Source organism: Erythrolamprus reginae, chromosome 1, assembly GCF_031021105.1.
Source record: "Erythrolamprus reginae isolate rEryReg1 chromosome 1, rEryReg1.hap1, whole genome shotgun sequence".
NCBI classification, from domain to species: Eukaryota; Metazoa; Chordata; class Lepidosauria; order Squamata; family Dipsadidae; genus Erythrolamprus; species Erythrolamprus reginae.
In genome coordinates, this window is record NC_091950.1 from 245,202,005 (window position 1) to 245,462,004 (window position 260,000).

Genomic DNA, 260,000 nt, shown 5'->3' on the forward strand with positions numbered 1-260,000 from the left:
AAACTTTCAAGAAGAGATTGGACAGCCATCAGAAATAGTGTTGGGTTTCCTGCTTTTTGGGGGGTGGGGGTAATAATGTTGGATTAGAGCCAGGGGTAGACAAAATTGGCTCTTCTATGACATGTGGACTTCAACTCCCAGAATTCCTGAGCTAGGATGATAGGCTCAGGAATTCTGGGAGTTGAAGTCCACAAGTCATAGAAGAGCCAACTTTGCCTACCCATGGACTAGATCAGTGATTTTCAACCTTTTTTGAGCCTCCGCACATTTTTTACATTTACAAAACCATGGGGCACATTGGGGGGGGGGGAGCTAAAAAAAGTTTGGACAAAAAAATTCTCTCTCTTCTCTCCCTCTTTCTCTCCCTCTTTTTTTCTCTCTCTCTCCATCCCTCTTTCTTTCTCTTCCTTCTTTCCTTTTTTTTGCTCTTTCTCTCTTCCTCCCTACTTTCCTGTATGTCTTTCTCTCTCTCTCTCTCTTTCTTTCTTTCTCTTGCTTTCTTTCTCTCTTTCTCTCTCTCTTTCTCTCTTGTTTTCTTTCTCTCTCTTGCTCTTTCTTTCTCTTTCTTTCTCTTGTTTTCTTTCTCTCTCTGAGCTTCGCGGCACACCTGACCATGTCTCGCGGCACACTGGTTGAAAAACACTGGACTAGATGACCTTATAAGGTCCCTTCCAACTCTTGTTATTCTGAGCGTCCAAGTTAACACTTTTGCTTGTTTCTGGCAGTTTGAATGGTGGCACTGTCTTGGAGAAGCCTCGTCCCACGGTTGCCCGGAAAGTATCGCGTCCACTCCAAACCCGAGAAGCAAAATAAGGCGGGAAGTCCATGCGCAAAGGGCGGCCACGGTTACAGGGCATGTAGGGCATATGGCAGGAGAGACAAGTCAGTCCTCCGCCAGGAAGGAACAGGGTGGAGGCGACGCCTGTTTCCACCAGGAGCGGAAGGAACAGACGTGGCGCGGTGCAATGTTTCTCTCTGGCACAAACTGGCGGCAGCTGCAGCGGGCCCCGTCGTCGTCCCTGCCCCCCGCCCTCCGGTTGGCTTTCCACCTGCTGAAGGGGGGGGGGACAAAAAAGAGCGCCCGCCTTTCCCGCCCTGAGCAAACAAGCAGTCCGAGCGGCTCCCCTCCGCCGCTTCGAGCAAGGTGCCAAGCGCGCCTCGCCTGAGGGGAGCTCAGCAGATGGCTTCCTCCGACTAAAAATCCAAGGGCGGCGGCGGGGGGAGCGCGGATAAAATAAAAATAAGCCGCGACTTTTTTTTTTTTTTTTGTTTCTTCCCGTAGGGAAACAATGACATCCAGCGGAGAGTTCGGCTAAGCACAGAGGGGGGGGGGGGATGATGGAGGAAGATTTTTCAACGTTTGGGGTAAAAATAAAACGGATCCTCCCGTCTTGCTTTTTAGGACCTAAAAGTCTTCGTCCCTTGCAAGAGAGTGGCAGGCTTGTTTTTTTGTTTTAAAGCGGTTGCACTTTCCCCTTCTAGCCGGTGCAGTTGGCTATACTGACGATGAGAAGTGAAGATGATTTTGTGAACGTTGTTTTGAGATTTTTAGATTGCCTTTCTGATAGTTTTTTTACTTAGGGTATGGGTTGGCTATTTTTCATACTGGCTTTGGGGTGATTTCTTAGGAAGGTAATACGTAATAATAATAATTAATAATAATTTTTTAGATCTGTATGTTGCCCCTCTCCGTGGACTTGGGGCGGCTCACAACAATAATAAAATACAATAAGCAGTGGTACAAATCTAATATTAGTAAAAACTAAAGTTAAAACTCCTTAAAATTAAAAAACAATACTACACCATCATACTATTCTCAAGTGTTATAATCAGCAAAGGGGGGGATCAGTCCCCCCATGCCTGGTGACATAAATGGGTCTTTAACATGTTGCGGAAGATGGGGAGGGTGGAGGCAATTCAAATCTCCGTGGGGAGCTGATTGCAGAGGTAGGTAGGAAGGTAGGGGACAGAGGCAGATTGCCACTACTCTGCTGAATGCGCAGCTTTGGTTGTGTTGTGCGCACATTCATCCCCAGTGTGGTTTTGCTTCTGCGCATACTCAGCAAGCAAAAAATCACCAAAATTTCACAGCATGCACACCCCCTCACAAGATTTTTCTTCTGTGCATGCGCTCGAAGCAAAAAATACAAAAAAAGATGGCAGCACCCATAGGACTGCCATCGGAGTTGTCACATGCAACTTGCGCAATCTGGTGGCCACTACCATAGCAACCCAATACTGGTAGGGGGAGAGAAAGATTCTGACAGTCTCAAAATGGGTGAACGGTGCGGTCAGGCGGTAGGGAAAGCAAGTAGAATGCTTGGCTGCACAGCTAGAGGTATAACAAGCAGGAAGAGGGAGATTGTGATCCCGCTGTGCAGAGCGCTGGTGAGAACACATTTGGAATAATGTGTTCGGTTCTGGAGACCTCACCTACAAAAAGATATTGACAAAATTGAACAGGTCCAAAGACGGGCTACAAAAGTGATGGAAGGTCTTAAGCATAAAACTTATCAGGAAAGACTTAATGAACTCAATCTGTATAGTCTGGAGGACAGAAGGAAAAGGGGGGACATGATCAAAACATTTAAATATGTGAAAGGGTTAAATAAGGTTCAGGAGAGAAGTGTTTTTAATAAGAAAGTGAACACAAGAACAAGGGCACAATCTGAGGTTAGTTAGGAGAACCATCAGAAACAACGTGAGAAAATATTTTACTGAAAGAGTAGTGGATCCTTGGAACAAACTTCCATCCGACGTGGTTGGTAAATCCACAGTCACTGCCTGGGATAAACATATCCATCCTACGATAAAATACAGGAAATAGTATAAGGGCAGACTAGATGGATCATGAGGTCTTTTTCTGCTATCAATCTTCTATGTTTCTATGAAATGCATTGCTAATAGTCACCTAAAACAATGGCTCTCAACCTGTGGTCTTGGATTTCGGGGGAGGGGAGGATGTTATTAATGTTATTATTTAAATCTTGAGTTAAATCTTGGGAGATCCATAGTGAAGAAAAAAGTTGAGAACCACTGACCTAGAAGATTCCTCCCACACACACACTGTTAGGAAGCTGAATACAGTATTCCTTTTGCCTCAGAAGTCTTGCAGGTGAAACTTGAAAAATTAAAATATTGTGGAAAAGTTCATTTATTTCATGAATGTAACTTAAAAGGTGAAATGTAATATATGAGAGAGACTCATTACATGCAAGGAAAGATAGTTCAAGCTGTGATTTGCATAATTGTGATGATTATGGGTACAGCTCATGAAAACCCCAAATCCCCAATCTCAGAAAATTAGGATTCTACATAGAATCATATTGGTGCATTTAAATTTTGTTTTAAATTTATGAATCCTGAAACAACATTCATGGCTGTTTCAATGTGACTTTGGACACGATGTATACATTCAGAGTTTATGAGTTTATGGGTCAAAGAATTTCCCCCTGGAAGACACTACAATAAAATAAAACAGACTTCTCCCAGTATTGGAGCATCTGTGACCTTTCAGATGTATCCTGAATTGTAAGGGCCAGATTGGCAACCTTGCTCATAGTTAGCTAAGCTGACAGCTACACTAAAGTTGTCAAAATGGAACACGGGGTCTCTTTAACTACCTTTCCACATATGAAGTAAGATCCTTCATCTTTCTGTGAAATTGCTACATTTGGGATTAGTGCAGGAGCACTTAACCAAGGCTGTTCCTGAAAAATGAGGATACCTGAAACTCAATACACTCTGAGCAACTTCAAGCAGCATGGTTTCACATATAAATGTTGGGAGTTGTAGTTCAACAGCACATAAAGTACCTCGGGTCCCCTCCTCTGTCCGGTCTTATAACTGCGACAGTAAATGGCCTAAGCAAAGCTCCTGAATGAAGGGGCAATGGTTCTCCCATTTTGCCCTAAAACAGCTGCAGGCCTGAGGAATGGGCTGTTCTGCTTCTATAAATCAAATTCCTGGATTGGAGCAAAAATATGGATGAAGACATTTAGCTTCCTAGTCACAACCATACAGCAGAATCACCAGATGAAAATCCTGGAGCCAGTTTTACAGCATAAGAGATGTCCTTATTCTTTTTTTTGGGGGGGGGGGGATTTAACCTTACTGCTTACATTATACCCTCTTAAACAAGCCCAAAGCTAGAACAAATGGGAACCAAATAAACATTTCATTAACTATATTTCAAAGATACTAATAACAGATAATAATAATTATTATTAGATTTGTATGCCACCCCGAGTCTTCGGAGAAGGGCGGCATACAAATCTAATAAAATAATAAAATAATAATAATAATAATAATAATAATAATAATAATAATAAGTCAGCGTTGATGGAGGTCAACAATAGGAAGCTTCTCAAGGTGAAGCAAACTAAGGACCAGTGTAGAAAAACTGTAACTCAATGACGTATGGACAGTTAGCGGAATAAAGCATTGCATGGCCAGTTCTTGGAGAAGATTGAAGGCAAAGTAGATAAAGAAAAGACCTGGTCATGGCTTACAAGTGGAACACTCAAAAAGGAGACAGAAGGACTAATACTGGCGGCACAAGAACAGGCCATTAGAACAAATGCTGTCAAAGCCAGAATTGAAAAATCAACAGATGATCTAAAGTGCAGACTCTTTAAAGAAACAGATGAAACAATCGATCACATACTCAGCTGTTGCAAAATGATCGCACAGACTGACTACAAGCATAGACATGATGCTGTGGCACAGATGATCCACTGGAACTTGTGCCAGAACTAAAATATACCAGTGGCAAAAAACTGGTGGGATCATAAGCCCGAAAAAGTGGTCGAAAATGAGCAAGCAAAACTACTGTGGGACTTCCGACTTCAGACTGACCGAATTCTGAAGCATGACACACCAGACATCCTGATTGTGGAGAAAAAGAAAGCATGGATCATTGACATCGCAATCCCAGGGGACAGCAGAATTGAGGAGAAGCAGCTAGAGAAATTAGTGAAATACGAAGATCTAAAAATCGAGCTGCAATGACTCTGGCATAAGCCATTGAAAATGGTCCCAGTGGTACTTGGCACTCTGGGCACAGTGCCAAAGGATCTCAGCGGACATTTGAAAACCATTGGAATTGACAAAATCTCCATCTGTCAATTGCAAAAGGCCGCTTTACTGGGATCGGCAAACATAATTTGCCGCTACATCACGCAGTCCTAGGAGCTTGGGAAGCACCCGACTGGTGATGAAATACAGCATAGTGATATCGTTTGCTGTGTTGTATTGACATAATAATAATAATAATAATAATAATAATAATAATAATAATAATAATAGGGCTATTTATTCTGGATGCGTGAGAGCAGGAATAGAGAAACACAAGCAATCCATTAAAATATTTAGCGCTGTATTTTGTGCGTACCCTGGTTTATTCTAAAATGATGGTCATCAACAATGAACATTTTATCTATGGACACTGATAGGATGATATCTGGTTGTTTCTAAGTTTTCAATTTTCTGTCAAACATGGTTATCTTTTTAACAGTAGGGAAGAAGCAGATAAACCAGGAGAGAGGAAGAGAGGAAGGGAAGGAAGGCTGATTTTAGAATTACAATTTGGCTGGAAGGATTTGTTGTGTTTGTTTGCTTTCACTATTATATTTGTAAGCCCATATCACAATGTTACCATAAGCCTTCAAAGTTGTGTCATTCAAAGAATCCACTAGAGTGCCTTCTGTCCCCTGTCCTATTGCTCTCCTATATCTCTTATACCTTTCTTCTATTCCTATATCTCTTCTTCTATTCTTTCATTGATATGTTCTATTACTATATCTTCTCTTCTATTCTTTCTTAGATATATTTTACTATGAGTATCTCCTCTATAACCTTCATCATGTATTTTACTATGTGTATACCCACTAAAACCCTCATTGTGTATTGGACAAAATCAATCAATAAAAAAATAAACAATAGCATTTCTTCTACATTATTTGCAGAGAACACATAATGCAAATCTTGTCGTGGTGCAAGGCTTTCAGTCTTCCTTACCCCACCCCAACTTTTTGTATCTCTCAAAAGCACCCAGACATGCAGATTCATAGGCAACTGTTTTTTGCCCTGCTGGGTCTCCACAATTGACTACCTCTCATTTTAGCACTAATGTGTGCGTAAGAGACAGGCTACCAATAAGCATCCACTTCTGAACATAGTGATATCAAAACAATATGTGGTGTTATCATGTATGACAGCACACGTTGCACAAGTACATACGTAATGAGTGGAGTTGGCATTGCAATGTATGCTTTGTCATTTGTCCTTCTTTCCCAAGAATGCCTATGAATAACCTGTGGCTCTATTGAAGTGATAGCAGGGTTTTCCTTCTTCATTCAGACATCATTCAAGATTGCTCAAAGCTGTTAGGATTTTTGTTGCCAATTAACTGCGGGGGAGAGGAGTCAAGTGACTGCAGCAAAATAAAACAGAGGTAATAGAAAAATTATTGTATTAGGTAATTAAAATAAGGGGGTTTAGTGGCTTTCGTGTTATCTCAGCTAGTTTTAAATATTCCACTACTTCCATTTAAGTCTCTGTTCCCAAGTAAAACAGTGTTTTAGCTTTTGCAATCAACCTCGCCCAGACCTCTAACCATCCTGTGGCAAACTTCTGTCCAATTTCCAAGCCAAAAAAGGTTTCCAGAACAAACCTCCAAAATGTCTGAGGTTTTCCCATCTCTGCAAAAGCCTCTTTCCAAGAGCACACTCCCAGTAATTTTGCATGCAGCCATATAAATTAACCATCAAGCTAGTCAGAAATATGTCTGCTTATTATATTATAATTAACTTCTGTGTTCTTGGGAAGTATTAAAACTGTGATGGAACAAAGCTTCAAACACATTCGGGGTTTGTTTTCTGCCCTGATCTGAAAAATTCACAAAATGGCAGGTTTCTTACATGCAACATGGTTTTTCAGTCTGTAAAACTGAAATACTATATTCAAGGAAATCTGTCAACGAGTCCTTTCCATATCTGGCTAGTGCCATCTCTTAAAACAATGCAGGAGCACAAAATGCTTTCCCAGATAGACTTTTTTTTAAAAAAGACATGCATGTGTTTTTATGTGACTTTCCATAGAATGTTCTTCCTGTAGCTTTCCAAGCATGATATTTGTGCACATTGTTATTTGACCTTTGACCTTGCAAACCAATCTAACTTTTGTTCCTGAAGAGTCTTCCATTTCAAATGTCAAAAGGGTGAGTGAAGAGATTTCATTCAAAAATGAAATTCATTAGAACATGGAAAGCCATACTCAGCATCAAATTACGAATATCTATCCAGGACCTATATATTTTTAGGTCTGAATCTTTGTAGGAGATGAATGAACAAACCTATCTTGTCCATTATTATGTACCCCATGGCTTGTTTTGATTTTCAGCCATTAATAAAATGTGCTGGTAACTATTTTTCCTTTTTACAATATTACTTTTTCCTTACTAGATATTTTTGTATTAGTAGTATTGAACTACGCATTTAATCATGTATTCCTTTTTCTGTATCTGCATTTATACTTTTGAGAAAAGCGGGGAAGATACATCCCCACATTCTATGTTGAATGTTTGTAAGTCTGTATGTTATTTTAAGAAAATTAATAAAAAAAATATTGAAAAAATAAAAAAAAATAAAAATAAAATGTGCTGGTAACACTCGTGAAAAATCAGTTGTTTTCAGATTGAAGTGATTAAAGGTTAGGACTTAGACGTTCGATTGCTATATGTGGATGCTGTCAAAGTCCCTGATGAAGACAATGTCTTCAATGGGGCTAAGAGCAACCCAGCCATGTGGGATCACTCACGAACGTGAATCCTAGAAAGAAGACTTGGACACATTCTCTCTCTGGGTGAAGTGACACAGTATAGAGTTGTGCACTTCTTTTTATTTGGGAGCATAAGGAAATGGGGATAATTACACATACATATCAAGTGATACACAAACATCCAATAACATAACTTCAAACATGACATATTTTTGAGTCCTTCCTTTCCCACAGATATCACAAAACAATTTCCTAGCAACACTTCCTCAGAGCAAATGTTTCTCACACCTAATTTCTCTGAAGCCTTCTGCCTTATCACAACTAATCTTCCTTAATCACCCTCTCGTCCTGTGTATGCTTCAGGCAATGTAAATCTCCCCCTTTGATCGTATAACGTCCTGTCTGGAGTGATGTAAATTTGTTTATCAGTGAGATGTTTATTGAGCCCTTTTGTTTCCCTGTTGTAATTACCAGGAATACAGACTAGGCAAGTTAGTGCCGTCCTATCCTGGCTTATAATAGATTCAGGATAAGCAGAGTATTTTTATGCTAGAGGTCCAGATAAAAATCCTATTCTAACATTTATGCCACACTGCAACAGCTATATAAATACAGTAGGGAGAGTTGTTCAAAAAGAAGAAAAGTAAACATTGCAAAATGAAGACCAAATTCTGGTGAGGATCCAGTTTGTTGGGAGCAGTATGCTGATTTTGTAAACCACTTAGAGAGGGCTATGAAGTACCACGAAGCGCTATATAAGTCTAAGTACTATTGCTATTGTTATTGGAAAAGTCTTGATGCCTCTAAGAAGTTGCTCTCCTCCAATAGAGCTGGCATTCTACAGAACCAAAAGATTTCTTGTTTCTCATGTGGTTGGAAATGAAAACAGGCTATTATCCTGTTTTCCTAATATCCTGATTATCCTGAAGTGATAATCAAAATGTATTTAAATACATATACTTTCTGATATACTTTGATTCTTTTCTAGGGTTCCCAGAGATGTCTGTGGCTAATTATTTTCTTATTCTAGCTTCTTCACCAAATCTGTTATAATGACTGCTGGCTTAGACATAAATGCAACCACTAACAGTCTTGTTAAAGGATTGTGAGTGGATTACACATCCCATTGTTCCTTGTCATTGATCATGTTGACTAGTGTTGGTGGAATCTGCAGTGCTAAACCCTGATTGGAGATGGATATAAAGCAGATCAGGATTTAACAACGTATCTAAGGGTGCCTGGTATATTAAATAAAAGGAGGAGCTTCTTTGATAATGACTTCTCTCTTCTTACAGCTCTGCCTAAAATGTCTCCCCAGTCTTAGGTACCAAATCTTGGCTCATGTGAGACCATTCATTTTAGTTGCAACATTCCCAGGGAACATTCTGAGTTCAGAAGTGTGTCCCCCCCCCAAGTAAAAACTAATCTACAGATAAATATTCTTCCTGTTTCAACTAAATAATATATGGTCTAACATCTATACTATTAGGATTGGTCTAGATGGACTGATATTGGCTTAAAACGGTTGGTGGTAACGTTAATATGTCAGGAATTCAGGTGGCATTCCAGAGCCTTCTGAAGCGGGTGAGGATTTATTGTTTCTTGGTGAACTCGCTCTTCTCCTGTCTGTCTCTAAAGATGGCCTAAAGGAAGGTGAAAGACAGGAGGCTTCCAAGGTCAACAGGTGGCACATTATGGAATGAATGTTGCTATGCATGTCTCTCCAGGTGAAGTTGAGGTCAATCCAGAGGGTTGTTGAATGGGTAGTGTCATATTGTTTATTTTTCTGTCAGAATTCAGGCAAACGTTATTTGAAATTTTACAGAACTCGTACTGAACTTCTCTCCGGGGGAGGTAAAATATCAAGGCCGGGGATGGGAAGGTTCCACTATTTTATTGAAGAATCCCAAGTTACAATCCTACAACCCATATTCTTGAGCTAAATTCAAGAACTGTTTACGATAACCTTCCCTACTTTGATGCTTTGCAGATACGTTATGAAAAGTTGTAGTCTGATTTACCCGTGGGGAATCTGTGTGGAGAAAGCTGCCTAGATTATGATTTTTCCTGTATGAAATAAACACAAAGGAGAATTGTGGTAGGAAACCCCAACCAAACGAACAAGAATTAAATGAACAAATATTTACGAATGTGGTAACTGCCACAGGAGATGTTAACTCTCAATGATCAAACTTTAAAAGGGTTCAGTTGGGCTATGCATCACTATGTATATCTTCTTTCTCACCATAAAATTTCCACTGCTTTTATCCCTATTCTAACTTCATATCTACCCCTACTGAAAGGGCCAATTCTAGGGCTCAGGGTGTTTTATAGTCTGGCTTTAAGACGAAGTAAGAGATATGGCCAGTGATATGTAGATATGGCCAGTGATATGTCTTTTAAAAACTCTGCTTCTCTTCAAGGTGATATTTTATTTTATTTATTCATTTGTCCAATACACAAATACATAGGAAGAAAAATAGACATGTGATAATATAAAAGAGGGTAAAAGTGAACTTAGAGAAGAGGATATATGAAAAGAAGAGAAATATAAGATAGGTGAAAGAAAGGAAAGACAATTGGACAGGGGATGAAAGGCACACCAGTGCACTTATGTACGCCCCTTATGATCATCTGATATGATATCATCATATCATCTGATATGATATGATCATCTATATTTAAAAGGCACTTCTAGTCATTATTTGGACATAGATGCAATGCAGTATCTGCTATTGGGTTGTGAGCCTAAATTTATAAAAAAGACAATCTGATATTAGATCAGTGAGTACTTCCAAATGCTAATCTGGATTTTTTTATGCTACCTAGTCTTCCAAGCTTTAAATATTACAGGTTCAATCTGTCCCAAAAAGACTTTGGATGGAGAGTTAATTTATTGCTTGCCATTCAGTTTGTCAATTTCTGCATTCACACACTGCTTTAACATAGAAACATAAAAGTCTGACGGCAGAAAAAGACCTCATGGTCCATCTAGTCTGCCCTTATAAGATTTTCTGTATTTTATCTTAGGATGGATATATGTTTATCCCAGGCATGTTTAAATTCAGTTACTGTGGATTTATCTACCACGTCTGCTGGAAGTTTGTTCCAAGTATCTACTACTCTTTCAGTAAAATAATATTTTCTCATGTTGCTTTTGATCTTTCCCCAAACTAACTTCAGATTGTATCCCCTTGTTCTTGTGTTCACTTTCCTATTAAAAACACTTCCCTCCTGGACCTTATTTAACCCTTTAACATATTTAAATGTTTCAATCATGTTCCCCCTTTTCCTTCTGTCCTCCAGACTATACAGATTGAGTTCATTAAGTCTTTCCTGATACGTTTTATGCTTAAGACCTTTACTGTTGTATCTGCTAGATTCAGTGCAAAAAGATAACTCTGGGAATCATCTATTTTTTTCCAAATTGCTGGATAATCTCACCCAATGCAGTGCTCTAATTCAGATGCTAAATGACACAGGAAAGAGAGCTTTGGGCTCTTGAAGTACAATTGCCTGGAATGAAGCAATAATTCCCCAACACAACCAAATGGGCATGGCTAGTAAAAAAATAGTGAAACAAGGAAACCACTTCAAAGAAATAATCCAAGCTCCAAACTTGGATAGCCTGCCCAGAAAGACATCATAATTTATCAAAGGCACCAAAAGCTGCTGAAAAGTCTAAGAGGATCAAAAGAATCTTACTTCCCTGCCTTCTTCTCTGTTTCAGAGTCAGGCCTGGATCCAGATTGAAATGAGAATAGAAAATCAGCTTCCAATCATATTTGAATTTTCCTAGAATAACCAACACAAACACCTTGCCTAAGAAGAAGAAGAAGTAAACAAGTGGCCACAGTTAAGTATGAAGAAAATACAGATCACAGGAGAAAATTGGAAAACCAGAACTTTGGGTGACTTTTGATCAAACAATATTTCAAGCTTTATCCAACTGTGTTCGAGTTTGGCGAGCGAGTTTGGACGAACTTCATGCAAAATTCGGCCGAACCCGAATGGTCCATGGCATCAAAGCTCCGCCCCGGAATCCCATCGTTTTTTATTTTTACGGATTTTTTATTTTTATTTATTTTAATTTTTATGAAAAAAGATGCCGCAGAGGCGCCGCAAGCAAAGGGAAGTCTTTTCATGTAAACATAATTTTTTTTATTTTTACGTGAAAGGACCTCCTTTTGCTTGCGGTGCTGCTGTGGCGTCATTCATGTAAAATATTTTTTTTAATTTTTACATGAAAAGACCTCCCTTTGCTTGCAGCGCCACAAGCAAAAGGACCTGGGGAATCCCAGGAAGAGATTCTGGGGGCGGAGCTTTGACATCACGTATACCGGCAGGTTGCTAAGCATGCCAAGGTGATCACTTCCTGGATTCCGGGGGTGGCACTAGAATAATGGAGGGAGGATGGAATCCAGGAAGTGATCACCTTGGCATGCTTAGCAATCTGCCGGTATACGTGACGTCAAAGCCCTCCTCATGGTCCCTCTAGTCTGCCCTTATACTATTTCCTGCATTTATCTTAGGATGGATATATCTTTATCCCAGGCATGTTTAAATTCAGTTACTGTGGATTTACCAACCACGTCTGTTGGAAGTTTGTTCCAAGCATCTACTGTGATATATTCTGACGTTGCTTCTGATCTTTCCCCCAGCTAAACTCAGATTGTGCCCCCTTGTTCTTGTGTTCACTTTCCTATTAAAAACACTTCCCTCCTGAAGCTTATTTAACCCGTTAACATATTTAAATGTTTCTATCATGTCCCCCCTTTCCCTTCTGTCCTCCAGACAATACAGATTGAGTTCATTAAGTCTTTTCTGATAAGTTTTATACCTAAGACCTTCCACCATTTTTGTAGCCTGGCTTTGGACCCATTCAATTTTATCAATATCTTTTTGTAGGTGAAGTCTCCAGAACTGAACATAGTATTCCAAATGTGGTCTTACCAGTGATCACAATCTCCCTCTTCCTGATTGTTATACCTCTGGCTATGCAGCCAAGCATCCTACTTGCTTTCCCTACCACCTAACCGCACTGTTCACCTATTTTGAGACTGTCAGAAATCACTACCTCTAAATCCTTCTCTACTGAAGTTTTTGCTTTTATGTGGGAAGGGAACATATTTGCACAATAAACATTTAGCAAAATGATCTGGAAAACGACCCTAACTTGAACTTAGTTCTGACACTTTAGGATGGGAAGATCTGTTGGGGTGATCATTGGTGATCTCTGGCTAGATCTTTCCTTTCCTAGATCTTTCCTAGATCTAAAATATCATATTGTCATCTTCACCTGGAGGATATTACAAACCCATTCCTTGAACTGAAAATTCTGGCAAAATAGACCAGATATCCAACTGAGAGGAACAAGCATGAAAACGAAAAGGGGACGGAAAGTGATTGGGCAGGTGAGTTATCAAAAAGAGGAAGGCAGGAGATTTCAGAAGAGTTTAAAGGAACAGGAGGAAGCCAAGAAATTCCTCCAAGGCTAACTTCTTGTAGGTGTCTCCGTTTTTCAAAGTTTATCTTGTGATATTTTATCCACCATTAGCACAGTTCTGGAAAAGCATCTGAAGCGGAGAGGTCATTACAGATTCAGGAAATATTAAATCCAACTACTGAAGAGAAACTGTTTAATCAACAAGGGGAAAAACCCATTTGATTTATCCTGTAGACGGAGCCCAGACTAAGGCAGTGAGCAGCACTATCATCTTATGTGGTCAGACATGGCCTTCTGTCTGGGCAATTACTCACCATGTTTGCTTTCCCTCCTTTGCTGCCTTACTCATTTGACCCCTCCCTTGTCATGATTACTTTAGTCTCCTTGATAGACCATAATTTATGTATTCTAGGGTGAGGCTTTCATGCCTTTGTCTGAAACCTGAACTAAGGAATTGGGTTATTTTTTGCCTGCTGCTTCTTGCCCATCTGGTGCTCACATCAGCTGGAATCTCATCTACCTGTAGAACTTACAAACTACAAAGCCACAGCTGGTAACTAAGCAAGGGTCATTTATCAATCTGCTTGGCTTCCTTCCTTTGCCTTGATATGAATCTTGTTGGCAATGAAATCTTTTTATATGCCTGGCTCTTAATGTCTTTCACAATGAAAGGCACAACTTTTGCATTTAACATTTCTCTTCTTACCAGGGAGTTGCATCCAGGTTTATCTGCAAGTAGAGAACCAAATTGTGAAAGGCATGAGGCTAGAAAGCAAGATTGTGAGTTCTAGTCCTGCCATAGGTACAAAGCCAACAAGGTGAATTTGCTTCCTAAACCTAGGAAGCAAAGCAATGGCAAACCACTTGAAAATGTTACCATGAATAGCGCAGGGACTTGTCCAGGCAAACACCAGGAGCCTAATATTTTATTTGTTTGTTTGTTTATTTATTTATTTATTAATTTATTTATTAATTTATTAATTAATTATTTAATTATTTATTTATTTATGCCAATACACAATGAGGGTTTTAGTGGGTATATATCTATATACACATAGTAAAATAGATGATGAAGGTTATAGAGGAGATACTCATAGTAAAATATATCTAAGAAATAATAGAAGAGAAGGTATAGTAATAGAACATATCAATGAAAGAATAGAAGAAGAGATATAGGAATAGAAGAAAGGTATAGGAGATATAGGAGAGCAATAGGACAGGGGACGGAAGGCACTCTAGTGCACATGTACTCGCCCCTTACTGACCTCTTAGGAATCTGGAGAGGTCAACCGTAGATAATCTAAGGGTAAAGTGTTGGGGGTTTGGGGATGACACTATGGAGTCCGATAATGAGTTCCACGCTTCGACTTCGACAACTTGGTTACTGAAGTCATATTTTTTACAGTCAAGTTTGGAGCGGCTAATATTAAGTTTAAATCTGTTGTGTGCTCTTGTGTTGTTGTGGTTGAAGCTGAAGTAGTCGCAGGATGTTGCAGCATATGATCTTGTGGGCAATACTTATACATGACATATGACTGAATTGCATCCCCTTGCCCAGAGAGCACAGTGCAATGGCATCATACTTCACAAACTGGACCAACATATGAGTCCATGGAGAGGGGCAGCATGCAAGTCCAATAAATAAATAAATAAATACCCATGAACCCCTAATAGTTTATGGTGCATTTGGGATCTTACTAGAGAGCCTTCAGTGCCTAAGGATAAAAATGTATTCCTGCCCTGCCCCAAATCCATTTTCTCATTATTTTGCATACAGGAAAGTAACCACTTTGATGATTTTCCTAGTAGGCATTGTTACATAAGAATGTTTATTCCAAAGTTTAAGTCCAAAATGTACTTGAAGTTATCAGTTAAGAAGAACTAGAAAGAAATACAGTAAACCTACTTAAGATTTATAAACTTGATAAACAAAGACAAAATTTTGGAAATTCAGGGAAGTTGTAGAATACATTCTGCAACAACACAAAGAAGGTAACCTCAGGTCATAATTGCAAAATTATGTATATTTTGTATGTTTTGTAAAAATACACATATCTTTATTCATAGATGAAGTTTAAAAAAATATTTTAATTATAATTTTCCAATTAAAAAACAAAAACAATTCAATAAACAATACAGTATACAAACAAACATATATATCAAATATAATTCCATTAGTACAGCTTGTACATGCCATTGGAGTTTCCTTCTCGTTTCCACATTTTCCTATTTCTGGCTATTGTTATACTGTATATATAGAACGTTTTAGTACTTTTAAAATAAATTTTAAACGGTCCAGAGAACATGATGGCTACTGCCTCTTTGTTTATAACTACACCTGGTACTTGCATTTTTAGGACAATTCTCAATGTGTGTGTGTATGTATGTATGTATGTATGTATGTATGTATGTATGTATGTATGTATGTATTATCCCATAATTCCATATTTATTATTCATATTTATATACACTATATACATTATATTAGAGTCATTTAAGTTTAAGGTTACATCTCTCACATTTCCTCTTTCTTCACATATTTCATTCTTATTTAAATTTATACATTTTCTTTTTTTCTTGAGCCAATCATATCATCTACCCCAAATTTTATAATACCCTGTTTCCTCTCTCTCTCTTAATTCCGTGGTTAATCTACTCATTTTAGTATAGGGGCGGCATACAAATAATAATAATAATAATAATAATAATAATAATAATAATAATAATAATAATAATAATAATAAAAAAATTAAAAAAATTAGTACCTTTTTCACAATCATGGCATTTTTGGGGGGTGGATGGGTACAAAACTTTTTCTCCAACATACAGTAAAAACAACATAAGCAGTAAAAAAAACCCACAGAATCAGTGCCTAAAATAATAATAAATGATATTTCTTTGACAATCATGGCATTTGAGGGGGTCTTATCCTTCTTCCATTTCTGTGTAAAAGTGATTCTTGCTGCTGTTAATATCTGTTGTAAAATATAATAGAGTTCCTTTTTCACATTCCCAAAAGAAACAATTCCCATTTCAATTCCAATTTTCATTCTATTATTTCCTCAAGCCAATATTTAATTTTCTTCCAGAATTTTTGAGCTTCGGGACATGTCCATCACATGTGATAGAATGTCCCTTGTATCTGATTAAACTTCCAGCAATTTGGTTTAATAGATGGATATATTTTGGCCAATCTCACCAATGGTAGATGCCATCTGTAGAACATTTTAAATTTATTTTCTTTTTAAGCAGAAGACACAGATAATTTGTATTCTTACTTTGCAACATACATTTTTTGGCTCAATTGTGGCTGTAAGTCGAGGACCATTGTACTGGAGATTTATTAACTTGTGTATTTTATGCACTGGGGAAAAAAGACCCTTGGGAGCAAACAGCACTTCAAAAAAAGAGAGCCCCTTTGCTGGGTTTCATTAGAAATTTAGTGTCCATGGCTATCACTAAGCATCGTATCTAATGTTTTATGATGAATGTATTTTTACAATGACTATGATAATGATCTATTGCTATTGGTGCATGTACACTGAGAGCATATGCACCAGAGACAAAATCCTTATGTATTGAATCACACTTTGCCAATAAAATTATTCCAGGAGATATCATAATGTTTGTACATATTGTGGGAGTGTTTTTCTATTTCAATGGCTTCCATGATTATTCTTTTGTTGTAATCATGGAGGCCATTGAAATAGAAAAACACCCCCTCAATATGAACAAACCTGAGAATACCTCCCGCCTACCAGACATCTGGAAACCAGCCCTCATTAACAAATGTATCCCAGCCATAAAAACTGAAACCAGACCCAGAACAACACAGGACACTACCACCAATCACCTCCACCAGACCCAAACCCACACCCACCCTACAGACCAAATACAACCACCACCCAGAAGCCAAACTACAGCAGTGCCCCCAACTGTTGCAGCCCCCTCTGACATTCACACAAAGCAAACTGACAAACACCATAAACACATGACCAGACCACAAACTCGCAGCCAAACCAAAATTGTTACACCCGAGACACACATCACAAAACAGCTAAGTAGTCTGCAAGCTCCAACTACTCAGGATATCACCCCCAGTCCACAAACATCAACTAATCAGCCTACATCAATTACATCAATGACCCTAGGTGTTACCCCACTGACTCACCAGGAAATTTCAACACAGCTTGCAGCTGCTGAGCCAGCACTCCAAACCCACCCACCAGTATTTATAGAGGAAAGGCAGCTCAGGTCTTGCTGTGTTTGCCCTACCACAAGGACAAAAGCACCAACCCGAAGATGATGAGTGGGATCTCATCGAAACGTTGCCAGAAATCTCTGAAACTTACATGGGAAGAAACCCGAATATGCCAAGACCTTCATACCTGTACCCATGAAAATCTACAAAAACATATATATACAGTGTTCCCGTGACTTTTGCGGGGGATACGTTCCAAGACCGCCCGCGAAAGTCAAATTTCCACGAAGTAGAGACGCTCCCTTCCTTCCTTCCTTCCTTCCTTCCTTCCCCTCCCGCCTCCATTCCTGGTTTTACTTACCCCCAGAACCTGCAGGGGCAACAGGGCGGCAAGCTGGGGGCTTTGCTGTGCTCACTGCGGCAGGTGGCGGGTGGCAGTAAGGCTCGGTTTCAAGTGGAGCATACGAACGCTCCGAGAATTAAAGGGGAGGGATCGGGAGGCTGGGGCAGAAGCAGAGCTTTTATTTAAAGAAGCAGGACAGTTGGGGTGGGTGTGGAGGAGGAGAGTTAAAATGCACAATATTGTACATCGGGCGGCCCCGGAAAACTTTTGGTGTGCAAAAAACCCTTGTATTTTTTAAATAATTTCGGCCTTGTTGTGGTCTCATCAACTATCCATACCCTTCCTGGGATTTGGTTAGCTGATAAGGCCACAACAAGGCTGAAATAGATCCATACTAGTCTCCCTTCATTTTCCAACTCAGCAAAAATATGTTACACATACAGAACATAATTTGTCGGCTATGAAAAAAAAAATTGGAAATGGTCCTGGGTATGTATATATGTATGTAACCTATTTTTGCTGATAATGAAAAGGAAGGGAGACTACTGAAGATCTATTTCGAGCTTATTTGCCTTCATCAGATAGCCATACCCTTTCACTTGGATTTGAACCTGGGGCCTCCTTTTCATTATCAGCAAAAATATGTTACATTTATAGATTATAGTTGTCGGCTATAAAAAGTTTATCTGCCTTGGTAAAAAGGGAGGCAAAAAGCAAGCTGTGATGCTCGTTCCATATACCAGGGTGACTCGACAACCCCCCCCCCATTTTTGCTGATAAGTGAAAAGGGAGCTAGTATAGATCTATTTCGACCTTGTTATAGTCTCGTATATACAGTGGTACCTCATCTTACGAACGCCTCTTCTAACGAACTTTTCAAGATACGAACCCGGTGTTTAAGATTTTTTTGCCTCTTCTTCCGAACTATTTTCACCTTACGAATGCAAGCAGCTGCTGCTGGGATGAAGGGTTCCCCCCCCTTTTTTGAAGAAAGAAAAGGGAGGGGCAGCTTGGGGGAGGAAAACTTTTGCAGAGAACAACGTGCTTGCAAAGAAACTGAAAGGGTGTCTTTTGAAGAAAGAAAAGGGAGGAGGGAGGGGCAGCTTGGGGGAGGAAAACTTTTGCAGAGAACAACGTGCTTGCAAAGAAACTGAAAGGGTGTCTTTTGAAGAAAGAAAAGGGAGGAGGGAGGGGCAGCTTGGGGGAGGAAAACTTTTGCAGAGAACAACGTGCTTGCAAAGAAACTGAAACGGTGTCTTTTGAAGAAAGAAAAGGGAGGAGGGAGGGGCAGCTTGGGGGAGGAAAATTTTTGCAGAGAACAACGTGCTTGCAAAGGCACTGAAACGGTGTCTTTTGAAGAAAGAAAAGGGAGGGGCGCCCCCCCTTGCCTTTCTTCCTTCCCACTCACCCTTTAGCCTAGCCTTGCTTCTTCCACCCGCCCCCTTTAGCTGCTCCTCCCTGCCCTCTGTTCACCTCTCTTCTAAAGTTTGGGATTTTCCTGAAGGATTTGCATGCATTATTTGCTTTTACATTGATTCCTATGGGAAACATTGTTTCATCTTACGAACTTTTCACCTTACGAACCTCCTCCTGGAACTAATTAATTGATTTTCAATAGATAGATAGATAGATAGATAGATAGATAGATAGATAGATAGATAGATAGATAGATATGTAGAAGAAAACTAACATGATACCCAGCTTATCTGACTACGATTAGAAACAGAAGCTTAGGCTGAATGGACCCTCAATCCAACAGAACCCAAGTTTAGTTCGAACTTGACATTCCTGCCTTCATTCAATTTTGCAACATGGTTTCACACATCAGCAATATTTTATTTAATTATTTTATGCTGTTGTTTGGGGGGGGGAGTCTGAATATTTTTTTTAAAAAAGAATGCTACATACACATTTGTTAATTTGTTGGAACATTTCACTTTTAAAGACTCAAAGCCTGGTATGTGTTCTTAAAAATATTTCCATATGCTAAAGGTATGCAAGCTTTATGCCAAAAATACTGGGCTATTAGAGCACCAGGCCAATGCTTTTTTTTAGGGAAAAAAAAAGATCTGAGGAGGGGGCAACTGCTGCAGAAACTAGGTATTCACAGAGGAGCTAAACTATCCTTAACTACAGTCACCTTGCGATGACCTGCAACTCCTCAAGTTACAAGAATGGGGGGGGGGGGAAAGGTTATTAGTAAATCTGAGGCCAATTATGGTGGTTTTATTTTATTTTTTTCCTGGAGACATGATGAAATTTCCTGAAACAAAACACTTTTGCAACCTCTCTAACATATTTCTAACTTTGGTGGAAAAATAAATAATCTCCTTAAAAAAAAAAAACCCTTCCCATTCCTGAGGTGCAAAGCTAGCCCATTTCTGTTTATGCAGATGGAGGGGAAACACCCCAAGAAACAGCCAAGCAGCAGGAGTTCTGGCATAAGCGGATTGAAATGGAAAGTTATTTCCAGGGCTGTTGATTTGTCATCGGAGGAGAAAGAGGATGGGGTTGCTGGGAGTAATGAAAACTAAAAGAAAGCTGTTTAAAAAAGAGAGAGAAACCTCTGATAATTATCCACATCAACTGTTTTGTTTAGACCTCTTTTATTTTGCTCCATTTATCTCCCCTGACCTCAGGGGTGGGTTCTAACTTACCTTGTGCTGGTTTGCTTCCTCCCATGTGGGCGTGTGCATTGTGTATCATGCGGACATATGGCAGTACTGAAAAACCAGGTTCTGCACATGTGCAGAAGCAAAAGAAAAAATGGCGGCACCATAGTTTGGGCAAACGGCGAATACACCTGGTTCAGCGAGTGGGGAAAAAATTCTTGCTACCGCTTGTATAGAACCGCTCCGAACCGGGAGCAACTCACTTCTGCCTGAAATACACACACACACACCGCCAATAATCATGTAAGGATACTTGGAGTGTCATACAAAATGGCAGTCTTTATTTGCCATCAATATTTTTAAAATGAAATTGCCAAGACTGTCAAATTATTTTGCACAAGGATAAAGGGGTGATCATTTGGCATACTCCATACACTTCTGTTAATGGCATCATTTATTGAAGGAAATGCAAACAAGAGTTTTGTAAAATGGCCAGGGGTCACTCTGAAAATTGGTGCTCAAGGGTTAAGAGAAGATATTTACAATGTATGCTCTGGAGTCTGGACAAAATTGATGTATTATCCTCCTTTATGCCTAGATGCTAAAATCTATGATCACCCTGTATAATCATTGACATGTAGACATGGTTCCTGAGCTAAGAAGTCTCTCCTCTTGGTTAGCTGGGTTTATTCTTATAGTAATCTTCTTGTGCAGACAATTACAATGATTGGTTTACCCCAAAGGTAGCTAACAAGTAACAGTGTGATAATTGGTTAATATATAGACAGATCATGTCAAGCATATAGGTGAGCATGTGATTATATTGTGTTATTTTAACCTTTACTCTTAAATAGAACAACAGAAACAGCTGAGTAACCTTTACCTTAAATACAACAGAGAGCAGAGTATTTAGTTAAGATCGGCATTCCATATTGTTGACAATAATTGACAATAACCTATACAGTGCTCCCTCAATTTTCGCGGGGGATGCGTTCTGAGACCGCCTGCGAAAGTTGAATTTCTGCAAAGTAGAGATGCGGAAGTAAATACACCATTTTTGGCTATGGACAGTATCACAAGCCATCCCTTAACACTTTAAACCCCTAAACAACCATTTATTCACCATTATTACTGGTACTCATCATTGAATAAGACACTTAGTGATCCTGATATTTATAAACATAATTATTTATTAACAATAATTATTTTTTTTGTTATTTATTTGCAAAAATTATTAGTTTGGTGATGACATATGACTTCATCAGGCGGGGAAAAATGTGGTATAGAAAAAAACCCGTGAAGTATTTTTTAATTAATATTTTTTGAAAAACCGTGGTATAGGCTATTCGTGAAGTTCGAACCCGCAAAAATTGAGAGAGCACTGTATACCCAACAGGTTAAACGAAGGAATGAGAGATTTCAATTCAATCCTACAACCACCCTCTAGTTGCTTAATCAAAATGCTCCCAGATGTTGGAGGGATATAGAATCTGGGACCCACTCAGATCAATTCGTATATAACTTATAGGTTCAGCAATATACAGAGCCACCCTCCACCAGGGTCAAGCTGGAATATGATGTCATATTTAAATTACATGCATTTCACATATTAGTTGGTTGCCGTCTAATGCTGATCTGAATTCAGTCTTTATTTTTGTTTCAGTGCAACCTGGTTAATAAAGTTTTGGTTTCTTGTTTTAACAGAGCTTACGCGGCTGCCTGGTTTTCTGCAATTCCCCTCTTATTGCATCTACCCATAAAGCAATTCGGCCTTACAAGCCCCACAGCCTGTCAAGAGAGGCTTCCATGTTTCTGCAGGGAACATAAGAGCTGGGAACAGCCTGGTGGCTGTTATGTTGCATTAAATATGCCACACCTCTCAATTCTTATCAATCTCATTATGAAATTTTGATAACGAGCAAATTTAGCAGAATCATATTAACTATAGAAGGTAAAGATCAGAAGGGAACAGATATCACTCAGTTCATCCCACTCTTCAGTGCTATCCACTGACAAATAGCTATGAGCCTTTGTTGAACAGCTGGTAGAATTTTTTGTTGTCCTACCAAAACTAATTTAAAACAATTTTTAATAGATTCTGAAACAATTCTGCCCAGAATTCTGCATAGTAGACTTTCAGATACAATAGGACTTCAGTACTCATTGTCATAGTTCCCTCTAAGCTGAGCAGTGAGCAATCGCTCACTTAAAAATCATCATCAACTCAGTTTTCCAAACCTGCCCAGAAGCCGAGAGGGAAAGAGTGAGAGGGAAGGAGAGAGGAAGAGAGGAAGAGAGAGAAACAGATAGAAAAAAGAGAGGAAGGAAAAGAGAAAGAAAAAGAACGGGAGTAAGGAAGAGAGAAAGAAAATCAAAATCTAGTTTGAAACTAGCTCAACTATTTAAGTGGCATTTTGATATTGATAGAGTTGCCCTATTATGACCTCACTGTTATAGACACACAGTACAGTATTTTATTTTGAAATTCTCTGAGGCAAAACAGGGTGGGGTTTTTGTTTGTTTGTTTATTTATGTATTTATTTATGTATTTATTTCTGTGCCGCCCAGTCCCGAAGGGACTGCCGCTCAGACAGTATACTTTTCCGCCCCCCCCCCCCAAAAAAAAAAAATTAGAGGGAACACTGCTCATTGTTAATTGGTTCTGGGAGGCCCAAGGAGGACCAGGACAAAAATCTCACATCAAAATGCGTCAAGTACCAAATTAAATGTTTTAAAGCAGTTGAGCACCAAGGTACCACTGTACTTGAAGATAGCAGCCATGCTATCTTCAAATATGTTAAAAGGTTAAATAAGGTTCAGGAGGGAAGTGTTTTTAATAGGAAAGTGAACACAAGAACAAGGGGACACAATCTGAAGTTAGTTGGGGGAAAGATCAAAAGCAACATGAGAAAATATTATTTCACTGAAAGAGTAGTAAATCCTTGGAACAAACTTCCAGCAGACGTAGTTGATAAATCTACAGTAACTGAATTTAAACATGCCTGGGATAAACATATATCCATCCTAAGATAAAATACAGGAAATAGTATAAGGGCAGACTAGATGGACCATGAGGTCTTTTTCTGCCGTCAGTCTTCTATGTTTCTATGCCTCCCTATAGTCTTTTCCAGAATAAACATCCTTAAAGCACCCAATCACTTCTCACAGGATTTTCCTTGTAAGCTTTTTATTATTTTTTCCTGGACGTTCTTGAGTTTGTCAATCTCGTTCCTAAACCTCAATGCCCAGAACTGAAATCCTATATTCTAGATATGGTCTACACCAGTGTTTCCCAACCTTGGCCACTTGAAGATATTTGGACTTCCACTCCCAGAATTCCCCAGCCAGAATTCTGGGAGTTGAAATCCAAATATCTTCAAGTGGCCAAGGTTGGGAAACACTGGTCTACACTAACCAATGAAGGGAGAAAAACTTTTCTTGATGCAGTCTAAGATTGGTTAGGACTTTTTTGTTGTTTACATTTACACTGTTGGCTTGTGTTCCAACTTGGAGATTACCAAGAGGTCTAGTTTTTTTTCCGTGTGAGTATTTGTTGTTCCCCAAACTATATGTCATTTGTAAATTTGATAGCTGTGTTTGGAAACCTCGAAGTCCTTTACAAATGTGTTGAATAGCATAGGTTACAGGTATAGAAAGATATAAATTTAGAAGGTTTTTTTATTAAGCACATTCCACAGTACAAAGCCTTATATCATGAACAATATCTGTACATTTCAACAATTGTCCAATAAGCTGTTCATACACAAACTTTCCAAACAGGTAACTGGCAAACATAATTACAAGTTAGAATAAGACTATCCCAGTGCTTTGAAACATTAATCTAGCAGTAACATACAGCTGTTCAGTAATGATTAGCAAAACAAAGTCCAGAGTACAGCCGGTACTATCATTCATCCCAGGAGTCAAACTCCTCGGGTGTCAGTTACAAATTCCACGGCTACGTTACACCAAGCACAATCAAAAGTAGTTTAGGCTGCATCTTCAAATACCATCATTTCCCATGGAAAAACATGAATTTCATCTTACACATGCATTAAAAATGGATGGCTGTCCGTAAATACCTTTTTGTTTTCAGTGCTGCAGTATCAAGTCTTTCATGTTGCAGCTATTAGGTGACATGGGGATGGAAGTAGGGGTGGGGGGTAGGGGGCAAAACCATTTCTGTAAAACTGTGGCCCATCTTGATATCTGATATGGGAAAGTGTCCTCTTAAGCATTTTGTAGATTGGATCAGATCCATGTAATATTATCTTTTTTCCTCTGTGTTCGGAAGAAGAACTTAGGCGCTCAACAAAGTTGACTGGGAGGTGAAGGTTGGAAACCAGAAGCAGCTCAAGTTGTACCTTTCTCACATCCGGCATGTGCTTTCGTTTTTTTATTCGACAGACAAAATAGGTGGTGTGCAAGTGAAATAGCCAACCATAAGCTGTTCCACTAAATAAGCAAAATTCATTCATTGGTCATTTATATTGGTTATTAACATTCCTTGACCCCTCAACCAAAAAAAGAGAGAAAAGAATAAAGTAGGGGGGAGAAATAAGAAAAGAGGGGATCAGCAGTGGCAGCAAAAGGAAAGCAGACAGAATACCACATGATATCACCCACATCCATGCCAACATTTGCTCCTGGACCAACCAGGATTTTTATTTATTAATATCTTCTAAAGAACATTAAGAGAAGCTATTGAACAATGTTGCTGAGCAATAATTTAAAAACATGGAGATAATGACTTTGAATTAATTATGTTTTTGTAATCGAGACTGAATTAATTAGCCATGGCCAGTCATCCTTAGGAAAAAAATCTACGGTGCCATTTACTGCTAGGTTACTCCAAATAAATGGTAAGATGCACCAATCATCTTCTCTAAGGTCTCAGTGGAATAGCAATTCACCTTTCAATTCAGCATACTGGCCTGGAAATCACAGACAATTCACACAGATATTTAAAAGGGTTGATGTCTCTTCAACTTTAGACAGTGGTTTCAAGATGATTTGCAAATATTGCATTGTGGAATAGTGAAAGAAATTTTACTTTAAAAAAAATGCTTATGTTTAGAAGTCAATATTAAGAAATGTCTTCTCAATTAAAAAGGAAGAAGAAAATCCTAATGAATGCCAATGCTCTCCCTTTCACAGAAAAATGTTTCTACTGCATCCCAACTCCATATGGCGCCAGAAGTAAGAATGCTTGGGTACTTAAAAGCACCTCCCTTGACATCTGTATACAGCATCAGAAAGCCCCGACTCCCAGCCCTTGGAGGTTACAATGTTTTATGTACATTATATCTACATGCTTACACAGGTACAGTATTGGAAAGAATGAGGCAAGCACACAGGAAGGATCTGACTATATCAAACATTAGGAGAAAGAGAAAGACAGTTGTAGTACAGAGTACAATTTAAAGAAAAGACAATGCTGTACATCTAGTTTTGATAATCTAGCCCAATTTACAATCTTTAAATTAAAGCAAATTACAGGTGCAGAAATAAGTAAATTATTGTCCAAAAGGTTGCTGAACCATTCCAAAGTATTTCTACCAGTCCACAGCAGGATCCGCATTAATAGTGAAATGTAAAAGCTGCGGGATGAGGCGATTTTGAAAGCAAAGCTCTGTACATTCTGGGTTATGCGTTTGGCACCCACGTTTCACTGAGAATTTTTCTTCTTCTTTAGAGTCAGACAAAAAGTGCAAAGCAAATATAAATTAGGTCAAGTCCAATCCTTGACATCTGATTTTACTCCTGGAAAACAAGCTGTAAGTTCAGTGTATACGGGCAATTTACTCATGAAGCTTTGGATCTTGCACTGTGGTGAGGGAGAGGCCAAACTCAGTGAATTCCTAGTCAATTCCTTAAGAGACCACCGAGTGGAAGGAGGACTGGAAAAAGTTACATTGCAATAAAGAATTGTGCCGCTTTACATCTCCACAGCACCTAAAACCACTTCCAACTTTAGCTGTGGCTATTGTCTTCAGATGTGTGATAGCCAAATGTCCAGTAGTTCAAAGACTGTGGAATCCTACAAAACAGAAAAAGCAAGAAAGAAAACCACTGGTTTAAAATTAAGTTAAAACAATTATGTCTTATTGGGAGATAGAAGACTTATGAACTAGAGATCTAATAACAATGAAGGACAAAGATCTTCAGCTACTGTAGTTGAATTTGGAATGTCGGAACGACCATCTGAACTAGAGGTCTCTTTGATACACCCACTGGAGATGTTTACTGCCATTTAAAGACAATTTTAAATTCACTTTGGCTTACTCTGCTATTCTGTCCACTTATAACAAATAAGATTTGTTTGATTCCCTTAAATTTTGATTGAAATTTGTTAGCTGCTGAAGGACGCCAGGTTTAACACAAAAAGACATGAATCAAACAAAATAAAGTGCCTAATAAGAGGACTGAGCGAATAACTGGGGAAGAGGTGGATCCAACGGTCACTGTTTATAGAGTTGGGAAAATAAGACCAACATCGATGTATGTTTGATCATACCAAGATCGTGTTACATCTTATTATTGGAGACATTAAGAGTTCCATACAAATAAAGAATTATTTTCTTTACCAAGATGCTCAATTTCTGAGCATGGTTTGGAAAATTATCCCTGCCCACATCATGCCAGAGCACTGCCAATGCAATTGGTTTCTTTATTAGCCTGCTAAGATGTTTTCACCTTGTGTGTTTTTCACTCATGCGGAAGCACAAGGAAATAGCACTGTGTATAAAACTATTCCTTGATCATTAGTACTATTTATTGTTATTTTATACGATGCGTTATTTTGCCTGGCTTAGGAATAATGCTATGATATCAGTGCATCCTTCTGACAATGAAGGCAATATCAAAGAGGGAAGGAGATGGAACAGAGGAAGAGTAACAAGACAATTGAAACTTATTCACTCTTCTGAACATCTCTTCAATTAAAAGAATTTGAATTCTTACATCCAGTCAATACTCTTTGCCATTTCCCTAACAATAGTAATAACAAACTCAAGGCCCGGGGGTTGAATCTGGCCCATGGGATGCCGAGATCTAGCTTGCGGAGCTGCCCTGGAAACAGCAAAGGTGTTGCTGTTTCCAGGGGTTTCCACTAGCAAAGTCCATGTTGCCTCTGCTAGTGAAAATGGAGCACGAGGGTGGGGGGGTGGGGTGGGGCTGTGTTTGGCTCTCTCGAGCTCTGTTTTGGCTGGCAGAGTGTTCAGGCCTCCAAAGGTGCCCCCAACACGAGTTATAAGTCAAGCTGACCATGTCCATGCTGACTACGCTGGCCCTCCGAGGTCAAACACAACCCTGATATGGCCCTCAATGAAATTGAGTTTGACATCCCTAGTTTAGACCTACAAGAACATTATCAAAATTAATTAGGGTCTATGTAGATAATAAGATGTACTGGTTCACCACTTCTACAATGCCTGATTATTGTTTACATTAATCTAATCTGCTAGGAATAGTACTCCTAAAATATCTGGGGTGTATAAATTTTTTTTCACTTTGTTCATGTAAAATAGCATCCCTTGAATGCCTTCCTTCAGAAATATTTTGTTGTTGAGATAGACACCATGGTACAAACCTGGAACATCCTATTTGAAAATATATGCATATACCATATTTTTCAGAGTATAAGATGCGTCTTTTTACCCCCCCAAAGGAGGGTGAAAATTTGGGTGTCTTATACACCGAATGTAACCCCACCCACCCACCGGCCCCCACCCTTTGGAGGTTTTCGGCCTACGTGCGTTGCATTTTTGGGCGGTTTCAAGCGGCGTAGATCCCCAGTTCCACTCGGAGGTTTAAAACAAACCCCATCACCCTATGGGCATTTAACTGGAGTGGGTAGGGTGGGGATGATTTTAATGGCGGCAAAAGAGGGACTTTGCACTGTAGGCAGAATTGGTTTTTTCCCCCTTGTTTTGTTCCCCAAAATTTAAGGTGCATCTTATACTCCGATGTGTCTTATACTCTGAAAAATACAGTATATTAAAATTTGCCAATTATTGCTTTTACAGTAGTAAAACAATTCACGTCTATTTTTTTTCCTTTTCTTTTTTGAAAAGTGAATTCTTACATATCAATGACCATTCTTTGGGAGCGCAAGGGCCATAATCAAAGATGGAAATTGCAGCAAAAGAAAGAGAAATGCTTACCTTGGAGAACTGTCAACTGCAGTGTGTTATCTGGAGATGTAGGTGTACGTTCTGGATGGAGAGCGGGTCTCATTTTGTGCATTGGGAGGCACATTTAAAAAATCCCAAATCAAAATGGTGTCATCATGGGAACTACTAATAATTTGAAATTCATCAAACTGGAGTCTAAACACACGTCCAGAATGTTCCTGAAACATGCAATGGTTTATAGTTAATAGGGCAGATACTCAAGTTAAACATTACTTTTGGGAGTAGCTCAAAGGTGGGGGGGAGGTTTGGGGGGGGGTGCAAGCATATTTGCTGCAACGTAATAGTTTACTTCACAGAAAAAGTGTATATAAAGAGCAGATGACATAAAAGTACATTTCCTTAAGAAAAGGATATGGTTTGGAAGACAGAATGCCTGGAGTAACGTTCCATAACAATAACATCTTAGGACATTAAGTTCATAGGCATGGATATTGGGATATCCTACGCCTCAACCCCCCCCCCGCCCTGTGTACAACTCTCAGGTTCTTACCACAGCCGTTGCGAAAGAAAAGGCTCAGAATTTCCACTTATATCTAGTACTTTTATAACAAAATATCCAGTGCATAAATACACACTATTGTTATATAACTGTAAATGAAGGCTTTTATCAAAATCTACGTACCACCAATGTACGTAAGCACAGCGTACTTGCTGGAGCTCGAGGATCAAGAGCAGCTTGCAGGTCCCAAACTTTGATTTTGCTACAAAATGAAAAGAAAAATTTATAAGGCAACTTTCTTACTACACAGATACAGTCGCAAAAACCCCAAACAAAACAGCAGCCTAGGAAAAAGATTTGAAACACATACCCATCATAGGCTCCACTTACAATCCTTTTGTTATCAAATCGTATACATCTAACCAACTCTTCATGTCCTTCTAGCACTCTTAAACACGCTCCACATTCAATATCCCAAAGTCTGGGGGGGGAAAAAACACAATACAATTTGTTTTTTAAAAATAGAGTGGATATATATGAAGTGTTTATTTATCTCTTGTAGATCAGAGTTCACTCGCTACAGCTAAACAGTTAAAAGGCTAACTGCCACTTAGTCAAGATGAACAAGCTACCATCAAACAGCAAATGTAGTTCACAACGGCCCACTTACACTAAAAGTCTTGAAATAAAAACCCCGCAGTGGACAAATTCAATTCAATTCAATCTCAGCTTTTCCCTTCACTTATTCCAACACAGCATAATATCTGAATCAACAGATTAATTTGGTAGGCATCAAGTTATTCTGAAAAGTTACATTTTTTACTATGTTTTAGTATTTAATCAACTAATTTGCTTCAGTATGTAATAATCCAACACATTGGCTTATTTCAAGTGCATTGTTTTTGCACATCCTTTCCACCAAGCTTCCCTTCTCTGCAAACAAACCAATAAGATCACTTAAGAGTTTTGAATAAGATGACCAAGGACTTGTAATAGCATAAGGGAGGACCTCTATGGAAGCATGTGGGAATTATCCTGAAAGTGAGTAAAGAGCACCTGGAAGAATTGGGCTTAGAAATATTAAGAAATTATGGATAACTCCCCCCCCTCTAGCCCCCCCCCCCCGCCCGGAGAATGGCCTTTTCCATTTCTCAATACTTTTCTTCATTTTTTTTCTACTTAGAATTGGAAAATTTGGGAAACACTGAAATGTAACATAAGAAGTTCCATGTATTGTATATAGATTGATGTGGATTCAGTAATGGCATAACTCTGTAAAACATCATATCACACAGATAAATCTGCTCTGTGGGTCTCCAATTGTGCAGACCCACAAATCTGATCCTGATTTGTCTCCAGATATCTGAGGTAAATAGCTATGATGGATATGTTGAAGTGTCATGAGACAGGGGAAATTTCTCTGTTCTGATAAGTCCTATCAACAAGAATGAACTGAGTACCATCTACACTTCTCTAAAAATATTGCTATTTTCTCTTTTATTTTTCCCTACTTTCCACACGGTTTCCCCCCCAACTCTCAGAGCAACTAAGGCTCTTCTTATGCATCAAAACATGTCCCATTTACATTGTACAAATAAAAGAAATTTTACTACCTACCTAATGGTATTGTCTGATGATCCACTTACAACAAGTCGATCCCTATACTGGAGGCAGGCAATACCCCTTTTGTGCCCATTAAGAGTGCGAACAAATTCACATGTGCTTGTACTCCAGACCTGTGTGGAAAATAAAGAGTGAGGCAATATGGATTTTCTGACAAAGCCACGGGTCAAAAATTTTGGAGAGCTTAACATGAATCCTGATGACATTTTCATCATGTGAATCTAATTCTCAGTGCTGAAAATACTTTCCTTAGTATATATAACTTACAAGTGCATTTTTTGTCATATTAACATAAACAGTGTCAATTGCACAACAACATCGGACAATATCCTGCATTAAATATGGAAGAGTATTTTTGAATAGCAGAGTTTTTTTCCTATTCTTCCCCACAGTATATGCCCCCAATCTGCTAAATATACCTTCGCAAATATCTATCAGCATTAAAAGCCATTCATATGACAACTCTGGGTTATTTATTGCACCCATAGATATTGTTTTACTGGTGAAACAGAACCTTAATGTTATGTTCTTCATCACCAACTTCCTGACACCCATTCTCTCCACCACCATAACCAATATTTTGTTGGTTTGGAAGATTTCAAAGCATATTTAATAATGGAGGAAGATATAGGAATCTGTACAAACAGAAGTATGTTTGCGTAACATTTACTGTCGTTCACCCCACTGACATCTCCTTATCTTCAAGCTTACTATGGATTATCATTTGGAGAAGACAAGCAATGAATCTTGACTGCAAAACATATACCACCCATAGTTTGGAAAGATTCATTTGCCATTGGTGTTTAGCCAACTGAACTGTGGTTAAAACAGAATATATATATTTTTAAAATCACAAATTAACTATGATGACGATGACATTTGTGTGGGTAGTACTGAAGTCCTTCTGGACTGAAAGAACTGAACAGTGATATCACAGTTGCCGAGGAGACACCCAGTGGGGGGCTCCTTTCATGTCCCCAATGTTGACCCCAAGTGATGCCCATGTATCTACTTGCAGTCACCCGTTTTCAAACTTCTGGGTTGACAGGAGCTGGAGATGCGATGGAGCTCATTCCATCCCATGGTCATGAATAGGAGCCTGTCAATTGTCAGCCCAGAGTTCTAACCAATGAGCCACCGCACTCCTCAAATAAATTAACCAATGTATCTTATTTAATACATTGGAAATATTACATACCAATCAAAGTATTCTGCAAGGACATTATGAAAACAGTATGATAGAAGTCTTAAGCCATAAAAATGAATTTAAAAATCTAGATAATATTTTAAAAGCAAAATTGAGCAAATAGCTATAGAAATTAATTTGGAGAGATTTCAGAAGTTAGAAGTGTGATAAACTCGCTCATCACTGCTTTAGAAATGTATTGCCAACTTACTTTAATGGTCCTATCTCCAGAAGCGGATACAATATATTTATCATCAAAGTCCACAACATTAACAGCAGCCCGATGGCCAACTAATACTCGTCGCAAAGTGATGTCAGTTGCTGAAGCCATGTCCCAAACAGCAATAGAGCGATCCTTTGAACAGGTCACCATTAAACCATTACTAAACCGCAAGTGAAGCACTGCTTCATTATGATGAATTAAAGTGTTCAAGACTTCGCCTGTGTTCACATCCCAGACTCTGAGGAAAGAAAACTTGGGTCAAGCATTACGAAGCGGAAAGTTAGTGGAGAGTTTTTGTCTTTTAGCCTATACCAATTTTCAGAGTGCTATGACTACCGATTAAATACTGAATGAAATACACCAGCAGCCCCCAACCTTTTGGATATCAAGGATCAATTCCGTGGAGAGAAGTTTTTCTATGGAATGGGGGGTGGGTGGGTTATGGCTTCATGCATTGCCTATGTCCAGATGGGGCTTTGCTTATTTGGGGCACACCACAGAGCAGTGCAGGTCCAGGCCCAGGGGCTGGGGACATCCATATACACAATTATACAAAATGTATCTGTGAAATCAGATGCTACATGCATTGGAAACAAACTTAACATTACTTCCATTCCATGCTCAGATAGTCAATGAAACAGTTTAACAGAAAAGCCATTCTTTGTATAATTTCGTTTTTATGATTGATTGACTTTGGCACAAGTCAGTTTTGCATAGGGCAGGATAGTTCCATTTGTACCTACAACGGTAATGAAGAAAGCCAAATTAATTGAAATAAAATATTAAAGTGTTTCTTAAGTATGGAAAGGCAGTTCTGCATTTTCTTTATTCCATACCTATTTCTGTCACATTTTTGACCATAAAATGCTCACCTGACAGTAGAGTCAGACGATCCAGTTACAATTACTCTTTCATCATATTGTAGACAAAGAACGGAGCCAGTATGTCCTGTTAATACTTTCAAACATTCCAATCCGGTTTTATCCCATATCTATCATATAACAAAAAACAAAACATAAAGGAATTAATTAAATGCTGAATTGGTGTGAGAAAGATTGGAATTATTCTTCCAGGGCAGGACACAGTCTTTCTGCTCCCCCCTTATTTGTGCAATTTTGGAAAGGCATAAGAAAACCCCCAACCCCGAGCAAAGATTTAAAAACATATAATTAGATGCCTCTCTGCTAGAGTCTGGCAGGTAACTGAATAATTACCCTGAATGAAAGGTTATAGGCTTATAAAAAGATGTTTAAATAGAAATAACACATCTCCCTCTATTGCCCTGTCTCCACTAATTTAAACCCCTCCCAATTCGGGGTGTGGTGTGGGTGGAAGCTTAATATTTCAATTTTTAAAATTAGTCCTCTGCTTCATACATCTTTGGAGAGATACAAGTAGATTCTGCAATAGGATAGCAGATGATAAAATGATAGAAAATTATCTACTTCTCTTGTCCCTGCTAACATCAAGAAATCCCTTTACCTTAATGGAGTTATCCCTTAGGCCGCTTATGATCTTCTCATCATCATATTGTAGACAGTAAACACCTTTACTATTCTCAGAGCGGCACTGAATTCTTTGCAAGTTGTGCCTTCCACATCGCCAGTTAGATTCTATTGTCTGCAAGAGAGCAGAAAATGTTTGGTTGATACACAATCCTACCAGATACCACTGAAATTTCATTACAATGGTATTTTAAGCAAGCCTCTGCCAGCTACTCGGATTCATTCTTGCCTCCTTCTTGTTAGAATCCTCTAAAGTGGCTCCTTCTGAAGTTACTTTTGGAACAACATAGAACAGCCCACACATTAATATATGGGACCCACTACTCAGAGATAACCTTTGCACCTGTACCACTTCTAGTGCATTTGTCCCAAGCGCAGAAATTGTAGTTCCTGTTCTATGAAAGAGGCATGATTCATAGTGACAGGCTTCATCCTTAGGAACCCCACAAGACAAGGTCTTAAAAACAGAACTATTCAGAAGGGCATTGATGCTGATTACCGGTTTTTAATGCTGATATGCACATCCTTTCTATAATTTATTATTTTTACATAAAAACATTTGAGTCAACATTTATTTTTATTCAGATTAGAAGTTTTAAATTTCTTTCTTTCTTTCTTTCTTTATTTATTTATTAGATTTGTATGCCACCCCTCTCCGTAGACTTCTTGCACTTACTTAAACAGAATAGAGGGAACAACAAATCTTGGCTATGCCATTCCTCCACAGAGAGTTCAGCACTCATTTTTGAACCAAATGATATATTCAATAATAATAATCAAACTACACAAAATTTTCTCTCCATAGAACAGATGATTTTGGATGACCCATGTCAAACATGGCTTAAATCCATTTGTGGAACAAAATGAAGCAGTTCTAAATCAGGCAGAATTATTTCGGGGATTACAGAGAAAAACCAAGACCACAGGTGACCAAGGGTGGTAAAGGAAACAAGATATTGGGGACAGGGCATCTGGTTAGCAATCGTATTGTGTGGGGGCATCAGCTGAAGGGAGGAAAGACAGGTGTTGGAAAAATTGGGAGCAAGGGCTGGTGGATTATGCTAAGGCGGAAGCTTGCTCCAGGGAGAAAGTAAGGGAGGCTCGACTCCTCTGAAGAGTTCATCTGAAACTCAGCACAATCAAGCTACCTAGATTTTGTTTTTGCCAAATCATGGCTGATCTGATTAAAATGATTAGCAGAACACGACAATCAGACTTGGCTTTGAAATATAAACTGTTTTCCACCCTTGTGATGCACACCTCATTTACTACTGTGGCAAATTAACATTATTTGTCATTTCAAACACTACATCCACTATTTTCCTCATGTATGATTATTGCTCACAACTGCAGATTAAACATACATAAATCAGTAAGGCAGGCTGAGAAATATGTTGTTTGCTGGTTCCTTTTGGAATTTCAATTATTATCACACTTGACTGTTGATACTACTAGCTTAGTAGCTCTGCTTTTTTAATACTGTTTCCCCGAAAATAAGACCATGTCTTATATTTTTTGAACCTTGGCCTTATTGCCATGCACTCAAAAGCCCAATTGGGATTACTATCAGGGGATGTCTTATTTTGAGAGAAACAGGGTAAATTTGCAGATATTTTAAAGTTCTTTTTTCACTTTGTCATTATGGAGTACAGTACTGAGTGTAGATTAATAAGAAAAAAAATGAATTTCAACAACTGAAGAATCAGGCTGCAGCATAACAAAATTGACCAAAGTGAAGGAGGTCTGAATACTTTGATTGCACTGTATGTCTCATTATTTGCATACCTCACCTACTCTTCATGAAATCTACATTTTAATTTTCAAAAACCCTTTAAAGTAAAATGTAACTTCCAGAAAGAGTGGATTTCTATTTTTTCCTCTTGCCTTTTACAGCATCAAGTACATTTTAAACAAAATAATATTTGAAAAAACATACCTCTATATCTTGTATTATCTTTGGATACAGTGACCTATAAAATGAATTAGGGGGGCCATCTGTGGGCCTGTTTTTAAACAGGTACTGATCCCTGTAAAACAATAAGAAGAAAGAGAGGTGTACATTTTTCAAGCAGAAATAAAAATGTTTAAAATGACCCTGTGGATATCAGCAATATACTGACTTTGCAAAGCCATCTCCAAATTCTGAATAGCATTAACTTAACTAACTCTGTTATGCTGCTTAAGAAATCAGACACACTGACTGCCCTCCAATGAACCTACCATCAATTATAACATTCATACCTTGTCTTTTTTATTCTTATTTTATTAAAAACTCCATTCTAAAAAGCAACATCGAAAGAGCCAAAGTGTGAACCCAATGATCCACATTGTTCTTTTAGTTAAATCCACACAAAAGAGTTAAAAGTTCTACTTCTGATTCTACTCCCACACTTGTAAAACCAAACAAACAACAACAACCACCACCTATTACTGTCCTAGAGAAATTGGCTTGGGTAGCTGAATGCAACCAGAGATGTATTCTCATCTTCCTGAGGCTTAGACACTAGTTTCCATGTCTTTATCACACAGAATAGGGTGGAAGGCTATGAATGTTCCTTCTGTAATTAAACACCAATTGTTAGTTGCCTACAAAATATCTCCTGCATTGACTTTATTAGCTGAGCTCAATGAAATACACACTCAAAGAGGACGATACGAGCCAAGTCAAGAAGCAAAAAGATAGAAAAAGAACCAGAGCAAATAATCCTTAACTAAGAAATGCATTGCATTTTCTTCAACATTTACCACCATTACTGCCCAATCAGACCAGATGTGCTCAGTACATTAAGGGAAGTTATTTCCATTCCAAAAGGGGGAAGAATGTTTATTCCTTTTGCACAGATACATACCAGCATCTCCTCTCCGAGAGCCCCTTCCAGAGTGGATCAGTTCGTACCATTCTCTCAATAAGCTTCTTCCAAAGCATTCCTTCTGAAATAACCCGCTGCCATTCCTTACAAACCAATTCAGCAGCACAAAGGGATCTGGCATCTAGGTAGGAGAGGATGTTTTCTGCTATGTGATCTAAGCCTTGTTCTATCAGAGAGAGAGGGGGGGGGAGTGGGGGGGGAAGGAAAAAGAGAAAGAGAAGAATTGTCAATCTTTGTGAAACAAACACTTTGAAACCTGCAATACAGTGATCCCTCGATTACCGCGAGGGTTCCGTTCCAAGACCCCTAGCGATAATCGATTTTTCGCGATGTAGGGTTGCGGAAGTAAAAACACCACCTGCGCATGCACGCCCTTTTTTTCATGGCCGCGCATGCGCAGATGGTGGAGTTTGCGTGGGCGGCGGGGAAGACCCAGGGAAGGTTCCTTCGGCCGCCCAGCAGCTGATCTGCTCGGCAGTGCAGCAGCAGCGAGCAGACGAAGATCGGGGTTTCCCCGCCGCCCAAGCAAAGGGGAAACACCGATTCGGCTCCTCGCTGCTGCCGCTGCCGAGCAGATCAGCTGCTGGGCGGCCGAAGGAACCTTCCCTGGGTCTTCCTCGCTGATGCCCCCGCTCGCCCGCCCGCCCACCGCCCGCCAGCAAGAGGGGGAGAGATAGAGAAAGAGAGAGAAGGAAAGAAAGAGATGAGAGAGGGAGGAAGAGAGTGTGAGAGAGGAAGAAGCAAGATAGAGAAAGAGAGAGAAAAAGAAAGATGAGAAAGGAAGAGAGGGACGTCATCGGGTGGAAAAATCGCGATATAGCGTTTCGCGAAGAACGAGATCGCGAAAATTGAGGGATCACTGTACTTTTCAAACTGTGAAACTGTTGAATTCAGAACTGCGGATAAATGTCATGTAATGCACACAAAGTACACCACAGAATGCTATGATTCAATATAAAGAACTGAAGGTGCCCCCCCTCCCCCAAATGAGATCTTTTGGATCCCTGCATGTTAATCTGAAATACATGTATAGCTGGGAATCAGAGAGCTGCTGTAAACATGATCAAAGGAAACATTTTCATTATTTTTTTTTCTGATTGCATTTTTCTGCACTGAAGCGAGAAACCACACGGCGTCTGGTCGTGAGCAGCCACAGAAGTCGTCGGGCAGCAGTACAACAGGTGTCAGGCCATGGGAGGCCTGGCTGCGGTAGGCAGGGTAAGCAGGTAAGACATTCCCCGAAAATAAGATATAGTGCTTAATTTGGGGCCCAAAAGAAAACAAGACCGGGTCTTATTTTGGGGAAAACATGGTACCAAAAATGAACCCAATTATTTATTATAAAAAACCATATCTTTATTTACAACTAGAATAATCTGTGATATAGACTCTTAATTTATGTTATACACGGAGGTTTTAGTACATCATGGTTTTCCTACAGAAATGACAATTATCTTATTTGATTACAAGGCTGTAGAACAAAATTCAAGGAATCTTTACTAGAAGGACTTGCAATGCAAATTTTAACATTTCGGAGTTTCAGCAGTTGTGTGCACATGCACTGCAACCAAGGGGTTGGTCTAACAAAAAGAAGCTCCTGAAGTGCCGTTTCTGATCTGACAGGAACCATCTATTCCTAGAAATAGTAAGGCATGATTCCAAATCCATTCAATGAAGGTACGGGTGAATGTTTGCCTTACAGCATTAAGTACTATTCCCTGATCAAATCTGCTAGGACAAACGAATCCTGCCCTAGTCTTGGCCAGCATAAAACAGCTCTTGGGAGCTTTTCTTCTTTTCACCTGGCTGAGAACATCATTTAAAGCACATCAATTTGGCTGCTGGTTCAAAAGGGATTTCTAGCTTCAGCTGCTTGAAAGTTAGAAACCATAATGGGCTCCAAAAACATGCATTTGATCAAAGAATTATATCTCCCTTTAAAAAATGGTGGGCAATATATGATTCACACGGCCCCACAGAAACCTTACATTACACGGTCAACATGTGGCAGCAAAATGTCAACTTTTCAGCAGTGCCATTCTCTCTATTACATCACCTATACGCAGAGAATGGAAGCCTATAGCTCCCGTTCCCATCCACTCTCCAAATTACAACCGTGACGCTGCAGGACTTCTGCCATCATAGACTTCTGCCATCTTCAAAAACTGGAAGTATTATTTTGGCTCTACATTTCCTCAAACATTTGGGGGGGGGGGCATCAAAAACACTTTAGTCTTTACTGTGATCCCTCGATTTTCGCGGGTTCAAACTTCGCGAAGCGGCTATACCGCGGTTTTCCAAAAAATATTAATTAAAAAATACTCCGCGGTTTTTTTTTCCTATACCACGGTTTTTCCCACCCGATGACGTCATACGTCATCACCAAGAGTCACTTCTCTCTCTCTTTCTCTTTCTTTCCTGTCATTCTCTGCTTCAATCCTTTTCTCATTTCTCTTTTTTTCTCCCCTTTTTTCTATCATTTCTCTCTCTCTCTCTACCTTCCACTCTCCCCCCTCTTGCTCTCTCTGTTTCTCCCTCTCTCTCTCCCTCTCTGTGAGAACGCCTGCCCCGCCTCTCCTGCAGCCCCCTCGCTGATAGCTGGAACGAAAGCGCTCTCAGCTAAGGGACTGTGAGAGGGGCGGAGCGGGCATTCTCAAAGCGCTCAGAGCGGCTAGCGGCTGAATGAGGAGGATAAGAAGCCGTAGCCGCCAGCGCTGCTGCAGGAGGACCCGGTAAGAGGGGCGGATCGGGCGGGCGGGGGTAGCGGCGAGGAGGCCGGAGGTGCTGGGGGGGCAGCTGACATTCAAAACAATCTTTGCGGCCTCCGCACTTTCGTCGCTCCCCGCCCCCAACTTCAAGCCCGGCTCCTTGTGCGGCCTTGGAAAAGGGTGCGTGGGGGTAGTTTTTGGCTGTCCGTAGCCAAAAATAGTGTTTCTACTTCCGCATCTCTACTTCACGGAAATTCAACTTTTGCGGGCAGTCTGGGAACGCAACACCTGCGAAAATCGAGGGATCACTGTATAGACTTTAGTCAAAAAGTGTCATGTGGGATGAGAAGGGCAAGGCTAATGTACTGTGAGAGTTAAATCTCACACAGTTATCGAAAAACAAGATCAGCACAAATTGAGCTATTGTTAAAATATAGAGAAGATAACAATGTAGTCTGCTCAAAAATGAACAATGGATTAGATTAAGTGGAAACAAAAACAAACAAAGAGCATACATATAACATATTTTTTGGAGAGGGGCGGCATACAAATCTAATAAATAATAATAATAATAATAATAATAATAATAATAATAATAATAAGTATTTTTCCCCACCCTAAAAGAGGGTGAAAATTTGGGTGCATCTTATATACCGAATGTAACCAAAAACATGAGGCACGGAGGAGGCGATGGCCTGTGGCAATCCCTGCAGCTTGGAATAGTTGATTGGGTGTATTCCAGGAGTATGCCAATCAGCTGCTCCTGCTGAATCAGGCTGCAATAATGTGCCTGGCTGTTTGCTATTTGCTGCAAGGCCGTGTCAGAGTTTGCAGCAGCAATAACATCCAGAAAGCACACATAAGCAACTGATTCAGCAGGATTCAATAACTTCTCTTTATATATAATATAACCCATGAAGTAAATATACAATACCAACAGCAGGTTTTTCAACATGGTAGTAAATACAAGCAGAACACAAGCAGAGGAGTTTCAGTTTCAGAGCTCATCACAGCATGAAGCTTTATTACAGAGTGGTTGTGCTAAGCCACGCCCAGGCTCCTTGATGTCTCCTTTCTTGTTGCTCACACAGCAAATACTGTTTCAGTTTCCAAACAGCCCTCAACTCTCTCTCACACTGACAGCACGCTAGCAGATGAATACCGATGGATGTTGGTAGGAAGAGACAGAATTTTTTCCTCCCCCAAAACTAAGATGTGTCTTATACTCCGGAGCATCTTATACGCCAAAAAATATGGTACATTTGAACGTGCATATGTATGTTCTTGTGAGGTACTGAAGTTCTTGATTCAAGGTAATTGGTGAAATTCCTTGGATTCTAACTTTTTTCAGTAAACATTACTTAGGTTCTTAAATATTTTTTTAATGAACTTGTCTAAGAGTGGTTCATTTCCTTCTGTGATATGAAGCCTGACAGCTTCAGCAACTGAGCAGAAGTATTCTCAGAAGTATTCTCATTTTCTCAGGTTTCCACAAAATTTAGATCCTCACAACAGACTATATGCTAAGCATTATCTTTGTACTTGTATTTGCATGTACTATTCACTTTCTCTCTTTGTCTCTTTTAATCTTTCCCTCTTATTAACACCACAGGAACTGACAAAAGAAAGAATCACTGCAATATGGAATGTGCATACATGAATGCATTCATGCATGCGTACACACACACACACACACACACACACAAATGATTTATGTTATCTCCATCCTATGCATGTTTGCAACCCAGCTGAAAGATTCACATACTGTAATCTGCGTTCTCCAGTGGCCCCTGGAGCCCCATTGTCTTTCCTATACAGTACTTCCCCAAGAGAAGATTGAAGACCAATAGAAAATTCAGTGGCAACTTCTTGATGTGGGAGGGGAACACCATCAGAAGGACCATCCTGGATAGTCATCCTCATTTAACGATCTTAATTGGAACTAGAATTTCCATTGCTAAGTGATACTTTCACTAGGCAAAAATTTATATAACTGCATCACTTAAGAGACAGCAGTTTTGGTAGTGCCAAGCTTAGATGAGGATCTCATGCTTCTCCCTACCTACCTACACTTGCCTCTGATTCAATTCAACTGTAAGCTGTCCTGAGTCTGCAGAGAAGGGTAGTATAGAAATCTGACCAAATAAAATAAATAAATAAATAAATCCCACCCTGTCATTTATCTCCTCATCCCTGCTCTTCTAGCTATCCTGAACTCTACTGCCTCCAGCTGACCTTTAGGTCATCTCCCTCCTGCTACTGATGAGGCAACGCCTGAGCTGGCCCTCTGCAATGCAGCTACTGGCCATGTGCTTCCAATACTTCCAGTCTCTACCAATCACATTTCATAGAATAGAATAGAATTTTATTGGCCAAGTGTGATTGGACACACAAGGCATTTGTCTTGGTGCATATGCTCTCAGCGTACATAAAATAAAATATACATTTGTCAAGAATCATGTGGTACAACACTTAATGATTGTCATAGGGGTCAAATAAGCAATGACGAAGCAATATTAATAAAAATCTTAGGATATAAGCAACAAGTTACAGTCATACAGTCAACATGGGAGGAAATGGATGAAAGGAATGATGAGAAAAACTAGTAGAATTTAGTAGAAAGTTTGACAGTGTTGAGGGAATTATTTGTTTAGTAGAGTGATGGCGTTCGGAAAAAAACTGTTCTTGTGTCTAGTTGTCTTGGTGTGCAGTGCTCTGTAGCGACGTTTCATTCAGCACTCAAACGAACTCCACATTACTGGAAAATTCTATAATTCAGGCCTATTCATTTTATCATCTCTCCTCCCCTCCCTCCCCCAAAAAATCTACAATAAGCTTCCTCACATTCCCCATTCATTCAGTCTTGGGGGTCCACTTACCTTCATTTATTAAATTCATTATTTTATACTACATCAACAAGGAAGAAATAGTGTTCAGTTAAAACCTAGGACTTGATAAAAACCCCTAACAATTAAGTAGCCCACTTGATTGCTTATGTCAACTTATATCTTTCTGATTATATAGGAAAAGACTGGGTGGAGGAAATCTGTGACTGAATTCAAATATATTGGAAAGAATATGCTCTGCAACTCCCCCCTTTCTCTGTAACCAAGAGACCAAACTCAAACTTGACACTTTTTACTCTAGGACAGCCTCTACTCCAGTAACATCATCCAAATCATGTGACGCTATAGTTTGCCTGAAGTTTGAAACAAATGCCTTCACCACTACATGCTCACCGCAACTAACTTGACAAGAACAGTCTATGCAGACTAAACATTCTACTACAATTTTTTTTAAAGTTCATATTGTAATTATCACTTTTTTCCATTAAGAAGAAGCCAGAAACCACAAATATTTTCCATTTTATGTATATGTAGACAGGTGCACATTTCAGAAAGGATGGTAGCAAGAGGAAACTAGCGGAACATTTTAAGTTTATATAAAACTATCTTTTTTCAGAATGTTTTGTTTTTATGTTACATTAGCCAATTATAAGATTAATTCAGAACAGCTGACAGAATAAACTGTCATGGCCATTTATACATCTTTAAGGATTATGCAAACACCACCACCCCCCTTCCTATTTTTTTACTCGTGGGCTTTTAAAACTACATTTGAACATAATATTTTCTATAACGATTAGTGCTTGCTATTTGGGCTAATAACATAATGCTAAAATTACAAATTCAACCAAGTAAGCAACAGAAGCTCTTCAAGCATAATGCATTTTTGTTTTGCACTGCAAATGGATTTAATTTAATTTATTAGATTTGTATGCCAACCCTCTCTGAACACTCCGAACGGCTCACAGCAATCACAACAATATACAAACCCAATACAGTGATATCTCGTCTTACAAACACCTTGTCATACAAACTTTTCGAGATACAAACCCGGGGTTTAAGATTTTTTTGCCTCTTCTTCCAAACTATTTTCACCTTACAAACCCAAGCCGCCGCCACTGGAATACCTCGCCTCCGGACTTCTGTTGCCAGCGAAGCGCCCGTTTTTTGCGCTGCTGGGATTCCCCTGAGGTTCCCCTCCATGGGAAACACCACCTCTGGACTTCCATGTTTTTGTGATGCTGCAGGAGAATCCCAGCAGCGAAAAAATGGGCGCTTCGCTGGCAACGGAAGTCCAGAGGTGGGGTTTCCCAGCGAGGGGGAGCCTCAGCAAAATTGCTGCATCATAAAAACACGGAAGTCTGGAGGCAGGGTTTCGAGGACTTCCGTGGATTTGTAATGCTGCAATTTCGCTGAGGCTCCCCTCACTGGGAAACCCCACCTCCGGACTTCCGTTGTCAGCGATGCACCCGTTTTTGCGCTGCTGGGATTCTCCTGCAGCATCACAAAAACACGGAAGTCTGGAAGTGGGGAGCCTCGGGGGAATCCCAGCAGCGCAACGGGCGCTTTGGCTGGCAAAAGGGGTGAGTTTTGGGCTTGCACGCATTAATTGCTTTTCCATTGATTCCTATGGGAAACATTGTTTTGTCTTATGAACTTTTCACCTTATAAGCCTTGTCTTGGAACCAATTAAGTTCGTAAGACGAGGTATCACTGTATTTAAAAAGAAACAAAACATTTTAAAAGCCCATCATTAAGAACCATTCAATACAATCATGCCATTCATAAAACTATATGTACTCAGGGTATCTCAGTTACCCCATGCCAGGCAAGAAAGGTGGGTCTTAAGTAACTTGTGAAAGGCAAGGAGATTAGGCCATTCTAATCTCCGGGCTCTTCCCCTGGGGCCCGCCAGACAACATTTCTTAGTCGATGGGACCCGAAGAAGGCCAATTCTGTGGGACCTTATCGGTTACTGGGATTCGTGCGGCAGAAGGCGGTTCCGAATGTATTCTGGTCCGATGCCATGTAGGGCTTTATAGGTCATTACCAACACTTTGAATTGTGACTGGAAACTGATCAGCAGCCAATTTCCCAAACAATGTCCCCTTTTAATTGTTCTAGAATACAGAAAGCAAAGCTTCTATAGAAAAGCTATGGGGGTTCCTGTTATTTACTCAAAATATTTTCTATCCCTTTCCTGAAAAACCACTTAGGTGGTATGGTGTGCAGGAATCCAAAAGTAAAATGGTAACATGGCAGCAATACACAAGTCATTTGCCACGGCTTTCTATAGCATGATCTTCCATCCTGACCCAGCTTAGCTTCTGAGCCCAGCAAGGTAGACTTGTGCTGCAATCTGTTTTAATCAAAAGCAGCATTCAAACCAAAACAAGCTACTTCTTGACAACTTTTCTAAAAACAGGTTATGTTCTACAATTTTGGAGTAACATCGAGAAGACAATTTTCAGTGTGCTCAGTAAGGATTTTTATATTTGCCTCAAAGGCCAAAAAAAATAATATGAGAATGATTAACAGAAAATGTTTGTCGTCAAAGAATTCCAAATACTCTTAATAGGGAAATTAAATATTGAAGTAAATGAAAATTAAATGATACTAACAGCAACAAAGGTAAAACGGTCCCCAAACTATCAAGAGTTGATATTGTGCATGCATGCGGCATGATTTTTTTAAATTGTTGGCTTAAATTTTCCATTACATCTCTATGGAAGATGTATGAAAATATATCTATGGCAATCTTAGCAGAATTTCCCAGATACTTAACTTGGCACAGCTTGATTGGATCTGGGCTTGGACTTAAAGCTCACAAACTCAGCATGGCTAAGAAAGGTTCTGTGTTGCATTCTAGGCGCACTCTTTGTCAACATGAAGGTCCAATTCTTACCTTAAAAGAAGTTTTAATTTCAATATTTCTTTCTTCTACCTTCTCCATCTTTTAAGTGACTGTCTACCGCTACCTGAAAGAGCTGTGGTGGTGCAGTGGTTAGAATGCAGTACTGCAAGCTACTTCAATTGGCAGTTCAAATCTCACTGTCTCAAGGTTCACTCAGCCTCCCATCCTTCCGAGGTCAGTAAAATGAGGACCCAGATTGTTGGGAAACTGCTTAGAGAGGGCTGTAAAGTGGTATATTAGTCTAAGTGCTATTGCTATATTTCTTTATGACAAAATTAGGAGACCACTAGATGTGGCTACAATTAACTTCTGTGCCTTGAGCAACTATGGCTCTTGGGCTCCCACATTATCATATTCTCCAGCACTATGCATGCGGTCGCCATCTTGTTTTCAGCTTTTTTTTAAAAAAAAAATTGGCACTGCGCATGCACACAAAATATGCACACATCCAGGAGACGTGGCCAAGCAGTGTGAGAGAAAGCGAACCAGCAGCGAGGTAAGTTAGAACCCAACCCTGATGAATGTATCTCTTCTTTTATGTACACCAATGTATATGCACCAAGACAAATTCCTTGTGTGTCCAATCACACTTAGCCAATTAAAAAAACTATTCTATTCTATTCGTGATTAAAAAGCCAACAGTATGGTCAAAATTATAATGTAATGAATTAGCTCATGGTAAATGTGTGAAAATCTCAGGAAATATTATGTCTTTGATAGTGTAAAGAGTGCCTGCCAAGGCAACACTGAGTATATTTTAACTGGCTATATAAAAAGCCTCCAAGGGAAATGATAGCTCTATCTAATACAGGTAAGTAAAAGGCATATTTATCTAGCTTAGCATAAAGAACGTTGTCATGAAGGCATTAAAAAAACCCACTCAAACTTGATTATGGAGAGAATGAGCCTCTAAGTAAATCTGCAAATCACCTAAATATGGCATCAACAACTCTTCCAGAAAATCATAGCAAGCATGATTCATATGTCTTTCAAAGACTGACAATCATTTACCAATCCTAAAGGCATTACTGCATATTCAAACCTTCACAGAAGGACATTTTTGTATAAACCAGCTTGTAAGCTTTTCTGAAATGCTCCACACTAAAAATTAATACTTTCTAAGAATTCAGAAATTTGGAGAAAGAGATAATAATCCCCATGGATTATCTGAAGAAACGATTACTTCTTGTCAATAAAGGGTGAGTGCATAACCAAGGAAATCAGGAGAGATAAATCCTTCTTTACTGCAAAGTCTTCTTAATATTGAAGGTATTTCATAGGAATTTGGGCTCCAGGAAGGAATAAGATTGAAACCATCATGGCCTCAATAAATATGGTATGAGTAGAAGACAGGCCATTCTAAGAACACCAAGCAAATTATAAGTTGTTGTACAAGTTCCTGGTGTTAGACAACAGTGAGATGGAAAAATTGTGTATAATATGTGATAGGAACTGAGCATAGATGTCAATCCTCAGTGGTTTCAAGTGTAATAAGGTTGACAAAGCAAACCTTATAGAAGTATGAGAGTTGGTTGTCACATTGGCAAAAGTCTAATAGTCAACTTCACATAGCCAGCAGGCGCAGTATGCCTTACCTCCATTAAAAAGCATAAACCTTATTCCATTTACACAGGAACTGTGGAAGAAAAATAGCACAACCTTGAGTGTGCATGTTTCTCTTTTGAAAACAGAACAACTTGGAATTCTTCTGCTGTTTCTGTGATTTCATTCTTAATAAATCTTGCTGTTCAGAACTCAAAGAAATGTGTTCTTGGGAATAATTGCTTCCAGGCAAGGCTTGCCAGAAGAATGAACATTTAGACCTTTAGTTGTACTTTGGTACTATTCCGAGTAGGCAGTGCAACTAGAATGGCTAGATGTCAATGTATTATTTCTGAGTTTGGGCTCCACTTGGCTTCTGGTCACCCTAGGCAGAGAGACCCTAGGAACGGAGACTTTAATTCCCAACAATCCAGCTCTAAAGCATTTAAGGAATCTACTGGTGAAATTCATATTCCCTAAAAAACTTCAGATAAGGGGAATTAGCAGGGCAGAAGGGCCAGGCTCTCCTTAGTTTAAACACTGGCCACATGTGTAGGGCTGAAATTTCTCTTTAGCAGTGAAGTGCAACTCTGCTTGCTTCCAGTTGCGCAGAGTGGGTGGAGGAGGAGGAAGAAAGGGAAAGGAACGGTGCTCTTTCCTTCCCAAGTTGCAGTTTTATAAATATTTGAAAAATGTATATGGAAAAGAAAACCGAATTCATTTTCAAAAAATGCCGATACATCATGGCTTTAAAGAAAATTAAATGCATTCCATGCAAGAGATTATGGGTATACACATCGCAAGTGGAACCATTTAAATTACTGTATCGTGTTTCAAGTTGGAAAGCTATTTTTCAAATTCGGAACAATTCTTTTGCCTTCGAAACAAGCTGTTTAAATCATTTTGAATGACTCCCAAATTCGAAACAAAACCATTCTGAAGTTGAAATACTTCCAAAGTGACCAAGCCCTTAGACAGCATTTTGAATTCAGGACATGCATTTTGAGTGTAAGATAAACATCAAATGGCGCGTACTCAGTATTGAATTTAAAATATTTTGCACAACCCTACCAGACAGCTAATAATACAGAGAGGAAAAAATAGAGAAGGCCAAAGAAAAGAAAAATAAGAAGTTTAAAGACGGATAGAGGGGATGAATCTGGGGAACATCAAGCAGCAGCAGGTCAGGAAAAATGTTTAATAAAAAATTATAGACTGAGAAGGAAATGGATCATTAGGAAAGTACTGAAAATAAAAGAAATGGCTCTTGTTCCAAATGATGGAAAGAGCACTAGGGTGGGGGGAAAGAAAATTAAGAGTCAAATACTGCAACAGTGAATTAGCTACCTTATATACAATAGGGAAGAAAAAGATAAACAAGGAAAGAAGATAGCACGAAGAGACCTGTAAGTTAGAATCAAAAGCTAATGACAACCATCATGAAAAGCCAGCACATTAGCAGAGACTGAATCACTAGCATAGTCTTCATCCAATTATCATTGTTATACATTTGGCTCAATATTACAGAGTCAATTAAAAACAAGGCTCTCTTCAGTTCTCTCTCTTTCTTTGAAGCATCATTGAAGGATTGACAACAATATTAATGATAAACTGATACTTCAGGGGACATAGGAAAGCAAGTTACTTAAAATAATTTCAAGAAATGTAATCAAAGAATGTCAAACTGCCCTGACTGATTTGATTACATGCTATCAAGTCGGTGTTGAACCACACATGTATTCTCCAAGATGATCTGTTCCTAACTGCCTGTCCTTCAGGTCTTTTAATTATGGTTTTAGGATGGATGACTGCCAAAAGCAGAAATAGTCTATCATTACAATATCCTCACTGATAATTCTATGCTTGCTTGTGCTGATAATTCTATGCTTGGTTGTTGTGCCTATTACCATTAGTTTGGTCTTCTTTGTGTTTAACTTTAGTTCCATCTTTACTGTACTTGATACAATTGTAATGGTTCATTGCAGCCAGCCAGATATCCACATTGCATTTGGGGTTTTTATCCACCTATCGAGTCCTTTCCAAAGACCTAGGATAGGCAGATGTGGATGTTGATGGTGTTAAAAGACATTGTCGCAGGATGTAAACTGTTCCGAGTAAAGTTCCTTTTTACAACTGCCTGATGATGAATTTATCAGTGCTGATGGACTTCAAGTGGTGCTCCAGTTGTTTTGGGATTGGATCCAAGGTGCCTGTTTATCTGAAATGCTATAGGGTTTTCGGGTTGAGCCGGGATTGGGCTAGGCCAGGGGTAGGCAAAGTTAGATCTCCTATGACATATGGACTTCAATTCCCAGAATTCCTGAGCTAGTATGATTGGCTCAGGAATTCTTGAAGTTGAAGTCCACAAATCATAGAAGAGCCAACTTTGCCTACCTCTGGACTAGGAGATTCCAAGGACCCTTCCAAATCTGTTATTCTGTTATTACTATTGGCATTACATTTGCTGTCTTTTGCCACAATCATTCTATTTCTATTTGCTGCTGGTGATATCATCATCATCATCATCATCATCATCATCATCATCATCAAACATGAAACTCTCAGTTGAGCATTTAAATATGTATCACAAATATTACTGATTGGCAGTAATGGAAGGAATCCATTACTGATTGGCAGTAATGGAAGGAAAAGGGGGGACATGATCGAAACATTTAAATATATTAAAGGGTTAAATAATGTCCAGGAGGGAAGTGTTTTTAATAGGAAAGTGAACACAAGAACAAGGGGACACAATCTGAAGTTAGTTGGGGGAAAGATCAAAAGCAACATGAGAAAATATTATTTTACTGAAAGAGTAGTAGATCCTTGGAACAAACTTCCAGCAGATGTGGTAGATAAATCCACAGTAACTGAATTTAAACATGCCTGGCTTAAACATATATCCATCCTAAGATAAAATACAGAAAATAGTATAAGGGCAGACTAGATGGACCATGAGGTCTTTTTCTGCCGTCAGACTTCTATGTTTCTATGTTTCTATACAAATTGCTGCCAGCATCCTAGGTATCGACAACGTATATTATTACTATTACTATCATCATCATCATCATTCATGAAACATGAAACTCAGACAACTGAACATTTAAAGATGTATCATAAATACCACTAACTGGTGCTAATGGTTGTTACGGCTTGCTGCCAGCATCTTAGGTATTGACCAAGTATCTACTTAAAATGTACGACGTTCCCAGTACTGCAGTTTTTGCAATTCCACTGGTGTTATTGCAAGAAGCTGTAATTTCTTGATATGTTTTATAAAATTCTTGGACATGGTGCCAAGTGCTCTGATGACAATGGATATCACTGTCATATGTTTCATCCATAATTGTGTAGTTTCAATGGGCAGGTCGCTATATGTTGTGATTTTTTCTAGTTCTTTTACTTCAACTCTGGCGTCTCCTGGTACAGCGACATCAATAAATTGTATACTTCTGTTTTCAATGACTGTGATCTCTGGCGTGTTATGTTTCAAAACTCCCAGACTTATCATTATTTAGAACAGAAAACACCGGATTATTTATTACTGTTGTTATTGATTTAATCTTCAACTCAATTCATAGTCTGGGACTGGTAAGAAGTTAACAAATCCTAACCAAGGACCTAAGAGCTGTTAAGATAACATCTGAGTATATAGGCAGTTCCAAGTAAGGTGGATTTTTGCAAAGTCAGTATATTCAAGTCTAATAAATTCAAAATTTCCGTGTATCTAGGCAATCCTTTGGGGTATGCTCCAAGGGCTCATATTACTATTGGTACAACCATTGATTTCTTTCTCCACAATTGTTCAACTTCAATTTACAGATTGTGGTATTACATTATTTTTCCCAGCTGTTTCTCTTCAATTCGTACATCACCTGGTATTGCAATATCAATGAAGCAGATTTTTTTCTTTTCTACATGTGATGTCAGGTGTTGTGCACCAGATGTTTATCTGTTTGGATTTGAAAATTCCACAACATCTTGACATGTTCATTTTCAAGAACTTTCTCAACTTGATGTTCCCAGTATGTAATTTTTGCTGCATTCCAACTCAAACTTCTGGCAAAACTTCCAATGTATAGGCAATTCAATCCTGACATTGTAGATAATCAGTCTGTGAGACTTTGCTGCAGCCACTGATAAATATTATCCACTGTTTCATCTTTCTCATTGCATAAGCAACATTTGCTGTTGTTACTGGCGTGTTGAATTTTTGCTTTCACAGAATTAATCTGCAAGGCTTGTTTGTTCTTGATTAGTCAAATTATTATCATCATCATCATTATTAATCATCGCACAATCAGCCAGAGGTTCAGACTGGGTTTGGCATCTTTGCTTACCAAGGACCTAGGATATGCAAATCTGGATGTTTGACAGTGTTACAGATATCGTTGCAGGATGGAAGTTATTTCAAGTAAAGTCACATTGTGTGCAATTGACTGATGCTGAATTTATCAATGCCAATAGTGTTCAAGTGGTGCTCCAGTTGTTTTGGGACTGCACCCAAAGTGCCTATTACTATTGGTACTATCCTGGCTTGCCTTTGCGACAGTCGTTCTATTTCTATTTGGAGGTCTTTCTATTTTGTTATCTTCTCCAATTCTTTCTCTTCTCTTCTACGATCTCCAGGCACTGCCACTGCCACTATTCATTTTTTTTGTCTTTCCTATTGACAATTAAGTCCAGGGTGTTATGTGGCTGGTGCCTGTCTATTTGAATTCTGAAGTCCCAGAGCAATTTAACATCTTCATTTTCTATGACTCTCTATTTTACGGTCCCACCAGGTCCATGCTTACAGGCAAATGTTATTTTTTGCAGATTTTCCAATGCACCTTTGTCATGCCATTGCTTGCAGCCACTTTGTATCTCTCAAATTTCTTTGCTATTGCTATTACACACTGTTTTATTTCTTCCATGATTTCCGTTATTGTTGTTTCCTCCAGGTTGTATTTTTTCTGCAAACTATTTTTCAGAGTTTTGTTCTTTAGTTTTCCTGCTTTTAAGTACTTTAAATGCTGACACCGTCTCATAGTTTTTAAATTTTATTTTCAAGTCGAATTTTCCACCTTGGTGTTCCAGTGGGTTTCTTTTTTTTTTGACATTTTATAATCCTGTTCTGCAGTTATAATGGCAGCTGTGCTATACATTAGTTGGTTGGTTTCATATAGTGTGCTGGATGGGATTTATTTATTTATTTATTAGATTTGTATGCCGCCCCTCTCCGTAGACACGAGGCAGATGGAAGTTAAAATGTTGTTCACAGCAGTTAACAGATATTTCACCCATTTGCTATGCACGTCGCAAATGTAGAGTCTTTATGTTTTCTTTGATGTGGTTTTCAAGCTTTTCTTTCAGCATTTTTGCTAGATGGCTTAGCTCCAATTTTTGAGTTGTTGCACAGGAGGATCTTCATTTTGTATGTTGCTCTCTTCCACTGACTGGTCAGTATTGGATGATGATGATTGATTGATGACTAGTAGTCACCCACAGCTCACAGTTTGAAGCATCTCTATTACTAGAGCTTATAGAACCCTTGCATTTTCAGCTAGCAGTGTCATCAATATATCACAGGATATTGATGTTTCTTCCTGCGTTTTGAAAACATGCTCATTTTCCAATCTAGTTTCCCTTAATATAAAGTCAGCATATAGATTTAATAATTAAGTGGAGAGAAAACGCTGAGAGTATGTATCACTCCTCTGTAACCAGGAACCAGTCTGTTTCACCATATTTTGTTTGTAATGTGTCCTCCTGATTTGTTTATAGGCTTCATATGAGGACAATTATATGTTTTGGGATTCCCCTTTTCTAAATACATTCCACAGCTTGACCGAGTTGGAGGGTCTATATTGAACTTATTTCCATGTAACTATTTAGAATCTGAGTGTGAATGTTTTCTGAATAACTAATCCCCCACACACCATTTTTTTCTTCGAAAGTGCAGAACAGAACACTAACAAAGTAAATTTTTAAAGTCAGAGAGAAGGAGGGGAAAAAAACCCTGAATAATCAGCTGAAAGAGCAGAGATTGCCTTATTTCCAGATGAGATTACAGTAGTAGCTAGGAAAAGCATAGATAAGTACAATATATACAATCCTCTTTAAACCAAATCCTTTGTCAGGGTTCAAAATTAGGAAAAGGCTTAATGTAGTAATTTGCAACAACTCCATTTAAAACATACAGTTCAAAATCTATTTTTATATGGAACAATACTGGCATCCAGTGGCCATTACAATTATTCAAGCTGGAGTACAAAGCATATAATAATTCCTTTAATAATTAAAAAAAATATTAAGTTTGTAATATTATCTAACTGCTTTTATTTTATATTTCATTGCAACATGCAACAAAACCTACCTGGTAAAGCAGTGATAAAATCCCTTTGCAGCATGGGCTTTAAGTAGGAATTAATATGTCCATGCTGATAGTGACACATTCGTGAAATGAGGTGTTCCACAAATTCAACCTGATCTGATTCAGACCACTGGTCAAAATACTTAATACACAAGTCTTTTTCCTTTTCGTAATTTCCTTCAGATGGTCGTTTCCTTGAGACTATTACAGATGAAGTTCCATTGCTTATCTGTTTTATGAAAAACACAAACAGAAAAAAATGTTTCCTCTTATAACTTTTAGAATGCTGTATTTGCAGATGTTCTGTTACAGATATCAATAGCAATAGCCTAGTTATTCACATTTTGCATGTGTTACATTTAGTTTACAGTCTAACCAACAGTTTTGATTCACTTCGAAGAAACACCAACTGGTATCCTTCCCCTCTCCCCCCAAGCCTGAATGAGAAATTTCTTACTACCTGATACATTCTTTATACAGTGTTCCCACGATTTTCGCGGGGGATGCGTTCCAAGACTGCCTGCGAAAGTCGAATTTCCGCAAAGTAGAGATGCGGAAGTAAATACACTATTTTTGGTTATGAACAGTATCACAAGCCTTCCTTTAACACTTTAAACTCCTAAAGTGCAATTTCCCATTCCCTTAGCAACCATTTAGATTATTACTCACCATGTTTATTTATTAAAGTTTATTAAAAAAATATTTATTAAAGTCGGATGAGGAAGTTTGGCGATGACATATGACGTCATCGGGCGGGAAAAAACGTGGTATAGGGAAAAAACCTGCAAAGTATTTTTTAATTAATATTTTTGAAAAACCGTGGTATAGACTTTTCGCGAAGTTTGAACCTGCGAAAATCAAGGGAACACTGAATATTTGTTTCTATCTGGTTTTCACTAGAAAAAATAGCAACTGAAATACTAGATTTACCGGTACTTCATTCTTAATAAAATCCTTGATAATAATTAAAAATAGTATCAGTTCATCATAGTAACTGCGGCTAAACAAGTTGTTGCTAACATTCACCATGTACTAAAGTACAAACTTCAGACATACTATGCAAAGTTTGGACACACTCTTCAAAGTTTCAAACACCTTATGTGAAGATGCAGCTCTCTGAAAAAGACTCTGATGCTGAGAAAGGTGAGAAGAATGAAAAGAAGAGGACAACCAACAGCAAAATAGATGGACTCAGTTATGATGAAGATGAGGGCACTATTGGGAGATTTGAAAGAACAGGTTAGGGATGGCTCTGTTGATTGCTAGGAATTGAAAATGACTTGATGGCAGATAATCAATCATTCAAAATACAAATATTTGGCAGAATATTTTACCAGCTGCTGTGGCCTAGAGGTGGAACTCTTGCCTCACAATCAGGAGATTGTGAGTTCAACCCTAGCTGTAGGGTCTCCTGCTTGGGCAGGGGGTTGGACTAGATGACCTGCAGGGTCCCTTCCAACTCTGTTAATCTGTTGTTAAGAACCAGGGGTAAGCTACTGCCTGAATGGGGGGGGGGGGACGCAATGGGGTAGCAAAAATGGAGCTTCACCCCAGAGCACCCAATTTGCACTGAAACATGTTGAAATAAAATGCAAGGCGTCCTGTATAAGCCACACACACAGTGTGGTAGTAAAATTTTTGGTAGCCCTTCACTGTTAAGAACTGCCAGTTGTTACAAAAAAAGCTCTGATTAAACAAAAAATACCCCAGTCCTGAATGGATTAAATCAGGGGTATCAAACGACGTCAGACTTCGCTAAACTGGGCGTGGCCAGTGTGTGAGGCATCCGGCCCACGGGCCATAAGTTTGACAACCCGGGATTAGATCATGTACCAAATCAATAAATGTTTGTATGATGTATATAACGTCAAGGACTAATTAAGCATCCTTGTTTGGTATTGTGCAGTCTGGGTAGACAATTCCAATCTCTACAAAGTGAATACAAAATAAAAGAAGTGCCAAGTGAAAGTTTATCTCTACCGCTATTAATCTTCATGTTGCAACGGTGAAAGCTCTCATGATCTCTCATACACAGTACACATCTCTTATTTCTGTACCTATAGCACCACCTAGTGACTATTAAGAACTATGAGATCAGCTGCAAAAGGAAAAAAAATAAAAGAAAGTGAAGAGAATTCAGAATATGTAAGCAGGGAATCTGGAATGTAAAGAAAGTGGGCATTAAATGAGGAACCCACAGTATGGATAAATGTATCAGTTAGGACAGTGATGGCAAACCTTTTTGTTGTTGCATGCCAAAAATGGCAGCATGTGCTATTACGCACACGCAAGCCATTACCCATAATGCAACATGCCCCCTCACCTATGCACACAACCCAGGGAGTCTCAGCCACCCTGCCCAAAGGGCCTGCATTCTGGGCTGCTCTCCCGGCCATCGGCCGCGCCGTCTCCTGCAGCACTCCTGCCATGCACACCCTGCTCCCAGCCACTTCCCCCCCCGCTCGCCAAACCCGGGCCCTGGTCCCGGCGCCCCTTTGATTGCTCCCAAGAGGCGGCTCTTCCCCGGCTCTGCTGCCTTTGGTGTGAGATCTTTCCCTATGGAACCACTGGCCAGCTCACTTGTCTGCCCCTCTGCACCACAGTTGTTGCAAGGAGAGCGAGATCCGAAAGGCTCTGGTGAGCACCTGATGCCGAGGAAGGAAGGCAACGGCCAGGCCTGCCTGCCTTTCAGATCTTGCTGTCCTTGCTGAGACACTTGGCTCCTTCCCTCCTTTTCCTGGTTCCAGACCCCAGTGAAAACCCATTGTTTCGGGCAAAATGGAGTTTGCCTGTCACTCGCTAGCAGACCGACTCCAGCCCTGTTGGCATCCCAGCCCCTTACCCTTTGGCATGCCTTCATAGCTGCTCCGCTGGACCCTTTCAGCTCTGCCGCCAGGAAATGGCTGACATCGCCTCGTTTCATCCCACTGGCGGAGCAGCCAGTGCCGTTCGGCACACATGCATAACGTTTGGAGGAGGCTTTTTTTAAAGTCTGGGGATGGCAAAAATGGCCTCCTGCCCCCAGAAGGCTGAAAATCAGCTGGCCAGCATGCACATGTGCACTGGAGCTGATATACGGCAATGCCTTGCCTGCCCTCGGATATGGCTCTGTGTGCCACCTGTGGCATGTGTGCCATATGTTCCCCATCATGGAGTTAAGACAACAGATTAATAAAGTACAAAGAATTTTAAATGAGATTCTTGGGGCCTTAGTGATCAAGCAAATGTTTAGCAATTCTGTCTTGTTTAGTATTAGCAAAATCAAAGTCTGACAGCAGCTCCTTAATAGTATACTAAATAAAGCCAGCATCAAAGAGAACAATTCTACAGTAACTGTGTAAATTATTAAAGATCACATTAAATGTAAGGAAATCTGAATCAAGCCTACCTGCCACAATGTGTTTTTCTTTGGAGACTCATCTTCATTCTGATCCTCCATTACTGATGTGTTCTGGGGTAAAAAAGAAGAAATACAAGTATATTTTCTCCTGTGAACCTTTCAATATGTCACAACTTTTCTGAGACGCACCCACACATTATACAATCTACTTAATAGCTACAAGGAGCAGCAGAGTTGCTAGCCGTTACTTCATCACAAATACAAGTGTTTATTAAGGGGGAGGGGGAGAGGCCTTCTTTTTAATAGTTAAAGTACAGCATTTCAGTAGTCCATCTTAAATTCAATTTTTCAATTTATTCAATTTATTACATTTGTATGCTGCCCCTCTCCGAAGACTCGAGCCTAAAAGAGTCATTAATATATAATAAAAGGTAGCACTGCAGCACTATCCTCATTTATCTAGCCTTCTTATCAAACTTGAATTTCAAGTCAAACTTTTCAAAATATATCTACAGCAATCATTAGTACATGAAGATATAGACCAAAGTAAGAAATAAATATCTTATTTTGGGGAACAAGAGAACAGGAAACACCGAAAAAGCAACAGCAGAAAATAATTCAGACATAGTCATGTGAAGAAGTAGCCCTGTGCAATTTTTTTCACCAAAACACATGTGGATATATTAATATTTTATCTTTATTCAAACAGTATATCAAAATAAAAGGGATGTAATTCAACAAAAAAGCTATGAACAATAGATATTGCAATCATTTAACAACAAATTAGGTAATATCATTTCCTTCTGTGGAAAAAGACACCCCTTAGAAGAAACAATACAACGTATTATTCCTTTTGGCACCTCCTATCTTATACCAGGTATGGGCAAATAATTCTCCCAAGAACCACATAAGAAGCTGGGACTGTTATGGAAGGGTGAACCAATAGAGCTCTGAAGGTGCATAGGCACATAGGCACACACAGATGTAAACTGAAAAAAAGCAGTTGCCTTCAAAATAAAAGTAATGCAGTTGCATTGCATGCATGATTTTCACTTATTTACATTTGATTTCTAACTTCCAACTGACATCAAGCAGACACCACCACCCCAGCCACTCCTTGGGGAATTTACCAGAAAGTTTAGGATAGTAAACATTTTGCAAGGTCCACGTTTAGATGAATTCAGTCTTCGGACAGTTATTGTCACACTACCCTCAAGCACCCTCTGATACAATGAAGAATTCATAGTGCGGTTTGTGACGGACAGACACCCAACGTCCCAATGCATTCAAATAGCCCCAAACCATAACATCTCTACCACCATACTTTTGGGTCGGTATCAGACTTCTAGGCAAATGCACTGTCTTTGGTTTTCGCCAAACATGTAGCCAAATAGGTTTCCCTTTGCCTCATCTGTCTGGAGCACACTGTTCCAGAAGATCTGATCTGGAACAAGCAAACCTAACTTGCCCTGATCTTCGTTCTGGACAGCAAAGGTTCTTTCTTGGCACACCTAACATGTGGGTGTGATTTTTGCAATTTCTTTATAATGACAGAATCATACACTTTGATATCAATGGAAGCAAGAACTCCTATAGGCCCCAGCATGAAATTCTAGGGTTCTTATTAGAGATTTATTTCAGCATCTTGTGTTCTGCTCTTGACCTGAACTTGTTGACACTGTTCCAAATTGATTTTCATATGCAGCCCCCCTTTTGTATGTGGCAAGTGTTTTAACATCTAGTGAGAAGCTTGTATGTGGCAAGTGACAACTCTAAGCCTAGCCTTTGAGTTTCACTCACACGATGTAATTTCTTCTGCATTGCTGCTCCCATCTTGAGGCTTCCTCCTGAGAAGCAACACCTGTGGATGATTCTTTGACCTCTCTTTGTCTAGGAAGAAATTATGAAGAGCCAGTCTATTCATCAGCTCATCATTTCACCAGAGTCATTGGCTTCACTTTTAGGAAGCAGTCTTTAGTTTGCCATTTCTTCCCCCGAAGTCTTAAATGACTACTTTACTCTGGATACTGAACTCCAGTAGAACAGTCTCTTTCTAATAAACCTGACTGCCAGTAAATTATTTTATAAGTCAGTTATTAACATCATCAACACCCCACCCCCACAAATAAAATATAATGAAATATAGCAATTTGCAGAGAGGGAGGGAAAGAACATACAAAAACAATAACAAATGGAAATCTAGCTAAATATCATTTATAGTGTATTATTATAGTAAAATATTAGGATTACCAGCTGAAGACATAAAATTACATAGATATTATTTATTGCAAGTATTTTTTACAAGTGATTGCAAAAACATGGCTACAATAAATGTTAATGTAAGAAAACTTGCTGAATGTCCTCCAGGACTATGGAGAATAAGATGTCAAAGCAGAGTGACACGAAGATTCAATTGTAATTAAGTATTGAAAGTTTAAGATTATTAATTGTGAGACTTCCTTACTATATCTAATAGTCATACAATTAATTATTAAACTTGCTCCCTAATCCAACTTCAAGGCTCGTTTTGTTATAAAGTCTGAATTTTCACATCAAAACTAACAGTAATTCACTAATCAGCCTACTGACCCAATAGAAACAAAAAAAAAAAAAAAAATCCCACCAGCTTGAAAAGTTTAAGATGTATAAATGTTATGTTTTCCTGTAGCTTTGAAAACCACAGGATTTCTGGAAAAATCTAGATTTTTTTTCTGCCTTTTTGCAAAGTTCACCATCTTCATGAATCCATGAAAAAATAGCCATTAAATTAATAAAAAGTGTTATTATATATTTATTTGCTAGATTGGGGAAAGACATTTCATTAGTCTTCTAGTATGCCTAAATAGCCTTTTATGCAGCGTTCATATAAACATTAATCATTAGGATGTCCATCAGGTGTTTTATATTTATTCTCAAACTAGTATTGACACATCACCTATAGATGAAAAAAATTGAAATGCTGATTACCAATAAAAGCAGTGCTAAAAGGTCGCCCAATATAAGCATTTTAGATGGTTCATGCCTGCTTCTTGAGCAGCTTTCAGCCCCAGAACGATGCTGTATTCATTAGCTCTTTTTAATTCTTTGCACCACTTAGAAGAGGAGAACTTAAGATTTCTCCAGGCATTTGTCTGAAAGTACCAAATTTGAAAACCGAGTAGAAAGAATGGACTTTTAATGGCCCCTTATTTTCTTTAGTCTCTACATAAACAGCAGAACTGCATTACTTCCACTTGTAGAATTCTGCATCTGATCCAAGATTTACTAAAGAAGGACCCTGGACCAGACTGAGATAGGTGTGAACGAGAACAGTTCTTTTAAGATTTTTTCGTATGAATGCAGTACATAAATATTGAGAATACGAGTTCTAAAAGAAGCCATTGAAATATTTATAGTGATGGAATTGTTAGTTCACAATTTCTAAAAGCAAAATTCAAATTGTCTGCTTTCATTCTCTTAGTATATTTATGTTTTATTGATTTGCAAATCTCCATTCCAGAGGCCTTTTATCGTATGCTGCAATACATTGGGAATGGCTATATCTACTGTTGTGGCATTTTATACAACCATTCAAACTAAGTCACCTGCAAAGAGAAAAAGAGACACTGAGAAATCTTAACGGCACAGGAATCAGAGATAAGGTTTTTACCACAATTTATTATGGCTCATAATAAAGTATGATATGGGAATAACCAAGACACCCCCCAACCCCACCATCTATACTAAAATTCATGAGGGACAGGGAATTGTTTACTCTGCTTCCTCCATAATGACTATCATGTGCCTGACAATGGAAGGGTTTCAATTATTCAACATCTTGTTCTATAGGGTAATAATAAAGAAAATGCTATTTTATTTTTTGAATTTAAGATTAAACTAGTGTTGACAAAAAGTATTCAAAGCCCTTTAAAAAGCAATTTCAATTTCAAATAGACTTTAAGAAAAGCTCTGGACTAACCATGGCATCTTTGCACCTCAGAGAGCATCTAAGATTTCCCATCAATCAAAGCACATGTAATAAAAGTTTTGATATTAGCATGCTGTGTAATATGAAAGTCATACTCTTTAAATATAAAAAATCAGTATTTGGTCAGGTACTATGGAGACATTTTTTTGAGACTGCAGAAAACAAGATTTGGTACAGATGCCACTTCAATTATCAGTCAATTTATCGCTGCAATGAAGATCACAGCACACTAAAATAACTTCATCGGCTGCAGAGAAGTAACTCTTGAGAGCTCCGTGCAAGAGTAAATCACAAAGTAAACTGTTCAAAAGCAAATTAACTGAAAGAGCAACAAAAAGGATTCCCTTGGTCAGGATTTGAGTATAGTGCTGAAGTACCATTTTCAAATATATATCCTTTAGACCCTGGGTATCTTCTGAATATGTGGACATCTGCAATATTTCTAAATGATATTTTTTGAACCATGAAACAAAATGACAGGCTTTGCTGCTCTTTTTTAAATTAATCATTAATTCAGACAATGCTGCTGCATAGCTACAAGATTTGGGTCAAAAATATTTATGCTATGTAGTAGCATTCTGAACAACGAGAACTGCAATGAGAGAGCACTCGCATACTCAACATTTCTAAATTATATTCCTTAAGCAGTTCAATATACCTGTATGTGTGATGTTATAATGACATCCAGCAATACTCCACTCAACAGCTTTCTGAAATATAAGCAGTTGACTATGGAATGCACTACCTTTCCTCCAGAAAATGAATTGGGGGAGGGGATCCAAAAGCAAGTATAGGAATGGCTCTTAGCTAGCTAAAGGAAATATTTGAAGCTGTTATTTTTTGCTACTGGTGTTAAAAAGGATTACCTGAATGGGTGTCCAAACTACTGCATTTCTCATATTCACTCTGATAAAAGTTAATCCTGGTTTCATGAATCAAAAGAAGGTTATTTCAGAACTGGGCAACCTTTTTTGGTATTTTCTGCAAGGTGCTAATCTGGTCTTTCTATTGAGCATGAGCAGCATTTTGGACCTTGTTGTGAAGCCTCTGTATTTGCATGCGGAGAGGGGAAGCATACAAATCAAATCAAATCAATCAATCAATCAATAAATAAATATTGATTACAGACTTTGATTGTGCTGAGTCGAGAATGCAAAGAATGGGACATACCGAAGCCAGCTGTCCTAAGGATTTGTAGCATTCTGGTTCTGAGTTCCCAATTCTGTATGCACCTTTTGAAGTACTCGTCTGCCGAATGCTGCTTTAACTGAGGCGAATACATCCAACTTGTAGTGTCATCTGAATGGTGTTAGTATTCTGTCCAAACAGTTGGGTTGGTAATATATAAAGAAGCCAACAATGTATGGTTCTATGGATTGATGTAATATACCTTTAAAATGTATGCTATGTTTTGACTGGCTGTAGTATTGCAAGTTGCCATAAGTGGGAGCTAGAGATCATGGCTTATTCCCTCTGTTGTTTCATTCGGACTGATTCTTTGACTTGATAGTGATCTCTGTGTAATGCTCTGTTGTTCTCTCTGATATTCTGATATGATTGGCTGATTTGAATGTGTATGACTCAGACTGTTTACTTGGACTGTGCTATTCTTAAAAGTAGACACTATATGTACTTTAATATATGTGTGTGTGTGACTGGATAATTACTGGTTTCTACTGCAATATCCCATTTCTATGTGCATGTTCTTGATAACTCAAGGGTTGCTCTGCACACACCTTAACAAACAGGAATGGGGAACTTGGAAGATCTACAGATATTCTCTTGCTGCCCTACAGGTGTGCTCAATAGAAGCCTGTGTATGGGCTACTCACTTGGGCCATGGAAGTGCCTGAATCTCCTAAGTCTTGGTGATGCATGCCTGTATCCACTGGCATATGGTCGATGGAGTGACCTTGCTACCCAATGTGATAGGTTGGACTGACACAAACAGTGACTGTCTTTCTAATAGAGGCTGTCCTCTTTAGTTAGATACGTATAGTCCTCTTATAGTCCACTTTTTCTCCAGTTGGTTTGTGCCACTTGGTTTGGGTTTGGACAAAAATCTGATAAGATTATTTTTTGTGCCCTGTGGAATGAGGCGTTCACTTTAGGAAGGAAGGTGGAGTCTAGTTGTAGAACCATCCTATTTTGGTGAAATATACAAAGGTCCTCTCTTACGGAGAGGGCTGCCAGCTCAGATATCCGTTTGGCTGAAGTGATAGCTATGAAGAAGGCCACATTGAATGTGAGGAAACATAGGCTGATTGATCATAATGGCTTGAAACACCCTGACATGAGCACCCTCAGAACTTTAGGCGGGTACCTGTGTATCACTGGAGGCTTTAGATTAGTTATGCCTCTAATACAGCTGCACATCAACAGGCGTAGAGCAGGAGACTCCAAATTCCCATAGCCAAATACTGAGGCCAGAGCAGCAACTTGCCAACACATGGTATTGGGGGACAGGCCTCTACCCAGTCCTTTCTGCCGAAATTCCAGGATTTGTGCCACCGATACCTTTGTAGGTTCAATGTGATCTTTGGAGCATTAACTGAAGAAAGTTCTCCACGTGGTATCATAAATCCTGTTTGTTGAGAGCTTCCTAGAGGCCTGGATTCTTTGTATGACTTTGGTGGAACAATTAAGGTGATTCAAAGCTGTCCACTCAAATGCCAAATGGTCAGCTGCAGCCATTGTGGTTCTTGATGAAGCAGGACTCCCCAATTGAAGGAGCTTCTGTCTAAAGCAGGGGTAGGGAACGTTGGCTCTTCTATGACATGAGGACTTCAACTCCCAGAAGTCCTGAGCTAGCATGATTGGCTCAGGAATTCTGGGAGTTGAAGTCCATAAGTCATAGAAGAGCCAACGTTCCCTACCCCTGGTCTAAAGGGATCCTCCATGGCCTGGATATTGACAGGTTGTCTAGGTCTGCATACCATGGACATCTGGGCCAGTGGGAGGCTATGAGTAGTATTTCCGCCTTCTCCTCTATCACGTTCTTGATTACTCTTGGAATTAGTAGAAGTGGAGGAAAGACATATAACAGCCCTCAGGACCATGAGTTCCAGAAAGCATTGGCTCTTTCTGCCCCTGGTGTTGGGAACCTGGACTAGAATCTTGGCAACTGAGTGTTTGCTGGGGAAGCAAAGAGATCCAGAATTGGGTTTCCGAACCTTTTCAACAATTCCCTGAACAGGCCTGGTTGTAGGCACCACTCTAAATGGTCAACCGTGGTTCCACTGAGCCAGTCCACCTGTATATTTGCTATCCCTGAGATGTGTTCCGCTCTGATGGAGAGAAGATGTCTCTCCACCCAGATCACTAATCATCTTGCCTCCTGCATAAGTGGTCTGGAGTAGGTCCCCCTTGACAATTGATATGGGCCTTGGTGGCTGCATTGCCCAACAAAATGAGCATGTGGTGTCACATTATATTCTCCTGGAACTTTATGAGTTGCCCTGAGTTTCAGCTAGTTGATGTTGTTCCTGAGGTCCACTGTCCTTATACTATCTGGGATTGACAGTGGGCACCCCAACCAAATAGGCTTGCATTTGTGGAAAGCATCAAATGGTTGGGTTCCTTGAAGAAACATCCCTGGCTATGGCCTGTGACCTCCACATTGAAGGGATTGCAATACCCTTGGTGGGACCTGAACCTTGACCTTCACATTAAAAGCCGGGGTGGCGCAGCAGGTAGAGTGCTGTACTGCAGGCCACTGAAGCTGACTATAGATTTGAAAGTCAGCGGTTCAAATCTCATCACTGGCTCAAGGTTGACTCAGCCTTCCATCCTTCCGAGGTGGGTAAAATGAGGACCCGGATTGTGGGGCAATAACCTAGCTCTGAGTCTAAGGAGAAGGGCGGCATAAAACTTGAATAAATAAATAAATAAATTGCTTCTGCCTCATCTTTGGTAGGGCAGGAGGAACCACTGCAACGTTATCAATGAAGGTATGCCCGAGGCACAATCAATATGCAAAACACCATTTTGCCCAGGAGCTGTGACAGAAGATCCAGGGTTATTGTTCGGGTTGTCAGAACTTGGCTTGCTGACTTGGCATTTTTGCGACAGGTGGGCCTCGAATGCCCTGATATCAATTACTGCTTCGAAGTACAACAGTTGATGTCGAAGTTCACAGAAAACCTACGATCCATTAAGATCTGGATTGTGATTTATAAGTCCTCTGTTGCCCTGGGAGGCGAAAGGACTGTATCAATATGTTGTCCAGATTACATTAGACGTGCACTGGGATCATTCTGAGATGTGCTGCTATTGCTACCAGTACTTTGGTGAATGTCCTGGGCGCTGAGGATAATCAGAATGGTAGGGCTCTGTATTGATAATGTTGATCGGCATAAAGAAATTGTAGAAATTTCTGATGAGATAGAGGGATAGGTATGTGTAGGTATGTCTCCATGAGATCTATTGATTTTAAGAAGTCATCCTCTAAGATACTCCCCAGTATTGACTGAAGGAACTGCATTTTGAATATTTTGTAAATTATGTGTCTGTTCAATCTTTTCAGAATTGCTCTGCAAGCGCCCCCCCCCCCCCGCCCCAGGCTTTTTGCCCTGTTTCTTGAGACCGGACAAGTTATGAAGAAACCTGGGAGTGTGGAGACGAATTTGAGGGCAAGACCTAGTTTCTCTATGTTCAGGACCCAGGTATCTGGGGTGGTTGTCTCCCATCCATTAATGAATAGACCCAATCATCCGCCGATGGATGGGATAGACTTGTCATCACTTGTTAGGGACAGCTGGCCAAGCCTCAAAATGGACGCTTTCCCTGGAAGTGTTGTCCTATTCCTAACCCTAAATCTGGATCTATCCAGTTGTCGACCCTGCCCATTGGTGTACATTCTCTGGGGTTGATGGAAACCAAACCCAATGTTTGTGGACCAAAAGGAAAGTCTGCAGAAATAAGGTGGGGCATTATAGTCAACTCTTGTATACATACATACATATGGCAGGATGGTCTTTAAACAGTTTGTTCCCTTTGAAGGGAGCAGTAGTTAGTTTCCATTTATGTTACAAATCCTCCTGCCAATGGCACAACCAAACTAGGCATCAAATTACAATCGAGGCTGCGATGGCCTTGGAAGCAACCTTTGTGTCATTCAAAATGGCATCTGCCATTTTGAATTCTGCTGCCACTATCAACTTGTTAAAGTCCTGAAGTGATTGGAGATCTCTGGAGGCCACCCTCTCCTGCATCATCTCCATCATTGGTGCAGCCCTCATTCAAGATGGGATGTACCAAAGCCCTAGGTTCTCCAGGGTGGGCCTATGTAAGACCCTATCTTTGAGGGTTCTTCTGAACTCATTGAAGGACCCTACTTCCAAAGGCTGCGTCAGTTGATGCGAACTTGTTGATATTGTAGTGTCGAAGGAACTGAGCTGGTGATGACCACATAGCTGCATGACAAACCTCTGCTAGAGGTTCCTGGGATGCCCAGGCTGCTAATGTAGCTGCACTGAGTGTGGAATGTGCTTTAATTCCCGATGGTCAAGGTAACACTTGGAGTTCATATGCCTTTGCAATCGTACCTCAAATCCAGCATCCAATGGTTGTAGAAGTTATCTTTCAATCTAATGAATATGACAGGAAGACCCCTAAAAGAGCTTCCATTTTGTGGAACTGGCATGTTCTATTGATGTATATACTCACTGCTCTCCTGACATCCAGAGTATACCAATCTTTCTGATGGGTGAAACAGGTTGGCACAAAAGGAGGGCAGGACTAACTCCTGAGTTCGATGAAAGGAGGAGTTGACCTTGGGAATAAATGAAGGATCCAACTGGAGGACAACACGATTCAGATGAAAAATACATAGGTCCTTAACTAATGGAAAGTGTAGAGAGTCCAGAGATTCTGTGTGCCGATATGATCCCCAACAAGAAGGCCACCTTGAAAGAAAGGTAATTCAGTGTCATCAAACAGAGAGGTTCGTAAGGTTGGATAGTGGTGTATCACTGGAGGCCTAAGGTTGAACTCACTTGAACGCATGACAGGACAGAAGATAGAGCTGCCACTTGATGGCAGAGGATGTTGGGGGAGAGCCTCATGGTTGATCCTTGTTGGAGGAATTTCAGTATATTCGAAAGAGGGATGTGAATAGATAATAATCCCTCCGAAGAACACCACAAGCAGAAGGCTTTCAACATAGCGGTGTAGATTCTCTCTGTAGAGGGCTGGCAGGATGCCTGGATGGTGAGGATGACATCTGGATCCTAATCCTGTTGTCTCAAGGAACACGACATAGCCACCAGGCGGTCAGTTGGTACCACTGAGAGGCCAGGTATACCAACACCTCCTGGCTGAGCGATGTGTCACTTATCAGAATCTTACATGGAGGAACTACTGAGAGGGCCATAAGGTCCATGAACCATGCTGTTTGCGGCCAGTGAGGCACCAACAGAATCACCTCTGCCTTCTAATCCAGAATCCTCTGAATTACTGGAAGAAGGATCAGTAATGGAGAAATGCATACAGGAGGCCTAATGGCCATTGCCCCCAAAGAACGTTCACTCTCTCTGTTCCCTCAGATAGAAATCAAGAGAAGAATTGCAGGAATTGGGAATTTTCCGGAGTTGCGAACAGGTCAACCTGTGGTTTTTCGAATCTGTTCGTGATTGCTGTGAAGAGACAGGTGTAAATGCCACTCTGCCTGGTCCACCTCTGCATGACTTAGCCAATCTGCCTGGATATTGGAATCTCCAGAGATATGGTCTGCCACAATGGAGAGTACGTGCTTCTCTGCTCACTGGCTTAGTTTGAGCAGCTCTTGCATTAGTAGCCTGCAAGCTCCAACTACTCAGGATATCACCCCTAATCTACAATCATTAACTAATCAGCATACGTCAGTTACATCAACGACCCCAGGTGTTACCCCACTGACTCACCAGGAAGTTTCTACATAGCAGGCAATTGCTGAACCATCAAACCACACCCAGCCACCAGTATTTATAGAGGGAAGGCAGCTCCGGTCTCGCTGTGTTCGCCTTAGAACAAGGACAGAAGCACCAGCCTGAAGATGACAAGTGGGACCTCATCGAAACGTCGCCAGAAATTTCCAAATCCTACACGGGAAGAAACTCGATATATATAAGAAAGATTTATAGGCTGCTCTTCTCATGGACTCAGAGCAGCTGTTTTGCTGGTGAGTGCCATCAGAAGAGGGAGCAGCGTACATCTGGAGGAACCAGATGTAGGACTGTTGCGACCTACCTTCTGGAATGGCAAAAGGAACCACTAGAGATCCCTAGAGTGCAGACGTGCCCAAGGGGTGATAGAAATACATGATATCATTTTCACCAAGAGAGTAGACAATACAGCCAAAGTGACCTTGCGTTCCCACTGAACCTGGACTGCAATGATCTTTATGTGCCCTGTTTCTCCTGAGAAAGGAGACCCTACACTCTAAGGTATCTATGATAGCCCCCAGATGAAGAATGGAAGTAGACAGAGATGACTCTTCTCCAAATTGATGGAAACCCCAAATTTGTTGGAGGGTGGAAATGATTAACTGGAGGTGACTTTTTGCCAGGAATTCTGATAATGTCTTAACTAGAATATCATCCAGGTAACATTGGATACGGATTGGAAATGACTTGAGATGAGCCGCCAGTAAGTAAAATTCAAGTTAAAAATCAAAGTAAGAACTCCAAAGGTAAAATTAAAAGGTAAAAAAGGGTAAAAGTAATTTAAACTCATAAGTCTCTCATCCACAGGTTGAATCCAGATTCAGAAAGGGAGCCAAGTAATCATGATAGTTCTCTCTGAGGACTGAGTTGAAACTGGGTCCCAGTTGGGTGGATCTAGCAAAAAACGTGGAAGAACCCACATGGTCCTCTCTCTGAATAGACGAGGACTACCCATCCTGAATCATGGCTCCACCCACGATGGAGAATGGTCCTGATCTATTATTTTTTTCTCGAGTCACAGGAGCAGTCTGACGCCCCCGTTCAGCTATGACCTATGTTAAGGCCTCTGATATCAGAGCTTTCATTTGGTTCATAATCCTGGATGATCGAAGACCAGCTGCTGTGAGAGTAAATGTGGTTTCAGGAGCCAGCTTCATCCTCTTTGTTTGTGGCTTCCACTCATTTCCAAATGCCTGGAAATTTTCCTGTGTATCAGCCAGAATCTCATTGTCATCTAAATAAAGAGCTGGCTGCAGAAATTGCTCTCTAGCACCATCTGGTGTTTGAGCACAAATAATCTATTGCTTTAACTCCATTGGCTGAGTTGGTGAATCATGGGAATTTCCAAACATTTCCTCTACATTTGTTTTGCCTCCCTCCCTTCACTCCGCCTTCTTTTCAGCCATGACAAATCTCTTATCAGTAACCTTTTGTCGCCTGTTGACATCCTTTTCCTCAGCTTTTGGAGCTTTTTGGGAGGATATTGTTCTGGCTACTATTTTGGCTGCTGTTCCTCTAGTGGCTGATTTTGACCCTTTGGAATCTTGAGAACGATTTGAAGTCTGGACAGGAAACTCCTCATCCAGCCCACTCACCCCTGATGTTGCTGAACTCTTGTGGTCAGCCATCATTGCTATTTGTCTCTCTCCTGGGCAAGGCAGTCTTGTTTCAAAAAGAGACCTACTACTGCGGCTTTATTTCTCTCTTTCAATTTCTCTGCCACTTAGAGTATGCCCAGCTTGAACTGGGCAGTGACTCTAGCTCCCTCACCACTGCCTGAATGTTTCTTCTTGGGGCCTCAACTCTGCCTGGAGTTGGATATGTGGTTTTTCTAGAGCCCTGAAAAATTTAGCCTTATATTGTCTCTGAGATCGACTATTGTGGTCAGCTCGAGCATCTTCTGGTGACTGGGCCTGAATGGATGGCATACAATGATGGCTGGCTGAATTCAGTCGGTTGGCAGCTTCGGCGGCTATAGGCTGGCGCCTACCAAACAGATGTAGCCTGGCAAGCTATGTACTTGCATCAGGGATTTTAAAACCGCTAATCCAGGTAATCAGTAACGGCTGCCACGGCTATGTCAGAAGCCTGCTAATCAGCTGTGGGGCTAATTAGGTTAGGGGACTGCCCAGAGGACTGGCAGAGCTTGCCTAGCCATTTGCAAGTTGCAAAGGCTATTCACTGATCTGAAGAATCCAAGGAACTCTGCTCTTCTTTACCAGCACCGCTTCTGTACGTCTCGTCTACTCAAAGCCTGAGTCAAAACTGGGCATGCTCAGGCAGAGAGGCAGGACCAAAGGCCTGATTGATTCAGACTCCAAGCTGAGAAAGCAGATTCCTTGGATTCTCGACTCAGCACACCGGAGAAAGAAAGGAATAGCTGAGGATCCAATGCATACCACAATGTTTGTCAGCATTATTGATAAAAACAGCAGGATGAATTCTGAAGTGTAGACGGCTATACTCTCTGTTCAGATTATTAAATGAAATATCTCAACACCATGCTCAACTTATGTCAGTTTTGCTGCAGTTATTAAGTAAATCTTTTTTAAAATTATTTTTTTATTGATTTTAAAATATAGAATATAAAACGCACACACAACATACAACAGTGTTTCCCAACCTTGGCAACTTGGAGATATTTGGACTTCAACTCCCAGAATTCCCCAGCCAGCATTTGCTGGCTGGGGGATTCTGGGAATTGAAGTCCAAATATCTCCAAGTTGCCAAGGTTGGGAAACACTGACATACAACAAGTGCTGTGATTGGTGCCCACCACCAGACAAACATTCACACCCCACCACCAAATTGGGGGTGTTTCTTATATATACCATTTTAACTCAAGAGCAACATATCTATTTACATATTATAAAGTGATTCCAATTTATTCTGTGTAGCTTGGTCTCTGATTCTACTAACCATATATCATGTTATTAAGTAAATCATGTTTAACAACCAGTCATACATCTTTTTCAGCAATGTTTTAAGTTCAAAGTTACTGAACAAGGTAAGCAAGGACTACCTGTATAAACTTGCACCCTCGTGGAAGCCCCCACTCCTTACCTGGAACTCCTGCTATTTCCTGCTTAGCAATGAATGCATTGCAAATGGTTCATACTTATGATGATTGCAATGTCCTGGGTCATTGATCCCCTTTTGTGACCTTCTGACAAGCAAATTCAATGGGGAAGCCATATTCACTTAGCAACCATGTTATTAACTCAACATCCGCAATGATTCAGTTAACAAATGGGGCAAGAAAAGTTGTAAAACGGGCCGAAACTCACTTAAAATTTTCACTTAACAACATAAATTTTGGGCTCAATTGTGGTTGTAAGTTGAGGACTACCTGTAGTCTGAAAATGGAGAAAGGATTATCATAAATTGTATCTTTTCATTACAATCTGGCTATCTGTATCATAGTTCCCCAGGGAAGTATTTAAAAAATATCTTCAAGATGACAGGTAGCAGCCAACCATTTTTAGTAGGAATTTTGTTTCCTTGCATGATTTCTATACTAGCTTATTAATTACAATAAAGTAACTAAATTCCATTTAGGAATATTTTCATTCACGCAGAGTTTGAAAACTGATCACATTTTTTAAAATTAAAAGCTAACTATAGTAGATTTTCTTGTGCCGATTGTTATACTTTGTCTGATTTCAGAAAAGAAGAGCCCAATCAACTTAGAAACACATATAAAACAACTACAGAACAATCACAATCCTTGCTGCTTTTGCAGGACACTGGGAAATCCTTTCAAATTCAAGTAAAAGCCTGTGTGATGGGACACGCCTGTAGTCAAAACTTGGCATTGGATTCTGAAAGGGGGAACGTCCAGTTTTTATATCTGTAGATTGTGTACTGTTGTGTACATTTGTAATGTTAGAGATTACGTAAGGGGAAAAAAACACCATAGGAAGATTCACACAAGTCTTTTCACTTTCATATGATCTAAAGGGGATAAGACATAGTACAGAACTAAAACAGAAGCTGACCTAGTTTTGTCACGCAATGACTATGGGCAAATGTAGGTCAGTGGAACAACTATCAGTCATTACCCCATATTATTCTGGCAGCCATACATTTCAAACAAATTATTTTCTTCAGATTTGATTCGCCCAATGTTTAGTTATTTAACACTTATTACAGTGCTGTTTATTTAGCAACATCGAAAGTCTAATTTTAAAAGGGGGAAGAAGGAAAAATTGGATTGGGAGGTAAGAAAAAGTATGAGAAAAACAAAAAGTAAAATTAATACAGTAATGCCAATGTTGTGTACAAGCTTTTTTCTAATGCTGAAATCACTTGTCTAATTTAATGTTTCATCAATATTCAGGCACCTTTCTGGATTTCCACCAATGTGCATTATCAGAGTTCAGAATATATTTCCTGTTCTAAATTATCATGCTGGAAAAGAGACCTCTTCCTCTATTCCCAATCACAAATACAAGTATTTTCAGACTGGACTGATGGAATACCTCAGTTGTTACTCTTGTTTATTTCACTGACATTTTCAGTTACCTCACAAATCTACTTTGCTGGTGTTTTTATTCTTTGATGAAAATATGAAAACTAAGGAGGGAAACATTCAGTTTCATCAACATCTTCTCAAATATTTCCTTTTTAACGGATAGTATTCAGCAGTGAAGAGTTAAAACAGAATCTTTATACATTGCTCAATAGTTACAAAGCAAGAAGTGATTGGAGGAAATTTTTTTGACGTCAATGAAACTATTGTTGGCAGCAAATTTAGTTTTACACTAAAACGTATTGAGTTGTATCACTATAACTGAGCCAGTTTAGTATTGGGTCATTCTTTGTCAAGTGGACCAGGTGTCCATTTGACTGATTTTTGCAGCCTTATTTGAAAAGAAACCATCACAAAACGACATATATGATAGAAAAAATGTGCTCTTTCTAATGAAATAAAAATGAAGGTGACTGAAGGTGAGAAAACAGAGTTGTTTCATCACCTTCAATCACCTTCATTAGAAAGAGCACGTTTTTTTCCTATCACTCTGTTTTCTCACCTTCAATCATCTTCATTTTTATTTCATTAGAAAGAGCACATTTTTTCCTGTCATATATGTTGCTTTTGTGATGGTTTCTTTTCAAATAAGGCTTTAATTTCACCTGGTCCACTTGAAAAAGAATGACCCTATAGGGGTTAAATTTAGTGTAGTGGCTCGAAACTGGGAGATTGTAAATTCCAGTTCTACCTCAGGCATGAAAACTGTGTGACATTGGGGTAATCTCTCCCTAGGAAGAAGGCAAGGGCAAATCATTTTTGATAAATGTTTCCAATAAAACCACAGAGAATTGTCTAGGCCAGTGATGGTGAACCTTTTTGGCATTGAGTGCCTAAACTGAAATGCACATGCATGCGCCGGAGTGCCAGAAACCTGAAGACCAGGTGGCCAGTTTGCACATGCCTGTTCTTTGGCTGTTTTTAGGCCATTTTTGGGACAAAAACTATCCTGAAAATGGCCTGAATAACAGCCTAAAAATGGCCTGGGTTTTGGCCATTTTTGGGCCGTTTTCAGACTGTTTTCAAGTGCCCAAAAAGAAATAATAATAATAATAATAATAATAATAATAATAATAATAATAATAATAAAAAAAAAATTACATTTGTATGCCGCCCTTCTCCGAAGACTCGGGGCAGTTCACAACAATAACCAGAAGAGCAGCTGGCAAGGGCGCATGTGCCCACATGTGTGCCATAGTTTTGCCGTCACGGGTCTGGGCAGTCATCAGGAATTAAAAACTTACTCACAGGCAAAATAAATCCCCATCAAAAGTAGTTTCACTGGTGAAATTGGTAACTGCTGTGTAAAGAGATTAAAGCTACGAAAAAGAGTTCAAACTTCTCTAGAGAAAAATTATGGATATCTGAACTAATGGAACTCATCAATTCACCCCTAGGGTGGCACACACATTCACACATATAAAACAGAACACATCAGGAACCCACTTGTTAAATCTTCAATACAGCCAAGTAACAGCAGGGCAGATAGATTTGAAAGCACTTTGATTGGCACAAATGAAACTGATCTAAAAGAATTTAAATCATATGAAAATACTATGCCCAGAGTATCAATACTTTATATGTTGATGGAAATTAGATGAGAGAAATGAACCATTTTTTTGGAGTGGGGGTGGGGGTGTATAGAGGATAATAAAACAGAACTGCAATAATTTCTTTATCCAATATAGAATCTAACTGTATAACATCTATGATGAGGCAAACAAGATCAGGAACTTGAAGGGAAAGACATTTCTTTGCTAGGTTGCTCTTAACTTAAGGTCAGGAGGTTTAAGGCAATGTAGTTCAATTGATAATAAGAAGCAAACACAAAGTTCTACCTTATTGTGATATTTTAGAATTTTGTCAGGAAGAATATAAAATTAAAAGATCTGGTAGCAAAAGGACAAACTTGTCAATGATTCTCCAATGTACAATTATTAGAAAGATTTTTAGTACATAAAAGAATATGGTAAAAATGATGAACACGTTATTGCTAAAATTTCTATTGAAATCTGAAACTAAAAAGGACTAAAAGCAGGTATGATGCAGTGGTTTAAATTTTGGGGATGTGATATGCTTATTTATTTATTGTATTTATATGCCACTCACTCCAAACGGACTCTGAGCAGCTATACAAATGCAACAGTAGGAGAATACATAGTTGAAAGGACCAAAATTTAAGATTTATAATGTTAAAGAGAATTTTAATAAAATGATGTATTGTTGATAAAAGTCACTGGAAAAGCTTTCTAGAATTTATAAAGGTATTTGAAAATGTGAACAATTTTATCATCCTTAGTAGACATGCAAATCAACCACAAAATTTTGGACCGAAATACATATCTAATTCAAGAAAACTTTAAAAGATTAGAATACAATTGAAACCAGCAAGTTTTTCTTTTGGAAGTAATCTATAAACAGTTGGAAAAAGTTCATAGAAGTTTGTTTTTATGTATGATAACTGCAGCAAGAAATATACATAATGTTGAAAAGATTGAACACTTCCCACAATGGAGGATACTGACGTTTATGGAACCTGCTGAGATAGCAAAATTAACATCTTTCACAGAAAAGACATATCTTTTTGCTCTGGAAACCCCTTATAAACATTTTGCACGAAACATTTAAAAAATGAACTTATGATATATGGGTTGATTAGAAATAAATCAATTCAAGAAAAATGAAAACAAGAGATGAGAGCTATACTTGTAACTGCTGTAAAGAACATCACAAGCTGCTACTTTGCATTTTTCTTTTCTCTGCACATTTATTCTTGTCTTTTCCTTTTTTCTATTTTATTCTAAAGATTGGCTTTTAATAATTAGGTTTTTCAATATTTTTCAAATAATTTTACTGATTACAACTACAAAAATATAAAAAGTGCTGGGAAAATGAAAAGAAAAATAGAAAAGAATAAAATGACCAATACAAACTAAAAGACGCACACATACTTAAATAAAATTAAAAAGTTAAAAAGTTAAAAAAAGTTTTAAAAAAAGAGAAAAAAGCAACTTTAATCTTCATCACGACAAATACAGTTTTAGTAAATTATCACCATCTCTTAATGTACAAAAGCACTCTTCACTATGGTATTAACAAAATCTTATGAGCAATTCCTAATTAGCAAAAACCCATTAATTATATCATTCTGCATATTATTCTTATAGCATACCATATTTAAAGCAAAATTCAATCTGATTTTAATTTTATCTAGTATAAACTGATTTTTCATACCAGTGTTTGCTCATCATCCATCAATGATACTATTCTTAAAATAAATTTCTCTCATCTATACTCCAAATCTCCAAAAAACATCCAGTTAAAAACATTTTGTATTATTGTCTCCTTTGAATAATCCTTCCATTTCTACAGTTCCCTGTGGAGTCCAATAAAGTACCTTCTGTATCATATTATCTTTCCACCAAACTGAAACAAATAGAATTTTCCAAAGAGAAGATTGTACTAGAAATTCTCATTTCAAAACCATCTTTGCTCATTTTCAATTTTTCAAAATAACTTTAAACTTTTTATTGCTGTTTATTTTTAAAAATAACGTATTTTTCTAATCCCTTAAACTCACATGTCAAACCTCCTTCACAAGGAGGAATTCATCCCGCGAATGCAATGAAACTTCTTGCCCTGAAAGTTCTTAAGGTTTCAAAAACAGTAAAAAATAAAATAAAATTCAAAGGTGATTTTAAAAATGAGGCTCAGTTGGACATTTTGTACATCAAAAAGGCTGTTATGATTGTAAGCTAACATAGCATCCCTGACTCCTACTCACTCATCTCAGAGGATGATTGCATGTTCCTGTAATCTACTCACAAGGAGAGGCTATATGGAGTACACATGAGATACCTCCCCTTGCTGTGTAAAGATTTCATCAACCCAGATCCTATATCCAATCACGATCTCCAGGGACATCTAGTTCGCCATGAATCCTCACTGGAAAAGTTTTTATCTATCTTTATTAAAATCTTAACATGCCTTCCCCACACCCGTACAATTTTAAAAGCATTTAACTTTTCTATCTGTGTGGGTGCATGCCTTTATATAAGGCTTGACTCCTGATAGTTGCCTGGAGTAGTCCCTGCAGTTTTGTTGGCAAGATTTTCAGGATTTGGCCAGGACATCCCTTAACAGAAATAACTTCTAATTTACCTGGAAGATATCATATGACAAAAGCTGGCACTTTATGGCTTCTTTAACACATGAGACACCACCAAGAAAAAAAAGATCACTGGAGAAGAAGATCCTTTATACAGGTTGGCATTAGCTTAGCACTAAAGCTTACCACTAAACCAGTTGATTATTGTCAGTCTCCAAACAACAGACATTACAGAACATTTGTTCTTACTAGGGTCAACTCATTCCCTTCAGCAAATTATTGATGGTAAATATATATATATATATATATATATAAAATATATATATATATATATATATATATATTTAAAAATCCCTTCCACAACTTGCGACTCACATGATATCACCCATAATATTGCCAAATTGTGTCCTGCTGCTGCAGGAGTGAAGCAACCAAAACCGTATTTCTGTGGTACGTTTACAACTCTTCTCCTTCCCCTTTCTTTTTAACTTATATAATTTATTTAGATTGCCATTTTTAATGTGCTTTTTAGTGTGTGTGTGTATGTACATTAGTAAAAGTTTGTAATGTTTATGTGAGCTTTATTACTATTTCTATCCTAGGACTGAGTAAAGAGGAACACAGTCACCCAGCTGGCTTCATGCCCAAGGCACAACTAGAATTCATAGTTTCCTGGCTCCCTTATCATTCATACTTTTCTGCATTATACAATAGATTAATTCATTTCATTTATTTAGTATCTATGGTCTACATTCCACCTTTTAGTTAACAACCTTCTCTCATAAACATAAACAAGCATATAAACAATAAACATTTTTGAAAAATTAAAGCTGAACTTTCCCCTATGGTGATCAATCCATCCAGGACCATTAATAGTAATATAACTTTATATGTCAATAACAAAACTCTCAAAAAACTTTAGACTCTTTAGGCCACATTGCTCTTTTTCAATACCACATTCAACTCTGCACCACAATCCTGAGGTCTCCCTTTCACAATTCAATTAAGAATACATACACCTTCCATAACTTATAGCCAATAAAAGATTAGAGATGTAGATTTAGGAATGAGATCCCAAGTGAATTTGATTTATCCAAACTATTCTTTACAACATGTAACTTCTGAAACATATGAATTAGGCCCTGGAATCCATCTGAAATTTGTTGGTTAGAACCACCAAGGTCCATCCACCAATTTCTTATTTTGAAAAGTATTTCCCCTGACTTTGAAAAACACAATTCTTAGTATCTCAGAAATGTAGCGTACTAATTATTTTCCCAATCATTCATTTCAAAGCTATAATCCTTTGAATTTTATTTATGTGTTATTTGAAAATACTGTATTGTCCATTTTACAGTCCATTTGTGTTTAAACACATACAAAGAAGGTTGGAAAGTTTTCTATACTATACCAAGAAAAGAAGCTGTGAATGTTTTTTTTTTAAAAAACAAACACCTGATATTATTCGCAGACTGATTTATCACAGAATCACATTTGTTAGGAGGTTATATTGGCTTCTGCCAATATGTCATATGAATTTGCAGATAGTACAGTAATGAAAGCTAAGGTTTAGCCACAAAATTAAAAAGGATAAATCATTTATAAGCCAAAATATAGAAAATAGCCAATTCTGTTTGCCATCCACAGCATTCCAAGCATATATCACACTTCCATTGATTTAACTACACACAAGAACAGCCTCATGCAGTATTTAGTAGTGATAGATTTTGCTCACTGTAAGAATCTATAATGTATACTCCAACATACCAACTATCTACACTAGTACAAAGCAATATGACGCAAACTTTTCAAACCATTTTAACATGCCTTTCAAGATTGTTGAAAAACAGAAGTTATTTTTCATTTAGAATAAAAAACAACATAAAAAGAAATATTTGGGCTATGCAAAATGTTATAAAGGGTACTTCAATTACACGGACTGAACAAAACCCCTGTGCTTTAAGTGTCAAAATACCTGTATCTTTTGGAAAGTTCAAGTAACTTCTTCAAAGGAATTCTTTGGCTGTGTGATGCTTAACTGAGCAACATTATTTATTACAACATTCAGGATGGATTGCTAATACAGGGGTCGACAAACCCAGGCGCCTGGTCGCCAGTGGCGCCTAGAAAATGTTGTCTGGCGCCTAGAAAATGTTGCCTGGTGCTTGAGGAGTTGAGAAAGGGTCGGGCCACATCCCGCCCTTCTCCTCCCGGACCTGACGGAGCTGCTCTCTCTCCATTCTACCCCCCTCCACCTCCCCGAAGCCATTTCAAGAGGACGCCCCGCCGCTCCCTCAGCCGTCGGGGGAGAGCGGCTCTGCGGGGGCCGTCCACGACCTCCCCAATCGGGGCTCTCTCACACCCCGGGGCCCTTGTAGCCTCCCCGGGAGTCGCGGATTGGCTGGGCGTCCTCCCCGTCCCAGAATGCCTTGCATGGCGCCATTGAAGAGAGACCATGATGGCGGCGGCCGCGGCGGCGGCGGGGGGAGCCTCCGAGGTGATCGCCCAGCTGGAGAGCGCGGCCAAAGTGCTGATGGTGAGGGAGCCGCGCGAGGCCGGCAGCTCGGCCGGGGGGAGGCGGAGCGGGTGACGGGGCGGGAGGAGCCGGGCTCCGTCCTTTCACAGGGAAGCCCCGGGAGTTGCCCTCTTCCCCCGGGGGATGGCTTCTCTTTGGACTCCTCTAGGGAAGCATCCTCGCATAACCCCGGGAGGTTGCCCATCGCCCTTTCATGGCCCTAAGAAACTTTTTTTGCAACCGGGACGGGTCTTTACTCTCCCGTTCCGTCCGGTCGGAAGCTGCAAAACCCCGTGCAATCTTTTCTTCAGCTTTTACGAGCCTCTCCAGACCCCGAGGCGGGCAAAACCCGGGCAGAATCACGTTGTTGGCCACCCTTCGCTTTTCTCCCTGTGCGCTTTCCATTAACCTCTTGGGTGAAGCTTGGATTCCACTTCATTGATACCATCCTATCCCGGCGTAATTCTTTCCTTCTCACTTCCACAATCCACGTGTTCGAATCTATAATCAGGAGTGGTTCCCCCCTCCCAACACACACTTCTCTTCTTCCTCCCCTTTTAATACCATTTTATCCTCCCTCATCTATCTATCTATCCATCCATCCATCCATCCATCCATCCATCTATCTATCTATCTTCTATGCCGCCCAATCCATTCATCATCTAACATTTATTTATCTATCTGTCTATTTATCTATCATCTATAAATCCATCCATCTTCTGTCTTTCTGTCTATCTGTCTTTGACTATCTGCCTGACTGTCTACTCTATTTATATCTACCTACCTACGTCTGTCTGTCTGTCTGTCTGTCTATCTATCTATCATATACCCACATCTACCTACCTATCTATCATATATCTACCTACCTATCTATTTATCTATCTATCTATCATATATCTACCTATCTATCTATCTATTTATCTTCTATGCTGCCCAATCCATTCATCATCTGTCTCTCTGTCTATCTCTCTTTGACTATCACTGTCTGTCTATTTATACCTATCTATCTATCTATCTATCTATCTATCTATCTATCTATCTATCTATCATATATCTACCTATCTATCTATCTTCTAATCCCCAGCACTTCTCCTAGGAACACAGGGAGGCGAAGGGGCGAGGGGGGGGAGAGAAAACGGGAGGCTCAGGAAGGGAGCTCGGGAAGGAGCCCACGGTCAGTCGGCTGCGGGCGGGAGGAAGGCGATTGTTCCGCTGCCGCCAGCATGGCCTGGCTGGCAGCGGAAGATGTAACGGAGCCCACGGGGGATTCGCCTTCCTCCCACCCGCAGCCGAGACTGATCGTGGGCTCCTTCGCAACCTCGGAGAGCTTCCAGGGCATGAAAGCTCACGAAAACCAGGAAGCTCTCCGAGGTTGTGAAGGAGCCCACGATCAGTCGGCTGCGGGCGGGAGGAAAGCGAATGCCACGGGGCTGGGCTCGGCTCCCCCCTCGGCTCCCCCCCTTACCAGCCCCGCCGCGGAAGGCTCCATTCTGTTCCCTGCCGGCCCGATTTTTTTTGTTAAATTAAAAACCAAGTTTGCTTAAAAAAAATTCTGGCTCCTAAATTTTTTGGCTGGCTCCTAGATTCTGAACAACTTTGTCGACCCCTGTGCTAATATGTATCCTTTCAGAAGAAAATGGAGTGCTTTAATAAGAATATAAATTCACGGAAGAAAATGAGTATTAACTGAGACGGTTTGCTTTGGTTAGCAATAGAATTACAAATACCTGGATGAAATTCATCAACTGATGAGATAGAAAAACTCTCTTACTATTACTAATCTATATTATCTGCAAAAAACCAGTTATAGCCACCACAGAAAATTTTCAGATGACTTCCGGGAAATAATTTTTGAGATGAATTGCTGGGACAACTAATTCTTTTCAATAATGGAGGAAGAGGAAGGAGTTATTCCTCAAATTTAAGCATATCTATAGGTTATATTCACAAATTCATAGTCGACTTTCAAGATTCACAATATCTTTGCCTACTTAAATAATGTTTAGTTCTTTGGCAGATTGTGGAAAGACTTAAATCAATGCAGTGAAATCTCAAAAAATGAGATCTATGAAATCTGCATTAGATAATGCTTATTAGACATATTTTAAAATAGCCCATTATTAAATGAAATGATCAAGCATTTTCAGTTCTTTGCAGAATTGTTTAATAAAGATCAACCATAGTTGACTGTAATGAATCATGGCTTTAGTTTATTGAAACATACGTGTCTGTAAATGCATATTTTGCATGTCTCTATATTTTACCTTTTTCCATTTGTTTAGAATTTTAGGAAATTTCTTTGGTTTTTTTATATTTAGTTAATTAAAACACTTCTATGCTCCCCTATCGTTAATTCCATTGATAAAAATCATGAGATGTCAAATCTGTGAATAAGATTGAATATTTTACTAATTCAGCTCTTTTTATAAATAACCTACCGGTAACTCTATACCAACCTTAATTTGCAACTTACAGGAAAATATTTAATAATTTTACTTAATTAAAATCAATTTCCTATTTTAAAGAAATTCAGGCCAATCAAGCAGATTTAATGTTAACATTATTTTAATGATTTAACATTTAAAAGAAACAGCCACTATTCCCTTTCTTTAAAATGTGTGTGTGTATATATCATTAGAGAGCATACTGCCAAAAGCAGCATATTAAATTGATTTATTGAAATAAATTATCTGCTTATTTCTATGTAAAGATTTTAACACTACCTTTCACCCATTGTTCCAATAATTGCAGCATGTAACACACAAAATGAACACAGGCAACATGCATTCTTCATTTGCATTGAAGAAACAGGTAGAGCAAAATGCTTACCATTTTAAATTAAGAGTTAGTGTGTGTCATATGGAGCCTCCTTAAGGAAGACTCCTGCCTAAACTAATGAGAATCATACAGAAAACATTCAGAAGACTTAATACAATTTAAATTGAATCCAGAGAGATTTTAACAATGACCACAGCATACGCATAACACATTTACAACAAGAAAGAAGAAAGGCACCTGGAGACATCTGACACTGGGCATGCTCTGCAGGCATCTCAGTGCGCACATGCTCTCTACCAGGTTGGAGCAGCCTAGCCACAAAGACCTTGGCACAGAACACTGCAGGATGACAAAAAGGAAGGAAGAGAAGAAGCAGTTAGAGGCCACAAGTTACTGGACGCAGGTAACTTATTAGTATGTTAAAATGCATACGTAATTAACCAATGGTATGCAACTCGCAACGTGTAAATACCAGATTGTCAAAAGATCCTAGCCAAAGAAGGTTGCATCTATATTGCATACATGAACTACACATTCCGAACCATATACTAAATTGGGGTTAAGTAAGTCGCACTCTGAAATTAATATATTTTACAGTTAATCATAATTAGGGATGTGAAATTTTATTTTTCAAAGAATGGTGATCTATTCTGAGTTTAGAATTTCTCATTCGGGGCTTAGAAATTTCATGAAAGAAAGTTCTTCATCCTTCCAGTCTTGATTAGTTTTTCAAATGGACTTTGCTTAGGCTTATATCTAACTAATACCATGCAGGGAGCCTAGTGATGTTTCTTGGCAAAATAGAAAATGCCAAGCAGCAGTTTCTTAATAAATGAGGCTCCTAATTGTTTTTCCACTGGCTTAATCCTTTCAATTCATCAGCTCAAAAATGTAGTAAGTGGAAGTCTAACTTTGGAAAATGGAATTCAATGCATTCTTTTGAATTCTAACTTTTTGTACCAGGTGCCTCCCTTCTTCCCTTCCAATATGTCTAGTTAAGGATCTGATTCAATGTTTTGTTGATAAAATATCCTTTTAAAATGTAAATACTAAAAATTATTTGCAGGTGAATCAAAAGTTCAATTGAGTATGATTTTTTAACCATTTCTATCAATACATTTCAAATTAACACACTTAATCATAAATGCTTGACTACTGCAAATATTTAGGATTACTGGATTGCATAGGTGCTATTAAAGGTGGCAAATTGACCTTTGGAAACACCTTTAAATAACTAGTAGGTGTCTGGTAATCTCATTATGAGGAAGTGCTTTTTTCATTTAAAGAAAACAAATTACTGCAACTGACAATTAGATCTGAAATATCCAGAAATATTAGCAATTTATAGTGTACTGACTTCTTATGTACTGTGTATAGGCAAAACAGTTTTAAATCTCTTTTGCAATTTTTAAAAAAGGTATTTGATAAAACTTTTATTACCCAACCATCATATTCAGGTTCTACAAGCAATTTATCAAGAGCATAATCTAAGATTTCAAAGCATAATAAGATGGTTTATGGGTTTCCTAAAGACAGCATGTGTGCAGTGATAAATAGCATGGCTCCTTAATTCCAGTTCTATGCTGAACTTTTACAACATCTGAAATTAAGGTGATACTAAAGAAAACTATTTAATTTTGAGTTTCTTCCCAAAACAAATTGCCCGTTTTTCCTGTTTTTAAACCACTTGGTTTCAAAAAAACCCAACAAAACCCCAACCCACAAGTATTTCAGCTAATGCAAGTTGCAGCTTGAGTAGCATAAACCAAAATCTACTTTACAATGAAGAGGCAAGTTTAAAGATGGTTACAGCTGTAATGCATAGAAACAGAGCTGGAATCAAAACTTACTGCACATGATCTTTTACAATGCATGCCAACCCAACCTCCCAAAATAGTGTAGTCTTAATCTCTAGGACTCTCCTGAGGTACATATATACCAATTCATGAAACAGAGGAAATCACTTCCGATTTAGTTATGGGAACATTTTTTCAGTTGAAGAACTTAGCTAAAATGCATCTATTTTCTTTTCAATATCATCCCCCAGTTCAGTCCTTACATGGGTCCTAGAACTTGAATTTTATAAAAAGGAGATTGATGGCTCCAAAACTGCATTTGTTACTGATTTATAACAAGAGGGCATCTATACAAGAAATAGCTGCATATGAATGTAACTTCAAAAGTTCTATAAATGTATTAAAACAATGAAAGATGCAATACAAATGACAATATAATCAGGATAAAAATGAGGTAGCATTAATATAGCATCAATGTTGTATAAGGGCTTTGCCTTAATAAGCCCCCAAAATATCAACCAATTGGCTCCAAAAGGGCATTTCCAAAGTTGTTAGAGTGAAAATTACCACACTGGCTAAATTCATTTGAAGGTTTGATGCAACAATTTACACCTCTCACTGATAAAGAATATTCTCTATGTTCAGAAGATCCCAGGTTCTGCTTAAAGCCTTTCACAGACTCTTTTTGCTATGAAAAGCTTAATCAGTGTACAAAATACTAGTGAGACAAGCCAATGTTTTAAATCAGAATAAATAAATTGTAGTGGGTCGAATTAAAACTTTTTCTTTTACATCTGGCACTGCAATTTGATAAAAGGGATGAAGATGAAGCAATAGGTGTCCATATAGGACCGGGAGCAGGGGGAATATTTGCTGATTTCCCCTTTCTCTCCAGTGCAATTTAATACAGCTATTTCAAAAGGCCTCTCAATCCTTCATAGCAGGTTTAGGAGGTAGGACATGGAGAGAATGCAGATGGCAGAAAAACTGACTGAAAGAACATTTCCTTTTTCCAGTAGAAATCTGGCAATCTGAATCCAATCCAATAGTTCTATATACACATATATAACATAGTACTATCACAATATACAGGAATGCATGTTTTCAAATCATGAGTTAAATGGAGTGTATCATTATCTAAAGCCAAATAATAGTTATCCTATCACATATTCAGCTGCTACTGTGTTTCCCTGAAAATAAGACCATGTCTTATATTTTTTGAACCCTGAAATAAGCGCTTGGCCTTATTGCCATGCACTCAAAAGCTCAGAGGACATCTTATTTTGGGGGAAACAGGGTACCATGTAGTTGGTAATATCTAAGTATTCAAGAAGAGAAAAGAGTCTCTTTTAAATCCCAGTCCAACTTCATTCTGTCCTTAATATAAAAACAGGGATCTAAAGAAATCAGACATATTACCTTAAGAACTGCCCCTGGAAGAGCGTAATCTAATTATAGAAAAAAATCTCAAGTTTATCCACATAACTTTTCATACCTAAGTATCAATTATTCTTTAAAATACTATAATTAACTGAAAATGTCCAATCCTTTTTCAATAAGACAGGGCCCACCTGTCTAGTCTTTTCCAAATTGCTATCCTTGGCAGTATTAAACTAAAATTCTTTCCACCCACACTTGGGGGTAACACAACTGTAACCTGCTTCCCCCCCAAAATCTAAAAAATACCAAGTTGATGGAGCCTGCACCAATCCTTCCTTCAATTTACTCTGATCACAATGGGCACAAAACAAAGGAAACACTTGTAAAGGCAACATAGATCAAATGTGTGCAATGTAAAGGAAGACATGTTGGATTGCCTATATCCCTGGGTCACCTGACTGTCATTTGCAACCTTCCCAGTCAGCATCGGACAACAAAAGTCAATGGTGCAAGTCAGATTCTTTTAATGACTGATTCACTTAACTGTGGCAAAAGTATAGGCATAACATTGGGCCCTTCTCATTTAGCAAACACCCCGCTTAGCAATGTAAATTCTGGTCCCAACTGTGATCTTAAATCAAGGATCACCTCTAAATCTGTTTGATCACTTTTTTTTTGCCATGCACTTATAAACTTCTATAATTTTTCACTGGTTTATATTTTATTTTGTTTTTTAAGAGTTCCCAACTATATTATTTCCATACCTGTTTCAGATTTCCGGCTGCCTTGGTAGCAATTTTCTGTCCCTCTTCTAATTCCCTAACAACATTCAATGTTTCCAGTCTGGTAACTTATTCTTTTTTTCCTCTGGATAAGACCCCGTTAGTATGAAAATTGTATTTTTTAAAGGATGTGCACAATGTGCAATTTCTTTTAATAGGTAGTCCTCCCTCACCTTACAATCACAATTCAGCCCAAAATTTATGTTGCTAAACAACACATTTGCTAAGTAAATTTTGCCCATTTTACCACCTTTCTTGCTACAGTTGTTAAGTGAATTACTGCAGTGGTTAAGTTAGAAACACAGCTGTTAAAAGTGAATTTGGCTTTCCTATTGACTTTGCTTGTCAGAAGGTTGCAAAAGGAGATCATATGATCCCAGGACACTACCAACATCCTAAGTATAAACCAGTTGCCAAGCATCTGAATTTTGATCATGTATTCATGCAGAAACGGTCCTAAGTATGAAAAACGGCCATAAGTCACTTTATTTCACTAAATGACCTATTGTAAGTTGAAGACTACCACTATTTAGATATTCACCCTATCTTCCAAGATCCTTTATTTAGTTAACAGTTTATAATGTTACATAACTGTTTGTGCTGTACCCACATGACTATGGATAAATGTGTTTTTGCCTAAATATCCTTATAAGGAAATGCATTTGCCATTTTAATTTCATTCTCCCAGCTGGAGATATCCTTCTGGAATTACCTATAGTCCCTTTTTTAATTTTAATTCAGTATAATTTGGAAACAAATTCTTTGGCCATTCTACTATTCAAATAATCTACAAATTAAGTTATATATTAAAAATTTAACATTATTTGTCCTATAAAAATAGAACATTATACAGCAGTCAACCAATATTATCTATAGCACAACGTTTTATGGACTGCTATGTCCTCTGGTGTACAACAAAGTATATACTTTTCTTCACATTAATTAGCCAATACAATGGTTAACTATAACTACAGGTAATAAGAACAAAACAATTTCAAGCTACATACACTGGTTGGGCTCAGTAAACTTGATCAACTGCAGTTAACTTAAATGCAAGGTTTGGATCCACATGTGAATTAAGGTATTGCTATATAAATCATATGCTGTGGTTTAGTATTACAGTATTTCCAAATGCTGCTACTTCACTCCTTTTACATACTTACATCATTAAATTTTAAAAGACACTTATATCTGCTGCCACAAATACTTCAATATGAATATTTTAGGCTATTTCCTGCAAAAAGCATTTTAAGCAGTATATTTCAATATCAGTCTTGCGTTTAGCTTCCAGGGTGAAAATCCAAGTATATCTATCAATTTTAAACTCTACTTAGACTATAAGAAAAATACATAAAGCCAAAAATGTACTTCATTCTATTTTCAGTTTTCACCTAAACTTTTGCAACACAGATACGCTTATACAAAGAGTAATCTATCTTTTAATCTGTGGTAGCCAAAAATCTGATGCCTGGTAGCACTTTTCTGTACTGACAAAAGGGATTCTAGCAGGGTACATATGATTAAATCATGATTTAAATTACAAGTAAAAAGGCTTGATTTTATCGTAATTTTAAAAGAGCAACTGTCATCTCTGTCCTGCAGCGACTCCTCCTCTGACCTGCTGTTGACTCACCAACAGTCCCAATTTTGCAGAATATAAAGCCTTATGCTACATAGCTAAGCTGAATAAACTAAGTTATTAAAGTATCTTAAATAGAAAACTACGTTTGGATAGATTTTTATTCCAAAAGCATTTTATTAAAATCAATTTGATTAAAAAAAAATCCGAATTAAAATTTTAAAATCCTATTTTAAAAAAATTGAATTTTATCCACCCTGGAATCTAGACCCTTTATTTATAACAAAGGCATAAACATTTGTGAATTTTAACTAACTTTATCAGATGCATAGAGTGATTTTAAAGAGGCTGCGACAAGGCCAGGGAATAAATGCAGGTGACATGCAAGATAGATTATAAATATATCAATTAGCAAGTGCTATTTGTTTAAAAATCCTTCATTTTCATAAATTCTACCCACTTCTATCACTTCCCATATAAGTTAGCACAGTTCCTTTTAATATAAAAACACCTGGTCTCACTGACAAAGAAATTTTTTGCAGAGTTCATGAGTGAAATTAAGCTATATTTGGTTTCAATTGTAATGTAATTTATGCAACTGTCAGTATCCATAAATTTGTACTTAGTCAATTCACAGTCACGGTTATGTAACTAATTACTTAAGTTTCTGAGGACCCAAGTTATTTGTTCCACAACGAATTGTATTTTAAACAAACCACAGCTGCATATACGTGAATCTGGCCAGTGGGGTTCCAGCCCCTTTATTTGCAGTTCTTAATCAACCACATAGTTAATTCCATATGAGTATCATTTGTTTAAATCATGTTTTTATCACTTCCTCAGGAATCCAACACAATTATAGGCAATCCATTTGTTTAAGATTTAATCAATAAGTCTTCTCTATCAGTTTCTCTGAAATGCTATTTATTATCCTTCACCTACTCAGTTCTTTTTCCTGGCTAAACTCAATATCAGTGTAAATGTTTCCTGAATAAAATAGTTAAAATAAATAAACTGCACTGACACAAAGTTATAGCAAGCTCTAATCCTATGAATCTACACACACTCACACACATACAAACATTAATAAATATATTTGTCTCTGATGGCCAAATCTGTCAATACTAAGCAACGATAAAATTTGTAGATTTGGGCTTAATTTCTTTTATCTTATCTAGATATAAACTGAATAAATTAGCACTTCAGGAAAGTTGGAAATATTTGATATCCAATAAGGCCAGAAAGGCAATACTGTAATGGTATTAAAAGTTTAATTTTTAAAAAAGGCATGTGAATAAGTGCAAGGGGAGAGTAACTTTGGTATTATTCAAGGATTAGAAAGGAAGAAGTCCTGCTGTCAACACCAATTATTCATATATTATAAAATTCAATTGCTGGAATATTACTCTTAGTAGTTCAATGACAAGAAGAAGGCGCATCCATACAAGTAGAGGTATATACAAAATTTATAGCAGAGATTGACTAAAACACATTTTATGACATCAAAATTTGGCTGTCAACCATTATACCTGAGAGAAATACTGCTCTACTGAAAGGATGACATAGTAATTTTGTTTCTTTTTAATAAATTCAATCATTTTTATTCAGTAAACCAGTATGAGAAAAATATTTTAAAAAATAATAGTGTACAGTGTTCCCTTGATTTTCGCGGGTTCGAACTTCGCGAAAAGTCTATACCACAGTTTTTCAAAAATATTAATTAAAAAATACTTCACGGGTGTTTTCCCTATTCCCTGGTTTTTTCCCACCCAATGAGGTCATATGTCATCGCCAAACTTTTGTCTGCCTTTAATAAATATTTTTTTAAATAAACTTTAATAAATAAACATGGTGAGTAATAATCTGAATGGTTGCTAAAGGAATGGAGAATTGCAATTTAGGGGTTTAAAGTGTTAAGGGAAGGCTTGTGTTACTGTTCATAGCCAAAAATAGTGTATTTACTTCCGCATCTCTACTTCGCGGAAATTCGACTTTCGGGGCGGTCTCGGAACGCATCCCCTGCGAAAAGCGAGGGAACACTGTATATACACTGCCTTGTTCAATCTTCCTTTCTTCAAAAAGAAATGCCTGCATTTTAGATTTAACAGTGTTCTTAAATTTCAACTAGAGATCAAGAGAAAAGCCATATGCTATACTAACATCAATACCAAGCATGTAAGTAATCCAGATGATCCTTGTTAAATGCTTTCAATACAGGTAGCAGTTTCTCCTGTAAGCAGTAAAATGAGATTATGAGTAAATCTTCTAAATGTTGTAACTGAATTAGCCCATTTAAGCAAAAGAACGGTCATTTTTAAATAATGAAAGGTGCCATCTTTCTTATGTATCAGAGCTCCCAATGTTTCGTTTATACTGTGTACTACATGACTATCACATGAGAACACAAACTCTGTGGACACTGAGATGTCTTTGATCCTACCTATCAGAGATGGACTTCCCTAGTTCCTTAAAAATGTTTAAAGATCTATTTTTGATAACTGAAATTAAACAACTGTCCAGACCTTAGAGCTGAGTAATATTGAAACTAACAGTGAAAATAGAACTGGTAGTAAATGAAATTTAATTACAATGGAAATATTTTCAAAAGAGCAGAATAGTATAAAAATGCTGTGTGCTATGAATTTTGGGGACTTTTTGTAAACTTGTATTACACCAGACTTGTTAATGTTCACAAAACGATGAACTACAATTATTTATTTAAAACAAAGTTTTTTTCCTCTCATTTCTTTCAGTTCTTACAGAACCACGCAACCCTGACTTGGAATCATTTACATGCATATAAAATTGCTTATTTCGATGCTTCCACCAGAAAATAAAGATATATAAAGACAACTTATTATTCACATTAAGTTTGTAAATTTTCTTATTCTTTTACTATAAATTCAGCTCAATCTTTATACTACAAAAGCCAAAAAATATAGAATTTTCTGGCAAATTTTCTTTTGGTCATTTAAAAAAGTGATGTATTTTACTCATAGGCACTAAATGATTTTTCATTCATAAAGACATATGTTAACTGATAAACTCCACCCATGTGGAAAAGTGCATACTGGGAATACCTGTCATCATATAAAGTTTTAATGTTCTGAGAACATGATGCAGAAGAACATATTTGATTAACCAAAAAAGACATTTGTAACACTATTTAGTACAGGGAATTTCTTACCTGAAACTCTGTTTCTCTGCTTCAGATCCACCAATCCAGAATGAATGGGAAATCGAATGGGTTTTCCTTTTCACACTTGTCTGTCAAAAAAGAGCAGCCAATCATCTTCAGCTTGGTGTATCTACTTCTTTTCTTGAACGAAATCCCAATATGCACACCTAATGCTGTTAGAAAGACAAGGAAACCTGTACAGCTAGCAGGATTCCAGTAGTCATTAGATCAGACGAAACAACGGATTGGTGGATCTAAGACAAGAAACTAAATTAAAGACAAGAAATTGCATGGTCCCATAACTGAATCAACCAATCCAGAGCAAACAATTTTGTTTTTTTCACCATCCACATGAACTGAAACAAACAACTGACACAGTCCTAATATCTGGACTAGTACAATAAATATATCTAGCACTACCTATGAGACTAAAAATATACACATAACTGTTCAAAACTATCAATTGGCAGTACAATAGTGGAACTATTATAGCAAATCTGTAGAACATGTCTAGGATTCAAAGAATTAACTTGAATGTGATCATAAAGATTTTCTGAGGGAAGAAATTCTTTGAGTTTCAAGAGTGATCTGCTATAACTGAAAACGTCAAGGAAGAAAGATGCTGCTTTCTGGACTCATGGAACTAATTCATATCATTTTGAAATGGTACAAAGATATTTAACCCTCATGTGTTATAAAAGAAAGCCTTAAAAAAAAAGAAAAGTCTTATTTAAATCAAGATTGGACAGTAGAGAGAATTGAAAGCTACCAGTACAGATATACATAATTTACAATAATTAACATAATTACTCCAACTTAGTAGAAATTACTTAAGATGGGACTGGGCTCCTAGCTAGTCTCCTGGTCATCCAGAAAGTTACAAATGGCCATATACAGATGCAGAGATATCATTGGAAGAAGTACAACAATGGTTTTTTAAAATCATTTTGGTATTTTTAAAGGCTGAAGTGCCAAGTCACCTTTCTGTACTTAACGCAACAAAAAAAAGCACTATCCAAAATTTATCTAATTCTGATTTCCGAATGTTAGAGGGGGCCATAAATTGCTCACATAATCAATAATTAGCACAGTCACAGCCCTTGCCTTCTGTTGTGACTAAAGCAATTCAGAGAAATGAATGTCATAGCAAAATTTCTCATAATCTCAACATTTGGCTCTGAGACAGAACAGGAAAAAGAATGTACACACAAAAACATACTTTTCATAGATGGATTTTACTATCTTTTAAATTATAGAACTATATGGACATTTTGAAACTCTTCCTCCAGTAGGATTTATATGTAGCAAAGAAACTAGATTGCCAGATGTTTTCTTCTCATGAAACAGGTCTGTAAGCATTTGTGGAGAACTTTTAGCTATTCACAACCACAGTATCTTCATGTCATTTTAAACTAGTATGAACGCACAACATAAAACTACAATACAAGGCTACATAAATACCACTAGTGTCCAGCTCAGCCACAGGGTCTGTTCTAAACCAGATTTGCTTTCTTTTCATAGGGAAGCCTATTGTTTGTTTTTCAGCAGCCTTGCTCCAGAGTCTCAAATTGATCTGGGCTTAGAGGAAGCGATTAGCCCAACATCATCAAGCTGCTCTCCATGACTAAGGGAGGAACTGCTCTTACTCCAGCCTCATAACTACTAAGGCTTGCTGGTTCTCATAGCAACAGTATAGTAGAACATTGATTTAACAGGTCCTCATTCAGCAAACAAAATCTTCAACCAGATACCTGTCTGAAATAATGTACAAGTCCTTAATATCCAAAGTAGTCCAGATGATTCATGCAAATCAATGTTAAATTACATCATATGTATATAAATGTGATGTAAATTGCTACAAATGATGCATTTTATATGTAATTGACCTTTGAAATTGACATATAGTTCTGCTCCCTACTAAATGGTCCATTAAATCAAGGTTTCATTGTGCATGTATTTACCTGGAATACTCAAGGTTAGCCAATAAGCTAATGTATCAGAGATGGTATTAAGCTGGTTTGCACGAACTGTTGGTAGAAATTTGGCTAAGGTTGCCAAACTGGTAGTGATGACCAACTGGCCACATCCCTGAACCAATCCCCCAGTCGCTCACCCCGCCTGCCATGTTCGTTGCCATCATGTTCTTTGTGCATGCACATCCCATTGCCTTGCAAGTCCAATAGGATGCGCATGCATGAAGAACACAGTGGCAATGGCACGGCAGCAGCTTTTTCTACGACCTCCGATACTTTTTGGTGGCCTGCAGTCAGCTGCCACCTCTTTGACAGCTCTTTGTGGCTGTGGGGGCTTGCTGGAGGCCAACAGAAACTCCTGTCAGCTTGTCTTCCGGACTCTGGACCATCTGCCACGGAAGGTAAACAGAGGGTAGATACCATGTTTTCCCCCAAATAAGACCTGTCTTATATTTTTTTGAACTCTGAAATAAGAGCTTGGCCTTTTTTTCCATGCATTCAAAAGCCCCGACTGGGCTTATTATCAGGGGATATCTTATTTTTGGGAAACAGGGTAGGTGGACATCTGAATGTAAATCATGTGATCGTGGGGGAATGCTGCAATGGTCATAAGTATGAAAATGGTCATAAATAACTTTTTCCAGTGCTGTAACTTTGAACGGTCACTAAATGAACTGCTGTAATTCACGGACTACCTATATAGCTAATGAGAGTGCTATTTTAACTGTGCAGAGTTAAATGATCATTGGGAAAAAATACAGAAAGAAGCAGCAATATATTTCTCCCCCTTTCTTATTTCAGACTAGCATTTAATTTAATTAGATTGCATTTAATTAAGAGCTAAATTTGCTGAATAATGTTTCTATTAACTGAAGAAATATTATGGGGGGAAGAGGAGGAAATAAAAGGAAATTTCACTTGCATAGCATTGGATATCTGCAGCATGCTTTAATATTAAGTTAATTATACACATTCAGAAGACCACTGAATCTGACAGAGCTTATCTGTATTAAAAAAAAACTAATAAAAATAACTCATAAACAACTCATAACAAAAAAATTCACAAACAACACTAAACAAGTTTACAAAGCCACATACAAAAATTAGAACTCTAATTCTTTTACATGTGTAAATATTCACTGATTGGTTTTCTCTCTCTCTCTTTTCATTATTACCACTGCATGTCCTGCAAATATTGCCTGGAACATTCCAACAATCAACAACTTTTTTCATTATTCTTATATAATGGCTTTATTGTTATTTATTGCTATGTACATTTAACTGGATGAATGTGGTACAGATTATAAATAAATAAAACAAATAGACCTGTGAAAGATGCAAAGGTATAGGATTGTTCTTTCCATTGTTATATGCAGGTATAACATCGGATATTTACTATTGCTTAAATAGTAAAAAAAAAAAACCTTAGAAAAATAACACAAATTTTAATAGCTTGCATCAAAATTATCAGGTTTGTATTTGAACCTGATAACTAGAAATTGGCACTTCAAACTTGAATTTACAGTATGTTTGTTCTTGTTGTAAAAGTAGAAGAACCTTAAATATCTGAAAGTGTTTCAGAAATATCGGAATAATTTCAGATTTATCTAATGAGAAATACAATGAAATGATTCACAGGTTAAGAAATGACAGTGAAATATTATTTTTCTTTAATGGTGAGTACAGTATAGGACAGTGATGGTGAATCTTTTTTTCCTTGGGTGCCGTAAGAGCACGCTATCACCCATGCGCAAGTGCCCATACCCACAAATTCAATGCCTGGGAAGGGTGAAAACAGCTTCTCCTGCCTCTCCCCCCCCCCCCGAGGCCCTCTGGAGGCCAAAAATGACCTCTGGTGGACACAGTAGGCTCGTGTTTTACTCTCCCCACACTCCAAAGGCTTCCCTGGAGCCGGGGGAGGGTAAAAATGCCCTCCCCATCCCCCTGGAGGCTCTCTGGAAGCCAGAAATGCACTCCCAGAGCCTCTGTGCAAGCCAAAAATCAGCTGGCTGGCACACCCATGCACATTGGAACTGAAGTAGGGCAACAGCTCGCATGCCAGCAGATATGGCTCTGCTTGCCACCTGTGGCACCCATGCCATAGATTCGCCATCTCTGGTATAGGAGTTACCAAGCCTTGCTACAATTTGTAGATTAGTGATACCTTGTCTTACGAATTTAATTGGTTCCGGAGGAGGTTCGTAAGGTGAAACGTTCGTAAGATAAAACAATGTTTCCCATAGGAAACAATGGAAAACTGATTAATGTGTGCAAGCCCCCCCAAAAAACCGCAAAAACGGGTGCTCCGCTGGGCGCCGCCGCCCGTCTGTCACCTTCCGAGACACCCGGGGGCTTCTCGGCGTTCTCCTGAACGCCGAACCCAGATGTTTGGCAAAAGTTCAGGTTCAGGTGAACTCCGAGAAGCCCCGCCGCCCGGCTGTCACCTTCGCAGAAGAGCCATCGAGCTCTCGGCCGGTTGGGAGGCTCAAACGGAGGTGGGGAATCCCAATAGGGAATTCCAGGGGTGGAGCTTTGACATCACAAAGACATCCTTCCTGGAGTCCACGTTTCGGCTGGCCAGGAAGGATGTCTCTGTGACGTCAAAGAGTGGAAGGTGAGAGATGGCTTTTGTCAAAATTTATGGAAAAGCTATGATTCTGGAGGCATCCTATGGTTATATCTAGGTAATTTTGTGCGAGCTCCCTGGACAAAGCATGGATAAGGATGTCATCCAGGCAGCAGTGAAAGCGAACCGGGGTGGTGAGAAGGAGGGCTTCCAAGACTGCTAGGATTTTAATGAATACCCTGGGAGCTGAAGAAAGGCTGAAGGAGAATGGCCTATATTGGAAGTGTTTTGTGCCATTACAGAAGCAGACAAAATGTCTGTGAGGCTTGAAAATACGAACGTTTAGGTAAGCCTCAGTTAGGTCTAGGGATGCCATGAAGTCCCTCTGCCGCAAAAGAGCAAGGATGGAAAAGAGGGAATGCATCTTGAATCTCTTGTATAAAATAGCAATTCAGTCTTTTTAGGTCCAGACTCACTCTCCATCCCCGATGCTTTGGGAATCACAAAGAGGGTGGAATAGAATCTCCATCCTTGTTGCTCCCAGGGAACTGTTTGGATTGCCCTGAGGGAGGATAGATAACTGATTACCTCTCGATTAACTTCCCTTTGGAAGGGATGAAGGAAACTGAGCATTTGATGAAGAATTGGGGTGGGGTGGAGAGAAATTCCAACATTAGACCCCAGCGCAGGGTGTTACATACCCATGGTATGTTTGTGTGTATGTTTTTGCTTTTTAATAAGGGGTTTTTAGTGACTTTTAAATTATTAGATTTGTTGTATATTGTTTTATTGTTGTTGTGAGCCGCCCGGAGTCTACAGAGAGGGGCGGCATATAAATCTAATAAATAATAATAATAATAATAATAATAATAATAATAATAATAATGAGTCCTGTGTGGAATGCTCCCAGGTTGGCCAAAATCTGGCCAACCTGCCTCCAATTGGAGTGTGGGAGGATCTACCATCTACTCCTACAAGGGCCCTTACCTGAGTGGTCCCCTCGTGCCTGTCTATGGAATAGCCTTCCCCTGCCAGACTGTCTCTGATGGGAAAAATACTGACCTGGGGTCTGGGAGAAGGATGAGCCCTAGTCAGCCGCTAAAAAGGACTGGCAACTATAGGGTGATGTTTTGGGATAGCATTTCCACGTCACTGCTAGAAGGATCTTTCATTTGCCTCTGGTTTCTACCAGTAGGGACTATAGTCCTTCACCAAAGAGAGTTCACTTCCTAATGGATCCCACCGCTATCCTCCATTTGAGATGTCATTTCCTCAGCCATTGCATATGTCTGATCACTATTGCTGAAGACACGGCTTTGATGGTGAAGCAAGCTGTCTGAAGCATGGAGTCCGCCAGGAACTGAACCGCAGTGAAGATCTTGTTGAGATCTTGTTGAAGGCCTCATGTTGCCAGATGAGATATGTTCCTAACTCTGCTCTAGCCATAGGAGAGTTGTATGCGCGAAAAAGGAGGAAGTGGTGGAAGATTTGATTACTCAAACTGTTGACTGTTCAATATGCTTATCCTTCACTTTCAGGATCCCCTCCACTTTGCCTGGAACTGTTGTGGAAGAGTATAGCCCTCTAATTGCAGCAATTACTGCTGATATGAAAAGTAAATCAGAAAGATTAGATGCCACATTATAAAACCTTTTGTCCTGGGAAACCTTTTGACTGCACCAGAAAGGGCCTCATGTAGGAATCCTGCTAAGGGGTGAGTGCGTGTGCGTGTGCATGTGCGTCCAGCCACACGAAAGGAGGAATGCCGCTAATTTACTCTAGCAGTGATTGCAGCTCTCCTTGAGCGGGTTGAATTGGAGGAATGCAGGGAACAGTTTGCGCTTGCTTGCCTGATTGTGGTCCACCGAAATCCTCTCTCCAGTTCTTTGTCCATGGGCTCGCTCGGGGAGGAATTCCCCGTTCTGGGGAAGACAGTTGTATGTAGCTCTGACAAGGGCTGTTGAAGGCAAGCAGTAGGAAGACTGCTTGAGAAATCAAATAGAAAATTGGAGAAATAGGAGCTAATAAAAGACCAGGAAGGGTTTGTAACTAAATCTGTAATTTGAGCAGAAGTACAATGCAAGAAAACCCTAAATACCCAATCGTAGCGAGATATTGAAGGTAATCTAGAGACAGACTCAAAAGGATAAACAAAGATATAAAAGGAATAGTTATAATGCAGGAAGGATACCAGCCATGATTTCCTCTTGAAGGATTGAGTCAGATCTGGGGCTGAAAGGCGGATCCAAGCAAGTATTCAAATTGACTGACTCGATCCTAAAGATGATTGGTTCTACCCCAGGATGGAGAAGAATTATACTCTAAGGCAGTGATTTTCAACCTTTTTTGAGCTGCGGCACATTTTTTACACATACAAAATTATGGGGCACATTGAGTGGGGGAGGGGGGGCGCTAAAAAAAAGTGTGGACAAAAAATTATCTCTCTTCCTCCCTTTCGCTCTATTTCTCTCCCTCTTTCTCTCTCTTCCTTCCTCTCTCTGTCCATCCCTCTTTCTTTCTTCCTTCCTCTCTTTTTTGCTCTCTTTCTATCTCTCCCTCCTTTCTCTCTCTCTCTTGCTTTCTTTCTCTCCCTTTCTCTCTTGCTTTCTTTCTCTCTCTCTCTCTCTCTTGCTTTCTTTCTCTCTCTCTGTCTCTCTTGCTTTCTTTCTCTCTCTCTCTTTCTATCTCTTGCTGAGCTTCGCGGCACACCTGACCATGTCTCGCGGCACACTAGTGTGCCACGGCACACTGGTTGAAAAACACTGCTCTAAGGTATGTTCCAGGAACTGCAGATAAAGATCCTTCATACTAGAACATTGATACCATCCCAGCATATTACTTAAACTGATAATTTTTGCCCCTGCCCACTGTATTGAAAATTATTACAAAATTCAAAGGAAAAAGCTATAGACCGCACTTAGCAGAAAATCCATATATCTTCATACTGCATTTTTCCCTTGCACATTACTGTACATGAGTCTAATTTCAAAACTATTAGGTAAAGAAAAATGTGTGTATATACAATTATAATTTAAAATACTGTATGTAGCTTCTGAAAGGGTCTCAAAAGAAGATATGAAAGGGTCCCCAAAAGATATCACATGAAAAAATATATTAACATCTTACTTTTCTCTTTCAGATGTGTAAATTATAATTAAAACATCTATTTATATTTTGTACTGCCCCCATTTGATTAGAACCATGTACTAGAACAGCAGTACCCTGCATGCCAAGAAATAAAGAAATCTACAAGATACCAATCCATTGACAAAATAAATAATCTCTCCCCTCCCTAAAGCTTTTACTGAACAGACAGGTATATTCCTAAAATACTATATAAAGATAAAAGGAATTGATTAGTCTGAAATCTAGCCTCCCTTTACATTTGGGGTTATGCTAATGTAATTGACAAAACAGATTTCTCATATATGTCAGACTTATGCACAGGACTTATACAGGGATGAAAAACATTCCAATTATAATTGTTGGATGGTTGGTTTGTTTGTTGGTAGAATATTACATGTTACTGTTTACTTAATTTGTGCAAGGCAAGAGAATTTAGTAGAAGTGGCTAAACATTTAACCGAATTTTGGAAGGATTATTTCCAAAGCCATTATTCCTTGTTTTATTTTTTATAGATGAGATGTTTAGGAAATTAATAAGATTTTGTACACCATACAAAAAAAAAAATACCGTAATTTTTTCTATTAACATTCTTCGCAAAATATAGGGTACAGAATTTCAAAATCATAAACCCTTAAAAGTTAAAATTGAAATGTGTTCAATGTATATTTTATATTTATTTGCCTATAATTATAAAACTTAGTAGTATTTCTATACAGTTAGAAAGCCTTCAAGAGGAGATACAATCAGGACGAAATGAAAAATACATGTTCTTATAAACAACTGCAAGAACAGAAAAGTGAAAACTGATACTTTATTGATTAACAAAAATAAATACAATAGAGCTATACAGTATATAATTCAAAATTCAGAATCTAGAAATTTAACTAATTTCTAGGTTCAGAAAATAGAAAATAATGTAATGTTTAGGAACACATCCAATTTTAGGGCAAAGTCAGATGCACTAACAGCTATCCAAAAGTTCTAAGTCATTTTATATCAGTATCAAAGCTTTATACATATATTATATTTACAATCTATGTATTCCCTCAAAGCTGGAGACCTACATAAAAATGTCTTCCCCAGTTATATCTCCATTACATGCATGCCAATATAGTTAGGTCAAATAGGCGTTGATTGCTTACCTGAACGCCTCTTCTCGTACGGTGAGCGGGTACAGCAGTCACATGGGTTGCTCATGTCCAATCCGGTGGAACTGAGCCTAGTGTTAAAAAAGCTTGCCGGATCCGCCCCTTCCCCAGAATTCGCGAATCCATAGACTAGGCTCAGCTGTGAAGCTCTGTAGTGTTCAACTCTCATTGTTAGAGAAAGAAGATATAGAAAGGTAAAGAAGACACATACAAGGGCGGGAAGTGACTGCTGTACCCGCTCACCGTACGAGAAGAGGCGTTCAGGTAAGCAATCAACGCCTATTCTCCGTACTGAAGGAGCGGGTCCAGCAGTCACATGGGACATACCCAATAGATGGTCCCTAGGGTGGGATTAGATTGCTATCGTGTGAGATAACGGATTGGAGTACCCTTCTGCCGAAGGCAGCGTCCGCTGAAGCGTAAGAATCAATCTTGTAGTGCCTGATGAAGGAATTTGGCGAGGCCCAAGTGGCTGCTTTGCAGACCTCCTCCAACGGGGCTTGAGTCGCCCAAGCGGCCGAGGTGGCTGCGCTCCTGGTGGAATGCGCTGTGATGTTCCTTGGAACTGAGAGGGAGGCCGACTCATAGGCCTTAGATATAGTCCCTCTGATCCAACGGCCTATTACTGTTGAAGACACTTTGGCCCCCATGACTCTGGGGTGATAGGCTATAAAAAGTGCTTCTGACCTCCGAAAGGGTCCTGTGCGTTGGATATAGATTCTCAGCGCTCTGATGAGATCCAGGGTGTGCCATCTAATTGCCAAGGGATGGTCTCGTTGGAGGCAGAAGGAAGGTAGGACAATATCCTGAGATCTGTGGAACATGGAACTGACCTTGGGTAAGAAGGTGGGGTCCAGTCGCAAGACTACCTTGTCCTGATGGAATTGACAAAGGTCCTGCCTGATTGAGAGGGCAGCCAGCTCCGAAATGCGTCGGGCAGAGGTAATAGCCACCAGGAATGCTACCTTAAAGGATAGGTACCTGAGGGACGCCGATTTTAGGGGTTCGTATGGTGCCTGCGTGAGGGAATGGAGAACCCGTGGCAAATCCCAGGATGGATACCTGTGGACCTTGGAAGGTCTGAGGTTGGCTATGCCCTTGAGGAATTCCTGAACTTCAGGGAAGGATCGGCGAGGCTGTCTGCGGGGACCCCCTAGGACAGATGAAATGGCTGCCAGATGACGCCGGAGGGTGCTGGTGGAAAGACCTTTATGGAAGCCTTGCATAAGGAAGGAAATAATTCTGTGTATGGGGATGCACAGAGGGGAGAGACCTTCCTGTAGACACCACTGGTGAAACTTGGACCACGTGTGGTCGTAGATTCGATTGGTCGAACCCCTTCTGGCCTTTAAAATGACCTCCACTGAATCGGGGTCATGACCACGCAGTTCTAAGTCTCTCCTGATAACAGCCAGGCGGTGAGGTGGAACCACTCCGGGTCTGGATGGAATGAGGCCCCCTGCCGCAGCATATCCCCCGAAACAGGGAGTCGCCAAGGGTCCTGGACGGACAGCTGTTGGAGATCCGCAAACCAGGGCCGGCGGGGCCAATGAGGGGCGATTAAGATTACTCGGGCCCTCTCGGTGAGGACCTTGTGAATCACGTCCGGGAGAATTGGAATTGGAGGAAATGCGTAGAGTAGGCCTGGGGGCCATGGACTCCGGAGGGCATTGATTGCTTCCGCTCCCGGGGATGGAAATCTGGAAAAGAAGCGAGGGAGTTGGGCGTTCGCATTGGTCGCGAAGAGATCCAGGACTGGTAGGCCGATTCTGAGGCTGATTTGATGGAACAGGTCCTGATGGAGGTTCCACTCTCCTGGGTCTATCGTTGCTCGAGATAGCCAGTCCGCCTGGACGTTGAGGCTCCCCGAGATGTGGTCGGCTAGGAGCGACCGAAGATGTTTTTCCGCCCAAAGGCCTAACTTGAGGGCCTCCCTCATGAGAGCCTTGGATCTCGTGCCCCCCTGTCTGCAGATATGGCTTTTTGTGGCAATGTTGTCGGTGAGAATGAGAACGTGCCGGTTGGGAATGCGAGGAGAGAAATGCTTCAGAGCCAGGGAAACGGCTCTTAACTCTAGCCAATTGATTGGCCTGGAAGCTTCCTCCGGGGACCACGTGCCCTGGGCTATCATCCCCTGGGCGTGGGCGCCCCATCCCGATAGACTGGCATCTGTGGTGATGACAAATTGATCCGGGCACCTGAACGGGGATCCTTTGTCCATGGCCGGAGACTTCCACCACTTGAAGGATCTGCGAACACTTGGCGGGATGACAATGCGCCGATTTGAGTTGCTGTGCCCCGATCTCTGAAAGGGTAATAGGAGCCACTGGAGTTCCCTAGCATGAAGGCGAGCCCAGGGAATAATGCCTATGCATGACACCATCTTCCCCAAAAGGGAAGACAGAGTTACTATGGATACTGAAGAATTAGATAAAATGTCAGAAATTAACTCCCCTATACTGAGTTTTCTCTCGGGAGAGAGAAAAACCTGGGAAGATTCTGAATCGATAATGGAACCCAGGTGAGAAATGGATGTGGAAGGTTGGAGGTGGCTTTTTTCAAAGTTGATGGAAAAGCCATGGTCCTGAAGGACTGACATGGTGATAGAAAGGTCTGTTTTCACTTTCTCTAGGGAGTTCCCATGAATCAAAATATCATCAAGATAACATAAAATGTGAATGGGAGACGCCCGGATATAGGCCGCCAGGGACCCCAAGAGCTTTGTAAAGACCCGAGGGGCCGAGGAAAGGCCAAATGGCATCGCCCTATACTGGAAGTGCCTGCCTTGAAGGGAAAAACGTAAAAATTTTCTGTGGCATTTGGCTATAGGAATGTGAAGGTAGGCCTCAGTGAGGTCTAAGGAGACCATGAAATCTCCCGTGTGAATGGCGGCCAGAATAGAAGATAAGGAGTGCATCTTAAACTTCCTATATTTGATGAATAGGTTTAGTTTCTTTAAATCCAAAATAGCTCTCCAACCTCCGGATGACTTTGGAACCATAAATAGGATGGAGTAAAAACCTTGGCCCTTCTGACCGGAAGGAACCGGTTGAATGGCTCTGATGGACAATAGATGAGAAATGGCCTCCTCCATACGGTTACAATCTGAGGAGGACCTGGGAGAAGGGCAGGAAATAAAACGTTTAGGGGGAGGAGAAATAAATTCTAAAAGAAGGCCTGTTTGAACAGTGTCAATGACCCAGGGGTCCTTGGAGGTGAGACGCCAATTAGAGGCGAAATGGGCTAGGCGACCCCCTATGGGAATAGAGGAGAGATTACCATCTAGGTTTTTTTGAAGCCCTGTTAGAGGAAGCTCCCCTTTGGAAGCGAAAACCTCTACCCCTGGAGTTCCTACCTTGGGAACGAAAGCGGGGGGAATACTGACCTGGAGATCTCTGATAGGAAGCCGTTTGATCTTGCTGGCGCCCTGGGCGACGAAAGGACTGCGTTTTGGTAGCCTTTTTTGTGGTTGGACCCAAAACCTTCTTCTTGTCCGTGGTCTCCGTGAGGAGTGGATCCAGAAGATCACCGAAGAGAAGGTCGCGCTTTAAGGGTCCCTGGGATAACTGCCACTTCTGGCGTACTCCCGCTTGCCAAGGGCGAATCCATAGGAGTCTTCTTGCCGTTGTAGAAGCTGCAATAGACTTAGCAGAAAATCTAGTAGATTGCAAGGTGGCATCAGCCACGTACTGGGCAGCTGCAAAGACCTTGTTGAAGTCTTGTTGACCTCTCAAGTCATCGGGAGGAATATGCTGTTGAAGTTGGCGAAGCCACAGCAGCATGGCTCTGGAGAAAAAGGAGGCCGCTGCAGAACTTTTAATGGCCCAGGAATCTGCGGAGAATCCTCTTTTGAGCATTTGTTCAATGCGCTTGTCCTCTGGACGGAGGACTTCCTCCGCCTCGCCTGGCACAGCCGCTGCCGAGTGAAGGATCTTGACAGGTTCATCCGGTTTGGGAAAGGATAGAAGCTCTTCATAGGAAGAGGAAAGTTTGTACAACTTTCTGTCCTTGGTGGAGGGATTAAGGCCAGAGGCTGGGAAATCCCACTGTTTGAGTAAAGCATCTTTAAACAATTTTGGCATAGGAATTACCTCGTTATCCTCCTGTTCCTCTGTGAAGTAAGGTAAATTCTCCTCCGGGGGATCAGTGGAAGTGGAGGCTTGTTTCTCCTGGGCCGCTAATCCCGTAGAAATCCTAGCTTTGAGGAGGAGAGATTTGAATAATTGAGAAGGAAAAATGGTAATTGGAGAAGGAACCTTTATTTGGGATTCCTCATCATCTGATAGGCCCTGAAAAGGATCCTCATCATCCTCCATATCCTCATATTCGTCCTGAGAGGAATCTGAATCATCCTGAATAGGGACGAGAAGGAGGAGGAGGTAAGGGAAGCTCATTGATGGTGGAGAGTTTGGCATCAATGGCCTTGGACAACACAGCAAAAATAGATTGGAACTCAGGAGGTAAACTGGAAATATCAGCAGGGATGGCAGAAGAATCCCTAAAGGCCTGGGAGGATCCTGGCTGGGGGGAATCTTCAATAATATCTGGTTCCTCTGGACCTATGCCCCATAGGTTAGGTTGGGGTCTGTCTAGGTTAGGCTCATCCAGAGATAACACAGGGACCCCAGAAGGAGGTAGACTAGCAGCCTCTGGGGGGTCTTGACTACTGATTACTTGGGCCTGCACTTTCAAACGTTTAGCTGATTTGTCATGGATTCTTTGTAGGGCTAGGTCCCTTCTCTTCTCGGCCCTGGTGACCTTGGTCGAGGGGCGGGCCCCTGGAGAAGAGGAGGAAGAGGCCTGGGGGATACTAGTAATCTCATCGCCTGTAGGCCTGGCCTCTCTGGGACCTTTAGTTGTGCCTCTCTTGGGAAAGGTAGCCATAGTCTGACAATTAACAGAAGACAAGGCTGAGCCAATAACTGAATAAATAAGGAGAAGAATTTCAAGGACTTCCCAAGAGGAATGGATCCTGCTTCGAGGCCTCGAAGCTGCTGAGACTTGAGGACAATCTGGGCAAACCCAGAGTTCGTGTCCCCAGATCCAGCGGGGCCAGCCTCCCTAAACTTATTAATTAAGTAAACCAAGGCACTCTGGTTGGAGGCTTAGCCGGTGGAGAATTTAGCCTGGGACCCCCAAGGCCCGCTCCGGGATCCACGCGGTGGACTGAGGCCTACGCGGCTGGCAGGAGGCCAACACGAGAGGCCTAGATTTAAAAAGGGCGCGAAGGCCTTCGCGCCGAAAAATCGCTCCGTAAAATCTCTTAAAGGGGAAGCGATCGACTAAGTCCAGGAGACTATAGAGGCGTCTCACTCCGCAGGAGGTATTCTTAAGCCCTTTAATATTTATATATACAATAAAGAATCAATAAATCAATAGATTAATACTTGCACCAGAACCTCCAGGCCAAAGGATTAAAAGAATCCACAAGCGGCCGCGGGGATCGTACACGGCAAAACCGCCGGGGGAAAACGAAACCGCAACTTCTCCAAAGGAAAAAAGCCGAGCCGCAAACGGCTGGCGCTATTAGTGCAAGTAAATAATAATGATAAAACAATTCTTACTACTTTTGAAGAAAAAGATCGAAGGGAAGGTGTTAGAATGTTGAACGAGCTATCACAATACAACCGCAGGATATGCGAACTGAGCGAATTCTGGGGAAGGGGCGGATCCGGCAAGCTTTTTTAACACTAGGCTCAGTTCCACCGGATTGGACATGAGGAACCCATGTGACTGCTGGACCCGCTCCTTCAGTACGGAGAAGTCAGACAACCAATGAGTTTGCCTGAGTGAGAACTGGAACCTGAATCATTTTCCTTCAAAATATTTGTAATTAATCAAGTATAAAATGCTTTCTATTTTGATAAATTTGAGAGATTATGCTAACTATCCAATTATAGAGGCATATACTGTACACATACATAAATCCACAAGGAGGGTGGGATTGGATACTGATGTATAAAAATAAGAACATTAAATTCAATCCATTCAAGATTCTGATTCTATAAAAAGATGCTTAATTAACCCATTAATTAGTGTCTCTATAAATTTATCAATTTGTAGGTCAACTTGTATGTTTCAGAATTTCTGTCTCACTTTTTTTATCTTGGCACTGTAACAGTCTACAAAGCAAGCATTCCTATGAGGTGGAGATTATCAGAAAAGAGATTGGTATGTTATAACCAGTTGGGATCTTTCCTCTACAGCACCACTTCAATCAGAAACTAATGGATGATTCCAGAAGCTCCCTATAATGATACCAGGAACCTTTTGAACAAACTTCTATGAGTGCTAAGAAAGAATCCCAGAAAGGAACAGGGTGTGACTCATTTGCCCTAAAAGATATTTGATAAGATTGACTTCATTCCTGTTGGTATCTATCACCATTTCAAACTGAACTCAAAAAGTTAATGGGATTTTTCAGATAAGAACTATGCAAAACAGTTTGTAAAATTCGGGGGAGGGAAGGGGCCTAGTCAATACTATAATAGGGTGTGATAAAAATATTTTTTAATTAAATAGATATCTAACTAATCACACAAATTTAATGTGATCCCACGCTTCATTGGGTAAATTCCTGTAACTGTTTTAAAGAGGCAATTAAATCTTCATGGATGAATGCACTGTATCTTCACATTTTCTGTATTTGGTTTGGCCAATAGCTCAGTCAACAAATATATGGATAAAAATGGCAGCTATATTTAAACATTTTCTCAATTATCCCACTTTTTTCAGCAGTCCATGTTTTCTATGCTAGAAAATCCCTTTTAAGGTTTTTCTTTTATTCCCCTTATAAACTGTTTAATCAAAACAAAACAAACACAATTCAATGTTATATATATGCTTTTAAAAAAACGATTGCTTCAATTGAAGAAGAAATATATGAAGCACAGAGAAATAATCTATGTCTGATTTTGGTCCATGAAAATAGACCAGCTTTTTCCACAGCTAGCAATTGTAGGATGCAAATACAGTGAAACAAGGGCAATAGTTATCTCTATTTTGACAGTCAGGCAATCAGCAATGGTAAATTATGTTACCTAACATCTTCTGCTAGATTCATTCTTCTTCTCTGACTACAACTTTATACAAAGTAAAGCCAGGTGCTTTAAAGGGTAACAGAATATTCAATGATAAAACACAAGTGTTTCATATGTATATAGATTTATGCATCATACTTCTTTCACAAGCTATTTTTCATATACAAAGAGCCTTCAACAGATATAAACTTATGTTACAAGCTAAATAAGAAATCTACTAAGGACCTGGGATAAAGACAAGACAGTAAATCAAGTAGCATAGTCCATTTAAACTATTTTGACTTGGCAGTCAAAAAGAAATACCAACTAGGTATCAAAGCATTATCTGTATTTTTTTTCACTGTGAAGACTGGGCTCTTAAAATTTCTCCCCAAAATATTGAAATAAATCTCACCAAAATGAAGGTGTACTAATTCACAAGAGGACTTTCCAAAAATGAGCATTTATATATTTATATATTTTTTACCAAATAGATAGATAGCATAAAACAATTTCAACCAAAACCCAGAAATAATTTATATAGTCTATACCAGGGTCCCCAAACCCTGGGCCATAGACCGCTACTGGGCTGCAGTCTGTGGGAACCAGGCTTCCAAAGAGGCAGGTAGCTTCATTTGCATATGTGTGGGATTTAAGTTGCACGCAAAAACATTTCCCCCTGCTGCTGAAAACTGCCACCATTGTGAGTCCGCATGTTGGGGACTCTGGTCTATACTATCCAAAAACTTATTTTAAACTTTTGGTTCTATTTTGTAAGGATAAATTTATACAGTATTTTCTTTTTTTTACTTCACAATGGGCTACAAATCTTTTCCTCTCATGTCATAAACCAGTTCTGGAAATCTCCCAAAATGGGAATAACATTCACAACACTTTTCGTATCATATGAATACCAGCATAATAGGCCTTTATCCAAGCTGTGAACCCCAATTGTTTTGCAACTGAAATCTACAGAACAGAAAGGAGTGTTGCATTTTATGAAAGCTGTTTCTCATCTTTCAGAACTGTATATTATAACTTAGCTCCCAGGGGAATAGGAAGGAGGGGAAATTGTATAAATCTAGTCTCTGCAATATAGATGACTGAAAATGAGAAGGGAAGAAATCTGTTTATATTAATGACTGGTGCAGTAGTTCAGTCCCTGATGTATCCCTGCAACTTTCCCAAGATTTCTATTAGTAACAGGCATTAGCTAGATCAGCGGTCCCCAAACTACGGCCCGCGGGCCGGATGCGGCCCGCTGAGGTCATTTACCCGGCCCGTGGCAGCGTACGAGATTTTACCATCTATAATATACTAAGTTCCGAATGTCCTCTCCACTCTGCTGCCGAGCGTCTGGCGGCGGCAAGGAAGAGGAAAGCCAGGAGGGCGGGGAGGAAAGCACCCTATGGCAGAGCAGCAACAGTTCCTCTGAGAAAGAAATTGGCCAATTGCTTTCCTCCCCGCCCCCTGGCTTTCCGCCTCCTCCTCCTCCAGACGCTCAGCTGCAGACCGTCTTTGTCCCTCCAGTGCCGCTTTTTTGCTTTTTTTTTTTTTTGTACCGGTGAGGTTTGCGCGCGCTTGGGCACTTTTGGCGTGTGGGGGGTCTGCTGCGGAGAGGGAGAGAGAGAGAGAGAAAGAGGGAGACATAGAAAGGGAGTGTGAGAGAGAAATAACGCAAGAAAGAGAGGGAGAGAGAGAGCGGGAGAGTGCTGCTTTTTTGCTTCTTCGCTGCCCGCGGGGAGCCTGGAAGCCCTGCAAGAGCGTCTGGAGGGGGCAGTAAACAAGACCGGCTCTTCCCGCGGGCAGCGAAGAAGCAAAAAAGCAGCACTCTCCCGCTCTCTCTCTCCCTCACCGGTGCAAAAAAAACGCAAAAAAAAACGAACGGAGGCGGCGGCGGCGAGCTCAAGGAACCAAGAGCCGGTCTTTCTCCGCGCTGAATTGTTGCAGCTTCTGAGGCCGCATCCGCCTCCAGGCGAAGGGATCTCCTCGGTGGGCAGCCTCGGTCCGAAAAGGACCGGCTGTTGGCCCCTTGGCGGAGGCAGAGGCGGCCTCAGAGGCTGCAACAATTCAGCGCGGAGAAAGACCGGCTCTTGGTTCCTTGAGCTCGCCGCCGCCGCCTCCGTTCGTTTTTTTTGCGTTTTTTTTGCACCGGTGAGGGAGAGAGAGAGCGGGAGTGTGCTGCTTTTTTGCTTCTTCGCTGCCCGCGGGGAGCCTGGAAGCCCTGCAAGAGCGTCTGGAGGGGGCAGTAAACAAGACCGGCTCTTCCCGCGGGCAGCGAAGAAGCAAAAAAGCAGCACTCTCCCGCTCTCTCTCTCCCTCACCGGTGCAAAAAAAAACGCAAAAAAAAACGAACGGAGGCGGCGAGCTCAAGGAACCAAGAGCCGGTCTTTCTCCGCGCTGAATTGTTGCAGCCTCTGAGGCCGCCTCTGCCTCCGCCAAGGGGCCAACAGCCGGTCCTTTTCGGACCGAGGCTGCCCACCGAGGAGATCCCTTCGCCTGGAGGCGGATGCGGCCTCAGAAGCTGCAACAATTCAGCGCGGAGAAAGACCGGCTCTTGGTTCCTTGAGCTCGCCGCCGCCGCCGCCGCCGCCTCTGTTCGGGCGAAGGGATCTCCTTGGTGGGCGGCGGCGGCTGCAGCTTCAAGAGACCAACACCCGGTCCTCGTTGAGCTGAGCTTCCTTTGGCTTCCTTCGAGGCGGCAGGTGAGCTTTGCAGTTTTGCCTCGAAGAAAGCCAAAGGAAGCTCAGTTTGGGGGCGGGCCTGAAGCCACCGCCGCCGCCTACTCTGCCCCGCACTTAGTCTGCACCGGGCAGCTCTGGCGGGCGCGGGGCAGCAGGGCAAGCCGCGAAGGTGGCGCAGCCAAACGTGGGTCGAGCGGGAGGGCACTGAGCAGTTGCGTGGGGTGGCGGTGGGGCGGTTGGCTGCAAGGCACTGGCGCCGGCGGCAGCTTGATGTGTTGCAGGACGCCGCACATTGCTGGCGCTGCGCTGGGCATGGGGCTGGCACCTCTGTCCCGGCCCAGCCAGTGGGCCAGTGCCAGTCCGTGCCCATGCCCAGCGCAGCGCCAGCAATGTACTGCGACCCGACGTTGGTGCCACTGTCTTGGAGCTTCTGCTTGCAGCCGACTGGCTCGCGGCGCGTTGCAGGGCAGAAAAAAAAAGAAGAGAGGAAGGAAGAGAGAAGAAAAGGAGAGAGAGAGAAGGAAAGCATGAGAGAGAGGGAGAGAAAACAAGTGAGAGGGGGAGGGAATGTGAGAGAGAGAAAGAGAAAAATGAGAAAATGATGGAGGGAAAGAACGAGGGAGAGGGAAACAAAACAAATGAGACAGAAGGAAAAAAGGGGAGAGGGAAGAGAAGTGGGAGGGAGGGAGGGAAAGAAGAAGAAATGGAGGGAACAAGGAAGGAAGGAAGAATGAAATGAATTGAGGGGTGGAGGAAGGAAGGACTTTTTTGGGGGGCGGTGTAAATTTTTTAAAAAAATTCTCTCAACATACATTCAAACAATACAATGTACCATCTAATTTTCCCTGAATAAAATGCAGTATTTTGTCAGTAACTAATATCAATCATCAAAAAAGTTGCAAAAGTTTTTTTTTCTAATGTTGTGATCCAGGTACATACTTTTCTTTTAATTAAATTCCCTCCTTAATGTTCCTTCTAAAAGTACAACACCAATTATATTTCTAACTTAACCATTATGCCAAAGTGCTTTCTTCTTTCTTTATATATTTTTCTATAAATATTTTTCTATATTTTTCTATAAACCAAGAAAACCTTGTATAACCAATCAGATGTTAACAAAAGAAAATTAAAAACAAAACATAAACATATATGAATCTCAGACTTCTTTCCCCCCCCAAATAGTACGTTCCCATTTTGTTTTTTACATTAAAATAAGGTATGTGCAGTGTGCATAGGGATTTGTTCATAGTTTTTTTTATAGTCCGGCCCTCCAACAGTCTGAGGGACAGTGAACTGGCCCCCTGTGTAAAAAGTTTGGGGACCCCTGAGCTAGATTAACATAGTCATAGAATCACAGGGCAGAAAGGGACCTTGGAGGTCTTCTAATCCAACCCCCTGCTCAAGGCAGGAATCCTAATACCATCCCAGACAAATGATTATCAAATCTTTTCTTGAACACCTCCAACAATAAAGCCCAACTCCAGAATCCCCCTTTGACCAACATCCATTAGTGATAAGGCAGTTTGATTAAATGCAGTTTATCAATACACTAGGGTCTCACACTATGCTCAATGAAACTAAATCAAGCTATATAATAGTATGAAAAAGTCCAATATATTTATGGGTACTAAAAGCATGTTCTTTACTACAGTATGACTATCCTTAATGAATATTCATTTATTATTATTAATTAGATTTGTATGCTGCCCTTCTCCGAGGACATGAATGTGTCATCAGCTTGTAAATCCTAAAATATGGTGGTTATTTGATTCATGAAACTCATACTGATCAACAATAAGAGAGGAAGAAACAAAAAAATAACACAAGAGAGTAAGTTGAAGTACAATGAATGGCATTTTTAGAGATTTCACATTTGATAAGGTGGCAGTTTCTTTGATAGTTCAAATAACTCACGGGTAATGTCATTATTTAGCAATAAACATTGGCTTCAAAAAAATTATTCATGGACATTTTTATATAAAAAGCTACATTAAAATGTACATTTAATTTCCACCTAAAAATACATTGAAATTTTTAACAGTAGAAAAACACCTTCAATATTTTCTATAGCAATATCCTTTTCCATTTAATCTGTGGCCATTTTATCCACTATGGCCTCCCCAACAATATACAATTCAGCCATCTCCCTAATATTATGCCAATGACAGTAAACAACTGTGCTGAACAAATTCATTATATTAAAACAAGTGTATTTTAATTAATTATATTTATACTTTATGTGCCCTTTAACCCACATTGGTTTTGACCTAATGACACTCAAAAACTTCAACATAAAGGAAAACAAAGTTACATAGCATAATTGTTTTAAAATTATAAATAGGATCTAGCCATATTAAAACTGGAAAACTATCAAATATGTAATATTCAGTCTTTGCCCCATTGATTGCTCCAGTGCAATCATATGGATTATAATTCTCTACTGAAACAAACTGAAAATGCCATCATACAATACTGCCACCTATAAATCGCTGCATTTTTTGCTTCCATTGCTATAATTCATGGCTTAGGGGAAAATAATGTTTTAAAAAACCCAAAAGCCAGGATGATTGCAAAGAAAATGTAGGGAAGAAAATGCTGTGTGATAAAGAATGTTTTTTAACATTTAAATTGTTCTAAAAGTGCCATTTAAAGTCTGAAGGAAAAGTATCCCAGTCATTTTGTTTTATCTATTCAACATTGTAATTAAAAAACTAACTGGGAACTATCACTAAGGTTTGGATATGCAAACAGAATTAATCAGGGATATTTTGAACTCTACAAGGCTAGATACATCTTGCTCATAGAACAGGCATTCCTTTTTCAGACCATGATACATCCACAGATGCACTCAGGATAGATGCAATTTGTGGGTTAATCTAAAGCATGCCCAAAGAGTTCAAACGAACTTTAAAAAAATCTGCTTCAATGTGAGGTAAAGAAAATTTCAGCTGGCAATCTATGCTCTGATTTTTAAACTGAATTAAATGGAAAGGCAAAGGGAGCTCCTGGTACATATCCTAATACCCCAAAAGGAGATCTTTTAAAAAAAGAGGGGAGACACATTCGGTGAAAAGAAATCGCTTGGAAATTAACGAACCCCAATAAAGCAAATTCCATCCTGAAGCAATTTTTTTGAGGGGAGCGAAGGTGCAAGTCTTCAGGGCACTCAGCAGGATCCAAGGCCCCAAATCTCTGCTTTTTTTTTTACCCACATCTAGTAAAGGACAGAAAAGAAAGGAAGCGGAAGGGAAGGGGGAGAGACATGCAACCCGATAGCTCCAAATGCAAGTCAATGCTCGGTGACCCTGACTGGGCTTTCTCGCTCTCTCTCAGCATTTGCAGCGAAGGATTTCAGCCCCTCCCCCCTCGCCGCTCCCACCAAACTCTCTTTTTTGAGGAAGTGGGGCGCCTCTTTATCACGTGACCCAGCTCAAGGCATCTCTACGGGGAAATGTCACCTTCAGTCGTCAGAGCGTGAAGATGGAAGAGGGGTGGGTGGGAGGGGTGAGGAGAACGACGCCCAGCTCTCCCGGCACCTACGGGAGGGGGGGGGGAGTCAGGCACCTGCAACCGCTTTTGTCTCTCGGTCGTTTAAGACTTCACCGGAGATGAACGGGAGAAGGAAGCCAGCAAAGAGGCCGGACCTTCTTCCCTCTCCGTCTCTGGGGCCCGAGGATGAGGAAACGACCGGAAGGGAGAGGGAGAGAGAGGAAACAAAAAGGGGGAGCAGGATTCAGCGCGGCTCCTTTATACTGTGTGATGGAAAGGAGGCTCTTGTCCTTCAGCCAGAGGTGGGGTGGGGGATGGGGAGAGAGGGGGAAGCGCGCCTCAGCGCGAGACCCGCCCCCTCCCAGCAATGGAAGAGGGAGATGAGAAAGCCCCCCCCTCTGCCGAAATCGAGGCCTACAAAGACCATCTCCCACCGCGCCGGCGCCTCCCCTTCCTTTCTCTCCCCTCCCCCCCTCCTGGCGACGCCGCCGTTGTGGCGTTCTCCTCCCCCCCCCTCAGCGAAGGCCGCCCTGAGGGAAGAAGAATAGGGGACAGAGAGAGGGAGAGAGAGAGGATCCGCACCGGCTCTCTTGCGGAGCCCCCGCTCACTCACCATCAACTCGATGGTCTTATCCTCGATCACCGACTCCGGCTCCATCGCGCGCGGCAGCAGCGGTTGTGGCGAAAACGGCTCCTCCTCGGCCAGGGGGAGAGGAAACCCCGCAGTCGACCCCCTCGTCTCAGAGAGGAGTCGGAAAAGGAGGAGAGCCGTCGCCGGCTCCGACAGATCGACCGACTGACCCGCCGTCGTCGTCGTCGTCGCCGCCACCAACGCCGCCGCCTCCTCCTGTCCCTCGGCCGCGCGCCCGGAAGAGGAAGTGAGGTAGCTTAGCCGACGCGGTTGCAACACCAGCGGCAAAACCGCCGCGGCCCTGGTTCGGCTGCTGGGATGCGACACAACCCTCCGCCGCCGCAGGGGAACTAAGAAACCACCGTACCCGACATGCTTTGCGGCCACCGGCGCGAAAAAAAAAAGACTACAAAGGCCGACATGCAGGAGGTGAAATTAGCCCCCCTCCAAACCCCCCCCCAACCCTGTACTTGGGTGGAGCGGCCTAAGAAAACTCGATTTCCCAGCATGCATACGTCTGCCTCTCTTTCCCCCCTCCCTCCGTGGTGGGGGGGAGTTGTGGGGAGCGGAATTCGGAACTCGCTGGAAGAATAAAAGGCATCTTCGCACTTCCTTCGAGGGCTCCGCGGGTCCACCCTTTCCTCCCTGGAGGCCTTTCCCGGAATTGGCGGCGAGAGATGACTAGGCCGCGGCAACTGCCGCCGCCACATGCTGAGTCACTCCTCGGGCTCCCACCTCGCCTCTTGAGGCCTCAGCCGAAGCGCCGCCAGCCCAACGGGGGCCTGGCGGATTCCGGAGCCGCGGACTCATGGTGTTGGTAGTGGAAATACCTGCTGTGTGAGGGAGCTTTTCCTCCGCATCCAAAGCCGTCGGTGGACTTGGCACCGCTCTGGCTGGCTCGCTTCGGAGCGGCCGGTCGTCGGGACCACGAAAAGGCAGCTCCGGCTTCGGAGCGGCTGCGCTATATATACTGCTAAAAAAATATATAAAGGGAACACTCAAAGAACACATCCTAGATCTGAATGAATGAAATATTCTCATTGAATACTTTGTTCTGTACAAAGTTGAATTTGCACAACAGCATGTGAAATTGACTGTCAATCAGTGTTGCTTCCTAAGCGGACAATTTGATTGCACAGAAGTTTGATTTACTTGGAGTTATATTTTGTTGTTAAGTGTCCCCTTTATTTTTTTTGAGCAGTGTATATGAAAAGAAGGCCCGGTTTATAAGTCTTTGGAGATGGAGGGCCTTATATGAAGTTCCTACAGAGTTCGCTGATTTTCTGTTTTTAGGCTACCTAAACGTGAAATATTGCTGGTTTTTTTTTTTAAATGACAGGCGGCTAATGCACAACTTAAAAGAAAGTGAATAATAATGTCTGCAGTTATTTAAGTGCGCTTTAAATTTAATGCTGTATATACCATGACATAATTCAAGAAAATGTGTTTTCTTCCTCCAATGTTTGATAATATGCAATTAGTGAATCAAATCGTATCCAATATTAACTATAACTGTTTCTGAGATCTTTCTCTTTTCTTTTGCTGTTTGCTTTCACTTTTGTCTTGTAATCTGGGAGTTGGACAATTGTGCCTTAGAAAGTCTTTTTGAGAAGTCTTGAAAAAATATTTTTTGTTGTTAGTTGCCAAGTCCTATCCAACCCATCTTGGCCCCCATGGACAAGGTTCCTCCAGGCCTTCCTGTCCTCTACTATCCTCTGGAGTCCCTTTAAGCTCACCCTATCTGCTTCAATGACCCCATCCAGCCACTTCATTCTCTGCGGTCCCCTTCTTCGTTTGCCCTCGATGTTTCCCAGCACTAGGCTCTTCTCCAGTGAGTCCTTCCTTCTCATTTGGTGGCCAAAATATTTGAGTTTCATCTTCAGGATCTGGCCTTCTAAAGAGCAGTCAGGTTTGATCTCCTATAGGACTGACTGGTTGGATCGCCTTCCAGTCCAAGGGACTCACAGGAATCTCCTCCAGCACAATAGTTGAAAGGCCTCAATTCTTTGGCACTCAGCCTTCCTTATGGTCCAACTTTCCCAGTTGCCAAACATTGCAACTGGGAACACCATAACTTTGACTATGCACACTTTTTTTGGAAGGGTGATGTCTCTGCTTTTTAGTATGCTGTCTAGATTTGCCATAGCGTCCCCAGGAACAAACATATTTTTCTTGACTGTAGTCCCCATCTGCGGTGATCTTGGAGCCCCAAAAAATAAAAATCTGTCACAAATTCCAGCTAAAGTGATTTCTTGGAATATGTTGAATCAAATCAGCTGACCCCACCAGAAGCATGTTAAACACGTCATAAACAACAAAGTTGTCTTGCTTCCAGTTGGCTAAAGAAAATGGTGCAATTATTTCCATGTAACAAAGAGTTGTTTGATAGATGGAATTGCTGGAAAACCACACTAAAAAGGGCCTCTTAATACAAATAAGTACTTCTGGAAAACATGCATTTTTATGTGTCCAGTCTAAGACAAGCTTTATGAAAATTCATATGCTGACCATATAAGAATATAATCAGTATGAGCCACTATTAGAATAATTTTCACACATAGCATCTTCTTTGGAAATATCTACATTTCTTATGAGCAGATATGATTACATGGAGGAAGTGGGAGGGACATGTCTAATTGAAGGCAACCCATAATGACTCCTGAAAGTATCTGTCCATTACTGAAGTGGGATATCAACTCAACTTTCAAAAGTGTTTTCTTGCAGCATAGTAGCATTGTTGAGTATTTGTGCATTAACCATTGATAACAGGCAATTTATGATCCAGTACAGCTGTACTTGGATTTAATCATTTTTGGGCTCAGCTTTTCTGTTTTATGAATACAGTGATCCCCCGGGTATTGCGATCCCGATCATTGCGAAACAGCTATATGGCGATTTTTAAACCCGGAAGTAAAAACACCATCTGCGGATGCGCGCCCTGTTTTCTATGGGCACGCATGCGTAGATGGCGCCGGGCAGATCAGCTGCTGGGCGGCTTCCCTGGGTCTTCCCCCTCTTGCTGGCGGGAGGGCGAGCGGCGGGCATCAGCGAGGAGTTTCCCCACCGCCCACGCAAACTCCTCGCTGCCGCTCGCCCGCCCTTCGCCAAACGGCTTGTCCGCCGCCTGCCTGCCCGCGCGCCCGCCCTTCGCCCGCCCTTCGCCCGCCCACGCCGTTCGCTTCAGGACTCAGCTGGGAAGCGGCGCGAGCAAACGGCGTGGGCGGGCGAAGGGCGGGGCGAGCGGCAGCGAGGAGTTTGCGTGGGCGGTGGGGAAACCCCAATCTTCGGCTCCGCGCTGCTGCGGCGGAAGTAAAAACACCATCTGCGCATGCGCAGATGGTGTTTTTACTTCCGCAGCGCTACTTCGCGAAAAACCGATCATTGCGAGGGGTCCTGGAACGGAACCCTCGCAATAATCGGGGGATCACTGTATTGTATTCATAAACCATTAACACTCAACTCGCTTCACTTGATCTTTTTCAAGTTTTATATTTTACAATGGCGGCTGCTTATTCTTTGTGTGGACTGATGATAATTGGAAGGGCAAGTTTCATTTTCTTTGAAGATAGAGTTGCATCTCTGAATAAACAAAATAGTTCCATCTTCAGTTTCAAAAGAATGTATGTAATAGTCCCTGACTATCACAATTGAGCCCAAAATTTCTGTTGCTAAAGGGAGATATTAGTTAAGTGAGTTTTGCCCCACTTTACAACCTCTCTTGCCCCAGTTAAGTGAATTACTGCAGTTGGTAAGTTAGTAACCCATTGCTAAGTGAATCTGACTCCATTGATTTTATCAGAAAGCCAAGCATTTGAATTTTGATAACATAATCATGGAGATGTTGCAAATGTCATAACTCTGAAAAAAGGTCATAAGTCATTTTTTTAGTTGTAATTTTGAACAAACTGTAAGTGGAAGATTACCTGTAGTTTGAGGAAAAATAACAAAGATGTTATAAAAGTCTAAATGCTTGAAATGTCACTTTCGGAATGTAAAATGCTAAGTATGGTCTTTAAGAGATTCTTGTAATCACTAAAAATTGGCAACCTAATTTTAAACTCAACATTAAATAAAAACAATTATTGTTAATAAATGTTGTTTAGCATCGACAGTCATTCTTTGCTGAATTAAACTCCTGAGGATGTCTAATGGCAGAGTTTGAATTGGTGATCTGCCTACCATTTGCCAATTTAAAATGTGAAATTAATGTTCATGTTTTAAAAACATACCAAAACATACCCTTCCCTGAGGGAATTCTAGAAGTACTTCCTGTGTAAAATTAACCATCTGTAGAGAATTGATTGTCATTTACCTATGATTGCCTATACCTGAAAGTAACCATGTCTAAACAGCATTAGATCAGCGGAATCTATCCAGGAGTAGGGGTGGTTATGGAAAAGGGTTTGCTGGAAGAAAAATGGTCTGAATGATTTAGAAATTGGATTATTTTGGGATTCCCACTATCTGGAATTATTTTAAAGATATGTCCCCAATTGTTCATCTCAACCTTTTACTTTGTTCCTTTATAAGGGATCTACACAACCTTGGCTTATTGGTTTTTTAATTGTTCTTATTAGGTTGAAATATTTCAGCATCAGTGTCTGGGAATGACTAATTCTGGAAAGTGATGTAACCATTTTTCAGAAGTAAACTCAATATAAAACTGGATTTGCTTAACAAAAAATGTCTGGCAGCTCCTGGAACATATTAGCCCATTGTGGCAGAAAAACAGCACTTTCTGCAGTTCCCCCAGGATAGTTTGTATATCTCATGTAGCAAATACTTCCATATATATAATTGCCAAGAAAATTATATGGACTTTCCCACATAGTCCCACTAGAGGTTTAGCTCAGCTTAAGGGAGTCTTTGTCTACTTACTATATTGCTTTCATGAAAATCTCGACTGAAGACAATGCTGTATCTAACAAAGCTGTGCTGGATCGCCAAATAAAACCCAAGGCCGCTGTGAAACACAGTAGTTCAGAATGATTTTTAATTCCCTTAAGGTAGGTGGAATAGCTTTTAACTCATTTTATCTCCAGTTCAAAATGCAGAGATCTGCCTCTTAAGTAGTCTTGAGAGACAGTGCCTTAAGCCCAATGTGGCTGAAATCAATTAAAGTAATTCCTTTTGGCACTTGGCTGACTTTATCTTAATAAAGAAGAGGGGGAAATGAGGTTAGATTGACAAATCAACATTTTCATCTTTAAATCGGAATTCTGTTTGTAACTAGTAGCCCCAGTATTTTCAATAGTAGGTAAAAGACTGGAAAGGAATATGTACAGCTGATACTCACACACTCAGTTGTCACCAAGGTCTCCCTGGTATGCGACTCTTCACCTGCAAACTTGCAGTTGGATTTATTTTTAACTTCTCTAGCTTGTAATTATCAAATTTAATCTTTTCCCTTTACAGAAGAACATAAGAAGAGCCATGCTGAATCAGGCCAAAGCCCATCGAGTCCAGCATTCTGTGTCACACAGTGGCCCACCAATTGTCCATGGGGATCCTGAGCAGAAAGAGAAGGCAAGACCCTCCCTTTCCCTTGACCCCCAACAAGTGGTACTCAAGGGAATCCTGCCTGCCTCAACCAACATAGAGGCAGCACTTGGACATCCGTTTGGACAAATGATCTTTATTTTAGGTAACATTTTCTAGGGATTTCAAGGGAACATTCATTCATTTGGGCTACATTATTTTAAATGTAGTGGCTATATCTTTCTCTTAAAACTCATAATTTTGTTTTGTTTTTTTTAACAAACCATTCCTCCTGACACTATACTAGAGAAAAAATAACAGATCAGAGATGTGACAATGTCATGATCAGAGGACAGTAAAAGCACTGATGGGCTTACCATTTTGGGATTGTGCTAGTGCCATCGTAAATTATCTAAGATAAACTTGGAACAAACAGCTAGGTTTATCCAGATAAAACCTAATTTCATCACTGAGGTGGACAACTCTGCATTACATATAAAACCACCAGAGGCAAGCGGATGACACAAGGTAAACGGTGTCAAGATGTTTTTGTTTAGGTGGGTGTTAGAGATTTTAATCTTTTAAAAAATGTTAAGAATATACAGTAGTTAATGACTAAATGCTATAGCTTGTTTGTGTCCCACTTCAAAAAGATAGGAAACAGTGCTGCAGTTGGGTAACTGGGTCAGAAATGGCTCCAGGGCCATTTCTTCTCAATCTTAAATCCCATTTTAGTGATCATTTGTTTTCCCTATTTTCATATTTTCAACTTTTACATCTTTTGTTTATTAAGCTTGAAGCTAGCTAATGTATAAATTATTTTGATTTGCCCATTCATATTTCAATTCCCTTTAAGGATCTCCCCCAACACCAAGTCATTGCAAAAGCTCCTCTAAGATGTTTTTTTTTAGTCTTGACTTCCAGAATGTTTTCATCTTGTACTTCTATTCAGTATTTCAACAACCAGAATAAAGAGAGGTGACTGGAGCAGCCCTGTCATGTTCCTTCTTGTATTCCATGCGGTTTGGTTAGGGTTCTATTAACAATTATTTGCACTTTTAATATAGGATTTTTCTCAAAAGAGCATGTTGACAACTTGCTGTGCTACTTTGCTCATTAAAGAGTTGGTTTTATAATTATTGTTATTCATATGAGTTAGCCCACTCTCATCTTGGAGGCTGAATAACTTCAATCTGTTCTATGAGTAAACTAGACCACAGACTGGACAACTTGACCACAAAACAGTTTTTAGAGTGTGAGACAGTTGCATAATGTCTAATGATAGGGCTGACCTACATTTAGCTTATGCATGTGCCTCTGGAAGCAGAAAACTATGCTTTAAAATGTAATAAACAGTGTGTTCCTGGAATACACTTCCTGGCAATTTGACAGGAAGATAGTAATGAGATCTCATTTTGTTTTAAGCATCAGTAAATTATACATTATTTGGTAACTTTATCAAAGAGCCATTTAATATTCCTAGCTGTGATTCTTGCTCCTGGACTAATTGTTTGTTTTTTAAAATCGCTTGAATCACCTGGAGACAGATTCCACTTGCTCTTCTCAGAATATCAAAGAAAAGCTGTTGGCAGAACAGGAAAAAGAATTGAGAGCATACTCAGCATTTTTTTAAAAACTTACCCTTCACTAATGACTGTACTGGTTGAGTGAAAGAGTCATGTTTGCATTCCTGTTCAGACATGACCATGGATTTAACAGTCCTCACCCTAGCTTTCCTGAACCCTGGGAAAAGCCAAAAACAGCCCAACGGTCCTACTGGAAGTCCAGAGGCATGCGTGGGGGTGGGGAGAAGCACGTAGGGTTGTGTGCATGCATAGAGAAGAGGTGTGCATGCACAGGGGGGCGGTGGCATTGCATTATGGATGTGGACATGCATGCACACTATTGCCACTGAATGTATCCTTTCGGCACCCAAGCCAAAAAAAGGTTGCCACCACTGGTTTAGACTATACACTCTAGTCTTTTTTTTGGTTCCTCTGAATAATACTAGTAATTCAACTGAGCTGCCTATTTTTCCCACTGCTAATGAATAAGTCCCTTTGGGTAATGCTAGAATTGCCATCCATGCTGGAAGGCAGTATGATTTCCAGGTCCATATGATTTTTACTTTACTATATTGCACGGATTAAGTGGTAGGGACTACACTCTTACTCCACCCCCATTGTTCCACAGCATGTGAGGTACTGAGCAGCCTCCCACTCGTTTCAAACTGCAGTTGGTACAAAACTGGAAGTGATGGCCACAAAACCTTAACCTTTGCTCAGTACACCACCAGATCCAGTCCAATTTTACTCAATGCCAGATCTGGATGGGTCCAGAGGGAGGGGTTCCTCTCTCTGAAATTTGCCCAGCTGGGTTTCAGGTATGGCACCAGCCACGACCCCAGGGAAGGGGGGAGAAGTGGCTATTATAGCCAAGGAGACTTTTAGCCTACGCAGACCTGCTCTCCTGAGATTGCGGGTTGAGTTGGACCTTTGCGAAGGTTTTTCTTATTTTGAATGTTCCGAGCAAGCTGGCAGGGGGATGGGGAGCGCGCGCACCTGCGCGTCCGACATTAAAAATCACCTTCGCCGGCCTCTGCTGTGAGAATGCCTGCCCCGCCTCTCCTGCAGCCTTCTTGCTGCGAGCCCAGGACAAAAGCGCTCTCAGCGAAGGGACTGCGAGAGGGGCGGGGCGGTTGTTACCGCTGCGGGAGGAGCCGCGCCCCAAGGCGGGAAGCGGAGGAGAAAAAGGCGGATCGGGTGGGCGGGAAGCAGCAGTGAGAAGCCAGGGGGGCGGAGGTGCGGGGGGGTGGCCGCGGCTGTGGCCGCGGCTCCTTGCGCGCCCTTGGAAAAAGGTGCTCGGGGGTTGGGGTGCGCGCGCACATGCGCGCAGCTTAGCAGGAACAGAGTCCCTCAGTGGGGGTCCGCAACTTGGCCGTCCTCCTCAATCCACAGCTGACATTAGAACACCATCTTTTGGCTGTGGTGAGGGGGGCATTTGCCTAGGTTCGCCTGGTGCACCAGTTGCGGCCCTATTTGAATAGGGAGTCCTTTCTCAGTCACTCATGCCCTTATTACCTCAAGGTTTCACTACTACGCCACTCTCTACATGGGACTACCTTTGAAGATTGGTTGGAAACTTCAAATCCTGCAGAATGCGGCCATGCGAGCCGTCATGGGTCTTCCCAGATACACCCATGTCTCTCCAACACTCGGCAGTCTGCATTGGTTGCCGATCAATTTCCGGTCACAATTCAAAGTGTTAGTTATGACCTATAAAGCCCTTTATGGCATCAAACCAGAATATCTCCGAGACCGCCTTCTACTGCACAAATCCCAGCAGCCGATAAGGTCCCACAAAGTTGGCCTTCTCCAGGTCCCGTTGACCAGACAATGTCGTCTGTCGGGGCCTAGGGGAAGAGCCTTCTCTGGTGGCCCTGACCATCTGGAATCAGCTCCCTCCGGAGATTTGCACTGCCCCCACCCTCCTCGCAAGACCCTTAAGACCCATCTATGTCGCCAGGCATGGGGGCAGCTAGATCATGCCCCCTTCTTCTCTGACCGGGAAATTTGAGAGCAACACGAAGGCCTGGCCAGTTTCCTGCCATTCCCCCTTTAATCCCAGCCATCTTGGGCTTTTCTGGGCTGACAGAAGAGCCTATCGGTGGCGCTTAAGGAGGCTTTGGCAGTCCAGAACGAACAAAGCATTTTCCTTTCTCTGGGCGCTTGGAGAGGGAATAAACCTCTGCCAGCACCCAGAGAAAAGTTGCCGCCCTTCGCTCTGGGCTGCGACTGTCCTTTTCTTCCTCCTCCTCCCACCCAAATTCCAAGCTTTTATTTCTTCCCTAATGGGTTTGCACGCATTATTTGCTTTTACATTGATTCCTATGGGGACAATTGCTTCTACTTACAAACTTTTCTACTTAAGAACCTGGCCACAGAACGAATTAAGTTCTTAAGTAGAGGTACTACTCTACTTGGTACGCAGGTACCTTCCCCACTAAATAATGTTGCTAACATTTCTAGTCCACAATCAGAGATGAGAATCTGGGAGGAATATTTCATTTATGACTAACTATATAGATGATTAAAGATATCTAGCTGATTTAAAAATGCTGTTACAGCTGTGGATATGATACAGTTTCCTAATTGTAAATATGAGTAGTGCAAATTCTTAACTGTGCAGGAATGCTCGGACAAAGGGAGTTGAAAAGGACAACATTGTATTTTAATTTTAAGGCTTTTGCATGAACACTACAATAATTCCTTTCCTAACAAGCAAGAGATTAGAAATATGTTAACCTTCAGCAACAAATAATAGAAATGATGGGAAATCATATAGTGGTAGGTCTTATACTCAAAAAGGCTTGTGCATAGTTACATAGTAACTTTAAGACACTTGTGGCAGATTAAAATGGTTAAGATTGGAAAATTGAACAATTTACTCCTGAGAAAGTCTAAACTTTATGCACTCTGAGCTATATTGCAAAAAATAAAATGGTGATTTAAAACACCTCCCATGCTTATCCATATCAGTATTTAGGATAAGGTGCTAACTGCATGTTTGAAACAGTAAATATTCTCTTCAAAATCAAAGCAATTTGATGAGCAGCAGGTAATGCTGCAACCCTCCCCCAAGTAAAATAAAGTCAAGGATCCAGTATATATTCTTAAATATGGTTTAATACTCTTCTCCATTTCTGTACATCACAACACCAAGATATCACTGCTTGGGAGCTCTCTGAAGAGGCTACGTAGTATGCAAAAGGCTAGGATTCTCATCCTTTTAATGTGTTTGTGTTAAGTGTAATACATATCAGTATATATTGATATATACATCAATATATAATGCAATATATACCACCAGAGATCACACATTGATTAAAGAGATACAAAATTTTGGCATCATTTCCAAACTTAAATAGTAAAAATAAAACTACCAAAAAAAAAAAAAAAAAAAGAGGAGCTGCATACCCTAAATGTGAAACAAGCAGTATATTCAAAACTGTAAATTTACACCCAATTTTTCTTCTCTCATCATGTCATAGCAGACCCATTTACAATGGCAAAATCAAAGTATGCTGCTTTGAAGAGCTTAAGGATGCTTGTGATCACAATTTCGGCAAATCAGTCTGAATATTCATAATCATAAAGAGCTTCCCTAAGAGATTCCACCCAATGTGAAAACTTCCTGTGGGCAAACACATGCATTGCCTGCTTGCCAAGTTATAAAAAGATACAAATTCTATTGCTCACATTGACAGAAAGTCATTTTGGACCTTTTAAGTGTATACTGTGATGAGAAGGCTTAGTTAAGACAACTCTCCCTTCAATTCAAGTGAGGCAGGATTTGGAACGATATACAATGTTCGCAGGTTGGGAGTCTGACCAACAGTAGATAGATAAGGAAAATGAGAACAGAGCCAGGCATTAAAAAAAAATATATCAGAGTACCTTTCAAAAATCAGCCAGCCCTAACGGAATGCAGGAAAGTGAGCTAACTGCCTTGCATGAACTATGCCATAGTGTTAAATGTGAATCTTTGGTGCCTAACTTCTTTTTTAAAAAAAGTTTATTTCTACAGAAGCTCCATAGCCACCAGTTCCAAGGCTTATGTTGGTCACATTTTGCTAGATAATTGCATTTTAAAGCAGTTTGTGAATGTTGGCTGTTGGTTCACCAAGGCAGCTTATGCAGTCCCAAAGCAAAACATTAAAAAAAACCTAGTAAAGTACAGAACCAAGCGTAAGCAGTATTAGCTTGCTTGTGGAAACTGTTTATTGACTGACAAAAGGGAAAAGTGAAGGCCACACAACTCATAATCCCGGATAAGCCTGCTGAGACCCTGGCACTTCAAATTTTCTTTAATGAAACACACTTCCTGATTTATACAAACAGTGTTTTTGCAGTCTAAGAATGACATAGGTGGACCTCCCAAATTTAAAGTCACACCTTTCAAAGCTGGCACAGCAGAGAGTTTAATTCCTTTTACTTCCACCACTGTAGATTGGGAACAATAGGAACACGGTCTCTCTAAGATGGTTCTTCTGCAGTCTAAGCCAAGAACGCCATGTAAATGGGTCGTATCACTGCAAAAAGCAGCAATATATTTCCTTCTATCAAAGTAAGAAACAAACAAGTGTAATTACTTTGTTTCAAATGAAGGTTGAGAGCAGTTAATGTAGCTGAAGGTTAAAAAAATCATTTTCATAAAATACAAGAGCAACCAATTTCACCATTAAGTAAAAGTAAAAACTGGGATTTTTTTTTAATTAGTCCAAATGGCATTATAGAAATCTAGTAGAGTGCTGCTGTACTGACACTATGACAAATCAGTAGGGTTTGCTTTCTTTCCCTTTCTTTTTTTTGAAACCCGATGTTCTGGATAAAGTTCTGGAAATACTCCAATTCTAAGGCAGGGATCTGTTTTGTTTTCCATCATGAGTTTTCTCCTTGGGTTGGATGCTGGAGGGGTGAGGCACATTTGCCAGACCCAGGCCGACTACCTAGTAGTCATCAAGGTCAAAAAATTCATCATCGCCTCCTTGGTATTCCATTCCCTGGAAGTCCACTCGGTACCGCAAGATACCTTTGGAAATAAACGTTAAAGGGAAGATATTACAAATACTTCCTATTTATGAAGAACATTCAGCACAAAACCTGCTTTCTGATACCAAAGTACTGAACTAGATTATATTTCCTTTCCTCTAGTGTTGAACATTTTTATTCATGTTAGAACACACTTTAAAAAGTTATATTAAAAAATCTCAATTTAAATTGTTTGCCACTAAGAATTCATATTACCAGCATCGCTAATTTGACCTCTAAAAATATGCTGATTTGTAGCACATGATAACATTTCAGTTCAGTTTTAAAACATTTCTCATCCACTTCTATGTCAAATATATTTTAAAAAATTCAACAATAGTATATATACAAACTTTACTACATTTGGGAAAACTGCTGAAATAAGGATGGGGTGGAACTGACAAAGAATGTCTAACTTAACACAGAAAAGCATAAGTTTAAAGTGACTGGTATCTGGGTTATAGCCTGAATAGCATATATTTGTCAAAAAAAGAGGAATAGATAACAATTGTCATAAAAATAGCAAATGATTGAAACCATTCTTAAATTCTTACTGCGATCTTGCTATAAACAAATAGTGTGGCAAATAATGTGCTGTGAAATTATCTCCTACGTTAAATACTATTCCTGGAGATATTCACACATGACATTTTCAGATCTCTTTACAGAATACAAGGAAATATTTGTATTTTTCTTCAACCCACCAACTATTTCTAGCCATCATCCCAAATTCAGAGAATATCTGGCATCTACAGTGCATGATGGAATAAGGAAGGATAGCATTGTCACCATAAGTAAGAGCAGGCAATCTACATCCTAGTTAAAGCAGCAGCATTATGCTAAATCAAAACAGATTAATTCATATATAAAGGTAAGTTTACAAACCACGATGTTGTTCTCATATCAGGATACACATGCATTCAGCGCACTGTCTCACCCAATGCCAACCATCTTTCTCACCATTTTTTTTAGTACAGGTAGTCCTCCCCTTACAATAGTTTTTAATGACTGTGTTACAACAACATTGAAAAAAGTGACTTGTTATCCTTTTTCATACTTATGACTATTGCAGCAATCCCATGGTCACATGATCAAAATTCAGATGCTTAGCAATTGACAGTTGCTATGTCCCAGGATCATATGACTACTTTTTGCTACCTTCTGTCAAGCAAAGTCAATTGGGAAACGAGACACATTTAACAACTGTATTATCAACTTAACTGCAGTGATTAACAACTGTCACAAGAAAAGTCATACATGGGGCAAAACTCAACTGTCTCACTTGGTAACAGAAATGTTGTGTTCAACTGTGATCATAAGTCAAGGACTAACTGTATACTGTTAATGTATTTCGCTCAATCTGTTTACCACCTTTGGTTCAACCAAAAATGAGAAGGGGTGTTGATCTTATATCATACGCCTCTTCTCATCGGGTGGAACTATCATCTAGGATGGGTTGATTTTGTCCAATCAGCTGAGGACTGAATCTGGTAATTTGAATTTGGGTGCTTCACCTTGACTAGAAAACCCAGTTATGACGAAGCTGAGAATTACAGACTGGATGTGGTAACATCCAGAAATAAGGAATACAGGAATCTGCAGACATGGCAGGAGGAAACCATTCAACACTATCCACGGAAACCACAAGCTGTTCCTGCCCAGAGGAACTTGGGTGGGACTGGATGATAGTTCCACTCTAGGAGAAAAGATGTATCAGGTAAGACCAACGCCTCTTCTCCATAGTGGGTGGAACTAAGCAAGCAGTCTGTCCTTGGGAGGGAGGGAGGGAACTGGACCCCTCACCGAGTGCCATCGGCAAGAATCAGCTGGAGTACCCTTTGTCCAAACGATGCATCCGCTCATGCAAAGTGCCAGTCGGTCAGTCTGAGCCATCCCAGGTCCGGGTGAACCAACAGTCTCTGGCTAAGCAAATCCTCCCGTACAGAGACCAGCCAATGCGGGGCACCAACAGCCCGTTCAAGTCAGCAAACCAAGGTCGCTGGGGCCAACAGTATCACCTCTGCCCGTTCGTCCAAGATTTTCTGAATGACCTTGGGTAGGATAGAGTGTGGAGGAAAGGCATATAGCAGGTCCCGGAGCCAAAGGGCGTTGACCGTCTCTGCTCCGTGGGACTGGAACTTTGAGAGGAATCTCGGCAGCTGGGCGTTCTCTGGGGTTGCGAAGAGGTCAACTGCCGGAAGACCAAAGATGTTGGTCAGGTCCTTGAAGAGAGAGGGTGCAGTCACACTCCGTCAGATCAACAGTTGTCCAATTGAAACAGTCCGCTTGTGTGTTGGACACCCTGGAGATGTTGTCCGCTGAGAGAGACAGAAGGTAATGCTCTGCCCAGAGGCCCATGGCTTTCATAGCTTCCTGCATCAAGGTTTGTGATCGGGTCCCTTCCTGTTCACATGCGCCTTGACCATCACGTCTGTGAGGACAAGTATGTGCCGTTCAGCAACCAGGTGGGAGAAATGCTTGAGGGCCAAATGAGTAGCCCTGAGTTCCAGCCAATTGATGGCACACTTGGCTTCCATCTTCCCTGAGTCATTAAGATTTGGGAGTGGGCACCCCACCCAATCAGACTGGCATCTATGGTGATTACCAGACGGTTGGGTTTCCAGAACAGACAGCCCTGCAAAATGGCTGGGGAATGCCACCAGGTCAGGGATATACAAACATCTGAGATCAGGATCTTTGTCATGCAGATGCTGCAACCGGACTTCTGGAAGGGTAAAAACCATTGGAAATCCCTTAAATGTAGAAGTGCACAAGGCGTGATCGAAATTGCCAAAATCATCTGCAGGATGGAAGAGAGGAAGGAAATCTAACCACTGGTGTTAGATAAGACCAGAGAGCTCCCTAATGCTGCCCTATCTTTCTTAGGGCAGGGACTCTCTATCTTCAACTAAATCAATAATGGCCTCTAGACGGAGTAAGGGGTAAGGGGTGGAAAGGTTGAGAACCCATAGTGACTCAGAGTCTCTAAAATTAACTGCAGATGACTTAAGGCAAGGTGTTTTGAAGAAGACTGGATTAGGATGTCATTGAGATAACACTGTACCCACACAGACATGGACAGGAGGTGAGCTGCTACTACCGCCAGCATTTCATGAAGACGCGAGGCGCGGAGGATAAACCAAATGGAAGAATCCTATATTGAAATGCCTACCTGCGTAGCAGAACTGGAGGCACTATGGATGGTGAGAGTGGGCTTTGGTGAGGTCTATTGGGGCTAGGAAATCTCCCTTGCATACTCCAACAAGAATGGATTGGAGTGAGTGCATTTTGAACTGCCGGTATTTTACATAGTGGTTCAAACACCTCAGATTCAGAATAGTTCTGTAACAAACACACACACACACACACACACCCCTGAGGCTTTGGGAACTACGAATAATAATAATAATAATATACCCCTGTCCAATTCAATGAGATGGCACCTGCTGGGTAGCTTGAATGTCCAGCAGGTATTGGATCACAGAATTCATGAGCTGTTTCACCGAAGGGTCTCTGGTTACCAGACACCTAATAAACATCTTCCCAGGGTGGGGCGGGGGAAGTGCAAGCGGAGAGAAATTCCAAGAGACCAAGTAATGTCTCCCTGATCCACTTGTCCTGGATGGGTGAGAAGCTCCCATCGGAGGACAAAGAGCAAGGACAAGCAGCCCCCAATAGGAAGATCGGAGAGGGAATTAAAAGAGGTGTCACCCAGAGCAACCTCCACCTCCCTGAAAGCACCATTTAAACTGTCTCCCACGGCTGGACCTGTGCTGATACTGGTGGTGCCTGGTGTTATACTGACCTTGGTATCTGAGGTTACATGACGGCTGGTTGGCCACTTGAAAGGACAGCCAGGAGTAGGGGGATGACCTGGACCGTCCCTTGCAGGTAAAGGAGGGAAGAATCTTTTTACGGTCGCTAGATTCCAAAATTAGGTCTAGGACGTCCCTTGAAGGGAGCTGATGCCAGCTGCCAACTTATGGCATATGTCCGAGTGCCACTGCCTCAGCCACTGTATCTGATCACAAACAGATGCTGCTATGGCTTTAGAAGCTTGCAAGGTTGAGTCCGCTGAAAATTGGATTACCACAATTAATTTGGTAATGTCCTGTTGCACCCTCAGGTCCTGTGCTCCTGGAGCTGACGGAGTCAAATTAAGGAAAAGCGATTGAAGACGCAATAAACACCATCCTCACTGCCCAGGTGGCCACTCGGTAAACTTTCTGCAGTGCCTGCTCTGAATGTCTGCCCTTCGAGCAAAGGAGCTTCCTCCGGTGTAATTGTGGGAGAGTATAAGGCCGTCACTGCGGTGTCCACAGAAGAGACTAGCAGAATTTGAGAGAATGGTGACAATCAGTTGTCCTAGTAGATGGTCCTGAAGCTGGACCAGTCCACTGTCGCTGAACAATGTTGACAAAAAGTTGAAAAGCTGGGACCAACTCCGACTCAGGAATTTGCTCGACAAATAGTGGAACAGTCCCGTCCGATGGGGTGGTCTGGGTAACCTCTAGGTCCTCCGCCATCTGGGCCTTGAATAAGAGGAAGCTGAATAGGGCTGGATTAGATAGCGTGGCTGGGGGATCTGGGGCAAAGTCCTCGTCCTCTGAGAGCTCGACATCCAAGTGCTTCTCATCTTGAGAGATAGCAGACTGCTCATCCCCAGAGAAGCCCTGGGAGCAGAAAAAAGGACTCTCACTGCAAGCGGAGGGACCAGTTAGTCCCCCCCGAATGGGTTGCTGGCTGGAGGGTCTCCACCCTTGGGGGAGGAAGGCTATGACCCTGTCAAGAGCTGCTGCCGAATCCTGTTCAATAGCGGTGGAAACCAAGGCATGGAAGTTGGCAGGATTCATCTGAATCATAAGAGCCTACTGCTCGGCTAGGGTGGCCAATCTGGAAGCAGGATGGATGGACGGTCCTAGAAACTCAAGTGGACCCCAGAGCTGATTGTCAGATAGGCAAATTTGAGCAGTGTCCAGAGAGAATTGGTCATTGGTCCCCATGCTGTCTTGTGAGCCCCTGGAGTTGCTGAGGATTTGGAAGTGGGATGAGTTCCGGCTAAATCAGAGATTTACACATAGTTTTTGAAGGGCCTTGTCCTGCTTGCACTCATCCCATTCTGTGGCCTTGTACCTCCGACCGGCAGAGGCTTGGATAATGGTCTGCAAAAATCCACTGAGCCCTCTGATGGCAACTGAGGAGCTGGATTACAGAAACTCATGATTAAAGGTTTAGAGAAGGTGGAATTCACAGGAATGGTTTGATGAAGCCATATCCGTCTAGTTCGAGGTCTGAGTCATAACTGGGACTTCCAGACAAGGCGAAGCACCCAAATTACAATTAGCAGTCCTCAGCTGATTGGACAAGATCAACCCATCCTGGATGATAGTTCTACCACTATGGAGAAAGGCAGCATTTACATCTCATCTATTCCAGCAATCAGCGATAGCTATTCTTACTGCAATGCAAATCTCATTAAGTTCTCATTAAGTTCAATAAATGTTTTTCCAAGTAAACATTTTCAAAGAAGCCTGCCAGCTATCAGATGTACAGGAAACTTAAGCTATCTGACAAAATTATTGGATAATTATTATTATAAACATATATTCTCCATGTGGTAATTTGCTTTAAATTCTTATTGCACTTTTTACACTAGGCATATTTATATTATCATCTTTAATCACTACAAATCAGTCTACATAAAGCATCCCTTGAAAATAAATTTGAAGTAATTCATTATGTTGTATATTAATATATTGTAACCATTTGCCAAATGAGGAAATATGGTTAGAACTGTAAATTCTAGCAATGTAAAACACAATTTATGCCAAAAAAAGTAGGATAAAACTAGTGGTATAAGAGAGTACTGTAAATAATATTTAGCGCAAATGCCAAAACAATCATTTGTTGAAATTTCACAGGATTGTTAGCATTCTCCATTGAAATTGTGCAAAATTTTGACAATCTTGCCAAATGAGACACAACCATGAAGGCAGATAGTAATAATGCACTCTACTGTTTTCATTTTCCATTTACCTCCAATCCCTCCAAATCCTTTCACAAACTGGGATCCTTCCTGTGACTTGTCTGTCACAATTTCCAACGTGGCCCCAAATTTCTTGTAGTTGTTTGCAAACCACTCAAGAAGAGGCATACTTTCTATGAGTTCATGCTCCTGTCCCGTCTAAAAGAGATGATATTTGAAGTGTGCCTATTAGCAATGTTTGAAATCAGTAAGCGATGTACAAACAGTATTTACATCATTAGACACAGAATACTGCATTGCCAAGATAAAGAATGCAATAAAAAAATAAGCAGAACAATGCCTTTCATTCACCTTCTGTAGTGTATAAACCCTAGCACCATCACACCATAATGAATTGTTAGCAAGTGTATGTCACTTATGTCATTGTTATATAAATATCTCCATATCATGGCCATGTTCTGGATATTACTTATACCGTTTAGAATCCTAGTTTGAAACCATAGATTTAAAAACTATCACATTTACAGAATTATCTGCTTGCTAATTCCAGTGTGCTCTATTATTGTCAAAGGAGAGAGAACAAAAGAACAAAAAAGGTTATTTTGCTGATTATTGGGAATCCAAAGCAACTCCCCTTCTCTTAAAATCTCCATTATCTTGGTAAATGTTTTAAACAATTCTAGATGTATGACTATTTTTTTCCAACCCCTTGTTTGTAGAAAACACAACAGACTTCAGGGGCTCTATTATAAGAACTTTCCCATTTTTCTCCTCGGATTCTGCAAAAACCCATAAATCCAGCAACATGTTCTAAAAATAATGTCAAAAAAGTTTCATAAAAGATAATAGTAGAAACTTAATTCTTAAAGGCATAGAACAGAAATAAAACTATTACAGCAGTCGATTTGGTTTCTTTCTGATGGCAACTATTTTTTAAAACAATATATTCCAAGGGCATTGCTTCATGTCCATGCTCTTGTCTACTAAGGCAAGGAGAAGCAGCATGGGGCCCCCACTGCTTCATAGCATTAGAGGGAATACATGATACCATGATTATTAGAAACTGTGTGCTTGGAAAGGAGTGCTTCCAGTCCTTTCCTGAAGACCCAAATAATAAAATAATAAATAAAGACTGGATTGAAGAAAGATAGGTAATTATTTTTATTCATTCATTTAATTCCATAGCCACCATCTTAATGATGCTAGGCGGCTTATTAATACAATTAATTTGTGTATCTAGGAAAGAGGATTGGTATTGCCCATGTTATTGAATTCTAAACACAATTCTTTACTACATTAATTTCCATTCCAGCACAAACTTAGCTAGAGTACAATTATATGAAATTTCCCATACTCTTGTGATTTATCTGGGAGGTTTCCACTGAAATGATCATCATCAAAATGCCTCAGATGGGAAAAATAATAATAAACCCCTGGCTTTTGATAAATACCTCTTTATCTGTGAAGTGGGATTTATCTTTTTCTTGTTCTGGTGTCAAATAAAGAATCTTCTCTTCTGCAGGAGGGGAAAAAAGAATAAAATGCATTACTAGCACAATTTTCTAAAGTGAAATCAGATTATCCAATTAGCATTACATGAATATTACCAATACAGATTAAAGAATCTAGTCATTTTGGAGAGCAGTCGTAATCAGTTAACAGATTTACAGTTAACAGATTTACAGAGTTGGAAGGGACCTTGTAGGTCATCTAGTCCAACCCCATGCCCAAGCAGGAGACTCTACATCTGCCTCTACCTAGGACTGAACTCAAAACCTCTTGATTGTGAAGCAAGAGCTCCACCTCCAGGCCACAGCAGCGTGCAGTAAAGTAAATCTTCCACCCAGATGATGCTTTACCACATATTACACTCCTCTTTGACATAAAAAATATACTAAAATATTGTTTGTTAAGAAAGGAAGAAGATGCAAGAGAAAATTACTAGTTTATATGGATATTGGCTATCTTCTTGAAGAAAGAACATTCAGATTTGCTTTCACCAATTTAAGGAAACCAACAGCCGCGGAGCTGTCGGCCGGTGGGGAGGCTCAAATGGAGGTGGGGAATCCCAATAGGGAATTCCATGGGCGGAGCTTTGATGTCACGAAGACGTCCTTCCTGGCCGGCCGAAACATGGACTTCTGGCAAGGTGACAGCCGGGCGGCGGGGCTTCTCGGTGCCCTCCTGAACCCGAACGCCGAACCTGAACTTTTGCTGAACTTCTGGGTTCGGTGTTCAGGAGAACGCTGAGAAGCCCCCCGGCTGTTTCAAAAGGCAACAGCCGGGCGGAGGGGCTTCTCGGCGGCCTGCCGAACGCCGAACCCGGAAGTTCAGCAAAAGTTCGGGTTCGGTATTCGGGAGAACACCGAGAAGCCCCCTGGCTGTTTCAAGAGGTGACAGCCGGGTGACGGCGGCCAGCGGAGCGCCGCTTTTGCTATTTATTTTTTTTGGCTTGCACGCATTAATTTATTTTACATTGTTTCCTACGGGAAACATTGTTTCGTCTTACGAACTTTTCGCCTTACGAACCTCCTCCCGGAACCAATTAAGTTCGTAAGACGAGGTATTACTGTATATGGACAAGCTAGAGGTTGATTTGCAAAACTAATATCACAAGAATTATTTCTGTCAGAATCTATGGATTTCCATTAATGAAAGCAGCAAGAATGCAAACATTTACAGTGACCTATACAAATAATTCCTGAAATCATAAGAGCAAAGCAATAGGTATCACATACCTTCCGTGCCTTGGCAATGAAGTACGTATCTCATTATATCCAGGTTCTCATAAACTATCAGAATTTCTACTGCTCCCATTTCTAAGGCTTTTAGAGTATCTTCAACCCCAAAACAATATTTTCCTGTGTCCTGACTGATTTCATCAAAATATCGCCCTACATTTAGTACAAACCAGACAGAGAGGTTATAAAATATGATTATTTTAACTCCATGCACAAAAACAAATTAATTTGGCTAAGAAGGGTACATTACTATGACAAATAGTGACAAATATGTTTAGGAGATAATGGCAAATATGTTTAGGAAGACAATTATTCATCAGATCAAAATAAATGAGACTAAATATGTTTTACAATTTCTTCTTTTGGTAGGTGGGAATGATTATGCGCAGCTACAGGGTATTCTTTTATATTTCAGTCCAGGTTCAGACAGCACTGGTTATTGCTATAGATGATTTGAATTGAAACAATTCACTCTTATGGTGATCTTTCAACTGTAGAAACGTTCCTGACTATCTAAAAGAATTGGGGATTAGAGGCAGTGTCCTACACAGTTGTAGGGAAGAGAAATAAGCGAGATGTTAAATTCATACGAACTGCTGCCCTTGCCCCTTGTTTTTTTTTAATGTGTACATGAGGTCACTGGGTAAGATCATCCATCTATTTATTCAGAACAGGGGTGGACAATTAATTTCCCCAAAGGGCGACATGGGACGGGGACTGTAATAAACCTGGGGGGGGGGGGGGAGAGGAGGAGGAGGATAGCCATCACCTTCAAAAATAAAAGCAATGCAGTTGTATTGTACACAGCATACACTTATTTATATCTGATTTCGAATTCTGGATTGATCTAACATGGACCAGAAAGGGCTGGCTATGGCCCAGGGGCCATAAAATACCCAAGTCTGGTTTGGAGTACACCGACGATACCCAACAGTAGCTTACCACAAGAATCAAACAAGATGTGGTAAATAAGAGCTACTGATTGATGGACAAATTGACATAGTGGCCAGGAGAGACTAACTGATTGTTATGCTAGGTGTGCATAGGTTTTCTGCAGAATAAAGACCTAATACTAACCTATCACTACTTGTCTTTACCACTGCCTTATGATCTGCCCATAAAGCCCACACAGAAAGCATAATTACTGCGATGATCTGGTTTGTATTGGCATTCATTCCCAATAGCCTATTAAATCATTGTTCTAGTTACTTGTTTATCTTCCTATCTGCTTCTGAGTACAATGGATGTGTATTTCTTCATACCTATTAGCTTCTTTTCTTGAATGAATTTCACATTAGACAGGACCTCAGTGGACAATTCAATTGCTTGATTGAATCCATTTTCACCACCATATGAGATGTCAACTAGCTTTAATACTTTGGATTGCAACCTCTGCAAAAACAGAAGTCTAATATTAGAAAAAAATCTGATAAATAAACAATTAAAATATAAAAGTATTATCCAACAAGATGAAATAAATACTGTATTTTGGGAGTATAAAACATACCTTAGATTTTGGGGAGGAAAATAAGAAAAAAAAATCTGCTTCTGCCTACCAGCATCCATCGGTATTCATCTTGCTAGCTCCCTGTCAATGTGTGAGAGAGCTGAAGACAGTTTGGAAACTGAAACAGTATTTGCTGTGTGAGCAACAAGGAAGGAGACATCAAGGAGCCTGGGCATGGTTTAGCTATATAGTTCTGAGTCTGTGCTGAGATGTAAACTAGTCTGCTGCTCAAAACTCAAACTCTTCTACGCTGCTTGTGGTTTGCATGTTGGAAAACTTGCTTTCGGTGTTGTACATTTACTTCATGTATTATATATAAAGAGAAGTTATTGAAACCTGCTGAATCAGTTACTTGTGTGTGCTTTCTGAGTCCTTGCAGCAAATAGCAAACAGCCAGGTCAGAATCAGCACATTATTGCAGACTCATTCAGAAAGAGCAGCTGATTGGCAAGTATACTCCTGGAATACCTCCAATCAGCTGTTCCAGGCTGCAAGGGATTGACACAGACCATCACCTCCTTCATGCCTCGTGGTTTTAGCTACATTCAGTGTACAGTGATCCCTCGATCATCGCGAGGGTTCCGTTCCAGGACCCCACGCGATGATCGATTTTTAGCGAAGTAGCGGTGCGGAAGTAAAAACACCATCTGCGCATGCGCAGATGGTGTTTTTACTTCCACTGCCGCCCGCCCTTCGCCCGCCCACCCCGTTGCTCGCGCCTGGGGTGCGCGCGCGCTTGGGGACACCCCAGCTCCGCTTCCCAACTGGGAAGCGGAGGTGGGGTGTCCCCAAGCGCGCGCGCTTTCCCCAGCAACGCGCACGCGCGTGGGGACACCCTAGCTCCGCTTCCCAGCTGGGAAGCAGAGGTGGGGTGTCCCCAAGCGCGCGCGCTTTCCCCAGCAACACGCGCGCGCGTGGGGACACCCTAGCTCCGCTTCCCAGCTGGGAAGCGGAGGTGGGGTGTCCCCAAGCGCACGCGCTTTCCCCAGCAACGCGCGCGCGGTGGGGACACCCTAGCTCCGCTTCCCAGCTGGGAAGCGGAGGTGGGGTGTCCCCAAGCTCGCGCGCGCCGCCCGCCTGCCCACGCTGTTGCCAGCTCCGCTTTCCAGCTGGGAAGCGGCCCCAGCAACGCGCGCGCGGTGGGGACACCCTAGCTCCGCTTCCCAGCTGGGAAGCGGAGCTAGGGTGTCCCCAAGCTTGCGCGCGCTGCCCGCCCGCCCAGGCTGTTGCCGGCTCCGCTTCCCAGCTGGGAAGCGGAGCTGGGGTTTCCCGCGCGCCTGCCGCCCGCCAGCCCACGCCGTTGCTCGCGCCGCCGCTGGGGTCTTACCGGGGCAAGAGGGGGAAGACCCAGGGAAGCCTCTGCCCGGCGGGGAAACTCCACCATCTACGCATGCGTGGAAGGGCACGCATGCGCAGATGGTGGAGTTTACTTCCGGGTTGAAAACTCGCGATATAGCCCTTTCGCGATGCTCGAGGACGCGAAACTCGAGGGATCACTGTATAAGACACACCCAAATTTTCACCCTATTTTTTGGGTGGTGGTGGTGGTGTGCCTTATACTCTAAAAAATAAAGTAACAACCAGCAATGCTTAAATGTGAAGTTTTAAGCATTGCAAAAGATATACAGTAATCCCTCGCTACTTCGCAGTTCATCTTTCGCAGATTTGCTACTTCACGAGATTATCAAAGGGGGCTTGTGGCCGCTATATCGTGGATAATGAAGGAAAATCGAGGAAAACCGTGAAAGATGAATATCCCCTCAAAAAATAAAAAATTCAGCACCATCGGATGCGATACCATAGTGTAACATGCGTTGTAAGAGAGGTTGTGATTGGTGCGAACGTTAGAAATGACGAATCAGAGTCCCATTTTGTATTCTGGCCTGTGATTAATATTGGTGATTAGTGGTCATATTCACTTTATGCAGTTTGATTTTTGCGTTTCTTTGCAATTTTGACCCTCTGCAATGGCTCCCAAGCATGCTGGTAATGAGGCTAAACACAAATGAAAAATGATGACTGCTGAGAAGATTCAACTTTTAGATATGTTGAAGGAAGGGAGAAACTGTGCAGCCAAGGGACGCCATTTTGGTGTTAATGAATCCTCAGTACGATCTATTAAGAAGTGTGAGGCTAACATCAGGAAGACTGCTTCTCTCTCCTTTAATAAGATGGCAAAGAGGGTGGTTACGGCTCGTAATAAAACCATCGTCCGTATGGAAGCTGCTTTAGCTGTATGGATAAACGACTGCCGAAAGAAGGGCATAGCCTTGAATTCGAACATTATCCAAACCAAGGCTAGGAGCCTGTATAAGAGTTTGGCGGGTAGTGAGCCTGAAGAGATCGACGACAACGAAGAGGAAGAAGATGAACCACAACCAGGAACGTCCAGCGAGTTTCAATCTAGTCGTAAAAAATCTTTTACAACTAGCAAAGGGTGGTTTGCAAGGTTTCAGCAATGCTAGAGCCTGAAAAATGTTTGAACATAAAGTTCAAGAAGATTATATCGGATGGTGATTGTAAGCCCAAAAAAGTTTTTAATATGGACGAGACTGTTTCATTTTGGAAAAGAATGCTGTCAAGAACTTTCCTGTTCAAAAGAAGCAAAAGCATTTGGCTTTAAAGTCTTTAAAGACCACGTAACCCTCGTGATGTGCGGCAATCCTGCAGGATATTTGTTAAAGCCAGTGCTTATTTACAAGTCTAAAACCCCAAGGGCCTTGAAGAATAAAAACAAGAATTTGCTACCCGTACATTGGATGTACAATTCCAAGGTGTGGATAACAAAGATGCTGACCTCAGACTGGTTCCACCAGTGTTTTGTCCCACAAGTGAAGGTTTATCTATTAGAGAAGGGTTTGCCTTTCCAAGTTTTTCTCCTTATGGATAACGCTGGTGGCCACGCTATTGATTTATAGTATGACGGTGTACAGATTGAGTTTCTGCCGGCCAACACTACATCACTTATTCAGCCAATGGACCAGGGGGTTATCAGGGCATTCACGGCCTTATGCACAAGGAATGCCATGGACAACATCGTTGCCTATGTCGATGCCGCTCAAGAAAATGACAAAAAGGAAGCGGAAAACGTCAACGTCAAGACATACTGGCAGCAGTACACAATTGCTACGTGACTTCAAAATATTCAGAAGGCATTAAAAGACATGAAGCCTGCTACCATTAACGCAAGCTGGAAGAAGTTGTGGCCGGATATTGTTTGCGACAACTAGGGCTTTATACCTGCCGAAATCCAACCGCCGTTCAGAAAACTGCAGTTGGTCGCTTATATTGGAGTTGCCGGATTTTTGGACATGACAATGCAAGACTTTGATGAGTTGTTGGACTGCCATTCCCAGCCGCTAACTGACATAGAACTCGAAGAATTGACCAAGTCGGGCGGCAAGGAAGAAGAAGACCGAAGTTGTCAAGCTGTGTCAAGTTGTCACATTAAAAGAGCAAAAGTGGCTAGCCAGGAATGGGACGATAATATGACTCGTTCGTTGCAATTTTGTAACAAGCTTGACAAGGCCTTGCAACCTTACAAGATGCTCTTTGAGCGCAAAAAGCGGCAACAACTTCCGATCACAATGTTTTTCCATCCTCGCAAAAAAAAATTTTTTTTAATGTTACGTGGCTTAGACTAAAGTTTTTTTATGGTGCGTAAATGAAGTGTTTTTTAATTACTGTAAATAAAAAGTTTTTTCTTATGATGTGTAAATGAAAAGTATTTTTTTTATTATTTACATGTATTAGACTAGGCTTGTAGGTGACAAAATATATCATGTACAAGTATTTCTTACGTACAGTACATGTTTTAAAGGATTTTAAAAGTCCAAATACTCATTAAATACATAAAAAAAATATTTCCTCTACTTCGCAAAAATTCATTTTTCGCAGGTGGCCTTGGATTGCATCCCCATGAAAAAAGAGGGATCACTGTACAGCATTTCATCAACAACTGTAGTCTACTTAAGACATTGCATTTATCACCTTTGATTTTATTATAACCTCCTTTTGTCATGAGTATGTTACTATTATTAAAAGTGATAAACCCCTATGAGGCATTATAACCTTGATGTGATCGTGGCACTTACGTGGTCTGAATATAAGAGCTGTGCCAGATATTAGTAACAACATATTGACAGCTTACATCCTGCAATTTAACTTTAACATCATAAAAGATTTGCCTATCCCAGCTTCTTGGGAAGGACTTGATATATGAAAATGGCTAATGCAGTCTAAACATGTGAGTGACTATGCAGAAAAACAGAACAATTCCAAAGGGCAAGATTTAAAAATCTGTAAGCTCTTTTTCTTTAGTATTCTCAATGTTATTGATTTTCTATTTCATATTTATAAATATAGCTCCAAAATCCACATATTTCAGTTGGTATTAACAGCTTACTATTGGAAATAGATGCATCCAAGTAAGCCATACAACTACTAATAAGATAATACATTTATAACTGCTAGTAAAATTAACAACCTTCAGTAAATTATTTCTACTTACCTGATCAAACATATCTGATTGACTTAATTCAGTTTTGAAATCAGCTGACCCTGCTAACACAAGACCAGCTACGTTCACCTTGTCACCAGAAATAAACAGCTGCACAGCAGTTTCTGCTACTTTCCTTACATAGTTGTGACGTTTTTCCATTCTCAAACGAGCAAAACGCAAGGCAGATTGGCCTCCTCTCCCTTTGAAAGGCAAGAGATACAAATACAGGTTTGGTCAGCATTTTAAGACTAATATGACAAAGTTGGGTCTATCTCAAATGTTACCTGCCCATGACATGTAGGAAGTCATGCAATATGTTAGCAAAAGTTCAATGCCAAGCTTACTTTGTGGCAGTGATGGAATACCACCCCAAAACACATTTTCTCTACCACTATATCTTATCAATGTCACTCAACAGAACTTTATGTGATTCAGGAACTTTGAGGATCTGACCAAGCTAGAAATTATTCAGAACCCTGTAGCTCTTTTCTGTAGCTCTTTGCTAGACTTTGTACTAAATCGAACTGGCAATAACTTAAGAATCTACATGTTCAAGAGTTCAATCTAAGAAATTAAAAAGATGTCTTATCAAGATTTGGGGATGGGGAGGGGAAATGCCTCATTTTTTAAGATGTGCTGATGCAGATAACATACTTGGTAGTGTCAAACAATTGTATACAGTAATCACTGGCCTCTTTTTCCTCACAGATTATTTTATTTAATATTCAGCTGAATTTAGGAGATTTATAAATTCCACCACATGACTAGAAGTGACTCCAGTTTCATAAAAGGGGGTTGCAATGAGGCTTGTCTTGGAAAAATGGATTTAAAATATTTAAATAATTACAGGCTAATGAATAAAATTTCTTCCTGGACAAGATGCTTAAGTACACAATGATTGATCACATCCAAATATCCTGCAGATTTTCTAGATTCACTTCAATGGGTTTAAGCTTGTTTTGGTGGCAAAACAATTATAATTATCGTGTTGGATTTATATTTGCAGGGACAGTACAATTCTGTTGCTTCCCTGAAACTCTTGATAGATTTTAATACCACGAAGTTTGCTGATCAACATCTACATAAGAACACCAAACTGTTAGGAATGTACTGAATAAGATTCAATGTACTGATGTGCCATCAAAATAAGTCAGAAGTGCTGTTAGTGGCTAATTTATTGCCAAGTGAGGGGAAATCAACCTATTCTTCATGTGGTTATATAAATGATCAAGTTCTTAGCTAGGTAGGGGAATTTCTAGATCCATCTTTTACATTAAAGGCTCAAGTAGCACAAAGCATTTTTCATGAGGTCAGGCTAGTGTACCAGTTACCCTACTTAGAGATAGCTTTCAACATTATACCATATAGTAGCAACTTTACATTTAGATTATTGAATGAAAAGTAGGGTAGCCCTTGGACAGTTCAATTAGTGCAAAATAATGTAGCAGTTTGCGGTATCTATTCAAAGTAGTCATTTAAAGTCAACTTAGAAGTGGCAAGTAGCAACCCAGCATGGGGGAGTTTTCAATGTTGGAATGCCCTCAGTGAAGTATCCTGAGGGTTTGTCCTTATAGTTAAAACATCTGTGTTTGTTTTTTTATTGTGTATTTTTATACAAATTGTATCTTAATATTTCAAATTTAGTTAATGCTTTGTTTCAAAAGCAAAATTTTGACTGTAATCCATTTAGATTAATTTTAACTAGGAGTACAGAAATATATTCAATGAGATAGCTATGTAAGTAACCAAATTTGGAACATCTATTTCCATACATGTAGTTTCTGTTCTGTGCTAATTTCATATGTAAAAGCAAAACAAAAAGCTCTCATATCCAATGTTTAAGCATCCTTTTTAATGAATGACTGAGATGCAACTGGAGTATTGTATGGAGCCATTTTATGAAACTAAGCATGTTCAGTGATTATCCTGTCAGCTCCACAGAATATCAACTGATGTTAATTTGATCTCTGTCTTAATTTTAGCCTCCAAATTACTGTACTGGAATTACCCAAACACATTGAGAAAAACAAACTATTCAAGATACAGCCTCTCAAATATCACTGAACTGCTTTTAAGTCTTACTCCCCCAAAACTATTCTTTCTAAAAGCACATCAATCTTTTTTTTTTAATACAATACCGTGCTTCTTTGGAAGATCCACTGTGAATTTGTGCAGCACCTCTCTGGTATTTCCTTGAAGCGTTCCAAAAAGTGCACCACTACCATCTATTACAATGAAACCGAATTTGCTATCATCTGACAATAGTGCTGTAAGAGCCTAAAAGTCAACATGACAGAAACTGAGTTTGAACAAGCTGATGTACAACAAATCAGACAAAAGAGATATTCTCCTGAAGGAACTTTTATATAAACTTACTTTTGGAGCATACTTTTATACTCATAATTACGCCAAGTTCTTAAAACTAACAAATTAAATTAATTTGAGATGTTTAAACTACCATCATTGTACTCTTTTGCACCGTGTTTTTCTGAAAATAAGTCAGGGCTTTGCGTGGGACTGGATTTCTCATCGCCTCCGCCTCCCCTCTCTGTTCTTAGCATCAGCCAAGCGGCTGGCCCGCTGCCACAGCCTCATTAAACAGGACTCTGCAAGGCTTGTTGTGCTGTTAAGTGCGCGAACTGCAGGACTGCCATGAACTTCATCATACCAATCCTGCTGCCATTCATGCATGCAACAACACAAGCCTTGCAGAGTCCTGATCCAGAAATGAGACAGACTCATTTCTGGCAGGTGGGACGTGTTTCCATATACTGCTGGAGGCAGAGCCAAGAGGAACCAAGCCAGTTCTGCGGGGTATGTGCACACCTGTCTCTCTCTAGTTCTCGCTCTCCCAGCCGGAAGCGGGCACTCTTTTGGCTTGGGGGTGGGTGGGTGGGGGGAAGGAGGGAGACAGAGAGAGCACGCATGCACAAGCAAGAAGCAGGTACACACGTACCCCGTGGAATTGGCTTGCCTCCTCTGGACTGCTTCTGAAACATTTTGAAACGCACTCCTGCTTGTGAGGAGACAGGAATCAATGCTCACCTCCTCTTCCTTGCAGCCAACAGCACGTTTCAAATTGCTGTAGGCAGAGCCCAGAGGAGCCGAGCTAGTCCCATGGGTGTACGCACACCCGCCTCTCGCTTGCTCTCGTGGCCAAGAGTGTCCTCCACAAAAAGAGCGGAAGACACTCTGCAATGTATGCACTGAGAAGCCTGATTGGCCTTATTATTTTTGGGAAAACACAGTACATTAAAAACCCAAGTGAAGTTCAAACTCATCATTGTCTGAAGAAGGAAGATATTCCTAGATGGATGACGCTCAAATGATTTGAGCTGTCTATACTACAGCTTTAATATCAGTAAAGTCCCAATCTTAGAATGCTTTACTTGCTCCAGATGTTTCTTTCCAGCCCTAACCGGGTGCTATTAATGTTCCCAGCTCTTACCCGCTTGCAAGCTCTTTCATTGTTACTCTCTGCAAAGAAGAATGTTTTCCAAACCCTAAGTCTTTGCAGGGTTTTTTCCATTGCTCTACTTGCTCAGACTGTTTCTTTCTAGGTGCTAATGATGTTCCCAGCTCTTACTGGCTTGCAAACTCTTTCATTGTTACTCTCTCTGAATTAGGTTTTTTTTAAAGCCCTAACCAGGGAATAAAATAATGCGCTGAAGCTGACCAGACTAAGGACGCTACCTGCTAAGCAGATTCTTTTCCCTATTTTCCTCCCCCAAAACTAAGGTGCGTCTTACACTCCCAAAAATACGGTAATTTTGGGCTTGCATTGTTTACCAACATAAAAGCTGTTAGTGATTGCTACCAGGCTTAGTAATAAGGGTGTGAGTGTCACATAACAACCAGATATACAAAATGAAGGTAACACGCTGCAAGTCTAAGATTAGCTGTGGTGGCGTAATGGTTAGAATGCAATGTTGCAGGATAATTTTGCTGACTGCCAGCATTTCGATCCTGACCTGCTCAAGGTTGACTCAGACTTCCATCGTTCCAAGGTCAGTAAAATGAGGACTGAGATTGTTGGGGGCAGCAGGCTGACTTTGTAAACCATTTAAGAGAAGGCTGAGAAGCATCGTGAAGTAATACATAAGTCTAAGTGCTATAGCTATTAGCAAATCCAGAATCTGACTTTTACTAAATTTTACTAAGACAGTCCATTTAAATCACTTGGGTGATATGTGATTATGTAATGCTTTGCAAAACAAAATTCAGTGTAATTCAGTTCTCAGATAATATTTATGTTCACACGTTCTAATTTTTTCTTTTGTCTCCATCTCCTTTAAAAATGCAATTTTCAACAAGTTGTGGAAGTTGTGAAAATGATGTTCAGGAAAATGATGATGTTCTCATATATGACTAGACTTCCCAATGCTCAGTAGCTTTTCTTGCTATTAAATAAATAGTAGATTGTATAGTTCATTTTAGAGAAAAATAAAAAAGTTAACTTACCTCTGTATGAAATTTATTATCACACAAATACAATGATGTATTTATTGGTTTGAAGGGTTCAAAATCAATATTCACTTTCTTCTCTTTTCCTTCTTCTGTTACAATTGTTCCACAATAAACAACCAGACCATTCGGAGGTACTGTAAAAAACAAAGATATAATCTTAAGTATTGCTGAAGCTTGAATCATTTTATCTATAATGGAATTAGCAATATATTTTACCTTTGTTATATAATTTTAGCCGTTGCTGTACAGAAGTAATGGCGCCAAGGACCGAAAGACGATTCACTCGAGACTTAATATTTGATGCTGTGCCAAACTCATCGGCTAACATTTTTGCCACTCGGGAAATCTGGTCTTTGGGGGGAATGATCAAGGATATCATGCTGGTGCCATTGCTAAAATACAAAAGGACAAGGATAAAGGTTCATACAAGCAATGTAAATATTTAAGGGATATGATTTCCATACTAAATGTGGATGAAATGGGCAGCCATATAAATTATTGTAAAGGTACAATGGTTTGTGCACATAACAACATTTGACATGATACTACAACAGGGGCTTTTCATTTTAGCATATTTAATGCAGTTAAAGAAACAATGGTTTCATATCCTTTTAAATTTGTTAACTACTATGGAAACCTTTCTCCCTATTCCTTTTTAAATATATTCTATTTAATAAATTTCCAGCTTTCCCATCTACCCGAATCACACTTAAAGTCAATTAACAAATTACTCATCTTCATATGGGATTTTTCAATTGTAAGGGATGTGTATGTATTTGTGAACACACACAAACACAGTGTGCTTGGATCATCAGCTAGTCATTTAATCCTCCACCAAGAGTACGGAATTTTTTAAAAAAGAATACTTTAAATTTCCTATACCAGTGTTTATTATTTAGCTGTCAGGAGATTAAACATGAGTGGTATCTCTTTTATTTAATCTAATTCTCTCTACAGAAAACAGTAAAGATAAAATTAGTGTGGCAAAAATATGCTTTGATGGAAATTCACTAGCAGTTCCCCATCTTCTCAAAATGGTCATAGAAACCTTCTACAACTAGTGAAAATTTTTGTCATATTGACCTTGCCAATGTCATCTCGCAGCACTCAGCTACCCATAGGTACCAATAGTATCCCTAAGCAATACATTCCACCTTCTGGAATGTTTTCAAAGCAAAATGTAGTACTACTAAAGCAGCATTTCCTATTTGCCAAAACCTTTAATAAAGAGCCTTTGGTTTAATGCCCAAATCTATTTAGATGTTTGAGACATGTCAACTTTACAACACAAATAGATCTTAGATACAGGCAACCAATTAAATTGTAGAAAATGTAAAGAAAATTATATGGATATAAGTGATTTAAAAGAGAGCTGTCTGTACATTCGTTTCAATAACTGCTTTTGCACCGCATGCAAATATGTACAAAACAAATTGCAAAACCACAATGCACTACAGTACTGCTGCAGACTATAGAAAGAGCTACAGTGGTACCTCAAGATATGAACCCCTCGTCTACGAACAACTCGAGATACGAACCCGGGGTTCAGAAAAAATTTGCCTCTTCTTACGAACTTTTTTCGTGTTACGAACGCCAAACCCGAACTTCCGGGTTCGGCGTTCAGGAGGCTGCTGGGAAGCCCCCCGGCTGTTTTAAAAGGTCACAGCCGGGCTGGGGGGCTTCCCAGCAGCCTCCCGAACCCCGAACTTTTGCCGAACGTCCGTGTTCAGGGTGCTGCTGGGAAGCCCCCCAGCCCGGCTGTCACCTTTTAAAACAGCCGCGTGGCTTCCCAGCAGCCTCCGAATGGTTCAGAAAAAATTTGCAGGGTTTTTTTTTGGTTGCACGGATTAATTGACTTTACATTGTTTCCTATGGGAAACAATGTTTCGTCTTACAAACCTTTCGTCTTACGAACCTCCCCCTGGAACCAATTAGGTTCGTAAGACGAGGTATGACTGTATATGGATAGCAGAAACAGGTTTGAATAGAATTAAACCTAATGAGGCTTGTTTAAAATGCCTTCAGATCAAGTTTAACTACTAGTGACAAGAATGATCTAAACATGCAGTTTTCTTGGCCACAGTACTGAAATTCTAAAATTGTTTGTTAATTCCTAATACAGTGATCCCTCGACTTTCGCAGGTCTCCGACTTTCGTGGAAAGGCTATACAGTACCATGAGTTTTCAAAACCCGTAGTATATCCCACTTCCGCCCCAGCCTCCTGATCCCTCCCTTTTAATGCTCAGAGCGTTGGTACGCTCCACTTGAAGCTGAGCCTTGCGGGAGGAGGAGCTGAGAGCATTGTTGAGTCAGGGGGCCGCACGCTAATCGCGGGGATGGCTTTCCGCTGCCGTCGCTTACTGCCGCTCACCATCTCCATTAGTGGTAGTGTCCAACCTCCCAGCTGACTGGCCTGGAATCCCGGCTTCGAGTCCTGGCCTGGATATCTCTTGCCTTGAGCTTCCCTTTCCCCTGTTCTGACCCTGAGCACTGGTGCTGCCACCGCCATGGGAGACACCAGCAGCGAGTGCAGCAAAGCCCTCAGTTTGCCGCCCCGTACCCCCTGAGGGTTCTGGGGGTAAGTTAAACCAGGAATGGAGGAGGGAGGGGGAGGAAGGAAGGAAGGGAGCGTTTCCACTTCATGGAATTTTGACTTTCGCGGGCGGTCTTGGAACGTATCCCCCGCGAAAGTCAAGGGGCCACTGTACAAATAATTGCCCTACAATTACCTGCTAGTCCCACCCCAGCACTACTAGGCTAATTCTACTTAACTTCAATGTCCAGACAAAGATGGTCAGGTTTACTTAGGTGTTCCAAAATGTTAGCCGTTCTTATAGAATTCAATGGAGGAAGTTATTTACCCAATATTACCACTAAGAGATGCAACTTGCCTTTCAAGACCATTCCATACCTATTTCACACATTAGTCCATGTCAATGTATAAGACCTGGTCTTGCACCGGCAGCAGAGGAAGTCAGAGGTGTGGGGGGAAGTCAGTCATTTCTGATATTTCACATGGACCGCATGCAAGCTGAGAGATGTGAAGACAAACCTCCCGCACCCGCCCATCCACTCCTGGCTTGTGCCTGCTTCCCGTGAAGCAGGTCCAGGTTGTGTGCCTCCCACTGCTGCCAGTGCTCACTGCGCAAAGACAAGCCTTAGAGTCACCCGCTCCAACCCACCATCTCTCAGCTTTCCCATGGCATGTCTAAACTGCATGCCTCCCACATCTCTGATGCTGGCCATGCCCACCACTTCACTAGGGCTTATTTGGGGAAAGGTCTTGTTTTCAGGAAAACATAGTAGAACACTAATAATTGAGCTGCTCAGTTTCTTAAATTATATAATAAATTATATAATAAAATGTATTTAGATTGAAAGAACAAAGCTGTGAATCACACAAGATCGAATGTGACTATGCAACAGGGACAAAAGTCAATCAAATCATAGTTTCATACAGCTCCAGAACATTCTCCTGCCATCTGCTGGTATGAATTAGCAAGATCTATAGTTAGGAGAAACTGCAATGAAGATCAAGATCTTAATCTATTTTAATGAAGATTCATATTAACTTTCATGATTTCACCTCCCAAGAAAACTGATTTCCAAATCTTTCAATTATTCAAGATGATTTTTTACTCAATGAGTTTCAGTAATAAAACACTGCACTGAGGAACAGAGTTAAGGATATTTTGTCTTTAGTGAAGATGAAATAGCTAAAGAAATCTGAAATAAGAGCTGCTATGGAAAAGTACCTGTACATTTTAAGGGAAACGTTTAGGGTGCTATGGATTATTATGAACACTTTGTGTTGGACTTACACTATGAACAGAATTTTCCAGTCCCTTAATCAACACAGCAATTAAAAATGAGAATTGCAAAACACAAATTATGTATAAGTATTTTTCTAAAGAAGCAATTACAAGCAATTAAAGCATTTAATAAAATGGTAAATTTGGATGTATTTACAAATATCTATACTTTTTTCACAGAAGCATGCTAATATTTTAATAAAATATATTTATTCAGTTCCTACAAGGTCAGTCAACTAGGTCAATACAGCTGTTTTCTCACTTCATGTCAGCTACACTATTAAACATCAACAATTAGTAGGCAAAGAGAAAGCCTCTAGAGTACAAGACTGTTTTCATTTACTACAGTTACTAGTCTACTATAGAATCTCTCTAATAATAGAAACCTGCTGTTGGATTTTTGCAGTTCACTTTGAGATTTAAGTTAGGGTTTGTTAACTGGTGAATTTAGCCGCATGTAATCTTTGCAGCCATTCTATTCTCTGAAGTTAATTTGGGAGTAGTTAGGATGTTTTCCAATAACTATTTTATAAAGGGTCCTTGGTACTCTGAGATTCTTTGTTTTCTTACAGATGTTTCATTGCCCAAACCAGGTAGCATCATCACTACATCTTCCAAATATGGCTTTTCATGGGCTGAGTTGATGTATCATTCCTGATCATGACGCTGGGTTTGTATTGCCATTTCAGGCAGCTATGGAGCCATGTTTGTTCTTGTAGGATAATATCTCACGATGGGAGGTCAGTATGTTCAGCCTACTTGGAGTAGGCACACAGGCTAAACTCCAGGACTAGCATGATGCCACCTAGGAAAAGTTAGCCTAGAGCAGTGGTTCCCAACCTTTTTTTTGCCCATGCCCCACCTAAGCATCTCTAAAATCCTCATACACACAACCCGCCGTGACATATAAGTCTTACTATTCAAAAAGTGAACTCCTACTCATGTGGAGGAAGCCTACAAAGGCCATTAACTTGGTTTAAACAAGGTTCCAACTGCCCCTATTAAAAATAAAATTGCCCCTCTGTGGGGCTTAGGCCCCACATTGGGAACCGGGGGTCTAGAGGAAAAGTAAAACCAGGCACAAGCAATTTGATCTTAACCAGGACTGGTTGGGTGGTATTAAGAGATGTTTCAAGCCATTCCAGTGGGTACAATGATGGCCACAGGCCTGGGAGCAAGTTTTGATAGTAAGTCACACCTGTATATACAGAGCTATATAACCATGAGAAATCAGACCTGTTCTGGCCTCAGCAGAATGTGATAGTTTTGTGCTTAGTTCCAGCTAAAGCATACTGCCCTAATTGTCCAAATTACTAATTATTACTTCTCCTAAATCCTGCTCCTTCAAGTGTACATGATGTTGATATGCTGGTCTAAGTTGGCAAAATAAACTAACACATTTTTGCACAGCACCAAAATATTCTATTATAATTATTCGCCACCTGAAATAACATTCCCTTGTGAAGCATTTTACTGACATCTAAAGCAAGCACTTTTACCATTGAATCTGGCATCAGAAAAAAACAGTAATTTATTTTTAAAGCTTTTTCCTCAAATTGAGAGAAATTAATTTGTATTGTTTAATGAAAGAGATATGAGGATGGATTTGATCATACATTTTTATTTACGTATTTATTACATTTATATACTGCCCATCTCACTGTCAAGGAACTCTGGGTAAATGAAAACAGCAGGCAGTATTTTGTATCTAGGTTCTTTGATAGACTATGACAGTGATGGGGAACCTTTTCGGCACAGAGTGCCCAAATTGGAAGCACGCACATATGCGTGCGCCAGAGGCTCAGAAACCCAAAGCCCAGCTAGCCTGTGCGTGCCAGCCAGCTGGTCTTCGAACACGCCAGAAACCCAAGGACCAGCTAGCCTGCATGTACATGCCTGATTTTTTGGGCATTTTTGGGACCAAAAATGCCCCCAATACAGACATAAATGCACTGGCCAGCTGATCTTTGGGTTTTCGGTGCTCCAGCATGCACAAAGGCTAGCTTATTTTTTTTTTGGGGGGGGGGGGGCGCGTTTGAGCAGCTGGCGATGGCACGCGTGCCAAAAATGCAGGTTCTGCATGCCATAGGTTCACCATCACAGGACTATGAGATACCTAAAATACATGGATTAACTAATCCAGAAATACAAATAAGGAACAAAGGACTAGGGGTGAGTCAGTTAAGTAAGTAGCTTTATTTCACTTATGAGGATGAGACTTAGTATAAACATCTGACAGCCTGTCATATATTCCTTTGCAAAAGTAGAAATAGGAAAGACCTTACCAAGAACTTAAAACAGCTTTTCTTTTTACTGACCCCAGAAAATAATGAGATCACCAACAAGTTTCGGACAAAAGCTGACATAACAGGATCAGAACAATACAAATCAGAAAAATAAAGACATCTAAGATACAAAGGGTTTTACTGATAACTGTATGTTATTTGCACCAGCAAAAAAATCCAAGGAAGCATTATGATATGGTAGCATAAATTTAATTTTAAACATTTTGGAGGAATGCAGAATATTTTAGAGAAGTGTCTTTGCATTTTTTAAGAATTAGGTTTAGAGTTGGGATGGACAAGTATTCCTGAGAATTTAGATCAAATGCTTTATTATTAACAAGCTTAGCTGAATGAAACATTATCCTTAATTACATACTTAATATGATTAAGCAGGAACTTTATAATGCATTTTTTTTGCAAAATAATTATGTTTTGTAGGAAGTTATAAAGCACATGAAACATCATATTAAAAATAAATACTGACATATTTTGGGTCATTCTTTGTCCTGGCCCAGGTGAAATTGAAGCTTTATTTGAAAAGAAACCATCACAAAAACAACATATATGATAGGAAAAAACTTGCTCTTTCTAATGAAATAAAAATGAAGATGATTGAAGGTGAGAAAACAGAGAGCGATAGAAAAAAAGTGCTCCTTTTAATGAAGATGATTTAAGGTGATGAAACAGAGCTCTCTGATTTCTCACCTTCAATCATCTCCATTTTTATTTCATTAGAAAGAGCACATATTTTTCCTATCATATATGTTGTTTTTGTGATGGTTTGTTTTCAAATAAAGCTGCAAAAATCAGTCAAGTGGACACTTGGTCCACTTGACAAAGAATGACCCTTTTCGATATTTGTAATATACCTTCTTTCTCCTCACATCTGTTTTATGTGTGGGTATGCACACAAAAGAAGGAACGTAGTGGCTCATTGACTAAGATGCTGGCTGAGCTTGTCAATCAGAAAGGTCGGCAGTTTGGTGGTTCGAATCCCTAGCACCGCATAATGGAGTGAGCTCTCATTACTTGTCCCAGCTTCTGCCAACCTAGCAGTTCGCAAAATATGTAAAAATGCAAGAAGAAAAATAGGGACCACCTTTATTATTATTAGATTTGTATGCCACCCCTCTCCGGAGACTCGGAGCGGCTCACAACAAGAAACAGTACAAATCCAGTGTTCCCTCGCTTTCCGCGGGGGATGCGTTCCGAGACCGCCCGCGAAAGTCCAATTTCCACGAAGTAGAGATGCGGAAGTAAATACACTATTTTTGGCTATGAACAGTATCACAAGCCTTCCCTTAACACTTAAACCCCTAAATTGCAATTTTCCATTCCCTTAGCAACCATTTAGATTATTACTCAGCATGTTTATTTATTAAACTTTATTAAAAAAAATATTTATTAAAAGCAGACGAAAGTTTGGCGATGACATATGACGTCATCGGGTGGGAAAAACCGTGGCATAGGGAAAAAACCCGCAAAGTATTTTTTAATTAATATTTTTGAAAAACCGTGGTATAGACTTTTCGCGAAGTTCGAACCCGCGAAAATCGAGGGAACACTGTACATTAAAACAATTTTAAACCCTTAATATAAAAAACAATCATGCATCTCATACAGACCATACATAAAGTGGAAACAGCCCAGGGGAATCAATTTCCCCATGCCTGACAACAGAGGTGGGTTTTGAGGAGTTTGCGAAAGGCAAGGAGGGTGGGGGCAATCCTAATCTCCAGGGGGAGTTGATTCCAGAGGGTCAGGGCCGCCACAGAGGACAGCTTTGGAGGTAAATTAACATGTTCCATGCACCATGCCAATCACATGACCACGGAAACGTCTTTGGACAGCACTGGCTCTTCAGCTTTGAAACAGAGATGAGCACCGCCACCTAGAATTGGGAACTACTAGCACATAAGTCTGAGGGAACCTTTCCTTTATGCACACAAAATTTGCAGCATATCTTTTAAAAAAAACAACTAATAGGATAATTGGAAGAAACAAGCAAAAGTAGTAATCATACTCTTGCAAAAAAAAGTATTAATCGTTGCATTAACAGGGAAATGCAACAAGGAAATGCAAATCTGATAGCAGAGAAGCCATTCCTGCAACAATAATCTGCTCTTTTGCAGTTCTCTTTGAAGAGGTGTTTTCTTTTTAAAAGGTACTGTTTCCTCATTTTATAAATGTAGGAGAGGTTAACTACTCATGGGGGAGCAAAAATTATTTTTTTAAAAATTGCAAGTATCAGAAATTCAAAACTTAATAGTTTAATTTTCCATCTAGGTTTGCTCAATTTTAACTACAAAATGATTAATTTAGGATTCAAAACAATTCAGAGCCATTTAATATTATTGTTATTATTTCATAACAAAATCTAAACTTGTTTTCCTGGTTTTTCAGCCTCAAGGTAGGATTGAAAGTTTCCATACTGGCTGGAAAAATGTGCTGTTCATAAAGCATAGTAAAAAGATATTGGTATTTTCACAAATTTGTGTCATTCTCTTTCATACATATGCCTCCTATTCATTTATAAATAACACTGAAGAAGAAAGTATTAAATACAAATATTATAAAGCAGTTAGAAAGTTTTCCAATTTAAAATTTTCCACAAAATTGTTATCACTGTAGGCTCAAGCAGCTATAACGTTTAGGTGTGTGTGTGCACTAATAGAAACCCTAAAGATTTGTCACAAGCGCTACTTGCTCGTAGGCCAGTTTTACTCTTTCTACCTTATTTCTCATTTCTTCCTAATGTTTCTTCCTATCAATTGATTTGGAGATCATCAACTATGTCTCAAATCACGATACAGATGCAGAAAATACGGTTGACAGGGGAGTTCCTTATATAAGCTAAAGCATTACTGAAAACTGCTTTGAGCTATTTGGAGTCAATGATTTTATAAAGCAGATTAGCAGGAATCTCTACTGAGTTATAATACTCTCTCATTTAATAAAAAATAACCCTCCACTTAGAAATGCAGCCTGTTATGAGATCATTGTGCAACAATCTATATTCCAAAATAACTTGCTAGGTCCTAGAAAATGTAAAGTAAGGAAACAAAAGAAAAGCATTTCTTCTAAGACAGAATATTCAAATCTGTGTATTTTAGTTAAGACGTTGCAAGTATATCATGCTGTTGCCTGAAAATTAAATTTAAAAACACTGCACCTAAAACCAAATTTTATATGAAAATTTTACAATTGAAAAAGCACAACTTTTCTGATATCTCCACACAAGACTTTTTTAAACAAAAAGTTACAAAACTTGCTGTATGGACTCTTTATTACTCTACCAGAATCTGACACAAACTTTGTTAGTATCTGCCTTGAGCAAACTTATAAGGAGTCACAAACATAGAACATAGACAGAAGACTTGTTGCTATCTTTAAAGCTTGCCTAAGATCTAACCCCCATTTTCTGTATACATTTTGTAAACACTTCATGAAGATAGGGTTTGGAGTGCAGCAATAGCAAACCCCAAAACAAAATATCCATCAGCTGGAATATATTATTTCCCAATCTTTTTAGAGAAAGCTAAATAAGAAAGCTAAATTTCTATATTAATGAAATGTCAATACCTTGATATTTGTATTAAATTTATCAATATGCTATTTATGAAAAATGACACTATCAAGACCTTTAAGAAAGGTAAAAAAAATACTATGATTTTAAGATAGAGTTTAGTCAAGAAAGATCAATAAAACACTTTATAAGATGTTGTTTCCTCAGATATGACACAAATTCAAGACCTTCAGTGCATTTGGCCCACAAAAAATCATAACACCTATTATTATTGAACATACTGTTTTTTAAAAATTAATTTACTTGTCTACTGGGCAATCTTATTTAAATGTAAAATTATTTAGCTACAGAAAAGTCAATAGATCCTTCAACAACCTGAAATGCTGTATAATTAATAGCAATGATAAACAGGCTTTTGAATTGTATTGTGCTGCTGTCTCTTTTGCTGATTAAAAAGTATACCCTCAAAGTGCCAATGGTTAAGCTCTCATATTGGCAAACTAAATCCACACTGTGGTAAATCCACAGTAACTGAATTTAAACATGCCTGGGATAAACATATACCCATCCTAGGATAAAATACAGGAAATAGTATAAGGGCAGACTAGATGGACCATGAGGTCTTTTTCTCCCATCAATCTTCTATGTCTATGTCTAAGTAGAAAGATGGCATTCAAATCATTCAAAATATTTTTACAAAACACAATTTTGGAAATTGCTTTAGATAGAAAACATTCAAACGTGCAATATAAAAAAATATGCAAAGCATTGTTCCATTGCTCCTGAACAGAATTAGAATGCCAACTTTATATATTAAGAATCCAAATGTCGTTGATCACTTCTTCCATGTGTTGGATAGTAAACATATATGGCTGTAGAAAGTTAACTGGAGATAGTTGTATAGTATTTTGAACTGGAATATTGTACTTAGCTACCTTTTTCAACTGGTTGTTGAACAAGCCATAGAGGTTAGTTCTTATGCCAATATAAAGTCATAGTCAGTTGGTTAATGCATACAAAAGACAATCACACATATAGCTTATTAGTTTGAAACTGAACCCCTGCAAAAAGACTCTTTGTGAGTATTTATAGTACTTAATTCATAAGCAATAAAGATAAACCAAAAAACAACAATGCTGATGATTTATAGTGAATATGCAGAAATAATTTCGGTCATTTTCAGTTAAGTCAGTCCTTAAATCGAACAACTATTAGCCAGGCAAGCCACATATCAAAATCAGAGGTTAATAAAACAAAGGAGGCATGAACTCTTGGTACATCTTTTCCCAAAGACTATCATATATAAATCTATAAGGGACATAAACAAATATTAGTGACAAGGAAAACTCAACAATTGAGGAACAGAACATTCCAGAATGTTCCATACCACCTCCAGACCAGTGTTTCCCAACCTTGGCAACTTGAAGATATTTGGACTTCAACTCCCAGAATTCCCCAGCTAGCATTCGTTGGCTGGGGAATTCTGGGAATTGAAGTCCAGATATCTTCAAGTTGCCAAGGTTGGGAAACACTGCTCCAGAGTATGCTGTTCTGGAAGTAAATCCTATATGTATGTAGGAAGTGAATTGAAGTGTTCTGAAAAGATTATTCTGGATAAAAAAGAATTGTTTGGGGGCTGGAGCAATTTACCCCCACTTCATTCCAAATAGAAGAGCACAATCTGGATTGTTTCAGTCTAAAATCAAATAAATCAGAAATTCTATTTTATTCCATTACTTAAAACACAGCTAAGCTTTTATAAATATCTTGGAAAAGATAGTAATTCAGCAACATTAACATGTCCCTTTGGCACTTGCATTGATATACACATTAATGGACCTTTTTGATGAGGTCCATAAATCTTTTCTAGTAAGCCATTATTTCAAATTATTCACTGAATTAATACCATCCCAAAGTCCCTTTCACACAGCTAGCATTCAAATGAAGAAAGTCACTATCTTTTATAACAGGCCTTCTACACAACTGCAAGGAATAGATCTTTCAGCAACCAAATGTTAAAAGTTACACATTCAATTCTTTGTGTATGCAGGACACAAAAGCAATAAAAGTGATCTATCTCAGCTAGCACAAAGCAAGAAACATTCCGTTACTTGCTCCAAAAGATGGAAAATTACAGAAAACATCTTAGAAAAAAAGAAGTTAATGAAGGCCACTAAGACAAATGGTCAGCTGATAACGCCAACTCTAAGCCACCCTGAGTCCCTAGGGACTTGGGCAGCATAGAAATATAATTAAATAAATAATCATGTACCTGTTGTGCCTACAACAATTTAAGGTAAACAATCTCTGTACTTTGAAAACAAGGAGCAAGACTAACTTTTATAACTATAGATGGTACTTTATCTATATGAACACATGTAATTATTTTAGGCCACCTTCTTTTAAGCGATGACTGTCCAAACAGGTTCTAGCATGCAACTGAAAGTAAAATATCCCAGACTAAGGACAAACAAGACATTAAAAAACTAGATTGGGCTGCTCCATAAATTTTAAGTGTAACAACAAAATTGTGAGCATAACAACAAAATTTGTAGGCACAGTAAAATGGAAGTTCAGATGAGACAAGGAGGAAAAAAAAACATATTGAGTGTCAAACAATATTTTACTGAGAGTACACACGATTCTAGTAGGCATGATTCTATACCCTGGCTTTTATAAAATTCATTTTCTGGATTCAGAAAGAATGCCCCAAATGTCTTTCTCGTTTAAAATAGTACTGCTGCCTTAGACCTACTAGTAGTCCACCATCATAGGAAGAAGAAAACAAACACACTCCCAATGAAGCTATCTGAGCAGCTGTGTGAGAGAAAAAGTGAAATGGAGGCCGATGCTTAACAGACTTTTAACTACTTTTTGTGTGATTTGAAAGTGTCCCAACTAACTGCACCCCACAGGTATGTCACCGCCTCAGACAGCGGAGCCGACGTCCCGAAATGGTGCGCGTGGCTCCCCGGCTGAAGAGAAGAATAAACTCCCCTCACGTACCCGGGGACGACTATCCCAAAAGTAGGAACCGCCGCCTTTCCCCACCCCCCCTCTCTCCCTCCGACACGTTTCTCCTTCTTCACGGCTGCCCCTCTCTTCCTTACACGCCTCGCCAAGCACCTTCCCCAGAAACTTAAGGCCCAACTCGCCCCTAAGTAAAGCCTTGTGTTTCAACTTAGCGTTGTCTCCTCCTCGGACCGGAACCGTGGAGATGCAAACGTCCCCCGATATTTCACACATTTTTTTCCTGCGAGGAGGGATATTTTTTTGGAGAAGGGGGAGGGAGGCATATTAACGCGTATTAACGAGCCCACTTCTTCCCCACCATTTTGGCCCGACCCGCAAAGGTGGGTTCTTCTTCTCCTTCCTCCCCCACTCCCAGTCTGCCCTCTCACCCCCCCACCCCACCAACGGCCCCTACATGTGAGCGCCCATAGATCCCTTCGGCCGCCGCCTCCCCCCCCCCGTCCCCACCACCCAAGGCGTCCCGGGGGGGGGGGGGCTCTTCTCCCTCCTTACCCGCGCGCCGCCTCGAGGCTCTTGATGAGCTTCTTGATCTTCCAGATCTCCACGTTCCTGTCGGCAGCGCTGGGATCGTCCGCCATCTTCTCCCTCCTCCTCCTCCTCTTCCTCCTCCTCCTCCACCGCCCCTCCTGCGGGTGGAATCGAGCCGCCGAGCCGCCACGAGGAAAAAAAGGATCGAGAGGGATTCAGGGAGGGTGGAAAGGTGGAGAGTGGGGAGAAGGAGGAAGCAAGGAGCCGTTAAATCCTAAAAGCCCGAAGCCAGCCGGGCTCCTTCGGTTCCCACCAGCCGAATAGAGCGGCGGCGGTGACCACCGCCACGGCCCGCCCCGCTCCCACTGGCGAGGCGACTCTCCCGCTCCGGACGCGCGCGCTCACCTCAGGCCTCGCCGCCGCCCCCTCTTTTCCTTCCTACTCCGGACTGCAAAGAAGGGCTCCTCGCGACGGCGCTTGTGACGTCGTTCGCCGGCTTCTTCCTTCCTTTCCTTTCCCCTCCGCCTCTCCTGCTCTTCCCCCTCCCTCCCGCTTCTCCTCCGCGCTGCATGTGTTGCAATCGCCTCACATGGGGTTTCTGACATAATTTCCGGTCCCGCACCAATCTCTCTCTCTCTGTCTCGTTTTTTTTTTTAAAGGAAACGAGGGCCTGCCAGGAGGGGGTGGCTTTTCAGCTTTCCGCCACTTCTCCGTCTGTCATTGGCTATGTGCCTTCCGAGGTTTTCTCTTCATTGGGTGGATTATGCCCACGACGGCAAGGAGCCCTCCCCCCCACCTCATATTAGGCTGTATGCCGGGAAGCGTAGTTTTCGGGGGGGGGTTTCTTTTTTTTGGAAGGACAGTTAAGCAGTTCTCGCGTGTTCTACCTACGCGGCGTCATTCGCGCCCGAATGCGTGTTCTTTAAAGGGAACGCGCACGCCTTTTTTGGGAATGTGCGAAGCTTATGAGTCAAAACTTTCCACAGCGCGCGGCGTTTGCACGAATGTGTGTCTGTAATTGACAAAGGCTGCCTTTGCAGCTATAGATATCCTGAATTGGCTTAAGCATAAGAACGAAGGCAAACGTAAGAGCTTGGGTGCTGGCACGTTCCTGCTTGTAAGTTTTCCCTTTTTAAGTTTTACAACAAATTAAACCAGGACACCAGATTTGGGGTGTAAAAATATGTGTACTTGGACAGTGTTTCCCAACCTTGGCAACTTGAAGATATTTGGACTTCAACTTCCAGAATTCCCCAGCCAGCAAACGCTGGCTGGGGAATTCTGGGAGTAAAAGTCCAGATATCTTCAAGTTGCCAAGGTTGGGAAACACTGTACTAGGACTTAATAGCAGCAAAAATCCTGGTGATGGATTTTGGAGGGACAGCTGTTACTCATTTCAGTTGTTCGAGGTAATGGAGATGCTAATTCAGGCAATCCCAGGTTAGCCATAGACATTATGAGAACCCAAACTAGACGATTACTTTATGATGTAGCTTTAGAAAGAGCAGTTATTGAATTTTCAGTCGTTCTGTAATATTTTTTCTGATTACATAATTGAACATATACGATTTGATTGGAGAAAACTATTAGTTCTTGACTTACAATTTTCTGTGTAGGATAACTGTTTAAAGTTACACCAGCATTGGAAAAAAGTGACTTGACTGCTTTAAGCTGGTTGGTATTTATGACCATTGCAGTGTCTCAGAATCATGTGATCACCCTTTGCAACCTTCTGACAACCTAAGTCAATGGAGAAGCCAGATTCATTTTACATCTGGGTTACTAACTTAACACTGCAATGACCCAAGAATGGTGGCAAGAAAAGTCGTAAAATGGGGCAAAATTTACTTAAGGACTATCTTGCTTAGCAACACATTTTTGGCTTAATTGTGGCTGTATGTTGAGAACTACCAGTACATAATCACTCAATTAGTAAAATGAGAACTATATGCTGACTCTGTAAACTACTTAGAGTGGTCATTAAAGCACTGTGAAGCAGCATATAGAATAAAAAGAATTTTAAAAATATAAAAATAGACCTATAAAGCCCTTCATGGCATCGAACCAGAATATCTCCAGGACTGCCTTCTGCTGCACGAATCCCAGCGACCAGTTAGATCCCATAGAGTTGGCCTTCTCCGGGTCCCGTCGACTAAACAATGTCGGCTGGTGGGACCCAGGGGAAGAGCCTTCTCTGTGGCGGCCCCGACCCTCTGGAATCAGCTGCCCCCAGAGATTAGGATTGTCCCCACCCTCCTTGCCTTTCATAAACTTCTTAAGATCCACCTCTGCCCTCAGGCATGGGGGAATTGAGACATCTTCCCCAGGCCTATATAATTTGTGTATGGTATGTTGTGTGTATGTTTTTTAATTATGGGTTTTTTAGTTTTTTAATATTAGATTTGTATATTACACTGTGTTCTACTATTTATTTATTTATTTATTTATTTATTTATTATTTAGGTTTGTATGCCGCCCCTCTCCGCGAACTCGGGGCGGCTCACAACAAAGCATAAACAAATCGTACAAATCCAAATAGATTCAAATAAATGTAAATATTTAAAAAAAGTTTTAAAAAAAGAACCCCAATATACTAACAAACACACACACAAACATACCAAAACATAAATTGTACATGCCCGGGGGAGATGTTTCAGTTCCCCCATGCCTGACGGCAAAGGTGGGTTTTAAGAACTTTACGGAAGGCAGGGAGAGTAGGGGCAGTTCTAATCTCTGGGGGGAGTTGGTTCCAGAGAATCGGGGCCGCCACAGAGAAGGCTCTTCCCCTGGGGCCCGCCAACCGACATTGTTTAGTTGACGGGACCCGGAGAAGGCCCACTCTGTGGGACCTAATCGGTCACTGGGATTCGTGCGGCAGGAGGCGGTCTCGGAGGTATTCTGGTCCAATGCCATGAAGGGCTGTAAAGGTCATAACCAACACTTTGAATTGTGACCGGAAATTGATCGGCAATCAATGCAGACTGCGGAGTGATGGCGAAACATGGGCATACCTAGGTAAGCCCATGACTGCTCTCGCAGCTGCATTCTGCACGATCTGAAGTTTCCGAACACTTTTCAAAGGTAGCCCCATGTAGAGAGCGTTACAGTAGTCGAACCTCGAGGTGATGAGGGCATGAGTGACTGTGAGCAGTGACTCCCGGTCCAAATAGGGCCGCAACTGGTGCACCAGGCGAACCTGGGCAAACGCCCCCCTCGCCACAGCTGAAAGGTGGTTTTCTAATGTGAGCTGTGGATCGAGGATGCCCAAGTTGCGGACCCTCTCCGAGGGGGTCAATAGTTCCCCCCCAGGGTGATGGACGGACAGATGGAATTGTCCTTGGGAGGCAGGACCCACAGCCACTCCGTCTTATCCGGGTTGAGTTTGAGTCTGTTGACACCCATCCAGTCCCCAACAGTCTCCAGACACCGGCACATCACTTCCACTGCTTCGTTGACTGGACATGGGGTGGAGATGTAAAGCTGGGTATCATCAGCATACTGATGATACCTCACCCCATGCCCTCGGATGATCTCACCCAGCGGTTTCATGTAGATGTTAAATAGCAGGGGGGAGAGGACCGACCCCTGAGGCACCCCACAAGGGAGAGACCTCAGAGTCGACCTCTGACCCTCCACTAACACCGTCTGTGACCGGCCGGAGAGGTAGGAGGAGAACCACTGAAGAACAGTGCCCCCCACTCCCAACCCCTCCAGCCGGTGCAGAAGGATACCATGGTCGATGGTATCGAAAGCCGCTGAGAGGTCAAGGAGCACCAGGACAGAGGATAAACCCCTGTCCCGGGCCCGCCGGAGAGCATCCATCTACGCGACCAAAGCAGTTTCCATGCTGTAACCGGGTCTGAAACCCGACTGCTGGGGACCTAGAGCCGCCCCAAGTCTACGGAAAGGGGCAGCATACAAATTTAATAAATAATAATAATAGAATAGAATAGAATTTTATTGCCCAAGTGTGATTGGACATGGACACAGAAAGAATTTGTCTTTGGTGCATATGCTCTCAGAGTACATAAAAGAAAAACATACATTTGTCAAGAATCATGTGGTTCAACACTTAATGATTGTCATAGGGGTCAAATAAGCAATGAAGAAACAATCAACATTAATAAAAATCCTAGGATACAAGCAACAAGTTACAGTCATACATGGGAGGAAAAGGTGCTATATCATATCACACCTGAAGCTCATTCACAATCCTGATTTCCACCATCAGCTTTCCAACACTTGATCTTGGAAAGACAATAAATAGAATAGTCTAAGGGGTTTGGCTTTAGAATTGGATCTTTATGGGATGTGTTACTCAATTCCATTAATACTTACCATAAATATAACAATTTCTTATTAATTCTTTGTTCAGTTTTGTATTTCCAACAATATCCAAACAACTGCTTTTCAGTAACTCTTAAATAAGACATGTGATACTCTTCACCTGAATATCTCTCCAGCATCTGGCCCAAAATGTCCTTTGCTGTCCTTTTCCCCTTTTAATTTATATTTAAACGGGGGGGGGGATCTAAATTGAGAAGATACAAATGATCTGCATACTGTAGGATTTTCTAGCTAAGATGGCATCACTTACCCAGTTTCAATTTAGCTACTAAGGATAATAGATGTAGCATGAATTTATATAAGATTTTATAAGATAAAGGACAGATCATCATGGAGAAAATCTATAAGGTCGTTAAAAGTTGACACCAGCTTGAAGGCAAATAACTGTTGGATTATCCATCTAATGCAATGGACTTCAAATGAGATACCTAAAAACCTCTTCTCAATACAAAAAATCAGTGTGGCGCCCAGTAATACTGTAAATACAATACATACTTCTCTCCTTTAAAGCAAATGAAGTTCTTACAATTTTGCTGTAATCATGAGTAAACTGTCATGTTCAATTCCTCAATTCCACTATACATCTGTCATAGAATGGAGCTGAAATACTATACTAAGATTTTTGAACTAAGCATTAAAATAGGATGCTTGCTACTATTCCAGTAGCCATCTGTACATTTAGACTGACGGAGTTTTGAGTTAAATTCTTCTGTCTCTATAGTAGTGTGTGACAGAACGATAGGGCAGCGATGAGCTTCCAAAAGGGAAGCTGAAGAGCCCAATGTTCTACCTTGGATCTTCAAATGCCTTTCTTCAGGGAAAGGCGTAATATTTGCAAATATGACGCAATCTAATCCAGTCACTCTTAAAAGCATACATTAGATATATGCTTTTAAGAGTGACTGGATTAGATTGTATCATATTTGCAAATATTACGGCTTTCCCTGGAGAAAGGCATTTGAAGTAACAATAGCCCTGGATTGGATTGCCTTTTAACAATGCCAGGGGAACCAACAACAATAAAAGGCTGCTAAGAAACCTTCCTAGTGTTGTATGAAAGCAGAAGTAATAATGTTCTTCATTAAGGAACTTTGCACTGCTTCTTTGCTTCATTAAAAAAATAATACCTTATCTCTGTGATGCAAATTCATTCTCTAAATGAATCTTAAGTTGCCTTGCACAAGTCTATTGTGCATTTCATTTGTTAGATAGGGGAATAAGCATACTGTTATGTATCCATCCACACGCACCACAATAGATGTGCCAAATTTACTGTAATAAAGATCCATGGATAAGACTGTTCAATACAATGCAACAAACTAGGATCATTTATTTTTTTATTTAATTCAACTTCTATACTGCCCAATCCTAATGGGACTTAAATTAAAGCTAGAGATCAGATTTACCGTAACAAAATCAAAATGTGCCTTCAGGGCTCACTTCATGCTTATGAAGATCCGAATAGATTGGTCACTGTCAGGTATGCTCCAGATTCCATTTAAGTAACAGGTTCTTGCAACATAAGCAAAAGTTAAGCATTTATCTACACCCCAGACATTTTTTCCTACTTATTACATTCTACAGATTTCAGTTAGCATCTAGGAACCACATGGCTACACCAATCTTCACTTGATGACCGGCAACTGTCACTAACAGGTTAAGTAGATCACTGACACATGACTTCCAATCTTATTTCTGACCTCTATTCATTCTGCTTGCCAGAAACTGGCTATGAAACGTGTAAATAGCAATTGTGTGATACTCCAACAGATGTAATTTCTTGCGGTTGGTGTCCAAATCTTGATCATACTGGAGACAGTGGAAGTTGTAAGTCCAAGAACCAGTTGTAAAGTTACTTTCTCAGTATTATTGTAATGGTCTCTAAACAAGGAAATTGTTAAGCAAGAACTAGCTGTATAATGAAAAGCCAGTTTGGTGTAGTGCAATGATTAAGGCATCGAGCTAGAAGCCAGGAGGCTATGAGTTCTAATTGTGACTTAGGTATGAAGCCAGCTAGGTGACCTTATTTATTTAAAACATTTGTACAACTACCCATCCTGTAATAAACTTTGGGGCAGCTATATTTGTATAGCTACAAAAACTTATTACAACTATAAAATCGGGCAATGGCAAACCACTTACCAAGAAAAGTGCAGATATTTGTCCAGGCAATTGACTTGAAAGTGCACTAATGCACATGCATCTGCTCCATAAAGATGTTCAACTTTCTTGGCAGTCGGGTTTCGCCACCCTTCCCATGGTTGCCATTTTTGCACATGCTTTTAAATGCAGCACAAAGGATGTTGTCGATTACCACTTTTATCAGAGCAAGTTGTATTTGTTCAAAATCTTTCTTTTTGTTTAGCACATTTGCAAAATTGTATAGAACAGCAATGAAGATTTATGCTTTTTGAGACACACATTGAGGTGAAAGAAACCCAAATTTCTGTCTCATTTGATAAGGAGAGTACCAAAGAAGCACAAAGTGCAATATAACTATTTATTTGGATTCTGCAATATTACATTCATATACATTACCACTTGTGGGAACTACCTGTGAATTTTTTTAAAAAAATGCAACTTAGGTCTACAGCAGGAATGGGAGCTAGGAATATGACTGGGGCAAGGAAAACGGAATTTATACACAAACTACTTGGTCAACTGAGAACAATTTATTAATAGGGAATCAGATTTCCTGCAAGGAAAAAGATATTGGACAGAGCAGAAAGCCTACAAAAACAATGCATGGAGTATCCACGTTGTCTTATGGTGGCCGCTATATTAAAATAAGTCACATTTTTAAATATTAAAGCTAAAATGTAGATCTGCTGATACTTTCCCAAATAAATTGTCAGCTGATGACCACAGATCCCAATATCATCTCTTTCCAGAAGCAGAAACCTGTTTCCAGAGGAGACTCCATTATTTAAGGATGGAATTCACAATTCAGCAACAATGAATTCTACTCCCACTCTGAATTTGAGACATGGTTTCTAGACCTTCAGATTAAACAGGTCAATTCCTTCTGCTCAGAAGTAAGATTGCCAGGAATTCTCAGTAAAAACTGTCTCTGGCCTCTAAAAGTTACCTTGCATTAATTTTTTTAATCAGATAGCAATTTGACTAAATTTATACATTTCAGAAAGTATGTATAGAATACTGCAAAAACACAGTAAGACATAAATCAGTCCACAGCTGCTCAGGAAAGTCCTTTGGCTATGAAGCTGTGGAATAGTGTCCTCTTTCTGTTCCAGTCTACACAAGACTGCAATTTATTGCTTTTCCTCCTTCTGATCCCCGGAGCTCCCTGAATCATGTGAGCCAGAGCCTTGTGAACTTCCAGAACCCTCTCGCTCTGATGCCATCTGTGAAAAGAAGAAAGTATGGTATTGTTTCAGTTTTGGGTGTGTCCTTCTGCCCTAAGGAACAACTCAGAAGGTGGGAAAAATCACCGCAACCAACATTCCTTTCTGAAGAGTATTAAGTTTGGGATCTTCTAATAACAGAATGAAGGCACCTGCATTTAGGTGGTACTACTATCACAGAAACATTCCACAATCTTGAAACAGAATTCAGACTTTAAGACAAATGAGTGTTTTAATATTTTAGTTAGACAACTGACCACTGATTTAAATACAAGTGAAGAAAATGGCTAAGATAGAAAGGATGTTGGGAGTTGCAATTTAGCAACATCTGGAGGGATACAGAGGCCTCAAGACCACAGGGACCAAATATATGAATGTTCAGTATTACATTAACTATCATGCTGAAAAGGATTGTTTCTACTGAGTGATATGCAACCTTCCAAAAAAGAGATATTAATTTTTTTTGAAACTGGAAATATTTTAAAATCTGTGAACATATGCAAGTCAATAACCTGTAAGCACATTTAATGTTACAGCACTGCTATGGTTCTTACTTTCCCAGCAAAAGTATCTCTAAATGCCTCCATCTGATAGTATGTGCTGAAAATGTGTAACTCACTGCACAGAATATGTACAAAAGAATGCAATAACTAAAATGCTTATTCGGTGGTATTATTTATGTGTCCTGCCATGCTGTGCAAAATCTTACACAGCAAAAAAATAAATATTTATTTTAAGAATCATTAGTTACATGTGATTTGCTGAATAAATTACTGGCTGGGTTTGCAGAACAGATGGGCCTGTACAGCATAATGAGTCAAAATCAGACATGTTAACTAATGATCAAGGTAATGGACTTAGAGGAGAAAGAATTAAAGTTTATTAACACAAGCTTAGGTTCTTAGAGAAAATGTGAGATAACTACTAAATTTTAAAAGCTTTGCTGGCTGAGGAATTCTGTGAGTTGAAGTCCACAAGTCTTAAAGTTGTCAAGGTTGGAGACCCTTGGTTTAGCCTATAAGGACTTAGCAGTGCATTGGCTGTGTTTACATTTCCTTCATTCATTTAGCTGTTCCTTTTTAAGGTCATTGGCACGTATTTCTGTGATGTGAAACTGGGTCCTTCTCTGCCCAGACAGATACTTCTATATATGTTGCCCTCTTACCTTTTTGTAGGCCATTTCAAAAAGTTTCAGGGACGCTTGTTGCAGGGTCATTGCTGCCTGCCGGATGTTTTCACCTGTTTCACTATCTTTACGAGCCAGTAAGTCTCGCATTTTTGCAATTTCCTCCTTCAATTTGTTGCACTATAAAGGAATTGCCAAAAAAAATAAAAAAATTACAGCTTTCAATGGAATATACAATAGCATGTAATTTACACTATTAGCAAGACACAATCAACTTATGTAACTTTAGAAGGCCACACAACTGATGAGGAAGTGTCACAGATTTGTTCACAATAGGAGACTTCAGAAATAAGAATTATTCGCCAACCCGTATCTACTAATATTCTGATATGAAGCTAGTCTCCATTTAGTTTTTCCAGTTGATTACTGCAGCTCCAAACAGTTGGAAAACATGTTTGTGAAAGGGAAAACATAACATAAAATGTAAATCTAATTACTTTCAATATCCCACAACAGTAACATCCGTAATAGATTGTTGGGTTGGATATTAGATGTATCGTCCGGATTAGATGATATTTGGGTGCATGACTTGAAGGAATTTTATTAATCAATTTTATATAGATGCCTATTCACCAAAGGCAACTCTGGACCTTTTAGGAGTATTTTCTTCTATAGCACACAAAGTTTTTCTTGACATACAAGGTTTTACCAGGCAAAACCCAAGGACCATTGCAAGACAGAGAAAGGAACCATCATTCTTCATGTTTAAAAAGGAGCACAAAGCCACCCAATCTCAGCATGTGCAGAAAATGGAGGATGGGTTCAAAGCAGGCAAGGTTTCTTTGCAAAACTGTTGACCATTATAGGAAGATTTGGAGGTCACATAGCCTGCAGGATGGAAACTCTCTGCTCCCAACTTCATCCTAAACCTTGGGTACAAGGTAAGAGGCTGGAAAAATACAGCTGCCTTCATAAATCTAAGCATTTGGACATATGGCATCTTGAGCAATATACAACAGAAGCCTCTGGTGTTCCAATCTGAAGAGAATAAGCATTGATGCCTAATGCAGACAACCTGTTACATTATAATGTGTAAATACTATTTAACAAGAATGGAATTAATGTTTGTATTTATATTCATTGAAGAGATTATCAGAAAGTAAGAAGGCACACAATGGGAATACATTGGTCAATTTGGATAGCACAATTGTGGCTGCCTGTGCTTTGGATGTATATTTCCCACAGTGTACTTGCTTACTCCTTTGTAATCCTTTCTCTCCAGTCTCTCTGCTCTGCAAGGGGGGAACGGGGAGAAAAACTGGTTAGGCACAGGGCAACATGTATAGTGATTATGTGACTGAGGAATATTGCAGAAGTTGTTAATGTGGACATTATGGGGAAAAAATTAACAAATTAGTGATAATTTCCTAAAATGCATTTACAAAACAAATTTATAAAGGTAGACTTACTTAAAACATGCCCAATCAATGCAAAACATCCGTGTATGTTCATTTTAGATTTTAAAATACCTTTATAAAAAGGCAGCATGGTAGACCTACCTCATCCGCAGGCAATTGATCTTTAAATTCTTCCATCTTGGTTTCTGTGTCATGGATTATTCCTTCAGCCATGTTTACAGCTTCAACACGTTCCTAAAGAAAACAATAACTTTGTTAAACAGAATATAAAAACCAATTTGTACTAGCTAAACATCTTACCAATAAGATACTTATTATATGTGCACAGTGAATGAACTCTTGAAAGAGAAAACAAAACTATCTAAATATGGCAAACACACATTCCATTGAAAGAAATGTTTGCATATTACTAACTTTACCATTAGTTTTTCTTTTCTGTACCTGCTGAATGGGGGAGTCATTAAGGGCCACAAAGGAAAATAACTTTTCAAGAAAAAAAATTATCACTGATTATAGAAGGCATTAGAATTCGGTATAGGACGGTGATGGCGAACCGATGACGGGCGCCATAGGTAGCACGCAGAGCCACATTTGAGGGCACGGAAGGCACTGCCCTATGTGAATTCCAGCACGCATGTGCGTGCTAGTCAGCTGATTTTTGGGCTTCTTTTCGGTTGTTTTCGCTCACCCCAGGCTTCAGTGAAGTCTGTGCACATTTTCAGGGGGCAATGCAGGGGGTTGTGCACATGCAGGGGTGGGGGAGGGCATTGCTTTATGTGTGTGGGCACATGTGCATGCTATCGTGCACGCGCGCACACCTTTTTGGCACCCGAGCAAAAAAAAGGTTCACCATCACTGGTATAGGAGATATTTTGGACATTTTGTAAAAAAATAAATCCTAGGATAATTTAAGACAAATCCCAGCAACCGAATAGGTCCCACAGAGTTGGCCTTCTCTGGGTCCCGTCGACAAAACAATATCGTCTGGCAGGACCCAGGAGAAGAGCCGCCTCTGTGGTGGCCCCAGTCCTCTGAAATCAACTCCCCCCGGAGATCATGATTGCCCCCACCCTCCTTGCCTTTCGCAAACTTCTGAAAACCCACCTTTGTCATCAGGCTTGGGGAAATTGACATACCCCTAGCTGTTCCATTTCATGTATGGTTTGTCTGAACTGTATGATTGTTTTTTATAAGGGTTTTAAAATTGTTTTAATATTGGATTTGTATCTCATGTATTATTTGTTGTGAGCCACTCCAAGTCCTCGGAGAGGGGCAGCATACAAAATCTAACAAATTATTAATTATTATTATCATCACCACCACCTACAAGATGGCACACTGTTTTTGCTTTGTATGGATAAATATTAGGGCTAAATAAATCTGGGAGTGTATAGAAAAATATTTGTAGGAGAAAACCTATGCTAACTAGCATGGAAAATAGCACCAATTTCTTCAGTTCTTTGTCTGATTCACAGATTCACCTTCTTTAAAAGCAGTAACTATAGCAACCCAGTTTATAATTTGTGTTGCATTCAACGTCTGTATGAAATATATGAATTGAAAGCAGTTCCAGACCACTGAAAGAATATTTCAAAGGGATGGAGCTTAGCTTTTTTCATATTGTGATAATCAGAAATTTGAAGGCTCTTAAAGTCACATAACTTGATTTTCTCTATATGTTGCTTTGTTCATATGTGTCAACACAATTTGGGGAAGAAATATTATAGCTAAGAAGCTTGTTGTGATGCCAAAGTATATTCCTAAAGCATGGAATTTGCCATACTATGTGGAATTCTGGCTCTGCAATGCCAGACATAACCAAGATTCACTTTCAGATTATTTTAACATCTTTCTTCCCTATACAATTGGGTTTTTCCCGTTATTGTAGTCTTTTTAAAAATTTCATCATTTTAAAAAGAACATTCTTTAAAAGTCAAGCTAATAGAAACCAAGGTGTTCTTAATTCGTACAAATGCTGTGCAATTGATGTTAGCACAGAAACTATCCTCCAAAGCTTTTATCTGAAATAAATTTCAGGCCAATAAGCTGGAGACCATCTTGGCAACATTACCTTTTTCCGCCTGTCTTCTTCTGCATATCTTTCTGCATTTTTTACCATGTTTTCAATATCATCTTTACTAAGACCACCAGAAGACTGGATCACAACTATAGGAAGGTAAAACAATTTCCTTTTAACAGAATGCAATTATTGAACAAATTCAACATGCAACAAGCAGCAGGATTGAAATATTTCTTATTAATGGATCACAATCATGGACCTCCAAGACGTAGCTCAATATTTAAATCATAATTTCTTTAAGCCTTTGGGGACCCCCAGTAACTTTGCAGCCCCCTAGGGATTTGTAGATCACAGGTTAAGAACCACTGTACAATATTCCTGCCAGTCTATGATTGTACAATGTAAAGTAAGTAAAATATTGCTAACAATTCCTTTATCATTTTAGCATAGACATTGGCTTTTGATACTAGGTGTCATATAGTCAAGGTAGTCCAATATGACAATAAGGACTGTAGAATTCGTTGTTAAGAAGTGTATTAAGTTAATCAACATGGGGCTGTACCAATTTTGCAACCATTTTTGGTCAGTCATTGAGCAAATAACTCACAGTTATCAAGTAATCATGTGACCATGACTTGTGACTTTCAGGCATTGACCTTGCTTTTTAGAATGTCTGGGAAGGTTATCACATGACTGCAGGGCAATCACAAGTGTGAGGTGGTTGCCAAGTACCCAGATCATGAATATGTGACCGCAGAGACACTGATGAACTTAAGTGCAAGGACTAATCATAACTCACTTTCTTCAGCACTATCATAACTTCAAGCAGTTGCTAAATGAATGGTAATTAAGCAAGGTCTACCTGTATTGTTTGGTTGCCATCTTTAAGAGCGCTATCTATAATTTCAAAATTACACCGTTTATCTACCCCAATGCTGTGCTCAGTCAAAAATCTTCCACATACTATTCAGAATGATGTGTTGATAATTGCATCATAGCACACACAAAGCTGATCCTGGCCAAGTGCTAAAACTCAAAGATTGTAGTAAGCATTTCTAGAAAAATGGAAATTTGGCAGAAAATGCAATGATAAAATATTACTAAATTTTGGCAATTTACTGCAATAAAGTCTGCTAGATTTATCTTCTTAGCTGGCTTTTGCAATAGTAGGCTCTCAACAATGCCCTTTAGTCTTCAAAGCAACAATCCAAGTACTCACTCTGTTGTTCTCGTCCTGTACCTTTGTCTTTTGCGGATACATGAACAATTCCATTTGCATCAATGTCAAATGTTACCTCAATCTGGGGCACTCCCCTTGGGGCTGGTGGAATCCCAACCTGAAATTACAAGGTACACTGCTGTTGACTTAGAGAAAACCCATTGGTGTAACAACTCTGTCTTTCCAAGCAAACTAAAGTGAAGTTACTGGTACAAAAAAAGCAAAACATTTAAGAAATCTGAAGAGAAACCACAGTACAGTGGTACCTCGAGATACGAGTTTAATTCGTTCCGGACCTGGGCTCTTAAGTCGAGCAGCTCTTATCTCGAACGACTTTTCCCCATAGGAATTAATGTAAATAATTTTAATTGGTTCCAGCCCTCAAAAAACTCACAAAGTTAGTCTAAATTATGCAGAAAGACATGTTTTTAATGAAGAAATGTACATGTACATATAAATGAATAATGAAGTTTCTTTCACTTAACTTGTAAACTTTCTTAAACTTTTAAATTTACATATGTTCAACTTCTCTGCCACCCAATCCTGTAGGACAGAGGTCCCCAACCCTTTTTGCACCAGGGACCGGCTTTAAGCGATCAAGAGAGGAATGGGTGAATGAATGGACGGAGGGTGGGAAGGAAGGAAGGAAAGAGGGAAGGGACAGGAACAGAGGAAGGAAGCAAGGAAACTTATGAAAGGGGAGAGTAAGAGAGGAATGAGTGAAGGGAGGGAGGGAGGGAAGAAGGTGGGAAGGAGAAAGAAAAGAAGAAATAGAGGAAGGGAAGGTAAAAGAGAGAAAGAAAAAGAGCAAGAAAGAAAGAAAGAAAGAAAGAAAGAAAGGGGGAAGGGACAGGAACAGAGGAAGGAAGCAAGGAAACTTATGAAAGGGGAGAGTAAGAGAGGAATGAGTGAAGGGAGGGAGGGAGGGAAGAAGGTGGGAAGGAGAAAGAAAAGAAGAAATAGAGGAAGGGAAGGTAAAAGAGAGAAAGAAAAAGAGCAAGAAAGAAAGCTGCAAGCACCCCCCCCCCGAGCCCCCCAGGCCGGCTGCAACCTTTTAAAACGCGCGCCGCTTCGCAGCTGTCTCCTGAAGCCGAACGCGGAAGTTAGCGTTTGGCTTCAGGAGACAGCTCCTTGGCGCTTGTATCTCGAATTTGGGCTTGTAAGTAGAACAAAAATATCTCTCCCCTCCCAGCTCTTATCTCGAGTTGCTCTTAAGTAGAGCAGCTCTTATGTCGGGGTTCCACTGTACTCTAAAACAAAAGTTATCTTTATCACTACATATTTCCTTACAATTCTAGTAGTTGTGCTTACTCTAGATGCCTTTCTAGCACAAGATTCTATAATTTACATGAAAAATGTTATCAGAAAAACATCATGAGCTATATGCATTCTATAACAGTGAAGAATTTTTTCTTTAACCAAATTATATTGTAGCAATCTATTTCCATACTTACCTGCCAAACCTAATAATTTAAAGAAATTTAAACAAAGAATGTTCATCAAATATTCTGTCCTGTTCTTTGTGTTTTAATAGGAAAAGTAAAAATTACTTTCTTTTCATTCAGGATTATTTTTGATTAAAAAATACATTCAGCAGAATTCCAACATACCAATGTGAACTGGCCAAGTAGTTTATTGTCACCAGCCATTTCCCGTTCACCCTGATGAACTTTGATCTCTACTTGAGTCTGTCCATCAGCAGCTGTAGAAAATACCTGTGGAAGCAAAGCACATTTCATTTCACTAATGCTATTTAACTTTATCATATAACTAACATGATACGGTAATTTCCTGCCAGGAACCTCAGTACCTGCGCCATGAACTGCTAGAGTACAGGAAATGCCAGAAAAACTTGAAGTCACAAGCACCGTTCCCTGTAGGCTGCGCACGTGAGCGCGCGCGCACCCCAAAATACCGGGCCGCGCGCCCTTTCCCACGGGCGTACAGTCCCCATTTTCCATGGGCGCGCAGTCCCGCGGGGGGGGGGGGGGGGCGCCGGCAGCAGAAGGGAAGGGAGCCGCAGTCGCCCCTGCCTCCCCATGTTGCTTCCGGCCCCCTCGGCCTTTCGTCACTGCCCCCCGCCCGATCCGCCCCCTCTGCTCCGCCGCCGCCTACTACCTTTGGGTGCGGCTCCTCCGCACCCGGAACGCACGCCTTGCCCGTCTCAGTCCCTTTGCTGAGAGCACTTTCATCCCGGGCTCTCAGCAAGGGGGTTGCAGGAGAGGCGGGGCAGGTTGCGCACGCTCCCTATCTCCATACCAGGCCACTCGGAACATTCAAAATAAGAAAAACTTTCGCCAGCGAAGGCTTTTCTTATTTTGAATGTTCCGAGTGGCCTGGTATGGAGATACGGAGCGTACGCAACTGCGCGCGCGCCCCTGACATTGAATATCACCTTCGCCAGCTTCTGCTGAGAGAACGCCTGCCGGCGAAGGCTTTTCTTATTTTGAATGTTCCAAGTGGCCTGGTATGGAGATAGGGAGCGCGCGCAATGGCGCGCGCCCCCCCGACATTGAATATTACCAGCCTCCGCTGAGAAGAACGGAGAGAGAACGAGAGTGAGTGAGAGCAACAGACAGCAAGATAGAGAGAAAGTGAGAAAGAGAGAGAGATAGCAAGAGAGAGAACAAGAGAGAGAGAAAGAGTGTGAGAAAGAAAACAAGAAAGAGTGAGAGAGAGAGAGAAAGCAAGAAAGGGAGAAAGTGAGAAAAAGAAAGAGACCAAGAGGGGGAAAGAGAGAGAAAGAGAAAGAAAGAGATGAGAGAGAAAGCAAGAGAGAGAGAGAGAAGAGTGGAAGGAAGAGATAGAGAGAAATGATAGAAAAAAGGGGAGAAAAGAGAAATGAGAAAATGATTGAGGCAGAGAATGACAGGAGAGAGAAAGAGAGAGAAGTGACTAGCATATGGTAAAAGCACTTAAATAATAACAGAGAAAAAAAACCCAGCCCTCACCTGTTTTTATTAATAGTTATGTTTTTGGTTTTGCTCGTTGATTTAGTTTTAATAGTAATGGATTTTGGTTTTTTTTAATTATTAATTTCTTTTAATAAAAGGGATTTTTTTCTTATTTATTTATTTATTATTCTATGCCGCCCAGTCCCAAAGGGACTGTCGCTCAGACACTATACTTTTCCGCCCACACCGAAAAAAAATTAGAGGGTACATTGGTCACAAGTGCCACACAACCCCCATATGAATCCATTTCAGGAGTTTGACAACCTGTTGCAGCCTTCTGCAGTCATATCCTTTTTGCAATGTCTTTTATAATTTGTGGCAAAACACGCCAATTGGATAGATTAGGTTCAGACTCACAACCATGTAGTTTGCTTATCTACTGTGATTCACTTAATGACCACAGCAACTTGCTTAATGACTGTTGTAAACATACTCCTAAAACCCAGTTTCAACATGTTGTGACTCAACGTACAACCTGAACAACTCACCAAAATTCTAGACTCAAAATTATGGTTGTATGTTTAAGCCTATTTACAATGGCAGAATGGTTAGTGAAAGAGAGAATGGGGCAACAATGACAAAATGTAGATGACTTTCAAATATTTAGAAAATTTTTAAAGAAGGTATCTTCTCACCTGGCTCTTCTTGGTTGGGATAGTTGTATTCCTATTAATAAGCTTAGTGAAAACTCCACCTAGAGTCTCAATTCCCAGTGAAAGTGGAGTGACATCCAACAGCAGCACATCAGTGACATCTCCAGCCAACACTCCTCCTTGGATGGCAGCACCAATGGCAACAGCTTCATCGGGATTGACTGCTTTACTTGGAGAACGACCAAACATATCTTGTACAGTTTGCTGTACCTGTATGGATACATTGATGTTTATCAGCAATACAGCAGTAAAATGGTCACATGCCACAAAATATAGCAGGTGGATTCAGCACTTGAAAGGAGCAGGGAATTTGGAAGGTCTGATATAAAAGTATGCAAGACCATTGTAACAATCTACAGGTGTGTTCCATTTGCGGTGAAACAGGATAGATGTGGAATGTTTACTCTTTGATTTTGCAGTAAGATATGCTCAGAATAACACAAGTGCCATCCACAAAATTAATCCACATGAAAAAAGTATATAATAGATGGCTACATGTAAGAAGCTGCTTTAAATATCTTCCAGAATTTATACACTGAATAGAATGCTGATATGACAAAATCTCCCAGGAATTTTTTAAAAAAAATCTGAAGAAAATACAGGTAGCCCTCAAGATACAACTGTAATGGTACCTAGTATCTACCCGTTGCAGATGCATGTCGTGAGAGTTGCTTGGCAAAATATCTCAATTTACAACAACACCACACACCCCCCATCACTGTTCTCCCCAATTAATTGCTAAATACGCAGGTTTTTATGTGGAGAACGAGGTGTTCTCAATGATGGAGGTGGCCCTTGGGAGTCTAGCACAGACACAAGCCTGCCTCCCCTGGCCCTCACTCAACCCTCAAGATGCCTTGTGCTCCACTTCCTACCACGTGGCTCCTTACAGACCTTTCCCATTGCCACTGGGTTTTCCCAGGCCTTAAAAGTGATTCCCATCCCATCAAGTCAAAGACACCCCTCTTCGTTTACTTTTAAAGAGCTATGAGGCCTTCCAGAGCACTGGAATGGATTGCTTTTGTGTGGCTACATGGTATGGTACTGGAGGCATAAACATTTTGTCATACCTACAAAATGGCCACTGCCATTGGGCCACTTGTCATGCAGCCTGGGGACAAATTGCTTAGTTTTGCTGCCTTACTGATGTCTACACAGTCCTGCAGCAGCTTTCTGCAGTGTTCAGCAGATCCTGTTAAGCCAGCGAATTGAAGCAATTGTTTTGGAAGCTGCCATTTTTGTCCCAGTACTCAAGAGGTGGAATAAAATGGTAGTCGCCTCTGCACAGCCCACAGATATGTGCCCTGCCCTCCTCCTTCCATGAGGTCTAGAAAGCTCCAAAAGATAAGTGTGAAGATTGATGGGTGTGTGGGGAGCAGGCCTAAGTACTGTGGAATCATGGTAGGGTAGGAGAGGTGCAGAGATGCTGCAGTATCCTTGTGGTCATTTGTAAGGGCAAATGACCAACCCAGGAACACTGCACTTGTCATAACTTTGAAACATGGCCTTACAAAATTTGTGGCTGTCAGCTGGAACATTGAGCATTTATTTTTTGTAGACCCATTATCAAAGCTATCTTAGGTTTCAAATTTAGAAAGAGTAACAGTAATTCTGCAAAAACAGCAGAGTACCCCATATAAAGGGTTAAGGTTACGCAACCATCTCTACTGATTAACACATCTTTATTTTTTCTGGGGGGTTTTTAAAGCAAGCAAAGCATAGTCCAAAGGGCAATTGGCCAGATTTCAATGACAGGATCTTCAAGTACATCAAGTCAAAGGGGAATGATTGTACCTTTGGCATTCTAGTCATGCCACCAACCAAGATAACTTCTCCGATGTCACTCTTGCTAACTTCAGCATCTTGCATGGCTTTCTGACAAGGTGCTATTGTCCTTTTAATCAGATCTGCCACAATCCCCTCAAACTGAGATCGAGACAACTTCATATTCAAATGTTTCGGTCCTGAGGCATCCATTGTAAGGTATGGCAAGTTAATGTCGGTCTGCAATACAACATTACCAATCATTAGAAATAAGTAATAACAATTAGAATTAGAAGAATACATATTTGAAAAGTATGCTCTGATGCAGCTATTTGATTTTTTCCAGAATACACTGTTCCCAGATTGGTCCTTCATATCTTGCAAAGAATTATTGTCCTTAATGGATATGGCAGCACCCAAGTAGAAAGTTTCCTTCGAAAGCCAATTAATCGTCCAGAATATATTCTCATTTAAGTTAAGTATCTATGGGAATAATTCCTAATTCAGTACATTTTACTGAATGGCTATCATTTTTTCTCCAAAACTCAAAATCACAGCATTTATTATTGGATGCACAACACCATCTCACCCATGACCGCTATCAGCACTTCAACTTTCCTTTGAGTACAAGATAGTAAGGGGGGTGAGGGGATTAACTTTCCTGACATATATCTCTAAATAGTAATTTAACAACTTTGAAGATTTGTGATTTTGTCTATAGTATTACAACAGACATGAGTCTCAAAAACAATCAGTTCAGTGGTTGATATATGGTTAAAATTGAGTCAGTTTTAATAATTGGGAAATTGCAAGCTTTTCTGTTAAATAGTTGCAATCTCAAAGTGTCAATTGGGTCCAGGTATATCACTTGCGATATTGTCAGGAACACCCCGTAGAATAAGGAACAGAATCTCCATTTTCAGTTTAAGGTTTTCATTATTGATCTCTCTGCGGAAACATATTCATTTCCTTGCGAGGATTGATACAATCATGTGAAACAGTAATCTCTCGAGCAAAAGAAGATTCAACAATGTGGAAGCTACAGCATAAAAGGCCCGCCACTGAAGGTCCACCAAACATAGCTCATTTTCAGTTCCTCACCTGTACTGAAGAAGAAAGTTCACATTTTGCTTTTTCGGAAGCTTCCCTCACTCTTTGCAGAGCCATATTATCTTTAGTCAAATCAACCCCTGTCTAAAAATAAAATGACAAGTGTTGCAGTTCACTATCTTCTATGTAGTCTTGATTAAACACTAAATAAATCTAATTATTTGAATGAAAACTTAATACAGGGAATCTACAACTGGTCATACAATCAACATTTTTTTAAAAAAAAAATAGCTATTGAATTATACAAGCAATAAATAATGGAACAAATTGAATATAATAGTATGATGAAAAACAATTAGATATTTTGGTTAGATAAAACACAAATTCTGAAATATTAGTACCAGTGTTTTATTTTTCAAATTAAATTTGCACTTGAAAGAGTTTCCTGAAAATCAATTTAAAATATACAAAATGCTTACTTCTCTTTTGAATTCTTTTACTATATGCTGCAACAGGGCCTGGTCAAAATCTTCGCCACCCAAGAAAGTGTCACCATTTGTGGACTTGACCTCAAACACTCCCTTCTGAATTTCCAAGATAGAAATATCAAACGTGCCACCACCCAAATCATAAACTGCAATACTAAAAGGGGGGGAGGGGGGAGAGAGAGACATATATTAGCACCAAATCTACACATTAATAGACCATTCAGTTAATACTAAATTCTTCCAATATGATTTGTTCTATTGAGCTATATTTAGTCTTAGATTTTCAGAGTTCATCCATTATCATAGCAACTGAGAAACTGAGCTTAGAAGTTTCTATTTATGACACCTGATTTTGACAACAATGGCCTTCATTCTGCATAGAAAATGGTATGCAAATAGGTTCAACTCTTTTCTATCTTGTAAACATGGTCAGCTTCTCTCTATAAAATTGTATTACTTTGTTTGGTAAGTATAGAGGAATTTAACTGAAACTTTACCTGAAGGCCTTGCAATTCATTATATCATGTAGCTCTTAAAGAGTGCTCTTTATGTAAAGCTACTGAAGCTGGCAGCTAAAGGAATTAGCACATCTGCTGCTCCCGTAGGTAATACAAACTAATGAAGCGCACTCTCCCAAAAGCAAAACTGCTAAAAGCACGGGACTCTTGTATACTTACACTTTGTCTTCAACCTTATCTAATCCATAAGCTAGGGCTGCAGCTGTTGGCTCATTAATAACTCTCAAAACATTCAATCCAGCAATCTGTCCGGCATCTTTAGTGGCCTTTGAAAAAAACAGCAATCTATTAGGTATTGCTTGTTCAACCAAGGGAAAATCCAATACAAAGAGGTGAATCGAAATTATGCTTGCTTGTGCAAAGGAACCCTTTCTTCAGTTACCTTTCACCCACGGCTGATGCATCCTCAACCTACTCTAGAAAATTATCCAGATTATAAAACTATGCGTTTTACTTGTGAGAGGATGGAGAATTACGGATTATTTTCACTTATGGTTTATTTTAAATAAAAGTTTCTGATGCAAAGTAGGTTTTTAAGAGATGAAGTTGGATTGCTGTAGATGCAAGTTGTAATCTGACCTGTGTTCCTACATTTGCCTGAAAATTAGGTTTCCACCAACCTAATATACAGTATTTCTACAATTGGCAAAGCTGAGTTTGATTTTCTACAAATAGAGCATTAGAAACATATTTTTTTTCTGATTTAACCTCTTGTGGGAAGCTTTATCGCCTTTCCTTTAATGAAACAGTATTTATTTCAGTTTTTAATGGGTGAGCTTTAATTTTATCCTTAATTTGTTACATCTTCCTTAAATACTAATTTTAGGCAAAAAAAAAAGTAGGGTAGCAAGAATTGAATAAATGAAAATGAATGAATACCTACTGCCAAGTAAAGCAAGTTGCACAACATTCTGAGATCTGACAAAAATATTTCTAAAAAGGAACATATGTGGAAGTAACTATAAACATCTTCCTGATCTCTCTCCTTCCATCAAAAGAAATGAAACCCTAATTTCTGCAGTCATACCTGTCTCTGGGAATCGTTGAAATAAGCAGGAACTGTGATGACAGCATTTTTGGCAGGATGCCCCAGGTAATTTTCTAGAAGAGGAAGTATACTTTTAAGAGAGGTCACTATTAAGATATACTCAAAAATGTAATGGGTAGAAATATACAGCTATATTGTAGAACTTGGAACAGTGTTACAGATTTATTTAATATTTCATTTGACTAAAATTAAATGAAATTATAACAGCTTTTTAGGTTAAGGCTTCAAAAGTAAGATGCAAACAAAGCAATATTGATATCCACATTGCTCAGCATCAATAGAACACTTTGTGAAACTTATTTTAATTACAAAATCTGTTAAAATTTAAGAAAATTTTAGGCATGCAAGCCAATAAGAATAGGGTTCTGAATTCTCAGGCTAGCCCTGGGAGTCTTTTACTTGTATGTGCCAGAAACTTCCCCTAAAGTATGGTAGCATTTTATAGAGGAAAAGCAAGCTTTGTACAGTAAAAGCCAGTTCAAAACTGAGAATTGGATCTGGAACCTTGCTGGCAATCATTATAGCCAGCATTTCAGATTTCTTGGATCCTGGCAACAATATTTTATATTAATTATAATGTTGAGTTTGCCCTCAAAAACTACCCCAAGCGAAATATATGGGAAAGATACCAGTCAAAGTTACTCTGGATTTGCTTTTCCTTTGGAGGGGAATTAGAATCACAATGTGTTTTAAGCAGAAAGCAGAAAAGATGCCACACACCTTATAAAAAGGTTATAGGTCTCCATTTAGTCCTTCAGACAAATCATATATCATGAGTTTTCTGCTGCAAATCAAACTAACCGAACCCCCCAAAAAATCTAAGTGCGAATTTTGAACGGCATAAAAGAAACGTATCATATTTTACCCATCAGCAAGTTATTGGGGTTAGAAATGAAGCCTTAGATCCGTGAAAGCGAACCTATGGCACACATGCCAGAAGTGGCAACAGCATCTCCGTTGCTCTTCCTGGTTCCAGCATACAAACCAGCTGGTCTTCAGGTGCAAGGGAATGCTGGAAACCGGAAGAGCATATGTGTTCCGGGAAGATGATCTTCTAGTTTCTGGCACACACATGCGAATTGGCCAGCTGGTCCAGTGCATGCATGCTGGAAACCAGAAGACCAGGTGGCTGGTACACATGTGCATAATAGTAGAATCCTTCATTGGCCAAGTGTGATTGGGCACACAAGGAATTTGTCTTGGTGCATATGCTCTCAGTGTACATAAAAGAAAAGATACATTTGTCAAGAATCATGAGGTACAACACTTAGTGATTGTCATTCACTGGAATATCATCTTCCCTGTGTGCAGATGCACACTGGGTGGCTGATCTTCCGGTTTCCGGCACATGTACGTGCATACTCTCCCATTTCAGCATTCGATGCCGAAAAGGTTTGCCAACACTGCCTTAGATCAATCACAAAAATTCTGCTGTACAAACCTGAAGTCTCTTTCATCTTCATTAAAATAAAAGCACCAATCTGGCTTGGAGAATAGAGCTTTCCATGAGATTCTACCCAGGCATCACCATTGGAAGCACGTACAATTTTAAAAGGGACATTCTTGCTGAAATAACAAACGTTTTCCGACGGTTAGAGCATAGCACTTTGTGATAACACCTAGCTAATTCTGATCTTAAAAGCATAATCACAAGCAGACTAAGGTTAAGTAATTAAATTGAATAGTAATTAAAATCCCAGAGCTAAAGGCTAAGACAAGATTTTTTTCTTAGGCCATAGAATCCCAGATCAAGAGGCGGTGGGATGTCAGATGACAAGCCCTGTGCTTTCTGCTTACCTTAGCAATAAGGGGTTAAGGGGAACCTCTACACAGAGCATTCCAATGTTTAGTCAGAGGCTTTTTTTTTACACTGATCCTCTGTAAAGTACTCCTCCCATCACTAAGATAAGTTTTAGAAGGAGGGAGTTTTCACAAGAGACTACAATGTTTTTCCCTTTAGCCTCTTCCAGACTTCCCCACGTATGTCACACACCAGAAATCAAGCTTGAATCAAAAGAATATTTCTATTTAAAACTGTCACAATTTTCACAGAATTGGACTAATAGAATCCTTTGGTAAAAGATCACTATTAGTGGACTATAATATCTTAATATATGTATTACAACTTTAATATTAACCATAAATCCTAATATTAAATTTTCCATCAGTGAAAAAATAGCAAGCCAATATTATGTATCTTTATTAACTGTTTCCTTCTGATCTCCCACCCATAATACTTAGGGTTAAACATGTGGGTTTATAGAAATAGAGAATGGTTTTTAGAAAACTCAAATCCTATTTGTGAAAACCATGGTTCTAAAACAGAAAATAATATTCCCAATTCCTAAAATTATGAAGTTTGTACATGCCACCATGTCACTGAGATCATAATAATTTTTAATCTTTTAGCAGCTTCATATGAGTATCCCAACAAATCAGAGCATTATTGTAGATGAAACTTCATACTTCAGTTACTTTGTGAACAACTTTGGAATTATTTAACTCCCAAACCTTGTAAAATGCAGATCATGTGAAATACATGTAGGTATGCAGTTTACTTTTTCAAGAATTAAAAAACTCAAAATGTTTCCTCACATATCTTTCTGCACTTCTGCATCATCATATCGCCGCCCAATCAGACGCTTGGTTGCATACAATGTATTGTGAGGATTTGTTACTGCCTGTCTTTTAGCTGGCATGCCAACCAATCGCTCTCCAGCACTGGAAAATGCCACAACAGAAGGGGTAGTTCTGGCACCTTCTGAATTTTCAAGCACCTGCATAAGACAAAAGAATTAATCAATATGGGCAACAATAATCAAATTTATAAAAATCCTGAGTTGGATTAGCAATCTGATTTGACTCACTTTTGCCTGTTTCCCTTCCATGACTGCCACACAAGAGTTGGTTGTGCCAAGATCAATCCCAATAACTGCTCCTTTAATTGCTTCTGAGCTGAAAGGGAAATGTAAGGCAATTACACTTAAAAGGAATTTAACACCAATTTTATTTCCACTTGCAGAGTAAATGGTGTGTTTATCCTCTATTTCTAAAGAATTCAACCGAGATTTAAAAAAAAACATTTTAACCAATTACTACTGCCTTCCCCAACACAGCAATCTTTCAGATGACTATGGCTATAATTTATAGCCAATGTAGCTCTTGGTCATACCAAATGAAATATTAATACCAAAATTATCTGATGCCAACCAATAACAGCACCAAATTTATATCATTAACCACGATCTTCCAGTTTTGCTAACAAATAAAATTCTGCATATATTTGCATATGCATGGCTATGAAACACTCAAAATGTGTTAATACAGTACATTTAATATAATTGACAAAGAAATAAATACATCTGTCAAGCCTGAATTTGATTGGAGTGTGGGATTCTTTTGTATCCTTGCGCATTCTGACATGCATTCAGCTTGACATAGTTTGGAGCTGAAGGGGGGGATGGAGCCATCAGTCAAAACAGAATGTCTAAGTAATGGGTTAATCATATTCCAATGTCTGGCTGACCTGAGAATTGACCTCTGCTTGCCCAAACTTCATTATTCTCAGTAATACCAATGTCACCCCCATTCTCTTGACGTTTTGCAGAGAATGTATTAGGAACATGGCATAGGACCAGACTATCTCCGAGACCGCCTTCTGCCGCACGAATCCCAGCGACCGGTGAGGTCCCACAGAGTTGGTCTCCTTAGGGTCCCATCAACCAAACAATGCCGGCTGGCGGGACCTAGGGGAAGAGCCTTCTCTGTGGGGGCCCAACCCTCTGGAATCAGCTCTCCCTGGAGATTCGCACTGCCCCCACCCTCCTTGCCTTCCGAAAGAGTTTAAAAACTCATCTTTGTCGCCAGGCCTGGGGTTATTAGATCTTCCCCCTGACCAATGAATGTTTCTTAGTATGACTTGTTGAATGAATTGTTAATGGAAGTTTTTTTTAAATTAGAATTTTTAAGGATTGTTTTTTATATTAACTATTTTATACATGCCACTGCTTCCCAGGCAGCCTGTGCAGTTTCAAACCCTTTCTGAAAATTCAAATTTCCTGCAAAGATTTTTTTTTTGCAACTCTAGATTTTATGCTCCACTGCAGATATTACTTCCATTTTTATTCTTTTGCTCCATTTAATCCTTTATACATATTTCATATCATTTACAAAAACAACAATTTACACTGCATTTATACATTCCTAGTAGATGGCTTGCTGTTATGCTCTGCAAGTAGAATTGCAATCTCATTTTAGATGTAATTTATGGCCAATAGCCATAATCTTTTGATATTGCATTTATCTCCACAGACTTCAATAATCTGAACACCAGCAGAAACTGAAACTGATTTTTCAGTTCTCTTCTTGAATGTTTCTTGTTGGTTCATAATGGTAAAAGTTGTGGAAAATAGTAAGAAAATATACAAATGTACATTTTGGACTAATTCTATCAAATATATATTGATTCACGATTTCCAGTTCGCACTTCTCTCCCCTCCCTTTATTGCTGCCCATTTTTCTAATAGAACAGATTTTTTTTCAGTAGTGACATGGTTTTCAGGTTTTTTTCATCCACATATGAAAATGCTAAAAATTTATTCAGCCATATCATGAGGTTTACAAACCTTTCCTAAACAGCAACTATTCTTTATTTTAATACAAGAAAATCAGTTTGAGCTTTAATTTCATTACTTACGCATAATTCCTGCTTGCCACACTTCTGAGGATATCTTGACTTAAACCATTCCAGACAATCTATAAAAACAACAAAGCCAATTACATTGTATTTATAAAGAGCACTTTGCATTCTTCACTGATAATGTTGTCTTCTTCCAACATACTCCCATTCTTTATCTGCAAAACATGCCTCTCCTGAGGAGAGAATGCTATCTAAAAACCATTCAGTTGAGCAAGAACCTTCCTTCAACCCCTTGGAAAAGATATCAGTAAAATTGCTTATACTGAAATAAAAAGTGCAGTACAAAACCTGCTGATGTGCAGTCCTAGAAATAAAAAATAAACAAGTCCAAGCACATTCAAGAAAGAACCACAATATCAGTAGATCTGTGCTGTCACATAAAAAGATATACTTAAATATTTACAAAATGTGAGAGAGTGTACTCGCTTCTGGGATATATCGCAAATACATATACATTTTTATATAGACAAATATAGATACAGAGCGTGTTTCCCTGAAAATAAGATCCTGTCTTATATTTTTTTGAAACTTGAAAATAAGTCCTTAGCCTTATTGCGATGCACTCAAAAACCTCAATTTGCTTACTATCAGGGGATGTCTTATTTTGGGAGAAACAGGGTAGGTAGGTAGGTAGGTAGGTGATAGATAGATAGATGGATGGATGGATGGTTAGATATGATAGATTAATAGTTAGATATATGATAGATAGGATAGGTAGATAGATAATAGATAGATGATAGTAAATAGATATTAGTAGATAGATAGAAAATAGTAGGTAGATATAGATGATATATAGATAGATGATAGAGGGGTCATTCTTTGTCAAGCGGACCACATGAAATTGAAGCCTTATTTGAAAAGAAACCATCACAAAAACAGCATGATAGAAAAAAACCTGTGCTCTTTCTGATGAAGATGATTGAAGGTGATGAAACAGCTGTTTTCTCACTTTCAATCATTTTCATTTATATTTCATTAGAAACAGCATTATTTCCTATCATATATGTTGTTTTTGTGATGGTTTCTTTTCAACTAAGATTGCAAAAAAACACCTGGTCCATTCGACAAAGAATGACCCAGAGGGAGAAATAGAGGGAGAGATAGATAGATGATAGTAGATAGATAGATGGTAGGTAGATATAGATAATTGATGGGTGATTGATAGATAGATAAGAGGAAGAAATAGAGATAGATGATAGTAGATAGAGATAATAGTAGATAGATGAATGATAGATGATAGAGAGACAAATAGATAGATGACAGCAGGGGAGATAGAGAGATATAGATGATAGTAGATAGATAACAGTAGATAAATAGACAAATGGATAGACAGACAGATAGAATGAGAATATGAATATCTTTTCATTTGGGGGGGGGGGGGTGTAGGTGCTGCCTTAATGTAACTTTGCTGCCTCTAAAGTGGATTTTAAGTACAAAAGCGGTTCACCGGCCTAGTCATAATAGAATAGAATATAATTTTTATTGGCCAAGTGTGATTGGACACATAAGGAATTTGTCTTCGTGCATATGCTCTCAGCGTACATAAAATAAAATATACATTTGTCAAGAATCATGTGGTATAACACTTAAATGATTGTCTGCCTTCTGCCAAGATCATCTGCCTTCTGCCAAGCCCACTGAATGAAAGGGGCCGCTTCTCACCAGTTGAAAGCGGCAGCGGAGCACGTGGCTCCTTCCTTTACTAAGCAGCCGGCTGGACAGCAGCCTTTCCACACGGCGGGGAGCGGGGAATATTTCTAATCCCTCTTAAATCCCTGGTTCTTTCATCCACGCTGTCTTGCCTTCAGCGTCCTTGAATTCAGGGGCAACAACACAAATGATGAAACCCAGTTCTCTCTTCTTGTGGGAAAGAAAGCACCAGAGCCGGCAGGCCTTTCGTATAGAAGTCAAGTCAGCCCGGGCCTACTACAGTCTCCACACTCCTATCCTCTCTCGTTGCATAACGTGGTGGTGGAGAAATGCTCGACGTTTCTAACTCAAAGGCCGCAGTTCATTCAAATACTGTACATCTTGTTCTCTTTTAAAAAAAAAGACGGGGTGGAGGGAATCGCCCCTATCACGACCGCCCATGTGGGACCACAGAATCCCCCCCCCCCAAAAAAATATTGGAAAACAAAACAACCGCCGCCGCCGCCTTCCTATTTTGCCCGGAGGAGCAAGGGATCTCCAACCTTGGCGCTTTTAAGACTTGTGGGACTTCAACTCCCAGAGTTCCTCAGCCAGCAAAGCTCCAGATAGCAAAGCAAAGATGGCTGAGGAATTCTGGGAGTTGAAGTCCCACAAGTCTTAAAGCGGCCAAGGTTGGAGACCCCCGATTTAACGAGCTACTGGTAAAAGGAGACGGATCCATTTTATGAGGGGGGGAGGGGGGTGTTCTTTTATTATTATCTCTTCTTGGCATCGATGCAGTGGAAATTATCCTGGCCTCCTGACTGTAAAAAAAAAAATCACGGCACGGCCAAGATTTAGTCCAAGCGGCAGCGGTCACCCGTTTGACACAAGGCTAACAGACACACAAGAAAGGGACCGTTTAAAAAAGAAAATGGGGTGTGTGTGTTTCCGGCTCCGAAAGCCCTTGACGCCCTTCTGCCGGGAAAGGAACCGACAACTGCCTTTATCCCCCTCAAATCACCACCCCTCCCACTCCGGAGGGTCTTACCTGGGCGGACCCCGGGACTCCCCCTCCCCGGCGCAGAACCAGCACGCGGGCAGCGCTCAACATGGTGGCAGTAAGGAGAGCGAGCGAGCAAAGGCCGCGGAAGAAGCCGAGCAGCGGGAAAAGGAACCACGCGCGCGCCGCCGACTACGGCTTTCTGGAAGTCTCCAGCCCACGTGGGTATAAAGAGAAAGAGGCGTGACCCGTAGGGGGCCTTTCTTTGGAGTTATAGGTGTCCGAATCAGGCGCCCGATAAAAAAAATAAGCCGTCAGAGAAAACCCCCGGGGAAAGTAGATTTCCCGGGACTTGAGATTTTAAGGCGGTGTATCTTTTCCCCTTTCTTTTTTCCCCACGTTAAATCCTTAACCTTAACCGTCCCACAAATGACGCTTATCCGACAACAGGCTTTTTCGAGACCAGCTTTACAGGACGGGAAGACCCCAAGCTTCAAGGTCAGAAAGCGGAGATTGGGTGGATAAGATGCCTTAACCGGAAGGCGAGGGGACGGCTCGCGCGAAGCTTTGACGAGAATTAACCGAGATTGAGGGGGCAGAAGAACTTTTTTTGTGCTAGAGAGGCTTCCGGAAATGACGAGCGCGCGCTATTTAGAAAAACGGCTGGTGAAATAGGTTGCAATGCTGCGGAGGAGGCGGCGATCTTTTTCAGCCAAACTTGATGGAGTTGCTCAATCGGACCTTTAAACATGAACGGAACTGAATGAGCTGTGGCTCTTTAATTGTTTGTACCAAGCTGCCTTAAACTCACACATACACACATACACCTGGCAGCAGGGTAATGATTGATGCGGGGGGGGGGGATGACACACCCAAATGATGGCTTGAATATGGCTGACACGGATAAATAAATGGCGTTCAGAAGGATCTGGTTGCCTTTATTGTGTTACTTTATTTTTGTATTACTTTATTCTGTTTTGTAGTATTCTCAGTGTGAGTGCCAGTCTCCCCGCACAATGCAGACCTGGCGTTGTAACACGTAACACGTGCGTTGTCTCTTGTGTGCATATGCCAAGAATATTTAGGAAAATTTGTCCTATTTTTTTGGCTGCTGAGCATCAGTTCTGTTTGGGATAGTTGATCTTAATGGTTTGGGATCTGTAGTAGGCTCTTTTTTCTTTTAAAAGAGCTGGACACGCCCAGCATGCAAACATCAATAGCAGGGGTTCCCAAACATGGCAACTTTAAGACTTGTGGACTTCAACTCCCAGAAGCTGGCTGGAGAATTCTGGGAGTTGGAAGTCCACATCTTAAAGTTGCCAAGTTTGAGGATCTCTGATCAATAGCATTCACCTCTGAGTATCAAAATTAATCATGCAATAAGAGACTAGGAGGCATTGAGAATAGGCCTACACAAATAATAAATCATAAAAAGTCATTGGTACATTGGTCATTGGTACAAAAATAAAAGAAAAAGTTAAGAGAAGAGGTTGGAAGGAAAACATTTACAAGAAATGGAATTCTTAAGAGATTAAAAGAGAATGGATGATTGACGGTGGACAGTGCCATACATTTTTTAGAATTGTTCTATATTTAATTGTGTTAACAATATTAGTTGTGAATAAGTTTGTATAATTAATCAAAAGGTTTTTTGCAAGTTAATTCTATATTAGATTGTTACATGATGGATTGAATTAAATTTTGAATTAATTGAATTAAATTTTGATGTTGACAGGGAAAAAGAAATAGAGAAGAAGGGAAATGAATTAGACTACAGTAGGTCAATTGTTGGAAGGATATATAATTTGAACAATTACCTTTCTTTATAAGATGTGTTTTACAAAAGATTTGTATAACTTACAAATGTTATATAAAACTGAAAAGGATTCAGATTATTACTGATATTGTTGGAATGATACAAGATCTGTATAATGATTACTTTTAAAAGTCTTTGTATAAGATTATAGAATCAATAAATTAGAAATTTTTTTTGTTATGGTAACTGTAGAATGTTACCTATTAACCAATGGATGGAAATGTAGTGGTAAGAATAGAATTCATTTAAATATGGAAAACATTAAAATAAAAAAATGAGTAATAAAATTGGAAGGTAGATATGAAATGGGAAAATAAATTAGAAATTTAGGGCATTTAGAAACAATAATTTTAAAAATGTGTAAAAATATAAATTGAGGAATACGTCCTAAAATTAAGTACAAGAGACAATATGTCTGGAAGATAAGTTATAGTGATTAATTTGGAAGAAAGTTGAAAATTAAAGGTGGTACATCCATGCGACAAAAAATAGGAAGGAGGCGGCATTAGAATAATAGTAGATATACCTAGAAGAATATATTATATATACCGGTATATGTAAATATAGATAAAGATGTAAGTTTAAGAATTCCTCCAATATTGGAATGAAGTCAGGGTTTCTGAATTGCTTGTCTGCTAGCCATATAATGGATCGTGATTAGATGTACATACTCAGAGAAGGACAAGAGAGGGGAAGAGGAAGTAGAAAGGAAGGGGAGAGAGGGAGGAGGTAACTAGGAAAGAGGGACAGAGGGAGAAAGTAGAGGGAAGAGAAGGAGATGGAGAAGAGTGGTATGAAATATAGAAGGAAAGCAGACCAGAAATAAAAGTATAAAAGGAGCAAATTAAGGATATATATTTATGGCATTTTGAACAGAAATGTATAATTATGGATTGTTTGATATTATAGTATATTCATGGATATTTATGTAAGTTTGGTGTACAAATAAAAAAAATTAAAAATATCTTGGTTAACAAACCATAACATTTCTAAACAAAAGTTAACATTCTATTCCTCTGCTGTCTCTTGACTTTCACGAGCTTCATAATAGGTATGTCTAGATTCACAAAAGGTCATGAATTGCTTTAACCATTTTTAATATAGCAATAAAAATAGCACTTATATACCTCATTTTATTGACCTCAGAAGGGTGGCAGGCTGAGTCAAATTTGAGCCTGTTGAGATTCAGACTGCCAAATTGCAGGAAGCTGGCAGTCAGCAGAAGTAGCCTGCAGTACTGCATTCTTTCCCCCCCCCAAAGTTTTTATTTTATTTTATTTCATACATTTATATCCACAAATATAGAATTTCATTTTTTCATTCCTAATAAAATTCTCCAGTACATATTTTCTATTTTATTAAGAAAATTATTGTTTCTATACAGTTGAGGCTGCTTTTTTGCAATCCTTAACCCCCTTTTATTTATACAACCCTCCTTCTTCTCTTCCCCCTGCAGTACTGCATTCTAACCACTGTGTCAGGAGAGTACAGCTAGTCCTCAATTTACAACCATTTGTTTAGTGACTGCTCAGAGTTACAAGAACACTGAAAAAGGGGGATTATCTCTGCTTTTCACATGACCCTTGTACAGTCTCCACAATTGGGTGATCAGAATTTGGATGCTCGCCAATTGGCATGTATTTATAACAGTTGCCATGACCTGGGATCATGTGATCACCTTTTGCAACCTTCTGACATGCAAAATCAATGGGGAAGCCAGATTCACTTAACAACTGTGTTATTAAGCAACTGCAGTTATTCATTTAACAACTGTGGCAAAGTCATAAAATGGGACCAAACTCACTTAACAACAGTCTTGGTTAACAACAGAAAGTCTGGACCCAATTGTGGTTGTAAATCAAGGATTACCGGTAAATTAGTATTGATAGATCAACAGTTTTCTCTGCCTAGCTATTAGCCAGAAACGACTTGCCTACCAGTTCTCTGTCAACTCTATATACCAGTTATGGTAAACCCATTATGGCCTGGGTGCCACAGGTGGCACACGGAGCCATATCTGCTGGCACGTAAGCTGTTGCCCTAGCTCAGCTCCAATGTGCACGTGTGTGCTGGCCAGCTGATTTTTGGCTTGCACAGAGGCTTTGGGAGGGCATTTTTGGTTTCCAGGGAGCCTCCAAAGGGATGGGGAAAGGCATTTTTACCCTCCCCTGGCTCCAGGGAAGCCTTTGGAGCCTAGGGAGGGTGAAACAAGACTACTGGGGCCATCAGAAGTTGGAAAAATGTCAGTTTCTGGCCTCCAGGGGGTGGGGGAAGCTGTTTTTGCCCTTCCCAGGCACTGAATTATGGGTGTGGACGCTCATGCATGTGCAATAGCACGCGCTTACGCTCTTTCCGCACCCAAGGGAAAAAAGGTTCAACATCATTGGCATATACCATATGTATTGGAGTATAAGACACACCTTTTTTCCGGTAAAAGAGGCTGAAAATTTGGGTGTGTAAGAATGCTACATGCTAAGAATGTAGCTTTTACTAAGCTTTATTCTTTTTCAGTTCTAATGAGGTGCTTATGCGATCTTTTGTGCTTTGCTAGCTAAGTGATCTTCCCTTTGCCTGCTTCTTTCATTGCTGTTCCCTACGACAATCAGCTGAGCCTTTTTTCAGCCCTAAGGAGGTGCTAACACTGAAGCAAACTTCCCTGCTTTGCTAGCAAGTGATCTTTTTTTCAGCCCTAACAAGGTGCTAATGAGTGAAGCAATTTGCTGTGCTTTGCTAGAGAAGGGATCCTCCCTTTGCCTGATTTTCTCATTAGAAACATAGAAACATAGAAGTCTGACGGCAGAAAAAGACCTCATGGTCCATCTAGTCTGCCCTTATACTATTTTCTGTATTTTATCTTAGGATGGATATATGTGGATATATTGTTTCTCTCTGAACAGAGAGAGAAGTGAAGTATTTTAGAAACTTTTTTATCCCCAAGCAGGGGATAAAAAGCAAGCACATGGACTCAAAACCAGCAAACTAATGTGCTGAAGCTGACCAGATTAAAGACTAGCCAGATGAATACCTGATAAGAAGATTATTTTTTCCTTATTTTCCTCCCCCAAAACTAAGGTGCGTTTTATAGTCAAAAAAATATGGTAACTATGTGCACAGCAGATATAGAAAGATGGAGGCTTGATCAGTCTAATGTACATGTTAAACTGGCATGAGAATGTATGAGATGAAAAGTTGATAGGAAAAGGCCTGACACTTTCATACCTTTTAAAAAAAACAACAACACTTGTTCTTTGCATTTGTATTGCAGTTATAGAGACTGATAGGGAGGAGAGCTGATCTTTGAGGGTTGTATGTGTTTAAAGTTTTAGTTTTTGTGCTTGTTTGTTAACTTCTGGACCTAAAATTCAAGGGGTTTCTGTTTTAAGTTGTAATAGATTATTCATGAAAGCCTAAGATAATTAAACATCAGATTTAATTCTAAAATATGTAAAATCACCCTGTAATCCCGTAATCTGAAGTGTCTAGCTATACTGAGACTTATGTAATAATAGTCATATTAATAGTTGCTGTTTGGTTTTTTTCAGGCAGCAGAAAAACATTCTTTTTTAGTTAAAAGAATCTTTGGAAAATAGTGATTTACGCCTTAAGAGCTTTTCTCAAATTGGTATCTTCTTAATATATTGGATTAATTTCCATATTTCCCAAACTATTTGTCATCTCAGCTAGGGAATTATGGAAGCTGAAGTCCAACACATTTGGAAGATACCAACTGGGGGAAGATTAGCTTGAAATTGTTATCTTATGTCCTTCATTTTAGGACTTTATTCTACAGATTAGTAGGAGGATTAGTAGGATTAGTATAGAAGTAAAGATCTCCAGCTATTTCAAATCAACAGTTTATTGTCTTGGCACTTCATAATGTTGCTGCTCTGAAAGGAAATACAGGTAGTCCTTGATTTACAACCACAATTGAGCCCAAAATTTCTGTTGCCAAGAGAGACATTTGTTAAATGAATTTTGTCCCTTTTTATGACCTTTCATGCATTAGTTGTTAAATAAATCACTGCACTTGATCAGTTACTAACACGGTGGTTAAATGGATCTGGTTTCCCCATTGACTTTGCTTGTCAGCAGGTGACAAAAGCCTACCCCTTTGTGAACTTCTGATCCTGGGACACTGCAATCGTCATAAATATCAGTCAGTTGCCAAGCATCCAAATTTTCATCGTACGACCAAGGGGAGACTGCAATGGTCTTACGTGTGAAAAACAGCCGTAAGTCTCTTTTTTTCAGTGCCGTTGTAACTTTGAATGGTCACTAAGTGAACTTTAACTCAAGGACTACTGTAGCATGAAAGGTATACAGTATATATATGAATTCATTTGACTTCAAGGTTCTCTAAACAAGGTTCTTGTTAACGTAGACAGCTTTGTTATCATGCTGCTGAAGTCAACTTGAAACTTTCTATTAAATGCATATACTGGCAGATCTTCAGAACTATGTGGTGTCCATTGGGTCACAGCTGAACAATACCATTGTGATGCAGAGAGTTTACGCCTGAGATAAAGCAAGATCCATATTGAAGGCTAAATCACAACTGAAAGCTGATGTAAAAACTAAACACACTTGAGCCAGAGAGTGGCGTGAAAGAGCTGCCCAGGACTTTTTTCTGATTGCTCTGGTGAGCAAGGGGAGAAAGAAAGGGGGGGGGGAACCTTAATTCAATTCAAGGCATTGACAAATGGCATGCAAATATTGGCAGACTGTAATTAAAGCAAAAGCATGCTCAGGGGGAAACTATCCCAAATCTTTGTTTATAACAACTCCCCTTTGTTGTCATTCCATTTACAGAATCAATGCTAGAATGGATGGATGTCAAATATTGTAGAAAAAACGAGGATTTAATTCTTGGCTCAGTCACGGGCACAGCAAAGAGTGCTATCAGCAGAGCAGCAGGCAAAAATCCATTTCTTTTGCTTCCAGAGAAAGACTATACCCTCCTTTTCTCGCCCCCCCCCCCTCAAAAAGCAAGAGAGCAAACAATTTTGTAAACAGCTGTGTTTAGGTATGTCTGATTTGGATAGCTTATTCTGGCTTGGTAGAACCTGACTGGCTGATCGCAAAACTGTAGCCATAACTGCTTCTCCAAAAACCTTGTGCTTTCATTTTGTTCCAGTCAGTTCAGTGAAAATTTTAATTTGAGTGAAGCCCAGCTTTGTAATAAGTTCTCGGTTTGTGCTTCACATCACTCTTTGCCAGCCCTGCACAGAACTAAGATCGCCTACAATGAACAAGTACTGAATCAGAAGGACAAAAAGCAGAAAGATCATTAGAGGTCAAGGTTTTTCATCTGTGGTTTTTAAACGGAGCTGTGCCAGCTTCACCTTTTGAAGGAATCCGTCGTATCCCTGTGAACCAACTCTACAGCTCCTTTTCTGATGATTTTATAATGCCTCCATGGCAAATCTTAAATTGGCGGCGGTAATTAAAAGGGAATTTTCTGTAAGAATAAAAGAGAAAATTGGGAAGCAGCATCATTTTCACCACCACAGCTGTAACTCAGTGGCTGTGGGTTTTGCCTCCCAAGGACAATTCCATCTGTCCGTCCAGCACCCTGGGAGGGGAACTATTGACCCCCTCAGAGAGGGTCCGCAACTTGGGCGTCCTCCTCGATCCACAGCTCACATTAGAGAACCATCTTACAGCTGTGCCGAGGGGGGTGTTTGCCCAGGTTTGCCTGGTGCACCAGTTGCGGCCCTATATGGACAGGGAGTCACTGCTCACAGTCACTCATGCCCTCATCACCTCGAGGCTCGACTACTGTAACGCTCTCTACATGGGGCTACCTTTGAAGAGTGTTCGGAAACTTCAGATCGTGCAAAATGCAGCTGCGAGAGCAATCATGGGCTTCCCTAGGTATGCCCAGGTTTCACCAACACTCCGCAGTCTGCACTGGTTGCATATCAGTTTCTGGTCACAATTCAAAGTGTTGGTTATGACCTATAAAGCCCTTTATGGCATTGGACCAGAATATCTCCGAGACCGCCTTCTGGCGCACGAATCCCAGCGACTGGTTAGGTCCCACAGAGTTTGCCTTCTCCGGGCCCCATCAACTAAACAATGTCACCTGGCGGGACCCAGGGGAAGAGCCTTCTCTGTGGTGGCCCCGACTCTGGAACCAGCTCCCCCCAGAGATTAGGATTGTCCCCACCCTCCTTGCCTTTCGCAAACTTCTTAAAACCCACCTCTGCTGTCAGGCATGGGGGAATTGAGACATCTTCCCCCAGGCTTATATAGTGTTATGTAGGGTATGCTTGTGTTGTATGCTTTTTTAAAAAAATAATGGGTTTTTAGATATATTTTTAAATATTAGATGTGTTTATTTTATACTGTTTTATTGTTGTTGTGAGCCGCCCCGAGTCTGCGGAGAGGGGCGGCATACAAATCTAAATAATAATAATCATCATCATCGTCATCATCATCATCATCATCATCATCATCACTGAAATAGTGAGTCCTTTTGGGAAAGAGCCAACCAGAATTCCCCTGCTCCACTTCCTGGAGTGAAAACTTCCCAGCTTCTCAGGACATAACAAAATCTGTTTAAAGAACACCATGAAAACCTTATACAGTACTACAGTTGTAAGCAGTTGCTAAAGGCTTTATACAATAGTTGGTGGCAAAGCCTTAAGGCAGGACATTTTGTGGACCAAGCATTAGAAGAGCTGGGAGGCTACTCGAAATGGAGGATGGAATTTTCATTTTGGCTTTCCTGGTATTTGCAGAGATATTCGATCTGTTTTATCTTTTTTAAAGCTCTGTCATAGCAATAACAATAGCATTTAGATTTATATACGTGTCGAAGTGCTTTACGGCCTTACGGGGGTTTACAGAGTCAATATATTGCCCCCAACAATCTCCGTCATTTTATACAGATAAAATTAAAATATCATGCAAAAATTCATTTATTTCAGTAATGCAACTTCAAAGGTGAAACTAATATATACAGAGACTCATTACATGCAAAGCAAGATAGTTCAAGCCGTGATTTGTCATAATTGTGATGATTATGGGGTGCAGCTCATGAAAAGCCCAAGTCTGATATTGTTTTATGTACAATCCTTGTTTTGTTGATTGCATGTAATATTCTAATTTTCTGAAATGGTGGATTTGGGGTTTTCATGAGCTGCGCCCCATAATCATCACAATTATGACAAATCAGGGCTTGAACTATCTTGCTTTGCATATAGTATCTCATATATTAGTTTCACCTTTTAAGTCTCATTACTGAAATAAATGAACTTTTGCACGATATTCTATTTTTTTGAGTTTCACCTGTAGACTTCAGAAGGATGGGTGGCTGAGTCGGCCTTGAGCCTTTCGGAATCAAAGTCCTGGAGTGAGCAGTGAGTTAACCTGCAGTACTGCATTCTAACCACTGCACCATCACAGCACAGAAAATGGGATTGAGGTCCTTAGGTAGCCTTGCCCTATCTTTATATATTACCTGTACTATGTTTCTAAAGAAGTTAATGAATCCAGCTGTATCAGTTATATGTGTGTGCTTCTGGAAACTGATTTTTCTGCAACAAACTCTGATAGCTAGCTATTTATTTATTTACTTACTTACTTACTTACTTACTTACTTACTTACTTACTTACTTACTTACTTACTTACTTACTTACTTGCTTGCTTGAGTTGGAAGGGACCTTCTAGGTCAGGGGTAGGCAAAGTTGGCTCTTCTATGACATGTGGACTTCAACTCCCAGAATTCCTGAGTCAATCATGCTAGCTCGGGAATTCTGGGAGTTTAAGTCCATTTGTTCTAGGTCATCTAAGCCAACCTCCACAGGAAAGCTGTTCTATTGGTTGATCACTCTCACTGTCAGAAAGTTCCTCCTCATTTCCAGGTTAAATGTTTCTTTGGTCAGCTTCCATCCATTGTTCCTTGTCTGGCTTTCTGGTGCTTTGGAAAACAGCCTGACCCCCTCCTCCCTGTGGCAGCCCCTCAAGTATTGGAAAACTGCTATCATATCTCCCCTGGCCCTTCTCTTCCCTAGACTATCTGTGCCCAGTTCCTGCAACCTCTCTTCTCATCCCACAGAGTCGGCCTTCTCACGGTCCCATCATCTAGACCAGTGTTTTCCAACCTTAGCAACTTGAAGATATCTGGACTTCAACTCCCAGAATTCCCCAGCCAGCATTCGCTGTCTGGGGAATTCTGGGAGTTGAAGTCCAAATATCTTCAAGTTGCCAAGGTTGGGAAACACTGAACTAGACAATGTTGTTTGGCAGGGCCTTCTTTGTGAGGGCCCTGGCCCTCTGGAATCATCTCCCCCACCCCGGAGATTTGCACTGCCCCCACTCTCCTCGCTTTCCATAAAAGTTTAAAGACCTACTTATGCCGCCAGGCTTGGGGCCATTAGATCTTAGCCTCCTGACCAACGAGTGTTTAGTATGTTTTGTTGAGTGAATGGTGGTGAATGTTTTTTAAATTATATCAGAGTTTTTAAAAATCTTTTTTTAGCCATATTAATTGGATTTTTAGATGTATTTGTTATGTTGTTTGGATATGTTATGAGCCGCCCCGAGTCCTCAGAGAGGGGCGGCATACAAATCCAATTAATAAAAATTTAAAAGTAAAAAATAAAATATGTTTTAGTTTCCAGTCCCCTTATCATCCTGGTTGCTCTCTTCTGCACCTTCTCTAGAGTTTTGCACATGTAAATCCTTAAAAAGAATGTGCTTCTGAAAGAGGCAGTGCACTTCTTCCAAAGACATTTCAAAGTTGGCATAACCTTAATAAGTATTACTCAAAATGCAGCACATTTGTTTTGGTGCTCTTTGGAATGATATATACATAGCTTTGGCAAAGTAGTTAAGGAAGCAGAGGAGCTATTGTTGACCATAAGACAGGAAAAGTGGCTCATGGTTCATCCTACAAGGTTCTTGGGTCAAAAAGAGAAAAATCAATGGAAAGTTATAGATATACCCTTATATATTTTCCCCATGGAGTAAAATCAACACTTTGTCTTTCTTTGGTACTAATTCAGTGAATTCAGACATGTCAGGTTGCATGAATACAATAATATTCAAAGAAGTATCATCCTACTGCTGCCCCCAAGCATAAATTGGATCAAATGAACAAATTAAATTTGAAGGATTTAAATTCTATGTGTATCACCTTTTAGGTGTATTATGATTAATTTTTTAAAAGAGCAAACCTCTAAATGATCACATTCTGGCCCATGCCATGCTGTCACATCCATAATATTCGGTATGAATTATATTGCACTGTTTCATAAGGCATGGGGAGAATAAAATTAGATAATTGTTACATTAGAGATGCAGAAGAAGTCCAAGTTCTTATGGAATCTCTGCTAACCAGCAATGCAATGATCACGTTAGGGTAGAAGTTCCTTGTGACAATCCCAGTTATGCATGATATACAGTACTGTATATGTAAGTGGAAAGACTCAGCATTTCAAAAGAGAATGGGAAGTTTGAGATAGGAGCTTTCCCACCAAATGAAGGGCTCCCCTTACTTGGCAACTTTAAGACTTGTGGCCTTCAATTCCCAGTTGTCATCTGAGAATTGAAGGCCGCAAGTCTTAAAGTTGCCAGGTTTGAAGACCTCTGCCCTACTGCAGATAGGAGCTATCCTATTTGCTTTAATGAGTTAATAAATTGGAAATTAATACAAAGATTTTAAAGGAAGCTAAGGACTGCAGCCGTTTTATGTTAATGGCATAGGTGGCAATATATATAATACTCAATTTATTAGATATTATTCATTAGATCAGCATAACTGCAATCTTAAACATAGATACAGTGGTACCTCTACTTAAGAACTGAATTCATTCTGTGACCAGGTTCTTAAGTAGAAAAGTTTGTAAGTAGAAGCAATTTTTCCCATAGGAATCAATGTAAAAGCAAATAATGCATGCAAACCCATTAGGAAATAAATAAAAGCTCGGAATTTGGGTGGGAGGAGGAGGAGGAAGAAGAAGAGGAGGAGGACAGTTGCTGCCAAAGGAAGAAAGTGAGGTGAGGTGAATCCAAAAAATCCAAAACTTTAATGCCTGAAAGAAAAAAAGGAGACTCTGAGGCGGCAAGGAGGACACCCGCCTCCTATACACCCGTGTGAGGCTGCCTCCCATACACTGTGCCAGGGATAAAAACCCAGGTGGGCGAGAGGGGGACTGAAAGGCAGCTGCTACTGCTGCTGCTGCTACCTGCTTCCTCTTACTTTCCATGCTGAAGAGCTCCCCTCTTCTCTTGCTCGCTCTCTTTGTAGCCGGCGCCTTTCCTTCACTGAGGTGACTCCCGGTTTGTCTGAAGCTGAGTTGATTCTTCCAGGGTGAAGCCCCCCCCTTGCCTTCCTGCACCCAGATGTTCCCGGGAGGCAACATTGTGCCAGATGTGTGGGAGGCTGTGTGAGGGAGTCACCATAGCGAAGTGGTTTATTCTCTCTCCAAGCACCCAGAGAAAGGAAAATGCTCCGTTCGCTCTGGGCTGCCCAGAGCGAAGGGAGAGTTTCTTTTCTCTGGGCGCTGCTGGCAGAGGTTTATTCACTCTCCAAGCTCCCAGATAAAGGAAAATGCTTCATTTGCTCTGGACTGCCAAAGCCTCCTTAAGCGCCACTGAAAGGTTCCTCTGGCAGCCCAGAAAAGCCCAAGATGGTCGGGATTAAAGGGGGAATGGCAAGAAATTGGCTGGGCCTTCATGCCACTCTCAAATTTCCTGGGAAATTTTTCTGGGCTCGTGTTGTTAAGTAGAAAATGGTTCTTAAGAAGAGGCAAAAAAATCTTTAACACCCGGTTCTTATCTAGAAAAATTATTAAGTAGAGGCGTTCTTAGGTAGAGGTACCACTGTACCTGGAAGTGAACTTCATTGAAAGCAGTGGTGCTGAATTTGGTGCAAAGCCCAGTCTACCATTCATGATTATTAATTTGTGGGAAGAAATGGAAAATAAAAAATATAAAGTCCCATGGGGCAGGAAGGCCTTGCAGGCACTGAAGAAAGTTTCCATGGATACTCACAGCATACGTCATTCATTTTCTACTCCAGGAAAGATTGAAAAATAGAGCACTTCTTACATAGTCTTAAACAGTCGGAGGTTGCTACTTATCGCCGTGACTGGTGCGGTGCACATGTAGCTCCGTGTTGCTGATTTTGCGCCCCAGCAAGATTTTGCTTCTGTGCATGCGCAGGAAGCAAAATCTCGCAAGAGGACCCGTGCATGCACAAGATCTCAGCAATTTTTTTTTGCTCCCACACATGTGCAGAAGCAAAAAAATGCCAAAATCTCTCTTGCATGTGTGTCCCTTGGCAAGATTTTGCTGCGCATGCACAGAAGCAAAATTTTGCTGGGGCGCACGCATGTACATGCCAGTAACAAGGTGTGTGCGCAGCTCCATTTTCTCTACTGGTACGCAATATGGCCTGGACTGGCTAGCAACCCAATAGTGAAGAATAGATAGCAAGATTGGGGAGTCAATTTTTTGAGGGAGATGTTTCTTGAGGATAATTTTATATTTATTTATTTATTTATTCATTCATTCATTCATTCATTCATTCATTCATTTGTTTATTTATTTATATTTGTATGCCGCCCCTCCCCGTAGACTCGCAGCAACAGTGTAACACAATGTAATATACAAATCTAATATTTAAAACTAAAAAACCCATAATTTAAAAAACATACACAAAACATACCATACATAAACTATATAGGCCTGGGGAAGATGTCTCAATTTCCCCATGCCTGGACGGCAGAGGTGGGTCTTAAGTAGTTTATGAAAGGCAAGGAGGGTGGGGGCAATCCTAATCTCTGGGGGGAGCTGGTTCCAGAGGGTCAGGGCCACCACAGAGAAGGCTCTTCCCCTGGGTCCTGCCAAGCGACATTCTTTAGTTGACGGGACCCGGAGAAGATCCATTCTGTAGGACCTAACCGGTCGCTGGGATTCGTGCGGCAGAAGGCGGTCCTGGAGATATCCTGGTCCGATGATGCCATGAAGGGCTTTATAGGTCATAACCAACACTTTGAATTGTGACCGGAAACTGATCGGCAACCAATGCAGACTGCGGAGTGTTGGTGAAACATGGGCATACCTAGGGAAGCCCATGATTGCTCTCGCAGCTGCATTTTGCACGATCTGAAATTTCCGAACACTTTTGCAGAATATTTAAGGAATTTGACCTTTTAGGAACAAAATCCTAAGGGCAGACAAAGCAATTTAGATTGATTGATTCATACATACAAGGCTTTATGTATTTAGCTTTTAAAGGTCTAATTTGGAATCTCTGACTATGCAACCATATTGAACTGACTCAAAGACTGTGGGCCAGAGAAGAGAATGCTGAGCCATTATAGAAAATATATCTGAGTTCCTGGAAAGTAGAAAATGTGAGAAAGAAACTCAAAACAATTTCAGCTTGACTGTGGTGGAAGTAGATGGGGGCTTTGACAGGTTTTCAAGATTCTCTTGCAATCCGGTTAGGTCCCACAAAGTCAACCTTCTCAGGTCCTGTCAAGTAGACAATGTTGCTTGGGGAAGAGCCTTCTCTGTTCCCCGGCCCTCTGGAATCAGCTCTCCCGAGAGATTAATACCTCGCCTTCCATAAGAATCTGAAAAACTATTTATGCTGCTAGGATTGGGGTCATTAGGCCCTAGCCTCTGGCCAATGAGTATGTGGTATGTGTGGTCTGAATCTGAATGAATGATTTTTAATGTTTTATAGCATTGTTAGAATGGTTTTAGATTAGTTATTACATTAATTGGATTTCAGATGTTTTATTGTATATATTTTTTTGATATGTTGTGAGCCGCCCCAAGTCCACGGAGAAGGGCGGCATACAAGTTCAATCAACCAATCAATCAATCAATCAAGAAATCAATCAATCAAGAAATCAATCAATCAAGAAATAAATTTCTATCACATTAAACTACAATCTCTGGATTCTGACAAAATGCCCATCCCTCAGTTGTTCTACCTGTGGACTTTAGTAGAACCACAGTTTTTGAGCTGCAAAACTATTGAAGAGAACCAGAAAGTCCAGTTGCCTCTTGAAACATTTCCTTTTGGGCAGCCATGACCTGGATGACTGAGAATCTCCATAGATATTGAAGAGATCTGCTGCCATTCAGTAGTCATCTGTAAAGTTGTAAGCCAGATATGGTTGCCCTAAATTTCATCCTTGTTTTTTGGTAGGCTCACATCTCACTTTGCAACTATGAATGGTAATTGTGATCTAATGAGTTCTTCCCTTCCCACACTATGTATTGTGTTAAGTACTGTTAGTCCCAATATTATCTTTATCTCACTTCCCTGATTTTGGCCATCAATATACTGTATATTCTATAACTTTGTTGTATAGAGGTTTATATAATGCCTACACTGAACAACATTTCTGCCTCTTTATAAGTAAATGCAATGTGGCTGATTTTAATATGTGTATGAAAATATAACTTCACACTATGCAACTGATATTGCACCAACTTTCGTGGGTGGCATATGTTGTTCTTAGGTTTATGATTGTCATCAATTATCCATACTAAGGCAGACCGAAATTCTACCCACATTTTCTCCTCAGCAGTTTCATTATTCTGGAGAAGAATCTACAGTACAGTATATCTAATCCAAGGGCGGGTTCTGGATCCTTTTGCTACCGTTTGCTCAGGGTTGCACCATGTGTGTATGCGTGCTTTCTGCGTGCGCGCCCGCAGCAATAAAAAAATAGCTTCTGCACATGCGCAAAGGCAAAATCCAAGATGGTGGCACCCATGGAGACACCAACAGAACTGGTTCTGTGATGTCATAGAAACATAGAAGTCTGACGGCAGAAAAAGACCTCATGGTCCATCTTATACTGTTTTCTGTATTTTATCTTAAGATAGATATATGTTTATCCCAGGCATGTTCAAATACAGTTACTGCGGATTTATCTACCACATCTGCTGGAAGTTTGTTCCAAGGATCTACTACTCTTTCAGTAAAATAATATTTTATCATGTTGCTTTTGATCTTTCCCCCAGCTAACTTCAGATTGTGTCCCCTTGTTCTTGTGTTCACTTTCCTATTAAAAACACTTCCCTCCTGGACCTTATTTGACCCTTTAACGTATTTAAATGTTTCGGTCATGTCCCCCCTTTTCCTTCTGTCCTCCAGAATATACAGATTGAGTTCATGAAGTCATCACCGAGTTACTAACGGTTCTAAAGAAGCGGTTAGAACCGGGAGGAGCCCACTTTTGATCTAATCTCTATCCTTTTTAGCGTTTCCAAAGTCAAACAGAAGATACATTATTGAATACATAAACTGCGAGAGGTGAAATGAAACTTGTAACGCTTCTTTAATGCGAATTGGGCATTTCAATACATCTTGGAGCAGGTGATTTAAAAGTGAAGGATTTATTTTTGACATGCCAACATTTATATATTGCTGACATTTGTGAAAGGTTCAGGTTTCTTTCCCTCCTTAATTGAATTGCTGTTGTTCTGAGATAGAGCAGCAAGCAGCACAATAGCCAGAGGGCGTACGAAGCATAGCATCACCCATTTTGGATCCAGACAACCAGCAAAACTGCAGAGAAAGCCACTTTTATGGATATTTTTTTTTGTATTAAAGCTTATCAAGTAAACTAGGACCAGTAGTGAGGTAGCAGATAGCATTAAATCTTGGGTGACGTGCAGCCCATTGCTCTCAAACCTCCCTTTTTTAATTAGCTCTAAAGATGCCTCTGGCTGAAAACAGAGGACATGATTTCTCATCATTTTAAGTTGGATATGTCACCAGGACTAGCAGTCATCTTTCAGTTATTGTATGCAATGCAATACTGGCTTTTGTACATCCAATCCTAGCTCCATTCATAGGGGGCAACTTAAGAAAGGTAAGGCCTCCCTATCTGTAGATCACACTTGGAGCTAAGCTGCCTTTTGAAGAAAGAGAGGCAGGAAATTCTCCAGTCTCTTAAATAAAGAAACTTGCCCAATATATAATATGCTGGATTAATGGCATCAGGTGAAGCCATATGGCACAGTGGTTAGAATGCAGAATTGTAGGCTTACGTTGCACAAAGTGTGGCGTTTGAGATTGGCTCAGCCTTCCATTCTTCCGAAGTCGGCAAAATGAGGATCCAGATTGTTGGGAGCTATGTGCTGACTCTGTAAACCACTTAGAGGGGGCTGTAAAGCACTGTGAAGCGGTATACAGTATAAATCTAAGTGATTGATTTTATTTTATTTTACAATGTATTTTATTTTATTGGATTTGTATGCCGCCCCTCTCCGTAGACTCGGGGCGGCTAACAATAGTAGTAAACAGCATATGACAATCCAATATAAACAGTTAAAAACCCCTATTGTAAAACCAAACATACATACAGGCATACCATTTATTTTATTATTTATTTATTATTTGGATTTGTATGCCGCCCCTCTCCGAAGACTCGGGGCGGCTCACAACAAGTGAAACAAATCATAAATAATCCGACTAAATTTAAAATATTTGAAAATTAAAAAAAACCCCATATACTAACAGACACACACACAAGCATACCATGTATAAATTAAACATGCCCAGGGGGAGATGTTTCAGTTCCCCCATGCCTGACCGCAAAGGTGGGTTTTAAGGAGTTTACGGAAGGCAGGAAGAGTAGGGGCAGTTCTAATCTCCGGGGGGAGTTGGTTCCAGAGGGCAGGTGCCGCCACAGAGAAGGCTCTTCCCCTGGGGCCCGCCAACCGACATTGTTTAGTTGACGGGACCCGGAGAAGGCCCACTCTGTGGGACCTAATCGGTTGCTGGGATTTGTGCGGCAGGAGGCGGTCTCGGAGATATTCTGGTCCAATGCCATGAAGGGCTTTAAAGGTCATAACCAACACTTTGAATTGCGACCAGAAACTGATCGGCAGCCAATGCAGACTGCGGAGTGATGGTGAAACATGGGCATACCTAGGTAAGCCCATGACTGCTCTCGCAGCTGCATTCTGCACGATCTGAAGTTTCCGAACACTTTTCAAAGGTAGCCCCATGTAGAGAGCATTACAGTAGTCGAACCTCGAGGTGATGAGGGCATGAGTGACTGTGAGCAATGAGTCCCGGTCCAGATAGGGCCGCAACTGGTGCACCAGGCGAACCTGGGCAAACGCCCCCCTCGCCACAGCTGAGAGATGGTTTTCTAATGTGAGCTGTGGATCGAGGAGGACGCCCAAATTGTGGACCCTCTATGAGGGGGTCAATAATCCCCCCCCCCAGGGTAATGGACGGACAGGTGGGATTGTCCTTGGGAGGCAAAACCCACAGCCACTCCATCTTATCCGGGTTGAGTTTGAGTCTGTTGACACCCATCCAGGCCCCAACAGCCTCCAGGCACCGGCACATCACTTCCACCGCTTCGTTGACTGGGCATGGGGTGGAGATGTAAAGCTGGGTATCATCAGCATATTGATGATACCTCACCCCATGTCCTTGGATGATCTCACCCAGCGGTTTCATGTAGATGTTAAATAGCAGGGGGGAGAGGACCGACCCCTGAGGCACCCCACAAGGGAGAGACCTAGGAGCCGACCTCTGACCCCCCACTAACACCGACTGCAACCGGCCAGAGAGGTAGGAGGAGAACCACTGGAGCACAGTGCCTCCCACCCCCAACCCCTCCAGCCGGTGCAGAAGGATACCATGGTCGATGGTATCGAAAGCCGCTGAGAGGTCAAGGAGCACCAGGACAGAGGATAAACCCCTGTCCCGGGACCGCCAGAGATCATCCATCAACGCGACCAAAGCGGTTTCCGTGCTGTAACCGGGCCTGAAACCTGACTGCTGGGGACCTAGATAATCGGCTTCTTCCAAGGACCGCTGGAGCTGGAGTGCCACCACCTTCTCAACAACCTTCCCCATAAAATTGTAAAGGCCTAGGGGGAAAGAGTATCTCAATTCCCCCATGCCTGGCAGCAGAGGTGGTTTTTAAGAAGCTTATGAAAGGCAAGGAGGGTGGGAGCAATTCTAATCTCTGGGGGGAGTTGATTCCAGAGGGTCGGGGCCACCACAGAGAAGGCTCTTCCTCTGGGTCCCGCCAAGCAACATTGTTTAGTTGACGGGACCCGGAGAAGACCCACTCTGTGGGACCTAACTGGTCGCTGGGATTCGTGCAGCAGAAGGCGGTCCCTGAGTTAATCTGGTCCGGTGCCATGAAGGGCTTTAAAGGTCATAACCAACACTTTGAATTGTGACCGGAAACTGATCGGCAACCCATGTAGACTGCGGAGTGTTGGTGCAACATGAGCATATTTGGGAAAGCCCATGATTGCTCTCGCAGCTGCATTCTGCACGACTGTTGCTCTTATCCATCTCTTCCCATTTACCTTAGTGATCAGGCTCCTAACATGCAAAGGGACAATGCAAGCCCTTTGTGCTCCTTCTGATGATTCCTGAAAAACACATGTTTCACTCCTGCCATTTTGAGAGAAAAATGTAGAAAAGGGGAGAAATCCTCACCCATTTGCCTGCCCACCCCCAAAATCTTCAGAAGGATTTATCTTGGGCTATGAGATGGAACAGGGAGAGGGGGAAATGGCTGCTCTGAGAAAGTAGGAAGTGTAAGAAAGAGATTCAGAAGAGCTCTGCCTTGATTTCGTTATCCTTAAAAAGAGGACAGAGAAGATTTTAGATGGGCTTTCAAGCTTCTGTTAATATTACCCTGGGCCAGAGATGTCCAACCTTGGAAACTTTAAGACTTGTGAACTTCAATTCCTAGAATTCCTCTGCTGGTATAAGGGGTTTCTAGGAGTTGAAGTTCCCAAGTGTTAAAATTGCCAAGGTTGGATACCTATGCTCTAGAGTTCTCCAACCTTAGCAACTTTAAGACTTGTGGACTTCAACCCCCAGAATTGCATAGCCAGCTATGCAAAGCTGTCTGCAGCTATGCTGACTGTGGAATTCTGGGAGTTGAAGTCCACAAGTCTTAAAATTGCCAAGGTTGGATACCCCTGCTCTAGACCAATACAGTAGCTGTTGAATCCTATGTAAATAGTTGGTTCCATGAAAAAACGCTTAGCGTTTCTGGAATTCCTGCAGTAGATGTTGCTTAACCTGACCTTCCTCAAAGGGCTGACATTTGCCCATGTGCACGATACGGTCCAACCTCACTGGACGTAAACATGTTCAATTCAGCCTTTGGCAACTAAGAGATCCCTCTCAATTATCTGTGATTATGTTTAAAGAAGTCCTTGAAAACAATGGGATTTACTTCTGAGTAGGTTAGAGCAAATCCAGTTCCATAGTAAATTCCACAGCCATGTCAAGCACAAACAGTAATTTGGTGGAGAACCATTCTCTTGAATTCAAAATACCCAGCAGAAAATCTGAACCAGCTGCCTATCCACACATGTGTGATACTTTGTCCTCATGCTATTTTCCTTCAAAAATATGTTGTGGTGTTTTCTTAATTGCTTGAAAACAATTAGAGAATCCAGCATTTTAAACTACAGAATTACCGTTTCAGGGATGTTGCTAGGAGAATGTGCATCTAACTTATTTAAGCTGAAAAAAATAAACCAAGTTTGGGGAAAACAAAACAAAAATGAATAGGGAAGAAGAAATGAGAATTCAAGCCGGTGTGTCTATAGGCAGAATACTGGATCAATACATTAATGTACATTCTAACAGCATCAGCAGGAACATAATTACCTGCAATGGTAAAAAAGATAGACCCCATAATCTTTTCTAGCATCACCTGCAGGCAGGAGGTATGTGTTTCACACTCGTGTGATTGACACAACTGATGCATTGCAGTGCTGTATGTCACAGCATCTACCTGCTGAATACCATTTTGGAAAATTAAGAGAAAAGGCCATCAATCAGGAAACCATCAGGGCAGGCAACACTAGAGTTTCAATATTCAATGAAATTCAAGGTTCAGAAACTTGGAGGATGGGGAAAAGATTATTATTATTATTTTTAGAGCAAGATCCCTCCCAGCTTTACGGAAGGGTTTTGATGGCAATTTAAATCCAGAGATACCAGCTCTTCCCCCTCTCATGGATCACAAGAAGATTATAGATTTACCCCCTGAATCCCTGACCCTTCTTTACAGCCACTCTTTCTGTAAAAGCAGTACAGTGGTACCTCTACTTACGAACTTAATTTGTTCCGTGACCAGGTTCTGTTCTGTCAGGCTCTCTGATAGAATCCTCCCAAAAATTCACAGGTTTCCTTCCAGGAGATTCCTAGAGAGGCCCCATGGAGGCTTCTCCCTGCCTTTTCCAGTTAGTTTTGGAGGCTCGGGTTTGTAAGTAGAAAATGGTTCTTGAGAAGAGGCAAAAAAAATCTTCCACACCCGGTTCTTATCTAGAAAAGTTCATAAGTAGAGGCGTTCTTAGGTAGAGGTACCACTGTATTGCTCAACCTCAGCAACTTAAAGATGTGTAGACTACAACTCCCAGAATTCCCTAACCAAGATTTTTCAGGCGAAGGTATCCTTATTTCTATAATATTTTTTTCCCTGTAAATAAGTCTGTGGTAAATCTTGCTTCATTAATCAAGTGAAGGTCAGCTTCCTGCACTCAGCAACACTGACACCCACACAAAGAACATTTCGACCTCAAATAGTTTAATTTCCCCACCTTTTGGTAAAGATTTTTAGACTCGTTACAGCAAGGAACTGATCTTGAAGAGGCAGAACAAAGCTATTGTGGTTGGCTTTCTTCCCCTGTATTTCACTCTGCTAAGATCAGTCCTTAGCTTTGACACTGCAGACATTGAAAAATGAGGTTTATAGCTTACTCTTTACAGATCATTTAAATGTTTTAAAGCAGTTCCTTCAAAATATGAACAAGGTGCCCGAGATCTTGGCAGATGTGCATGCTGTGCTTCTCTAATAGTATTTTTTTTTCCGGGAACAATCTGCTTTTTATCTTTAGCTGCTGTCAGCATTGATAGAAAATTTATTGTATTTTCTGCAATAAAAAGTAATGCTTTTATTGTATTTTTATATAAACGCAGTATTATTTTTGAATTATGTCAAGGGACACTCACTAGTCTTGGCTGAATACGGAATCTAACACTTCTCTTTTTCTTTGATTTCTTCTCTCAAGTTTTCCAAGCATAATTCTATGCTGTGCTACTTTTGCTGGCCACAGGAAACTTTTCCTTTTTCCACACTGAACCCCCCCCCCCAAACCCTAGGATTTTATTTGTTCTAATGGAAAAACTTGATATCTTAGATAGTAAGAAAAAGAAAGAGTCCTATAGGATAAGGGGAAAAAAATCACTGGTCAATCTTAAAGTCTGCAGAGATTCTCAATCATCCAGGTCAGGATTGTCCCAAAAGTGCTTCTTCTGGAGACAATTGGACGTTCTTGTTTTTTTTCTTTTGAAGATGTTTCACTTCTCATCCATAAAACTTCTTCAGCTCTATCCTGTCAGAGATGAAAAAGCTCCTTGGATGAGAAACAAAACGTCCTCAAATATCATCAGATACCTGTACAATTAGCTCAGAGGACCCCCAAAGCTGTGTACTCTCACAATTTCTCTCTACATACCAATCGCTGCATCTCAAATGATCCATCTGTTAAACTACTGAAGTTTGCAGATGATACAACAGTGATTGGACTCATTCGAGACAATGATGAATCCGCATACAGATGGGAGGTTGAACAACTAACTTTGTGGTGTGACCGGAACAATCTAGAACTGAACACACTCAAAACCGTAGAAATTGTGGTAGACTTTAGGAGAAACCCTTCCATCCTTCCACCTCTCACAATACTAGACAACACAGTATCAACAGTAGAGACCTTCAAATTTCTAGGTTCTATCATGTCTCAAGACCTAAAATGGTCACCTAACATCAAAAATATCATCAAAAAAGCACAACAAAGAATGTTCTTTCTGCGCCAACTCAGGAAGCTCAAACTGCCCAAGGAGCTGCTGATACAGTTCTACAGAGGAATCATTGAGTCTGTCATCTGCACCTCTATAACGGTCTGGTTTGGTTCTACAACCCAACAAGACCAACACAGACTTCAGTGGGTGATCAGAACTGCAGAAAAAAAAATTCTGCACTTCTATTTCTACTAGTTTTTTCTCATCATTCCTATCACCCATTTCCTCCCACTCAGGACTGTATGACTGTAACTTGTTGCTTGTATCCTAATATTTTTATTAATATTGATTGTTTCTTCATTGCTTATTTGACCCCTATGACAATCATTAAGTGTTGTACCTCATGATTCTTGACAAATGTATCTTTTTAAAATGTATACTGAGAGCATATGCACCAAAGACAAATTCTTTCTGTGTCCAATCACACTTGGCCAATAAATTCTATTCTGTTCTATTCTATTCTATTCTATTCTATTCTATTCTACTCTACTCTACTCTATTCTACTCTACTTTACTCTATGCTATAAGAAAATACAAGAAAGTCCAGTTGGCTCCAGGAAAAGCATCTTTGGTGACTCATCAATCTTATAGCTAGGCACAAATGGATGTTGAAAGTTAAATCTATCCACAATTTTGCAAAGGCAAGGCTCACTCTTCAAGGTAATTGTTACTGTGCTGAAAAAAATAATCATTGGGAAGGATTCCCTCCAGAGCTGCACAGCCAGTAATTGGCCATTGTGATATATCCAAAAGATGGATAGAAAGATCACATAGTCATTTTATTGAGACGATGGTTTGTAGAATCCAGATTACAGAAAAAGAGGGACAAGACCATAAAAAGGTGGGGGCCTTTATAGATAGCTTGAATTTTAGAGAGTGAGTTTTCAGGGCTCTGATTGCTGTTGAGGTCTTGGGATTATAGGAGGTGAACTAGGTTGTTTTTATTCCATGCAAATGGAGCCATTTTATCATTTGAGAAAACCATGTTACCTGGAGGCTGGAAAAAGCCATTGCCTCTAGCTAAAATAAAATGAGAAGACACTGATTAGATAAGCCCAGTTTTCTCCAGCACTCCACGGATTGCATTGGCTGCCGATTGGTTTGCATTGGCCACCAGCTGTGCCCACCCCGCCCTGGAGGATTTCTTCCTGCTGGTGGCTCCCAGCTGGGACTGACTGCTGTTGCAGTCACGCCTCGCAGGACCCAGCCCCATGACCACCCGCCGGCCCCAGCGGCAGCAGCAGTAGAGGCATCCCACGCCCGCCGGATGAGCGCCGCTCTCTCTGGGCCCACCTAATGAGGGGCGCTGTTGCTGCTGGCTGGGACAGTGAGATTCGGCTACTGCACATACACCAAAGCTGAATCTTGTGCACATAAGCATACATGGTGTGTGCATGGCCGGTAGTGATGCACGTGCAACTCCATTTCCACCGGTAGAACGGCGTCCCATGCTGTCCTGCCTCTTGCCCACCCCTGCCTATGTGGCATTGGACCAGATTATGTACGGGACTGCCTACTGCTGCATGAGTTCCAGCGACCGGTTAGGTCCCACAGAGTCGGTCTTCTCTGGGTCCCGTCGGCTAGACAATGTCATCTGGCGGGGCCCAGGGGAAGAGCCTTCTCTGTGGGGGCTCTGGCACTCTGGAATCAGCTCACCCTGGAGATCCGTACTGCCCCCACCCTCCTCGCTTTTTGCAAGAGTCTAAAGACTAATTTATACCACCAGGTCATCTGACTGTAGATCTGTAGGTCAGCGGTTCAAATCTCACCACCGGCTCAAGGTTGACTCAGCCTTCCATCCTTCCGAGGTGGGTAAAATGAGGACCCAGATTGTGGGGGCAATAGGCTAGCTCTGTTAAAAAGTGCTATTGCTAACATGTTGTAAGCCACCCTGAGTTTAAGGAGAAGGGAGGCATAAAAATTGAACAAACAAACAAACAAACAAACAAACAAACAAACAGAGAAACTAACTAACTAACTAACTAACTAACTAACTAGCTAGCTAGCTAGCAAGCAAGCAAGCAAGCAAGCAAGCAAGCAAGCAAGCAAGCAAGCAAGCAAGCAAGCAAGCAAGCAAGCAAGCAAGCAAGCAAGCAAGCAAGCAAGCAAGCAAGCAAGCAAGCAAGCAAGCAAGCAAGCAAGCAAGCAAGCAAGCAAGCAAGCAAGCAAATAAGACTCTAGCCCCCTGGCTAATGAAATGTAATGTATGCTGTTGGGTGAACAGGAAGGATTGATTTTTAATGGTGTTGCATTTTTAGACTAATTAGTTAACTTAATTGGATTAGGGCATTTATATTATTTTTTTATATGTTGTAGCCATCCCGAGTCCTTGGAGAGGGGCAGCATATAAATCCAATGAATGAATGAATGAATGAATGAATGAATGAATGAATGAGTGCTTGTATGAAAAGACAATGAAATGTTTAAAGAGGTTTGTTTCAAGAAGTTGCATAGGGGAATCTTTTTCGCCTTAATCAATTTTGGACTGCATGTGGTGAGTCATATTTTTCTTTCCTTTGGCTCAGAAGATGGACGTCGCCATTTTCTTTCTTTTAACCCTCTGTGCATGCGCAAAGCCTTCTGCACACGGCAGAAGGTAAAAACATGTGTGCAACGGTGATGTGCGCATGCAGAGCAGGCATTTCTGAACCAGTAAGGAAGGTAAGTAGATTTCACTGCTGGAGCTTTGTCTAAGATCTGGACAGGTCCTTTGGGTTTGCCAGGATTATGCAAAATGGGCAGCTGGACCCAGGTCATGTCACATTTTCCAGCATCCGTAAAGAATGTTCTAGGAACATTTTCTCTGCCACAACACCATAATCAATCAACAAGTCAATCAAGTCATATAAGAAGCCATGGAGGCTGCAGACAAAACAACTTGTGCAATGAAATATATCCTGGCCATTTTTAAAGCTAAAGAAATTTGTATGCTCTAATGAAAATCTGTCTGGAATTCTTTCCTATTTGAAAGATAATTCTAAAGCAACTTCTCTTTCATCCAATTAAATTGTCTGGGGAATTTTTCTGCCCAGCATTAGTCCATCAATACTGTCAGCAAGGACCGGCGGAGGCTGTTGAAAAGCACGCATAAGAGTTTTTCTAGCTCTGCTTGGAAATGCTGGGGACTGAATCAAAGTCTTGCTTGCAAAGCAGGCATTCTGCCACAGGAAAAAAATAGCATTTCCTTTTTTTACAGTTCCCCATTGAAAATGCTAAATCAATGTTTTTCACACTCAAAGTTAGTAGCACTCTGGCTGGGGAATTTGGGAAACCATATACCTCTTAAAATTGTCAAGATGTATCACCTCGAGGTTCGATTACTGCAACGCTCTCTACATGGGGCTACCTTTGAAAAGTGTTCGGAAACTTCAGATCGTGCAGAATGCGGCCGGGAGAGCCATCGTGGGGCTTCCTAGATTCGCCCACGTTTCCGCAACACTCCGTGGCCTGCATTGGCTGCCGATCAGTTTCTGGTCACAATTCAAAGTGTTGGTAATGACCTTTAAAGCCCTACATGGCATTGGACCAGAATACCTCCGGAACCGCCTTCTACCGCATGAATCCCAGCAGCCGATAGGGTCCCACCGAGTTGGCCTTCTCCGGGTCCCGTCGACCACACAATGTCGTTTGGTGAGCCCCAGGGGAAGAGCCTTTTCTGTGGTGGCCCCGGCCCTCTGGAATCAACTCCCCCCAGAGATTAGAACGGCCCCCACCCTCCTTGTCTTTCGCAAATTACTCAAGACCCACCTTTATCGCCAGGCATGGGGGAATTGAAACATCCTCCCCCAGGCTTTTATATTTTATGTTTGGTATGTATGTGTTGTATGGTTTTAATTGCTGGGGTTTTATATATGTTTTATTTTTAATATTAGATTTGTTTCACTGTTATATTGTTTCTATTATTGTTGTGAGCCGCCCTGAGTCTACGGAGAGGGGCGGCATACAAATCTAATAAATAATAATAATAATTTTGAGAATTTTTTTTTGCCGTCCGTTTTGCTAAGACTGTTTGCTGTCAATTTCCCTCAGTGCAGAGTAATCCCAAGGGCACAAAAATGCCCAGAACGAGTTGCCCGTTTCTGTAACAAAGCCTCACATACACTGATTACTGGTGGCAGATAGTAGACATTTAAAAACACCAAAGCTTCATAGTAACTTGGAAAGGATTGATTTAATTCCTTTTTTTTTTTTTGGTGGGACATTCCTCTCCTTTCTTCAACATCACACTGTGTGGCAAGACATGGCCAGGTGGATTAGCTATTCTTGTTACCTCCAAAAGCAAAGCTCTTTTCCATCTGCTGCGAGCCAGTGTGGCATGGGACTGCCGCCAAGGCAAAAATATTGCTCTGTTATTAAAAATGATCTCATGGCACGTTTCCATTTCTGGAACTGTGCCAGAGGTCCCCAAGGTGTAAGGGAAGCGTTCAGGAGTTTAAAAGGGGCTGACAATTGGTGAACACGATGTAAAAAGGATATTGAAAGCCTAGAAAAAGTGCAGAAGAGAGCAACAAAGATGATTAGGGGACTGGAGGCTAAAACCTATGTAGAACAGTTGCAGGAACTGGGCGTGGCTAGTTTAATGAAAAGAAGGACCAGGGGAGACATGGTAACAGTGTTCAGGTATCTCAGGGATTGCTACAAAGAAGGAGTCAACCTGTTCTCCAAAGCACCTGAGGGTAGAACAAGAAGCAATGGGTAGAAACTAAACAAGGAGAGAAGTAACATAGAACTGAGGATAAATTTCCTGACAGTCAGAGCGGTTGACCAGTGGAACAGCTTGCCTCCAGAAGTTGTGAATGCTCCAGCGCTGGAAGTTTTAAAGCAGATGTTCATCTTTCTGAAGTAGTGCAGGGTTTCCTGCCTAAGCAGGGGGTTGGACTAGAAGACCTCCCAGGTCCCTTCCAATGTTGTTGTTGTCGTCATCATCATCATCATCATCATCATCATCATCATCATCTCTACAGGTAATTATTTGACTTATGACCACAATTGAACCCAAAATTTCCATTGCTTAAGTGAGACATTTGTTGAGTGAATTTTGCCTCCTTTTACAACCTTTCTTACCATTGTTTGTTTGTTTGTTTGTTTATTTATTTATTTATTTATTTATTTATTTATTTATTCATTCATTCATTCATTCATTCATTCAATTTTTATGCTACCCTTCTCCTTATACTTAGGGCGGCTTACAACATGTTAGCAATAGTACTTTTTAACAGAGCCAGCCTATTGCCCCCACAATCCGGGTCCCCATTTTACCCACCTCGGAAGGATGGAAGGCTGAGTCAACCTTGAGCCAGTGATGACACTTGAACAGCTGACTTTCAGATCTACAGTTGTTAAGTGAATTGCTCCAATGGTTTAAGTCCATGGTCATTAAGTGAATCTGGCTTTTCCCATTGATTTTGCTTGTCGGAAGTTTGCAAAAGGGGATCACGCGACTTCGGGATACTCCAATCGTCTTAAATAAGAGTCAGTTGCCAAGCATTTGAATTTTGATTACGTAACCATGGCGATGTCATAAGTGTGAAAAAAGGTCAGTGCCTAACTTTAAATGGTCACTAAACAAACTGTAGTAAGTCGAGGACTACCTGGATTTTCCCTTGGCCTTTTGTTACAGCACTTGCCTGGCTAAATATTGCTCATGTCACTAGCAACAATTACTTCCCCAACCTGTATTCCTGAACTGAAACCAGTGGCCCTGGGCCCTTAGTGAGTGGGTGGCCCAGAGTATCTCAGGCAGGGGTGGGTTCCTCCTAGTTCGGACCAGATCACCTCAACCATTAATGACATGCGGGTGATGTAGCATTGGTGTCACGGATCCGGTTCAGTCAGTACCAGTCTGTGCATGCCACCATCTTTTTTCCTGAATTTTCGGCAAATTTTCCTTCGTTTGGATGCCTTCTCCTCATTCTCTGACCTGGAAAAAGCACTCCTATCCACCCCCAGATTAATACAAACATCTGTCTGTCTTTCTGTCTGTCTCTCCTTATCTCCCTATCTCCCTAGCTACCTCTCTACTTACCTACCTACCTACCTATCTCATCTATCTATCTATCTATCTATCTATCTATCTATCTATCTATCTATCTATCTATCTATCTATCTACCTATCTACCTATCTACCTATCTACCTATCTACCTATCTACCTATCTACCTATCTACCTATCTACCTATCTACCTATCTATCTTATCTATCTATCTATCTATCTATCTTATCTATCTATCTATCTATCTATCTATCTATCTATCTATCTATCTATCTATCTACCTATCTACCTATCTACCTATCTACCTATCTACCTATCTACCTATCTATCTTATCTATCTATCTTATCTACCTACCTACCTACCTACCTATCTACCTATCTACCTATCTATCTATCTATCCATCCATCCATCCATCCATCCATCCATCCATCCATCCATCCATCCATCCATCTATCTATCTATCTATCTATCTATCTATCTATCTATTTCTCTGCCTGACGCACAGGTAATCTGCTCCTCAGCTGTGTTTTGGGCTGAATGCATGGAAGTTAAATTGCACGAGGGGATGTGCCCACGCCCACGAGTGTATCGAGCACACACATGCAAAATGTCGCCATGCAAACCAGTGGCGAAGGGAAGCAGAACCCACCCCTGATCTCAGGGTTTAGGACTGGATCGGTACAATTACAGTATATTCTTCAGGTAAAAGTAAAGAAAGATAATGACTCGCAAAGAAAAGAATCAGAGGATCTGGATGACAGTAATCAGCAGAGGACAAACAGAGAATAAATGCACACCGGGCAAGCCTTGCTGCAGTGTAAATAGAAATGCAAGGCAGCTCATCACAGAAGGGGAGGTGATTATCTGGTGACCTGTGTCTCTCCTGTCCAGGAAATGCCATTGCCTGCTATGGGAGGGAAATAATCTACAGCTTCATCGTAAATACTAGGACAAAGGATTTAAAATCATCTAGTTTGTGGAACAGGCTGCTGTGTCCTGGTTGCACAGCATGCTAAACCATAAGCGGTGGTTATACATCACATTACGAATAGAACAGAATTCTTTATTGGCCAAGTGCGATTGGACACACAAGGAATTTGTCTTTGGTGCATATGCTCTCAGCGCACATAAAAGAAAAGATACGTTTGTCAAGAATTGTGAGATACAACAGTTAATGATTGCCATAGGGTACAAATAAGCAACCAGGAAACAATACAGTATTAATATAAATCATAAGGATACAAGCAACAAGTTACAGTCATACAGTCATAAGTGGGGGGAAATGAGTGATAGGAATGATGAGAAAAAACTAGTAGTAATAGTAATAGTAAGTAGCCTAAGTGAATAGTTTGAGCACAACACAAACAAGGTAATTTAGAGCAGGATATGCACATAGCCACTAAGTCTCTCCTGGAGGCTTAGGAAATGGGACCCCAGAAGATTTTATTTTTATTTATTTATATTTCATTTGCTCAGAATTAAAACAAAAAGGTAATTACAATGTCACTTTCCAGCAGTGGTGGGCTACGAGCTGGAACACTAAATTGTGCTCGCCACCGCAGCTCGTAAGTTCTTGCAGGACCAGCATGATTTTGCTGCTACACCTATGGAGGTAGCAAAATTGCGCACGGAGCCACAGGTAAAACCTCGACGAAACATGGGTGTAATTTTGCTACCTCCACCGGTGCAGCAGCAAAATCGCTCTGGCCCCGCAAGAACTTATGAGCGGTGGCGGCAAGCACAATTTAGTGTTCCAGCTCGTAGCCCATCGCTGCTTTCCAATCATTATCTTCCTCTGTCAAATTGCATATTGGTAACTATATTTGGAGGTTCCAAAGCTGCTTTTTCAGGAGGGAACTGGCCTTTCTTGGTTTTTTTTTTCTTTTGAAGATGTTTTCCTCCTCATCCAAAAAGCTCTTTCAGCTCTGATAGATATTGGGGAAAAGGTCAGAGCTGAAGAAGCTTCTTTGATGAGAAGCAAAACATATTCAAAAGAGAGAAAAAAACCCAAAGTACAGTTGCCTCCTGAAAAAGCACCTTTGGGACAACCATGACCTGGATGACTGAGAATCTCTACAGAATATTTGGCTGGCTTTTGGAGAACCATACCCAAAGCCTGAACTTCACTTTGCCGTGAAGTTCGGGTGAATTTACCGAACCTGAACCCGAACAGCAGCAGCACTGCTGCGGCATCCTTTTCCGTAAAAATAAACAAGGAGGTGGGGAATTCCCCACCTCCTTTTGTTTCCTTTTATTTTTACGGAAAAGGATGCCACAGTGGCGCTGCAAGCAAAAGGAGGTGGGGAATGCCATGATGGGATTCCAGGGGCGGGGCTTTGACGTCGTGGAGACTTCTTCCTCCCTGTTTCGGTCGACCAGGAAGGAGTCTCTGTGACGTCAAAGCCCTGTGCCCGGAATCCAATATCCCAAGATAGAACATAGAATAAAAGAGTTATGATAGCAAAAGGAAAGGACCTTGGAGGCCTCCAGTCCAACCCCCTGCTAAAGAAAGGAGACCCTATATCTGTGATGGTGAATCTATGGTACTTATGCCATAGGTGGCACATGGAGTCAAATTGGAGAGTACCTGAGACTTTGCCCTATATCAGGTCCAGCGTGCATGCATGAGCTGGCCAGCTGATTTTTTGGCCTTCTGGAAGGCCATTTCATCATCCAGATGCTTTAGGGAGGCTTCCCTGAAGCCTTGAGGCAAAAAAAAAATATTGCCCAATGAACAAACCAGAACTTCAGGAAAACCCACTTCTGGTTTGCCATTGTGCTGTTTTTTGCACTGTGGAGCTTCAGGAAGCTTCCCTGTACCCTCTGGAGTGCAAAAAAAAGCACAACGGGAAACCAGAAGTGGGTTTCCTTGAACTTCCGGTTTACCCGTTTGGGCGATTTTTTTCACCTACCAAGCTTCAGAAAGGCCTGTGTGCATGCGCAGGGGGCAATGCGGGGAAGTGCACATGTGTGGGGGGGGGGGGGGGAAAGAAAGAAAGGGGTGTGGCCCCATGCACGCATGATAGCACATACACACACACACCTTTTGGCACGCAAACCCAAAATGGTTCGCCATCACTGCCCTATAACAGTTGCCCAGTCTCTTTGTGAAAGCCTTCAATGATGGAGCACCCACAGCTTCTGAAGGCAAGTTATTCTTTTGGTTACTTACTTGCTCTCCCTGTTAGGAAATTTCTCCATAGTTCTAGATTGCTTCTCTTCTTGGTTAGTTTCTGTTCTGCCGGCTTCAGGCACGAGCCCCCAATTAATTGCAAAGGTAGACAAAGCAGACACACACATATGGGAAAAGGAAAGAACACTGTCTTTATCCAAAGCAAAGTAGAAGCAAAACACCCTTTTGGTAGTCAAAGGACTCACCTTCAAAGTAACAGACTTGAATGCAGTGAAAAACAATAAAAAAAACACAAAGCAATTAACAAGTAGCTGTGAAGAGGTCACAGCCACTCTCCTTCAAATGTTTTCAAACTCACACGTTTGACTATGGTTTAAGTTTAGAGTCCTGGTATCAAAGCAAAGAGAGTCCTTGGAGAATCCTGAGATGAAAGCCAGTTCCACTGTCACCGAACGGATCAACTTCTACACTCTGAAGCCAAAATGCTGCCAATTTAATGGCAGCCCCAATTAGTTGAACCACACCCAAACCCAGGTGAAACTCCCTTATCTCCTGAAGTATTTCCGCAGCTGCTCTTTCCTAGTCATTGCCCTGCAGCTGCGTACATCAATGAATGCTTCTTCATCTGAGTCCAGCGAAGATAAGGAGAAGGATGAATTGCTCCCTAATTGGCTGTCTGCCATGACCCCCTCTGAGGGTCCCATTTCACAGTCACTCCCTGCTTCTGACGCTGCTTCGCTGTCTAAAGCAGTCGGCAGTAAAACAGGCCTCTGACACTGGGAGGATTCACCCACATCCACCCCCACAGTCCTTGGGGCAGGAGCTGGCCCAGAGGCAACCACAACAGTTTCCATCCATTGTTTCTTGTTTTTCCTATTGGTGCTTTGGAAAATAGGTTGACCCTCTCTTCTTTGTGGCAGCGTCACAAACACTGGAATACTGCTATCATGTCATTCCCCCCGCACCCCATCCCTCTTTACACTAGACTAGACATACTCAATTATTGTAACTGTTCTTCTTACTTTTTAGCCTCCGGCCCTTTAATCATTTTTGATGCTCTTCTCTGCACTCATTCCAGAGTCTCAGCATCTAGCATAGATATTCCTTGGGTCCTGCCTCCCAAGGACAATTCCATCTGTCCGTCCATTACCCTGGGGGGAGAATCATTGACCCCCTCAGAGAGGGTTCGCAACTTGGGCGTCCTCTTCAATCCACAGCTCACATTAGAGAAACACCTTTCAGCTGTGGCGAGGGGGGAGTTTGCCCAGGTTCGCCTGGTGCACCAGTTGCGGCCCTATTTGGACTGCATTACAGTAGTCGAGGCTCGACTACTGTAACGCTCTCTACATGGGGCTACCTTTGAAAAGTGTTCGGAAACTTCAGATCGTGCAGAATGCAGCTGCGAGAGCTATCATGGGCTTTCCCAAATATGCCCATGTTACTCCAACACTCCGCAGTCTGCATTGGTTGCCAATCAGTTTCCGGTCACAATTCAAAGTGTTGGTTATGACCTATAAAGCCCTTCATGGCACTGGACCAGATTACCTCAGGGACCGCCTTCTGCTGCATGAATCCCAGCGACCAGTTAGGTCCCACAGAGTGGGTCTTCTCCGGGTCCCATCAACCAAACAATGTTGCTTGGCGGGACCCAGAGGAAGAGCCATCTCTGTGGCGGTCCCGACCCTCTGGAACCAACTCCCCCCAGAGATTAGAATTGCCCCCACCCTCCTTGCCTTTCGTAAGCTGCTTAAAACCCACCTCTGCCGCCAGGCATGGGGGAACTAAGATACATTTTCCCCCTAGGCCTTTACAATTTTATGCATGGTATGTTTGTATGTATGATTGGTTTTTATATAATGGGTTTTTAACTGTCTTTTTTAGTATTGGATTTTGTTATACTGTTTTACTGCTGTTGTTAGCCGCCCCGAGTCTGCGGAGAGGGGCGGCATACAAATCCAATAAATAAATAAATAAATTCAACATAGCAGAGCAATTTTTAGAAACGGAAACAGAGGCATTGAAGAATCCCACCAGGAAGGCTGGACAAGACTTTGGCTCACACCAATAAATAAGGAAAAGGTAGACAGGCCTCCAGAGCAGCACCGTGAAGCAGGGAGAATTTGCTTACATGATTTCTATTTGAAAACAGGTGCCGCCTGTCAGCCCCCTAAAGGAACTTCTCTCTGGAATCTCAAAGCAATAGCTTTGCAAAACTTGGAAAAAACCTTTGAGGATAAATCAACTGCCCTTGAAAACAAAATTAAACAGCTGGAGCTATTGGCATGAGGAACATGAGGAACCCTATCTCTTTACAACAAATCTATCAACCGCAGTGGCAAAATAATTAATTTTAAACCTATCTGGGCTAGCCGAGCTATTTTGCAGAGCAAGCATGGCTGCTACCAACGAAGTCGCTGAATGGATTGTGGAATGATTAAATTCCCTTGGAAACAAGGGAGATTTTTAACTGCCATATTTTCCTGTGCTCTAGTTTGTAGGATAGATCACAACTGCGGTTCTAAGGAATGTTAGGTTTACACCTATCTCGGGCACTGAAACCAATATTTTTCAATCTTATGAATACATCCACCAGTGGTGAATCCACTTTTTTTTAACTACCGATTCTATGGGTGTGGCTTTGTGGGCGTGGCGTGGCTTGGTGGACATGGTGTGGCCTGGTGGGCATGGCTTGGTGGACACAGCAGGGGAAGGATACTGCAAAATCTCCATTCCCACTCTACTCTGGGGCCAGCCAGTGGTAGTATTGGCCAGTTCTTTGAACTACTCAAAATTTCCACTACCGGTTCTCCAGAACCTGTCAGAACCTGCTGGATTTCTTCTTTTTCCCCAAAAAATTTTTTATTAATTTTTTCTCCACACTCAACATACAACTTCATATACCTTCAATACATCTTAACATATATCAATATTCAAATACAGTAATCCAGATCACATTCCAGGTGAGCTTTATATTGTTTAATCTGTACCCAACTTTTTTCTCTCCACTTCCCTCCTTCTATCTGTTGGATCCAGAACCTGCTGGATTTCACCTCTGACATCCAATTCTGATGCCATGGGAGGTCGTGGTGTTCCACTTGCTCACATGTTTAAGTGATCAGAAACAGGATTGGATCCATTGATCATATCCCCTGGACCAGAGGTGGGCTGCTAAGGTAGAACAGTGTCATGTGTGCTTGCCTCCGTGGCTCTGAGTGTTAGTGGAGTCCAGCGGAATTTTGCTACCTGTCCAGATGCAGTAGCAGAATTGCGCTGGACTCCACTAGCACTCAGAGCCATGGAGTTGAGCACACATCACTCTTCCACCTTAGTAGCCCACCTCTGCCCTGGACACACTTTTCAGCTATGTATCCTGCTTGCTTAGTGTTGTGGTTAGCTCTGGCCCAGCTCCTGCCCCAAGGACTGTGGCTGTGGGGGAGACATCCACATGCTGCAGGCCTGTTTTGCCCCCGGTGGAATCTGCTGATGAAGGCTCCTCTGACCAAGAAGACATGAGTGACAGAGAGGAGGAGAGTGTGGCAGACAGCTCAGAAGGAGATCAATTATCTAGCTCCTCCTTGGATTCAGAACAAGAGTTAATGATACAGAGACGCATGAGGAGAGCGATGCATAGGCAACAACAACTGAGAGATTATTATCAAAGAAAATGAGGCCACCTGTGGTTGGGTGGGGCTGTGGTGATTAGTGAGGCTGCTATAAATAGCAGCCTGTGGGTTTGGCCATTGTGGAGGATTATCTGATCGTTGTGTTTCATGACTGCTTTAATGACTTTGACCGTTTGTGTGCTGATTTTCCCCCGCTTTGAAACTAAACCAGAGCAAAGTGTGTTTCACTTTGTGAAAGAAGGAGGGCTGTGAATTGCCTCACAGCTGCAAGCTAAGTATCACAGAACTGATAAGGGACTTGTACAAATTACCAGTTTGTTTGGAGACGAGTGCTCTTTGCTATACCAAAAGAGGGCTTAGGTTAAGTGAATTTTCATTATAAAGAACATTGTTTTGAATTTTAAAACGTGTGTGTGTGTGAAATTTGTACCTGTGAATTTTTGGGAGGAGTCTACCAGAGAGCCCGACAGAACACTTAGCAGCTGTGTGAAGGAGCCAGCATACGTGAATAAATAAAAGATGCAGGTACATGTCCCCCACTCCCATATGTTTATTATCTGATGAAGGTCTAGATCAGTGATGGTGAACCTTTTTTTCCTCAGGTGCCAAAAGAGAGATGGTGCATGCTATCACAGATGCGTGGATGCCCACACCCATAATTCAATGCCTGGGGAGGGTGAAAACAACTTCCCTACCCCTGGAGGCTCTCTGAAGGCTGGAAACAGCCTGTTTTCCAATTTCTGGTGGGATCAGTGGGCTTGTTTTCGCCCTCCGCAAGCTCCAAAGGCTTCCCTGGAACCAGGGGAAGGTTAAAACGCCCTCCCTCATTCCCCTGGAGGTTCCTGGAAGTCAAAAACACTCTCCCAGAGCCTCTGTGTGAGCCAAAAATCAGCTGGCCAGCACACACATGTATGCTGGAACTGAGCTAGGGCAATGGCTCGCACGTCAGCAGATATGGCTCCGTGTGCCACCATTGGCACCCATGCCATAGGTTCGCCATCACTGGTCTAGATCTTAAAATGCTTCTCACATTAGTACCATCAGTAGTCAGATGGTGTGCAGCTATGAGGTATTATCGGTAGCATTGGGCGAACCCAACAAAGTTCGGGTTTGGTGAACTCACCAGAACTTTGCAGTGAAGTTCGGGTGAGTTCGCCAAACCCGAACCCAAACAGCAGCAGCGCCGCTGTGGCATCCTTTTCCGTAAAAATAAACAAGGAGGTGGGGAATTCCCCACCTCCTTTTGCTTCCTTTTATTTTTACGGAAAAGGATGCCACAGTGGCGCTGCAAGCAAAAGGAGGTGGGGAATGCCATGATGGGATTCCGGGGGCAGGGCTTTGATGTCATGGAGATTCCTTCCTCCCCGTTTCGGCCAACCAGGAAGGAGTCTCTGTGATGTCAAAACCCGGCCCCCGGAATCCCATCGTGGCATTCCCCACCTTCTTTTGCTTGCAGCGCCGCAAGCAAAAGGAGTGGGGAATCCCACGATGGGATTCCCCACTCTCCTCTCGGGTGGCGGCGCTTTGCAGTGTTCAAGTGAACGCCAAACGCCGGGTTCAGCACGAACCTGAACTTTGCAAGTTCGGTTCACCCAACACTAATTATCGGTTTTGATTTCCCACAATGTCCTAGCCAGAGGTATTGTGGAAAGTTTAAAATCATAAATAGCAATATTATTTAGGATTATATATCATCCCATAGCACTGTACAGCACTCTGTCGGTGGTGTACAATGTAGAAGCATTATTTGCTTATTGCCCCTGCAACAATCAGGCTATGAACAGAGTTTACCTACAATTCTGCTTTCTAGGTAAACTATTAATCTATACTACTAGTCCATGTATGATATGCCATGCACTATAAATAAAATCAATAATTGCATTCTAACCACTGCATCACCAGCAAGTTTGGAGAAGCATGGAAAGTTTCTTTCAACATTTGCTCCAGGAAGGCAAGCCCAATGCCAGCCAGTTTCTTTTAGCAAAAGTCCATGTTGAAGCTGGGTGCCACCTATTTACGGTTGCCATTTCAACGTCTTTACTTCAGCCCCTATCACTCCAAAAAGAGGCTAAACCTCCAATAGGGCAGCTTGATATATTGCAAGGCATCAGGTCTAATCCTCCTCCATTGGTGAGAGATTATACTCATGATCCTCCCAAAATTGCTAACCACTCTGAAACATTAGGAGGCCAAAGAATCTAAAACAGGCCTGATGAAAAAGATAAGTGCTTCTCAAATCTGCATAATAATTGAAACCAGATTTGAAAAGGGCAGGCTTGGGGGAGGGGGATGCTGTGTGTATCAAGAGGTGGGTAGAGAAGTATCTTCCAAGCAAAACAAAGGCAAGACAAAACCGCTTCTTGGCCATCACACTTATTAGAATGATTTGCCACCTATTAGTACATTGTGGTGATATGTGTTTGTAAAAGGGAGGAAAAAATGTTGGTGTGGGTGAATGTGCTTCAGGGTTGAAGTATATTTATTTATTTATTTATTTATTTATTTATTCATTCATTCATTCATTCATTCATTCATTCACTCACTCACTCACTCACTCACTCACTCACTCACTCACTTACTTACTTACTTATTGGACTTGTATGCCGCCCCTCTCTGCAGACTTGGGATGGCTAACAACAATAAAAAGACAACGTAAACAAATCTAATGTTAAAAAATCTAAAAACCCCAATTTAAGAGATCAGTCATACATACAGTCATACCATACCTAAATTTTATAAGCCTAGGGGAAGGGAATATTTCAATTCCCCCATGCCTGACGACAGAGGTGGGTTTTTAAGAGCCTACGAAAGGCAAGGAGGGTGGGGGCAACTCTGATATCTGGGGGGAGTTGGTTCCATAGGGTCGGCGCCGCCACAGAGGAGGCTGTTCCCCTGTGTCCCGCCAAACGACATTGTTTAGTCGACGGGACCCGGAGAAGGCCAACTCTGTGGGACCTAACTGTTCACTGGGATTCGTGCATTGAAATAAATTCGGATTTGCATTCTGAAGTTTCTGTCTTTATCTGTGTTTGGAGTTGCCCAGTTATGGCAACCATGCGCACATCGTCCCAAAGGCATAAACTTTGCATTTTACCTGCATCTACAAACTCACTACCTGGGGAAGAATTGTAGCCAGGTGACAGGCAAGCCAGCTTGATGTGAGATCAAAAACAGTCAGACTTACTTATCTGCAGCTGGTGAATTTCCCTGGTGTCTCCTAGGCTAGTATTATCCAGCGTCTCAAGATGAATCAGGGAGGCTGCATTCTGACAAACAACTGCCCTCGTGTACTCTGACACATGGCCATCCTAGTCCCCCATAAAGATCCAAACAGAGTTACCTGAAGTTTGGACACTGATAAAACCGGTTGAAATAAAGCCCTGCCAAATAACCTGTTTCATCATAAACAGTCTACCTCTTTACGAGCTCCAGCATTGCTGTGCTGAGCAGTCACCTCAAAATGAATATTTAACAGCCAACACAGGCAATTTTCAAAGCTAGCTTTTTCAGCAACCCGTTCCTTTGATTTACCCCCCAGCCCACCAACCTCTTTCTCCTTTCCACCAGATTGAACATTTTTTTGTTCCACTGCAATATCCACAGCTTCAAATAGAATGTTTCCAACACCAATATTTCATACATGGTGGGAAAACAACCAACTCTTCATGGTTTTTTTTGCTTCATCATTTGAGTCCTGGGATAATACTGGTGAGATCAATAAACTCTTAAGTCCTTTTGTACTGAAGTTGATGGGAAGAATTGGCTCTTATTTCTTGTGTCCATTTCACTCTGTGGTACAGGCAGTCCTCAATTTATGACCCCAATTATTATTACAGATTAACAGAGTTGGAAGGGCTCTTGCAGGCAGTGTTCCCTCTAATTTTTTGGGGGTGGGTGGGCGGAAAAGTATAGTGTCTGAGCAGAAGTCCCTTTGGGACTGGGCGGCACAGGAAAATAAACAAACAAACAAACAAACAAACAAACAAGCAAATAAAAAACCCACCCTGTTTTGCCTCAGAGAATTTCAAAATAAAATACTGTACTGTGTGTCTATAACACTGAGCTCATAATAGGGCAACTCTATCAATATCAAAATGCCACTTAAATAGTTGAGCTAGTTTCAAACTAGATTTTGATTTTCTTTCTCTCTTCCTTACTCCCATTCTTTTTCTTTCTCTTTTCCTTCCTCTCTTTTTTCTATCTGTTTCTCTCTCTTCCTCTCTTCCTCTCTCTCTCCTTCCCTCTCACTCTTTCCCTCTCGGCTTCTGGGCAGGTTTGGAAAACTCTGAGTTGATGATGATTTTTAAGTGAGCGATTGCTCACTGCTCAGCTTAGAGGGAACTATGCTTGCAGGTCATCTAATCCAACCCCCTGCCCAAGCAGGAGACTCTACATATGCCTCTACCTAGGAACAAATTCACAACCTCCTGTTTGTGAGGCAAGAGTAAGTGGGACATTGGTTAATTTTGACCCAGGGGTGAAATTCAACATTTTCCCCTACCGGTTCTGTGGCTGTGCCTTGGTAGGTGTAGCAGGGGAAGGGTATTGCAAAATCCCCATTGCTACCCCGTTCTGGGGCCAAAGGTGGTATTTGCCGGTTCTCCAAATTACTCAAAATTTCCGCTACCGGTTCTCCAGAACCAGTCAGAACTTGCTGGATTTCACCCCCATTTTGGCCTCATTTTACAAACTTTCTGACCACAGTTGTTAAGTAAATCACTGCAGTTGTTAAGTTAGTAACGTGGTTGTTAAGTGAATCTGGCTTCCCCATTGACTTTGCTTGTTAGAAGGTTGCAAAAGGGGGACAGTGCCACTGTCATAGATATGAATAATTTGCCAAGCAGCTGAATTTTGATCATGTGACCACGGGGATGGCACAGTGGTCTTTAAGTATGAAAAATAGTCATAAATCACTTTTTTTTCCAAGTGCCACTATAACTTCAAATGGTCACTAAATGCACTGTTGTAAGTTGAGGACTACCTGTATCAATTTTGGGACAAGCAGCAAAGCAGATCTACTTGTATCTAAACAGCTTCTGCACATAACAGAATATTTGCAGGCAGGCCAGCAGAGGGAGCAAAGTCCATGCTGAATCTCTCTCACATCCTCTCCGACTAGCTAAGCCGAACCTGTGCGGTAAATGACTCCAAGACACTTTCAAAAGTATAGACTTCAGCTTTAATCACGCTACAGGTAGGAGCTCAGTCCGTGCTGAGTCAATTCAGGTCAGAGTCATCTGCTTCTCAGCGCTATTTTTGCAATTCCCCACCATCAACCCCCCCAACAAACCAGCATCCAGTACTGTAAACTCTCCCCCTCTCAGCTGTTCAGCAGTGTCACATGGTTCTAAATGGTCTTGGTTTTGGCTTCAGCTTCACTCTGCCCAGGTTTCCCTGCGTCTCAGCTAATGTGATGTCAATCATCGGTGCCAAGCATTTGTACTGCTGTGACTAGTCCGTTGTTTGGCAAGCGTCTGCCCCCACTTTCAGTGTCTCTCCCTCCCCTCAAGGTGCATGTGTTGAGCCCTGGCACAACAGGCAGCTCTGTTGGGGGAGAGTTTTGCACACATGGAAGGTAACCCCACCAACTAGCCACAGTTCACAACTATATCTAATTGGAGTCTTCAATGAAAAACACTGCAGCAGGCTTTCTTGTAAAAATATATTTTACTTTTTTTCTTAGCAAAATGTTTCTCTAAATAAACTATCATAATACTATCATACACTACTATTACACCCACTACTGAAACCACCCAGCACAAAACACACCCATGCAAAGTTGTTACTCTTTATATACAGGTAGTCCCTGGGTTACGTCATCCCTGATGTATGACGTTTCATCATTATGACGACCCGGGGACAGCGTCGAAACCACTGCTGTTGCCGCTGCCTCCATTCGGGTGAAGGGATCTCCGTGGTGGGTGGTGGCTTCTTCAAGGAACCAACAGCCGGTCCTTCTTGGCATTGCGTTGCTGCAACCTCCAAGGCTGCTGCCACCACCTCCGTTCATGCAAGGGGATCTCTGTGGTGGGCAGCCTCAGAGTCTACAGCAATGCAGTGCTGAGAAGGACCAGCTATTGGTTCCTTGAAGCTGGTCCTTATCGGCGCTGCGTTGCTGCAGCCTCCAAGGCTGCTGCGACTGCCGCCTCTGTTCAGGTGAGGGGATCTCCGCGGTGGGCGGCCTCGGAGGCTACAGCAATGCAGCACGAGGAAGGACCGGCTTCAAGGAACCAACAGTCGGTCCTTCTTGGCGCTGCGTTGCTGTAGACTCAGAGGCTGCCCACCACGGAGATCCCCTCGCACGAACGGAGGTGGCGGTGGTGGCGGCAGCCTCGGAGGCTGCAGCAACGCAGCACCGAGAAGGACCGGCTGCTGGTTCCTTAAAGAAGCTGCTGCCGCCTCCACCGCCGTGTAAGTCGGAATATTCATGTAAATCAGAATATTCCGACTTACACCAAACTCGGCTTACGACGGGCCATGACAACGGGTCCCCGTCGTAAGTCAGGGACTACCTGTATAGGTTACAGCCAATCAGGTTGCAGCACAATTAGCAAACCCATGATTACATGCTGATTATGGCTTGCATCAGCCTTTCCTATGGTTGCAAACTATTATCTAAACATCGTAACATTACCTTAAGAAATAAACTTATTTCTGACAAGTTCCCCTCTACTGGGGTTCTACCTCTGAGAGACAAAGCAGAAGGGTTAGCAACATTTGAATGGTCCCGAATGGTTGTTGATTTGTGTGGATATCATTGATGGAACCATTTAACAGTCTTTCAGCATTCTTATCATGTGCTGCCACCCAAGTGGCCTCTGTAAGCAAATAACCTTTCCAGCACACCAAATATTGGAGGTTGCCCCAAAATAGTCTGGCGTCAAGGATTTTGTCTACCTTGTAATGATCCCTGTATATGGGATCAGGGGTTGTTGGAAGGACTTGAGTTGCTTCTACAGGCTTAAGTAGACTAATGTGAAAAAGGGGGTGAACCTTTTCTAATGAAGGTGGTGATTTCAATGCTACCATTAGAGGATTAATCGTCCAGGTTATTGGGAATGGGCTGAGATATTTAGGACCTAATTTCTTACTAGGCATTCCAAGTTTTAGATATTTAGTTGATAAATATACCTGATTCCCAACCAGGAAAGGTTTATGACTTGCTTGGCATTTTTTGGCATACTTTTTGTATTCCTTGGCTACTCACCTTAAAGCTAACTTTACCTTGGGCCATCCTTCTCAAATCTTGTCAGCCTATTCCTTTGGGATTTCTGAGCCTTGGGGTTTCAAATCCAACTCTGGAATTGTGGAGAATTCCACTCCCTATGCCACCTAAAAAGATCAAACTAGAAGTAGGGGACTATTGGGAGACATTAGGTTTATAGTCATGGGATATATAGTTGATAATAAAACAGGAGTGGCCATATGGGATCTATTAGGACAGTGATGGCGAACCTTTCTTTCCTTGGTGCCAAAACTGTGCCCACATCCCATAATTCAATCTCCCCCACACTGTCCCACCCACACACATATGCTCATGATCCCCCTCCACTCAATTTCCCACTTCTGGTGGGCCCAGTAGGCCTTTTTTTCACCCTCCCCAGGCCCCAGAGGCTTCCCTGAAGCCTGGGGAAGGCAAAAATGGCCTCCCCCTCCTTGACGCCCTCCAGAGGCTGGAAACAGCCTGTTTCCTGACTTCCAGTAGGCCTGGTGGGCCCATTTTTAGCCCTCCCCAGGCTCCAGATCCTTTCTTGGAGCTTGGAGAGGGTTAAAATGCCTTTCCCCAGACTCCTGGAAGCCCCCTTGAGGCTGGAAATGCCCTCCCAGAGCCTCTGCATGAGCTGAAAATCAGCTGGCTGGCGTGCACATGCATGCTGGAGCTGAGCTAGAGCAATGACTTGTGTGCTGGCAGATATGGTTCCACGTGCCATCTGTGGTTCATGTGCCATAGGTTTGCCATCACAGTACTAGGTGTATAAAACCCCTGGCTAAGTTTTCATCTATATTATTTATTTATTTATTTATTTATTTATTTATTTATTTATTTATTTATTTATTTATTTATTTATTTATTTATTTATTTATTTATTTATTTATTTATTTATTTATTTATTTATTTATTTATTTATTTATTTATTTATTTATTTATTTATTTATTTATTTATTTATTTATTTATTTATTTATTTATTTATTTATTTATTTATTTATTTATTACTTAGATTTTTATGCTGCCCCTCTCCGAAGACTCGGGGCGGTTCACAACACGTGGAAACAAATCATAAATAATCTAAATTTTAAATTTTAAAGATTTAAAAAGACCCCATATACTAACAGACGTACACACAAGCATACCATATATAAATTAAACATGCCCAGGGGAAGATGTTTCAGTTCCCCCATGCCTGATGGCAAAGGTGGGTTTTAAGGAGTTTACGGAAGGCAGGAAGAGTAGGGGCAGTTCTAATCTCCGGGGGGAGTTGGTTCCAGAGGGCCGGTGCCGCCACAGAGAAGGCTCTTCCCCTGGGGCCCGCCAACCGACATTGTTTAGTTGACGGGACCTGGAGAAGGCCCACTCTGGGACCTAATCGGTCGCTGGGATTATGTAACAACTCAAGTTCCTTTGGAGTCATGGAATACATATGGGGCTTCAGAAGTGTCACATCTAGAACCAATTCTATAGCACAATCGCTCAGTGAGGTGGTAAGAACTCGTATCCATCCTCACTAAAGGCCTGTACCAACCATCCAACCTCTCCACAAGGTGCATGTGTCAAGCCCTGGCATGACACATTCAAAGTTTTGTGGACAGAGATGAGAAATTAGCATAAGGGTACTAATATAACCTAAGGCGAATTTATACAGAACCATGGGTAGACATAGGACATAGACTATTTTGGAAGAGATTTTGGAGGTTTTCTAGTCCAACTTCCTGCTCAAGCAGGAAACCCAGACAAGTGAAACCCATATCAGCTTGTTCTTGAAAACCTCCAGTGATGAAGCACCCACAACTTCTAAAGGCAAGCCATTCCATTGGTTGTTTTTCACTGTCGGGAAATTTTTCCTTTAAATGTATTTTCTATCTTTTCGGGGCGGGGAACGATGACAGATATTATGCTTTTTGGCATCTCTAGTCAATGGCTGGTAGCTTTATGAAATTCAAATGGTCAACCTTTTATTAAATTATATCCTAGAAGAGATTGAAGATGAGGAGTAATTGCTTGAATGCTGAGCAACTCTGCCCATCTGGAGAGAGAAGAGCAAGAACAACCAATCACTTCCATGATCCGGAATTTCCTCTTAAATTATTTCCCTTTAGTTTAAACTCAACTCCAGTGATCACACAAACACATGTATTTTTGCCACAGTTTTGAAGTAGTTTGACACTGGATTGATTGATTGATTGATTGATTGATTGATTTGACTGGTTTAGAGGTGGGTTTCGGCAGGTTTTGACCAGTTCTGGAGAAATGGTAGTGGAAATTTTGAGTAGTTAAGAGAACTGGTAAACTATCACCTCTGACTGGCCCTTCCCCCATCTATATTCTGCCTCCCGAGTCCCAGCTGATCAGGAGGAAATGGGGATTTTGTAGTATCCTTCCCCTGCCATACCCACCCAATTACATGACCACCAAGCCACGCCCACCAAACAAACCATGCCCGCAGAACCGGTAGTAAAAAATGTGAAACCCACTGATTGATTGTATTGATTGATTGATTGATTCATTGTCTAATCTACAACCCTGGTAGTTCCACCCTGGTAGTACCACAAAAGCTAACAAGAACTGACCTTGCTTATCTTTTCTTACAAGGTTTACAGTTTTTTATTAGCTTATAATATAACAAACAAAAATACAAAAGCACGTTGTAGGAAACAAAAGGGCGCGAAAGGGGAAAAGGAAACAAAAGGTGTTGACTTTCTGTTTTCTCTGATTCAGTAGAATAAGGCACTAACATCAAGCCTCGACTTTTTTACTATTCCATAAAAGCATAAACTAGCCATTTCCATAACAACGAATCAATCTAATCAGTAAAACCCAAAATCAACATTTCATTTTTTCCCACCTCAAGCACCAAGTCAAGAGACGGTTTCCAAGCAGAAATAAAAGTAATTCTGTTTTTTTTATTTCTTTAATCAAAGCAGTGAATGTAGCCATCTCTGCTAACTTCATCAGCTTTTGCAACCATTCATCCATTGTGTCGTCCATTGTCCATGAGTCATGGTGGTGCAGTGGTTAAAGTGCAGTATTGCAAGCTAACTCTGCCCACTGTCAAGGGTTCGATCCTGACTGGTTCAAGGTTGACTCAGCCCAACATTCTTCCTAGGTCAGTAAAATGAGGACTCAGAACGTTGGGGGCCAATAGGCTGACTCTGTAAACCACTTAGAGAGGGCTGTAAACTGGGGTGGGATGCTGCCCGGACAGGGGGGAACGCAAGGGGGGTAGCAAAAATGGAACTACATCCCAGAGCACCCAATTTGCATTGAAAGCTGTTGAAAGAAAAAGCAGGGAATCCTGCATAAGCCACGGCCACAGCATGGTAGTAAAACGTTTGGTAGCCCTTCACTGGCTACTAAGTGCTATTGCTATTGTATGAATCAAAATGTCCTTCCATTTTTGTGCAGGAAATAGCCTTGCTGCCATCAACATGTATAACATCAAAGTTCCATTTTTTTCCCTCAAGTCTTTTTCCATTAAACCCAAAAGAAAAGCTTCTGGTTTTATCTTTATATTCACTTTAAGATAAAGGTGAAAACCTTGCTTGACTTTCTTGAGACAAATCAAAGTTGGCTTCATTCTACCAGTACTTCCCTAACTCACATTCAAACATAAAGAATACCTCCCTCCCACCCTTCCTGAAATGGTTTATTTATTTATTTATTTATTTTGTCCAATACACAATGAGGGTTTTAGTGGGTATATATCTATATACACATAGTAAAATACATGCTGAAGGTTATAGAGGAGATACTCATAGTAAAATATATCTAAGAAATAACAGAAAAGAAGGTATAGTAATAGAACATATCAATGAAAGAATAGAAGAAGAGATATAGGAATAGAAGAAAGGTCTAGGAGATATAGGAGAGCAATAGGACAGGGGATGGAAGGCTCTCTAGTGCACTTGTACTCGCCCGTTACTGACCTCTTAGGAATCTGGATAGGTCAACCGTAAATAATCTAAGGGTAAAGTGTTGGGGGTTTGGGGATGACACTATGGAGTCCGGTAATGAGTTCCACGCTTCGACAACTCGGTTACTGAAGTCATATTTTTTACAGTCAAGTTTGGAGCGGTCAATATTAAGTTTAAATCTGTTGTGTGCTCCTGTGTTGTTGTGGTTAAAGCTGAAGTAGTTGCCGACAGGCAGGACGTTGCAGCATATGATCTTGTGGGCAATACTTAGATCTTGTTTAAGGTGTCTTAGTTCTAAACTTTCTAGGCCCAGGATTGAAAGTCTAGCCTCGTAGGGTATTCTCTTTCGAGTGGAGGAGTGAAGGGCTCTTCTGGTGAAGTATCTTTGGACATTTTCAAGGGTGTTAATGTCTGAGATGCGATATGGGTTTCAAACAGATGAGCTGTATTCAAGGATGGGTCTGGCAAAAGTTTTGTAAGCTCTGGTAAGTAGTGTGAGATTGCCAGAGCAGAAGCTACGTAGGATTAGGTTTACAACTCTTGAAGCCTTCTTGGCTATGTTGTTGCAGTGGGCTTTGGCACTTAAATATTTTGTTATTAGTATACCAAGGTCTTTAACCGAGTGGGGATTATCTGTGATAATTTGATTATTCAGTTCGTATTTGGAGTTCAGATTCTTCTTTCCAATGTGTAGGACAGAGTATTTGCTAGTTGAGATTTGGAGTTGCCATGTGTTAGACCACTCAGATGGTACAGGCAATTGAAGCACTTACTTCCTATTGAAAAATTATTTGGTAAAATTCATAAAAGAAGTTCTCCACTCTTGGAGCAGAGATGGTAAGATGACAAGTACAGCAACAGTAGGCCTTTCACTATGCTGCTTCTTGCGTGCACCTACAAAGCCAATGGCCCACCCCCTGCTTTCCTCATCAACTGTCCTCATGGTCTTTATTTTTTTTGTGTGTAACTCTGAGCAGTGGGGATTAGACCTGTTCCCACAAATTCAGCTCTAGCCGTGTATTCGTTCCTTTCTTCAAAAGATCAGAACTGGCCCAATTATTAGACAATGTTTAGCCTAAGTGACATCGGACCAGATTACTTACAGGACCGCCTCCTGCCGCATGAATCCCAGCGACTGGTTAGGTCCCACAGAGTTGGCCTTCTCCAAGTCCCGTCCACTAGACAATGTCATTTGGCGGAGCCTAGGGGAAGAGCCTTCTCTGTGGGGCCCCTGGGTTTCTAGAAACAGCTTTCCTTGGAGATCCGCACTGCTCCCACCCTCCTCGCCTTCCACAAGAGTCTTAAGACAAATTTATGCTGCCAGGCTTGCGACCATTAGACCCTGGCCCCTGGCCAAACGAATCTAGTGTATGTTTATTGTGTGAATGGTAATGACTGGTTTTAATACTACGGAGGTTTTAGAGTAAGTGTTTAAAATTAATTGGATTATGATGTTGCATTATTTTTTATATGTTGAAAGCCGCCCCGAGTCCTTGGAGAGGGGCGGCATATAAATCCAATTAAATAAATAAATAACTAAGTGGAAGCAGAACTATTTTGGCCTGACCATCACATTTAAGGAGCCAGGCTTAGCCCCTGAATTTGGTACAAAATCATCCAAAATGGTACAGATGGTACAAAATGGTACAAAATCATCGGATGGTACAAAATGATCCTAAACCAACCAGATGTTAGTTATCAACCCAACATGTAAGAATATATTAATAGAATTCAATCCAAAAGAGATTTTTTTATGTTTGTTTTAAAGAAGCTTGGCATATCCACTATATGGTTTTCCTTGCGGAATATGTTTCCCCGGCAGAATTTGCATGTACGTATTTTCCCTCTAAGATGCAAATAAAAACTTCGTTTAAAGCGACTAATGATTTATTTCCAGCAGTTTTCAGCTCTTGGATTTGTTTGCTTCCTTGCCTCCATTATGTTTTTGGCAATTTGTTCCATGTCTTCAGGCCACATGATAATCTTAACCGGTCAAAATATTTGGCAATTTTTATCCTTTAATCGTAGGCTGAAGCCTTTTTTGCTTTATTTGACTAATCACTCTGTCTATAATGGAGAAACCAAAGTCTTTTTTGCCTCTCGGTTTTGGTTGTTGTGAGTTCAACCTGGCAGGAATAGTTCAAGTGTCTTGAGCTAGGATTGCTGAGATCCAGGCACCAGCCACAATGTTATTGGGGTAGTCACTATATCTCATCTCAACTGTACTCATCATCGTATTGATACAAAGGTGCTGAAAGAAAGAAGCAGGAATGCTATAGAACAGGGCTGTCAAACTCTCGGCTCATGGCACAGATGTGTCGTGCACTGGCTATGTCCATGCCCAGTTTAGCAAATGGGAAAAAAGCCCCAATATTTGTATTTGTATTTGTATTTATTGGATTTGTATGCCGCCCTTCTCTGCAGACTCGGGGCGGCTAACAGCAGTAATAAAACAGCATATAACAATGTAACAATAATCCAATACTAAAAACAGTTAAAAACCCATTATTATAAAAACCAATCATACATACAGACATACCATGCATAAAATTGTAAAGGCCTAGGGGGAAAGCGTATCTCAATTCCCCATGCCTGGTGGCAGAGGTGGGTTTTAAGCAGCTTACGAAAGGCAAGGAGGGTGGGGGCAATTCTAATCTCTGGGGGGAGTTGGTTCCAGAGGGCCAGGGCCGCCACAGAGAAGGCTCTTCCCCTGGGCCCCGCCAAGCGACATTGTTTAGTCAACAGGACCCGGAGAAGACCCACTCTGTGGGACCTAACTGGTCGCTGGGATTTGTGCAGCAGAAGGTGGTCCCTGAGATATTCTGGTCCGGTGCCATGAAGGGCTTTATAGGTCATAACCAACACTTTGAATTGTGACCGGAAACTGATCGGCAGCCAATGCAATATATTATGTGACATTGCCATGACAACGTGAGTTTGACACCCCTGCTATAAAACATAGAATAATAGAGTGACAAGAAGCCTCAAAAGTCTTTCAGACCAACTCCTTGCTTAAGCAGGAGCCCCTGTAGCATTTCACACAAAAGATTGTCCAGTCTCTTTTTGAAGGCCTCCAGTGATGGAGTAGCAAAAACTTATGAAGGCAAGTTATTCCATTGGTTGATTGCACTCACCATTAGGAAATGTCTTCTAAGTTCTCAGTTTCTTCTTGATTAGTTTCCAATTGTTGTTTCGTGTCTTGCGTTTTAGTGCTTTAGAAAATTGTTTTGAGCCCCTCATCTTTGTAGGAGCCCCTCAAATATTGGGACCCTGCTCTCATGTCACCTTAGTCCATGGCTGTCAAACCTGATTGTGTCACATGATATTTTTTGCCTTTATGGAGCTGGGCAGGCGTGACCTGTGCATGATGCATCTGGCTCATGGACCACTAGTTTGCCTTAGTCCTTCTTTTCATTAGACTAGACATACCCAATACCCAATTTCTTCATCCATTTTATCCTCCATTTTGGTTGCTCTTCTCTGCATTCGTGGCGGCCCCGACCCTCTGGAACCAGCTCCCCCCAGATATCAGAGTTGCCCCCACCCTCCTTGCCTTTCCAAGCTCCTTAAAACCCACCTCTGTCGTCAGGCATGGAGGAATTGAAATTTTCCCTTCCCCCTAGGCATATAGAATTTATAAATGATATGCTTGTATGTATGAGTGGTTCATAAATTGGGGTTTTTTAGATTATTTTTAATATTAGATTTGTTCACATTGTCTTTTTTATTGTTGTTAGCCGCCACGAGTCTTCGGAAAGGGGCGGCATACAAATCTAATAAATACAAATACAAATTCTTTCTAGAGTCTCAACATCTTTTTTATACTGTGGTGACTAGGACTGGATGAGTGGTGAGATTCAAATTTTTTAATAACCAGTTCTGTGGGCGTGGCTTGATGGGCATGGTTTGGTAGTCATGTGACTGGGTGGTCATGTGACTGGGTAGTCATGACTGAGTTGTCATTTGTGGGTGGGCATGGCCAACTCGACATCACTCACATCGAGGGGCGCCTTGCCTCACCCCACTTGCCTGGCCTCCAGAGCTCTTCTGGTTTTGTATATTAATTTGTCTACTACTACAGTGTCTGGTTGATTATCTAATGCCTGCCTGGATCCAGAACACGCACAGATTTTTAGCTCTATTATTCTCCACAATCTTCTTCTTTTTTTCTTCTTCTTCTTCTCAAGAACCATTTTCCACTTCCAAACCCGAGCCTCCGAAACTGTAACCAGAAAAGGCAGGGAGAAGCCTTCGTGGGGCCTCTCTAGAAATCTCCTGGGAGGAAACAGGGCCGGAAAAGATGGGGAGAAACATGTGTGGGGCCTCTCTAGGAATCTCCTGGGAGGAAACATGGCCTCCACCCTCCCTGTGGTTTCCCCAATCACACGCATTATTTACTTTTACATTGATTCCTATGGGAAAAATTGCTTCTTCTTTCAAACGTTTCTACTTAAGAACCTGGTCACGGAACGAATTAAGTTTATAAGTAGAGGTACCACTATACAGGTGGAGTAGATAAATTGTCAAGTAAATAGTGAGATATGTACAGGCATATGTAGGCCTCCTGAGTGGTACCAATGGGGACCCAGGCCTCAGATAATTGGTAGAGCATATAGACCAGACATTAAATCACCATTCTCTGTCTTCCTTGTAAATAGTGCAAATCCACCCTTCTCAGAGGACCCTTTCTGCGAATTCAGAGAGTCTATCAAAATAGTCAACATGAAAGTTTATAGGAAAAGTTGCCACATGAGCTTATTTAAATAATTGGAAAATACAGTGCAAAGTAATTGTGTGGAAACAGGGTCCAATGTTTTTATTTTCATTCTAAATTCTAAGGTACTGCTAGGGATAATGCATGAAGTGAACAGTAATTTCAGCTCCTCAAAATTCCCCACTTCCCTACTTATTCCTTTGTTAATAGAATTTGTTTCTACTAAATAATAAAAGAAGTCTACTTATGTACTTATGCTACAAGTATGCAATTTAAACATTTCTAGTTGTGGGAAATATGGGACATAACATTTGGATACTGTACCTTATGATCAAACTGGTTTCTGTATGCTTTTCCTTCTACCAGTGGTTCTCAACCTGGGGGTAGGGGCCCCTTGGGGGTCGAATGACCATTTCACAGGGGCTGTCTAAGACCATGGGAAAAGACAAATTTCTCATGGTGTTAGGAACTAAAGCTTCTATTCTGGTGCCTTGGAACGTATTTTTACAATCTGACCAATCAGGCACTTACAGTGGGGGTGTCCCTCTGACCTTCCTGCCAATCAGTTTAAAGCTCTGATGGGAGAATTGGTGCTAGACTTAGGGATGGGGGTCACCACAACATAAGGAACTGTATTAAGGGGTCGCAGCATTAGAAAGGTTGAGAACCATTGAATCTAGACAAAACTTCTGTCCCACAGAGAATCCTCTCTTCTGACACTGTCCAGGCAGGTGAGCAGCCTCCTGACCAGGGGCAACTGTCCTCACAGCCAGCATGACTGTGCACTTCCCATCCAGGCAGGCAAGTATCCTGTTGAATTTCTGTGTTGTTGTGGTTATAAGTGATATTCTTCACTTCATACAGCTGAGATTTTTCATAGCAGAACCGTGATACAGATACAATGATTCGAATATAAATCTTATGCTTTTATTTCTTCTTTTCTCATTGAACTGGTTTCATATTTACACAAATAAACCAACTTGACAGTATAACTATATTTCTCTATACATTTGCTCTCTATCATGCAGATTCACCAACAGTTAGCATACGAATCCCCAAGAATTCTAATCTTCCAACTGCCAAAAACTGATTTACATACCAATATGCAAATTAGCTCTCTCTCAACATTCCATCCCCCTTTTCCATGCTATATGCTAACATATCTTCCCAGTCAGTGTGGCCATATGACTTTTCGGCCAGGCAGCCGAGTGTCCTCCCAGCCAGTGCAGCCATTCGTCTTCTCATCCAGTGTGGCTGCGTGGCTTTCCAGCTATGCAGGCAAGCAGCCTCCCAGCCAGGATGCTGGGAGCAAAGTGGTTTTGCGGGGAGGGTGATGGCAATGAAGTGATGGAGCGCAGCACCTGATGTTGGTGCTCGGAGGTGCTGTCTTGGGCAGCCGGAAATGCTCCTGAGGATGCGGGAAGCCCTGCTTGAGCTGCATGGGAGTCCCAAAACTGCTGCGGCCACCTCTGATTTCCAAGTGAGCCCCGCTAACCAGGGCCAAAGAGGCACCACCAGGTGGAGGTTTCCACTACCACCACTACAGTGCATGCAGCTTTGGGTCTCTGGCACGTGTGCATGTGCATCCCAGTGAGATTTTGCTTCTGAATATGCGCAGGAAGCAAAATCTCGCAAGGGGACAAGTGTGCAAGAGTGATTTGGGCATTTTTTAAAAAACTTCTGCATATGCACAGAATCAAAATACCACTGAAATCTCACATCCGTGCATGTCCCCTCGTGAGATTTTGATTCCTGCATATGCGCAGAAGCAAAACCTCACTGGGACATGCATGTGCACACGCCAGAGACCCCAAGCTGAGTTGCTCAGCTACAGTTTTACTACTGATGCAGCGTCCTCATCCTTACTGGTAGGAACCCAATATTGGGCACCATCCCCTTGGCCTTGAACAGCACCAGAAGCCCAGTCAAAGCCATTGTTGGACATATCAGCATCATCCGAGGCGAGTGGCTGGGAGGGCCAAGGGGCGTGACTGGATTCGGACATAGTGAAGATTGGACTTAATCCCTGGATAGTTCAATGGATTTGCAGCTGGCTGAAGCGTAGACATCAGAGAGTTATTGTTAATGGCGAGTATTCTGAGCAGAGTCAGGTTACAAGCGGTGTGCCACAAGGATCTGTTCTGGGTCCTATTCTTTTTAATATATTTGTGAGTGACATAGGGGAAGGTTTGGTAGGGAAGGTTTGCCTATTTGCCGATGACTCTAAAGTGTGCAATAGGGTTGATATTCCTGGAGGCGTCTGTAATATGGTAAATGATTTAGCTTTACTAGATAAATGGTCTAAGCAATGGAAACTGCAGTTTAATGTTTCCAAATGTAAAATAATGCACTTGGGGAAAAGGAATCCTCAATCTGAGTATTGTATTGGCAGTTCAGTGTTGGCAAACACTTCAAAAGAAAAGGATTTAGGGGTAGTGATTTCTGACAGTCTCAAAATGGGTGAACAGTGCAGTCAGGCGGTAGGGAAAGCAAGTAGGATGCTTGGCTGCATAGCTAGAGGTATAACAAGCAGGAAGAGGGAGATTATGATCCCACTATATAGAATGCTGGTGAGACCACATTTGGAATACTGTGTTCAGTTCTGGAGACCTCACCTACAAAAAGATATTGACAAAATTGAACTGGTCCAAAGACGGGCTACAAGAATGGTGGAAGGTCTTAAGCATAAAACGTATCAGGAAAGACTTAATGAACTCAATCTGTATAGTCTGGAGGACAGAAGGAAAAGGGGGGACATGATCGAAACATTTAAATATATTAAAGGGTTAAATAAGGTCCAGGAGGGAAGTGTTTTTAATAGGAAAGTGAACACAAGAACAAGGGGACACAATCTGAAGTTAGTTGGGGGAAAGATCAAAAGCAACATGAGAAAATATTATTTTACTGAAAGAGTAGTAGATCCTTGGAACAAACTTCCAGCAGATGTGGTAGATAAATCCACAGTAACTGAATTTAAACATGCCTGGGATAAACATATATCCATCCTAAGATAAAATACAGAAAATAGTATAAGGGCAGACTAGATGGACCCTGAGGTCTTTTTCTGCCGTCAGAATTCTATGTTTCTATGTTTCTATATCAGCATCACCCGAGGTAAGTGGCTGGGAAGGCCAAGGGGCGTGACTGGGTTCGGACATATCAGCATCATCCGAGGTGAGTGGCTGGGAGGGTCAAGGGGCATGACTGAGTTCGGACATATCAGCATCATCCGAGGTAAGTGGCTGGGAAGGCCAAGGGGCATGACTGGGTTCGGACATATCAGCATCATCTGAGGCGAGTGGCTGGGAGGGTCAAGGGGCGTGACTGGGTTCGGACATATCAGCATCATCCAAGGTAAGGCCCCTGGGAGGGCCAAGGGGCGTGACTGGGCATGGTTAACTACTAGTTCAGGCGAACCTCTGCAAACCGGCTGAATCCCACCACTGGATGCAGCATTCCAAGTGTAGTCTTACTACGGCTTTATAAAGCAGTATTGGAACTTCACATGGTCTTGATTCTATTAAGGCAGCTTAGGATGGCATTGGCTTCTTTTGGCTGCTGCCCCACACTGTCCTGGCAGAACACTAAAGTACTCAGTAAGTGACAAACAAAAACCCAAGCTATCCTAGCTTTTGAGTCTGGATTCAGAAAAAAGCAAAAACCTTACTTTACGTGGCACATCTAAGCAGCAAATTTTTCTGTGCTGCTTCAACCAGAACACCAGCAGGATTGGGGATTTTACTCCTAGAGTGATTTTACACTGTTCTGACATTGCTTTGACATTGCTCTTCTCGTGACATTGGCTCACTTCCAGTGAAGGGCTACCAAAATTTCTACTACTACACTGTGACCATGGCTTATGCAAAACGTCCTGCATTTTCTTTCAACATCTTTCAGTGCAAATTGGGTGTTCTGGAGTGGAGCTCCATTTTCACTACCCCACTGTGTTTCCCCCCCGCCACCCCCATCCAGGGCGGTAGCCCACCCTTGCTTACTTCAAGTCATAGTTAGGGCAAACACCCTTGCTCATCATTTACATTTATTACAATGTTTCCCTCTCGCCAGTTTAAAAAAACAACACCCCTCTTACAGCTTTTGATGGGCTCGGGACGAAAAACAGCTACCAAGCCACTGAGAGGTTGCTTAGTGACATGGTCATTGGAAGGCAAAACAAAAGAATGCATTCTTTGTACGCGTTTCCCCTGGCGTTGCAGTGGAGCATGCTTTCCTCAATAAGAAAACCCTCACGAAAGCCGACCGCTGTGAAGATCTTAATAGCACTTGTGGGGTTCGATTATTATTAATTCCTTTTTTCTCCTTTCTTTAATTTGCCAAACGCGCTTCATTATGCACACGATTTGGAAGGGAAACGGAAAGCTTTTGCATTTAACTGAGGACATCCCACTAGCCTTTCTCAGATATATATGCCTGCTGAGAAATAAATGAACTTTCTCCCGTGCCTTAAAATGAAAGCAGAGCGATAAGAAGCATGGAAAGTCTCAGCTTTCAATTCCAGAGGGAAACGGTGGGGTTATCTAGCAGCGCACAGCTTATTTGGTCACAACCAAGGTTTACAGAGGGTTTTAAAGACCAGCTTTGTTTCTCCAGGTACAGTAACTAGGATAGAAGATACGAGCATTTTGGAATGCACTCGCCGCTAGCAGGTTGGTTTTTGACAGCCTAAAACTGGAGAAGTGCTCCAGTCTTAGCAACCCACCCCCCATGAATAGGATCCAATTTCTGTTGGCATTTTGCTCTAACTGGCTGTCAAGCTCAAACCTTCACCTTGGAAAGCAGCCTCAACCCCAAGAAAATTGCACAACTGGAATTTTTTTATTTTAACAGGAAGAGAGGCGTAGCTGTAACAAATCTTGCCTTTTTGAAGAGGAATAAGGGGATTTCTGCACCACTTCCATTCTTTGCATTCCTCAAAGGAAATCATCCATGACCTGTCAACCTTGAAACACGGGGAACGAGGGATGAAAACACAACAGCCCTATTCTTGGGCTGCCATGTTACGCAGGAACACACATTTCCTCATCCCTAAAACAGTGAAAAAGGGAAAGGAAATAAACTGCTTGCGTCTTTTGTTTGTTTGTTTATTTTTTTATTTATTTATTTATTTTTTTATTTATTTATTTATTTATTTATTTATTTATTTATTTGATTTGATTTGATTTGATTTGATTTGATTTGATTTGATTTGATTTGATTTGATTTGATTTGATTTGATTTGTATGCCACCCCTCTCCGGAGACAGCAACAATAACAATCCAATACTAAAAATGATTAAAAACCCATTAATATAAAAAGCCAAACATACATACAGACATACCATGCATAAAATTGTAAAGGCCTAGGGGGAAAGAGCATCTCAATTCCCCCATGCCTGGCGGCAGAGGTGGGTTTTAAGTAGCTTACGAAAGGCAAGGAGGGTGGGGGCAATTCTAATCTCTGGGGGGAGCTGGTTCCAGAGGGTCGGGGCCGCCACAGAGAAGGCTCTTCCCCTGGATCCCGCCAAGCGGCATTGTTTAGTTGACGGGACCTGGAGAAGACCCACTCTGTGGGACCTAACTGGTTGCTGGGATTCGTGCAGCAGAAGGCGGTCCCTGAGATAATCTGGTCCGGTGCCATTCTTAGCATATTGCTTTGATTGGTTGTACATTTTTTTTTTAAAGTCCCAATGGTTCCTATGAGTGGGAGAGAGGGGTGGGTTCCACTTACCTTCCCTACTGGTTCGTATCGTGATGGAAGTGCATGTTTGGCACATCGTGCAAAACGCACAGAAATGACCCTCTCTGCGCATGCGCAGAAGCCTTTGTGCATACGCAGAGGAATTTTTTTCAGGCTGTGGCGACCAGAGGATTGGTTTGGGAGTGTGGACCGCTGGTCATCACTGCCCATTCAGTGAGCTGAAATAAATTTCTGCTACTGGTTCTAAAAAAGTGGTCTGAACTGGCAGTAACCCACCACAGGAGAGGAGGGTTAAAGATATCAAGCTCCTATTAACCTCGTAAGAGTTCGTTTGTGATGCCAAATAGAGGTAGTTCTCGACTTATGACTACAAGTGAACTCAACATTTTGATTGCTGTATGCTTTTCCTTCCAGGCAAAAGTGAGTTTTGGCCCATTTTACAACCCTTCTTACCGTTATCTGTTAAGTGAATCACTCCAGTTGTTAAGTTAGTGACATGGTTATTAAGTGAATCTGGCTTCCCCATTGACTATTTATTTAATTACTTCAATTTCTAGGCTGCTCATCTCCTGATGGACTCAAGGCAGCTTGCCAGAAGGCTCCTGACTGACTCATTGCTTGGTAGAAGGTTGCAAAAGTGGATCATGTGACCTCGGGAGACTGCAACCATCATGAATATGAGTCAATTGCAAAGCATTTGCAAAGTTTTCGGAGAAGGATGGCATACAAATCTAATAAATAATAATAATAATAATAATAATAATAATAATAATAATAATAATAATAGGAAGAAGAAGAATTTTGATCACTGACGATGGGGAATGGCCATGTGAAAAATGCCACTGTAACTTTGAATAGTCACTAAATGGACTGTAATAAGTCAACAACTGCCTATACACAGCAGATCAGCTCCAAAGAAAATGACTCGGTTTTTAAACCCAACTGACATCACAAGATCACAGAGGTTGCTGCTGTCAAGCTGTTGCTACAAAGTTGGTGTGGAGAAGGACCCCAAAAAAAGGAACAGGTATCAATCAGGAGCAAGAGAAAGAGCATTTAGACTTATACACCACTTCACAATGTTTTACAGCCCTTTCTAAGCAGTTTACAGAGGCAGCATATTGCCCCCAACAATTCAGGTCCTCATTTTACCCACCTCGGAAGGATGGAAGGCTGAGTCAACCTGGAGCCTGGTTAGAATTGAACTGCTGGCAGTTGGTAGAATTAGCCTGCAATGCTGCATTCTAACCACTGTGTTATCGTGGCTCTGGTGATCAGAGCTAAACATGTGTTCTCTGAAATAAGCCCCATTTTTTTCCGAGGCGCTTACTTTAAAGTCAGTGCTTGGAGCAGAATCTCCCAAATCCAGTCTCTAACCTTGAATGCAGTAAAAGTTAATGGCAAGGTTGCTTTATCTGGTTTGTGCTTCACTTACCTTAGGCGTTAATCAATGGCAACCTTCTGATCAGTGGTTATGTTTGTCTTATCGTGTTTCCCTGGAGCCCTCAATGACACTTTCGCTCTCATTGGTGAGCAGGATAAGTTCTTCATTTAGCCTTGTATCATTGCAACTTTGAGATGTCTACCAGTTTTATTTTTATTTTTGTTAGAAGTTTTATTTTTTATTTTTCTCCACCATACATCAAATAATTTCATTCATATAAACCAAGCATAATAATAATAATAATAATAATAATAATAATAATAATAGTAATAATAATAATAATAATAATAATAATAATAATAATAATAATACCACCTTAGGGATCGCCTTCTGCTGCACAAATCTCAGTGACCGATTAGGTCCCACAGAGTTGGCCTTCTCCGGGTCCCATCAACAATGCCGTCTGGCAGGACCCAGGGGAAGAGCCTTCTTTGTGGCGGCCCCAGCCCTCTGGAATCAGCTCCCCCCAGAGATCAGGACTGCCGCCACCCTCCTTGCCTTTCGCAAACTCCTAAAAACCCACCTCTGCCGTCAGGCATGGGGAAATTGATTCCTCTCGGCCGTCCTGTTTTATGTATGGTTTGTTTGGGATGTATGATTGTTTTTAAATCAAGGGTTTTAACTGTTCTGTTTTTAATCATTGGATTTGTATTGTATATTGTTGTTGTAAGCTGCTCCGAGTCTTCGGAGAAGGGCGGCATACAAATCAATCAATCAATCAATCAATCAATTAATCAATTGCAGCAGCAGCAACAACAACAACAATACACCAAAATTATCTTGCTTTGACTTCAATCCAAATCTTTACTGCCAATATCTGCTAGTCTAATCTTCCAATTTTTATTCACTCAACGTTCCTTTCCTTTTTTCTTCTCCTCACCTTTCTACTTTCTTTAACTTTCTCTCCCCCTTCCGTCTCCAACCTCTCCTCCCCATCTCCTCCTACCTGTCTACTTCCTCTCCTTATTTCTTTATCTTTCCTCGAATGAACTACTTGTAATTCTAAAAATCATTTAATATAACAGACTGGCAGTTTCTTTCTATTATCTCATCATCTTGCCAAAGCTTTTATTATTATATCAATATTTTTAATCTAAGCTGAGATTGTCTTGGATGTATGACTTTTATCAGCGCTGCTTGGGAGTTTTTAAGAATGCCTTGGATAACCATTTGTTTATAATAATACAGTGGTCTTCAATCTTCCTAATGCTGTGACCCTTTAATACAGTTCCTCATATTGTGGTGACCCACAACCATAACACAATAAAGATTATTTGTGGGACTGCCTACTGCCACATGAATTCCAGAGACTGGTTCGGTCCCATAGAGTCGGCCTTCTCCAGGTGCCGTCAACTAGACAATGTCACTTGGTGGGGCCTAGGGGAAGAGGCTCCTCTGAAGGGCCCCCGGCCCTCTGGAATCAGCTTCCCCCAGAGATTGGTACTGCCCCCACCCTCCTTGCCTTTCCTAAGAGTCTTAAGACTCATCGACTCGGGCCGATTAGATCTTGACGCCTGGCCAACGAATGTTTGTATGATCGTCATACGAATGGGTGTTATTGATTTTAATATTTGGGATTTTAGATAGCTATATAATTTTAATTTAATTGGATTAATGCTATTGTAATTTACTGTTTTTTATGTGTCGCAAGCCAGAGAGGGGTAGCATAGAAATCCAATAAATAAATAAATAAATAAATAAATAAATAAATAAATAAATAAATAAATAAATAAATAAATAAATAAATAAATAAATAAATAAATAAATAAATAAATAAATAATAAAGTAATAATAAATAATAATAAAGTTATTAGGAAACTCAGGGGTGGGTTCTAACTTATCTTGCTGTCAGTTTGCTTCCTCCTGAGCTGCATGGCCATGCATTGTGGCTGCATGCACGCATCCACAGTGCTGAAATTTAAAAACAAAATGCAAAAAAGAGCAGAAAACAACATGGTAGCACGTGCACAGTGCATATATATATTTGCAGTAATTTATTTGCATGTGGATGGACCTGCCTAGAGATGGATAGAGGGGTGGTAATAATAATAATAATAATAATAATAATAATAATAATAATAATAATAATAATAATAATAATCGTTATTATTACTTGGACAGGAAAACCAGAAAATTAATGACGATCCATCATGCACTACACCCTCGCAGTGACGTTGACAGGCTGTATTTACCAAGGAAAATAGGCGGCAGAGGACTTTTGCAAGTGAAGCAGACAGTGGAAGAAGAGAAGCATGCATTAGCTGACTATGTGAAGGAGAGCAAAGAGTCAGCGTTGATGGAGGTCAACAATAGGAAGCTTCTCAAGGTGAAGCAAACCAAGGACCAGTATAGAAAAACTGTAACTCAATGTTGTATGGACAGTTGGGGTAATAAAGTATTGCATGGCCAGTTCTTGGAGAAGATTGAAGGCAAAGAGGATAAAGAAAAGACCTGGTCATGGCTTACAAGTGGAACACTCAAAAAGGAGACAGAAGGACTAATACTGACGGCACAAGAACAGGCCATTAGAACAAATGATGTCAAAGCCAGAATTGAAAAATCAACAGACGATCCAAAGTGCAGACTCTGTAAAAAAACAGATGAAACAATCAATCACATACTTAGCTGCTGCAAAAAGATCACACAGACTGACTACAAGCATAGACATGATGATGTAGCACAGATGATCCACTGGAACTTGTGCCGGAACTACCATTTCCCAGTAGCAAAGAACTGGTGGGATCATAAGCCCAAAAAAGTGGTCGAAAATGAGCAAGCAAAACTACTGTGGGACTTCTGACTTCAGACTGACGAAATTCTGAAGCATAACACACCAGACATCCTGATTGTGGAGAAAAAGAAAGTATGGATCATCGACATCGCAATCCCAGGGGACAGCAGAATTGAGGAGAAATAGTTAGAGAAATCAGTGAAAAAAGAAAATCTAAAAATCGAGCTGCAACAACTCTGGCAAAAGCCAGTGAAAGTGGTCCCAGTGGTACTTGGCACGCTGGGCGCAGTGCCAAAGGATCTCAGCGGACATTTGAAAACCATCGGAATTGACAAAATCTCCATCTGTCAATTGCAAAAGGCCGCTTTACTGGGATAGGCAAACATAATTCGCAGCTGCATCACGCAGTCCTAGGTGCTTGGGAAGCGCCCGACTGGTGATGAAATACAAAATCCAGCATAGTGATGATGATGATAATAATAATAATAATAATAATAATAATAATAATAATAATAATAATAATAATTTATTAGATTTGTATGCCGCCCCTCTTCGAGGACTTGATGCTGCTCAGAACAAAAAACTGGTGTCTCAGTTCCTAAGACTATAGGAAATGTTTTTTCTGTTGGTTTTGGGTGACCCCTGTGAAAGGATTGTTCGACCCCCCCCCCCCCCAATGGGGTGGAGACCCACAGGTTGAGAACCGCTGGTACAGGGTTTCCTGCCTGAGCAGACAGTTGGACTAGAAGACCTCCAAGGTCCCTTCCAACTCTGTTATTCTGTATTCGTTTGCCCTCCTTGTTCTTCATCCTCTGTGACAGCATTCCTTCACAGGTGGTCCTTGAAGGCCACGCATCTCACTAAGGTTCCTCCATAGTATAACCATAATCTCCTGGACTAGCCACAAGGAATTGTATGCTAGAAGATATACCAATCCCGATGGCCTCCTTCCCATGACACATTAAGCCCAAATTGAATTGTGTTCATTCTGTTCCCAGACAGCACGTTCATTCTTTAGCATGACCCAACACGGGAAAACAATAAAAGCGAAGGGAGTGGGTGGAAGCGTTCAGCAGGGACTCCCCCAAGTTTGCTTTTCCTGATGCAGACAGCTGATCATTATTTATGTGCAGAGCGCAGCAGCCTTGCCATGGCTTCGGCAATCCCATTCATTTCTGTGGCATGCAGCATGAAATTAACAAGCGATTCTCTTGTGTTTCAGTGATGCTGGATTTATGGTAGATCAGAAATAATGAGAAAGACTGGTGAGGTGGAGGGTGGGGTGGACCAAAGAGAGGAGGAGGAAGAGGAGGAACTGGAGCAGTGGAGGGAAAGAATCAGGCAGATGTGGCTCTGCCTGTCTCTTCTGACTACTTGGAGAAGTGGAAAGCAGGTGACCTTTGTTCTTCTTACCTCTTGTTACAATGCTGACAGACTGCCTGGAAGATCGCCGACTCTTCCTCATGGGAGAAACAGAATCTAGGGTTAAACAGCAGCCAGTCTTGAATAGCAATAGCACTTAGCACTGTAAAGCACTATGAAGCAGTATATAGACAGCACACCAGATGTCAGCTTGGGCTCGTTGGGCAGCTTCTGTGGCGTCCTTTTTTAACAGGGCATTGATCATGTAACTCCAGGATAAGCGGACCAGGCTAGGGCCTGAGGGTGACCGCCTGAGACAGGGCTTGAACAAGTTTTTATTTATTTATTTGTTTGTTTGTTTGTTTGTTTTGTCCAATAACATAATAATACACAATGAAGGTCATAGAGGACATATATGAGTAGAATGTATCAGAGAGAATATAGAAGAGAAATATAGTAAAATTTAACTAGAGAGAATAGCAGAAAATATAAGAGATAAAAGAGATATAATAGATAGATGATGGATAGAAGAGATAGAAGAGAAGATATAGGAGATATAGGAGAGACTATAGGACAGGGGATGGTAGGCACTCTGGTGCACTTTTTCTGCAGGCGCTACCCTGCATGTGGCCAAATTTTTATCTAGGGGTATGGCAGCCACCTTGTCATCGCGTCACCTTCTGTGGCTCCGTAACTGGCAAGTGGACACTAAATCCAAATGGCGCCTTGCCTCTTCTCCATTTCAAGGCACCAAGCTGTTTGGGGAAGTGTTGGAAACCATCCTCATAGAGGACAAGGACAAATGAAAGGTCCTCCCCAAGGCTTAGAAACACCAGGATTGTCGCACCGCTCATTTCCGGAGGCAGCCCTTTCATTGGGAGCCTTCCTAGGGTGCAGCCCAGCCACCGAGGTTGTACTCCCGGGGTCAGTATAATCAGTCCTCTTACAGGAGTGATAGAACCTTTTTTCAGGACAGAAACAAGCAATACCAACAACCGAGACATCCCTTTAAGGGATCCAACCAAAGGGCTTCAGGCGCTCCAAGTGACACTTCCAGTTGGAAGTGGATCAAAATGGGGGTGGGATATTTTGCTTTACATTCCTCTCTAAGCAGTTTACAGAGTCAGCATATTTCCCCCATCCCACCTCAATCCTCATTTTATGAATCTTGGAAGGCTGAGTCAACTACAGGATCGAACTGCTGGCAGTGAGCAGCGCCACCACAGCCAGTTATTCTCCAATTTCACACCCATCCAGTATCGGGTTCCTACCGGGTTGGAAGAGGACACTGCACCGGTGTTCTGTCTGGGTGCCCCCAGACTTCAACACCAACTGGAAAAAGCAGCCAGACACGCTGGTAAAAGCAAAAGCACTTTATAGTTTGAAAAATAAACACAGAGAAAAACCTGTTCTTCCCAACAGGCAGGCTATGAGACTTCACAGCAGAGTCCTGACGGCCAGACAATACAGAAGACTTCTTGCTGCACACCCACCACTGTAGAGAATAAGACCCACACCTTTCCCCCCCAAGGTTTCAGTATTCAAAGTCACAAACCAGAATTCCAAGACGCCAAAGATCACAGCCAGGTCCCAGGACTCCCAAAGATAATACTCCACAAGCCAGGAAGGTGGGTCTGCCTTTTCAGCCTTTCCAGAGAGCACCACACCCAAACCCAGCTGTTGCCTCTTTAGTGCTGAAAGTACCTGGCTAATTGTCCCCTTCGTTGTGTTGCTCTTCTCTGCCGGAGATCGATGATTGCTTGTGCATTTTCATCTAAGGAATCCAGGCTGCTTGCTGGGGAGAGCTCCCCCGAGGGGGACTCTGGCTGTCCTCCCTCTCCCTCAGCCTGAGATTCCTCCTCCCCGCCTGCCTGAACCTCCTGTTCCTCATCCTCCCTCTCTGAGCAGGAAGCCGGCAGAGGATCAGCCGTTCCCTGAGGGGCCTCAGATGGAATCACAACGCCCGGTAATCAAATTGGAGCTGCACGCACAGCTTTGCGTTTCCAGCATGCTCACTCATACATCTGAGTGAGATTTTGCTTCTGTTCCTACACAGGAAGCAAAAGCTCGCAAAGGGCTGTGTGCGGGTATGAGATTTCAGTGATTTTTTTTGCTTCTGTGCATGCGTGGAAGCAAAAAACAAACAAACCCAAATCTCTCATGTGTGCACATCCCTTTGTGAGCTTTTGCTTCCTGCGCATGCACAGAAGCAATATCTTGCTTGGGCATAAGCACGTGCACCCCTGAGATGTGAAGCTGTATGCACAGCGCACCAGAAGCAGCAACACCCGCCTGCCCCCATCCCTATAGAATCCGATGACTTCACCTTGGCAGTTCACTTGGGGCAGTGATGGCGAAGCTATGGCACGGGTGCCACAGATAATAATAATTAATAATAATTTATTAGATTTGTATGCCGCCTCTCTCCGAAGACTCGGGGCGGCTCACAACAATAATAAAAAACAATATTACAGTGGAACAAATCTAATATTAAAAAAGAAAAGACATATAAAATCCCATCATTTAAAACCATACAACACATACATAAAATATCTGCCATATCTGCTGGCATGTGAGCTGTTGCCCTAGCTCAGCTCCAACATGCATGTGTGTGCCAGTCAGCTGATTTTTGGATCGCACAGAGGCTCTGGGAGGGCGTTTTTGGCTTCCAGAGATTCTCCGGAGGGATAGTGGAGGGCGTTTTTACCCTTTCCTGGCTTCAGGAAGCCTGGGGAGGGCAAAACACGAACCCACTGGACCCATGAGAAGTTGGAAAACAGGCCTTTCCCAGACTCCAGATGGCCTCCAGGAAGCCGGGGAAGCTGTTTTTGCCCTCCCCAGGCATTGAATTATGTGTGTGGGCAGTCACGCATGCACGATAGCGAGCGTGCACACTCTTTCGGCACCCGAGGAAAAAAAAGTTCACCATTGCTGACTTGGGGGAACCAGGCAGCTGCATTGCAAATGAAGGCGAGGGAAATGGAAACAGATTTCCCTGGGCTTCAAATGGAAAGCTGCCTTGCCTCCCAAAGATTGGATTGAAAAAAACCCCAGATTCTGAGATTTGGTGTGTGTGTGTGTGTCTGTGTGTGCGTGCAGAAATAGACGTCTCAGCTTTAAGATGCCTTTGATCCTTTGGCTGGAGGGCTGGAATGGCAGATGTATTTCCACCATGCTTGCTAGGCTGATGGAATGGCATTGGCTGCCAAGGAATAGAATTATGGGACAGACATGGGAAGCACAGGGGAAGGAGCTCATCCATCATCTGCTGGACTTTCTTTATGTCAGGGGCCTTCAAACTTGGTAACTTTAAGACGTGTGGACTTCAACATAGCTGGCTGGAGAATTCTGGGAGTTGAAGTCCACAAGTCTTAAAGCCTCCCAGAGACCAATTAGATCACAAGGAGTTGGCCTCCTCCAGGTCCCCTCGAATAAATGATGCAGATTGACGGGCCCGCGAGGGAGAGCCTTCTCTGTGGCTGCCCTGACCTTATGGAACCAACTACCTCCCGATGTACATACTGCTCCCACCCTTCTGTCCTTCCAAAAGGCTGTGAAGACCTGAATTTGCTGACAAGCCTGGGGACCGTGAATACAACTTCTTATCATGTCTGATCTGTAACTGATTCTGTATGTATGTGGTTTTGATTGGATAGTTCATTAGAATTTATTATGGGCTTTACTGTTCTTTTACAAATTTTTGACTTTGTTTATTGTATGTATTGTTTACCGTTGTAACCCACCCTGAGTCCCATTGCGATTGGGTGGCATAGAATTTAAATTAAATTAAAAAATTAAATTAAATTAAAAAATTAAATTAAATTAAAAAATCAAATTAAATTAAAAAATTAAATTAAATTAAAAAATTAAATTAAATTAAAAAATTAAATTAAATTAAATTAAAAATTAAATTAAAAATTAAATTAAAAATTAAATTAAATTAGATTAGATTAGATTAGATTAGATTAGATTAGATTAGATTAGATTAGATTAGATTAAATTAAATTAAATTAAATTAAATTAAATTAAATTAAATTAAATTAAATTAAATTAAATTAAATTAAATTAAATTAAATTAAATTAAATTAAATTAAATTAAATTAAATTAAATTAAATTAAATTAAATTAAATTAAATTAAATTAAATTAAATTAAATTAAATTAAATTAAATTAAATTAAATTAAATTAAATTAAATTAAATTAAATTAAATTAAATTAAATTAAATTAAATTAAATTAAATTAAATTAAATTAAATTAAATTAAATTAAATTAAATTAAATTAAATTAAATTAAATTAAATTAAATTAAATTAAATTAAATTAAATTAAATTAAATTAAATTAAATTAAATTAAATTAAATTAAATTAAATTAAATTAAATTAAATTAAATTAAATTAAATTTGGAGACTTGTGGACTGGAAGAATTCTGGGCATTGAAGTCCACAAGTCTTAAAGTTGCCATGTTTGGAGACCCTTGCTTGCTCTATGTATTCAACACTGAGTCCTACGGGATTGGGCAGCACAGAAGTCAAACAAACAAACAAACAAACAAACAAACAAACAAACAAACAAACAAAGACAACTTAAAACTTCTCCCCATCCTGATGGACTTTGGGCAGCAAAGAAGAACCAAAAAGTCTGTCAGTCAGTTTCACAAAAGTAAAATGAACACAGGTAGTCCTCGACTTACCACAGTTTGTTTAGTGTCATTTCAAAGTTCACAACGGCATGGAAAAGAGAGGGAGTTGGGACCGTTTTTCCCACTTTACAACTGTTGTTTCCTCCCCACAGTCATGTGATCCAAATTCAGACTCAGCAACTGACTCCTATTTATGGCGGTTGCAGAGTCACGGAGTCATGTTATATGCTTTTGCGACAAAAGAGCCGGGATGGCGCAGCAGGTAGAGTGCTGTACTGCAGGCTACTGAAGCTGACTTGTAGATCTGAAGGTCAGCGGTTCAAATCTCATCACTGGCTCAAGGTTGACTCAGCCTTCCATCCTTCCGAGGTGGGTAAAATGAGGACCCAGTTTGTGGGGGCAATAGCCTAGCTCTGTTAAAAAAGTGCTATTGCTAACATGTTGTAAGCCGCCCTGAGTCTAAGGAGAAGGGCGGCATAAAAATTGAATAAATAAATAAATAAATAAATAAATAAATAAATGAGGAAGCCAGATTCACCTCACAGCCATTTTGCTAACTGAATGACTGCAGCGATTCACTTAACAATGGGTGCAAGAAAGGTTGTAAAATGGGACAAAATTCACTTCACTGTCTCGTTCATCAACAACGATACTGAGCTCAATTGCGGTCGTAAATTTTTTTGGGGGGGCAATAAGTTTTTATTTTATTTTATAACATACAAAAATCCCAATTTCAATCGAACAGTGTGTTGTCTGGGTACAAATCATTTTAGGAAATAATCAGAGTGTTTACAACAATATTCATTGCATTAACATCAATTGTAATAATATTCATAATAATAACTATAATGTTTGTTTATCCAATTTAACATACCGTATTTTTCAGAGTATAAGACGCAGCTTAGTTCTAGGAGAGGAAAAAGGGAGGGAGGGGGAAAAATCTGCCTACCAGGTATTTATCTGGCTAGCATCCTTGGTCTGTTCAGGTTCAGTATATCATTTTATCCCCTGGTTAGAGCTGAAAAACACCCCTTCTTTGGAGGGAGTAGCAATGAAAACAAACCTGAAAAGTCTTAGGGCAGGAAAAAACCTTATTTGGAGTAGCAATGAGAAAGCCTGAAATCCAGGAAGATCGTTACTACCTGGGAAAAAAAAGCTTGGGAAAAAGTTACATTTGGAGTATAAGATGCACCCAATCTTTCAGCCTCTTTTGTGGTGGGGAGGGAAGATACATCTTATACTCTGAAGACGGGGGTGGGCTGCCCGGACAGGGGAGAACGCAGTGGGGTAGCGAAAATGGAGCTCCACCCCAGAGCACCCAATTTGCACTGAAAGATGTTGAAAGAAAATGCAGGGTGTCCTGCATAAGCCACATAAAAATTTTGGTAGCCCTTTACTGTCCAAAGAATACGGTACCTCTTAAATTGTGGCTGTTAATTGAGGATTCCCTGGACCACCTCTTTCCCCTGATGACCTCTGCAGTCAACTCGGGCCAAAAGTCTGATGAAACAACATGCATATATTTCTTAACTTCTGAAAAGCAGCAGGGTCTCTGGGGCTTATCACAGAGAAAGCCCCTCCAAACCATCAGCCCAAGCTCGGGTGCCAAATGCTATCCTGTTATTGGCAGATACATTGGGATAAATATAATCTCCTGTTAATCCCATGCAATTAGAAACATAGAAACATAGAAGACTGACGGCAGAAAAAGACCTCATGGTCCATCTAGTCTGCCCTAATACTATTTCTTGTATTTTATCTTACAATGGATATATGTTTATCCCAGGCATGTTTAAATTCGGTTACTGTGGATTTACCAACCACGTCTGCTGGAAGTTTGTTCCAAGGATCTACTACTCTTTCGGTAAAATAATATTTTCTCATGTTGCCTTTGATCTTTCCCACAACTAACTTCAGATTGTGTCCCCTTGTTCTTGTGTTCACTTTCCTATTAAAAAACACTTCCCTCCTGAACCCTATTTAACCCTTTAACATATTTAAATGTTTCGATCATGTCCCCCCTTTTCCTTCTGTCTTCCAGACTATACAGATTGAGTTCATTTAGTCTTGCCTGATACGTTTTATACTTAAGACCTTCCACCATTCTTGTAGCCCGTCTTTGGACCCGTTCAATTTTGTCAATATCTTTTTGTAGGTGAGGTCTCCAGAACTGAACACAGTACTCCAAATGTGGTCTCACCAGCGCTCTGTATAAGGGGATCACAATCTTCCTCTTCCTGCTTGTTATGCCTCTAGCTATGCAGTCAAGCATTCTACTTGCTTTTCCTACCGCCTGACCACACTGCTCACCCATTTTGAGACTGTCAGAAATCACTACCCCTAAATCCTTCTCTTCTGAAGTATTTGCTAACACAGAACTGCAAATGCAATACAGTGATCCCTCTATTATCGCGAGGGTTCCGTTCCAAGACCCCTCGCGATAATCGATTTTTCGGGATGTAGTGGTGCGGAAGTAAAAACACCATCTGCGCATGCGCGCCCCTTTTTCCATGGCCGCGCATGCGCAGATGGTGTTTTTACTTCCGCACCTGGGAAGACCCAGCAGCTGAGGAGCCGCCTGCCTGCCCGCTTGTCCGCCGCTTGTCCGCTTGTCCGGCCGCCGCTTTTCCGCTTGTCCGGCCGCTGCTTTTCCGCTTGTCCGGCCGCCGCTTTTCCACCGCTTGTCCGCCCACCGCAGCTGATCTGCTCGGCAGCGCAGTAGCAGCGAGGAGCCGAAGATGGGGTTTCCCCGTTGCTCACGCAAAGGGGAAACCCCATCTTCGGCTCCTCGCTGCTACTGTGCTGCCGAGCAGATCAGCTGGTGGGCAGCCGAAGGAACCTTCCCTGGGTGCCGCCCGCCGCTCGAGAGCAAGAGGGGGAGAGATAGAGAAAGAGAGAGAAGGAAAGAAAGAGATGAGAGAGGGAGGAAGAGAGTGTGAGAGAGGAAGAAGCAAGATAGAGAAAGAGAGAGAGAAAGAAAGATGAGAAAGGAAGGGAGTGACGTCATCGGGTGAAAAAATCGCGATATAGCGTTTCGCAAAGATCAAGATCGCGAAACTCGGGGGATCACTATACTCAGATTGGGGATTCCTTTTCCCCAAGTGCATTATTTTACATTTGGAAACATTAAATTGCAGTTTCCATTGCTTTGACCATTTATCTAGCAAAGCTAAATCATTTACCATATTACAGACCCCTCCAGGAATATCAACCCTATTGCACACTTTAGAGTCATCGGCAAATAGGCAAACCTTCCCTACCAGACCTTCCCCTATGTCACTCACAAACATATTAAAAAGAATAGGACCCAGAACAGACCCTTGTGGTACACCGCTTGTAACCTGTCTCTGCTCAGAATACTCGCCATTAACAATAACTCTCTGTTGTCTATGCTTCAGCCAGCTTGAAATCCACTGAACTATCCAGGGATTAAGTCCAATCTTCACTAATTTATCCATCAGCTCTTTATGTGGAACCGTATCAAAGGCTTTGCTGAAGTCCAGATAGGCAATATCCACGGCACCACCTTGATCCAACACCTTTGTGACATAGTCAAAGAAATCAATGAGATTAGTCTGACATGATTTGCCTTCAGTAAAGCCATGCTGATTTGGGTCCAATAAGTTATTGTTTTTTAGGTGCTGATTTATCCTCTTTTTGAGTAGAGTCTCCATCATTTTAACTACAACTGATGTCAAGCTAACTGGCCTGTAGTTACCAGCTTCTTCTCTACTGCCCTTCTTGTGGATAGGCACAACACTGGCCATTCTCCAATTCTCAGGAACATCTCCTGTTAACAGGGATTGGTTAAACAAATCAGTCAGGGGGGTAGCAATGACAGATCTGAGTTCTTTAAGAACTCTGGGGTGGATGCCATCTGGACCCATTGCCTTATTTATCTTTAATCGTTCAAGTTCTTCTAAGACATCGGCTTCTAAGATCACTGGAGCTGAATCCGTACAGCTGGAAGCAATGCTATATCCCCCTATAGTATTATTTTGTAAGGTGTCTTTTGAGAAAACTGAACAGAAGTAGCTATTGAATGGTCAGCGATCTCCTTATTCCCATCAATGCATGTATTATTCCCGGTACTAAGCTTTTTGATGCTGCAGTTTTTCTTCTTCCTATCACTAATATATCTGAAGAAGGTTTTATCCCCCTTCTTTTCAGATTTTGCAATTTCTTCCTCTTTTGAGGCTTTAGCAGCATATATTATCTGTTTCGCCTCCTTCTGTCTCATTTTATACACCTCTCTATCAGCTATACTTCCAGACTCTTTATACCTCCTATAGGCAGCCTTTTTTTCATTGACTATAGCCCTTACATCATTGCTAAACCATAGCGGTTTCTTCTTCCTTTTACCTTTAGTTATTTGCTTTACATAAAGTCTTGTGGCTTTTAAGATGGCCCTTTTTAATACAGTCCACTGGGTGCTCGCTCCTGCCATTTTATCCCTCCCCTTTAATTCATTATTTAAATATTCCCCCATTGCATTAAAATTTGTTTTTCTGAAATCTAATACTTTGGTTGCAGTGTAGGATTGCTCACAATCAGTTTTTACATCAAACCACAAACATAGATGGTCACTGCAACCTAAATTTTCTCCCACCTTGACCTCTGGAACCCAATTCCCATTTATAAAAATAAATCTAGAATATTCTCCCCTCTAGTTGGTGTCTTAACTAGCTGTGCCAGAGCTGCTCCTGTAAAGGCCTCTACTATATTCTTACTTTTGCATGTAAGGGCACTGGGGATATTCCAGTCAACATCAGGCATGTTGAAATCACCCATAACCACAATATCTCCATTTACTGCCATTTGGGTAATTTCATCCACCATCTTGTTGTCATGTTCCTCAGATTGCCCTGGAGGCCTATAGATCACCCCAATTCTAATGACAGAACCGTCTTTATTTTGCATGCAAATCCAGAGGGTCTCCAGATCTTTACATGTATTTTGAATTAGTATTGTTTTTAGACTTTCTTTAACATAAATGGCTACTCCACCTCCCCTTCTCTCTAATCTATCCTTCCTATACAGTGTATATCCTGGTATGGATATTTCCCATTCATTAGAATCCTTAAACCATGTCTCAGTTATGGCAACCAGATCCAAATTATCTCTAGATATTATGGCCATTAACTCACAGAGCTTGTTGCTCAAGCTTTGAGCATTCGTGCACATTACCCGAAGAACATTATTTTCCTTATTAGTTTGACCCTTATCATCAACAACTACATCTATTTTATTTACAGCTCCCTTTTCATAAGCTTCCAGAAACTGATTTATCCTCATTGGTCGGGGACAGAAATCATCCACATCTGGTACATCTCTGTCCCCTTTACCTAGTTTAAATGCCTGTCCAAAAAAGTTCTGAATTCCTCACCGAGCACCTGGGTACCTCTGTATGATGGATGCAAACCATCCCTCTTAAACAACTCCCTATTAGACCACCTACTGACATTATGACTTACATAGCCAAAACCTTCAGCTTTACACCACTGCCTTAACCACACATTAAACTCTCTGATACAAGTTGTTTTATCCTCCTGGCCACAAACCGGTAACACCTCTGAGAAAGTCACTGAATCAGTTATTTTACCCAGCTCCACACTTAGACATTTAAAATCTCTTTTTACTACATTAACATTTCTCTGGGACAAATCATCACAACTTCAACGTTATTACCTTTACTCACAGCCCTGATAATGTTTGTAATCCGCCTCCTGTCCCTGCGGGCAGTGGCTCCTGGGAGACACCTCATCACCTTCACCACATCCTTCCTCTGTCCCAAATCAACACCTCTAACAATCGAGTCACCCACAAGAAAATGTGTCCTCTTTTTATTCCTACTAACTGGACTTGGTTTGGTGTCACTATGCACCTCGTTTACAACAACTTCTCCTTTGAACATCCCCTCATTCTTCGCCTGAGGGGCCTTCCTAATACCTTCAACATCCTTACTATTTAAATCCGCAAGAACATTATAGGAATTGGATACAGAGAGACCAAAATTTCTATGGTTTTGCTCAACTGCACGTAATCTTCCTGAACCAACAGTTGTCCACACAGCCCTCCTCCTCGGGGGGCGCTGTGGAAGTGGAGGCTGCACACATGGCTGCATTACAGCACGTGGCTGGGACAATCTTTCCACTTCTGCCTGCAAGCTACAAACTAAGGACTGCAATCTAGAGATCTCGCCATCTAACCTAGATGTCCTTATGCAAAGAGGGCAGCACCCCAAGTTCCACAAGGTACTACGGAACACAACAGCCAGACAAGTGTTACACTGCACCAAGCCAATCATCTTAACAATGTATTGAAATACAGGTACTTAGCAAGAAAATCAACCCCTATTGCTACCAAACTTTGCTGATTTTGGTTTATAGTTATATAATTCGTGCGCCGCTAGGCGCGCGGGCCACTATTTTCCTCTCCTCTTCCTCTGTGTTCTGAAAGTGCAGTTTAAAATGGCTTTTCTGACCCTTTTATACTTCCCAGTCTAGTCCCCTCCTCCCTGAATTCAATAACACAATCAGCCAATGAAATTTCCCCTTACAGCCAGCTATATACCCTCCTCCTTGAATTCAAGAATACAAACTGTAAACAGCACTATTTTCCTCTCCTCTTCCTCTGTGTTCTGAAACAATTGCAAAATTTTTGCAGTACTGGGGGGAATCATCTGGTTTTTTCCCCTTCCCAAGGCTCTGTTTCTTGTGACAGCTTGTCTAACATACATACATACATACATACATACATACATACATACATACATAAACAAACAAACAAACAAACAAACAAACAAACAAACAAATAAACAAACAAACAAATAATAAAGAGTACCCAATCAATAGCAGCATCTTGAGTCTCCCGCCTGCAG

General features: G+C 40.8%; 3 protein-coding genes, 1 long non-coding RNA gene and 1 other non-coding gene across 15 annotated transcripts; 1 reads left to right on the forward strand and 4 right to left on the reverse strand.

Moving 5' to 3' along the window:
* Positions 1-24,041: 24,041 nt before the first annotated feature.
* Positions 24,042-113,235, reverse strand: FBXW11 (F-box and WD repeat domain containing 11). Of its 10 annotated transcripts, none has more exons than XM_070732717.1 (16): positions 112,284-112,538; positions 89,674-89,753; positions 88,655-88,716; positions 81,187-81,288; positions 56,176-56,238; positions 52,791-53,016; positions 36,402-36,588; positions 35,489-35,579; positions 33,530-33,667; positions 32,920-33,038; positions 32,036-32,285; positions 30,633-30,751; positions 29,386-29,496; positions 29,199-29,277; positions 28,547-28,734; positions 24,042-26,421 (listed from the first exon to the last, which is right to left on the reverse strand). In XM_070732717.1, exons 4-15 carry the CDS (start codon positions 81,235-81,237, stop codon positions 28,573-28,575), a joined length of 1,596 nt encoding a protein of 531 aa, XP_070588818.1. In that variant the 5' UTR covers positions 81,238-81,288; positions 88,655-88,716; positions 89,674-89,753; positions 112,284-112,538; the 3' UTR covers positions 24,042-26,421; positions 28,547-28,572. The 10 variants fall into 10 exon arrangements, with proteins under 10 accessions (XP_070588818.1, XP_070588813.1, XP_070588817.1 ...); XM_070732712.1 differs by having other exon boundaries at positions 88,647-88,716; positions 112,284-112,530; XM_070732716.1 differs by lacking the exon at positions 88,655-88,716.
* Positions 112,551-118,766, forward strand: LOC139156740 (uncharacterized). Its single transcript, XR_011557374.1, has 2 exons — positions 112,551-112,730; positions 117,717-118,766. It is a non-coding gene; the product is annotated as an uncharacterized lncRNA (long non-coding RNA).
* A 3,680-nt stretch (positions 118,767-122,446) lies between these two features.
* On the reverse strand, positions 122,447-157,334 carry ETF1 (eukaryotic translation termination factor 1). 2 transcript variants are annotated; one of them, XM_070732725.1, is made up of 12 exons: positions 157,102-157,258; positions 156,721-156,854; positions 150,539-150,718; positions 143,788-143,963; positions 143,566-143,705; positions 141,243-141,381; positions 139,114-139,304; positions 134,359-134,488; positions 133,094-133,249; positions 131,807-131,871; positions 130,406-130,553; positions 122,447-124,370 (listed from the first exon to the last, which is right to left on the reverse strand). In XM_070732725.1, exons 4-12 carry the CDS (start codon positions 143,948-143,950, stop codon positions 124,288-124,290), a joined length of 1,215 nt encoding a protein of 404 aa, XP_070588826.1. In that variant the 5' UTR covers positions 143,951-143,963; positions 150,539-150,718; positions 156,721-156,854; positions 157,102-157,258; the 3' UTR covers positions 122,447-124,287. The 2 variants fall into 2 exon arrangements, with proteins under 2 accessions (XP_070588826.1, XP_070588824.1); XM_070732723.1 differs by lacking the exon at positions 150,539-150,718 and having other exon boundaries at positions 157,102-157,334.
* A 6,195-nt stretch (positions 157,335-163,529) lies between these two features.
* HSPA9 (heat shock protein family A (Hsp70) member 9) lies at positions 163,530-186,580 on the reverse strand. Its single transcript, XM_070732700.1, has 17 exons — positions 186,046-186,580; positions 183,363-183,421; positions 181,534-181,621; positions 181,262-181,443; positions 180,108-180,232; positions 178,646-178,719; positions 177,778-177,884; positions 177,092-177,254; positions 176,664-176,756; positions 175,593-175,802; positions 173,781-174,008; positions 171,802-171,906; positions 170,192-170,309; positions 169,024-169,118; positions 167,094-167,186; positions 165,574-165,714; positions 163,530-164,408 (listed from the first exon to the last, which is right to left on the reverse strand). Exons 1-17 carry the CDS (start codon positions 186,106-186,108, stop codon positions 164,316-164,318), a joined length of 2,037 nt encoding a protein of 678 aa, XP_070588801.1. The 5' UTR covers positions 186,109-186,580; the 3' UTR covers positions 163,530-164,315.
* On the reverse strand, positions 169,909-169,973 carry LOC139158287 (small nucleolar RNA SNORD63). Its single transcript, XR_011557675.1, has one exon. It is a non-coding gene; the product is annotated as a small nucleolar RNA SNORD63 (small nucleolar RNA).
* Positions 186,581-260,000: the final 73,420 nt, after the last annotated feature.

What these genes read in the sequence shown, in the direction of transcription:
- FBXW11 (XM_070732722.1), bottom strand. Translation starts at nt 112,328, where the DNA reads ATGGAGCCGGAGTCGGTGATCGAGGATAAGACCATCGAGTTGATG. An exon ending in ATAAGACCATCGAGTTGATG is followed by an intron (nt 81,289 to 112,283) that starts GTGAGTGAGCGG and finishes GTCATCCTGCAG; the next exon opens with TGTTCTGTGCCAAGGTCTTT. An exon ending in TCGTCTGACTCTACTGTCAG is followed by an intron (nt 32,286 to 32,919) that starts GTGAGCATTTTA and finishes TTCTTTCCTCAG; the next exon opens with AGTCTGGGATGTGAACACAG.
- ETF1 (XM_070732723.1), bottom strand. Translation starts at nt 156,806, where the DNA reads ATGGCGGACGATCCCAGCGCTGCCGACAGGAACGTGGAGATCTGGAAG. An exon ending in AGCCTCGAGGCGGCGCGCGG is followed by an intron (nt 143,964 to 156,720) that starts GTAAGGAGGGAG and finishes TTTGTATTTTAG; the next exon opens with CAATGGCACCAGCATGATAT. An exon ending in CCCACTTCACAGATAAAGAG is followed by an intron (nt 130,554 to 131,806) that starts GTATTTATCAAA and finishes CATCTCTTTTAG; the next exon opens with ACGGGACAGGAGCATGAACT.
- HSPA9 (XM_070732700.1), bottom strand. Translation starts at nt 186,108, where the DNA reads ATGTTGAGCGCTGCCCGCGTGCTGGTTCTGCGCCGGGGAGGGGGAGTC. An exon ending in GAGTCCCGGGGTCCGCCCAG is followed by an intron (nt 183,422 to 186,045) that starts GTAAGACCCTCC and finishes TTGTTTTTATAG; the next exon opens with ATTGTCTGGAATGGTTTAAG. An exon ending in TGGAAGGGAAACAGGCAAAA is followed by an intron (nt 181,444 to 181,533) that starts GTGAGTCAAATC and finishes TGTCTTATGCAG; the next exon opens with GTGCTTGAAAATTCAGAAGG.